Source organism: Equus przewalskii, chromosome 19, assembly GCF_037783145.1.
Source record: "Equus przewalskii isolate Varuska chromosome 19, EquPr2, whole genome shotgun sequence".
NCBI lineage: Eukaryota > Metazoa > Chordata > Mammalia > Perissodactyla > Equidae > Equus > Equus przewalskii.
In genome coordinates this window covers 24,287,885-24,545,175 of record NC_091849.1, presented here as the reverse complement: position 1 = coordinate 24,545,175, position 257,291 = coordinate 24,287,885, and the positions used below count along the sequence as shown (strand labels likewise).

The window sequence follows — 257,291 nt, the reverse complement described above, 5'->3', positions numbered from 1 at the left end:
ACCCATTTTGGGGGACTACTTCAATGCACCCATCCCCCTTATAGAATAGGAAAGACCAAAGGACTAAGTTCGAGCCAATGATTTGTAGGTGGAGGTAGTTGGGTTGTGTTTCTCAAGAGAGGCCCATATTCTTCCTACTTCCTCCTTCGTCTTTTTGTCTAGAACATGGTCCTTGGAGCTGGAGTACAGGGACCATCTTGTGACCAAAATGGAAGCCACATTCTGAGATGGTAGAGAATAAAGACAGAAGGAGGCTGTGGCATGGATCCATCTCTGAGCTGCCAGACTAGCTCTGGACTGCTGCCCTCTGAATTCATTTTACGTGAAAGGAAAACAAACCTTTGTTTTGTTGAAGCCAATGGTACTTCTGGCGTCTGTTATCAATAGCAAAATACAATTCTTCCCTCCCCACCACCCCCCATCAGCAGTCTATCATGAAACTTTTCAAGCATACAGCAAAGTTGAAAGACTTTTTCAATGACTGCCAAATACACCTACTATCTAGATTTCACAGTGAAAATTTTACTATACTTGATTAATTATAGTCTGTCCTTATATTCATCCCCTATCCATCCTTATCTATCCATCTACTTATTTATTTATTTATTTGATGCCTTTTAAAGTAAATTGCAGACATCAACGCACTTTCCCCTGGATACTTCAGCACACCTATCACGTCGAAGAACAGATTCCTGAAATGCTGGAGGCACCAATGCTCTGTTTGAAATACAAATGTAAGAGTACTTTCTAGTCATATCTTCTAAAATGAACAGTGGGATATGTTTATCTGGGGATCTCTAGCTCCTAAATGCCTATCCATCCCCAATGATATTGACAGTCTGGCCCCAGGTACCTGGCCCCTCCTAGTAAGAATCAGGCTCCCTCCAGGAGGCTGTGTGAGCAGGAGGCTCCAGGACTGCCTCTCAGCAACAGCTTGAGACAGGGACCAGCCCTGCCTCAGGGCCCTTCTGTCCATTCCCTGGAATCTGCTAGAGAAGTGCTCTCTTCTTCACTGAAACCACAAGAAGGGAATCAATGTTCTGGAGGGTCTGCAGGATATAGGGCCCACAAATCACTTGAGGAAGAGCAGGCATAAAAATCACCTTTGAAGGAAGCTGAAGAGAGGCATGGGGTTGGGTTCAGAGACAAAATAAAAGAGGAGAGTGGGCATTCCATTACAATGGGAAGAGAATGTAAAAATTAGCTCAGAATGTTACAATAAGACCTGCCAGTCATCAGGTTGGGATAACAGACATATTTGATAAAGTAATCACGTAGTAAACAGAAATAATATTTCTCCCAAAGTCATGCTGCAGCTGCAATGTGGGGAAAAACCACACCCTTCTCTGAGTGCTTCCTGTTTTCTCACTCACTGAGAAACTTCCTTTTAAAAATTCAATAACATTCATTTTTTTGCATGTGGCTGTCCAGTTTTCCCAACACCATTTATTGAAGAGACTTTGCATTCTCCATTGTATGTTCTTAGACTCCTTTTGAAGATTACCTGTCCATTATCTTACACCATACACAAAAATTAACTCAAAAAGTATTAAAGCCTTGATGTAAGACCTGAAACCATTAAACTCCTAGAAGAAAACATAAACAGTATTTTCTCTGACATGGGTCTTAGCAGTATCTTTTTGGGTATCACGTCTACTAAGGCAAAGGAAACAAAAGAAAAAATAAACAAGTAGGAGTACATCAGACTAAAAAGCTTCTGCAGGGCAAAGGAAATCATCAACAAAATGAAAAGACAACCCACCAACTGGGAGAAAATATTTGCAAATCATATATCCAACAAGGAGTTAATTTCCAAAATATATAAAGAGCTCACACAACTCAACAGCAACAAAAAATTAGCAACCTGATCAAATAATGAGCAGAAGATATGAACAGATATTTTTCATTTTTCCAAAGAAGATACACACATGACCAACAGGCAAGTGAAAAGATGTTCTACGTCACTAATTGTTAGGGAAATGCAAATCAAAGCCACAATGAGATATCACTTCACACCCATAAGAATGGCTAGAAAAGAGAAGGAACAACACGGGTTGGAGAAGCCGTGGAGAAAAGGAACCTTCATACACCTTTGGTCAGAATGCAACCTTATGCAACCACAAGGGAGAATAGTATGGAGATTTCTCAAAAAAATAAAAATGAAATACCGTATGATCCAGCCATTCAACTATTGGATATTTATCCAAAGAACATGAAATCAATAATCCAAAAAGATTTGTCCACCGCTGTGTTCATTGCAGCTTTATTCACAATTGCCAAGGCATGAAGGCAACCCAAGTGCCCAACACTGAAAGAATTGATAAGGAAGATGTGATGTATACAATCAATGGAACACCACTCAGTCATAAGAAAAAGACAAAATGGTGCCATTTGTGAAAACGTAGATGGACATTAAGAGTATTATGCTAGGTGAAATAAGTCAGGCAGAAAGACAGATACCGTATGATTACACTCGCATATGGAAGAAAAACAAACACATAGATAAGAAGAACAGATTAGTGATTACCAGAGGAGAAGTGGTGGGAGAGGGCAAAAGGGGTAAAGGGCACACATATAAGCTGATGGATAAGAACTAGACTGTTGGTGGCAAACACAATGCAGTCTGGACAGAAATTGAAGTATAATCATGTACACCTGAAACATACCCAATGTTATAAGCCTATGTGACCTCAATAAAATAATTAAAAAGCAAAAACTCAGAGTCTGTCAAAAGCTTTGCTGCTAGAAATCATATCAATAAGAATGAACCATTCCATTCTTCTCTGGAGGATCCAAGTTACTTTGACCCAGAAAAGCAGCCTTGATTTCCAACCAAGATGCTGAACTTCAGATAAGGGGGTTCTAAGTACAACATTTTCTGTCTCTTAACTTTATGGTTTCCGAGGAAATAGGGCCCTGGGTCAAATTCTCATCAGGAACTTTACATGAAGCTCTGAGAGATAAATGTGTATGAAATGGGGCAGTAAAAATTCATTAATTCCACAAATTTTAATTGAAAACCTACCTACGAGTAGGTATCAGCACTGAACTTAGAATTGGTGAGAAGAGAGGCATAATGGATTAGGTGAACCACAGACTCTGAAGCCAGGCTGCCGGGGTAACCTTTATTAGCTGTGTGATGTTGGGCCACTTACTTATCCTCTCTTTGCCTTAGTTTTCTTATCTGCATAATAAGGGAAATAATAGTGTCTGTCTTTTTGCATTGCTGCTGTGAGGATGAAATGAAATGATTCAGGCAATTTTCTTACAACAGTTTCATAAACAATAAACCACAAAAATGTATGTTAAATAAAGAGTAGATTTGTTCCTCCCTCTCAGAGTTGATAGCTTGGAGTTTCCCCTTGAGGAGAGGGAGATGACGGGGATTGATGCCGAAGGATTGAAAAACTGAAGGATGGGCTTCTACTGTTAACTTTAGGAACTGAGCATGATAGATGCCAAAATGTCTGCAGAGACTCCTTTCCTGTAGGAAATAGCTAGGTGTGTGCATATACTTAATAACAATTCAAGTCCCCTTTGTACAGCAATTGCACTTTCAAGAATTGATCCTAATGACAAATGCCATTGGGAAATTTATTCTGTGGAAGTGACTGGACCTATGCAAAAATGATTTACATACAAAGATGTTTATAGTAGCATCATTTGTAAGACCAAAGAAAGAAAACTATCTTCATTAACAATAATACAAGATTAGTATTTAAGATTAAGTGTTGTAAAAAAAGCATGTCATGGGACAACATATACAGCAAGGTTCAATTTTCATTGAAAAACTGTGTGTCTATTAGAAAACTGTTAAAGAATATGCACTTAGTAGTTAATGCAGTAAAATGCTTTAAAAGTAGGAAGTTATTTATGGAAAGGAGCAATAAGTGAATTCAAAAACCAGAAAAGAAATCTTGAAAAATCTGGGGTGAAAAGTGACATTGAAAGGGTCATTGAAATTGCTTGATAAGGAATGCCTGGATTCTCAGGGGTGGTAAGATGTGGCATTAGAAGTAAGAATGTGGAATGTGGCATCAAGTCGCAGAACAGCAGATGACCTGGAGAAGGGATATGGGGAATCACAGAGTCACCTGAAAATGGATTCTGGTTCCTGGAACTGTGTGCTAATAAGTGTAAGGCCCTGACCTCCTTGGGACCTTTCTGTGTTTTCCTCACAAACCCCAAGCTCCCAATAAGTCCTATTGCCCACTTCTACCTCCCAGTAATGTCTCCCTAAAGAGAAGGGCTTGTGGCCCAGCACACATGGGTCAGGAAAAAACCCTCCAGGTTTTTCAAGGAGATCCTGCCGTGTATTTTTCTGCCTCACACTTTCGCAATCTTCAGACAAAAACAGTTCACAGTAGGCGGTGTCTGGATCCAGAGTCGCATTAGCTGCAGAAAGAGCAAGAAACAAGAGAGAGCCAGGTCAACGATGTCATCTCAGGGCCCTCAGTGACTGGGAAAGAGGAGAAAAGAAGCTGACCCTAACCCATGAAGGCCCTCTCCTTCCTTCTCCAAACAGCTAGAGTGATAAGCATCTTCCCAAATGTCCTCAAGAACAGGTTTCAAAGAGTCTCTGGGAGAGCTCAGAAACTTTTACAAGGAGAAGATAATCTAGATTCCTGAAATCTGGATGTCCCAGGTCCCGGGCAATAGGGGTATCTAATCAGGAATTCCCCCTTCCCACCCCATCCTCTCCTCTCCAGCAGCATTTTGTACAAATCTCTCACTTGTCACTGCACTTTTATAACTAGTTTCATATTTCTCTCTGCTGGTCTAGGACGTGAGAAAGTAGAGACTGTGCATGGTCATCACTGCATTCTCACTGTCCAGCACTGTCAGTCCCGGGCTCCAAAGTGGTGCTTAATGTTTGTAGGGTGAAGGAATGGGGAAGGTCCTGTGAGAGCCTGCAGCCATCCCTCTCTGCCAGCCCAAAGCCCAAGGGGAGCCCACAGGGGACTAGCTGGCCAGGGCTTTTCAGCCAACTGTGTAGGATCCCTGATCTGATCACTACCCATCTTTAACACACTTTCCCAGAATCTCATAGCTTAGAAGAATCAGATGAAAGAAACTTTTGATAAAAACGACAAGCAATAGCATATATTGGAGTATATGAGGAAGCCATTTGATGTAAAGCTGATTTGGCCTAACCTTATTTTTTTTCTAAAAGGGCCTGACGTGGCTGTTAAGCGTGCACTGTATATCTGCTTTCAGCATTTCCGAGGTCCCTAAGGCAAGAACAAATGCCCTCAAGATAAAGGTGCAACTTCCCCCATATTAGCATTTCCTTAAGGACAAGCATCTCTCCCTAGACTAGGAATTGATTGCTGCCCTCACCTGTGACCCCTAGCCGAAGACAACAAACTTGCTTCCTGCTGTGTCCATGGAGACAGCAGATCTACTACCTGCTATGTCCATCAATCACTGTGCTGACAGGGCAATCTTGTGACTACTGTAAAAGGGACATTTCAGTCATGTGTGATACATGCTCTGTGACAGTATATAACCACTGTGTACACTCCCACTTGTTTCAAGTGCTCCATTCCTTTGTGGAAGGGCTCTCCTGGCCTATATGGTCCTCACATTTGACTCAGAATAAACGCATCCCATTTTGATTTATAGATTGGTGATGGATCATTTGTGTTGACACTTTTATGTGTCCACCAAACAGTAGACCCTGTCCTCCTGGTGACACAGCAAAAACATTTCCCAGCCTTCCTTGCGTGCCCAGGAGGAGAGTTGGCCCCTTCCAGGCCTGGCCCATGAGAAATCTTCTGCACAATATTTCTACCTCTTTTTCCCCATCTGCTGGCTGAATGTAGAGGACAGAGAGGCCCTAGAAAATCTGTGTGAAGCAGAGCTCACCTCCGCATATGATCTGCCCTGAAGTCTGAAGAGATAGAGAAATACACTTTTATTATGTTTATCTACTGAGACATTGGGGTTGTTTGTTACAACAGTTAGTTTACCCTGACCAATGCAAGCCATGACTGAAAGTCGACTCCCTTTACAGTTTGTTTCTGCAGACGGTTTTCCCCTGTGCTAGATACTGAGGACTCGCAAACGGTAACACCCAGTCCCTGCCAAATAAAGAGGAAAATATCACTTCAAAGAGAAAATCTGTAACATCCTCTCAGTTCTTCCTTCTAAAAGCCCTCAAATCTCTGTTTTCTTCCCTACGTTATTTATTTAAGAGAATCCTTTATGGTTGATTCCTTTTCTCTTAAGTATACTTATTCACATCTGTTTCCAAAGCTTAAACTATCTCTTCAGTGGTTCATCTGGAGCCCACACTACAGAGCCAAGCACCTCTTTCCTGGACCAGGGCTTCTCTGCCTGGCCGAGCAGTAAAACCAACCTACCCCTCACTATGTCTCTGATTCTTCATTTGTTCTTCATCAAAGTTCAGCACTCACTTTCATTTGTCAAATCTAATCGTCAACTGTCAGTTCTCACCTTATTCAAACTCTCAGCCACATTTGACATAAACATTTCCTCCTCCTTGACATATTTTCTTTCTTCTGATTCTGGGACACACATCCTCCCGCAATATTCTTCTTATTCCACTGGTTACTTTTCTCAGTCTCCTTTGCTGGATCTTCCTTTTCTCAACCTCTAAATGTGCTTTGAACTTCTGTTCTTTTCTCTCTGAACACTCTCCCTAAGGAATCTCATCCAATCAGATGATTTTAAATTCCAGGTGCACGCATGACTTCCAAGTTTCAAGCTCCAGCATCATCCAGGCATTCCAGACTCATACATTCAGTTGCCTACTTGACTCCACTCCAAAAGAAAGCTTTTAATTTCATCCTAGAAATTCCCCATCATTCTACCCAGTGGCTTGAGCCAAAAATCTAAGCAGGACCTATCAAATGGACCTATCAGTAAGTTTTTTCAACTCTTCCTTCAAAACGTATCTCAAATCCAACAACCACATTTCACCATCTTCATCAAAGCCACCATGATATCTTGCCTGGATTCCCAGTGTACCATTCTAACTGGATTCCTTCCTTCCCATCTTGCCTCTCTACACTCTATTCTCAACACAGCAGGAGCCAAAGTTATCCTCAAAACCATAAATCAGATGATGTCATTCTCAAGCTCAGAAGTCCACAGTGGTTTCCCATCACACTTAAAATAAACCCAAAGACTACAGCATGGTCCGGAAGATGTTTCATGATACAACTCCACTTATCTCTTGCACTACATCTCCTGTCATCTCTAGACCCACTCACAATGCCCCTTCCATGCACATGGGCTTTCTTTCAGTTCCTCAAATACTCTGGATCTTTCCCAACTTGGGATCTTTGTATCTGCCCCCCACTCTGCCTGGAATGGGAGAAGTCCTGCATCTTAATATTTCGATTCCTTTCTATCCATTGTGTCTTGTTTTAAATGTCATCTCCTGAGAAAGATGCTCCCTGACCTCCCTCCTCTAATAAGTGTACCTCCTTTATTCTCTATTGCTGCATCTATTTAGTTTCCTTTATGGCCTGGCATATGAAAAGCACTTAGTTAATACATATTGCATAAATGAGGCCAGAACAAGAGAGAAACAGTACAGTACAAAGGGTTATCTGGAGCAGAGCAATGCAGGGAGAGTAGACGATGCAGTTGAGGGTGACTCAGAAGGAAGATCTGCAAGGATTGGCTAGCCTATTAAATCAGGATGATAAAGAAGGAATCCTGGGTGATTGAAGTTCTTCTTTGTGCAGTAAATAATGATGTCATTGATACAAATAACAGAGAAGCCGAAAGAGTAAGAATGCTTTGGATGGTTTGGGAGAATTTTTAATTTAAATTTGTCTGCGTTACCATGAGACAATCCAGATAGACAAATTTTAGGGGGCTGGTGGAAGTGGAGCTTAGGAAAGAAGTCCAGATAAGAAAGTAGGAGGACCCACATGCAGATTTTCCAAGGAGCATGTGTAAAGGGACAAGTGGACCCAGGAACACCTGGGGAACACTCACACTTAGGAGGTAGACGTGGAAAAAGAGTCAGTGTCTCTTGAGTCAGAATTAATCATTTGTGTCACCTTGAAGAAGTTACTTGAAATCACTGGGCCTTCTGTATGTTAAGTATAAATGCTGAAAGTAGATCAGTTCCACCTCTACCCCATATGATCTGAGGAGTGTGGGACCAGAATCCGTGAGTTTGTGTCCTAGTGTCACCCCCTCCTGGATGTATGATTTGGAGCAAGGTTTTTACTGTCTTTGTGGCTTAATTTCCTCCATTGTAAATAGACATAATAGCACTTACTTCTTATGGCTGTTGTGAGGGTCAATAAATAGGAGAATATTTGTAAAGAACCCAGACCTGTGCCTGGCACATGGTAGTAGCTTCTCAATAAAAGTTACCTACTTAAAAAGACAAGGTACAAGGTTATATTTATCCCTCCTTTCTAGGGTTCTCAATGGGGGAACCAATTGTGAAGTGGTCCCTCTGCTCTGAAGAGACAGGCACGTAGGTCTAGAGAGTTGTTAGGTCTGCTCTAAGATGCATGGAACCTACTGAGACTGAATGTCACTTGAATGGAGACTTTCTAGCTGTACCCTGAGGCCTATAGTGCTGAAAGTGTTGAGGAGTAGAAAAGTCCAAGAGAGATTGGGGTGGGAGGGCTTTAAGAAAGAAGGAAAACAAGATCTAAATCTGGAAAGGAAAAGATACAGGTGCTGAAGTGGGATGAGGCAAAACTTGGCCAAGGTGCCGCATAGATCTTCCCTGGGTCTCCATCCATGACCCACCCAGCTAGGCCACTATTTAGAGCTGTAAGATGGAGAAAGAACACTAAGATCTTGTCTGATGGAGTCTGGAGCCTGAGACCATAGATATGACACAGTGACTCACCAGCATAGGACTGCGCTTTTCTCCAGTCTAATACAGAAAAATGAGAGGTGAGTGCTCCCTGGCTAGAGCCAGACAATTCTTGGCCTTTGCTGTGCCCTGTCTGCCTTCCCTTCCCCTCCTTGGTGCCCTCTTCACTCGTCTCCAGCACTTGTCTGGCTGCCTTTCATCATGTTCCTCACAAAGATGTGTCCAGGCAGAGGGAGGCCAGAGGACATAGACTCTTCTATTCCCCCTTCTTGGTCCCTGAGCACAGACTTTGACTCCACCGGCAGCTCCTTACTCATCTCTTCTTCCTTACATTATATGGCCTGGCGCCTCAGTATCTGAAAGGCACCAGCATGTGCAAAGTCATGTCAAGTCTGCCATTGCATGAGACACAATCCTGGATGGAGGAAAGAACTATGGTGGATTCACCCTTCTCTTCACAGTGACCTTGGTCCATTCACTCCCCTGGTCAGGCACTTGATCGCATCTTCTTCATCTTTTCCAAGACCTAGTGCAGTGTCCTGCAGGAAGTAAGTGTGGCCAAGTGCCTGGAAATCTGTCTCTTTGACTTAGTTAGCCTTAGCAGGAAGAATCTATTTCTCATGGTTACTATGTCACTGCTCACTGCCATTAGAAACTCCCAGGAACACAAATTTGTTTTATAGCTTTACCTGGGGAGTTGCTTGTGTGTTGCAGGCACTATGGCTTATGGTCTACTAGACCACAGTTTTTGTCTCTATCTCCATATGTTGTTATCCATGACTCATTAGGCGTGAAACTCAAAGTCAATTAAGTAACTACTCAGTGTCCGTATTTCCTCATCTTTAGGGTGGGGATAAAACCAACATTTGCTTCTTAAGTCATCTGGGGAAGACTTAGAACAGCACCCCTGCATATTAACCCTCTATGAATGTCACTGTCCTCCATTTTGAAAGGTTCATTCACGACCCCTGCATTGTTGACTCTCAAACCTACCTCCCCAGGACACAGCATCATCAGGTGTCTGGTGTGGGATTGGGGTCATAGCCCCAAAGTGAAGAAGAACCTCTGAAATTTTGACGTGAGAAAATGCGTACATTGAAAATCACAGTAGGGCAGGTGTAGGGGGAGATGGGAGGCAGCAGCATCATTTACATTGTATTCTCTGTTATGACGCCTCCTGGGATTGCACAACGTAGCAGGTCCTTATTGGAGAGCCAGATGGGAGGAGGCAGGGAGATGAAGCAGAAGCTGCTGTGACACTCCAGGCAAGAAATGATGAGCACTTCAAGCAAGGCCCTAGATTTGGGGTCAGAAAAGAGAGAGGTGGATTTATTTACTACTAATAATAATAGGTAATGCTTACATAGAACCTACTATGAGCTTGGCATTGTGCTTGGGGCTTTACATCTATTAACAACACTAAGAGGTAGATACTCTTATTTCCCACATTTTATGCATGAGGAAGCTGAGGTCCAGGGAGGTTGAATAACTCACTCAAGGTCACACAAGAGGTTACTGGTTGAGCTGGACTTAAGTCCAGGCAATCTGGCTCCGGAGTCTGTGCTCTAACCACTAAGCTGGACTATTTTAAACGAAGTGCAAATAGCAGGATTTGGCTGTTAGTCAGAAGTGGTGGATGAGACAGCTGAAAGGAGTTGAAAATGATTCTTAGGTGGTGTAATTAACTCAGATAGAGAGGGAGGGCAGGGTTAGTGGGATTTTAGTTTTGGATTCACTGACTGTGAGATGTCTTCAAGGCCTCTGTAGGGAGGTGTCATGTGGACAGTGGCTGAGGCAGTGGGTGGGGCTAGAGCCAGAAATCAGGGGCTGGTGAGGGAGGGTGGTCAGCTTACAGGGTAGAGGCCTGAAAATGGCTTGGCCCCTGCAGGGAATGTGTGTAGTATGAAAAGAGGGCCCAGCACTGAAGCCTGAGGAATATCAGCAGTAATGGAGCAAGAGGGGCAAGAATTCTGAGAAGGAGCTTCCCAGGGAGTAGGGAAAGAACCAGCACGGGAGCCAGGGAATTGGTGAAGCAGATACCAAATTAGGGAGGCAGACCTACTCAGGGAGGTCCATGAAGAAAGGATCGAGAAATGCACATGGATTTAGTGACTGGGAGGGTTTAGTGATTGGCAGGAACTATTTTTATGGTGTAGTAGAGGGGAGATCAGCCATCATGGCAGACAAGAGAGTGGAGGCCATGCATGTATTTTCTTTGCTGTGACCTTGCTGGTGTGGAATTAGAGCCCTAGAGAGAAGTGAAGAGGAGCATATTGCACAAGGAAGGGGAAGGAAGGAGCTGGTGAAGATGGGAGACGCTTGTGCTTCTTCTAGCTTGCTGTGTCGCAGAAGACTCTATTGTGGTCCCCCGTGGTTACTCACCTTGTAGTTCACATCCTTGGGTAATCTCATCCCTTTGACTGTTGGCAGAACCTGTGACTTGCTTCTACTCAGTAAAATCTGGGAAAGATGGTGGGCAGTCACTTCCATGATGACATTGTTGTATAAGAGTCTGTCTTGCCAGCTGGCCCACTCTAGAGGCTCCCTCTCTCCTCCTGGATTTGAAGAAGAAAGCAGTCATGGTGGGAGGCCCACATTGCAAGATGCTGAAGGTGGCCTCTGGGAGCAGAGAGCAGCCTCCAGCCAACAGCCAGCAAGAAGTTGGGGCCCTCGATCCTACAACTGTAAGGGAATTAATTCTGCCAACAACCTGAGTGAGCTTGAATGTGAATTCTTCCTCAGTGGAGACTCCAGGTGAGGACACTACAGCCTGGCTGACACCTTGATTGCAGCCCTGTGAAACCCTGAGCAGAGGACCAAGCTCAGCAGTGCCTGGATTTCTGACCCACAGAAACTGTGAAATAATACATGTATGCTGTTTTAAACTACTAAGTTGATGTTAATTTTGTTATGCAGCTATAGATAACTAATACATGAGGAAGGAAAAAGAGACAGTGGGAACAACAATGAAGATTCAGAGGAGCAAAAAGACTAATTTATATTTCTAGCCCTGACTTCTTGTCTGGACTGCGCACTTGGTTCTCCAACTGCCTACTCTGCGTCTCCACTTGATCCCTTATAGGCTCCTCAACCTTGACAGAGCCAAAATGGAACTTCCAATCCTGTGCACCTCCTCGCCTTGTCCCCACAACCTGCTTTTGTCTCAGTTTCCCCATCTCAGTAAATGGCAACTTCACCTTCACATTTTCTTAGGCCTAAGACCTCAGAGTCATTCTTGATCCACTCCTTTATTCTTATTCCAAATCCAAGCCCATCAGCAAAGCCTTTTTACTGTATTTTAAAAATAAATCCAGCCCCGACCACTTCTACTGCTCCCCTTGGTATAAGGCATTCTCATTTCTCGCCTGGATCCCTGCAGTAGCTCCCAGCTGGTTGCCAGATTTCTGTTCTGCCACCTCTCCCCACAGCCCAGGCTCAGGTTAACATCTGAAGTAACTTCTTAAAACGTAAGTCAGATCCAGTCCCTTCTCTGCTTAAAAACTTTCAGCGGCTCCTCTCTGAGAGACAAAGCCAAAGCCAGATGATGTCTTTCAAGGCCAAACCACTCTGACACTGTCTGCTCCAATTCTCCTGGTCACTCGCTGTCCTCTAGCCACTCTAGCCTCTCTATACTCTTCAAACATGCCACATTTGCTTCTGCTTCTGGGCTTTGGCCCTGATGTCCTGTCTACTTACAATGCTTTTCCACAGGTAGTCTGTGGCTTGCTCCCCTATGTCATCAGCACCCTATTTTAAATTGCACTTCAAGTGCAATTTTCCTTCCTCTGATTGATTTATCTCCTGAGTACTCATCATCATGTGCCACACCACAATTTTACTACTTATTTAGTTTTCTGTCTCTCTCCCTCCACTAGAAGGTAGGTTCTTGGTGAATGGGGGATTTCTCTTTTGCTCACTTCTGTACCCCTGGCTACTAGAACAGTAACCGGTGCATAGTTAGTGCTCGTGGATCTTTATTGAGTGAATGAATGAAAGAATGGACTGAATAGAGAAGCCCTGAGGGGAGCTGGAGAGTGAGGGGTCCAGGATGAGGGTGAAGAAATAGCCTGAGACAGGAGAAAGGACATGTGCTCCCTCGAAATCAGAGGAAACAGATGAGGAGGGACAGGTGCAGGTGGTGGAGAAGGGGGTTTGGGACCTCCGTCTTCTGTCCTCTCTCTGAAGTGGCGGGTTGCATCCTCATCAGAGACTTGGGGAAAGAATGTGGTGATGAGGATAACGGCTAATGTTCACTGATCACAGCCGTGTGCTACATTCTGTACTGGGTGCTCTCCACACTTTATCTCATTCCCTAACATCTGCTCAGAGAAGTGGGTGTAATTAACTCACTTTATAGGTGAGGAAAATAGAGTTTCAGAGAGGTTAAGGAAGCTGTCTCCATTTCTCTATGTAAGTAGGATATTCAAGGGCCAACCAGGTATGTTGAATCTACAGAGAAAATGGGCACAGAAGTGTGAAACCCAGTGATGCATTTGGGGCACTGCAGGTGGTGTGGTCAGGGCAGTGCAAGGTGGCACATGGCAGGGAGTAGCCAAGGATCGAGCAGAAATATGAAGACTGGACCACTGAGTGTCTGAAATGCAAGGATAAAACGTCCAAGGATTGGACTTTATCTTTTAGGGTAGTGTTTCTTCAACTGAGTTACATAAAAAACTTGCCTAGACAAAAGCTAATTTCTAGAACACATCTGAAAATATATCTTCAAACACTAAGGGACCCAATTTGAAAATGCAACGTTAAAATCAAAAATTTGTCGAGGCCAGCCCCATGGCCCACTGGTGAAGTTTGCACGCTCCACTTCAGTGGCCCAGGGTTTCACTGGTTTGGATCCTTGGCATGGGCATGGACATGGCACGGGTCCTCAGGCCACGCTGAGGTGGTGTCCTACATAGCACAACCAGAGGTACTCATGACTAGTATATACAACTATGTACTGGGGAGCTTTGGGGAGAAAAAGAAGGGGAAAACCAAAAAGATTGGCAACAGTTGTTAGCTCAGGTGGCAATCATTAAAAAAAATAGTTAAAATCTGTCAGTAGGGTGTTCATTTGTCACTGATGGGATTATAAACATAGCACTTAGCTTGGAAACCAGAACCACTCAGCAATAATTGATTATAAGAATGATAACCAGGTGATACAGAGTCTGCTTAGGTTGTATTTATTTCGAGTAAAATTGACATTAAGACAATTTTTCAAAAAAGTTAAAAATTCTTTTAGAATTTACAAATCTCCACAGCAGCCCCTACCCCACTAACACTGCAGAAAGTATTGGGAAGCCACAAGAGGTTTAGAAACTCAGGAATGTAATCACATGTCTGTTTTAGCAAGTTTACTCTGAGACTCTAGACTGTGGGCAACACTATAATAACTTTTCGAAAGCAATGTGTTGTTTATGCTGGTTGTTTTCCAGATTTCTTGTCTGTTTCCTGATGTTTATTTAATCTTAAGTGTTAAGAGGAAAAGGACAACAGTAGCTCTTGGAGGAAGGGAAGCAGAAACCAGAGAGGTAGAGTGGTTTGTTGGTGACGGCTGTGAAGAGAAGGGCTGTGGGAAACTGAGTCTCAGGGATCTCTGATAAAAGAAGGGAGAAAAATCAGGGAAGGTGGTCCAAGCTGAGAAGTGGCCCCAGACTAAGTGGTAGAAAGGACTTGCCCTGAGGAGTAGGAGGGAAAGGAACTCACCTGGGTGGGTGGTGGCAGCCTTGAGGAGTCAAGGGTGCACAGGAGGAAGAGCAGGTGACAGGAAAGGACATGGAGCTCAGTTTTGGAGAGAGGATTTAAAAATCTTTGGGGCATCCAGGAGGTGTCAGCCAGAGATATTGGGATTATATGAGGTAAGTCCAGATAGTGTAGGATCGAGCAAGTCCTCTGGGGAAAGAATCGGGTTAAAGACACATATTAAATGAGGCAGATGAAGCCTTAGATGAAACACAAGGATTCCAATTTTGTCACCATCCACTTTCTGGGCTTTTCTCCAACCTGAAGCAGAACAAAGAAACCTCATAAGATAGCTGGCACTTGAGAGGGTCTGAAATCGTACACAGAGGAGAGGGAAGCACAGAACTTACTGGGCTCTCTTTGGATTTTCTCTGCAAAAAGACAAGAATCTAATCAATACTGTCCACAGCAAGGAGGCAGGTCTACTGGGCAAAGTGGCCTCTCGGAGACCCCTTCCTGGGCTGTCTGTTCAGCGAGTCGTGGGAGCTGTCCCAGAACCAGGAATGCTAGGGCACAGTCAGGGTCACAGGAGGGGGAAGGCAATGGAGCAGGGTTGGTGCTAGTGAGTGAGGAAGGACTGTATTAAACATCTCAAAACACGCTCTGATCCTCTTCATCTTCGTCCTCTCCCTTTCCCTCTGTCCAACCCCATGTTCCACATTCATGATTCGACCTCATTGTCTTGGTCTTTTGATTGCTTTACCTGATTGTTTATTGTTCCTTTAACCCTCACAACAACGTTTGTTAGATATTTGGAGGAAATTTGCTTCTGGGGCATGCATTGGCCCTAGACTGTTGCATTCTTGCTGTTTTGAGCACAGATTTCCAGTGGATCCACATGCATGGGGGTTCAGTGAAATTCAGGGTATGTATAGATAAACCAATTACATCTACTACTGAGTAAATTCAGGTGCTGACAGCAGCTAAAGGTCATGCTTCCCTTTTGAACCAAACCTTGCTTCAAATGCAAAAAGAAGTCAACGGAGTTCTAAGAAACATAATCCTATCATATCCTTTTGTGTGTTACTTCCCTGTATTTGCCAAAAATTTGTGTTGAAAATAATGACATAGACTGTAAGAAAACGATAGAGAAACCTGTAGTTCCTTTTCCTTCTGCTCCTTCCTTGCTCATCAATAAACCAAAGATAGTGTTGGTAGAATGTGCACATGCCAAGAAGAGAAATAAAAACAGTTGAGTTAGTTTTGTGCAGCATTTCTACTCTTCTGGTAAGAATGGGATACATGCACAAGCTATGAAAGTCAAAGGACGCAAGTTTAGTGATTCCACACGTGTCAAATGCTCTCATATTTGCATTTGAAACTAACATTTCATATTATAAAGATGAATGGTAAAATTCATGGTAATAATTAAAAATTCTAATCTTCCCTTACTTAGAATAGTAACAAACAGCAAATAAAAGCCACTATGACAAGTCAGGAGAGAGAAAAAGACTGTAGAAGAAGGAGGAAAGTTTTGTATTTTGGTAGTTTTAAAGGCACTTGTTCCTGCTTTTTAAACAAGGGCACCACATTGTCAACGTGCACTGAGCCTTGCAAATTACGTGACCAGACACTATAGAAATGACACTAAGTAGAGGTAGGGTAGAGGGAATGAGTTTTCTGGCATGATTCCAAGGTCTTGGTTTGGTGACTGAGGATGACAGTGCCACTGCTGGTTCAAGGGAGCCAGGAAGAAGAGCAGGGGGAGATAATGAAGGCAGCTCAGTAAACGTTGTGTTTGAGATGTCAGCAGGACATTTAGACAGACACATCAGGCAGATAGAGACCCAGGCCTGGGCTTAAGAGAGAGATGAGTTACCCACAGAAGGGAGGCCTCATGCAAATAGCGAAGATTGTTCAGGGAACAGTGAGAGAGAGGGTGAGGAGCTCTGAGGAGGAGCCCTAAGATGCAATCGGGAGCAGTGTGGAAGGCAGAACCTGATGCGTAAGGCAACATTTTCCCATGACAGTACAGGTACAAGAGACATCATATTATTAACTTTTCTAAACAAACTAAATTCTGCCTGAGATTCTATCTGAGAGATTGGCAAGAAGCCCTCACCCAGTCACTTTGCATGGCTCCACGTTCCTCTGCTGGGGGAGCAGCTCTCTCGAGGTTTACACAGTTTTGCAGTCTTCTTTAGTTTCACAATATTGTTACCAAGCACCTTAGCTGAGAAAGGAAAAATGCGTAGGCAGTCTTCTTTCTTTTTTTTTTGCCTGCCTATCTCCATTGCTGCCCATCTTCTTCTACAGGCATGAGAGGTAGATTTAGAGAGATGCAAATAAAACTTAAGTTTCAGAGCCCCTTCCAAAGGCCTGCATTTAATTTACATGCATAATTTTGTATCTTTTCTTTAAAAAGGGCCCTAAAATTGTATAATCTTCAGGGCCTCAGAAGGCACATTTTTCCCACAGATACTGCATAATGTACACACCAAAGCCTCAGACCTGCTGATAAGGCCGTGTGGTCTAGGCCTGGGTGTCTTGATTGCAATGTGAATGTTGCACAATTCCTCTGATGCCATTTTCATTAGAGCTATTTAGAGAGGGGCTATCAAGCTGGGGAATGGGAGGAAACTTTTTGAGATACTACCTCTCTGAAGAACTACTGCTATTTGTTTATATTCTAGAACATGCAAGCTATATATATTGCTTGACATATTGCCAGCTGCTGCAACAAATATCTTCCAAATTGTCAGGGGCTGAACCCAACAGTAACTGAGTTCTCGCTCACATAATCCTTAATGCAGTTGCTCCTGGCTGGCAGGCAGGTTTCATGGGTGTGACTCCTTTCATCTAACTCCCCATCCTGAAAGCACAAGAGTCCTCTGCATGTAGTGAGAAAGAAGGAAGAGAAAGTGGCCTCCTCCTTAAGGTTTTGGCTCTGAGAGACACTCCTCTCTTCCACCCATATTCCATTGGTGAGAAACATACCATGGACTCACCCAGATTCAAGGGGGTCTGGGAAATGAATTCCCTGGCTGGACCACTGGTTACCAGTGGTAACTCTATATTATGGGAGGTAAAAACATAAATTGTGGTGGACAGTTGTTAGGCTTCTCAGCCTAAGTGGGGAAAGCTGGTATTCAGACCACACATTAAGAGCAAATCCCACTTTCTGATTACACTGGGAAGAGCAAATAAATGTTGCAGAAAATATCTTCTACTTTGTTTGTTTGTTTGTTTGTATGGGGCTTTCAGTAGCCAAAAGAGGAGCGCTCTCCAGAAATGTTAGTCTCAGCTCCAGGGATGGTAATTTCTCACTGACAGTCAGAGCACTTGTAAAGGCTGCTCCAGGCTCTGAATGAAGCACATGCCTTTAACTCTATTTCTCTTTGTTTCAAAAATAGACTGTACCTGAGGCCACTTTGTGGAATTGGAGAAGTTCGTCTTCAGGATCTCCAGTCTCCACTTGGTACTCAGTTTCAGATGCCCAGGGCCTGATCACTTTTTAACTCTATCCCTTATCACACAACCTCCTGCAAGGCAAGGCCTTTATGTATTTCACATTTGCATACTTGAAGGGATGAAGTTAGAGCCTGAAAGAAATGGATAGGGGCCCAAAAAAAGGTTGAACAAAAAGAGAAAGAAAGAGGGGGAGAGAGAGAGAGAGAAATTATCATCATTATTGACCTTAAAAACTTATTTGCTTCTTTTCCACTGCATTTGAAGTCTTTTCTTTCTCATTGTGGAATAAAGGCTCTCTCCCTCCTTAGACAGACTCCAGGCAACAGGAAGCAGGTGGGAGTCTTCTGCTGCAAGGGAGTCTCCTCACCTCAGGATTATCCTTTATCCAAATCCTGCCCTGGAGTTAATCCTGTTTTCAACACTTTCCCTTTGGGGGAGGGAGAGCAAGAGCCCTTCCTCCTCATATTCCTGCTCCAGCTTCATGCTTAGCAAGATGATTAAGCTACTCTGATGAACAAAATAGGGAACCTCAGAGCCAGCCAAAATAGCCCCTAACCGATCAGTGTCAAGAAGTTACCATTATTATTTTTAAAAAAAAAACAATAAAGGAAATAACATTTACTCTGTATGGGTATGTGTATTAGGCAGGTTTCTATTGCAATCATGCCTCAGAACAGACACCGAACATCTCAGGAAATTATATCAACATTTACTTTTCTCCTTCATGGGTCTGCAAGGTGACTGGAGTGTAGCTGGTCAGGGGTGCGCTCACCTGGGCTTGGCTGACTAGACTGAATTCTAGGCTGGAGGTTGGGTTCTTGAAGAAACCCCTCTCCAGAGGTTTCTTTATTCTGGGACCAGGAGCTACAAGACATGTGCTTCTCCCAGTCCTAGAAGATGGCAGAAGCAAAGGAGCCAAGCCAAACCACGCAAGCATATTGAGAGCCTCTATTTCACTGACATTCCATTGACCAAGCAAGTCACAAGGCCAAGCCCAAAGTCAATGAGGTGTGGCACTGCAAAGACTCATGGCTGACAACAGGAGAACTGGAGACAGTGAGCCTATGCACCACAGGAGACAGCTCTGACCACAAAAGTAACATGTGCTAGACACACAAATCCAAAAATACACACACAGGCACATGCACACAAGCACACAGAGCATACCTAACCCCACCAATAAAGGAAACACAATTGAAATACTTTTCTCCTAGTCTCCCACCATCCACCCAGATGCTCAAGCCAAAACCTCAAAGTCATCCTTGTTTCTATCCTCCTCTCACTCCCAGCATCTAATCCATCAGCAAGTCCTATCTCCAGATAAAGCTGGAATCCACTACGTTCTGCAATTCCATGGTAACCACCATGGTCAAAACCTACATCATCACCTCAGGCATAGCCAACTGCAATTGTTTCCTAATTGGTCTCCTTCCTCCACACTTGTTCCTGCCCCAGGACAGGACCCACCACAGGATAGACACAACATGTACCCACAACACGGCAGACACAGCATGTACCCACCACACAACAGACATATCATGTACCCACCACACAACTGATAGACTGAACTTTACCATGTTGGGCTCCTACCTATACCCTCCAATGGTCCTTGTAGTTCAAATAACATCCAAATTCCTTACCATACTCCAGAGCAGTGCTTCTCTAACTGTAAAGGGAAAATCAGTCACCTGGGTAGGGATCTTACTAAAATGTAGACTGACTCAATGAGCCTGGAGTGGGGCCTGAGATTTGGCATTTCCAGTGAGCTTGGTGCTCCTGGGTCACCGACCCTAGTGGAAAACCCTATCTGATCTGGTCCACCCCTTCCTTTCAGCCACAACCTATCACAGGCCTTCTCTCTATTCCTTTCCCACAGAGATCTCTTCCTGCTCCAAACACTCTGCTTCCTTTGCCTGGATTCTCCCCTCTCAGCTCTGCACCTGGCTTCCTCGTTGTCGTTCATGTTCAACTCAACTATCACCTCCTCAAAAAGACTATTCCTGAGCACCCAAGCCCCCAGCCCCATCTTGCCTGAGAGTTTCTCAACCTCAGCACTGTTGAGAGTGAGGAGCTGTCCTGTACATTGCCCGATGTTTAGTAGCATCCCTGGACTCTCCCTTCTAGAGGCCAGTAGCATAACCTCCCCTCCCCGTTTGTAATAATCAAAAATGCCTCCAGATGTTGCCAAATGTTACCTGGAAGGTCAGTCATCCCCAGTCCACAGCTGAGAACCACTGCTCTGTCTAATCACCCTTTTATCTCCTTCCTACCTCTGGTTTATCACTCTCTGTCATTATCTTGTTTGCTTGTTTATCGTCATTCTAGAGTATGAACCTGTGCATGTCTTGTTCTCCTCTGTCCCCAGCACTTTGAACAGTATCTGACACATAGTAGGTGTCTGGCAAATATTTGTGGAATGGATCAATGAATGAATGTGTTTTTCTTCCAAATGAATTCTTAATGTTTTATGGCCTGACTTTTTATACTTAACAATGTTCTAGGAAGATTTTCACGCCATTTTTTTTCAGTATAATTTAAAACTTTTTATTATTAAAATTTTCAAACATACAGAGTAGAGAAGATAATATAACGAGTCCCTCATGTGTCCATCCCCAGCTTCCGCAACTTTAACATTTTGCCAGATGGAAAGTATTTTATCTCTTCACTCTCACTTCCCCCCCACTCACACCATATGATTTCATCCATAAAGATAAATCTACAATAGATAAGGACATTTTTACATAACCACAATGCCTTTATTATCCTAGTAAAAATTAATCACACTGCACTTTCTTTGAGTCATCTCAAGCTAGTCATATATAAATTTCCCCAATTATCTCAAAAATGGATTTTTACAATTGGTTTGTTCAAATCAGGGTCCAAACAAGGTCAGATCAGTGCCATTTAGTGTGTGTCATCGTCAGTGTTTGGGGGCTGGGGATAAACTAGTTTTATTAACTGCTGTCTATCGGCTTATTCTTCCACAGGCACTGTGCTGGCATTTTATATAGCCATTATTACACATAATCCTGAAAACATCACTTTTAAACTGTAAATGATAAATTTATTCTGCTGATAAGACAACCGAGGCCCAGAGAAGCTGAGCAACCTGACCCAAGTCACAGAGGGTAACACATTGCTAAGATTTAAAGCCAGATGTCTTACCCCAAAGTTTCTGCTCCTGACATTTATGCTGTTCTAAATCTGCGTGATACTAGAGATAATGACGAACAGTTATTCAGGTTATAGATATTATAACACAAACAAACCATGAAGGGAAATATTTTGACCTTATGAAACTAATTCGGAAATGTGTTATGCCACCTGCTGACTGTGAGCATGATGTAACGGGTGTATTTCCACTAGACTGTTAGCGCTATGCTTTTTTTTTTACTTTTTCTTTTTATAAAATTTATTTTTATGGCAGTAGCATGGTTTATAACATCATAAACATTTGAGGTGTACATCATTATATTTCTGTTTCTGTGTAGACTACATCATGTTCACCACCCACAGACTTATTACCATCCATCATCATACACCTGTGCCCTGTCACCCCTTTCACCCTCCTCCCTTCCCCTCTGGTAACCAGCAATCTGTTCTCTTTATCTATGTGTTTGTTTCTTGTTGCTTTTAAATTCTGAGCTTAATCTCCAAAAATGACCAAGAGAAGAGTTCAAAAAGGATTTGTTGAGTGAATGTGTGTCATTCGATACATGTCAGATTAATTTATGGGTAAATTTTAGTTGAATCATAAAGTATGAGATTTGCAAAGAATTATAAAACTCAGCTAATTTAGTTGCCCACGAGGTGCAGAAACCCTCAACTACATCCTTTAGTGGCAGCCATCAGATTTCTGCTTAAACATTCCCCATATGGGGAGCTCACTACCTCACGAAATGGACAAGCCTAATTGCGAGAAAGAGTTTTCTCCCACAGAGCAAAATCTGCCTGTATGTGCTTTTCATTTTTGTTTGTAGTTCTGCTCTGTGGAACAAAACAATCCCTCAAACATTACAGCTCCAAATGTTTTGGTTACAGTAAGAAACTCTCTCAATTTCTCTTTGCATTGTTCACGTTTATTGAGTGCTTGCTAAGGCCTACAATAACTCCTTTGTTCCTCACCAGAACCCTATGAGGTGGAGGCCGTTGTCCCCATGTCACAGATGGGAGACTGCTCAAAACCCTCCCTGACCCCTCCCTCTCCCCCGTCCCTCTTTATTTCTCTTCTATGATTAATTTTTCTCCATAACATTTAGGCCACCATCTGGCATGCTATATATGTTACTGATTTACTTTCTCTCGTCGTCTTCTCACTAGCATGCCAACTGTCTGAGGGAAGACTTTTTGTAAAAATTATTTTATTGGGGTCATATTGGTTTACAACATTGTGTAATTTCAGGGGTCCATTATTATATATCAGTTTCTGTATAGACTGCCTTGTGCTCACCACCAGTAGTCTAATTTTTATCTGTCACCATACACATGTGCCCCATTACCCCTTTTACCCACCTGCCACTCCCTTCCCCTATGGTAACCAATACTCTGTTCTCTTCATCCATGTGTTTGTTCATCTTCCACATACGAGTGAGATCATACAGTGTTTGTCTTTGCCTATCTGGCTTATTTCGCTTAACATAATACCTTCCAGATCCATCCATGTTGTAGCAAATGGCACGATTTTGTCTTTTTTTATGGCTGAGTAGTATTCCATTGTATCTATATATCACATCTTCTTTATCCACTCATCCATTGATGGGTGCTTGGTTATTGTGAATAATGCTGCAATGAACTTAGGGGTGCGTATATTGTTGATTTTATGTTCTTTGGATAAATACCCAATAGTGGGATAGCTGGATCATATGGTATTTCTATTTTTTGTTTTTTTAGGAAGATTAGCCCTGAGCTAACTGCTGCCAATCCTCTTTTTGCTGAGGAAGATTGCCCCTGAGCCAACATCCGTACCCATCTTCCTCTACTTTATATGTGGGAAGCCTACCACAGCGTGGCGTGCCAAGCAGTGCCATGTACGCACCCGGGATCCAAACCGGCAAACCCTGGGCCACCGAAGTGGAACGTGAACTTAACTGCTGTGCCACTGAGCTGTCCCCCTATTTTTAATTTTTCAAGAAATTTTCATACTGTTTTCCATAGTGACTGCACCAGTTTGCATTCCCACCAGCGGTGTATGAGGGTTCCCTTTTCTCCACATCCTCTCTAACATTTGTTATTCTTTATCTTCTTAATTATGGCCATTCTGACAGGTGTGAGGTGATATCTCGTTGTAGTTTTGATTGTCATTTCCCTAATACTTAGTGATGTGGAACATCTTTTCATGTGCCTGTTGGTTATCTGGACATCTTCTTTGGAAAAACGTCTGCTAACATCCTCTGCCCATTTTTTGACCAGGTTCTTTGTTTTTTTGTTTTTGAGTTGTACGAGTTCTTCATATATTTTGGAAATTAACCCTTTGTTGGATATATGATTTGCAAACATTTTCTTACAGTTGTTGTGTTGTGTTTTCTTTTTGTTCATGGTTTCCTTTGCCCTGCAGAAGCTTTTTAGTCCGATGTAGTCTCATTTGTTTATTTTTTCTTTTGTTTCCCTTGTCTGAATAGACTTGGTATTTGAAAAGATGCTGCTCCATCCTGTCGCCTCTGTGTCTGAGCTGTGACTTGAGGATTGCACCTTCTGGTGTTATTCAGAATTCCCACCGAAATTGGTTTAATAACTGCGAAACATAGTAAAAGTCCATTCACCTTGACATTCCCCCAAATGTTTCTCTTCACTTTGTCATGTGTAAAGTAAATGTGTATTTTTTAACCCACAATATTTCAGGTTGAAAATAAAATAAAATGTGTATAAGAATCATTATCCAACTGGGTTGTTATTGCCAGGAGAATATGAAACTTATCTACAACACGCTTTAAAATGTAAAGTACCTACAAATGTCACTAACTGCTGTCCAGAAAGTTGTCTTTTCCCTTCAGTAACCTGCTTTCCCCTCCCCTGCTCTTTCCACCTCTCATTCCTCCTTCCAGCCCTCCTACTTACCTCTTCCTCCTCCTTCCCCTTCCTTCCTCTCCTCTCTCCTCTTCCCCTTTCCTCCCACTTGTCCCCCTCCCTCTCCTGCTCCTCCTTCCCCTCTCCTCTTCCCTCTCTCTCTCCTTCCCGCTCTGTCCCTTCTCCTGCTCCTCCTCCTCCCGCCTCTTCCTCCTCCCACTTCTCCTCTTTAGGCTTCTCCGCCCCCTAGTGGCCACTGTGCGTCACTGCGTGCGCTGAGTACCTGGGAAACAGTCTCCCCGTCGCAACCGACGTATGAGAGGCTGATAAATATGGAGCCAAGGGCTGAGTACAGACGCGGGTTTCCCTGCAAGACCGTCATAACAGAGTTAGGAACTTCCATGAAAAGGTTTGAATTCTGTAGGCCGCAAACTCGGGAGTTTAATTTGTCCATCCATTTGTACGCAAACTGAAGTTAATTTCAGTCCCCAGCCCCTTTTCTGCTTAGTGACAGAACCTTGATCTTAGTAAATGAGGCTACGCCTAAGTCGGTGGGCTTTGCCTGAGTCAGTTCAGGATTTTTTCATCAATCGATTTTGGGGCTCCCCGTTTCCTCATTGTATCTCAGTTTGGGGTGAAGAGAAGAGCTCTGTCTTGTCCAGGTTCGGGGAAGAGTTACCGGCTCTCCATTGTCACCTGTCCCCTTGGGCATCTGCTTCCACACCCTTATGCCCTGGTTTCTCCTCGTGGAACCGCGCACATCCCCGCTTCTGTCCTCCGCATCCTGGCGAGGTGTCCTTGGCCTCTGTGCCCCTCAGACATCCACACCCAGCGAGGGAACCGGGAACCTGTGGAGCTTCCCTTCCACCCTGTGGTTCTGCCTCAGGCCCTTCCACCACAGCTGTTTCCTGCTAAGTTCCTACATCTTTATTATAACGTCATCTCAAACCTTTTTTTTTTTTTTTTTACTGTGACCGACATCCTTGTATAGGTGTGTACTAGATTCCCAGGGCTGCACAAAGTGCCACAAGCTGGGTGGCGTCAACAGCAGCAATTTATCCTCTCACAGTTCTGGAGTCTGAAAGTCTGGGATCAATGTGTCAGCAGGGTTGGTTCCTTCTGAGAGAGAGGAGGGAGCATCTTCTCCAGGCCTCTTCCCCAGCTTCTGGTGGCTTGCTGACAATCTTGCGCATTTTTTGGCTTGTAGACGCATCACCCCGATGTCTGCCTTCGTTTTCACATGGCCATCTGCCTGAGAAACTTGTCTTTCTTCCTTCTCCCAAGGAGAAAGAAACTGGCTCAGTCCTGTATTTTCTGCTAAACACAGTGAGATCTCAGAAGTTCCACGTCAGTTGTCTGTTAGAAGAACCTGCCTTGATTTAACTCAACTGTGATACCATCTCCTCTGGAAAGTCACATCTCTGAGCTTTTATTTAATATCGTAACTATACATGAGGGAAGGAAGAGATATAAAGACCAAGGTTAAAGAGGGATGATAGGTGTGGGAGAATGGGGTTGAGGCTCAGAAGACCTAACCTCCTGGACTCCAACCATCACTAACTGATTCCATACCTTGGCTGTCAGATTGCTTTATCAGCTTAAATAATAAGGCAGATTTTTCTCATTTAACAAGAAGTTGTGTGGTAGGACATAGGGAGAATATGATGAGGAGGCACTCCACAGCCATCCTCCCTCCCTCTGGTGGTCTTTTTTGTATTAGAGAAGTGGGAAAACTAAAAACTATATTTCTCAGGTTCCGTGCAGCTATGATTTGGGAGAGATTTAGTTTTGGCAAATAAGATGCACTCACTCAGGATGTGGAGGATGGAAATGAAGCAGGGGCTGCATTTCTGCAGTTTCCAGTGTTGTTTCGTTCCCCTGTGTAGTGTGAGCAGAGTCCTCAGTCCATGATTGATTTTGTAAGAATTGGGAGACAAGCCGGAAGGCATCTGCTTTGCTGGTGCAGATGGTAGCAGGCACTGCACAGTTCTGGGGCTGGCAGCAAGCAGGGCTTCCTGATGGTGGTGGTTTTCTTGCTCCTGCCTGTGGCATTGTAGTACTGATGATAGAAGAGCCAGAAGCCCCCTTGGTGGCTCAACTTTTCTGCATAGCTTAGGGGGTCAGTTCTGAATGCTCAGTCTAGAGAGTACATTGTAATGAATCCTTTCCTGCTTAGACAAGCTAAAGTGCATTCTATTCTCTGCAACTGAACCCTGCCCAACACAGGGGACAACTCCAGGGCATGTCATCAAAGATCCAGGTTCTTTCCATCTTTATGCTTTACAGGCTTAACAAATCAGATTAGCTCTCGTCATGGTCAGAGGATGGCGTCAGTTGCCCCCATGATCATAGCCAGGCCTAGTAACATCCAACAGAAGAACTTTTTTGTTTGTTTTAATTGTTTTGTTAACTGAAGTATCCCCTGAGTCTAGAAAAGTGCCTGTCACACAGCAGGCCAATAATAAATATTTGTTGAATGAACGAATAAGTCACTAGAACCACAAAAGGACCTTTTTACTTTTCTGCTAAGAGGATATAATAGCCTACACTCCCCCCAAAATGGAAAGAATGTTTCTTCTAAAGCAAAACACACACATAAATACACACACGCGCACACCACAGGTTGAGTTTTCATATTCCAATACTTTGGCTTCTAACAATGCAACTCAAACTCAGTTAAGGAGGAAAAAAAGGAATGTATTATATTACTGTAAGGATAGACTAGCAACTTGTAGAACTCAAGAACAGAGCTCCAGCTGGGCCTCCAGCCACGGCTGGGACTCCGCAGGGGCAGAGACGCAGACAGGCGAGCTGGCCTGCAGTTGTTGCTGAAGGCCACCAGGCACTCAGGTGACCAGTAGGCGCTCATGTCTGTGGGCTGCATGGGCTGGGGCCTTGGGCAGCAGTGTTCATGGGACAGCCAGATCTTTCTGTCTGCCCAGATCTGGCTGTTCCCATGACATTCTGGAGATGGTTCCAATGCCAAGAGAGGAGCAGCTACCTCTGTCTCCAAGAAAATGCTTTCCTCCAGCCCAGGGATCTGGAGTCATTTTTCTATAAAGGGCTGGATATTGTATATTTTCTGCTTTGTCGGCCATGTGGTCTCTGTCATAACTACTCTTGTAGCACAGCCATAGATGAATGGACATGGCTGTGTGCCAATAAAATCTTGTTTATGGGCACTGAATCACAAAAATGAGTAAACATTCCCTTTTCCAGCTTAGCAGAGGGAGTGTGCTTTCTGACCAATGACATCTCCAGCCCCACTTTACTTCTCCTTCCTCCTGGGTAAAAATTAGAGATATCCAGTCACTGAATGGCCCGCTTCCTGACAAGACCCAGTTCAGAACTGAGGTCTGATTTCTTACACCCTCCTGAGAATAAGCAGCTTCTCCCAGCTCCCTCTTAGCCAGATGCCCCACGGTTCCTCCAGGGGGCGCTCTCCCTGCCGCAGAGAGTTAAGTAAACCTGAATGTGTTTGACCACAGGTGTGTCCCTAGAGGTCTTTGGTCAGTGGACTTTAGCGGTGTCAGTAACCTCACTTGACAGCAGAGAAAATTAAAGTTTAAACTGAAGAGTCCTCAGGGAGTCTGCCCTCTGAGGTAGGATTTCATACAAGAGACTGCCTTACCTGCCTGCAAGCAGCAGATGGTTTGGGCTAAATTTAAAAGACATTGTTTGAGAGCAAAATGAACTGGCTGCCAGGATAGGAACCGACATCTAAAACCCTGAAGGAATTTGTCCAAAGGGCAGACTCTAACTAGAAGATTCATTTACAGATTTACTCAGTTTTTTTGTAGATGTAATACTTCGATCACAACTGGGAGGGATACTGTGTCTTTCAAGTTGCCTGTTGTCAGATTCATTCCCGGTCCTTCCTTGCTTTGCTCTGTGTCACAAGGAACTACATTTCCCAGGCTCCCTTGCCCCATGGCTTCTGGGTTAGCCAATGGCAGGACTGACAAAAGATTGGCATGCAGGAGGAAGGCAGAAGCCAGGAGATTCTCCTCCCTCTCTGTTCCTGCAGCATTTTCTACCGCAGCTGCATCTATTCTCTGACTTGAGATCCTGCCTCTGGCATCTTAGCTCCTGCTGCTCATCCCGGGGCATCCACTGTTGTCGTCCCAGTTCCTGCTCTGGGCTCTCATGCCACCTCTTCACACTGTCCCTCTGTCTTTAGGAGTGATAACAGCTTCTTGCTGTGGCTAATCTCTGGGTTACTCTCCTGTGAGTTCCAATCCGGGCAGCCAGTTCGTTTTGCTCTCAGTGTCTTTTAAATTCAGCCCAGATCATCTGCTCCTCGTAGGCAGGTAAGGCGGTCTTTTGTATGAAATCCTACCTCAGAGGGCAGACTGCCTGAGGACTCTTCAGTTTAAACTTTAATTTTCTCTGCTGTAACGTGAGGCTACTGACACTGCTAAAGTCCACTGACCAAAAGCCTCTAGGAACACACCTGTGGTCAGAGTCAGGTTTATTTCACTCTCTGCGGCAGGGAGAGCGCCCCCTGGAGGAACCGTGAGACATCTGGCTAAGAGGGAGCTGGGAGAAGCTTCTTATTCTCTGGAGGGTGTAAGGAAAACAGGCTTCAATTCTCTTTTATTTTTGTTTTTGTGAGGAAGATTAGCCCTGAGCTAACATCTGCCACCAATCCTCCTCTTTTTGCCGAGGAAGACTGGCCCTGAGCTAGCATCAATGCTCATCTTACTCTACTTTATATGTGGGACTCCTGCCCCAGCATGGTCTGACAAGTGGTGCATAGGTCCGTACCCAGGATCTGTACTGGCGTACCCCGGGCCACCTAAGCAGATTGTGCAAACTTAACTGGTATGCAATCAGGCTTGCCCCAAGACATCAGTTCTGGAGGGGGTGTTGTCAGGAAGCAGGGCAATTCAGTGACTATCTCTAATTTTTACCTAGGAGGAAGGAGAAATAAAGTGGAACTGGAGATGTCATTGGTCAGGAAACACAGTCCCTCTGCTAAGCTGGAAAAGGGGATATTTATTTATTTTTGTGATTGCAGAGTGTCCTTATCTCTTTCCTGTTTCAGACATAGTTATGGAGTAATCTTGTCTCCAATTTGTTCTATCATAGGTAACGGAGTAGCCTTGTCTGGTTATTGCTGATACTGTAAAAAAGTGTTTATATTCCATCATCCTGACTTTTAGCTTCCAGCTATTAGGACGATTTTTTTCACGTTTTCACACCAACCTCACAGACTTATTGTGAAGATCAAATATAATTATGTAACAGCATATGAAAATTCAGAGAAATGTTTTTGGCATGTAGTAAGTGCTTAATAAATATCAGCTTCTTCTTATTGTCATTACTGCTGAGAAAATGATAGGCTAGACCTCAGTGATATGCTGGAGGCAGCTTGTGCTAGCTCCTGGGAGCCAATTGTGTACCTGTCTTCCCAGCTCAACATTCATTGACTTCAAATCTGTAGCTTGAATCAGCTATGGTGGGAGAATGTATGCCATGGAAATTGGCAAATGCTACATACTAGAATAGTGTTTTTCCCTGGTTATCAAGCATTTACTAGCGTGCCACTGCCTGGGAATGACATGTGAAAATGGAGAGGCACTTAAAAAAACTATTTGCCCTAACCAGAATGAGGAGAAGTTGACAAAGCAGTCTAAAATAAAGTTATACCTAAAATGAAGTCCACATTAATATGGGATTTTTAGGGTTGTATTACACTTGCAGAAGAATACGACCCATTAATTTATTTCTGCTCAGCTTGGATTTTTAGACTGAGAAAGTAAAGTGCTGGAGGAATCCTAAATTAGTTTACAGAAAAATTATACATTATTAATAAGGTAATAATTTTTAGAATCTTGGAGAAATTTGTGTATTTTCTGCCATATGTGTAGCATGTGTGTGCTAATTGATTGCTATCACCTAATCACTTAGTATATTATGGGAATGCTATAATAATGTGATTTAGAGTTTAAGTACTAGAGCGTGGGAGACTAATAAACAAGGGACAATAAAACATTATTGTATTAGTGATATATTAATGATACAAGTTGCTGTAGTTGCTATAACACAGAAAACCATAAATGTCAGTTTTTCAACTCAATTAATGTTTGTTTTTCTCCCAGGCAACATCTCATGCAGATTTTCTGGTTGGTCTTCACATGGTTGCTCACAGGCTATCGTGTGGCCCTGGAGTGTGGGGCCATGGAGTCCTCTGCTGGATCCTTGGCATTTGACAGACAGAAAGGGAAAGAGAATGAGAAAGAGAGGAGAACCCATGGGAGGTTTTCCTGGATCAAGCTTCAAAATTGTGAACTGGCTAGTTACAAGAATTCTCACATTTCATTTTCCAGATCTCAGCCGCATGACCGTATCTGATTGTAAGGGAGGCTAGGAAATGTAGTTTAGAGTGAATGTTTGTGTCCCCTCAAAACTCATATGTTGAAACCTAGTCCCCAGTGTGATGTTATTTGGAGGTGGGGACTTAGAGGTGAGAAGTCCCGTGAATGGGATCAGTGTCCTTATAAGTGAGACCCCAGAGAGCTCCCTGGCCCCCTCCAGCGTGTGAGGACACAGCCATATCAAATCTGCCAGCGCCTTGATCTTGGACTTCCCAGCCTCCAGAATGGGGAGAAATAAATGTCTGTTGTTTAAGCCACCTAATCTATGGCATTTTTGTTATAGCAGCCCCAATAGACTAAGACAGTTGTGTTTCCAAGAGGAAAATGAAACAGACTTTGACAAATCTACGATAGCAGCCTCTGCTACAATAATTGACCATGTGCTCTGTGTCACAGGGGATCCACACCAAAAAGAGGGACATATATCAACTCTGACAGACCGATTTCTTAGAGAGGCTGCCACCTGTGTGGGTAAACTCCCTGGTGTTTGTTCTTAGAAGGGAGCAGTGGACACCATGTGGTGGTGAGGGGGGTGTGGCAATCAATGAAGATACACTGTGTGGAGGGCAAGCTGGCCTCTCAGACAGACCCCTAAAGAGGATATATCTTAGCTTTTAGTTTAGTTATTTTTAAAAGATAATAAATAAATAAGTAAGTAAAAATATACAATATGCTAAATGCTGATAAGTGCTACAGAGAACATTAAAGCAGGGAAAAGAGATAAGGACAGTCAGAGGTATGCAATTTTGGGAACAGTGGACAGGGAAGGTGACAAAGACCTAAAAGGTGAGGGGACATGCCATGAAGATATCTGATGAAAAAGTAGTCCGGGCAGAGGGAACAGCAATGCAAAGGCCCTGAGGTGGGGCCAGGCCTGGTATGTTTGAGGAGCATCCAGGAAGTATTGGGGAAATGAACTAATCCTGCCAATAAAGGATGCCTCTGTGCCACTTACAAGAGGGAGCACGATTTATGACTTAGTTAAGCATGATCAGATTTATGTGTGTGTAAGCCATCACAAAAGGAGTTAGAGTCTGGAAAGAATTCACACAAATTTATCCAGTAAAAATAATTTACACGGCAAAATGTATCCAGTGAAAGTTCCATTTCCTTGAGAGACAAATGGATGCAACTTGTGTGTTTTGTACACCTCAAAAGAACTTCCTGAGTTAATTTCAGATGTGTGTGTTTACAGCCAAGGTCAGAAGGCCATGACCTTGCATGGTAAAATCAACAGGTGAGACCTGAGCATATTATATTCTTAAGGAGACGGTTCTTAAGGGAAGGAAGGGTGAAGAGGGTGTTGCCTCTCTTCTCAAAGAAAATTTCATAATTTTCCCCTTACTGAAGCCGCTGTGGCTGGGGCAGAGTGCTGAGGGGAAGAGGTGAGATCACAGACGTACGGGTGGGCCCACCAACCTAACACACAACACGTCCACAAGTTTTCGTTTTTCTGCTTCAGAAGAGGGAAATGAAAAGCCATCATGTTGCACCTCTGTGAATGCCTTTTCTAACCTCCAGTTCCTCCTTATTTCTTTCTCGCTGCCTTTGTCTTTTTGTTAGTTTTTTAAAACAACTTTTTATTGTGGTGAAATATACATCACATACAATTTGTCATTTTAACCATTTTTAAGTGTATAATTCAGTGGCATTAAGTGCATTTACATTGTTGTGCAACCATCACAACCATCCATCTCCAGAACTCTTTCATCATCTTAAACTGAAAATCTGTACCCATTAAACTCCCCATTCTGCTCTCCCCTTAGCCCCTGGTAACCACCATTCTACTTTCTGTCTCTGAATTTGACTATTCTAGGTACCTCATATAAGTGGAATCATACGATATGATACAATATCACAGAGATAATATCTGTCCGAGCCCCTGCTTTCAATTCTTTTGAGTAAATACCCGAAAGTGGAATTTCTGGATCGTAGGGTAATTCTGTATATTTTTTTGAGGAACTGCCATACTGTTTTCCACGGTGGTTGCATCATTTTACATTCCCACCAGCAATGCATAAAGCTTCCAATTTCTCCATATTTTGTCAAAACCTGTTATGTTATTTTTTTCCTTTTTAGTAGTAATCATCATAATGGGCGTGAATCTTTTAATTAGGTTTAAAATACATAGTTACACTTGACCTATGTTTTTTATCCCAAACGCAAATTCATGTTGGTGTTAAAGAGGCAGTCTGGAACCTAGCTTACCTACCAGGTCAAGCAGACTTAAGGATGACCCACTGCAGGAATCAGGAGAGATCCAGCGGAGAGGGGAGACTGCTGGGAGGAGGTGGTAGCAGACAAGTGTGGGTGAGCAGTCAGGAGGCGGCCCCACAAATATTTCAATGGTATGTCTTATCAAAGAGGGTGTGAAGATCTCAGAAATGAGATGTATGACAGGAACAAAGATACCTAGAGATCCAGACAAGCCACTGATACCATGGTAATCTGTCAGCAGGTGGGTGACGGTGGGCAGGAGACAGCCTTTGAAAGGGGCCTGGCATAAAATAAAGGGCTTATTTCTTAGATCTTCAGGACTGGACCCAAGTTTCTGTAATAAGTACTAGAGAGAAACAGGAACACGGACACAAGACAAAGGCAGACATCAGAACCACGGTCTGTATTCAAAATAAGCAATAAGGGTGAGTTGGTGCTAAGACCCAGAGTTTGAGGGATCCTGAAAACTGTCTTGCCTGACTCTCAGATTGGAATAGAGTAATTAGCAAAACCAAGTCTACAAGACTGGGATGGTGGGTCTCCAGCTCTGGGAAACAAAAAGCTACACAGGCTGCAAAACAAGGCAAGGAATGAGAGAAACAATTTCAACATCAAGGTGCTCCAGGAACTTGTTACTGAGACTGAATAACAATGTAATTTTTAAACTGTTATCCAGCCTCTCTTCAATGTTAGCAACAATTGATTACAAACAACCAGACAGAAATCTGCTGTGCCATGAATTATCATTAAGTATCAACTAAAACAAATGAATAAAGAAACTTCTGTGAGTTAAAGTGTTTCACTGAGTTTTTAATTCCAGTTGCCATTTGGAGTTAATAGTAATTTCCAGATTCATCTGTAGTCCTCTCTGATTGTATCTGCAACCTGGCATGATAGCCATTTGTACTAAGTTTTTTATTTTCCTTATAAAAAAAGAATATTCTAACATCTGAAATAAGCCAGTTCATTTAATTCTGTTTGATGACACCAAACTCTAAATCTATGGAAGAAACTAACAATTGACAATTGTCAGGTTCCCTGACCACGACCCCACAGAGGGACTATGTTCGCTTGTTAACAAGGGAATACTGACATATAACCTACCAAGAGTACTCTGCTATCTACAAAAATCAAACTCACACTCCTTCAATCCGGTGTTTACGATCCTTTACAATTCCCAGCCCGAACCCTGGGCTCTAGAACGATTTTTCAAGATTAAGAAAGGGAAACTTTAATTTTCAGAGAAAGGTGCGTCTGTTTTACAGTAGTGGATCACTTTTCAGAATATCTCTTTCTAGGAGTTCCACTATTTGGGGAGATGGTCTGCGTGTAGATTTCAGGTCTCCAAAAAGTTTCGCTAAGATTCGAGGCCCCGGTCTCCAATTTCTTACACAGGCGCTTTAACCGGCCAAACCACGGTGCCAGAAAGACCTACCTGTTCCTGGAAAAATAGATTTCTTGCTCTTTTTAGGGGCAGTTTCAGACCCAGTCATCTGATTCTGAAGAACTCTGGTAGTATGAAATCAATCACGTTTCCGGAACTAAGGAGAGCCGAGGGTGCGGGGAGACGCAATTATCTGGGAAGATGGGATGCGGTACAAATCAAAAAGGCCAGCCCCCTCGTAAACTCGTTTTACTGAAACACTAGTTAGAATCTAGTCAGCTCTGGAAACAAATTCAAAACCCACCCTGGTCAGCGTCCCTGAACCCAGGATGTCGGGCGGGGGGAGGGCGAGGAAGGACACATCATTGTTCTTAGCTACCTTCCCTACCCGCACCCCGCCCCCGCTCCGAAGCAACTGACCTTAAACCGAACTTCTATATTTCTAAAAGGACAAAAACAAAAAAAACCTCAAAACGTCTCTTTTTAATAAATATGGAGAAAAATAGGGTAAAAAAAGAAGAATGAAATAGACCTGAGAGAACTGAAAATTGAAGCAATTCAGAGGCAGAGGGAATCAGGGAGTGACTGGATGGATAGAAGTTTTGATCTAGAAGGAGGCAGCCAGCCATTATTTTGTGTTCAGCTGCGCGGTCTTCACCGAGTAGCGAAAAGTAATTCCATAGATCAGGTTGACAGGTAAAGAAAGTTAGGGCCTCCGTAGGACCTCGTGGCGCAACGGTAGCGCGTCTGACTCCAGATCAGAAGGTTGCGTGTTCAAATCACGTCGGGGTCAATTATTTTGCGTCTATGGGTGGGTACTGGTCTGTGAAGGGAAATGTAGACGAACAAAAACATCCTTTCCCTGCTTTCTCCGACCTTGGATGCCTTCCTTACAATGTCTTTAAAAAGTAAATAAATAAATAAGCAGGCATACACAGGAATATATAATATTGTTGTATTTGGGGGCTTATTTCTGGATGCGTAGAGACACTTTTCTCTTCTGTTGCAAAAGTTCTGAATGTCACTCTTCACCAATTCGTCCATGTTCCCAACCCTCCTGGCCTTCTCTCCACGCTCACTTCTGTGCTCGCGGACCCATCTCTTCATCCACAGCTCTCTCTCCAACCTTCAAAGCTTAGCAGATCTTCTCAGACACCTAGTCTGGTTCTAGTGGTGACCGAAACTCACCTACTTCACACCTGGGGCAGCTTTTCCTTGTCAGAGAGGTTACAGAGCAAGCACATCCTCGGCTCTCTGCGATTCCCTTACCCTGGCAAATCACAGGAGGAGTCAGTTCATTTCCAGAGGCAGAAAACCTGAACATAGGTTTTGTTCGTTTGCTTTTGTCAAATTGAGACCATAGAGAATGAACCTTGACATCAGAGAAAGTTAATCCTCTGGGCTAGAAGTTCCATCAACCCCTTAAAACTCTGTGTAAAAAAAAAATGTGCAAGAATATGTGTTTTTTTCATGCTTGGGGCTTAAGATTCTGCACCCCGCCCCCACCTCCCACCGCCGCCCCGAACACATTATGAACCATCACATTACAGCGTGGAAAAAAGGGACAGCACATTTGTTTCATCAGTCTATTATTTTGTATAACTTAGAATGACTTTAAAACATGACATTTGGGATATCAACAGGTCTTTGTTATAGATGTGACGTACGCATTCACATAGTACACAGTAACAGACATTATAATCATGTCTTTGTGCACCGAAGGAGGATATCCAAAATAACCTTTTTCCATTTCTTATTAACCGTTTTCTTAGTAGTTAGTTCAGGCTCATGGCCATCGCATTACAAAAGACAGATAATTGCTCTGGAAAAAAGAGAAGACATTTAATTCTACAGATTAAAAAAAAAAAAAAAAAAAAAGACAAACCAGAGACAAGTGGAATTCTGACTGTAGGGTTCATCATCTAATAGCAGAGTGGCGCAGCGGAAGCGTGCTGGGCCCATAACCCAGAGGTCGATGGATCGAAACCATCCTCTGCTAGGTCTAGCCATCTTTTTCCCCTGAAAGAGATCTTCAGAGAAAGGAGGAGGAACCAAGTACAGTCCCCATGGGGACCTTTGGGGCAGGGAGCAGAGAGAGGGAAGAGGCTGTTGGTTTTTGTTACAAATCTTGTGAATGTTTGACTCTTTAAATTATATGTACATAAAAAGGATAAAAATTAAAATATAACAAAATTTGGTGTGGGCCCTCTATCTTCCTTGGTGAGGTGTCAGTTAAGGTCTTTGACCCGTTTTTTTAAGCATAAAAAAGATGCCCTACATCATATGTCATGAGAAAAATGCAAATTATACAACAATGAGATTCCACTACACATCTGTTAGCATGTGCAAAATCCAGAACACTGACAACACCAGATGCTGGCGAGGATGTGGAGCAACAGGAAATCTCATTCATTGCTAGTGGGAATGCAAAATGGTACAGCCACTGTGGAACACAGTTTGGCAGTTTCTTAGAAAACTAAACATGCTCTTACCATACAATCCAGACATTGCACTTTTTGTTATTTGCTCAAAGGAATTGAAATTTATATCCACACAAAAACCTGCACATGGATGTTTATAGCAGCAACAATCATAATTGCCAAAACTTGGAAGCAGCAAGATGCCTTTCAGTGGGTGAATGGATAGATAAACTGTAGAACATCCAGACAACAGAGTATTATTCAGCATTAAAAAGAAGAGAGCCACTGAGCCATGAAAAAAATGGAAGAAATTTAAATGTATATTACTAAGTGAAAGAAGCCAATCTGAAAGGCTACATACTGTATAATTCCAACGACATGACATCTGGAAAAGGCAAAACTATGGAGACAGTAAAAGGATCAGGGTTGCTGGGAATTGGTGGGGGGAGGGAGGATGAATAGGCAGAGCACAGAAGATTTGTTAGGAAATGAAAATATCTTGCATGATACTACACTGACGGATATATGGCATGTATAATATATTTATATATGCATATAAATGTATATTTGCCCAAACCCATAGAATGTACAACACTAAGAGTGAACTGTAAGGGAACTATGGAGTCTGGGTGATTGTCATGTGCCAATGTGGGTTCATGAGTTGTAACAAATGCAGCACTCTGGTGGGCCACGTTGACAATGGGTGAGAATACACATATGTGAAGGCTTGTGTACCTTCCTCTCAATTTTGCTGTCAACCTATAACTGCTCTAAAAAAAAAAAATTAAATCTTAGAAAAAAGAGAGAGAGAGAAAGGGGAAAAAATTGCTATCTAGAAATCTTCTCCTTGTGAGATTCCCAATCTTAACTCTCATAGAGTGATGCATTTGAAAGGTCTTCTCGTATTTTTGTCATCTAATGTGAGGATTGGTCAATTTTGAAAACAGTCAATTTAGCGATGTGATTTAAAGAAAATTTATGTACGTAAAAGGAGAGTAGTAAACTATAGCTGGAGCCTGTATTATTAACATACTTGCAGTTTTGTGTAAAATGATATTATAGAACAGAATTAAAAATAAAAATATTTTTTAAAATATATAATACAGAGGCCTAGGAAAGATGGAATTTGTGGAATTCCACAAAGCATAACCAAAAAACCCTCGAGCCAGCCAGGAGTCGAACCTGGAATCTTCTGATCCGTAGTCAGACGCGTTATCCATTGCGCCACTGGCCCACCCACAGGCAGCATTTTACTTACACTTAGAGAAAAATGAAGTAGTCGAATTACTGTTACTCTAAATATGAATGTATGAAATCTTTTCTTTCAACTGCCTTTTTTCTGATCACCTAGGATTCGAACTCCAAAACATAAGAATTGAAACAAAACAAAGTTTTATTGGTTCCTTTGTTTTAGTTTACTCTTGCAGTATGATTCCTTCGTAGTCCAGGAGAACTCCATTTTGATGTAACTCGTAAAACATCTGAGAAAACGTTTAATATGGTTACATGGAGCTCGTAACCGAAAGTCAATTACACCGCGTAAAAGTCAACTTCCGTAGTCGGCAGGATTCGAACCTGCGCGGGGAGACCCCAATGGATTTCTAGTCCATCGCCTTAACCACTCGGCCACGACTACAGATGCTAGGCACTTTTCTCAATGTCCTCCATGTTACTATATACCATTTTTGCTACGCTACTTAAGGATTTAGTAATAGCAGAGGGCAAGACAAGGGATCCCAGGTCCCATTAATAAAACCGGAGAGCAATCAACAAATTTCAATTCCAGTATGGGGTAAGCTGAAAATGTTCTTTGGATCTTTTTTCAGAAAGCAAATCAGCGATATGTTGTTATAACTTTAAAAATCCTCATATTTTAGCCAGAGTAGGAAATTTTTCCTCAATAAATAATCTGACAACGATGTTCCTTATAGATATCGTATATCTTCAGACACCCAGTCCAGCGCCTGGAATACAGTAAGTGCTGGACAAATGTCAGCTGCTATTGTAACCATCATTTTTAAGTTCAAGAATGAGGAGCCACCAAAATGTTCCACAGAGAAGCCTATCTCCTGTCTCTTAGTAAAGCTCAAAATATTTTAAAGCAGCAGATAGAATGTTTTTGAGTGAAATAGGAAGGTAGAAAATATTTCTGAGAATCAAGTCCACTTTACTGCCTGGGGCCTTCTCTCACTACGGGAAGAACAACTGTATCAGACACTCCATGGATAATAGTTTAAAAATATTTGCAAAGACCACCTCTAAAGCAAGAACAGAACCCCAGGATCTCCACATTACTTAAACTACACAACCATTACCACAATCGTATCTGTATGTGTATGTGTGTAGGTATATTAGTGTGCAAGCAGGGGATTCTGTATTTGATCAATAGTTCCATTCTATCAACAGAAGGATAGGGCATGATTGATAAACCACTGCTTACGTGCTGATGGATTAGAAATCATCTCCAACCAAGGTCTCTCTTCTGGGCTCCAGAATGCACAATTGTCCTAGTTATTTCTTTTTTGCATATGCATGGGCATCTCAAAAGCAATACATCCCAAAATGAATGCTCCATCCTTTCCCCCTCAAACTTGAACCTCCTCCAACAACCCAAATTTTTGACAGGAGCACCCAGGTACCAACACCAAAGACTTTGAACTCCCCTTCTCCTTCTTCCTCTCCTTGACGCTCTACCTACAGGCCAGAGGTTAACCAGACCTTCAATTCAGCCTCCTAATTATTTCTCAAATCTGGTTCTTCCTCCCAAACCTCAGGCCCATTTTGTTAGACCAGGTTCTTGCAGTTTCTCATAGGAGTTATTGCAACAACTTCTTAGAAGTCTTTTGGCCTCCGATCCCTCATCCGTGAACTGACTCATTCATTTCTTCGTTCTTTCAATAATTTTATTCTGAGCACAATCACAGCAGAAGCGCTTTGCCAGGTGCTGCTCATTCAATGGAGAACAAGAAAAATATGGCCAACCCTTTGAGGGATTTCTAGAGTAAACAATTACAGAAGTGAACATTTAGAATTGAGTATGGCGAGAGAGCTCCAATGTGCCATCGTAGCCCATAGGAGGAGTGCGAGATCCCAATCGTGATCATCTTAGGTGGTTGCCTGACAAGTCATTCATCAGACTCCAAGGGTTCTGAAGAAAAGTTCCAGTTCTACCTTCATTATCTCTGAATGGGTAAATGAGTACTCAATAAATATACGGAATGAGTCGTGTTAAGTTCAGATCTAAAGGATGTGTGGGAATGGACCAAATTGGAGAGAGAAGTTGTATTCTAGACCTAAACTTCACAGAACATGAGAGAAACTGAAGAAAGTTTTGTCCTGCTGGAATATTAATTTTTGAAGGAGTACTGGGAGGGGCACCAATGAGAGATAACACCAGAGATGTAGTTTAAGACAGATTATGCAGGTAGGGCTATGTCAGCACCAACTGGTGTTCATCCGAGAATGTAAATCTGATTGTGTCTCCTCCCTCCTTTAGTCTTTAAAGGTACTCTGGCTTACAGGAAAGATCACAAATGGCATAGGAGGCCCTCATCATAGGCATTTGTCAAGACTTCTCAGCTCCCTCTCTGGCCACTCTGTCAAGGGAGCCTGGGACTCCTGAGGCAAGGAAGGATCTTTCATTCCTCACATGGCACTAGTTTCTTCATGCTGACCTTCTGCCTTGTCTCCTTGGAGCCCTGTGCTCTTCCTTCAAGGCCTTTGTTTAAATAGGACAGCTTCTACCAAGCCTTTTTTAAAAGTTCAAACTTTTATTATAAACATTTTCAAACATATAAAATAATTGAAAGAATAGGGAATTATCTGTATAGCCACCACCCAGATTCAACAGTTGTTAACATTTTGCCATATTAGTCTTATCTACTTTTTTCTGCTGAATCAAATGAAATTCATTTGCAGACATCATGACACATCACACTTATGTACATAAACGTGTGTTGCCTAAACACATCTTATAAAACCACAATATCAGTATCATAACTAAAAAATCGGGCATTCTTTATAAAAACATGTAATGTCCAGTCCTTATTTAAATTTCTCTAATATGTCTTTTGGAGCCAGTTTTTCTAGCCAGGATTCAATCAAAGTTCATTCATTGCATTTGGTTGTAATGTTTCCTTGATTCCTTTTAGTTTAGAGCAGTCTCCCAGGTTTTATTGCTGTTGTTGTTTTGACATTGACTTTTTTAAAAGTCCAAGCCAATTGTCTCGTAGACTGTCCCACGATCTGGATTTGTCTCATTGTTTCCTCATGGCAACTTTTAATTTATTCCTCTACTCTAAACTAGAAGTTAAGTCTAAAGGATTGATTAGATCCCTTTGATTGATTAGATTAGATTCAGGTTAAAAAATTGGGGCTTGACCCTGTGTACTTGATACAGTACTTCACATCAGGAGGCCCTTGTCAGGATATCCTGCTGATACAGAGGATAAAATGGTGCTTTGGCACCATGCACATATTTCCTAGTAACCTTTCTTAAGGGTTTTAAGATCGTTAATGCTCTTTGCCTGAGTTTATTGTTTCTCTGGGGATTGCAGATGAGGAGTCTTCTAATTCTACCATTTTCCTTTTCTCAAACATGTTGATCTTTTTCGTGCCTTTCCCCTCCCCCAGTCTTCCCTAGGCTGCTTCACATTCCCCGTTATAACAATCCTGGAATGCAGGTAGGTTGGCGCTAAATAGTGAGGGCTCTGTCCAAGGTGTTTGCACTGTCGTGGAGTGGGCGGGAAGAACCTGAGAGACGTTGTGCAGCCTCTAACGTCCGTAGTAGTTCTCACACTCGAGTGTGCATAGGACTCACTTGGATAGCTGGTTGGAACCCAGATTCCCAGGCCTCACCCCCAAAGATTCTAATTTTGTAGTTCGAGGGTAGCACTGATAGAGAAGAGGGACTGGCTGGGCCTTTGCATTTCTAAGAAGCTCCTAGGTACTGCCACTGGTCCGCGGACTAAATTTTGAGTTGCGCCGATTCGGAGAATGGACAGTGTGCTGATATTGTGGAGAGATAGAGAGAGATAAACACTTGGAGAGGAAAAAGAGGAAAACAAAGGAAGGAGTGTGGAGGAGAAATACATGGAAGATGAAACCATTAAGTTGAAGTGAAAAGATCATGTCTGATTACCTATTTTAACCGAGAAAATAGAAGCATTAAGTGGCAGAATGAATATTTTGGGGCATCTCGAATTGAAATAAATCAGCCCCACAGCAACCACGAAGGGATTCGAACCCTCAATCTTCTGATCCGAAGTCAGACGCCTTATCCATTAGGCCACGTGGTCCTTCCCTGGGACAAGTGGTGTGTGGGAAATTTGTTGAAAGACAATCTAGGCGCTATAACTTTAATATAGTGAAATTATTACTGTAAGCCAAGGCATTTCCAGCACCTAAAAAAATCTTATTCTAGTTGGGGAAGCAAGTTGAATCTAATGGTCAAAAATACTGTAAAGTTATAACCGAGATAACTACCAAGCAGAGGAACGTGATGCTACAATAACTAATAATAGAGGGCTTTATCTTTTGTTGGGAATCGAGGAGAAAGGCCAGAACCAGGAAGGAACGCTTGAGCTGAGAGCTGAAGCAGAAGCCAGCGGATTGCTTTATGTACCCAGGGAGCCAAAGTTGCCTTCTAGTGCTTTCTGGTAAAGATTGTGGACTAAACACAAGAATTTACTTTGCGCACTCCAGAAATCCCGCTCTAAAATGTAATTTCAAACAGGGCAAAAAATTCTGGAGACGACATACCAGCAACAAAATTTTGTAATTTGGAAAGCCGATTAAGATGCGATAGTTGCTTTGTCAGACCTGAGAAAGCTGAATTCTAAACAAGTAGTTTGGGAAAAGCAAAGAGGCAGTTAGATGTACACCACAGAACCTCCACCGTCATCCCCCATGCCACGTTCAGGAATTGTCAGCAGTAGCTTCGCCCGGAAACTGCCTGTTAGGAGCTCAGTTGTGTCGTCCCCTCACCTTCATAGTTTGAAGCCCTAACCCCAGTACCTCAGAATGTGACTGTATTCAGAGATAGGGCTTTTAAAGCTGTAAAGTAAAATGAGGTCATATGGGTGGGCCCTGGTCCAATATTTCTGGTGTCCTTATAAAAAGGGATTAGGGCACAGCCGCACAGAGGAAAGACCACGTGAAGAAAGGGAGAAGACGGCCATCTGCCAACCTGCTGACAGGACAGAGCTCAGACTTCTAGCCTTCAGAACTGTGAGAAGATAAATTTGTTGCTTAAGCCCCCCAGCCTGTGGTACTTCGTTACGGCGGCCCTAGCAAACTCATACATTGCCCCTCCTCCATCGCCGAAGAGGACAAAGTGTATTTTCTTCAGAGAGGAAAGTATCTGGTCTCTAGGCTGGACCAGTGATTCTCAAATTCCCACCCCCCCCCGCCATTACAATCACCTGGAGGACTTGTTAAAACACACACTGCCGGGACCTGCCCCCAGAATTTCAGATTCATTTGGTCTGGGATGTGGCAGAGAATTTGCACTGCTAACAAGTTCCCCCCGATACTGATGCTTCCGGTCCCGAGAGCACTTTTTGAGTACCACTGGGCTGGGGGAAGATCATGCACAGGGCTAGTAGAAAATGATAAGAGCTCAATAAATATTAGCGATTTGCTCTGAGTTGTTGAGAGCTATGAATGGCACGGCTACACTATTAGAGACCAGAAGGCTCACGGATTCCAAACGAGAAGTGAGGGTTTCCGGAAGACCTGCCAGTTGCGCTAGGGTTTGGCGGATCAGCAGCCTTCCCCCAGGTTGAGAAGGGGCGGGGCGTGTGCTGAGAAAGGAGGGGGGTGGGGGATGGGGGGCAAGGCTGGGAGTCTGCTTCACAAGAGGGAGTAATCTAGTGAATTTACAGGAAAAGCAGTAGTTCAAACTTCGTAGTCATTCTTATTCCTGTTTCACTGGGGATATAAACCCAATACGTACACCACTTTTCTCAAAGCAGGAACGTTTCGACAATTGGAAAGATTGAACGTGAAAAACCACTGGGTTTTCCCCATATGGAGCATTTGGGTTTGAGGGTTAATATTTAATCAGGTCAATCCTTTATCTTTCTCAACGGAGTATTAGCGAAGCTGTGGATAGTGGGGAGAAGAATGATCAAATCTACCAATAAAAAAAAAATCTTTAGAACCCTGGGGAGAGGAGAAAGGATTACTTAAATCCTAATACAGAAGAAAAACAGCTTGTACCCGTGACCTCGTGGCGCAACGGTAGCGCGTCTGACTCCAGATCAGAAGGTTGCGTGTTCAAATCACGTCGGGGTCAATTGTTATCATCTTTTTGGGAGGGAGAGAAGTGAAAAGCAGGGCGACTTGCCTCAGGTATGTATCGTTGACCTTGAGAGCAGTCAAGGTTTCCAAGACCGAGTTGAGACAAAGAGAACAGATTATCTGCTCTTATCAGCTGTTCAATGGGATGCATTTGTGATTCCACTTTTGCCCTTAGCTTGCCATTGGAATTCTAAAACGGGGGAACGAATTGCCCCAATGGGCAGTGCATCTTTTGCAAATTTCTTCAACGGAGAGATTTAATTTAAACACTCTCCTCTTTGGCATCAGGGAATGCAGTCTTCTGGTTTCCCTTTCTTCTCTGATCGCTTCTTCTCCCATCCTTTCTATGAGGATCAAGGCTGCCCCAGGGAGAGAAGCCCAAGGCATCCTGGCCTACACGCAGATCTATAAAAGAGCATGTTACTGTATCTAGCCAGTAACAATTTGGTGAGCCTGCCAGGAGGTTTTGCCTGTGGCTTCGTGGCCCTGGGTCACTGGGATTTGCTGGAAAGCAGTCCAGCAGCTGCCTAGGTGACTTGCACTATGGACTACCCCCAGTAGTTTCCATCTGACTTGGCACTGCTGACCATAGGCTCATTTTCTTATGGTGAGGAAACAGCCTCTAGATTTGTTTGTTTGTTTGTTTTTGTTTCTGGTGAGTCATGGACTCAATCTGCAATAGGGTAAGTCACCTCAGGGACACCTGTGAACTTCCTTCCCCTCCATCCAGGGTCCTTCCATTATGGCAGGGCCCTCTGTGGTCCCTTCCATTCTCAGAGAGGCTGTCTGGGTGCACGTTCAGAGTGGGAAGAATTGCAGGGCTTTCTACCCTAAATCTTGGAACCAGTTCACTGGTGTCTGGTTTTTCTGTGTCTGGATCTGTGTATCTGTCCATCTCTGTGTCTGTTCTTTTAAGAAAAGTGTTAACATGGGAGGTGCTGCATCTAGTCCACCTAAGAGCCCCTTGGGAAAAGTTTTGACTGATTGGTTGACCTGTAGTTATAAGCTAATGTCTAAAAATGAATGATTTTCTTTTGTAACACCAATTGACCACATTATTCTTTATAGACTCTGGAGAGAAAAGGGTCAAACAATGGATCCTTAAGTTGGAAAAACTTTTAGAAAGCTCTCATCATAAACAGCTGTTTTATTGGTACCTATGAAAACACCAAATTAAAAGGAAAATACAATGACTAGTCTTACAAACTTAATCAAACTTGGGGGGGTCTCAGCTTCTTCTCATGGTCTTACAGAAGCTGATAAAAAGATTATGTTAACAAAGAGAAATCAGAAACGGAAGAGTCACAGGACTCGTCCCAACAAGATGAAAATCTTTAGCTATTAAGAAGGAAAATGGGATGAATAGAACAGATATAAATAAAGTTAAAACAAAGGTTTTAATAAAACACAGCCTAAGGTTGGGTGGGCTAAAGGGACCCCCCCCCCCCCCCCCGCCGCCTTTGGCCCCTCTAACGTTAAAGGGCATCAGACAAACCTGTCCTATTAACTCCAGTTTGAAAAAATTTAAAGAGTCAGAAGGCAGAAATCACAGTGAGAAACATGACCAGCAATTGTTTGGGGCAATAGTTAGGTTGCTCAGGTTGATAAGACTATACAGATTAAAGTGTTTAAGCTAACATTATATGAAGAGGTTATGTCAACTTTGCCTGTATGGTTTTTTTGGAAACAGATGTTCCCTCTGGCCAGAAAGGCTTCCCGTACACAGTATTGTAATACCAAACTTGCTAATGAAATTCTAATATAAGTTATAATTAGAGGTATAAAAATTGATAAAATTAAAATAAAATTTTATAAAAGTTAGTATATTTAAATGGAGCAATTTCAGTTTACCGAAACTGGTGTATTTACATACGCAATTGGAAAAAGCCAGTTACAAAGTTAAACAACAAATAGGAAGCCTATTTTAATCATTTGAGGCTTCTAAATGAAATTGGAAATACTTTACTGTCTCTTTAGAAGAAAATAATTAAATAATTAAACATGCCAGCAGCCAAAGCCAAATCTGTTGCTCCTCTCTCTTCTCTTACTGAGTGTCCCCACTTCAATTTCCCCGAAATTCCTGATCTAAAAGTAAAGAGTGGAAATAAGTAAACTTTTGAGATAACTTAGAATTTTAATGGCCGTTCTGGGAAAGCTGTGTTTCAGATGAGTCCACCTTTAAGAGCCACCCTTGGAAGAGAGGATTCACAATTTCTCATAATGGAATGCAGTCTTTGATTAATATGCAAAAGCTACTAAAAGACAAAGTTATTTAACATGATATAAAATGATCTTTGGAAAATGAAAGCCTGGATAAGTTTGCTGGTTTGATTGAAAATAGGCATATCTTTAGAGCTATCAGCATTGGATATGATGAAGACATACAGCCTGGGTTTACTGGTCAAATGAGCTCTTGTTATCTCTGTTACAAAATCTGTCAGCAAAAGAAATAACCGAAAGTAATAGCTGATTTTATTTGCTGTCTCATGAAGATTTTGTAGACCATCTAAATATACTTGTTGAAGACAGGTAAACTAAATAAATGTAAAAGAACATAAGTTTTTGGAGAAACTGTCTAACAATAATTATGTGTTATAGTGTATGCACTTAAAACAATTTAAGATAATGGCTAACTGCCTTAGTGTCACACAAAGTCTTTGAGGGTAATCTAAGCATAATTGCTGAAAAAAATAGTTGAGATAAATAAAAATTTAGATAATTAAAAATAAATAAAAATGAATGTTTTTGAGTACAATAATTATGTTTTATGGTCTGTATACTTAAAAACCAGCTCCCAATTTTTTTTTGATAACTTAGAACTTTAGAGTTCTACTAAATTAAGTTAAATGATAAAATCTATTGAGTATCTGGGAATTTTCTCATAGGATGGAACATTAAAACATTGTTGTTGAACATGTCTAAGTTTATCTACTTTTGGCGTCTTATTACAGAGACACGAACAAGTGTTTGGGTCTTAGTAAACACGCCTTGTGTTTTCTTACCATGAAACAACAGGCTTCTAAAAATTATGAAAACTGTTTAAAATCTTGATATAAAAGACAGTTCACAATTGCTTACCTTTTTGGTTTTTACTAGGGTCTGTAAGGTTTAAAGATTCTAATTAATATATGTAATTAAAGCTGCTAGAAATTAATAAGACAAACATCTTTGTATTCAAGAAAAGTAAAATGTATGTTTTCAGTAAAGAAAGTATAAAGAATAGAAGTATTTTTGTTTGTTGGGTTAAAAAAGATAAATTTATCCCAAAGTACTAGGGGAAAAAAGAAAACATGGGACAAATTCTGAATGTAAAAAATAAGTGACAGAAATTTGTCAAAGTAAAACTTTGAGAAGTTTTGTGCATGGTCAAGTTGGCTGAGGCTAAATAAATGAGTTTCAATATGAAAAGTAAATTGGTGCAAAAATAAGAATTTCGTTTTCTCTCTCAAAGGATAATTTACTTGAACTTGTGGTCTGTTCATGATAAAAAGGTTATAAAAAGTTTTTCTTTATTTTTGAGTAATTTTTGACAAGCTTCCGCCCCCAAAAAAATTTCAAGTACTGAATAAAAGTGTTCTTTTGATCTGGAGGGGGAAAGAGAGTTTCTTTGGGAATTTTCAGAGTGCCCCTGAGACTTCTTGGAGAGATTTGCTCTCTTCCTATAAGGAAGAAAATACTGAATTAATTAGGCTTATATGGCTTGTTAAATTACATGGGAAACATTATCAAATAAGTGATAATAAACTTTCTTGAGTGGTATTATGTGAGTAAATGCTATTGATATAGGTGTTTAAAAATTATATAACATTCCTAAAATTCTGATCTGTCCTGGTTATCAGCCATAATTCTAGTTATTTTAAAGTGTTGTATGTCACAGAAATGCTCAAGTGTCTTTGTAAATTGCCACTTTAAAATGTTTTGTTATTTGTAGACAGTTGCTGTTTTACTTTGATGTCTTTGCAAAATATGTTTCATCTTCAGAAAAATTTATGAAAAGGACTCTGGCACTTACTCTAGAGTACAGGTTTCTAATAAATTTTCAGATTATAAAACTGAGCTGGATAAGAAATTACATAACTGTAACTAAAAAACTGATGGCTTTCTGGAAACTGCCAACAGATCAAGAGCTGGTTACATAAAATTAAATAAATTAATAGAGATGATTATAACTTTATGACTTTCGTTTAAAATATTGTTTATTTGTTGATGTTTTGTTTTTTGTCAGATTTAAGGAAAACGTTTTCTCTTTTCTCTCGTGCTATGACTTATAGCAATTTGTAAGCAAAATTGAGGCATTTATCTTTTTCTTCCTATCTAATCCCTCCAGAATTTGGAAACTTAGTGAGTGAGTATTATTTTTGTGTCTCTATAATTATTTGTTCAATAAGTTCAATAAGAAGTGTGCTCCTTCTAACAGGACACGATTGGAAACGCTGCTTATATTACCAAGGCTTTGACTGGAATTTCATATTTGAGAAAAACATACAGACTCAAATATGACAAAATAGCTTTTGAGGAATAAAGGTTGACTTTCTGGAATAAAGCTGCTTAGAAATCTTGGCCTGCTACCTTGCTTACAGAGTTCCCAGTAACCTGGTAAGATTGAGTAAAGGGGTGTCACTCCCTCTGGCAAGTGCAAAGAACCCCAGGATATTTTGGGGGCCTCAGAAGAGAGGAATCCACCCACATCTGTAGGTATTACAGGCAGAACCTGATGACAAGTTCTTGGTCTGGCTTTCCTGGCCTTGAGAGGCCTTTAAAGTTCAGTCTGATGTTCCTTATAAAAAGTTCCAGCAAAGCAGATTTAAAAGAGCTTCTATGATCAATTGCTATTGTTGCTGTACTTATGTAAATAATTAGGCCAAATTTGTTGAAATTAGACTTATTTTGCAAACGAGTTAGTCTTAATTTGACTGTGCCTGGTAAAATTGAGGATGATTTTAGAAAGAAACATTATGTTTTAATAGAAACTATAATGCACATTTATAAATATTGGATTTGGGTTCTTTCAATTGTCTTTGAGGTTGTTGTTTTATATCCGTTAACTGAACTGGATCCTGAATTCTTCTAGTCTCCTGAAATATCTGGAAACAAATCTCCAAACTAACATTTTCCATCATTTTCATTTGAAGTCATTGAAAACAAAATCTTCCCTTTTTCCTGAAGTCTTGCAAACTGAAGCTGGAGGACTTGATATAAACTTAAAAAGATTCATGCCTACTGCTATGTAAGCCACTCAGAAAGATACCTGAGTGCCTGATGACATCATTAGAGACATTTCAAACTGCAAATGATTCTTTGACTCTGACTTCTAGGAATCTTGATTGATTGCTCCCTAGGCTCAGGAGCTGGCTTATAATTTGCTCCAAGCATTAACATTGTTTTTTTTTCTTTTTGTTTCTCTAGAAATGCTTCTTATTAAATATCTGGTTATTTACTTATATGATACAGGCCTAGCTTAGGGAGCCCACATGAATCTCTACCTTATTAAAAGACTGGTTCAATGAGATGGAACAACTTACTCCCCAACTCAGCAAGAAATAGCTAGATCGGTTATTGCTCCAAATCCCTCAAGACTGAGGAATGAACATAAAATAGGGGGGAATTGATACTGGCCTGATATGGATTCCCCTACATTAAACCCAGATTATATGGGGTTAAAACCAAAGCACTCATCTCCTTTCCCTGCTTACTCCCTGGCTTCCTGGCACCAGAATCCACTATCCACCATGGAGACAAATGACCAAGGACACACACTTTCAGATTTCCTCACAAGGCCAAATGCAGGCTAGTAAGAAAGTGCTGACCAGCAAGGTCACAGACTCACCTCTTCCCTACAAGTACCACATTCCTGACAAATCTTTAAAACCCCTGACCTCCCATCTTTTGGGGAGATGAGATGAGACAAATTTGAGGGCTCACTCTCATCTCCTAGTTGATGTCACTCAAAATAAAAACCCCTTCCTTACCATAACTAGTGTTCCAGTTTTTGTTTGGCCCCTCTTGCATGGTGGGTAAAGAACATGTGTATGTAGCCAGTAGCAAAGAGAGGACAGGTTGTACACTATTAACTTTACCATGGCTTTGCTAAACGCTTTTTCAGAGATAGCAAAGTTGTAGCATACTGGCTGGAAAACTCAGAGAAAAATGACTCGAAATCATTCCTTATCATAAATGCCCTTCTTTCTTCATTTCCCATAAAACGAACCTATGCAACTGTAAGGGAGAAGGAAATAGTCTCCTATCCTTCTAGGTTCTTCTGGCTGGTCAAAGAATTAAATTTACATGAGACAGAATAATAGGAGAAAGCTAAACAAGTTTAACAATATACATACATAAATAAAACCCAGGAAACTTAGTAACTCACCAAAATTACTGAAGCCACCACCTTAGATACCATCTTCACCTAAAGACAAAGGAGGATGTTAGGGAATAGTAAGGCAGGTAAGGGAGGTTATCAGGCAAAGCTCAGTAATGACAGTATGTTTCTTATGCTGATTTAAGGCATTGCCTTCTCCATTGGTAAGAGTTTCTAGAGTTTTAGTCGTCTTCCTCTTCCTGGTACTGAGAGAGAGAGACAGCCTTACAAGTGGAGATTTTCCTTACAAACTTAAATGTCTCTTACACAAGGGTAACTTCTGCTTGGTTTTCAGAACTTCCCTTGTGTCTACTGTTTCTTAAAAATAATCAGCCTAAAAGAATACTTATGCCAAAAAAGGCATATTTTGGGGTGGCAAATTCTGTTGCCCTTCATCTAGTGCTAAACATATAGTAGGAAATGCTTAAATATCTGTTCATTGGAATAAGAATAGAATAAAAGAAAGCAGGATGGCTTAATGCATGTTACATTGTTTCTTATAACTTATGATTTCTCTTTATTGTGAAAGATAAAGTGAATAGTTAACTGTAATTGTTGGGCTTTTGCAATGTGACACAGAATAACATGTAGGAATCATCTTTCAAAAATACCCTTGGGCACTTCATTAGGCTTTATCATAATCTGAATGAAATATCCCTTAAGACCACCTACTTTCTTTTCCCAATAGTGTTAAAGAGAAATTGCACTGGACACTTGTTAAAAACGGTAAGACAGAGCTACTATAGTAGGGGAGAGAGAATTCAATACACAACTGAGCTCAACTCCAAATAATAGCAAGGACAGGTGGGGATTTACAGCAAGTAGGAAGAGTAAGGGGGTCAATGCGTGGACAATTACAAAAAGGAGCTTGATTAGATAGCAAGGGTGGAGGGATTCTCAATAAACTGGCTTAGCAGGATTCTTGCTAAAACCGAACTCAACAGGCCAAAGTCAAGGCCTAGCCCAGAAGAGGCAAAGCCACGTACCTGAGGGTTACTGTAGGTATTAAATCAATTTGCTGTTTTCCTGTTTAACTTGAGGGGTTACTGAGGGGATCTCAAGGATTTGTGAGCTTGTTTTCCAGAGGATTTCTGAACTTGCTTTGCAGAAGAAAGAGAATGCCTTTGGGAGGTTATGATCACCAGATGGCTGGCCCTCAGCAGGCATTGAGGCTCAGAAGTCAGATTGTTCAGGAGTTTATCAAGAGTAACCCCTTTGTTTCCCCGAAGATCCTCCTGCCAAGCCCCTCAGCTCTATAACCCACCCCTGATTTCTGTTCTTGGGGAGGCAGATTTGAGTGAACTCAGGCTCCTGCCTACTTGTTTTGGCCAATTCAAATAAATCACTCTCCATCTTCAAGCACTGATGCCTCAGTGTTTGGCTTGCTGCCCATCAGGCACACAGACTTGAGATTAAGAGGTTTGGCATCAGAGGGCTCAGAGGAGCCTGACTAAAGTTTGGTCAAAGAAGAAGTCCTTGTAAATGGTATGTTACTGGGTCCCCTTCTTATTACTAAGTCACCCTTTAGAGAACCTCATGACCAGGATCAAGATGACCTTAACTGTGGCTATGAATATTCCTGTTGATAAGAAATTTCACATGTTGAGGTGTATGGGGTAGCTATTCTGGTTTAACCCTGATTTGGCCTGCACTAAAGAAGCCTTGTAACCTGTCAAACATGTATTGTACATCTGCTTTAACCATTAAGATAAGGATGCATTAAATATTATCTCAAAGTAATGGAAAGTACTCTTTGAAGATCAGAATCTCCTCCTACAACGCCAGTATCAGTACTCCTGAATATAATTTTTGTATTTTTATACTGTGTGCTTGGTGTATGTTCTTTTTTGTTCAAAAAAGGTATAAAACTGTATTGAAAACCATGCTTCTCCAGAATGCTTTCTTCCCTTGTGGAGACTGCCTTCCCAGGCTATAGTCCTCTGCTTGACTCAAGTAAAACTCATCTTTTCTCTCTCTTATCTAAAGAATGGTTATTGGTTATTTACACTGAGATGGTCTCTACATGTTAATAAATTATATTCTGATTTATAACATCAGGCTCCTGTGAGTCCTACTAGTGAGAATCAGTCCCTAGGGCTTAATTCCTTTCAGGTAATATCACTGAGTTTCCTCTACCAGTAAAGCTGAGGTCCAAACCCTATAACAGGTGACCACAACAAGGCAGTAAGCATGACTTCCATAAATGTCATTTTTCTTCTTATTATTATTATGGGGATTTTCCAATTTTAGATTTTCTATGTGTATACTCTTCTCTTTTCACTAGATTTATCTTTGAGGCAAGAATCTGGGTCTCATCCCCCATCCCCGGAATACCTTCTAGTCAGACTATCTGACGTCCTGATATATTATAACCATATTTATTGACTCCGACATTTGGTAAGGAAGTGTTATATTCTCTTCTGTTTCACTGTAGAAGCCAACATGTCATTTCCATGAAATGTCAACCCATACTTTCTTTAAAAGATTCAGAATACTAGGAAGTTGGCTTTAATTCCCAATAACAGGGGATTCTTGCCCAGGAAGATAAAAGTTGCAAATAACTTTGTTTATTTCAAGAATTTTATTGTTTATTCCAGGAATTTCTTGAAAGATTCATCAGCTTCTCAGTAGAAGGCATCAAATGGCAGTTTACTAGTTTATATAGAGGACTTTTTCAGCCCCTGTAGTGGTTTCAAAACATGTCCACAAATAGGCTCCATTTAAGAGACGGAGATGAATTTTCCTCTCTTTTGTCCAGTTGGCTGGACATAGTGACTTGCTTTGAGTGAATAGAATGATGTGGAAGTTGGCAGTGTCATACTAAGTCTTAAGAGGCTGCAGCTCCTCCTAGCTTTCTCTCTTGGATCACTTGATCTGAAGGAAGCCAGCTGCCTTGTCAGGAGGACAGTCCCCTGTAGAGAGGCCCACGTGGTGAAAAACAAGTTTCTATCCAACAGCTAAGAAAGTGAGTTTAGAGTAGAATTCTTCTGCAGCTGCAAAATGGCTGGCAGTGGTGAGAAGCACAGCGGTGTGAAAACACGGTTGATGGTGAAGAAGAGTAAATCCTGTGAAGCTGATATCTCCAATGACTTCAAAAAGAGTAGGAAACCATTATAAGCTTTCTCTGCTTGAAGATTTCTATTGCTTCTCAAAGTTCTGTGAAGAACTTGACCCTGAGAAAACAGTTGATCCACTTTCCCAAAGCCTTGGACTTCGATTAATGGGTCCTTCTGATGATATCCTTGCTGGAAAACATAAAATGAAGAAAAAAATAGCAAGTTTGAATTTTAGCCTTAACTGGAGATATCACTAGGATACTCCTGAATTCCAGACCATTATTATTAGAGATAATAAAATTCATCACCACATAGCATATTTCAGGGATTTTTCTAATGAACTTCCTGGATATGTTGGTATAAATAAAGCAAAGAAAAAAGGTATAATTATTGAAAATGGAGATAATGTGTTTGCTTCAGTTAAATTATTTTTGATGAAGAAACTTAAAGAAATAACAGATAAAAAGAAAACTAGTCTCTTGAAAAACACAGACGAAAAACTCACAGAAGCAGCTAGAGAACTGGGATGCTCACTGGAACCGAGAACCATGAAGATGAAACAGAGAGATAAGAAAGTTGTGACGAAGACCTTTCGTGGTGCAGGCTTGATTATCCCAGTAGATAAAAATGATGTTGGGTACAGAGAGCTCCCTGAAACAGATGCCAACCTCAAGAGAATTTGCAAGACAACTGTTGAGGCAGCAAGTGATGAGGAGAGACTAACAGCTTTTGCTCCCATTCAGGAGGTGATGATTTTTGTGCATTTTGCTAATGATGAATGTGATTATGGCATGGGGCTTGAGGTGGGAATGGACCTCTTTTGCTATAGTTCGCACTATTTTCGTAAAGTTGCTGGCCAGGTTTTACCTCTTGTATGTAATGTGTTGAAGAGGAATTTCTTGCAGAAATTATTCAAGATCATCTGGCAAACAGAAGGAAAGAGAACGTGGACCAACCTGTAGCATAAGTGAGAGCTGGCTTTGTTTGATGTACGCTATTTCAAAGCATTGATATTAAACTTATAATTTTTGTTTTGTTTTTAAGGAATACAGAAAAATAAATAGATGGAAACATTTACTGAAAAAAAAAAAGAGGCAATTCTCCAGCACCAAGTGAGCAAATGACTGCAGCTCCGGTCAACGTCTCATTTGCAAACCTCATAAGTGATCCGCACCCAGCTAAGCCATTCCTGAATTCCAGACTCACAGAAACTGTGAGACAGTAAATGTTTGTTGTTTTAAGCCACTAAGTTTTAGGGCAATTTGTTACACAGCAATAGATAGTGAATACAACATTTTATGTCAAAATCATCTCCTAGTTGTGTCTACCAATCTTAAATTATATCATGATCCTCATCTAATCCTAACCAAGCCCCCACTTTGAAAGATTCAACCAAAATCCAGATTACAAAAATTTCAATAAATAGCTCATCTTTGCCCTGTCTCTTCTGAGACACAATTAAGACTCCTGAGATAGTCCAATAAACTCAGCTTTGTTCTTTCAATGAGGTTTTCTGTGATATTTTGAGGAGGCAGCATGTGACAAATGGTAAATAAAATCTGAGGGAGTAGAGTGCAAATTATAGAGATTATTTTTATATCACACAAAAAGAACAGATTTTGGACTTTTGTTCTAGAATAGCCTATTCTTTGCAATCAATTCAGTACAACTAACATGAGTACCAACTATGTGCATTGTACTGAAGGTTTCTGTTTATAATAGAAATAAGGTAAAATTTCTGACTTTCGGTGGTTCGTTAAAAAGTTACAGGAAGTAAAAATCAGTAGCTAATATTTATCTGGTGGTTTTATACTATTTTTCAAGTGGCTTTAACAGGCATCATTTTAATTAATCTTTACAGGCCCTGGAGTAGGTGAACTACTCTAGGCTCTATTTACATATGAGTAAACAAGAACTAATAAATTACGTAGCTTGACCAAGTTTATTTATATCTTTCATATTGTCCATCTCTGTATTCTTCTGTTGCTAGGATTTGGAGAAAACTAATTTCTGGCCCAAATTCTTCCTTTAAGAGCAACATTAATAGCCTCTTAATTTGCTATTGTACCTTCCTGCCATTCCTCCCCTTCAACGCATGCTAATCATAGCTGCCAAATAAATACCGCAATCGCTCTACTCTGAAGAAGTGAAAAGATAAAGAGACTAGAGATAGAGACGTGTGAAAAACCTCTTGGTTTTCACATGCTTTATAATTCAACCTATCAGAGTCCATTACCTCCCTGAAACCGAAATCATGACTCATTTTAATAGAGATAATTTTCATTGATCGTCAACGGTTTTCTCTGTTAACTTTTTCTCCAAACCAACTGAAAAGTTCTCAAAAACAGGGTACATAACTCTTACGTTATGTTATGTCAAAGCCCCCTTTGGCTTTTGGTTTCAAAGAGCCACAGCGACTATAGCAAATGGTGGTCATCCTCTCCAGGGGCAAGTAATGGGGATGTATGTAAGGAGAAGAATTCGGTAGAATTCTTACTTTCAGCATTTTCTATATTGTTACCGCTTCCGATGATAATACCCTCCGTGCCAAACTTGGATCTCCATAACAGAATGAAAATAGAAGGTCTTTTTTTTTCCAAAATGAGGCAACTTGGTGTTTGAAACTTGAATTGAACGCTTTGCTCTAATAATTAACCGAATTGGTTTGCATCCTAAACGAGAGATTTTCAGAATTTGTTTTCATTAAACGTTTAAAATCAGGCAGGGATGAAGAAAGATATTTTTATATGCTGGGTATGTACAGGTGCTTTTCAATGCAAAAGGCTCCATGGGTCACGTATCAGCAGTTTCAGTTTCCTTCTAGTTCACAGGTGTTTTCCGAATATTTGAGTATAGTCTTCAATTGGATTTAGGAAAATCCTAACTCTCACTCTTTTACTGTGGAGACAATGTAACTACAGCTATATCAGGACAAATAAGGGACTTCATCCTTGTCAGGCATTGGTGGTTCAGTGGTAGAATTCTCGCCTGCCACGCGGGAGGCCCGGGTTCGATTCCCGGCCAATGCAAGCTTTATAGAGCTTTCTTCTTTCTTTTTCCCCGGGATGGGGAAGATATTTTCACTAAAAAATCACAAACAATTTTTCATTTTAAAGTAACTTTGCTTCTGGGATCCGGTATGGCTGAGAAAGGCCAATCTTCTCTTTCAATTTCACCTTTATAAATTATTCCAATTAGCATGCTTTTGGTTGTCGAGTAACCTAAACGTCATCCTGTCCGAGCTCGAGGGAACTCCGACCTCAACGCATAGGAGTTTATCGGAGGTTAGTTCTAAGCTGCTGGTATCTGGAGGTAGAGTGCAGCCAAGTACGGATATCAATGTACTCTTCCCATTCTTTGAGGCAGCATCAAAAAGATACATATCCATAAACTTCTTAGAACTAAGAAAATGCCAACTCTGAATTCTGAATTAAAAGAAGTTGTCCTTTGTGTGAGCAGAGTGGCGCAGCGGAAGCGTGCTGGGCCCATAACCCAGAGGTCGATGGATCGAAACCATCCTCTGCTATCCGAGTAGTTTTGATTCACAGTCTTATTTCAGCGAAAGTGATTGAAAAAAAGATTGCTACTATCAGAGAGGGTCTGTGAACCAGTTCTGGCTGTGTAAGAATCTCCAGAGTAGTTTATTAGAAGTACCTCTTCTCCGTCTTTAACAGCGGTAAATTTTACTTCTTAGTCTGGCGAGTCTGTCGTGATTCATTCTCTCAGATTTGGGGACCACTACAACCTCTTAGAGATGGGTATGTGACCTTCGTAAAGACTTTTGGTATCCCCTACGACAGTCAAGTATTACAATTTGTGATAACTTCTGTAACCAACATCGATCTTAAAAATCTTGATCTTTTTACCATCATGGGAAGAACTCCAGAACAGTTGTCAAAAGAACAGAAAGACTAATTTGTAACAGGAAAGGTATTATTCCTCATGGGAATATATCTGAAGCATCAAGGCAGTTGTGTAGTCGTGGCCGAGTGGTTAAGGCGATGGACTTGAAATCCATTGGGGTCTCCCCGCGCAGGTTCGAATCCTGCCGACTACGAAGTAGCGTTTTCTTTCCAGGTGTAATACCTACTGGACCAACTGCGGAAATCATAAAACACTAACCTTCTCCACAAAATTGGAAGCAAGTAGTTCTGATCCCTTAGTGTGACATTAAGTAGAGAAGATCTTTGAAAATGATTTTGGGAAAATACTAAGAATTTCCCAGATCACCATAACGATGCTGAAAAAATGCTAAGGCTTTAATTCCTTTTGAATTCCTATCGTCCGAAATCCAGTTCAGGTCTGACTTCCCAAACCTTGCCTGCCTCTAACATCTTCTGCTAGATGTTCTTTCAGGAATTCGGATACATCCAGTGCATCAATATTCTACTCGTGGGCGTATTTGATGTTTTGGAATCAATATCTCAAATAGAAATTTCCAATCTTTCCTCCTTCTGGAGCCTTCTTACCATTCCTCTTTAGAGGGTAGAACTGTAGCAAGGAAGTATCAGAGAATTTTCAAAACTATTTTTAGATGTTGGCCAAATCATATTTTTTTTAAAAAACTGTTTTGCTGGCTAAAACTTTTTAATAAACTTCTTTTGCATACACATATACGTATTGTATATGCAACGTAAACAAGAATAAATATAACAAAAAATCTGCTTTTATTATACTTACAATCGGTCCTTTAGGAAATGTGGATAAGCAAAAAGAAGTAAAAATACTTTAAAAAGTGAAAGTTTTTTCTTAATCCCCGAAATTACCAATTTATATTCAACTTTTTTCTTCTTGCATTTTCTATATTCACTCATTTTTAAGAGATTTTGAAGTGTGACACTTTTCTTTATAAACTCATACGTAGACAAACGTTCATGGCCCGGGTTGGGAATTCAGTAAACGCACAATTTTGATTGCGTAAGGAACGCCGGTACTCAAACGCTCCGTGGCCCCTAGGAAAAATTCTAAGCAAATGTGAGCTCCGTTCGCCTTTTCGCCTGGCGGAGAAATTTTATCTCAGAGTCAAGGAACACACGCCTTATTTGCGGGTCCAAGACAGAAATCATTCCAACGAAGCCCACATGACACATTGCAAATCAGTTTCCAAAAGCTTGTCAGATAACAAACATACTGTCGGCCCCATGGTGTAATGGTTAGCACTCTGGACTTTGAATCCAGCGATCCGAGTTCAAATCTCGGTGGGACCTGCTAGTATTTTAGCGTCAACTCTCTTCTCTTAAATCATCCTTGTACTCCTAGGAGGCTAGAGACTCCTGAGCACTTTCTCACCTGAGCACCCTATCCCAGTCAGCAATGAGACATTGTCTTGTCTTGCAGAACAGCAAACCATACGCCTTCTTCTGAAATTCCTCTATTGTCCTCTCCTGCCCCTTCTCCTTCGTTGGACCACGGAGTCCTCCCAGATCTTCATAAATTAGATTATCTCCTGGATGCTTAAGTATTCTTGTTTAACATCCTGGACCTCAGTTCTGGGTTCGAGTTCCATCAGTTTGTAACTCGAACTGCGTCTTGAGAAGTTCGCAGTGCTTGCGAGCCTCGGTCGTGATGTTTGTCTTGGAGACTTTACTGTTTGAGCAGATTTTCTATCAATATTTTTAAAATTAAAATTAAAGTCCACAAAATACTGAGCAGAATGACAAACTGTGCAATGAATATTCATAAATATTCCAGCAACCACACGTGCCGGCCCCATGGTGTAATGGTTAGCACTCTGGACTTTGAATCCAGCGATCCGAGTTCAAATCTCGGTGGGACCTCTTCAATTTTGGTGACATGTTTCCCGCGCCTATTGTATGTTGGTCTATAGATATAACCTTCCCACTGGGGCTTTCTTCTCCAGAGGAAAATTGTGTAATTACTTAATCTCTTCTAGGCCTTCTGAAAAGTATCCTATTTATAACACCTTTGTGTCCTTGTAGGACATACAGTCTTTCTCTTGACATCTACTCTTGCCTGGGTTCCCCAAATCAGAGAGATCCTCTTGTTATTTGTGTGCTCAGTCGGTCTTAAAGATTAATTTGTCAGAGGCCCCTCCTGCAAATCTTTTCTTCTCTAATGCCCCCTCAAAATGTATTGGCCTGATGCAAGAATATATGTGAGAACTTCAGTAGAAAGTTCCTCATGTAAGGACCCCATGGTTAGCACCCTGTACTCTGAATACAGCAAATCGAATTAAAAACTCTAGGACTCAGCAACATCTCGGTGATTTTTCCTCTGTGGTTCTCCTAAATCATTAGCTCACCTTAGGGTGTACACATCTATCTGGCTGCAAGCACTGCCAATTACTTCCAAATCAACAATCAAATCAACATAGAGCCACTGGCAAAGAGAAAATTGTCTTTGACTACCTGCCTGTGGAATTTGAGCCCTACTCCCCCTTACATTTGACGTGCCTTTTTGCCTAGAGTTCCTCAGATCCTGGTAAGTTAGAATCTTGGCCCCAGTGATCAACAGTTTAGGTTTTACAGTCCCCAACTCAGGTCCTTCCTTTCCTAGAGCCTGCTTAAAGTGTTCCATGGGCTTCTAAACAGGAGCACTGTCCTGAAAAAGTTCCTACTGCACAGTAGTGCAGTTGTCACATACAGCTTAGAGGCTCCATTGTCTGTTCTCATTAGAGGCTCCACTCAAACTCCTTAAGCTAATGTGTTGCCTACACTAATTGGAAGATAAACTAATCTGTTAGGAGAACACATCAGTCTTTCAGTAGAGACCTAACTTCGAGGGCCTCATGAAGTAATGGTTAGTACCTGGACTTCAAATCTCGGTGGACCTGTCTCAGTTTTGGGGAGCTTGCCCTGGTGTTTTCCCAAACCAGGAGTACAACCTTGTGTGTGTAGACACTCCCTGAGACTTGCACTTCCTCTCCCCCATCCACATCCAGCTCCTTGCTTTTTCCTCTGACTACTGAAAATTGCCCTCTCCCCATCAACCTCATGTCTTTTTGCTTTGCCTGGTGCCTGAAGTCAGGTAGATCCCCATAAGTTAATTACGTGCTCAGGTGATTAAGAGCTCATACGTCAGAGGCACCATCTATGACTCTTCTCTGGAGCTCACGCAAATTCTCTGTAGGCTAACACTGAACACACACCTGAAAATGTCCAGACTGTAGGGTGAGAGCCAAGCCATCATAGTTATCAGAGAGCTTCCGTTGTCTCCATACAGGACGCTCTCTCTTAATCTTCCTAGACTGAATCTATAGCCAAACATTTTAAAGATCAACTGACCAGATGCAATAGTATACAAGTCTTCCTTTAAGGTTTGTTGTACAAAGGTCCCGATGTGATGGTTAACATTCTGGACTCTGAATGCAGCAATCCCAGCTGTCAGTAGAGCCCTAAATTCCTTCTGTTGACTCTCTCTGTAGTTTGAAAACATATCCTCCAGTGCTCTCAGTGAAAGCAAAAGAACTCCCCCATGAACTCCTCTGGCCCCCGGCATCCAGGAGCTGGCGTGACTCTATACATAAGCCTGAGTGTGGTCAGGAACCGGCCTGGCACTCACTGCTAGGCCATGGGATTCTTTCGATGCATGTAAACAATCTCACAGAACAGGAGCATCAGACAAGGTCATTCTCTGATGCTGATGAAATGAGACAGAAACAAACAAAAACAAACAGCAACAAAACATTTCATAATCTTGGCTAAGAACAGACAATAGGAAAAGATCACTGTGTAAACCACAAAAATACCAAACACCTTCTACTAAGTAGCATGAGGGACCACTAGTTTTACAGCTTCAGTTTCATTCTATTCTTACTTTCTAAATAAAATTAAAATATCCAATTGCAGAATTATTCCCTCGCTTCCTGAAAGCAAAACCCCTACTAATTCAACTACAGGAGACTTCCTGGTGATCTTTGGCTAGAGGGTATTGAAATAGGTCATAATAAAATATGACAATACTAACATCATTTTGACCACATTTCCCTGGGTAAAACAAACAAAACCACTCAGATAACCCTAAAACTATTTAAGATAAAGTCCAAAATCTTTAGTCTGACAATCAGAACCAATAACAATTTGACCTTTTAACCTATCACTCCCATCTCTTCACTAATCACTTACTTGGGCTTCCTAGACTGGAGATGACTATTTCTAAGAGGCGTTAATGTCGCATTTGGCAGACATCCTTCTGAGAACCCTGCCGAGGAGTATCCAGTAATAACAAACACAGCATAACTAGTTTAACGATGGTCTTAATATACATGGTTTAATAGAAATGACAGAATTCAATTTTATTTATAAAACAAAAGCAGTCACTAACTCCATTCTTCCCTGTGAGATTTTCCCATTTTCCCTTAGAAGGTGTATTTAGTCGTTTTTATTCAAGTCCACATCCTCGCTCCGTCCGACCCCCCCATCAACAACCCTCCCCCCACCTGCCCCACGTAGTCTCTTCTTTATCTTTTCTTCCTTTTTCATAGCAAGAGGACCATTTATAGAGAGCAAAGACATCGTTTTCATAAGATAAAACAATAGAAATTGCAACATAGAACTATGTTGAGTAAAGAAATACAATATTTATCCAGGGAGCCACACGTAGGCGACGAGGTGGCCGAGTGGTTAAGGCGATGGACTGCTAATCCATTGTGCTCTGCACGCGTGGGTTCGAATCCCATCCTCGTCGTACAGTTCCCCACTGTACTGTGGGAGTGAGGTTTTAGCGCTTTGTGAATAAGACACTTCTCAGGTAATTGCTGTTAAGGGATGCCGGGGAGGAAAAAAAAGAACTGACGTGACAAATAACTTTCATTATCAATAACCTCCTACTTATTTATCCCGTTTTATAGAGTATTGGAAGGTTAGAGATTTACGTTACACGAAGTTTATGAGAGAGTTAAGAATCAAGCTGTATTCCCTCCGCCCAGGTAGAGGTGCGCCAACCGCTTCTCCAGTTTCTCCACGGCTGTCAAAAACTCAGATTCCCGATCCTCTGACTTTCGTTATGCTTGTTAACGCCCTGCCTAAACAGCCTTCGACCTCCCTCCTGCCTGCTGTTCAGTGTTGCAAATTACACGCAACGGGGACATTTTGTCAAAATGCCCATGTTTCCTCTGCACCCTCGACACAGTTAAATCAGTGTCTCTGAGAGTGGGGTCCAGTCGCCGGTGGGGTTGGAGGTGTCACATTGGGATGCATCTCTTGCGTCGAGGACCACTGGCCATGCTCTTCACTCATCCGCCCCTCTCCTGCCCGCCCCCCCCCCCGCCCCCCCGCCCCCAACATACACACAGACTCCTCAGTCTTGGTTCCCCTGTCTCGGCAATTTTTGTCGAATATTCTTTGCCTTTTAAATTCCAGGCACATTTCTAGGTCCAAGGTTCTCTCTTAACACCTTATCACTTCTTACCCTCCCAACCTCTCCGTCAAACTCGAGCTTTATCTGACCACTGGTCCCCGCCTCCCGAAGCAGAAACTGTCCACATGTTCTGTTTTTGCTCATGTGGTTCCTTCCGCCAGGAAAGTCTCTGCTCACTTTTGGCAAAATCCTTTTCCCATGAATCTGCAAACGAAAGCATCCTGCTCCTCTTCATATCTTAGTTGAATTAATTCAAATCAAAGATCTTTTCCAAGCGCTCCAGCCTCTCTCTCTCCCTCCTTTGATCATCTTTTGCCACTTACATTTTAATTTTAGCACATAATCCCGTAAAATCTCCCGTCAACTGTTTTCACCTTAAACTACAGCGAGGACAGGGATACACAGTGTAGAATAACAAAATTTGAAGGGTCTCCTTTTACTATCTGTCTCTATTTTATGGATGAGGACACTGAAGTAGAGACCACATAAACTAATTGTTAAACAACAACAACAACAACAAAAAATCATGTAACCAATATTTCCTTATTATGGTTCATGGGAACAAAATTCTTTTAGATCAAGTGGTCAAGGCAGTGAGGTCTCTCCAACATATTCAAACCCTGTGACTAGGATGGTGAATTTTGATACCTAGAAAATTCTTCTGAAGTATACTTGTCTTAAGCTGGTGGATCTCCCAAAACCTCATGAGACTGAAACCTAAGAAGCATGAATTTTGCTAACAATATATGGCTCATATGGTATATATGGTTCAAAGATGGTTTGCAAACTTTAATCCATTTAATAGTGGAAACAAAAACTTGGGAGCTGATGATCCAGATTGGAGGCCAAAGAGGAGTCTTCAGGAATTGGGTGTTATGCTTTACATATTTTGCTTTTTCACCAACCAACAATCAGAGATAATTGATGTTCTGGACGCCTGAGCATCTTACCTTCCTGCCCATCCTTTCTCACTTTACCTTCTTTGAGAATGAGGTTCAAGGGGTACTACCCTCTTATATCCTTGTCTCCCCAACTTTGCACATTCAACAGATATTTATAAAGTAAACACTTAAAGATGTATTGTGTATGTGTGTGTGTGTGTGTGTGTGTGTGTGTGTGTGTGTGTCTGTGTGTGGTGGTGGTAGGGAAAAGAATTAAAACTTTGTGCAGGCAGAATATACCCAGGGTATTGGTCACTCCTTTTAATACACATCAAATTAAGTGTGTCAATCTCTTGTCTTGTTCTAAAGAAGGGAGGGAGACCTGGGACACTTTCCCCTCTGCCCCTCACCTCTTTCAAACCCAAGGGGTCTGTTTCCTCTTAACTACTAAAGAGGGAAGGAAGGAAGAATACATTAAATAGGAAAGACCTAAGCACCTTAGTTCTTTCTTTACAATATATCCAGAATCAAATAATTTCTGACCACTTCCACTGCTGCCACTGCAGTCCAGGCCACCATGAATCAGCGTCCTGGCTCCTCTCCCTGCTTCCTCTCACCTTGCTCTGCTACAATCTATCCTCAAACCAACAGCCCCAAGATTCTGCTGAAAGCTAAGTCAGACGATGTCACTCATCTGCTCCAAACCTTTGACCCTCTCCTGTTTCACTCAGTGTAAAGGCCAAATTTAACTCATGGCCCCAAAGACATGATCTGCTTCACGATGGTCTCTCGACCTTATGTTCTTTTACATTCTCTCTCTTGCTCAATCTCTCCCAGCTACCCTGGCTTTTTTTTTTTTTTTTTTTTTTTTTGCTGAGAAAGATTCACTCTGAGCTAACATTTGTTGCCAATCTTCCTCTTTTTTTTTCTTTTTAATGTTAGCCGCCACGACAGCGTGGCCACTGACCGATGAGTGGTGTGGTTCTGTGCCCAGGAAGCAAACCTGGGCTGCCAAAGCAGAGAATGCCAAACTTTAACCACTAGGCCATCGGGGCTGGCCCCACCCTGGCTTCCCTGATGTTTTTGCACACTGCAAGCACAGTCCTACCTCTAGGCCTTCACACTTATTCTTCCCTCTTCCTGGAACTCTTCTTAGATATTTACTTGGTTCACATCCTTACTTCCTTTGATCAAATATCACTTCTACTGGTACTTCCTTGACCACTGCTCCCTATCCCCTTCCCTTGCTTGACTTTTTCCACAGCACCCACTACCTTTTTTTTAATCAACTTTTTATTGAACATCTACTATGTACCAGGCATTTTTCAGGTGCTTAAGATACACCATTGAAACAAAAGAGAAACATATCAATTATATTATTAGTGTCTATATTATTAATAGATAATATGCAAATAAGCCATTTTTTTTAAAGATTGGCACCTGAGCTGGCAACTGTTGCCAATTTTCTTTTTTTTCCTGCTTTTTCTCCCCAAATCCCCCCAGTACATAGTTGTATATTTTACTTGTGGGTTCTTCTAGTTGTAAGCCATTTCTAATAACGGAAATTAGTATAATTACTTTGACATTTGTCTGCTAATAAGTAGTAGACCACACTCCTAGAGGCATTGTAAATCAGAAATCCTTGTTGGAAGATCATTGGCAATTCATATCAAAAGCTTTAAAGACATATATATTCTTTAACTCAGAAATTCCACTGCTCTGATTTTATCCCAAGAAAATAGGACATATGCAGATATTTACCTGCTATAGGAATATACACACAGAGCTCTTTATAAGAATGAGTAGCAGTAACAGCAGAAGTGTATAATCAGTAAGGGATTGGTCACACATAGTATATTACTTCTAAATAATAGAAGACTACAGACCATTAAAATTATATTATATAAGCACATCACAATGGAAAAGATTGATAAAGTTGCTAAATAAACATTAAAAACTATCACTTGGCCAAAAGCATCCCATATCTAAACAAAAATATAGCATGTTAAAATACAGCAAACTGGAAAAATTTGTTATCTGTATGATATGCAAAGATTGTCTTCAACTTTTTAACCCATCTCCCCTTAACCTGGCTGAGTGATGGACAAAGGGGAGATGTCATGTAAATGTTAACCTCCTCTGTCTTTATGATGTTTAGTGCTTCAAAATTCAAGAATGGTGGGGATCTCCTACCAAAAACCAGGAGGGACACACTGTAGTTGCAGAAAGTTAGATTTGCTGTCTTGTTGCAATGAGGGAGATAAAACACCATGGTAAATTATTAAGTGACTCAGCAATTCAATGATTAGGTATCTTAATGACCTTTATCTAGAAGGTGAGAGGATCAAAGCAGAACTATAGCTATAATTGGTAAAAAAAAAAAAGAAAGAAAGAAAGAAAAAAGCAGCAGTCACTCATATTACCGAGGAAAGAGGGGATGTTTGATTATTTTTGTTCTTTGGACAATGTTCTTCTTCTTTTTTATCAGTGCTCAGACATGATTATGGACTATTTTTGTTTTTATTTTGCTTCATAATGCTGACAAAGTGGCCTTGTCTGTCGGCATTCTTTGAAATTATTTATGTTCAACAGGACATGACTAGGCCTTAGTTGTGAGTGCCAGGCCGGCTTCTAGCAACACCGAGGCCTAGCTGTTAATGTCAGACCAGTTCCTGGCTGTCAGGGGCTGCTTTCCTCTTCAAAATGCATGTAATTTATACATTTGATAGCTTATTTTTAATATGAAATACAATAAGGTTTAATATTAATAGGAAAGGATTAATGATTTCTAAAATTCATAAAACTGCATTGACTCTTCTTATGATTAAATTATTGGCCTCAATTCTTCATTCCTTCCTGTACCAAACCCTATGCCTAATAACTTCTCAGTTCCTCTTTAAGAGACGGACTCTCCTTCCAGGCCGCTTGTCATTGGGTTGGAACATGAGAAAGATTTTGGCCACTGTGACATTAGCAGACATGAGTCAAGCAGGGCTTTTAAATATACCCTCATGGTTGGGCCGGCCCTCATGCATCCTTGCCATCTTCACGGGAGGAATTTTCCTCTGGGTAGCTGGTGTCCTTTCACTCATAGTCCCAGGATGAACATACTTCAAACTAGCAGAGCTCCTGCAGCGAGGAGCTGAGGAGCCAAGCGGAGCTGTCCCCACAGCTCAAAGTACAGCCTTAGCTAAGCTTAGCTCAGATCAATCACCTTCCGATGCCTGAGTAATAAATGCTTGTTGTTATATGCTTTTAAGTATCTGTGGGGTTTTTTGTTATGGAGCAATAGGTGAATGAAACACATAGTTTTTTCTCCTTCCAGGTCATAATAAAAGTCCTTACATTTTTGAACCTCTCTCCTCTAATATATAATTTACTTACATATTATAAAATCTACTCGTTTTTCTTCTGTTCTCTGTGTTGCTCCCTTCCCCTCCTCCTACCCCCCAAATCTCTTAAGGACACCGATTTTTGTGTACTTTGTTCACTGTGATCCTAGAATCTTAGATCTTACATCCTAGAATCCTAGAGCTTAGACTAGTGGCCGGGGACGGAGATCGGAACCTGGTAGGTGCTCCATAAACATTTAAATGTATGAATCTGCTCTTTTGCTGTCCAGCAGGGCCCAACTCCCAGTGTTTGTAATCCACACCCAGGAATCTTTCTTCTTTATTTCTGTTCTTGTAGTCACTCTTTTCATCCATCTCTAAAGAGTGTTTGGTTATCTTTTTTTGAATCCCCTTCTCAAAGCAGAAAGGCTTACACTTCTACAGGAGGGTGCATATGTTTTTATTCTCTGGATTTTGGGACAGGCCCCTAGGCTTCAATGACTATTTAAGGTTCAGGATGTGTGCAGATGGCCCTTTTCCAATTTTCTTCTCTTTGGCACTTTCCAGTCTGGAAAGGCTGTCTTTGCCTTTTGGTATCCCCTTGCTGTTAATGCAGGAAAAAGGAGAAGGAAAAAGAAGACAGAGGGAAAGAATTTGTGTCAGGAAGATTTTTATCTTCTTGGATCACAATTTACACTTCCATTAAATGCCTGGGGAGGGTGTGCGCCTCCAAAGAAAGTCTGGGTCATCCTCTGGTCCAGAGGATTAAATGCTCGCCAGGGAGAGAGGAGGAAGATCTCGCACATTCTTGGGAAACCAGAAAAATGCTAGCAACATAAGTATTTCTTAATTGTATCTTTGTTCGCTTTAAAAGATTGCTCTTCTTTTGAGCTTATATCCTTTCTCTGGTTCATAAAAGGATATTTAGCGTAAATGGTATGTTTTACAAGGAAGAAAGCAGGGAGTGGTTTTATACAAATTAAGATTTTGAAACTTTTTTGGTTTGAGAAATCTCAACGTCTGGGAATCAACCTTCAAGCCTCAACTTTTGTGTACAATTTGGATTCTACAGATGACTAGAGGGAACCAGAGTCACATGGGCGACTAAGAAAGAGCCTGGGGAAAGGAAGAGGCAATTACTACCTTAATATTCATTGTTCTGACCTAACAAAAGCAGTCATGCACCCCATGTGATTTGAACCAATATTCAGACCTGGAATCAAACACCATATATTTCACCATGAAGTTAACAATTGGAAATTACTGTTTCTTCATCTTAAATTATTATTAAATTCAGTTTATTTAGGCATGCATGAAAATGTGTTTTTATATATTTTGCACAGCTATCTCCTCTGTCTTCCTGTTTGCATACACACTCTGTGAACAGTTGGGCTCTTTAATGAGCTTAATATTTGTGTTCTGTAATTTAGGTTTGAATATGAGCTGTTTTCATCCTTTTGACAGCAACAAAACCAAAGGAAAGAGGAAGTTAAGATGGATAGTGAGGGGAGGAGAATACACATTCAGTAACATAGACTCCCGCAGCAGCTAGAACTTCGAAGGACACAGACTTAGACTAGAAGAGAAATGTGAAGGGACTGTAGCCCAGGGCGAAGCCAGTGGGAAGGGGGAGCAACAGGTTCCCCACTGTGCTAGTCACTGGGGCCTGGCGTTCGTCTGAGATTCAGCAGTTCCAGAGAGCTCGGTTTACAGACCCGAATTCCCTTTTTCAAGAAGCTCGGGACAAGCCGAGCCTGTAAAAATGAAAATGGGGCGCTCAAAATCCAAATTTGGGGAGAACTTGAGAGCCTCCAAATTATTGGAAAACCTTTCAGGTTTTGACTTTCAGCCCCTCTTCACCCCTGACCTTGGTTCTCCCAAGGCTTTTGAGAATGACCTCTTTAGAGTAGAGAGCGAAGAAAGAAAAGGGTTCTGAAGACATAAGTAACAGGTGATTCCCCTTCCCCCAGGAGAAATGGTAAGAAGTTTTCACAAGAGAGCATGAAAAGTTAACCACGAAGGGATTCGAACCCTCAATCTTCTGATCCGAAGTCAGACGCCTTATCCGTTAGGCCACGTGGTCCACGGGATGCCGACCTTGCTGTAACCACTTAAAAAGTACAATGACCTTTCTGCCCCGTCCTGAGTCCTACGAGTCATGTAATGACAAAAAGGCCGCGGCGCCCGCGCCACCTGCGCTTTTCGTCATTGGAAAATGGAACCTCGAGATTACGCGGGTTATTTGGGGCCACGGAGTCGGCCCTTAGGAAGGGTAGGGACTGACAATGATTTCGGTCCTGGAGTATATAGGGACTCCATGGAGAGAAAAGTCGTTCACTCTACGACTCCCGAGCAGAAAACCTGGAGTTTATGGCACCTAAAATATGGCAAAATATTGCATATTGTCTGCACGGACGGATATTTTTTAATAGGCTAACTCAGAGTTTCTTCCCTATTAATACTCACCACATTCACCATCTTCAGACCCGAGGTACTTGGGATGTCGGCCCGGACTGTCGTCACGGAAACCGCACCCAGGAAGGCAGTCTTCCTAAAGTCAGCGTCTCTACGAATATCTTTCTCTCCATCCTGCGTGGATATCTGCAGGCCCCCAGGCATAACAATTTCCCCCTTCCCAAGCTCTTCTAGTACTTTCTCTGATGGTTATAATATGACGTTTGAGCACTTTTGACAGTATGTCTCTAACGAAGAAAGGAATGCTTTTCTCGGTGTTTCTCAGGGGTTTAGAGAGCTCCAGGGCCATTACTATTATTTGAGGCTTCCACATCTTAAGAAACAAACACTACAGTAGGACTACAAAAATAGTGACTGTTCACAATTTTTAAATTTAACAGATGAGTCAACACAAAACATGTTGCATTAAAATCATTCTATGGACGAGGTGTTTATAGAATTTATAATGTTCTGTAAAGTGCTTGGCCTAATAACGTGATACAGATCTAAAGTTATATTTTGGATTGCTTCTTTCAGGCTTGTCAGTGAATCTGTGTGACCTCAGGCACCTTGTTTGAAGATAATGTCAGCAGTCCACACATGAGGCGTTTCCTTGATTTTCTTAAATCCTACACTCACTGGGCGCGTTGGCCCTCCTGGCTCACTTATGAAAGGTCTTGGCTTTTCTTGACTAGTAAATTAGCAGCTTCTGGAGCACAGAATGAGGCCTTTTACATAGTCTTTCTTTCCCTGGTCACAGAATAACATCTGGCAAATAGTAGCAGTTTAATAAAAATGGGCTGAATTTCTCAAATACATTTTTTTTTGAATTTTGCAATCATCTTTAATGTGGAGATTATTAGCAAAAAGATTCTTCTATCCTGCAAAAATCTGAATGTGGACTTTTTCTTCTCTCTCTTTCTCTCTTCCGGGAAGCAGGAAGACGGTGGCTAAAGCATCATGGGTAGTGTCGGTGGAAGTGGTTAAATTCTGGATACGTTCTGAAAGATTTGCTGATTGAAGTGAGGATGTGAGAGAAACAGACAAGTCATGTATATCTCCAAGATTTTTTGCTACAACAACAAAGTTTCCATTTACCGAGATGGGGACCACCATAGGAGCAGCATTTTGGGGTGCAGTGTGAGTGTGAGTTAGGATCAGAAGTGCTGTTTGGACATGTTAAGTTTAAGTTGTGCATTAAACATGGAGTGGAGCTGACCAATATGGAGTGGTCAAATTAAGGTGATATATATATTTATATATACATGATGAATATATATATATAGTGAATATATATATTGAGGTGAAAAAAAGTATATTCTAAACCCCCCATCTCCTCTCTCCCATCTTAGAAGAGAAATGACTTGCTGAAAAATAAACCAATCAAGCTCTGTCCACTCATTTGGTTCCTCCCTCCTTCTCAGGAAGCACAGGAGGGAAGTGGAAGGAGGAGATGGCAGAGGAGATAGCCAAGACTGAAGCATCTGATTTGGCGGAGAAACCACCATCTTTGAGAAGATCATTGGCAAGGAAATCCAGCCAAAATCATTTTTGAGGATGACTGATGTCTCATTTCCATGACATTTCCCCTCAAATACCAACATATTTTCTGGTGATACGCAAGTAAACGTGTATCCCAGATATCCGTAGCAGATGATGAGGAAAGCCGTGGACATTTAATGATTGTTGACAAGAAATGTGCTGCTGATCTGGGCCTGAGGAAGGGTTATGAAGAGCAGTGAATGAGGGTTCAGATGGGAGACAATCTGTCACATTCATCTCCATGTTCTTGGAGGCGGGCAGATGAATTGGCCTCCTGGTTTAGCAAGCTTTAGGGATAATTTTCTCTTTTCTAGGCAATGATCAAGTGGGCAAGTTTCAATATGTCAAGTAGTACACTTATTTTTGCCTGTATATGGAGAGATTGAAGAAATAATGTTTTTAAAAAATACATTATAAAAGACATTTGTTGCATGGTTTACCGTGAAAACAAACAAAAACTAAAAAAGAATCAAGGACCAGACTACAAACTTGAAAACTCCAGAGACTTTTTTCTAATGAGAGAATTTGATCATATTACTCCTTTGATCAAAATTGGTCATGGTTTCCTACTGCCCATAGAAAAACAAAATCTAAACTTGTTTGTATCAAATACTCCCTTCCTTATGACCGGCCCTTTCCCTATCTCTTCTGCCACAACTCCAGCCTGTATTGTAAGACCTAAAATTTTAAGTGCTCCCTGGACATCTTTGAGCCTCACAAGGCCCCCAAAAGGCCTAACTGTGAGTTCACCTGCTCTCAGCAGATACTCCTTCCACCAGGCCAGCTCCTCTATCAGCCAGACCAGGTGCCTCCCGCTGGCTCCTCAACCTAATGGGTTTCACCTCACTGTTAGCCCCTGAAACTATTAAAATAAGACAATCACATTTTCTGAAGGGAACCAGGGGTCACCCCACCCTCTGGTTACTACAAAGCTTACCTCCCACTGTCCCTGCTGGTTCACTCTGCTTGGGAATCTAACCCCTGTGTGGCTCCACATGGCATGCAGTGTCCTCCTCTTCCAGGTAGCGGGTATATGTGACTAGTAACCTGCTACCAACCTCATTTGTCCAGTGTTGAGTGTCATGTGTTCGGCCATCTCATATTATTCAGGCAGAGGATCCCTTCTTCGCCAACAGGGTGAATAGGAGGTGATCAGGACACAGCCCCTTTTTTTCCTCTCCAAATCCCCCTTCTACCATCTCCGTCACCTCCATATTCTATCACATTGAATTTTCTGTAGTTCTCAAGAAATCCTTAATGATTATGCCTCCTTGTGTTTCTTCTGCCTAGAATCCTCTTCTTTTGGACTTCCTGGCAAACTCTTACTCATTCAAGTTTGACTCAAAATCTACCACCTTTTCTGAATCAGGCCACTGCCAGGGCAAAAAGTTAACGGAGGAAATCGATTTCCCTCAGTTTTCACGTATCTCTCTAGCCATGGTGATGACCCTTCGTCATACTCTGAGAATTAAAATACTAGAATGTTCACGTAGTTGCTGGGTAATGATGATGTTCTCTACCTGAAGTAGAGGGTCATTATGAAGCAGGTGATCACATATTTAAAGTAAACATGAAGATTCATGTTAAGTACCTGGTGTCTGATTTAGAGTCCACTCCATGGCTGGTCACATGGTAGGTATGTAACCAGCTCCCTTTACAAACTTTGGGCTCCATTTCTCAAATGGACTTTGGAGGACAAGAAAGCCCTCTCTAGTCTTTCCTTTTGTATATCTTTTTCCTGCTGTGTCTGCACTTTTTCCTTTGCTGTGATAAATCTTAACCTTGAGAATATGTTGAATCAGGTGAGTTCTTTCAGTGAATCACCCAACTAGTGGGTGGCCATGGGGCCACCAGAAACAACCATCATTTCTACTTGCTCCCACTGCATTTAGTGTATAATCTTTTTTAAAGAAATATCTTAATTGTGCTATGCGTACTTACATGTATTCTTGTTTAAAAGCATGTCTAGACTGTAGGCTACTTAACGCCTTTTCTTAGCACCCAGCACAGGATCTGACATAAATCCCTTAATAGGAATCCATTCTGAAGGAAAGAAATATAAAACAGTCCACACATATACTTTAAAAAATAAGCACAGAGAATAGTTCTGTTACAGACTGTAAAGGAAGGTAGAGGATAGAGACACATTTACCAGTAGCGACTGCAGAAGCGGTTTTCTCAGGTCAGAGTTCAATCGTGGCCACCAAAACTGCACTCTGCCTTAAACTGTTACTTATTTACTCCAAAGATTAAGACTCTGGTAGTTGAAAGAATCTGTACCAGGATGGCCAAGAGGATATCTAGTCGATCGCCTTATCACATGGCCACAACGACCTAACAAGTAGTGCTTTCTGAATTATGTAGAGAAGGAAATAAAACTCCATACCTCAGCTTCCACCCCTACCCTCACCCCTGCACTCAGCGTATTTCAGCTTTTTCCCGGCTTCATGGCGCAATAAGAACTGTCATGATAACTGGTGGCAACAATAGATCGGTCACTTTGGCAACTAGAAGAAACCTGGTTTACTATGAGAGGACATATTAGTTAGTGACAACTGAGTATCCATGAACGACATTCTTACCTGTAGAGGACGTAATTTCACGTTTATTTTCAGGAAATAATTTTAATTTCAGAATTTTTTCTTAAAGAAGGGCTCCATTTCATTTTGTTTCCTTATTGTGACACTAAGCTACAGAATTTTAACTGAAGAGGAAAAGAAGACACCATAGCAGAGGATGGTTTCGATCCATCGACCTCTGGGTTATGGGCCCAGCACGCTTCCGCTGCGCCACTCTGCTTCTCGCTGAAGCATTCTTATAACAACATTGTTAACTGTACTCAGAGGCGATTTACTCACTAGCTTTTAGGAAGTCTGCGGAAGGTCGCCTATTTATTTCAATATCTTGGCTACCAAAAGTTGCCAGTTCTCTTTAGGATAATGTCGCTACCAGAAACAAGGAGAAAACAAAACTGGGAGTAGAGAAGCAAACATTAACACATTGTTACTGGGCGCAGAGGTGGGGGGGTGGCTAGACAGTCAAACGAGAATCACAGGTTTTAATAAACAGGGAAAGAAAACAAACCAGGAAAGGAACCCGGGCTTCCGCGCGGCAGGCGAGAATTGTGCCACGGAATCACGAACCACGTATTCGCCTTCGGGAAGAAAACTCTTTTAGTCAGATTTCTTTCGGTTGGAGATAGAGACGGTGATGTCTCGCAATTTTTAAACTCCTCCGCAGGTGGCTTTCGCTTCGGAGGGGCTTTGCCGCAGGGAACAGAAATGCCAGAAACACTAAAGGGGGCAGCAAAGCAGCACTCTGCATTCCAACGAAGATTGCTGCAGTTCTGGGCATGTGGGACAAGGCTCTTGTGCAATCGTCCGAACGCATCCCAAGCAGCAAAAGATAACCAGTCAAAAATGTGAATTTCTTTAGTCTGACGCAGTTGTAAAAAAAGATCCGAAAATTCCCAATTGGGGACGCAGACCGTGCCGGAGACGCTTCCGCAGAAGGCCCCCTCGGCGGCCGGGTAACCGAGTAAGCAGTGACGTCATTCCAAAGTGGGCTGCGAGGGGCGGGGCCGGCAGGCTGAGCGGACCTTCCCGCCTGCGCGCCTTCAGTCTTCAATTAGGTCCGCAATCCGCACATATAAGGAAATTGCCTAGGTTTTTCTGTCGCTGTTTTGGAGTTGCTCTGAGCGGCGTTATCATGTCTGGTCGCGGCAAAGGCGGAAAAGGACTGGGAAAAGGGGGTGCTAAGCGCCACCGGAAGGTCTTGCGGGATAACATCCAGGGCATCACCAAGCCGGCCATCAGGCGTCTGGCCCGCCGTGGCGGCGTTAAGCGCATTTCTGGCCTTATCTACGAGGAGACCCGCGGGGTGCTCAAAGTGTTCCTGGAAAACGTGATCCGAGACGCGGTCACCTACACCGAGCACGCCAAGCGCAAGACCGTTACTGCCATGGACGTGGTTTACGCGCTCAAACGCCAGGGTCGCACTCTTTACGGCTTCGGTGGTTAAGTTGTCTGTCTTCAACTAGTTACTACATCTAATCAAAGGCCCTTTTCAGGGCCGCCCACGTATTTCCATAAAAGAGCCTAGCATTTTTATTGGAATGTTTTGATGTTTCTAGCTACTAAGTGCGTAGCTTGGTTGCGTTTAAAACTCGTCCCGTTCTAAGACAGCTGTAGCTTTAAGACCACCTATTTGAAAATGGGGTATTTTATGGCATTAAGCTTACGTACGTTGTTGCCTTACTTAGTGTTCAAGTGTAAAGATTTTTGGATTACTGTTTCTTTTGCCGGTGAATGTCGCGTAGCATTGTTCACTTCTCCAAGAAGCTGCTTGCTTAGTGCTCCAGTACTTAAGTCGTGTGTGCGTGGTTTTTGAGTTCTACGGAGAAGTCGCATTTAACTGCCCGGAGGTAGCGGGGCGATCCTGCCCTCCCGCGTCCCCTGCGCAAAATGGCGGAGAGGGCGAAGAACAAAGAAAGCCCGCGCGCCGGCGGCGGTAAGGGGCGCCCCGGAACAAAGCGACTCTGTGGGCGGAAGGGCGCGTTGCCCTAGGCAGGAGCGCGAGCTCCTGGACCCGGGTGGCCGCGCGCTGCTGTGTTTCCTTGGCGAATCAGCCTTTGTTGTAGAGGAAAACACATTTGGGGAAAAATTAAAATACACACTTGGGGAGAGCTGGCAAGTGTTCAGCATAGAGGCTAATATATTTCTGACATCCTATTATGGAAACTTAGGATGTTACTTAATGATCAATGATATATAAATGTCACCTAAATTTGTCAAGTGGACGTGATAGCGTTTTTTTTTTTAAAGTATACATAGAGGCATCAGGATATTTCACCCCAAATTATTAGGTATGCACTATAAAAAAAGTTACATAATCAGACAACGAAAACAAAATTCCCTCATATCTATCAGTTAGTTCACATTTAAAAAAATCCCTATTTTATGCCCCAAATATCTTAAGAGTTCAGATTTGCTCAGAGGAAGATGCCAGCACGCCTTTGGTTGCCTGAGGTCTCTTTAGGTACAACAGTTTTCTCCTCTTTCCTCAGCCCCACTTCTTGTTTTGGACATTGATTTGCTGGAGACCTAACCTTTAGAATGTCCTTCTGGTTTGGCTTGTTTCCTAAATGGGGTCATTTTACTTGACTTCTATACCCTGTATGTCCTACAAGGTAGAAGTTATTTCCATAGACGTGATTGAAATCATGTTAATTTTGTTGTCAAGGAACAGATTATAGATGCTATGTATAGGCTATTTGCACATCAGGGGCACATGAGGTCAGGCTTATCCAAATTCGAGATGATGGATTGATCACTGGTTTAGGGAGATTAATTCCATTGTAAAATCAGGTTTTCCCTCCCTATGGTCAGCAGGTAATCTGTACGGTGATACTTTGACTTCGGGAAAATCAAGGGAGCCATTTTGAATCTCGTCTAAAAGATAGGGACTCTAGTGCTTAAATAAGAAAAGAACCAGATGTTATCGGAGCTAAAGCACCAGTTTGAGGAGATAAAGTTATATGAGGATAATTTACCAAACAAACAGCACTGTTCTATGCTCTGAGAATTAGAGCATTGAATAACAGTGAACAAAACATTTCTGTATTTGTGGAGCTTATATTTTATTGGAGTGGGGATAAACAAACTAGGTAAAACAGATAGTGTGTCACGGTGCTAAGTGCCCTGCGGATCACTGAAGTAGGGAAAGACATCAAGTGTGGAGGAAGGAGGTGATGTTTGAAATGTTATGGTCAGGAAAGGCTTATGATAAAGTGATGGTTGGGGAAAAACGATTGAGAAAGGGAAGTTCCAAATAGAAGGAAGACCAAGAAGGAAAGCCTGGAGGCAACAAAGAGTTATGGTGGCAGAGGAGGGGTGAGGTTGTGTGGAGGAAAAGGAGATAAGGCCTGAGAGGCAAACGGAAGTGAGCACTTCCTGTGTGGACTTGTAAGCCAGTGTAATACTTTGACTTTACTCTGCCTGAGGTAGGAGCCTTTGCAGGGTTTTCGGCAGAGGCTAGACATGATCTGATTTATATTTTAAAATGATCAGATGTGCTGGTGGAGAATAGACTGTGATGGGGCCAGGGCAGGAGTGGGAACGCAGCTGAGTGATAACAGTGGCTTGGCCCAGTGTGTTAGTGTAGGAAGCTGTAAAAAGTGCCTTGATTCTGTATATATTTTGAAGTTAGGGTTTCCAGTTTTTTCCTGAGCTAGTGAATGTAGAGTATGAGAGAAAGAAAATTCTTGGATGATCTCAGTGATTTTAGCCCCAACAACTGGGATAGAGATGCCAATTGCTAAAACTGGGAAAACTATGAGAGGAAGATGTTTTGGGAGAATCAGAGGTTTAGGATTGGCTGTGCGTCGTTTGAGATGCTTGTTATATACCTAAGAGGAATATATGAAATAGGCCGTTGGGTATATGAGTCTGCAGTTTAGGGAAGAAGTCTGGGCTGGAAATCTGATTGGGAGTTGTCATGGTATAACTACCATGAGACGAAAAAAGCCACAAGATCGGATGACATCTCTTAGGAAAGAGGGTTGATGATGAAGAGAAGCAGTTCAAGGACTGAGCCCTAAGTCAGAAAAATGAGTGTTTGCTCTATATTCATGACATGTGAATTCATAACTTAGAATTTTACAAGTGCCTTCTTCTGTAATTCTCCCTCCCTCCTGTGATTCTCAGAACAAGCAGAATAAATATTATCCTAAGATAGGATAGGGGAAATAGGCAAGAAATCTGCTTTACTCCTACCCTCCTCTGATTAGCTGAGCTGATTCAGAAACACTTTTTCCAATTTTGAAATGCAGGGATTTGAACAAATCAGTGGTTCCCAAATGCTCATCTATGGATAGTGTTAGTATGTGTCAAAGTTTTCTCCATTCTGTGTCAAAATGAGAACATTTCCTTAATATTAAATTTTAGTGTAGTAAATTTTCCTTAATATTAAAAATTAATTCAATTTCTTTGGTATAAAGGGCCAAATTTATTTAGCATAAAGATTTCTTATTTTAAAGTTACCACCCTTAATACCGTCGAGGTGATAAGAGGATAATTCTTTCATGAAATAAGACTGATAATAGTCTTCTAAATTGTTGGCAATGCTACGTCAGTCTTTGGGGGTGGCCCTAGCTTTTCCTAGTCTGGGAATGATTGTAGACAACGATTTCTTGATTCTCTTTGAGTTTTAAAAGTGTAGCTACTTTTTTGAAGATGGCTCTTCATTCTGGCCAGATACTATAGGGAGGTTGGGCAAAGGGAGCAAGGGGCATGGGGAGAAAAAAGGGAAAAAAAAGTTAATAATCAGCTCTTATGTGAGTTCCCAGGGTTCCTTCCTTATAACCAACACATCTGACTATTAAATGAGGTACTCAGTTCTAGGGAGGCACCAGAAGGTCCCTGGAAAATACGCCACATATTACTTGAATTGGCAAGCAAAGGCAGGGAAGTCTGACAGGCACTAGGTTGTCCTCAAAACAGTTCAGGGGAAAGAGATGGTTCTAAAGAGGGGTGTAGACTGTTAAAAGGGATTTGCCAGACAAGGAACCCTAACTGGTGTCAAATGCTAGTAGGCTTTTTGGCCCACTGCCTTGTTCAAGGCCTCAGGACTCTGAGATTCCAATGTGGGCACCCAGGACACTTTCCTTATGTCACTTCAACCAGAGGCTGTAGCCACAGCTAAATTTTAGAGAATGTTCTCTGTGCAGGCACCATCTTGAGTGCTTTACTTGTCTTCTTTTATTGATCACCCCAGCAATGCTATGTGGTAGTAACTAATTACTATTCCCATTTTAGAGGTAAGGACATCCTCACAGAGGGTTTAAGTAATTTGCCCAAACTTAGCATTCAAACAGGCAGTCAGGACTGTGTCAAGTCCTGGGGGATTCCCCCTTAAACCGTGCTTGTTTCTTTCTTTCATGAAAACATTGTCTTAAAATTTATATAAAATTAGCTTTGGAGAGCAAGAAATGAATGTCTTAATTATACATGGGGTTTAAGGAATTTTCTTCACAAGCCCCATTACAAAATTGAGTCACTTATTTCATGTTTACAGCAATCTCCTATGTAGGCATTTGTAGATTAAAGACGTAGCTAATAAGTAGAAAATGAAGTTTTTGAACTCAGGTTTACACTGCCAACACCCATGGTTTCCCCCACACACCACAGTGCCCAGAAAAGGTAAACTTGCTGCCAAGTGTTCCTTAGGTTCCAAGTCTCACTATATATATATATTTTAAAGGAAACTGGCTGATGGAAGGACTTTGTTGTGCCCTGAAGAACAGGTGTATCTTCTGACCAGTTTTACTTTGATTCCAATGCTCTATTTTTCCTTTCACCCTATTTCCCCATTCCTGTGATTGCAGCTAGCCTCTCGCTTGCAAAAATCTAACAAATAGTGTGGAAAGAGTCCTTTGAATTAGACAGACAGGGATTCAGATCCCAGTTTTATTTATCTATGTGTGTTAGAGGCTAGTTACTTAACCTTAATTCCTCAGGTCATTCAGCTGTAAAATGGGAGATTCCATTTCACAGGCGATTGCAGGATAAAACCAGCAAGTTGCTAAGGAGGGGCACCCAAATGTTGATTTCTTGTAACCCTTCTCTCTTAAAATCCTAGGAAATAAAGAAGCAGCTGTGGACAACGTCATTCTAGGACACAAAGGAGAAAGTTTAGGAAGAGCTGGGAATTCTCAGGGCTGAAAAGTGAAAAGGCTGACAGATTGAGGCAGATTCCTATCTTTACCCAGCAGGAATCACAGGTGGTTGAAGTAACACTGGAGACTTTCACTTGCTTCCTCCTCCCTCATGTTATCTTGTTGCTTGTAGTGTCTCTTACACCCTTGTATATTAAGCTGGGTAGAAAATTCTAGTGGATGATAAAACAGAGTTCCTGACCTTGCCAAGAGGTAATAATGAGCTACGTGAAATAATCCATGAACGATGTTTCCTGTGAAATTAGTGGACTTGGAAGGACGCGCGTATGACAGACTGGCAGAGATGTGCTGTGGATTAGAAACACAGGCTGCACAGGTGGTTTCTCTCAGTGGCATCTCTAGCCATTTGCAAGCTAACATAGCAAGCTCCAAAATGTTTTATTTTTTCAAGAATGCTCTTATCTTCTCACTTTTGTTTAGACTTAGGAGCACTCAAAATTGTTTAAGACTCAGTGTTTTCCCCTGGTTACTTCCGATCAAGGGAAATCAGGATGACAAAATGAAACCAAAACTGGAAAAAACACGCTCGTGGTGGAAACAGCTCTAGATCAAAGAGATCAAAACAGAACCCTAGGATGCGTCTTCCTTTAGTAATTAAGCGTAGGAGCCAAATTGAACACACTGTAGTTAACTGAATACAGATTTACTACTAGGCGTTCCTTACAAATTGTAACAGAAAATAACGTGTCCCAAAATTTTAATAAATTTCTACTACATTGAGTGCTATAGCCATTTTCAACCTGTTTGGAGAGTTACAGATCTTTGAGAGAATGTGGGTGGCTCTTAAAAGAGCCTTTTGAATCCTTGGCGCTGTTACAGATACCTTTACTTGGAGCTGGTGTACTTGGTGACAGCCTTGGTGCCCTCGGACACGGCGTGCTTTGCCAGCTCCCCGGGCAGCAGCAGGCGCACGGCCGTCTGGATCTCCCTGGAGGTGATGGTCGAGCGCTTGTTGTAATGCGCCAGGCGCGACGCCTCGCCCGCGATGCGCTCGAAGATGTCGTTGACGAACGAGTTCATGATGCCCATGGCCTTGGACGAGATGCCGGTGTCGGGGTGGACCTGCTTCAGCACCTTGTACACGTAGACAGAGTAGCTCTCCTTGCGGCTGCGCTTGCGCTTCTTGCCATCTTTTTTCTGCGCCTTGGTCACTGCTTTCTTAGAACCCTTCTTCGGGACCGGAGCGGACTTCGCTGGTTCAGGCATGACAGAAACCTAACCAATACTTCTAAACTAATACGAGCAAAATACCTAGCTAGCCAAAACCCCTAGTATTTGTTTGATGTGTATGCAAATTAGGGATCGAAAAGTGAGGATTTCTGATTGGTTATTTTACTATCTTCACTTCTGATAGGCTCTTTTTACGCCAACTCTCATTGGCTCTTCCGGTAGCTCCAGCTTAGCTAATTTGACCCTTCAACTCTGCGCGCTCTATGTAAATTAGAAGGGGCGTTGTTTTAGACCTTCCTTTTGATTGGCTGGAATGTGTGTTCGGTCACTCGCATAGGCTGTTTTACCAAACCGGCGCAGCGTATAATAGTGTAGCTTGTTGCACTTTGTGAGCTACAATTTTTGCGGTTCTTTTTCTGTTCTGTGTGTTTCAGTATGTCTGGACGCGGAAAGCAGGGAGGTAAGGCTCGTGCCAAGGCCAAGACCCGCTCTTCTCGGGCCGGGCTGCAGTTCCCCGTGGGCCGAGTGCACCGCCTGCTCCGCAAGGGCAACTACTCCGAACGGGTGGGGGCCGGTGCTCCCGTTTACCTGGCGGCGGTGCTGGAGTACCTGACGGCCGAGATCCTGGAGCTGGCGGGCAACGCGGCCCGCGACAACAAGAAGACGCGCATCATCCCGCGCCACCTGCAGCTGGCCATCCGCAACGACGAGGAGCTCAACAAGCTGCTGGGCAAAGTGACTATCGCGCAGGGTGGTGTGCTGCCCAACATCCAGGCCGTGCTTCTGCCCAAGAAGACCGAGAGTCACCATAAGGCCAAGGGGAAGTGAATCAACTGATAATACCAATTTGTGCAGTTACCACCACTTATTTCATCCAAAGGCTCTTTTCAGAGCCATCCATGTTTTCATATAAAGGCTTGTAACTGCGTGGTTTTGAGCGATGCTCTTATGTTTTGTTGTGGTTACTATCTGTCCATAGCCATGACACCTCATTCACGGCAAGTTAATAGGTATCGTGGTCATTTGTGGCTCTATGGTGCTTCAGTGTGGTTTAGGGAAACGGAAGTTTTACGAGAAAATGCTTAATATTATAAATAAAGGTTTTATTATAGTTAGAAGGAAGAAAGTTAGAAGAACGTTCATAAAATCTTTAGATAGACTAAGTCCGTCAGTGTTCAGTAAGTAAAGTATTTCTTCAGAGAAAAGGGGAAAACCAAACATAAGGAACTATTCAACTTGCAAGTGAAACTAGTATTTTACTCTGCGGCCAAGAGGCGGGTCGGGGTGGTAGCATGGAAAGTCACTTAAGACTCACTGAACAGCAAAACGATAGAACTGGTAACAAATCGATAAACCAACGCGGGCTTTTCAACTTCTGAACTGAAGCAAAACCCCATCTGGGATACCATAAGGAAGTCAACCAACATTTGTTGCGCAGAGTTCTTTGCCCGTCATCTCCGGGCGGGGCGCTTTACCTGTGATTTCCCAGGCACTCCAGCCAGGAACCCTGCCGTATAGGTCAAAGACTTCACAAAGTGGAGATAGGAATTGGCAGTCCAGGCTACTGGAGGTTCAGTTCAGAAAAAGTAACCGCCTGAGAAAAAAACAAAATACAAGTAAAGGTGTCCTCGAAGTGTGGTCCTCAAAATTTTAGGCCCCATTACATAGATCTACTGCATCAGAAGTGGCATCTTGCACGACCCCCAGATGGTTCCCTATCTACACTTGTAATGCCCTGACTACAACATTAGAAAATTACCTCCTTTGAATTGCAGACCTTAAAAGAGAGGGGATTGGAATGTAGAGTAGTTCACCCAATCAGAGTCTGTAGTAATTAACCAATCACCTCGTCGGCTGTTCAGCCAATAGTTTTACTGCGCGGGACTTTTGAAAACGCGCTAAGGCCAATCAGAATGTTTCTGAGGATATATAAAGATAAGGTCTTCCCCCTTAAGGCTTACGTGTGTTCCTTCACGTTTATCTGAAATGGCTCGGACTAAACAGACAGCTCGTAAGTCCACCGGTGGCAAGGCGCCCCGCAAGCAGCTGGCCACCAAGGCGGCTCGCAAGAGCGCGCCGGCCACGGGCGGCGTGAAGAAGCCCCACCGCTACCGGCCCGGCACGGTGGCCCTGCGCGAGATCCGGCGCTACCAGAAGTCCACCGAGCTGCTGATCCGCAAGCTGCCCTTCCAGCGCCTGGTGCGCGAGATCGCGCAGGACTTCAAGACCGACCTGCGCTTCCAGAGCTCGGCCGTGATGGCGCTGCAGGAGGCGTGCGAGGCCTACCTGGTGGGGCTGTTTGAGGACACCAACCTGTGCGCCATCCACGCCAAGCGCGTCACCATCATGCCCAAGGATATCCAGCTCGCGCGCCGCATCCGTGGGGAAAGAGCATAATGCTGTTCTAGCACTGACTAATCCAACTAAAAGGCTCTTTTAAGAGCCACCCATTTTTTCTCAAAAATAGCTGTGATTGGCTTACTGTATGGCGTTTTTCAGGTTGTGTTTCAAACGTTTCTTGAGATCTTGTTCGAAGTAGTGTTACTTTTTGAACAAGTCAAGTTTAGGGGGAGGTTTACTCTCAAGTTACTGAGTAAACATGCTGGGTTTGTTTACTAGGAGTGTCATGGAGTTGCAAAGTCTAGTTCTTCCCTAATGTTTGCCTGCTCTACTGCCTTGCCACCTTTGTACACCGTAAGTGAGTGGATCATGGGCAGAAGTTGTCTGAAGATAGGAACTTTGGCTCTGGCAATGGGATGTAAATACAGAAGTTAAGAGTGTAGCAGTTTTGGCTTTCTTGTGTGATGTTAAGGCGTTTACACAGTGACCAGTAAGAGCATTGTTTTGCTGATAGTTGATTTCTCACATAACATACTAGACTACTGGAGCAGGATTTGTAGAGTTTATTGGTGGCAGAGCCCTGATGATGGCTTCTACAGTCTTGGGATTCACGCTGTGGTCTACCACTAGCAGCCTGAGTACCACTTGTGGACTTGCTATAATAGATTTTCAGGCTCCACCCGGGCCTGCTGAGTCAGGTGACTCAAGAACACTAGTTAAGAATCATATTTTAAAAAATGGTGTTCTTTGGTTTCGTCAAGAACAGCCCGTCTGAACTCTCACCAAGAGTAAGCATTTGCAAACTGAGTATTTGTTTATGTAATAGAATTAAATATTTTCTAAAGCAGTTGCACGTAGCAAGGTGCACCTGAGACAGTTTGCTTTCATTGTAAATCAGTGTTCTCAACTGTTGACTGCACGTTGCAGTCAATTGGAGGTTTCATAGAAATATTGTTGTTTGGGGTCCAATCAGTATCAACTTAATTGTAGTCTGTAGCAGTGGGCATAGGCAATAGTAATTATTAAAACTTGGGTGCTTTTAACAGGTAGCTCGGGCCAAGACCAGATGCTACGTGAGTTCTAAACTTATCATTAGCTCTTTTTTGACCCCAGGCTTAGCAAGGGATTACCTAATGGAATCAGGCTTTCCTTGTAGTTTCCCTTCAGAGAGAATATACTGGTCCCTGAAAGAGGACTTTCTGGCTTGCTTGACTGTTTATCTCACTGCAATGAATCAAATAGCCCCTGGCTTCTGTAGCAATTTCTGAGGACAGAGCTGCTGTGAGTCTATGATGAGAAGTGGAGCTGCTTTCAGTGGTTAACAATACCGGCTTGTCAGGGATGCTACAAGGAGGACCATCCTGGACCTCTTGGCAGACAACCCGTGGATACTTCTGTGCCATCACATTGGGCCTTTCCTGTACAGAACAGCACGAGGTCTTATGTGGGTATTCAGCTGGTCTTTCTCCATGGCTTTTATTTATTTAACAACTTATCTTTTTTCAAATATTGTTTTTTAAAACTTTTATTAAGTGACATTTCAGAATATATGGAAGTAGGGATAATAGTTTTATCAACCTTATGTACCCCTCACCCGGCCTCAACATCGTCACTACTGGCCAAATCTGTTTTATCTCTACATATTTCACCTCACTGCCTTGATTGTTGTAAAGGAAATCATATAATTTCTTCTCTCAATATTTTAATACATCTGCTATTTTAAAACCTAATTATGCTGCCAGGATTACTTCCCCAACAAACATTTCTTAACACTGATGAATTTTAAGATTTATTTACTCACATATATTTGTTGAGAGTTTACAACGTGACAAATGTTGTTCTGTGCATTGGGAATGTACTCAGAGAATGAAACAGACAAAAAGCTCTCCTGGAATTTATATTTGAGTCTGGGATAGACAGACAATACATTAGGTAAGTAAATACCATATATAATATGTTAGATGTGAGGAGAAAAATAAAAGCAAGAATAAGGAGTGTTATGGGGAGTTGAAATTTCGATAGGGTGACCAATGAAGCTGGAACTAAGAAGATAATGTTTTAGCAAAGACTTGAAAGGAGAGGATGCAAGCTGTGGAAAGAGAAGGGAGAGTGCTGAGGTGCCAGAGTGGCTGTGTGGAATGAGCAGGGCACAAGAGGAGAAGACGAAGGCAGAGAAATAAATGGAGGCCAGATCAAGTAGGGGCTTGTAGGCCACCATAAGAAATTTGGCTTTTGCTCTGAATGAGATGCAAGGCCTTGAGAGGAGTGGAACATAGGAGTTTTTGTGTGTGTCTCTCATTTAAGCCATTTCCACTTTATTTTTAGGTAGTCTCAATTGTACTCCAGTACAGAAATTAGGACTCAGTTTTCTTTCTGTTTTGTTTTTTCAGATCTTGAAAATAGAAGCTGATTGGAGCATTTTATAGTTAGGGACAAAAAAGAAAATCTACAAAAGTCAGTTTGGGGTTAAACTTGATCCCGTATTGTGGTACTTCAATTTACTAGTTTGATGGCCACAGGCAGAATGTTTACCCTCAGGTAACAAAATGTTTATCCTCAGGTAACAAACTAGATTTATTTGGATTGCAAATTGGAATGTCTTCAGGGACCGGGAAAGAGGTCCTCGTATCAGGGACAGTGAGCCACCCAGCTTTATTTCACTGGGTCACTCAGTCAGTAGCAGCTCTTCTGGCTGAATCCATGCCCTCTGACTGTCAGATGCCAGCTCCATGTTGCACTCTGTCATTGTTATATCATTTGCCAAATACAGACGTGAACTACACCTGCCTTGGGAACAGTCCAGGTGGTAAAAGATTCATAATTTCATTAGTTCAAAAATCTGTAATTTGGTGCCTAAATAGATTATTTTATTTAATCCGCACTGCAACTCTGTGAGTTGCAGGCCATTATCAGCCCAAATACAATGATAAGGAAACTGAAGCATAGTAAAGCGAACTGCCTCGTGCAGGGGCTCATTTGCATAATTCAGTCATGGACCTTATCTCTGGGGCTAGAGAATGGATGGACACTGTGTGTTACATACATATTTTTATTTTACTTCATTCATCCATCCATCCATTTGGTGAAGATCAAGGCTGCCCCAGGGAGATAAGTCCAAGTTGCCCTGCCTGCATCCTGCATACTGATCTATATCACCCTCTGGGAAGCGTAGCACATCCTGACTTAATCTGATCTGATTTCTTATCTAAAGTTATAGGACCACCCAATAACCAGACCCCACCTACACTGCTACCATTTTAACGATTTTTTTTCAGTATCCTTCCTTTGTCTTGTAAAGAAATAACTCACATACCTATGCCTTATAAATTTAGCTCTGTCCTCAACCCACTGCAGCTCTTACTGCCCATGGGTCCTGTCCCCATGCCTGCAGCTCTTCACTGCCCATGGGTCTTGTCCCCATGCTACTCCATGCTGTTCTCTGAATAAAAGAGGACTACTGCCAGACCTTAAGAGTCCAAGAAATCTTTCTTTTGACTCCTCGGCTCACTGAGCCTGCATCACATTCGTCAAAAGCCTTTTGAGTGATTACTATGTGCCCAAAAATGTTCTCGGTGCTGGAAATGGAGCAGTGAATATCATGGGCAAAGTCCTCTCTCTCTGTGTGGAGCTCACTGACATTCTGGTTGTGGGAGACAGAAAATAAGTCTAATATTTTGGTAGGTAAAGAAGCTTAAGAAAACAGACCAAAGGGATTTAGAACTGCCAGGTGGTGGATAGTTGTAATTTTAAATGGGGTGAGTGGGGAAGACTTCACAACTGAGATGAGATTGAGCAGGAGGCATGGCAAGAGATTTTCACATATTGAGGTACATGGAGTAACTATTAGGGTTCAAAACTGATTCGGCTTGAACTAAAAAGCCTGATTTACGGCCTGTTAAACATACATTGCACATCTGCTTTAATGATTAAAGTAAAGAATTCACTCTTGGGGCAGGCCTGGTAGTGTAGTGGTTAAGCTCACATGCTCCACTTCAGTGGCCTGGGGTTCGTGGTTTCCAATCTTGGGTGTAGACTTATAAACCACTCATCAAAGCTATGCTGTGGTGGCGTCGCACGTACAAAATAGAGGAAGATTGGCACAGATGTTAGCTCAGGGCCAATCTTCCTCACCAAAAGAAGAAGAAAGAAGAAGAAGAATGCACTATCTTAAAATAAGGATGCATACTTCCCCTCCTATGCCCTATTGGTAACACCCTATTGCACACACCTGGATTAGTCCCTTTCCGGACATCAGGGTCATGTTGACCTGTTAATTTGCAACTGAATACCTCTTTGAAACTTTGATGAAAATGCATCCTGGGTGTGTTTAATGTATGTTCTTTGCTCTAAAAAAATTTAAGACTGTACTGAAAACCATGCTTCTCTGGAATGCTTTCTCTGGAAGCCCTTCCGGATTATAATTATCACCCTGGCTCAGGTAAAACTCACCTTATTTCTCTTATCTATCGAAAGCTTATTGATTATTTTATGTTGTCAGGCATGAAGCCTGGAAGGGAGAGAGGTCTTCATACGTCTGTAAGAAGATCATTCCAGAGAGAAGAAACAGTGATTGCACAGATCCTATGTTGGGAGCATACATGGGATGATGGCCACAGGTCTGATAATCAACTAGATAAAACCAGATTCCTCGCCTGTTTTCTCAAGCTGGAGTTTTTAGGTAACTCAGCATTGACTTATACATTTTTAATATTTTTCAAAAGTATTGCTCCAGGTTCCTGAGCACAGCTGTTCAGATGGTGAACCAAGAGGCAGAGCAGGAATAGATAAGTGCTAACTGCATTGTCGACGAAAATAATCCATAACCAATCTATAAATGAAAATTTGGGTGAGTTTATTCTGAGCTGAAATCTGAGGACCATGGCCCAGGGCCTTTCTTCCTGAAGGAAGAAAGGGCACCAAAGAAGTGAGGTGTACAGAGTAGTTATATACCCCCATACAGGACGTTTCACATATGATTGAAATGTCCCTCCCACAACAGTGACAAGATTGCCCTGTTGGCACAGCGCTTGATGGACACAGCAGGTAGTGGGTCTGCTCTCTCGGAGGGCGTAGCAGGAGGCAAGTCTATCGTCTTGAGCTGGGTGGTCACAGGTGAGCACAGCAATCAGTTTCTAGCCTACGGAAAGATGCTTAATCCTTAAAGAAATGCCAACGTTGGGAAGGGGAGGGAAGTTGCACCTTTATCTCAAGGGCCTTTGTTCTTGCCATAGGGAATATCTAAAGCAGATATACAATGCATGCTCAATGGCCACAGTCAGGCCCTTTGGGAAAGACAAGGTCAGGCCGAATTAGGTTTACACAAAATGGCTTCCTCATATACCCCAATATATCCTATTACTTGCCAGTTTTATTTGTCAGCATGGAGGAGTGCCAGCCTGATTCAAGGACATCAAGAGTTAAAGAAAGAGTTTTAATTATGTGATAATTTATTTAAAATAAAAAGTAAGAGATTTGAGGTTCCAAATAATCGCCATCATCACTTTACTTTTCAGAAGAAGGAGAATCCAAACATACTATTTCTAAAAAGGCCTTATATATTTTAGAAGTACATTTTCTGACTTTTCTTTGGATAATTATGGATGAGTTCTCAAGTACAAATAAAACTGCTCATCCTCTTGCCAGCAGAACTCTATATTAAAACCTCCATAATGCTCATGATTTGATGGCCAAACCCATAATTGTCAAAATAAAACAAAATTAAATTACAATAAAAAATTATTTATTTGTGATGAAGGTGATATGTGTTCCCAAGTGCTGATCTTGAGCCACAGCTGGATCTTGGCATAGAATTGAGAGATCACATCTCTTCTGAACGCTTCATGTTATGTGAAACTAGTCCAAACGCAGGGATTTTCATTATGGTGTGTAGACTATCAATTACTTTCACTTTTTTTGTAAGTGATGTTCAAGGAAAGAATAGGAGACCTTCAGGATTTGCCCAGATAATGCTGACACTTTTGGGGAGCAACATGAATTCTCACGTGTCTTTATTTCTCCTTGAGCTTTTCTAATTGAGGGCCAAGAGGCAATATATTGACCCCAACTGTCTTGTCCTTATCATTGCATTCAGCTTTGAATGATCACTGGGCTGAGGATAGAGGTTCTATTGCTGACAGAGGCACATATAGCTTCCTCTCCTCTGGTTACTTCTCAAAGAGAAACTCAACCACCTTTTATTTTGTTTCTCTATGATACGTGAGTTCTTATCTTTCTTCTACAGATGGAGTGTCTAGACTTGAAGATTAATCCAGCATCAAGGGACTAAATTTCCCTTTAGAAAATGGAAATCTAGATCCTGCCTTGGTGGAGGGTATACGAGTTAAGATAAACCCCCAAATCTTAGTGGCATAACACAGTTTTATTCTCTGCTTGTATGAGGTTCCAAATGGGTGCTCTAGATCAGCAGGCAGCTCTTTCTTCCAAACGGTGGTTCTGGGGTCCAGGTGCCCCTTTATCTTTGTGTCTCAGCCATACAAAACACACGGCTTCCACGTGTTGAAAAATAAAATTCGAACTGAGTAAATTTTAAAGATTTTATTGGCTTTATTCAACAATTCATGAATTGGGCAGCATCCAATTTAGCAGTTAGAAAGAAGCTCCAAGGAGCTGTACAAAACGAAAAACTTTAACGGCAGAAGGGAGCAGGAACAAGGAAGTTAAACTAGACAAAGAAATGAATAGGTTATTGCAAGGTGACTTTCCTTTAGGGGATGGCAGGGGTCTGTCAGGCAGATTACCTAATTACTGCTGATCAGGCTGATGCCTGATTGACTGGTTTAAGATTCCATTTCTGGGAGAGCAGAAACTGTAACTGAGTTAAGTCTCAGTTTGGTGATGTGGGGCTTAGCTTTATCGACTCTATTTTAGGCCTGTCTTGTTTTTAACACGTATTTGCCCTGGGAGGAGAAAGAGCACGGAAAGTCTTTAGTGGGAGGTTTTATGCCCCAGGCCTGGAAATGTCAAACTTTACTTTTATTTATGTTCCATTGGTAGGAACTCAACTAGAAGGCCACACCTAACAACAAGGGAAGCTGGGAAATGAGGTCTCAGTGTGGGCCCAGGAGGAATAAAGCGGTTAAATTAACAGCCAGCATTAATTTATAGAGTTTATCTGTGTGGAACTAGGGCCCCAAAGTTAGCATCATATATCTGTCATCTCAGCTATCCTCCCTGGCTCGAATTCCCTTTCCAGAAAACCTATTTTCTAAAATCACTATGCAGAAGTTCTCTGTTCTTTCCTGATAGTGGTAGAAAGAGCAGTGAAATAAAAATCAGAGTTCTAGGTTAGGCCTAACTCTAAATAAGCTTGAGCAAGTCACCTCATCACTATGAGAGTTACTGTATTATCTTGGTGGATGAGGAAACAGGCTGAATGATTCTGCATAATGCCGAAAGTCACCCAGCTAGGAAATGATGAAAAAATTCAACCCAGGTAGTAGACCTCAAAACCCTTCAATTTTAAGCATATTTCAATTCTGTTCTATATTTATGTACATTATTATTTGTTCTATGGGACAATGTTCCATGTCTCAGACAACAGGATCCATGTCTGGTTCACCTTTGTGGTTTGATTGACTGATAGGCACAGATGAATGAGGTGGGTGTTACAGACGTGGAAGGCTTTGAGGAACACGGCAGGGTATCTTGAAGTGAGAGAGATGAACTTTTTAGAGCAAAACACAAGGCTGAATCTTATGTGTGTGGAGGGGGTCAGTGCATAAAGAATATTGACACTAATAGGTATGTCTTCTGCGTGAGTTGAGAAAATCCACCAAGATAACAGACAAGACTGAGGCAGTTGGGATTGGAGCTTGTATACCCGGTTGTCGACTTGGAAGGTATATTGAAACCAGGAGGGTGTCATTGGACTCCCAAGTCAGCCTGACCTCATTTGTAGAAGATAGCGAGTATGATCAGGTAGGTCTCACTCCATTTTTTAAGATGTTTTCCGGATTTCCCAAACCCTGTGCTGATGATACACAGCCACATTTGGACTCCCAATGGTGTCAAGCACTGTTCACCCGAAAATGAAAATTTGATTCTAACTAAAGTTGTATTGTCTTACTTTCTTCCTAACTGAAGCAATTCTTTCCAATATTTACAATTCATTTGTGTTGTATTAGAAAGCCCCAGTGTCCTCTTGAAGACACAAAAACTCGCCAATTTCCCTCTTGTCTTATTTATACTGTCTTCAGTCATGCGCTGTGGCAGAGACTGCCACACAGTTGTCTCCTGAAATTGATTTTCCTTTCTTATTTCGTAATTAAACTTCGCAAGCTTCCTTTGCATCTGGGTATGGCCATTGACTATTTTTGGTCAATGGTATATTAACAAAGGTGGAATTTTACCATCCTCAGGGTTTCAATAAATGATGGGGGTGTTTCCTCGCCCTTTTCTCCTTCCTTCAGGGTGCAATGTGAACAAGATAGCTGGAGCTGGAGCAGAAATCTTGGACTATGAGGTGGAAGGGACATATTAAGAATGACAACTAGAATGGCATGTGGGAAGTTATTTTAATGCAATGGCAGCCTTCAAATATACTATCAGGCAGGCCATTTCCAAAGACATGGAACAGAAAGACTCACAGACCTATGTTCGTTCCCTGATTTATTTAATTTTATTGAATCAATTTTAAACATATAGCAAGAAGCAAAGGGAAAGAGATTGGGCAAGCTACATTTCAGATAGGTTGCAAAAGGGTCAGTCACACTACTTGAATCCTTGGCTTCCCATTTCATGTCTTTCTTCCTCCTTCCTCCTTCCTTTCCCTCTCTTCTTCCTCTTCCTCCTTCCTACCTTCCTCTCTCCTTTCCTTTTCACTCTCCCCTCCCTGTCTCCTCTCTCTATCCTTCCCTTTTCCCTCTCCCTTCTCCCTCCTCCCTTCTCTGCCTTTTCTCCCTGTCTCCCTGAGAATTTCTTCTCTCCTTGGGAGGGTGGTTGTGAGAACCAGAGTTGACGATAGCAAAGAGGCCCAGCAGACGGAAGTTATTTGGAGCGAACTCATGCTTTCTCTATTGGAAAGATGCAGGGCCAAGAGCCTCTCATATAGATAGCCAGTGACATCGTGAGTAGCTGTGTCTTTTATGTGCATGCTGTCTGTAGAGGGCAAATGGGGCCAAAATGGGAGTCACTAATGGATGGTCAATTTAAGACCTCATAAATACTGAGTACCCCGTTCATATTTGGTGTCTCACAAATATTTAGTTCTTCTTGGTTCTTTCATTTGTTCCTATCTGCAGGTAGCACAAACAAGCTGTACTTATTTTCTCTATGTCTAACATGTCTCATGAGCTACTAACTTATGATTCACAGTAAATACAGTTTTTGAATTTGTCTACATCTCATAAACTCCTTGCTTACCTACCTAATACTTCCTATAAGTTTCTTACTTATGAATTATTTACTTACTTCTTATGAGTTTCATCCTTCCAATTTGTTGTTTTGGGGTTGGTCCTCCATAGTAGAAATCAATAGTAGAATATTTTTGAATAATAGAGCAAACACACATTACACATTGAAGGAGATGAGGCCCTTAAGGAGAGTGGAGCTCCCATTCCAGGTCTGAGCTACATAACTTTACACGAGAGAGAAATAGACTTTTATTTCATTTAACCAGTGACTGTTTCAGGTTGTCTGTCACTTCCAGGTGCAATTAAAAAAATACTAATACAGGTGCAATTAAAAAAAAAACCTTATTAAAAATTTTCTTAAGAGTAATAATGGATAAGATTTGCTATCACAGTCATGTGCTGCATAACGATGCTTCCGTCAAAGACGCTCTGAGTATTTTATGGTGGTCCCAAAAGATTATAATGGAGCTGAAAAGTTCCTATTACCTAGTGACATCATAGCTGGCATAACATAGTAGTGCAACACATTACTCACTTGTTTATGGTGATGCTGGTGTAAACAAACCTACTGCACTGCTAGTTGTATAAAAGTATAGCACATACAATTAGGTACAGTACATATTACTTGATAATGATAATAAATGACCACATTACTGGTTTCTATATTTACTATACTATAATTTTTTTATCGTTAGAGCGTACTCTTTGTACTTATAAAAAAAGTTTACTGTAAAACAATATGCCATGTTACACCAGTAGCAGCCTCATACAGCTCGTGTTTACCACATCTTTTGATTGAATCATTTTCTCTTGTGTTTAATCTTGTGTTGTTTTGCTCTTCATGGCCCCTAAGTGTAAAAAATCCATTGCTAATGTTGCCAGTAAGAGTCCATGTCAAGTGATTTATCTGGAAACAAAACTGAAAGTGATTAAGGACTACGAAGGTGGAAAATCAGTGGCGGTTATTGCTTGCCAGTCAGGCATGTCCCATTCTACCATAGCTATGGTCTTGAAGAACAAGAACAAAGCGAAGGAAGCTGTTAAAGAATTGGCTTCATTGAAGGCAACGGGACTAACAAAAATTTGAGTAGGGTCTATATCAGACATGGAGAAACTTCTAAAGATCTGGATTGAAGACATGAAGCATATCCCTTTCAGCACCATAGTGATCACAGTCAAAGTGAAAAGTTTCCTCTGTTGGAAGAAAAGGCCGGACCCAACTACGATGTTGAATTTACTGCTAGCTCTGGGTAGTTTAAACGATTCAAGAATTGTTATTTATTACATAATGTGAAAGTGAGGGGCCGGCTCGGTGGCGCAGCGGTTAAGTTCGCACGTTCCGCTTCTCGGAGGCCCGGGGTTCGATGGTTCGGATCCCGGGTGCGGACATCGCACTGCTTGGCAGCCATGCTGTGGTAGGCGTCCCACGTATAAACTAGAGGAAGATGGGCACGGATGTTAGCTCAGAGCCAGGTCTATAAACTAGAGGAAGATGGGCACGGATGTTAGCTCAGAGCCAGGCTTCCTCAGCAAAAAGAGGAGGACTGGCAGTAGTTAGCTCAGGGCTAATCTTCCTCCAAAAAAAAAAATAATAATAATGTGAAAGTGAGTAGTGAGTCTGTGAGTGCTGATGTGAAGGCATTTGAAGAATTTTGGAAACTCTAACTAAGCTGATTGTGGAGGCAGATTACTTGCCAGAGCAAATATTCAACATGGGTGAAACCTCCCTGTTTTGGAAACGGATGCCTGAAAGGACTTTCATTTATAAGGAGGCCAAATCAATGCCAGCTTTCAAAGATTTTAAGGGCAGGATAACAGTCTTGCTTGGGGGCAATGTTGCAGACTACGGATTGAAACCTTTTGTGATCTGGCACAGTGAAAACCCCAGGGCCTTCAAGCAAATCAATAAGCATACAGTACCAGTATACCACAGGAGCAATAAGAAGTCATGGATGACCCAGTTCTCTCCCAAGATGCCCTCCTGAATTGCTATGCCAGCAAAATGGAGAAGTCCTGTTTGGAAAATAACATAACTTTCAAGATTTTGCTTATTATTCATAATGCACCTGGACATCCTCCTTTCATTGGTGATCTTCATTCCAATATCAAAGCGGTGTTTCTCCCTCCAAACAACACCTCTTTGATCCAACCAATGAATCAAGAAGTTACAGCAGTTTTTAAGGCCTACTACGTGAGGAAGACCTCTGCCCAGGCTATTGGTGCACCTGAGGAAGACCCTGAGAAGACACTGATGCAATTCTGGAATAATTACAACATCGATGACTGCATCAAGAGCCTTGCTTGGGTTTGAGATGATGTCACCAAGGAGTGTATGAATGGCATCTGGAAGAAGACTCTCGAGAGTTTCATCCATGACTTTAAAGGATTTGCCAAGGATGAGGAGGTTGCAAAAATCAACAAGGCTGTGGTTGAGATGACAACCAACATTAACCTGAGTGTGGATGAGGATGACATTGAGGAGCTCCTAGAGGTGGTTCCTGAGCAAGTGACTAATAAGTTGTAGGGACTGGAACAGAAATTCATAACTGAAGAGGAGTCAAGAGAGTAAGAAACTGGGCAGAAGAATCTCCAAGAAAATTCACAGTGAAGGATTTAGCAGAAGCTTTTGCAGACCTCAACAAGCTTCTTAAAAATTTTGCAAGCATGGACCCTAACACCGAAAGGTTTTCATTAATAGAGAGGAATGTTCATGGTGCATTATCTGCTTATAAGCGAATCTATGATGAAACAAAGAAACAAACCAAGCAAACCACCATGGACATATTTCTGAAAGGAGTGAACCTCCTCAATAACAGTCTCAAGAAAGTCCTTCAGGAGATAGTCCAGAAGGCATCGTTATCATAGCAAATGACAACTCCATGCGTGTTACTGCCCCTAAAGACCTGTTGGGACAAGATGTGGAGGTGGAAGACAGTGATACTGATGATCCTGTTTCTGTGTAGGCCTGGGTTTATGTGTTTATTTGTGTCCTTGATTTTAACAAAAAAGTTTAAAAAGTCAAAAAAATTAAGAATAGTAAAACGCTTATAGAACAAGGATATAAAGAAAATATTTTTGTACAGCTATACAATATGCTTGTGTTTTAAGCTGTGTTATTACAAAAGAGTCAAAAAGTTAAAAAAAAAGCTTATAAAGTAAAAAAGTTACGGTAAGCTAAAGTTTATTTATTATTGAAGAAAGAAAAATATTTTTTTATAAATTTAGTGCAGCCTAAGTGTACAGTGTTTATAAGGTCTAGAGTAGCACACAGTAATGTCCTAGGCCTTCACATCCACTCACCACTCACTCACTGACTCACCCAGAGCGACCTCCAGTGCTGCAAGCTCCATTTATGGTAAGTGCTCTATACAAGTGCACCATTTTTTATTTTTTATACCATATTTTTACAGTATCTTCTCTATGCTTTGATATGTTTAGATACACAAATACCTACCGCTGTGTTACAATTGCCTACAGTATTCAGTACAGTAACATTCTGTAAAGGCTTGTAGCCTAGAAGCAATAGGCTCTACCATATAGCCTAGGTGTGTGGTAGGTTATATCATCTGGATTTGTGTAAGTACACTCTATGATGTTTGCACAAAGACAAAATCACCTAATGACACATTTGTCAGAAGGTATTCCCATCTTTAAGTGATGCCTGACTGTATAGTATTCCTTGCTACATTTCCGTGAGATCCTACATTTTTGTAAGGCACAGCACTAGGACATCTACAAAATCCTTGGGAACCAACGATGAAACATGATCAGATGAAAGTATAAATATGCCGTAGAGCCCCTGTTGTTAACTATAGTCCATGAATACAAACTGGAACTCTGCACGTCTTTGTGATTCCTCTCTGTGCTATCTCCTCCTCTCTTGCCATCTCTCTTACTCAACTTTCCTTTCAGAATTGCCTCAAGGGAACTTGTAAATTCAAGCTTACAATTAATTAAACTTGGTTTAGTGAAATCGTTAAGTCAATTCAGCTTTTGGCAATGCTAAAATGACCTTTAGGCTGATGCTTCCCACTTCTGTTAGTTCCATAACCATTTATCCATTTTAGATCAGGAGCCCTGAGGGGACAGGGATTGTTTCCGTCTGGCTCGCTGTTCTTTCCCTAGTACTTGTCACTTTCTGAAACTTGATAGACTCTCAATAAATGAATGAGGAAACTCAGAGTCCTAGTCTTTCAACACTTCACTTAGGGAGGAATTTTAGGCACACTAAGATTGATGATCTTAGACTACTCTGCACAACCCTGCCCCAACTCCCTGATCCAACAGAAAAATGCGTGTTGGGGAGGATTAGAGTCCAACATTACAGGTAACCTGTTAAATATGCTCATTAATCTCAAGGTATCTTGAAAATCTATAGTTTTAATTGTATTCTGTAGATGATTCTTATCAGTCTTTTCAACTGAAGACTGTCCAAGCCTGGCTTCCTTGCTGGCTGCCAGCGAAAAACATCATCTCAAAATAAAGAGGCCTTACTCCCAAGGCTCTTCGAGGCTTCTTCTCTCCCTTTTCTTTTGTAAATCCTATTCAATCTTTTTCTCAAAGTCTAAAACGCCTCAGTTACTTGCAAAACAACTAAGTTTCAGTTATTCTTCCATAGGCATCCTTTTGTTTCATACTCTCCTTCCCAATCTTTTCCATGTAGTAGAAAACTGGTTTTTCATGCTATCGGGTATACTATTGTCTTCCACTCAACAATGACTCACATGAAGACTCAAAAAGATGGCTAGTGTATACTCAATTTGTCCCAGCGACTGAAATCTATCAGCTCTAAGCTCTGGTCTAGACTCTGGTGAAAGCGCTGGCAAGCTAATTCTGTCTTCTAAAATTCTTAAGCAACCAGAATTTTCTTTTCAAGCAAGGCTGTGTATGCTCTGCTTAAGTAACCTCTGCCAGATAGGAGAGAGACTTGAAAGGCAAAAATAGAAATAACCTGAGTAAAGACCGTTTCTAACTATAAAAAAGCTTTCCTGCAGACTGCCAATAAGATTCAGTATTAAAGCTCTTTATATGAGACAGTAAGTGGCTCTGAAAAGAGCCTTTGGGTTTCACGGTGGTTGTAACTAGGTTTACTTGGAGCTGGTATACTTGGTGACGGCCTTGGTGCCCTCCGACACGGCGTGCTTGGCCAGCTCCCCAGGCAGCAGCAGGCGCACGGCCGTCTGGATCTCCCTGGAGGTGATGGTCGAGCGCTTGTTGTAATGCGCCAGGCGCGACGCCTCGCCCGCGATGCGCTCGAAGATGTCGTTGACGAACGAGTTCATGATGCCCATGGCCTTGGACGAGATGCCGGTGTCGGGGTGGACCTGCTTCAGCACCTTGTACACGTACACGGAGTAACTCTCTTTGCGGCTACGCTTGCGCTTCTTACCATCCTTCTTTTGTGCCTTGGTGACTGCTTTTTTTGAACCCTTCTTCGGGGCAGGCGCTGACTTAGCTAGCTCAGGCATGATGAGAAAGCCTCGATCTGAAACTCAGAGGGAAAAGCATCTACTACCCGGCTCGACTATTTTTGTAGGTCTTCTATGCAAATAGACACTTAATCTATCTCAGTTCCTGATTGGATCAAATCAGCCAGTGGAAACTTTTTATGCAAATAAGGTGAATTCAAATCTACGTTTTGATTGGCTGTTTATGTGGAAACAACCTATGTTGTTTTCTTTCCTAAGAAAAAAAATAGCTTTCGTTTTCAAAACAGTGCAAAAAAGATTAAGCTTTAACAAAGGTATCTATTTATGAGCCTTGTGTCTCCCTAGAACCGGACCTAAGGAGGCAAAAGCTTGATGTAAATGTATAGCTAGTTTCCTGCAAAATTGCTGTTGCCAGGTTAACTCTAGGAAAGAGAACGTAGAAATTAGCTAAATACTGAAATGTTCTCAAAATTACGACATTGACATTCCCAGTTTGGTGTGATCAAAGTTGTCAACATTCGTTTTCAAGATCAAAGAATCGTCACATTTCAACAGCGTTGCAATTTTTGTGTTCACTGGGAACAGAATGTCTCGAAGTGATGCCACTGTTTGTTGGAGGGTTCCTAATTATGGAATAGCGTGCTTGCGTTGCTAAAATAAGCATTTCTTCAAAGTCAGAAGCTTTGATAAAAGGACGAACTGGACTGGATCTGTCACGTTGAAACTTGCAGTTTTTGATACGGCTCAGGAACTGTGGGACGTTCATTTCTGCCTTTTCCCAAACTTAATCCCAAATAAGGGAATTAAAACAAAACCAACTAAGGAACATGTAAAAGATAAAAGAGCCTTAATAAAGGACTGAAAATCATAAATGAGAGAGATAATAGAATATGTTCCAATAGGTCAGGATTTTCTACAGTGAGACCTGGTAGCCAATCACAAGGCCTATCAGGTTACTTAATTCACGGCGCGGAATTTGAAGATTCGGACCAATCAGGAGGATTTTGCCTTTATAAATAAGAGCAAGAACGGCGGCGCTTCCAGTTGTAAACTGTGTTTGCAGTTCCTTACCATGGCTCGTACCAAGCAGACAGCTCGCAAATCCACCGGCGGCAAGGCGCCGCGTAAACAGCTGGCCACCAAAGCTGCTCGCAAGAGCGCGCCGGCCACGGGCGGCGTGAAGAAGCCCCACCGCTACCGGCCCGGCACGGTGGCCCTGCGCGAGATCCGCCGCTACCAGAAGTCCACCGAGCTGCTGATCCGCAAGCTGCCCTTCCAGCGCCTGGTGCGCGAGATCGCGCAGGACTTCAAGACCGACCTGCGCTTCCAGAGCTCGGCCGTGATGGCGCTGCAGGAGGCGTGCGAGGCCTACCTGGTGGGGCTGTTCGAGGACACCAACCTGTGCGCCATCCACGCCAAGCGCGTCACCATCATGCCCAAGGACATCCAGCTCGCGCGCCGTATTCGTGGGGAGAGGGCATAAGTGTCTTTATGAGTGAGCCCTAACTTCAAACCCAAAGGCTCTTTTCAGAGCCACCTACAATTTCAATTTGAGATGCTGTATACAAGGAGCGAAATCTGCCTCCGAAACAAAGCATAGGACAGGTAGAAGGGCAGCAGCCCTTGCTTCGGCTGCTTAGTGGCGCTAGCCGACTGCTGAGCGCTGCTCTCCTCTCTACCCAACTACACACCAAGCTTAGCTTTTTTTTTTTTTTCTACCTGCTGGGCGTGTCCCTCTCATTAACATCGTCCCCTGGGTTCAGTGGCAAAGCCATTTATGGTATCGCTTGGCTTTCCGTGCTTTCATCTTTAGCTATGGGCTAATGTCGATCGGTTCCCAGACAACTGCCTTAGTTAGCTTGCGACAAGCTTCCTTCCTAGACACCTTCAAGTTCTAGGTGAAGGTTTAGGTGTTCTTGCAGAGGGCTTCCTTGTTTTGAATAGCTTGGTTTTGAATACATTCAACTCAAAATCATAAGGCAATTTATATGTCCAATCCTGAAATGATGGCCCTCGATAAGGGAAAATCATACACAGCATGCTGTGAGAAGCTTAGCTGAAACTGGGATCTATTCGCAAATACAATAGCTAATCAGAAATTATGTTAATCCAAATATAGTTGGCAAACACTGGAATTTACCTGGAATCCAGCAATTGTGTGGGAAGTGAAAAAGATGGAACCTTGAGCAGCCTGGGAAGCATCCTAGGGGAATACAATGCTTTATTGATGTTCCAGACCCCGTGCTGAGTGCTGCATCAGAGTGGTAATCCATTTGCTTCTTTACTGAGCAATAACACACCCTTAAGTGTAGGTAGTCAACCTTTCTGTACACAGAATAGAAATGGTTACCCAAAACATGGGTTCCAAGGTTACCCAAAACATGCTGGAGTTCAACTTCTTCCAGCAGAGTGGGTGGCAGTGCTGTCAGTGATACAGCTGGGCAGGGCACTACTGCACCGAACATAGGGCCTGCGGTAGTAGCTAAGTAAATGCAGCACATGAAGAATTCGGAGCTTGTTGCAGCAAGTAACTGAAAACAGATTGTGCAGAATGTGTCTGCATCTTGCACGAGAAATATGATGTAGTCACAGAGGCAGAATTCGGACCTTGCACAGATTTGATGCTGAATAATCCCCTTTGCTGGAAATCCCCAAGAGCTATTGACACAACAGCTCTCAACTTTCCTCCAACAAACATAGAATCCTATGACAAACCCTAGAGCAATGAAGGACTTTGTGGATTCAGTCAGGTTTTACAGACATTAGCAATGGGAGCCCTGGCCTTATCCTAGGGTTTAGTCCTAGCCTGGGGGGACCCGTAAACCCTGGAGAACCTTCAGGAACTAAGTGATTAACTGCACAGAGTGAAAACACAAGTCCCTTGGCAGGAACCACAGAACCTGGATACTAGCAGTTTTTTCAACAAACATTGCAGACTCTGGAGTAAATACTTAACTATAGAACCCAGAAGTCAGATTGCGGAAACAACTGAAACAGCTCAGTGCAATGTTTTTGAACCTTGAAGCAAAGTTGCAAATGACTCTAGCAAGACAATGTGATTTCTATGTGACCTTGAAAAGCTTGTTAGGTTCCTAGTCATCATAGCAGCACTTCTGCATCTTAAAAGCAATGTAATTTTAAGGTGGAATGCAGTAAATACAAAACAAAATACTCAGAATCTGGAGGGTTGGGTGGAGGAGAAACAAAACAAAAACCCTGTACATGAAAGTTTGTAGCAGCTTTATTAGTAACAGGCCTAAAGTGAAAACAACTTAATGTCTTTCACCTGAGGAATAGCTGAATGAATTCTCATATATCCATACAATTGAATCTTACTCAGCAATAAAAGGGCGGGCTATTGATACATGCAACAACCTGGATGGATCTCAAAGGCATAATGCTTAGTGAAAAAAAGCCAGTCTCAAATGGTTCCATATTGTATTATTCTATTTATATAACATTCTCAAAGTGACAAAACTAGAGATGGAGAATAGATTAGTGATTGCCGCAGGACAGAAGTGGATGTGACTATTGTTGGGCCAGGGGAAATTTCCCCCCACCCGTCTAGGTTCTTCTGGCTGATCTAATAATTAAATTGACCCAAAACAGATTAACAGGGGAAATAAGTCTAATTCATGCGCATGGAGGTCTTATAGAAAGGGGACCTGAAAAAATGACCAAAGCAAGCAGCTTTTATACATTTTAGACAAAGAAACAAATTTGTGAGGAATTGACAAGACAGAGAAATTTAGGCTTAATTAGTAAAGAAGTAACAAGGTTTGTTCACTAATTAAGCACTTCACTCATTAGTGCTTAATTTGTAAAGTAACAAGGATTGTTTATATAGGCTTCTGGGCCTGAATTCCCCATCACTGGCCATAAGGATGCCTCCACCTCCAGCTGCAGGGAGGGAATCTTTCACACAGCAGATTTATTTCCTGCTTTCAGGGGAGCAGAGAGGTTCAAAGTGCTCTTTTTGCATCAGCTGCTTCTCAAGTAATTTTAATTTAAAATAATCAATATGGCATTGTGGGATATTTTGGGGCGGCTTGCTGTGAGCCCCAACACTATAAAGGGGTGACAGAAGGAGTTCCTCGGTGATGATGGAACAGTTTTGTGTTGGCATATGTGGTTACATAAATTTATAATGGGACAAAATTGCATAAGAGTATCCTCACACACATACACACAGACATGCAATTGAGTGCATGTAAAAACTGGTGAGACCTGGATAAGGCCTGTAGTCAAGTTAACAGTAATTTGCCAATGTCAATTGCCTGGTTTTGATATTATAATACAGTTATATAGGATGTCACCATTAGGGGAAACTGAGTTCAAGGGAATTCTATTTCAAAATAACAAGGTAACAAAAAGCTGTTGACAATTCTACAACAGTTGCTACTTTGTATGCTTGGGATTCCAAGGCTTGCTTAACAAATGAAGGTGACTTTTTTCATATAAACAGCAGTTTTTCACTTTCTTCTGGCTGTTGTAGTGGTGACACATCCGTTGGTCTGAGGTTTGGTTCATTTATGCTGGTACATGATTTTGTAGATATTGCTGCCCCTACCTCAAAAGTACTTCAAAAGTAAATTGAGTTTCAAAATTTGTAATCTCAATTTACAAGGTTACTGTTTGTTGGGTTTGTCGATACGAATAATCTATAATCAATCTATAAATCAAAACTGGGGTGAGTTTATTATGAGCCAGATCTGTGGATTAGCCCCATTTCTATGGAAGGGCACCAAAGAAATGGGGTGTACAGAGTGGTTATATACCATCTTAGAATAAAGAGCATACATCACATATGACAGGAATGTCTCTTTTACAATAGTCATGGGAAACAGATCGGAGGTCAGCAGGTCAGTGGTCACAAGGTGAGCACAGCAGGTCAGTAATTAATCCTTAGTTCCCAGGAAGAGGTGCTTATTATTAAAGAAATGACAATATGGGGGGGGGGGGAGTTATATCCCAATCTTTAGGGGCACATTCTTGTCTTTGGGACATTGTAAATATTTAAGGCAGACATACAGTGCATGTTCAACAGGCCACGTCAGCCCCTTTTGGAAAAACAAGATTAGGCCAAATTAGTTTTAAACCAAATGGCTTCCTCATATACTCCAATATATCCTATGGCTTGTCATTTATATCAGGTTGCTTGGCAATATTTACAAATTCCTTTGTTTCAATGCCAGTGTGGCAAGTGATCCAAGAATATATGTGGAATGGATACATCTTTAAACTCACATACACATACATAAATGAGGTAATTCCTTTTGTGTGCATGTTCGACACTTCCGTTTAGAGTTTCTTACTTTCTAAATAGCAGTATATCTCCCTGCTGAGTGTTTACTTTAGGCCTTAGAAGCAAGGGGCGGGGACTCAGGGAAGTTTGCCGCCTTTTCTGGTCTTTCAGTTTTCAAAAAGGTCCGCACAATTGTTACATAAGAGGCTGCAGGGAGCTGGCGCTTAAGTCGTCCAGTTGTAGCAGTCACTTGTTCTCACCATGTCAGGTCGTGGCAAAGGCGGAAAGGGCCTCGGAAAAGGGGGCGCCAAGCGCCACCGCAAAGTCCTCCGCGACAACATCCAGGGCATCACCAAGCCCGCCATCCGGCGTCTGGCCCGCCGCGGCGGCGTTAAGCGAATTTCTGGTCTCATCTACGAGGAGACCCGCGGGGTGCTCAAGGTTTTCCTGGAGAACGTGATTCGAGACGCGGTCACCTACACCGAGCACGCCAAGCGCAAGACGGTCACCGCCATGGACGTGGTCTACGCGCTCAAGCGCCAGGGGCGCACTCTCTATGGCTTCGGAGGCTAAGCTTAAGTTGGCAAGCTGTTTCCAACAGCAACGCTAAAGGCCCTTTTCAGGGCCACCTACATTTTCTACGGAAGAGCTGACACTTGCTCTTGGGTGCTGCTCGGCGGGTGGCTTGGTGGCACAAAATAATTGCTCATATGTAGTTGGGTCAAGTCACTAAAACGTTACAGTCCTACAGGTGTTTGTTTAAGCTGTTTACCAATGTAGCATCTAACACTTTCAAGACGAACAGAAGCATACTGGTTAAGCATTGCCACGCAGCTGGTAAGTAAAGAATCAAGAGTTTGGGGTCTGGAATTTTGCGGGCTGCCTCAGCGTCACAGATTGCCCTTTTCAAGGTGGTGTACTAAATTTTTTTACTAAGAGTGAGATTATATATAAAAAAAAAAAAAAAAAAAAAAAAAAAGAGTGAGATTATATAGGATGAATATTTTCTAGTTTGTTTTGGGGATGGTGTTAGGGTGGGCACCCCCTGCATATTATATACTGCCTAATCAAACCTATTGGATAACTAGAATAAACACTAGTTAGCATAAACCTTAGTGTATGCCATTCTGAATGCATTTGTTGCACACAGATTTCATTCTGTGTTAAAACCTACTTTTGATGAGACAATCAAAACATTAGAAAATCATTCTGCAAACCAATGAAATAATTGATTCAAGCAAGGGTTATCCACTAATGCCAAAATCTTTAGGAAAAAAGTTGGGGAACAGTATATTCACATGGTGCCAAGTATCCCCACGCATTGCTATTTGCAAAGGGAAAGACGGATCCACGGTAGAGCGATGGCCCCTCACGTTAACCAAGTGAGTGAAGTCAGCAACATTAGAAGTAACCAATCCCGAATTATGTGCCTCCCCTTGTGGACTGTATAGATCGTCACCTTTGACAAAGGTGTAACAGAGTACAGGAGACAAACGAGCTAAACACCATCAGAAGGAGAAAAAGAAATCAGAATTCAGAATGTGGGATGAGTTTGTTCGGTTTCTTTAAAAACTCGTCATAAAAGAAAAGTTGGGAGACTGTTCAACATTAAGAGACTAAAGCAATGTAACAACTAAACACAATGTATTAATTGAGTCTTGGCTCTAAAAATAAAGTTATAAAAGGCATTTTGGAGACAAGTGAAGAAACTTGAATGTGGACTGGACAGTAGATCATTTTATGAATTTTCTTTTTTAGGTTTGATAATGTTGAGATAATGTGGAGAATTCCCTTATTCTTATGAGTTAGATACTGAAACATTTAGGGGTAAATCTCATGATATCTGCAGTTTACTTTCAAATGGTTCAAAAAACTGAATCAAAAAATTTACTTTCAAGGGGTCATTTCAAAAGAATGTATATACATGGAGACATATACACAATAAAGGTACATTACGCTCAGTTATTGAATATGGTGGCAGTTATAAGGATGATTGACCAACATATGTTTTATCTTTTTAATTTGTTTGAATATTTTTTATGATAATAATTTGGGGAAAATTAAACAGGTGACAAAATGTTTTGAAAATTGATCTGTGTCATTATGAGAGATCGTCTGAGCAGGTGCGTGTAAAGAGCTGTTGCCTGCAGAGAGCAGATGGAAGCAGCAGGACCCTCAGCTCCATGAAAGAGTTACAGGTTATCTTCTGATACACAGAGATGATGGCCGATGGCTAGGGAGAGAGACACCAGCATTTTATTCCAGGAAGAGCCTCACGAGCTGACTGTCCCTCGTGACGGCCCTATAAGGCCCAGAATGAATGCCAGGCTTTTCAGCTTCAGAATCTCTCTTGTTTTACTTCCTGTACAAGCAGGCTCTTGAGGGAAGGGGCTCAATTTAGCTCGCTTTCCAGATAATTTATAAATAAGAATGCTAACGTATTAAAACTAAAATGACGGCCCGCCCGGTGGTGCAGCGGTTAAGTTCGCACATCCTGCTTTGGCCGCAGGGGGTTCACCGGTTCGGATCCCGGGTGAGGAGAAGGTGCCTCTTGGCACACCATGCTGTGGTAGGAGTCCCACATATAAAGTAGAGGAAGATGGGCACAGATGCTAGCTCAGGGCCAGTCTTCCTCAGCAAAAAGAGGAGGATTGGCAGCAGATGTTAGCTCAGCGCTAACCTTCCTCACAAAAACAAAAACAAAAAACTAAAATGAATGTTCTGTCTGAAATTGTAGACTCAAAGAGCTGAGGACTTCAGAACCTGTACAAGAGCTGTAGAGAGAGATTAAATGACTTGTCTAAGGTCACCTAGCTGCTTAGGACTGAAAGCCACAGTTTCTGACAGAAGGCTGTGCTCTTTTTACTAAACATCTGCTTAGCTGGTAATCATCCATTTGTTTACAGATTGTGGTTTACTCAGACTAATATTAAGGATTTAAAACTTACATTTCTCCAAAGCTAAGGGTTTTGTTCTTAACTGCTATGTATGCTACACTGATATTCTTGGTCAGATACTCGGTCACAATCTCATCACAACCATGTAGGGAAGAGGAAAAAGAGTTGGGTCTCCTCTCAGGATATTTCCTCTACCTTTACTCAGCACACTCAGATGTCCTGAGCATGCACTGTGTGTCAGGTACTGTGCTAGGCACTGGTGTTAACAGTGACAAACTAGAATGGGGCCTACTCAAAGGGAACTTATGTTCTCATGACAGGAGACAGAAAACATGCAGATGCATAGAGATTGTAATTTTAGATGGTGAACAGGGCTGTGAACGAAATAAAAACTGGGTGATGTCATAGCTGGCACCTGGGGAGTGGACGATTTTAGATAGCAAAGCCAGGAAAGGCCTCTTGGAGGAGCTGGCATTGTACTTAGTATCTGAAGTTTGAGAGGGAGCCAGGCCAAGGATGCTCCAGGCCGGAGGAACTGCAAGAGAACAGCTCAAGGTGAGAAAAGCTTTGTGCGTTCCAGGAACAAAGGGGCAGCCCGTGTGACTGGAGAAAAGGGAGCGGAGCAGCCGATGCTGCGCAAACTGAAAGCCTACCAGGAACTAAGTAAGAAAAGTAGCCAGGGACCCCTGCTTATAGGATCCTGCAGCTGTGGATCAGGATTTTGGATTTGATTCACTCAGAGGAGGAACATGATCTAATTTAGGTTTCATGTGTCAAAAGATTCACTCTGGAGACGGGACCTCAGTACTTTAGTGGAGGTTGGAGTGGATGCAAGTGCAGAGCAGTGTGGAGGGTATTAGAAGGGCAGGCAAGAGAGGAATCTGCCTTACCTTAAGGTGGTGCAGGGGGTGGGTTTGGAGCATGGGAAGGTGGAAAGAAAAACTGAGTTTCACTGTAGGATTATTTTACTTGGAGGGCCAACTAATCTTTAGACTCATCACATTCTTTTCTTTTCAACATGCTGGATCCCCACTGAAAAGTTCTTTTCATCTCCTTTTGTTTTTATTTATTTTTTTTAAAGATTGGCACCTGAGCTAACATCTATTGCCAGTCTTCTTTTTTTTTCTTTTTTCCTTCTTCTCCCCAAAGCCCCCCAGTACATACTTGCATATTCTAGCTGTAGGTCTCCCTGGTTGTGCCATATGGGATGCTGCCTCAACATGGCCTGATGAGCAGTGCCATATCCACACCCAGGATCCGAACCAGTGAAATTATGGGCTGCCCCAATGGAGCACACGAGCTTAACCACTCAGCCACAGCACCAGCCCCTTCACTTTCTTTTGAAATAAGCCACACGAGTCTTCCAGTAACCTGTCTTCATGCTGACTGATACACAGTTTAAGGGTAAATGTTTATTTATTTTTTCATTTATTGGACAAATATTTCTCGAGCACCTGCTGTGAGCTAGGCACTGAGTATAAAGACAAACATGACAGGCGCAAGCCCCACAGCAGCTGCCATATGTCACAGGGTAAAGAAGGAAGTGAGCGACAGAGCACGGCGCTGCTTCACCAGGAGAGAAGAGCCAGGTGTGCCCCTTTCTTTCTAACACATACTAGTTGGTGTCCTTGTAGGCACACACCTTCTGTTATTAAGACCAGTTATTAAGACTAGTAGCTATACATGTTTACCGAGAGTCTCTTGTAGGGAAGAAAAATGATTTTCCCTCTACCCTTCTGAGTTCTTAGCTGAGACCCTTATAATAAATGACAGATTAACGAAAGAAAAACAAACAGAAAATTTATTAACATGTATGCCTCATGTACACATGGGCAATACCCAGGGGAAAATAAGTAACTCAAAGAGGTGCCTTAGAATTGAGACTTAACTACCCTCTTAATAGGGAAAGGAGAGGGGAGGTGTAGGCCTCTTAGAGGAGAGAGGTGATTTTTAGAAAAGAGGTCTGGACCCTTAGAATAGATAGGAGATAGGACAGTTTGTGACAAGGTATGTCTGGATGTGGTGTCGGCCACTAGTCTCCTCTCCGGCAATAAGAGTCAATCCTCTCTGGTTGATGAAACTCCCAGGGAAAGGGTTTATGATAAGTGAGATCCTTTTGGAACATCTGTCTTCAGGCAGATAAGCAGATATCAGAGAAAGCCTCTCCTTGCATTTGCTGTTTTCCAAGTGCTTAGAGCTCAAAATAATCCATATACCAAAGCAGCATATTTTGGGCTGGCATGTCCTGAACTCCTACAGTTGTATTTTAGGGTGGCATGTTATGCCATACTTCACTCTTCATACCCTCTAAAGTTCAGAGATCCAAATTGGGTTTGTAGCTACGTACATTCTTTATCTCAGCATTATGTTAGCACTTTTGGACAGCGTTCAAGTTATACTGCTAAATTATCTCACATTTTATAACATGATTTTGGAAATATTCTTAAATCTTTTTCCATGATTATGTTTTCCTACTGTGAAATACACAGTAAGAATGTGCATAAAACAGGCACACAATATATATTAATAATGCTGATAGTGTGACTACCCGTCAGCCACCTTTCTGGTTAGGAAATAGATGTTGCCACTTCCTCAGTATCTTAAAAGTTTCCTGTATGTCTTCTGGTTTTCCATTCCCTTTCTCTTCATAGACACAAGTATTTTCTTGATTTTTGTGACAAGGATTCTCTTGCCTTTCTTTATAAACTTACATTCTATGTATGTATTCCTCAGTGATATAGTTTAATATTTCTTGTAATTAAACTTCATATAAATTGAGGCACACTGCATATTCTTTTGTGACTTTCTCTTCTGCTTTACATATGCATTGCTGCATAGTGTTCTGCATAACGAATACACCACAATTTATCCAACCTACTGGTGGTAGATAGGCATTCTTTTTCAGCTTTTGGCCATTTCAAACAATCTTGCTCCAAACATTGTCTGACATGTCTCCTGACACTCAACTGTGGATCCGGGGTTATGGTGTATCAACGATCGTCTTAGGTAACACCAAAACTGTCTTCTGAAATAATGGTATCAATTGATGCTTTCACCAGGCAGGCGTGCCTGGGACAGCCTGTTATTCTGCACCTTCAACAATACTTATTATTTTCAGAGTTCTTAACTTTTGCCACTCTGCTAGGTGTATAGAATTATCCCATCAGCTTTTAAATTTGCATTTACTCGATTACTAAGGATGTTGAGTATGTTTTAACATATTTATTAATCATTTGATTTTTCTCATTTATGAAGTTCCTGGCCAAGTCTTTTGTCCAATTTCTAAATCTCTTTTCCATTTTTGTTATTGATTTCAATCAATATTGATTTATATGTTCTGGATACTAGCACTTTACCAGTTTTATATTTGTATCTTTTTCAGTTTTGTGGTTTATATTTTTGCTCTTCATATAGTGGCTTATGTATACTGAACTCCTTGATTTTAATATAGTCACAATTACCCATCTCGTACTTCATGTTTTTTCTTTTCTTTTTAATGTCTTGTTTTAAAAAAATTCTTCTCTAATCCAAGGTCATGATGATATATTTATTTATATTATTTTCTAAAAGCTTCTTTTGACCTTTCACATTTCAGTCTTTAATATTCTTGGTGTAGGTTTTAATTTCACTTGTTTTTTCATGTGGATGTCCAACTATCCGCGCATCATTTATGGAAGACATCATGTTCCTCTTGCAGGTCTATTACGCCATCTTTATCTTACACTAAGTGTTTCCATGTGTGCGGGCTGGTTTCTGGGTTCTCTACTATACTCTACTTCATTGTCTGGACCTTTACCAACATACTATTTTATCCATTATACTGATCTTCCTGTGCTTGTGATGGGGTTACATCCAGATAAACCTATCATAAATTGAAAATATCTTGATTTGAAAATGCATCTAGTACACCTAACCTACCGAACATCATAGCTTAGCCTAGCCTGCCTTAAATGTGCTCAGAACACTTACATTAGTCTACGGTTGGGCAAAGTCATCTAACATAAAGACTATTTGATAATAAAATGTTGAATATCTCATTTACTGAATAGTGTACTGACAGTCAAGAACAGAATGGCTGTGTAGGTACAGAATGACTGTAAGTGTATTGGCTGTTTACTCTCATGATCATGTGGCTGATTGGGAGCTGCGGCTCCAATGCCACTGCCCAGAATCACAAGAGAGTATCATATGGCATATTGCTAACTGCGGAAAAGATCAAAATTTGAAGCATGGTTTCCACTGAATATGTGTTGCTTTCACACCATCGTAAAGTTGAAAAATCGTAAGTAGAACTATGGTAAGTTGGGGGCAGTCTGTAGTTCAATGATCTTCAGTATCTGGCAGCAGGGTCTGTCTTACTGCTTGGCACCTAGAAGGAGATGAAGTATTGATTTGATTAAGAATCCAACTTGGGCATCTCAGAGGTAAAATAATTATGTTTTTTACTCTGGGAACTAGGTTTTACCATAGCAAACTTAGGTTAAGTTCCCAGGTAAAATCCTAGCCAATTTTCACAATAAGACAAAGGAAGATTAAGGCTACTCCAGTTAGGGCATATTAATGTCATATTAGTTTTCTACGGCTGCTCTAACAAATTAACACAAACTTGGTTGCTCAAAAAAAAAAAAAAACCCAGAAATTATATTACACTTCTGGAGGTGAGAATTCCAAAATGGGTCTAATGATCCTAAGTCAACGTGTTGGTCAAGTTGTGTTCCTTTCTGAAGATTCTAGGGGGGAATTTGCTTGCTTGCTTTATTCAGTTACTAGATGCCGCCCGCATTCTTTGGCTTGTAGCCCCTTCCCCCATCTTCAAAGTGCATCACTCCAATCTCTGCTTCCATCATCACATCTCTTCTCTGAGTCTGCATCTCATGCCTCCCTTTTATAAGGACCCTTGTGATTACATTGGGCCCACGTGGATAATCCAGAATCATCTCCTAATCTCCAAATCCTGAATTTCAGCCCATCTGCAAAGTCCCACAGGTTCTGGGAATTAGGACATGGACATCTTTTGGGGGGGGATGTACTATTCTGTCTACCATGGCTATACCAAGGCATGCCACCCCTAAACATGCCACTTTGGCATATTGATTATTTTGAGCTAAAGGGATGTGAAAAACAGCAAATGCAAGAAGGGCACTCTGAACTTTCTTTTTCTTCCTGAAAGCAGGAGAGAAAATTCTCATGTGAAATTCTCATGTTGTCTCTGTACCAGGAGGAAGAAGCATTCTTATTACCAGAGATGGGAGTTTAGACCGAGAGAAATCTGTACAAATAGACCTTGTTAAAATAACCCTTATCTTCTTGTAGTCTCTCCATATATTTTAGCTACTTTTCCACAATTGCCACTCTTGGTTCAACCTAGCATGTCAGTGCTCAGGCCTAGCTACGTGTTGGATCTTCCTTTTCTTGTGGAGACTCCCTTGTACGCGTAAAATAAAATTTGTATGCTTTTCTCCTGTTACTTTTACCTCTCCTACATATCATTGTGAAACAACTTCAAATACCTAAAATACACAAAAGCCTACCAGAAAGTAGTTAAAATAATTTAAAACCTTTTTTTTTTGTATTCACAGTTCTTAGCTGCAAACAAGAAAGTCTGACTCTGATTGGTCACACATTAAATGTGGTGTTTAAAGGGATAGGTAACAGCATTCTTGGGAGGCCTGATGACTATGGCTGAAAACATGTCTAGGGACAAACCCCAAAACCATGCTGCAGAATTGGCCTGGTACTGCTTTGTCACAACTGTCACTACTGAGCCAGGATGTGACCCACCTGGAAGCCCTGACTGCTGCCTCTACTTTCAAAGCTGGGTGCTTTTGGTATCTCCTCTCCCAGCAGACGTGGAAGCTCCAAACAGATCTCTGCTGTCCTGTCATCTCCTTTTGGAGAGTGATATAGAACCTGAAGTCAGTTCGCTCACCTGTTGCGCAGCAAGCCAATCTCTGACACCGGGCGTAGTGGAAAAAGTAGGAATTTTATTGTTGCACGTCACTGAGCGAGGAGAGAGGACAGCTAACGCTGAAATCCAAAACTCCCCAGAAAGCTAAAAGGAAAGGTTTTTATTTGGGGTTTTAGGTAGGGGAGGGGAGCATATAGCCTTGCTGGTGCGAGTTTTCCCACCAGCCTGTCTTTGGCCTTGAGACTACCTGCAGAAAGGAGGAAGCCTGCGACCTTGCTGGTCAGCAGCTCTCCCACCAGCCTGTACCTCCTTGTGGGGAGGAGATAACAAATCCAGGTGCTTGTCCTTGGCTGTGTCTGTCTCCATGGAGGATAGTGGATTCTGGAGCCAGGAAGCCGGAGTAAGCAGGGAATGAGTGCTTTGGTTTTTACCTGACATATGCTAGGTATAATGTAGGGAAACCGATATCAGGGCTGCTATCAATTGGAGTCTTTTAAAGGTCTGACTGATTGGTGAAGCCTTATAGGCCACATATCTGCAATCTAGCTGTGACAGAGGCTGAGAATTGTTTCAAAGCCTGGGTAAGGGAGGCCAAGTTCTAAGTTGAGAATTGCACAAATTTATAAAGGAGATAGACAGGCCAGTATTTTTCAAACTTTTTGTCCTCCAATTTTCACATTCTAGGTATAAAACAGAACAAAACAAAAACACATATACTTGAAACTAAAATTTTATAACACAATATTTTCACCTATTACATGAGATGGTACATTGATATTTTCTATATATATATTCCATTCCCTTTTTTTTGTCCATATCAATGAATATAGATAAATCCAAATTTTAATCTTGGATTCTGAAGCATCACCAATAACACTTTATTAAACATATCATTTTCACTCAAAGTAAATTAATTTGGATAATTAAATCTTTTCATAAAAGATCTGTTGTGGTAACTTTTTCATACTGTACAAATGAATATGCCAAAAAGATAATACCATACATTTTTAGGAAAGTTTACATTGTAGAAGAGGCCAATCCTAGTTACAGAACTAAAGAAACAATCTTTTTGGCATCACATTTAGGAAAACAAATACAGAAGAAAAAACACTACTAATTCTTCTTTTATTTTCTTATAATTCATGCCAGCAAAATGAAGTTTAGGAATTCAATAGCAACCATGGCTTTCCATTAAATAGTGATTGAAATATGGCTCACTTTGATTACTTATCAGCTTATGAACGTGTTATTTTTGTGAGAAAATTTTGAGTAAAATATCTTCTTTTGAAGAGGCCATTTTAGACCTGCCTGTAAGAACAAGAAACATGAGACATATTTATTTTTTTACATGCTGTTTGGGACCCATCAAATTGTTTTCATTACCAATTTATGATTTGCAATCTGCATTTTAAAAAGTCTGCAATAGTGATTGGCAGCCACAAGTCTGATATTTGTGCAAAGGAATGGTAAGAGAAGAAAGCTCATTACTGTTAAAAGGGAACAATTTGTATAAAAGTTTAGTAGTGGCCCTGATAGATTATTCATTTAGTTATTGAACAAATATTGACTAAGTGAATAATACATACCATGTAATTCTTCTAGGTCCTAAGGATACCAAAATGAAAACATGGTCCAAACCTTCGAGGCATTCAGAGAGGAAAGCAAGTATTAATCATCATCATCACCAGCAACTCTTTGTGAAATGTCAGGAAATCCTAGGTGCTGATTTTTGCCTGGGAAAAATTTTGCTGATTTCCGAGGCAAAATCAGGTAAAGTTCTCCTGATGGAGACTCTTAAAGGAGTGGAGGGGATCAGGAAATCCCACCTCAAAATATGCCACTTTATATAAGCACTTATATAAAGCATGAGAATTCTTTCGTGCTGAAGACATCTCAGTTCCTGAAGTCTTATTTGCCTAAAGTTAGAGCCTCTCAAAAGAGCTCAATTGTCATAAATCCCCTCCTCAGGAGCAACCCTCCTCTCTTTTTGGAAATGAGAAGTTGGCACCACACCCACACATTGTCACAAACTATCATCTTTCCCATCTATTCTCTTAAAGGCCCATTTGTCTTTCCAAAAAATTACTGGCTTTTCCTTCAGTTTCCCCTACTAAGTTAGGTATATAGACCCCCAATTCTAACCACTCCTTTACTCATCCCTGAGTGTTCCCATGTGTACGTCTGATGCACATGCTAAACTACTGTTTGGTTTACTCTTGTCTTCTGTTAATCTAATTTACAGGGACCAGCCAGAGAACCTAAGATGAGTAGAGGAAACCCATTTTTTCTTTCCTCCCTTACTGGAGAAAATCTCCAAAAGAATTGAAGGTTATTTGTGGACTAAGAAAGAGTGTATGTAAAAGATATTGTTCACAAGAAGAAAGTTCCAAGTATGACAAGCTGTTCAGTACGTTCAGCTGTAGAAATTGGTGGTGACTGGGGAGAGGGGCTTTGAGACGAAGATGTCCAGGTGAGCAGAAGTCAGATAAAGCACAGGAAATGGAGTTTTATTCTCCAGATGTTAGGAGAACCAGTGAAGGTTTTTTATTTTGTTTATTTTTGCCTGGATGGGATGATCTCTGATTGCAGTGGGATGGAGTGATTGTAGGCTGGGAAGAATGGAGGTAGAGACTTATCCGGAATCTATGGTCACTATAGGGCACTGATAAGAGGCAAAACTTTCCTCTACCCTTTTAGGGTCTCCAGCTGGGCCTAAGAATTAAGCTGACATAAAACAGATTAATAGGAGAAAAACATACAAATTTTATTTAATATTTTTATACATACATAGGAGTCTTCATACCAAAATTAAGACCAAAAAAGTGGTTAGGCCTAAGTGCTTATATACTAGGTTGAACAGAATAGTAATTGTGAAATAGCAACTCAAATATATGGAGAGACTAAAGGAAGGTAAGAGTTTTCTTTTTTTAAAAGCAATTTTTAAAGATTGGCACCTGAACTAACATCTGTTGCCAATCTTCTTGATTTTTTTCTTCTTCTTCTTCCCAGAACGCCCCAGTACATAGCTGTATATTCTAGGTGTAGATCCTTCTAGTTGTGCTATATGGGACGCCACCTTAACACGACCTGATGAGCGGCGGTACATCTGTGCCCAGGATCCAAACCAGCAAAACCCTGGCCCACCGGAGTGGAGTACCAGACCTTAACAACTCGGCCACTGGGCCGGCGCCTGCTAAGAGTCATTTTAACAAGGTATGTTTGTAGAGATTTCTCTCAGCCTTGACTCCTCATCTCTGCTGATAAGAATGTTCTTTTATTGCTAGTATACGGAAGGGATTTAAATCCCTTTTACGTTGAGTAATTATCTATTTTCAGGAAGAAAAGGAGAGGACAGAGCCCCATTCTTGCATCTGCTGTTTTTCAAGTGCCTTTAGCTCAAAATAATCCTTATGCCAAAGTGGAATATTTTGGGGTGGCATATTCTGCTATCTTTCAGCTGATACTCAGTTTTTTTCTGGGTGCCTGGATGATGTCTCACCATTTACGGCACACTCTGCAAGAGCTGGCTCAGGGAAGATCTAAGATGCTCTAAGAAGCGATGAGAAGAAAGTGTAAGAGATTCATCAGGAAGAATCAGAGACAGAGGAATGGGACCCATAAAACCAAACTGAGAAGAATCATGAACATAGCATCTGGGTCAGGAAGAAAAGTACCAGAAAACTGGTGAGATTTTGAAGCCCGGAGTAATACAGTCAGATGTAGCATAAATTAAATTAAGGTGTAATTTTGGATTTGATACTTAGGAGGTCACTGGTAACCATAGCAAGGGTATTTTTAGTGAGTGATTAGTGCAGAAGTCCTAATTATGAAGAATGACTGAGACTTGGAGATAGTGACTCCAGATTACTCAGGTCTTGAAGATTTGATAAAACGGGATGGATGTAGTAATGGACAGGGCATGGATTGAGAGACACTAAAACTATATGTGGATGGGAAGGAGCCAGTAGAGAGAATATTAAGACTTTAAACTGGTCTATCACTATCATTAGATTAGGATGACCAACTAATCTATTGTCCAGTCAAATAAGTTACTGATAGTGGAAGGTGGCTCCATTAATAACTATCCTAAAACAGGTACAGACTGAAACAATCCAGGCAAACTAGGGTGTGTTTTCAATCTAGATTTAGGATAAATCCAAGGAGAGAGGATTTAGAACACAGGAGGCAGGGTGAACATAGGATGGCCTGAGGGCTATGTCTTCTGCCTGCTGGGAAAATGAAGAGATTAAGGATGCAGTCAGTCATAGAGGGAAAGCCACAGGTTGAGAGAATGCATTTAGAAACATTCAAGTTAAATTCTCAAAGCTTTGGCAATAAATTTAGAAATAAAGCAGTAAGATGATCCAGGAGCTTTTGTCCCCCTAAAGTCCCAAGTCCTCAGTAGCTGACTTTTCAGTTTACTAGCCATGGATCCATCTATGCATAGCTATCCATAGTTTCTGTAGGAAGGACCCTAGAGTTACAAGCCCCAGATGACATGTAGAGGACACTAGCAGCTGGGTTAGTGAGACATTCCAGGAGTGAGTTTTAAACGGTCCTGGAGTAGAATGAAGTCAGTTGCTAACACTTAAACTAGGAAGTCGCTACCATTACTAAATGCAATGTGCTCCAGTTGGCTGGTAAACCCAGCAGCTTCCAACCGCATATTTTCCTTATTCTGTGGGCATTGAAGAGCCGCCATCTTTGGGAAGTTACTATTAACTACAGAAAAACTAAAACAAAGGCTACCAGACTGCCGAAAAGTGACAAAATTAGCAAAGTTAGAATTACAACAAAAAAATGACACAAAGCACTCAACGTTACCTTCAAATTTCAGTTAACAGCCCTTCGTGTGACCAAGTGGGTGGCCCTGAGAAGGGCCTTTTGTGAGCGAGCATGGGCTACAGACCTGGGGACTGCGGTGAGGCTTAGCCGCCGAAGCCGTAGAGGGTGCGCCCCTGGCGCTTGAGCGCGTAGACCACGTCCATGGCGGTGACCGTCTTGCGCTTGGCGTGCTCGGTGTAGGTGACCGCGTCCCGGATGACGTTCTCCAGAAAGACCTTGAGCACCCCGCGGGTCTCCTCGTAGATGAGACCGGAGATGCGCTTGACACCCCCACGCCGGGCCAGACGCCGGATGGCGGGCTTGGTGATGCCCTGGATGTTGTCGCGCAACACCTTGCGATGGCGCTTAGCACCGCCCTTTCCCAGACCCTTTCCTCCTTTGCCACGGCCAGACATGATGAAAACTGAGTATCACACTACAGTACCTAACACTTTGCTGCAACCATTTATATATCAACTCTGCGGACCTTTTAGGAAACTGAAACGGCGGGGGCGGGAACGAGACCTCTACTCCCGCCCCTTCCCTACTCTACTGGGCGTCTATTACTGCCTAACAAGGGAAGGGGGCGGGGAAACGCGATTCAGTAGCTGACTCTTTCCTGTTTCCTGGTAGCGGTCCGGAGTCTGGTTTCTGTGGCCTCTAGTCTTGTGCCTGTGGGTTTTCTCAAACAACAGATATTGTACAAGTCTCCTAACCACTTTTATGGTTTATAAAAAGGAGGCAGCAGCACTACACTTGTCTACCAAACGGAGAGATGCCATAATAAAATTACTTGTAGAAGTTCTTTGTGAGTGTTCTTTTAAATATAAAAGCACTAATTCTTACATTCCCAGCAATATTTACATTATTAAATTTAGCCTATCGTGGAACGTTCCATTTTGGCAGAGCATATACATATACATCATTTTCAGCATTCCTAATAACGAGGGAGCTCTAGGAAAGGGAACCAACGTTAACTGAAATTCTGCTCTTTGCTCCCTAATTTATAAAGCACTATTTGCACCGTAAAGATGAAGAATCCCACATTTGGAGAGCTAATCCTGTGTTAATAAGGGCTATTGTTGGAGGTATAACTGAGGCTCGTTTCTGGAGTCTTAGGACATTGCCATCTACCATTGATCTATGCCAGGAGAGAACTGAAGGTACATAACGGTGAATAAAAGTTTGCAAATTAACAGAATTAACAAAATAACACTAATAAACTGAAATACTGTCCAAGTAAAAAGAGTAACTGAAGTCATGTTGCACAGACAGATGATCGGTTGATAGGTTTAATAGACAAATGCCAATATTTGCTCATGTTGCACACATTCACATTGAGTAGCTTTTACGTACTACAGGTGTTGTTTTTAAAAATTCCCTCTGTGCTGGTGCTTAGCATATAGGTAGTCAGAAGATTATTCATTTCCTTGAGTGAGAGACAATTTGAGATTTAGCTCAGGTACAGTTACCTGCAGACTCAGACAGTGATCTCACATGCTCTCTTTTTTGAGAAAGGCACCAAACAAGAACCACTGATTCATTCACTCAACAATTTAGGGTCTACTGTATGCCAAGAATGGTGTACAAATTCCAGCTTCACAAAGACAATCACACATGTTCTTTTAAAGAACTCAAAGTCTAGTTGAGGGAAGAGAAAAAATACACTCAGGGTTCCGGGTCAGACACCAGTCCGGCTTACTCCTAGTTTCAACCTAGTAGTGATGTGTGGAGCAGCCACATCCTGCAACATTAGCATCACCTGGGAGCTCGTTGGACTTACAGAATTTCAGGTGCAGCTCTAAGTTCACTGAATTGATGTTGCATTTTTAAAAAATGTCCAAGTGGTTGGTATGCTCAATGAAGTCTGAGAAGAGTTGTTTTAAAGTTGTGTTGTCCTACGTTACCCACTAGCCACATGTTCTCATTTTAATTTAATTAAAATAAAAAAATTACAAATTAATTTCTTCAGTCACTTTAGCCACATTTAAGTGCTCAATAACGACATGGAGGTAGGGTCTATCCATTCGACAGTGTAGAGACAGACCGTTTCCAGCATTGCAATAAGTTCTATTGGGCTGTGCTGTGATAGAAAATTCCTTCTGAAGAACATCTAGTCCACCCTGGGAAAAGCAATGTGGTAGATATTTGAGTATGAGGCTTACTGTAGGAAGTGAGGATTGGAGTATTTTTGAAGTATAATAGAAATGAGCCAACTTCTGGGTGTACCTGATATTACAGATAGAGAGAGGGACATACAGAAAGAAAATTGGAAGCTGGTCAGTAGTAATGCCACTTTTAGGAAAGAAAATCAGTAAGATATAACTGTGCTTGGAGCAGAGTTTCAAGTGGAAGTAACCTCAGGTGAGACCTTCTCATAAGAAATTAAAACAGAGGTGATTTCTCACGGCCCTTGTGAAAACATTTGATCCTAACACAATGCTCGATCTGCTATATAGCCCTTATTTTTTCTTTACCCTTTTTAGTATTTATTCAACGCAGTCACTCTTCTCCTTAAACCTTTGAAATTCACTGAATTTTGGAATAATTAAGCACAGCCCTTGTGGATTGACCTGGTGAGTGCTACCTATGTCTCTCATAGTCATTTACTATGGTAAGCGGGGGAGGGGTCACACCGAATTTGAGAGAATATGAAGTCATAAGTGAGATATCCATCACTTATCTAACCATAGTTTTTCTCAGTCTTTTTTTTTTTTTTTTTTTGGTGAGGAAGATGGGCCCTGAGCTAACATATGTTGCCTATCTTCCTCTACTTTTTTATGTGGGATGACTTGACGAGGGGTGTTAGGTCCGCACCTGGGACCTGAACCTATGAACCCCAGGCAGATGAAGCAGAGTGCATGAGCTTGATCACTACACCACTGGGCTGGCCTCTAGTTTTCCTCAGTTATTTTTTACATCTATAAAATAAAGGGTTCCAGTCTTAGTCTAGTGGAAAATCCACTGTTCTCAGATATATACAGACTTAGAATTCAAAAGTAATAAACACAACCTTTTTGTGGGCTACCAAAGTAATAGGTGAAACTTTTCCAGTTTATTGTCCCATGGGGTGATCCAGCTTTCAAGAACCTTGTCCACACCACAGTTACAGAGAGGATAAGTACCTGGGTCTCAAGCAGTAAGAGTAGCTATGTGCAGCACAGCCCCATCCTTCTATAAACATCTGGGGAAGAATTTTTCCTATGAAATCAAGTCTCAACTTTTGCCCTCCAGGAAGGGCAGAGATTACCTACAAACAATGAAGGAAATCGCCCTTAGCCCCAGTCTCTTCCTACTTATTTGGAACCTAACTAGCCATGGGAACCAGTAAGAGTTGCACAAGAATGAAATGGTGACATCTGCTGTAGAAAGAACTTTTCGCTTATCTTAAATTGAGTATATGTAACTCAGGAAGCAATTCCAGCAATTATTCAACAACTGATGTTACGACTACAATGATGACCAAAATAGTAAACTCTTAAAAATCTGAATTTTAATTGTACTTTAAGTCTAGGTAATAATAGTCTCTGGACTGAAAAGAAAAAGGGCCTATATAATGTTTGTAACCACTGCTATTGACAACAATGCTATTGTGGATGACAAAAAGCCCCTTCCTCTAGAAACCCAGAAAATGTCTGCCTAGGGAGAATTAGATGCTGCAGGTACAATCCTATAAGCTTACCTCTTCATACACAGTGTTTGTATTTGATATATAACATGGTCTTAAGTTCCAGAGACTTGATTTCAGTCACCGCCAGCCAATAAAAGTCTATTTAAAAACAAGCCAGTTGCTTCTTATGGAATTAGTTAAGTGTAGAGAGATGACATTTTTACCGTTGATTATTGTATCTTGGATTTATACGAGAAAATTTGCGTAACCATTGAATGCAGACCAGAATAACTAGGTTTTTGGAAATGGGAGTATTAATTAGAAGAAACATAATACCAGAATACTTTTCGTCTTTATTTTAATAAACATGGGGTTGAATTTCAGTATCTGATTATTTGGTGGATATTAATTTTGTGCTTAATCATCCAATATTTACCTAATTCCATTAGCTCTGTTGTGTGGCAAACCAAGAAAGATGGAGTCTTAAAATCGGTCATGTTTGCTATGAAATGTTTGCTCAACTCCTTAGGAGGACATATTCAGCTAATTAATTTAGGCTGTGACAGCCTAGTTCATATTTTGTTAGTAAAAAGCCCAGGGAGAATTATGAACATTCAGAAACTGGTTTAAAAGAGAACTTTTTTCTTTCTAATCCTCTGTGTCCCTACTTGGAATGTTGAAAAACAGTCAAATCAAATTTGTATTTTAAATATTATCTTGAAATATAGGAAATATGCACAAGATTATACGCTAAATATTGCAGGAAAAAAATCTTAGGGACACGGTGTCTGTCAAGCACAATTTTAAGGAGATAGAATAGAAACACATGATCTCACAGTGTTCTTCAGCTCCCAGCTGGTAAAATGATGCACAACTCTCATTCTGTTGCTTCATGATTCACTTCTCTTCTTTGTTGATGGGGTGGGTGATCTCTAAAGCCCATTCTAGGTCTGAAAAATCTAGTTTAACAATTTTTTAAGAGGATTGGTGACTCTATTTAAAACAATTTATGTAGAAAACGAATGGCGCAACCTCACCCCCCTCCCTTCCTAAAATGTTTAAATCACCAAAACTAGGAGATCAAAGCCAGTTTACACACTGTTCACTCAAATACTTAAAAATAAAATCTATCTTTTATAAAATAGTTATCCGTCTTGTGCGTAGAATTTTCTACCCCAGTGCCAATTCCCAGTGCTTAGTGCAAAGAACTTGCGGGAGAGCTGTGCTATTGCTCCCGTGAAAAATCCGATTTTCCTTCTTTATTTGAGTAAAAATGAGTTTATTTATATAAAGTCGCAAAGAAAAGAATGTGCAGAACATTTCCCTGGAAGAAAGATTTGCAAAGGGAACAGAGAGAAATAGTATTTTTAAAGAAAATCTGAAAGTTGTCTCAATTTGACCGAAGTTTTCAAGAGAGTTGGGGGAATCAGGAAAGTTTCAGGGTGCCCGTTTTGAAACTAGCTATAACAAATGAGGCAGGAATGAAGCCTGGAGACTCTCGGATCCGTTTCCCCCAAATCCCTAATTATTTCATGCCCAGATTTCTTATATTTTTCTTCTTTTTTAAGGGGCAAGAAACACAGCCACATGGCAGAGCCGAGGAGCCCTTCTCTGCTGCGCGGCGCACGGAGCAGGAACCAATCATCACTCAGCGACTCTCTATATAAACCCCCAGCCACCAGCGCCCGGGACACGCCGTTCTGACAGTTTACGCTTACTTTTTGTCTCCCTTGGCAAAACAGGAAAATGTCGGAGACTGCTCCAGTGGCTCCCACTGCTCCCGCACCTGCAGAGAAAACACCTGTTAAGAAGAAGGCGAAGAAAACGGGCGCAGCTGCTGGAAAACGCAAAGCGTCCGGGCCCCCGGTGTCCGAGCTCATCACCAAGGCTGTGGCCGCTTCTAAGGAACGCAGCGGTGTGTCCCTGGCCGCACTCAAGAAGGCGCTGGCGGCAGTTGGCTACGATGTAGAGAAAAACAACAGCCGTATCAAGTTGGGTCTCAAGAGCTTGGTGAGCAAGGGCACCCTGGTGCAGACCAAGGGCACCGGCGCTTCGGGTTCCTTTAAACTCAACAAAAAGGCTGCCGCCGGGGAAGCTAAGCCCAAGGCCAAGAAGGTGGGCGCGGCCAAGCCCAAGAAGGCTGCTGGGGCGCCCAAGAAGTCCAAGAAGGCCACAGGCGCGGCCACCCCGAAGAAGAGCGTCAAGAAGACCCCTAAGAAAGCGAAGAAGCCGGCAGCGGCCGCTGGGGCCAAAAAAGTGGGCAAAAGCCCGAAAAAGGTGAAGGCAGCCAAGCCCAAGAAGGCGGCTAAGAGTCCAGCAAAGGCCAAAGCTCCTAAGCCCAAGGCAGCCAAGCCGAAATCTGGCAAGCCGAAGGTTACGAAGGCGAAGAAGGCGGCGCCAAAGAAAAAATAAACTTGCAGCGGGAAGTCCCTTTCTGAAAATCTCAAAGGCTCTTTTCAGAGCCACCCACTAATTTCAGGTAAAAGAGCTTAACTGAATGTTTTTGGTAACCACCATAGTAAGCAACAGGTAGCTAAAGGATCGCTTACGATTTTTCTTACCGTTTTTTTAAAAAATTACCGCCGTCATGTGATTGGCCAGCTGATCGCTTACTGCGGCAGGGTGGAAAGAAGAGCGCGCACAAACATGCGCGCGCACTGCTGGGCTTTCAGAATTCTATGAATAACTCCATAGTTACAGTCCTCTGAGGATAATTTTTGGTGGCTCTGAGAAAATACTTTGGCTTCTGATAGAAGTGTAAACTTCACTTGCTCTTAGCCTTGTGGTGACTCTCGGCCTTCTTGGGCAGCAGCACGGCCTGGATATTGGGCAAGACTCCGCCCTGCGCGATGGCCACGCGCCCCAAGAGCTTGTTGAGCTCCTCGTTGTTGCGGATGGCCAGCTGCAGGTGGCGCGGGATGATGCGCGTCTTCTTGTTGTCGCGGGCCGCGTTGCCCGCCAGCTCCAGGATCTCGGCCGTCAGGTACTCCAGCACCGCCGCCAGGTACACCGGCGCGCCGGCCCCGACCCGCTCGGCGTAGTTGCCCTTGCGGAGCAGGCGGTGCACTCGGCCCACAGGGAACTGCAGACCAGCTCGAGAAGAGCGGGTCTTGGCCTTAGCACGAGCTTTACCACCCTGTTTCCCGCGCCCAGACATATTAGAAGACAGGCTGTAATTCTCACAATCTAGTCTGCGAAAGGGGTTATTATAGTCTGGATGTTTCGTAAAATTTCCTTTTCCATTGGTTTTCAGAGGCTATTGAGTGTTAGCCAATCAGAATGTACCCCTGGACCTATTGGCACGGGCTATAGAGAGAGAATATGTACCGCACCAATCAGAGATTGAGATATTAAAAATTGTACATATAGTGAAACAGTTGACAAGCTTGGATTTTTTTCCTTGAGATCAATGGAGTCCTCTTTGGGGGGCTATTCACTCTGTGCTTATTCCACCTAAATCTGTATAATTATGGCTACTCCCTCGATGTTAAGCGATAGTAAAAAGTGTAAAAGTCATCTCTGGCGGTTGATGAGTTACTGTATTTGACAAATTCCTTGCCCACAAGTTGTTGAGAGGACACAGGGAGCCATGATTGACTGTATAATAGCTCTTCGGCGAATAGGCAAGAAATAGGGAGTGAGGAGGGGAAAAGGAACCTTTGGAAAGGCAGCGTGGTTGGTTAGCGAGCTCCTGAAGATGGGGTAACCAAGGTGAAATAAATGGGCTCTGGAAAGATGGGTTGACCTGTTCTACCATTTCCACTTCATCCCCGGGACTGAGGTTTTGTTTTTTTTGTTTGTTTTAAATTTCAGGGAAACCCACTTAATTTTAGGGGCAAATTTGAGAAAAATCTGAGTTCTTCACACCTTTGTGGGGCTATAAACCTAGATGGGGAAAAATGATTTATTTTCACAAACTCTAAATGCAGTTTAGTATTTCCTTCAATTATGCGTGTAGACAACTAATCACGAGGGACTGTGCAGTACCGTTGACGTTTTTCAACAATGGCAACCACAAATGTTTCCCTACCACGTTGCAGTTCTTGCAGAGATCTTGAAATAGTTTACACTGGTTCTGAATCGTTGAAACTGACATGTTATTCCACTTGCTGCTCTTTGTTGATGTTACTAATGAAACATTGTGTTCCATTACTTGTGTTACTAATGAAAGACATATAATACATACTTAAAAGAAATACATTTTGGTAACTGTGTTGTAATGCGGCTTTCTTATCCTGCATGCTTTGTGTACTTAAAAACATCATTTCGAGGGCCCGGCCCTGGGGCCAAGTGGTTAAGTTGGTGTGCTCCGCTGCAGGCAGCCCAGTGTTTGGTCGGTTCGAATCCTGGGTGCGGACATGGTACTGCTCATCAAGCCACGCTGAGGCGGCGTCCCACATGCCACGCTGAGGCGGCGTCCCACATGCCACAACGGGAAGGACCCACAACGAAGAATATACAACTATGTACGGAAGGGGCGGGGGCTTTGGGGAGAAAAAGGAAAAAAATCTTTAAAAAAACCCAAACATCATTTTGAGAAGGTGTCCATAGGTTGCCCCAGACTATCCACAGGGTCCATAGTACCAAACAAGTCATGAAGCCCTGAGCAGATCTCCAGTGTGCACAAATACCTCCTGGCTGAAATGCCTCTTCATCTTCTGTGTTTACAGCACCCCAACCCTTATTGGTTAATAGTTTATTAAAGTTTACTATTTATACTTTCTAGAAAAAAAAAAAAAAGTACGTAGCCTGTGAGTACCTCTCTAGTTCTTCTAAGCAGAGTTCAATTTTTCCCAATCGCAGCTGCATCCCATAATTTCTTCTTTCTAGCAAGAGCTTGAAAACCTCCTTTTATGAGAGTGGTTTGGTAGAGAAGGAGATCTGGATAAATGGGAGAATGTGAAATAGTTACTCAAAAGAAGCATTTTGAAAATAAGATATTGCATAGAGTGGGAAAGATAAGGGGGGAAAGATCTGTGAGGTCTTTAATCCCCCAAATGAGAGAGTTAGTCTTTTGATGAAGCGTGATGAGGAACAAGAGAACTATGCAGGAACGTGACATTCAATAAGAGTGGCCAAAATGCCTATATAATATCTCTGTGGCTCCTTACAGTTTACACAGCCCTTCTACGATCACCTTACTATAAAGCATTTGCATTAGGTCTAGTAAAAATGCTTGTTTTACAGTTAAAAAAAATCGTGGCTTAGAAAGATGAAGGGGCCCCCCTGTGGCTGAGTGGTCAAGTTTGAATGCTCTGCTTAGGCGGCCCAGGGTTTCACCAGTTCAAATCCTGGGCGTGGACACGAAACTACTGCTCTCTAGGCCATGCAAGGCGGCGTCGCACATAGCACAAGCAGAGGCACTCACAACTAGAGCATACAGTTATGTAGTGGGGAAACTTGGGGAGAAGAGGGGGAAAAAAAGAAAGATGAAATGGCCAGAATCACTTTATCAACAAATGGTAGACCTGGGTCCCAAACACAAGTTTCTTTATTCCTAGCGTCATTTTCTTTACGCTGCTCCCCATCAATAATATCAACTAGAAAAGGAGTGGAGTTCAGGTATTTCTATTTTAGCCTCTTGGTGAGCTATCCAATTCTCAAGCCCTTTGGAATGCATCAGAATCAATTAAACATGATTGAATCAGTGACCTAGAGTTTGACTCTAGTTAATGTAAATTAGTATTTATATTCTTTTACCTTGGGCAAGCCCTAATTTTCAAGAGAATCAGAATTTGTTTAAATCTTCATCCATCTCCCCAAATTTTTCTGCAGTTAAATCAGATTAAAATGAACATCTTGGGATGGAAGAAGAAGGCTAAAGACATGTTAGTGCCCTGTGTCAGGAAGAAGATGGAGAAGGAAGTGCATTCCCAGTCCCTGTATTTCAGCCCTAACCCACATCCCCAGGAGGGCCTCCTGAAATGCTCATGCGTGGGTTTCTGATGTTCTTTTGCTGAGCAAAGATGCTCTGTCAGTTATAGCGGAAAACCCCAGGTTGAGGGGCCGGCACCCAGGGGTTTTGTCGGTTTGGATCCTGGTTGTAGACCTAGTACCTCTCACCCAACCATGCTGAGGTGGCATCCCACACAGCAGAGCCAGAAGGACCTACAACTAGAATATACAATTATATACTGAGGGATTTTGGGGAGAAGAAGGAAGAAAAAAAAAGATTGGCAGTAGATTTTAGCTCAGGTGCCAATCCTTAAAAAAAAAAAAACAGATTTAGAAATACTCAATAGATTGACATTTAAAGATTGCAAATATCAGATAGACAGGAGCCTGTGTGAGTAGTTCTCACCTAAATACACAGCCAAAAAAGTAAGAATTAAAAAAGATGTGTTAGCATGGAAGTTCTGAAGGGCATGTTCATATTTTCTTACCTGCAGGAGGGTACTTCTGCCCTCGGCATAGGTGTGAGTCAAACGTAATTTTAGGACCAGTCTGAAGTCGTTACTTTCTCCCTTCTACTTAGTAATTGCCTGGCTCGTTTTAACTAAGGGACGCAGATTGAGTTCATGTCACTGTCTGCAGGCCTTGGTTAGTCTTGTCACTCAGTCACTAAATCAGGTTGATGTTTAAAGTAGTCTCAATAACTGACATTTTCTCCCTTCTCACATTTTCTCCTTATCCTCTCATTCCTGGGATGATTCCATTGTTTTCTAACCAGTATGCTAATTCTAGTCTCTCCAGCCTCTAATTCCTAAATTCTGGTCATTCTACTTATGAAAAGGGTCACTAGCTCCCCATTACCTTAGGTTCAAGTGAGGACCCTGTGGCCTTTTTTCATGATAACGCTTTCTGCTCACACTAACTAGCACTAATAACAACTCAGATTACCTTTCTATTCCTTCTTTTTTTATTTTTATTTTTTGACAATTTTATTCACCTACAGCTCCTACTTCTCTCCTCTCTACCTGCAAGAATCTTTCCAGTTCCATCTCAAGTTCATCTCCATGAATAAATTCCCCTAATCAAAAAATCTAGTTTCTCTAGTAATGTGCTTTGATGACATTTAATAATTGGGTGGGTGCCATTATTATCAATGGAAAATTTGTAATACATCTATTTTTTTCTCTCGTTAAAGTAAATCTTAGGGCATTAATCTTATTTGTCTTGTTTTCCTACTACTCTAGGTGTGTTTTTAATTGACTGTGTTTTATGACCCTGTCAAATGGGTGAGATTATCCCTAGATATTAATCAGATTCAGGGATTTCATTTTCTGTTTTTCTGTGTAGGAAGCCAAAGGTAATAAATCTCTCTGCCCCTTTTATGACCCTGCTCCCACAGTTTGACTTAGGTACTGTCTCCCTTACTTTCTGAAGTATGTCATGCAAGGTGTTGGGGCTACTCCAAAAACAAAACCAAAAATATTTATAACACTATTGCAGTAAAAATTTCCAGATGTAAAATATCAACATTTACCTGTGATGGGTTAGGGTAGGTGTGGAGAAAGGATGAAATGGAATTTCTTAATTATCTTGGATTTTTTTTTCCTTTTCATAAGATAAAGCTACTGGTCATTCAGAGATTATATACTTTTTTGTTGTTGTTTTTAATTATATCTACTTATAAGCAACCATGTGAGCCTGAAATGGATATACAACTTAATGCACCAAAACGTACATATAAAATGCGGCATGAGTCAGATTTGTGATCCTTCCCCAATAAAATCAAACTTTAAATACATATAGTAAATCATATAATAAAAAAATATAATAAATAAAATCAAGATTTAAAAAACATCTGACATTAAGCACTACATTTCAATGTATGCCTTTTAAAATTAAAAAAAAAATTACTTTGTGTCTGTGTGACTTAACCATAAGATTACTGTTTGAATGGTGGGCAGAAAGGCTAAAAATTGACCATATTAATGTTATACTTTTACTGATAGCCACTTATATTTCTGTACAATTGGGTGTAATAATTATCATGCAATAGAACTTCACAATCATATAGAATCCTGTAAATTTTCAAAACCCATCATTTTCCTTAACATAAAGAATTAAGATAAACATGTCAGTTTCCCTATGACAACTTTTCCAAGGAATAAAGCCCTCAGGGGTGAACAAGGAGCATTATATTGGGGCTGAAGTTTAATACAGTAATACCTAATGGGAAATGTTTTGGCTCTAACCCTTATTATCTGAAACTTTCTTAGTTTTAGATTCCTTATCTGTAAAGTACTAGTAGAATAATAAGTATGTGTAATAGGTAATTCTAGTAGATAACTATTGAACTTACCTTATATTTTGGAGCCTTCATAGAATAATACATAATTTCTGGTCCCTTGCAACCATTCAATAAATGTTGATTATTTCTACTTAGGAAAACTGTATATTAAAATTACATGAACTCTACCAATCTCTTATGTCTGCAACCAACAACACACTAAATGGTCATTTCTGTTTGTTCAATAATTTTTTATTTTACATTCCAATTTGAGTAAATACTTTCCTGAGGGTTTGTTTTAGGCAAAGGACCATTCTAGACGTTCTGGTGGACTTAATGATACAAGAAGATGTTTTCTGTGCCAACTAGGTCCTCATGTCTTGATGTCCAACATCTGGTGAGACAGAAAAACACATTAAAAACTACTAGAATCTCAGCGAAAATACAGGGTATGGGAAATCACATTCTGATATGGAATGCTTTTATCCAACATTACAAATATCTATCACTCCAGTTATTTTAATTATGGATAGGTAAACTTTTTTCCATTTGGACCCAGACTCCCCAGTTCTCGGCACCCAAGTCTCAATGTGTGACAGACTTCCAAAAATAAAGATGTTTTCTAAAAACCTCCAGGACTCTTACTATGGCTAACTTGGCCTGCATATTTATTTACAGCTTTGTCCCTGTTAAATTTACCACCTGACTAACCTCTCTCCTTAGTGATCACTGAGAAGAAACAGTCTATTAACAATAAAAATAATAATAATAGAAGCTTCTTAATTCCGTAGTTAAGGATATCTTACCCATCTGGAAACTGGAAATCGCTGAAGCATTTAAAGAGACATAAAATTCTTTCAAACATCATACAGTACCCCAATTAGTTAACAGGCTTCTACATTTCTAAATAACAGCCTGTATGGTTTCAGAATAGAATTTTTTATTTCCCCTCCCTTCAGCTACCAGTTTAAAAAGTGAGGAATCTGTTACTTCCAGAAGAAAGGAATTATCTATTGAATACAAATAGCGTGAAACTTTTTTGTATGAATGGAAAGCAAGGGCAGAATTTCTGCGAGAGAACACTCCAACTTCCAAAGGATTTTCGTATTTTACTAACAAATAGGAGGTACTTTCATGGGATTGGATTTAGAGATTAAGGTAATTTAGGAAAACCACAAGAGATAGCTTTAAGGGTGCCAGCTAAAAACGTTCCTGTTGGTTGCTTTAGGCCCTTGTAGAGAAGACTCAGGTAGAGACCACCCCCAAGAAGTCCGCGGGGGCTATCAAGGCCAAGTCTTTCCTTCCGGTGCCTCAGCTAGAAACCTAATCCCTGGCTCCCAAGGGGCAGAGGGGTTTATTCCCGAACACGGTCAACAAGGTTCCAGCGGATGCTAACGAGTTAGGCCTCAAAATTCTGGTGAGCCAGGGCACCCTTGTGCAGGGTCCTGGACCCTCGGGATCGGTTCAAGGTGGCCTCTGGGAAAGACAAGCAAGCGCTTGAAGTCTCAGTTAAGCCCCCAAAAGCGAGAACTGCCACCCCTTGGAACAGCGCTAAGAAATGGCATAATTAGCCACTGTGGCGGATGCAGGGGTCAAAAAAACCAGCCAAAGCACAGTTAAGGATAAAGCCCATAAACCCGCCGGCCAAGCCTAAAGCCACTAGAGCTACATACTATAGGGCATAAGCCTTGTCTGAAACAGTAGAGGCAGTTCCTACTTGGAAAACTGTTTTGGAGAGCTTAATTCCAAGTCTACCCCAAAAGCTGTCCACGCTTGTACCCACTAAGAGCTCGTCCTTTATCGGCGACTCTTATTTATAATTACAGCATCTTTCATAGAGAAAGTGGTTGGCTCTGAAAAGAGCCTTTGGGGTTAAGGGCAAGAACTCAATCGGGAAATTTACGCCCTCTCCCCGCGGATGCGGCGAGCGAGCTGAATGTCCTTGGGCATGATAGTGACGCGCTTGGCGTGGATGGCGCACAGGTTGGTGTCCTCAAAGAGCCCCACCAGGTAGGCCTCGCACGCCTCCTGCAGCGCCATCACGGCCGAGCTCTGGAAGCGCAGGTCGGTCTTGAAGTCCTGCGCGATCTCGCGCACCAGGCGCTGGAAGGGCAGCTTGCGGATCAGCAGCTCGGTGGACTTCTGGTAGCGGCGGATCTCGCGCAGGGCCACCGTGCCGGGCCGGTAGCGGTGGGGCTTCTTCACGCCCCCCGTGGCCGGCGCGCTCTTGCGAGCCGCCTTGGTGGCCAGCTGCTTGCGCGGGGCCTTACCGCCGGTGGACTTACGAGCCGTTTGCTTAGTACGCGCCATGGCTTGTCTGAAAAGCACTAGGATTAGAGGAAAGTGACTTACCTCTGTATTTATACAGGAACAGAATCAATCTGATTGGATTGTGGGTAATTCCTCTTAGTCATGGTCGCTAAATTCCGGAAGTGCTCCGAGCGATTTAGGATTGGTTGAACTGCTCGGTACAAGTTTCTGATTGGTTAATTTCAATTGTCAGAATTCTTCCCATCCTGTTTTGAAAAGTCATTTTTTAAGGTTGTTTCGCTGATAATGCTTCACACACACACAAGTAGGACCCAGAAGCACTTTACAGTAGTCATTTAATATTCTTTATCTTTTCGTCTGTTCGAATATACAAAATAGAATCTGTTTAAAGTAGAAAGCACTTTAGGATTTCTCTTTTAAAAAAACACCCGCCATTTTCTGCCTTTAACCCATTTTCATCCGAATCAAATTCCCCGTCCTTGTTCCCTGTTTAAAAATCCGTTGTCTACGAATTTCGAGTCCTATTTTATTGTATCCATGGGAACTATCTAGCATGGTGTTCTAGGATATACTGTTTAGACGTAAAGAGTTTTGTATTTCATTCAGGGTATGCGCAGCACAATTCCAGTATCCTGGGATTCCTGGGTCTTTAATATCAGGTTTGTCTCCAACTGGTAATTTGACTCTACTGTTTGGTGTTGATGCATTTAAAATGTCAGCCCGGGTCGGTCTAATGGCAAGAACCCAGAAAAAAAACTTGCCATGCGGAACCTGGAAAAAGATGTGGCGATCGAGAGTCTTATGAGAATATTTCTTTACAGTACTACAACGGCCTAGCATCTCTGGATTCTCTGCGGAGAGACCCGAAGTGTTGGGTACAATTTAAGACAAAGCCAGCGGAGCTGCGGTCAAGACTGGATCTGGTTAAACAACAAGATTTTCTTCCTTGGTTTTCGCATTCACGTGGGCAAGTTTTTACTTATTTTCAAAATTTAAGAAAAATGTGGGGTTTTTTTAGTGAATTTCTAGTAATGTAACAGTATTGTACGTCAACCTATTGGATTCCCAGAAAGCTTTCTTTTTCTCATCCAATAAAAAAAGCAGTTTTGGAATACCTAATTTACATACTATTATTCTATTGGTCGGCTTTAGTCCAATCAAAGTTCAGACTTATTAGTCTTAGTTTGTATATACGTGCTATAAATACCGGGATTTGGGTTTGCTGTTTTTCTTGTTATTTTCCTCATTTTCCTCGTCCTCTAGGTGTTTACCATGCCAGAGCCTGCTAAGTCCGCCCCAGCCCCTAAAAAGGGTTCCAAGAAGGCCGTGACTAAGGTGCAGAAGAAAGATGGCAAGAAACGCAAACGAGGCCGTAAGGAAAGCTATTCTATCTATGTTTATAAGGTGTTGAAGCAGGTCCACCCCGACACCGGCATCTCGTCCAAGGCCATGGGCATCATGAACTCGTTCGTCAATGACATCTTCGAACGCATCGCGGGCGAGGCGTCGCGCCTGGCGCATTACAACAAGCGCTCGACCATCACCTCCAGAGAGATCCAGACGGCCGTGCGCCTGCTACTGCCCGGGGAGCTGGCCAAGCACGCGGTGTCCGAGGGCACCAAGGCCGTCACCAAGTACACCAGCTCCAAATAAAAGTTTTTCTACATCTTGCTCTCTTCAAAGGCTCTTTTCAGAGCCACTCACTTTTCCACGTTAAGAGTTGTAATATGAAGATTCGTCAGCAGGTTTTTAAAAGCATGTTTTGTCTTTTAACAGACAACCTACTTAAAAACTTAAGAAAATGTAGTGTGAAATGTTTATTTGAACTTATATTAATCTTTAGGGCAGCAATGAGTTTGGGAAATAATTGCGTACAGAATATAATTATTAGTGTGCGTTGTGCTAAAGCTCCCAGAATTTCTGGTATTCTGGTTTCTGTGTTTTTATTTCTTAAATTCTTTGAATTTTTATAATTGCCCATTGTTTAGCGTTTAAGGTAATTTTATAGTGGTCATTTGGGGAGCTCAACGTCTAAGTACCTCGGGTTGTTTGTTTTAAACGTAATGTTCGCATTATATGAATATAGTTATATGTGCTTCACAAATGTTAACTCATACAATGAGATATTATCTGTAGTTTACCGACAACAACAAGGCTCAGAATGTCAGTTACACAACAGATACCTGACTAGGTCTGGGAAAGTCATTGGAACCCGCAGTTTAATCTTTACTACTGTAGACTGTTTCAAAGGTAATTCTTCAAGTATACGTTAAAAACTTTATCCACTTTATTTTGCCTTGAGGCTGTTATTGATATAATCAACCACACATGGTGCTGAAGCACATTCTTAAGTCTTAATTTTTCTTTTATATTTCACTTTTGTTTTCGTTGTCTTCAGTCAGTGTTTGGTTCTATACACATTTATGTAGATAGAAAAGAATGAACAGAACAAAACAGGAATAAGAGTCGATCCAGAAGTGCAGAGAGCACAGAGGATATGGATGGATATCTGAGGTCTCGTGTGTTAAGGTTTTGTACTGCTGAAAGCAAAATCACATGGATGAATTGTTTTTGAGGACCTGTCATGGCTTATTGACTTGTATTAGCGAAGCCAGCAAGGCATGATCAATGCATGTACCAGTTGAGAACTGATATATGTGTGGAAGCTTACATAGTTGTGAAACAGAATGTTCACACTATATGGTTGGTTTTTTAATGTAAATCTATTAAAGATTGGGTTTTCAGTTCATCATATGTGTTATTTTAGATGAAACATGGATTGTTGAAAATGACAACTGTGTTAGCTGTGTTAGTTATCTATTGCTATGTAACAGATTACCTCAAATTTACATAGCTTCAAACAACACACGTGTATTACCTGGCAGTTTTGTGAGTCTGGGCATGGTTTAGCTGAATCCTTTGTAAGAATGCTATCTAGATGTTAGCTAGGATTAAGGGTCTCTTGGATGCTTGACGGGAGAAATCAACTTGCAAACTCACTTAGTGGTTGGCTGAATTTGTTTCGTTGTTGTAGGATTGAGGGTCTCATTTTCTTGCTGGCTGTTGGCTTAAAGCCCTTTTTGTCTGTGAGTTGGAGGCCTCTCTCAGTTCATAAAGAGCCCTCTGAGTTTCTTGTCATTTAATCCTACCAACATGGGTACTTGGTCCATCAAAGCAACCATGCATATTGGTGGAGGATAGATATTAGAATCTTAGGTAACATAATTACATATACAAAGTTATTTACATTCTGTCACCTTTGCAGTAGTCTGTTGGTTTGAAAGCCAGACCTGGTGGTCTTGTGGTTAAGATTTGGCACTCTCACCATGAAGCCCAAGTTTGTTTCCCAGCCAGGGAACCACACCATTCCTCTGTCGGTTGTCATATTGTGGTGGTTGTGTGTTGCTATGAGGGCTATGCCAACAATATTTCAAATATCAGCAGGGTCATCCATGGTGGACAGGTTTCAGTGGAGCTTCCAGACTAAGACTAGGAAAAAGAACCTGGCCATCCACTTCTGAAAAAAATCGGCCATGAAAATCCTATGAATAACAGCAGAGCACTGGCCAAAGTGCTGGAAGGTGCAAGGATGGCACAAAACGACCAGGCAGCATTTTGGTCTGCTGTACACTGGATCTCTAGGAGTCAGAATCCACTGATGGCACTAACAATGGGTTAGAAGAAAGTCACAGGTCACATCCACACTCAAGAGTGAACCCCAAGAGGGGGAATCCTGGGGGCCCCCTTATAAGGCATCACAGAACCCAGCAGGAAAAAGGAAATCTAAAAACCAAAAGAAAGTGAATTTAACTGTTCCCCTCCTTCCCATTGACCCCACAATACTCTGATTGGTTCATTTAGCCTGCAGGCAGCAATCTGTGATAAGAGGTTAGAAGGGCATCAAATACCTTGAAGCGTATTTAAATAGGCCACTACCAGGGAATGTCTTCTGAAGGCCAGACACAGAAGAGTTACCTGGTTATTAGTTTGGGGACTGACTTTCTTCCTTTTCCTTTGCAAGTACTGACACATGAGAAAACATGGGGTGTGGCTGAGTCCCAGCACAGGGCTAAATTCTAGCAGTTATAGCTGAGAATAGAAACCAGAGGGTTTATGAGATTAATTAAAGTTGTTCCTGTTCTAGAATATGAAGGAATAGATGTGATGTGAGACAAATCCCAAATTCTTTGTGGATTAAAAAATATCTTGCTGGTAATAAATTTAGATAACTGACATATCAATGCTTGAGAGAAGCCCCCATGTAGCCCTAGGCTAGTGCTTCACTTTCTACAGTTCAACCCAGGCTTCTTTCATGGTACCTTTTCCCTTGAATTGCCAACTAGTGGCTGAGCGTTTAATACTTAGCAATTTCTCTAAAAAACTGAGTAGGCTAATAAGGCCTTACCTGCATGTTTTTCTTTAACCATTTAAATTTGCAGATAACTGATAACTCTAGATGTTAAAAAATCTGTGTAACAAATTGATTATAACAAAGTTAATTGGATTGTGTAATCATGTGAAATAAAGAAACTCTAACTAAATGCAATTATAAGTGAGTCACCTGGTCATCACAATCTATACTGGAAAAGCCATCAAGAAGCAGAGCTCTAAACAGTTAACATTCAAATCCAACTTATCTTAAACTACCTTAAAACAATCGAATCTAGACCACAAAAACTCGCTTAGTGCCAGTTTCTGCTGAAAAACGTAAAACGTGAGACACAGGCTCTTTTAAGTGAGTAAATAGGTGGCCCTGAAAAGGGCCTTAAGCACTACCGCAAAAACTGAGTTTATGAACTCAGACTTAGCCTCCGAAGCCGTACAGAGTGCGCCCCTGGCGCTTGAGCGCGTAAACAACATCCATGGCGGTGACTGTCTTGCGCTTGGCGTGCTCGGTGTAGGTGACCGCGTCCCGGATCACGTTTTCCAGGAAGACCTTGAGCACCCCGCGGGTCTCCTCGTAGATGAGGCCGGAGATGCGCTTGACGCCGCCACGCCGGGCCAGACGCCGGATGGCGGGCTTGGTGATGCCCTGGATGTTGTCGCGCAAGACCTTGCGGTGGCGCTTAGCGCCACCTTTACCAAGACCCTTCCCGCCTTTACCACGTCCGGACATTGTTACCACTAAGCACGGCAAATTACCAACACTACATCAAAACAAGCCGAATTTTTTTTTATTTATAACGCAATAGCGGACCTGTTTGAAAACTAGACATGAGGCTGGGTTGGGTAGGCGGGAGGGGCTAGTGCGGAACTGAATTTATCCCCGCCCACAAGCTCCTGTGATTCTGTGGGGCGGAGCCTGGAGGAGATGACAGCTCTGTGAGTCCCTCCTAGTTCCCTGAACTCACTTCAACATGCCCTGTTTAAGGGCATTTAAAGAATTATCTGGTTTATTAAGTGACTGAAATAATTGTACCTATCAAGCTACTATATGTTTATCTGCTTTTCAAGTGTGAATTATTAAGATCCTTACACCATGGGCACATCATCGACTAAGATTATACATTTCCTCGCATTTTAAAGGCATATCTGAGATGTAAATGAATCCATGGTTTCTTTCTTCCCTGAGAAACATTTTTGTAGATTTTAAATGAAGGTAAAATATTTAGCGATGATGGTTAAATGATCTTAGGAAGCGAGGAAAGAGCTGAAATCCATTGGGCAACGAGTCTTTCCAGCTTGGATGTTTGTTATTGGGAGACATACCCCCTTGCTTGGGCCCTCAACGCTACCTACGCTTCTCAACTCCAGGATCTGTTTTGTGACCTGTGTTCCCTCGTTTTCACTTGAGTTTCTTCATCTGTAGAACGGAAATGTTAATCCCGATATCACAGGGGTGTTGTTTTGAAAATCAGAAGAAAAATTTTTGGTCAAATGCTCCACATAGTCAGAGAGGACTATCGTAATTACCTGAGAAAGGTTCCATCTTCATGCCTCACAGATTGACTTACTCCCCAGTAGTCTGAAATCTCTCAATCTGGTATTTTGCAATCTGAACCTATATTCAGTTGCTTTCGTAATCTCCGTGTCTCTATACGGGCAAATATTGATTTTAGAAGTCAGCGCTAAATTTACATGACTATATTTAAATTTCTATATTCTCTCAATTTAGCCAGCAGTCTCCATCACCACCTCTACACCCCGAATACAATTCCCTCTAGGATTGCATGGTCTGATAAAGTAGTCAGTATCCATCTTTGAGCATTTGGAATGTGACAGATGCTGCCAACTAACTGAAGTTTATTTTATTTTATTTTATTTTATTTATTTTATTTTTGGTGTAGACTTCATCGTGTTCACCACCCAAAGACTAATTACCATCTGTCACTGTCACGGTACAGATGTGGCCTATTATCCCTATTGAACGCTGATACATTCTTCCGTTACTGGAAATTTTGAGGTATATTTGAACAACTTAGGTGTGTGAAGTTAATTTTTCAACAGTAAAGTTTCTGGAATTTTAGTACAAATCAAGTTATTTCCAATAAAAATTTAGTATCAGATTGAATAAAATATACACCCAATTTGGAAGATTTAGCCTGTAAAAAGGAATGTAAAATATTGCATTAATAATGCCTTTATATTGATTACGAGTTGAAATGAAAATATTTTGTGTTAAATACATTATTAAAGTAATTGCATCTCTTCACTTTTTAAAATGTGGTTCCTGGAAGATTTTCAATTATCTGTGTGGCTTGCATTATTTCCTAAAGGCAGCAAAAAAACATAAAAATAAAATGAAATCACTTTAGGGAACTAAGGAAGGCTTGTCAAATAAACCATTACTCATCAGGGCAAGAAAAGATGGATACTAGAAAAATTATTGCTCTTAAAATTCTTCAGGGGCCTGCCTGGTGGCACAGCAGTTACGTTCCCACGTTCCTATTCGGCAACCCAGTGTTTGCCGGTTTGGATCCCGGGTGTGAACATGGTCCCGCTTGTCAAACCATGCTGTGGTAGGCATCCTACTATAAAGTAGAGGAAGATGGGCACCGATGTTAGCTCAGGGCCAGTGTTCCTCAGCAAAAAGAGAAATGTTAGAAGATGTTAGCTCAGGGCTAACCTTCCTAAAAAAAAAAAATTCTTCAAGGGTAGGATGTCAGGAGATGGAGATTACCTGAAAATCTATGCTAATATTTTTCTCAAAAGTGTCTTTTTTTTGAGAGAACATCCAAAATGGATTGCCAAAGCGGTTAGTGTCCAAAAGAGCTTAAGCTTCTGTGCAATAGAATGTCCTTTCTGGTGGTTTAAAAATAAAAATTAAAAAAAAAAAAGAAGAAAAGAAATCATTTAGTGGAAGTACAAAAGCATTTAGATAAAGACAAAGACAGAGATAAAAAAAATCAAATCAATTACTTTGGAATCTAGAAAGAATAAAAAGTTTAAGTGTCTATTATTTGATAAATGAGTAAAGTAAGAAGGTCAAGGAGTTACACTGTGAAGTTTCACAGAAATTTATCTTGCATGTTCTATATATTTATTTTTTCTACTAAGGATTCACAATTGAGAACAACTATCTGAGACTTGGAAGTAAGCAAAAATGGATGGCCGTGATGTCTAATATCATAAAAGGTTAAAAGGCCAGAGAAGCAATCTATGAAAACGTACTCTAATCATGTGACTGTTTACTGTTGATTAAAGGTTACTCATTAACTTGCAGGGCTTTATTTGGCAAAGATGCAAATAATTTCTGTCCAGTGGAACAAATATAGCGCCAAAGATTTATGGCCTTTTGGACATTAATTAATGTTGTTTTAAGCTAATTCAACAATCCTATCCTAATGTTTCTTTGTTAAATTTTCTATAAATACCCTAAGTTCTGAAATCTTTGAACCTCTCATAGTACATTACCTGTTGCTTCATTCATTGATGAATTCTATAAACTCTTTGGAACATGCTCATTTTATAATTGCTGAATCATGATTTTATCTTTTTGAACAACGAAGATAAATGAGATGTCATGTGACTTTGACTTCGTTGGAAGTTAAGAGTGTCTAGGAGAGGGTGGCGGTCCTTTCCTCCTCTTCTTTAGGATTGGGAAGTTGAACACTTGTCCTTCAAAGTCATGGCAAGTCATCACTGGTAAGCACAATACAGGAAGGAGGAAAGTTCAGACAGGAAAGCAGAGTCTTCATCAGGCATAGGCTCACTGAGGACAAGAGAAGGACTCTGGTCATTGCAGGACAGCTCTGTAAACTGTTAAGAAATATTCAAATATTGAATTAAGGCAAAGGGATGGACTGCACTTCCTTTTGTTGTCATATGACAGCATAGTCTAAAAGCCTACGTAAGTATTTTTTAATTATTGTAGGTGAATGTGCTTATGTTTGACTACTTATTAGGGTCCAGTATCTGTGAAATATCTGTGAATTTAGTCGTTAACTTGTAGAATATTGATAATTTCAATGATTTTTGTCCAATAGAGATGAAAATGATCTGTCTCTAGTAGAAAAGACAACCTAAAAGTATAAATGTGTTATAGGACAATAACTTTTTTGATCTAAATTTGCTCTTTTGATTTTATTTCAATCTTCTTTCTATTGTAGGAGAGGCAATTCTTTCCTCTATCCATCTTCGTTCCTGGCTGGGGCCCCTGTAACAAAACACAGATTAGCAAAAGAAAACAAACGAGTTTATTAACATGTATATTGCATATATCCATGGGAGACACTCAGGAAAGAGTAATTCAAAGAGGCTTAGAACTGTGACTTTTATAGCATCTTCAACGAAGAACAATAGATTAGGAGAGAAATGACAGGACAAAGGAAAGCAGTTTTAGGCTTCTAAGGGTGGCAAACTGGGAAGGTAGACATATGAGAGGAAACTAACAGAGTATGGCTTGTTTGCAGATTCCTCTGGTGCCTCTCTGGGCTGAGATTCTAGAGTGGTCTCCAGTACAGAATTTACATCCTGCATTAAGGCAGAAAAGGAGGAGGTTAGAGAGAGCTTTTCCTGCCATTGCTGCTTAAGTGCCTTCAAGCCAAAATAATGTTGATGTAAAGAGGCATATTTTGGGGTGACTATTCTGGTTTCTTTCATCTTAATGAGCTATATATAGTCTTGATAATCTCCTATACTTCTTTGAACTAGGTTTATCTTCCTGATGGTTCCCTTAATGATGAGTTATTAGCAGGTTGGCCCTGTGGCCAAGTGGTTAAGTTTGTGTGCTCAGCTTTGGCAGCCCAGGGTTTCGCCACTTTGGATCCTAGGCGTGGACATGGCACCATTCATCAGGCCATGCTGAGGCGATGTCCCATATAGCACAACCAGAAGGACCTACATCTAGAATGTGAAACTATGTACTTGGCTGGCTTTGGGGAGAAGAAGAAGAAGAAAAAAAAGAAGATTGGCAACAGATGTTAGCTCAGGTGCCAATCTTTAAAAAAAAGTGAGTTATTAGAAACATTCTTTACGTATTTATGAGACTTGGTTTATTTTGAATTTTACACTTTGATAACTGTCATAAGGTAAAGACACAAAGACCAATTTCTCCATGTGAAAAATCAGGTCTGTATTTGCTTTTTAGGCTACTGAAGCCTACCAGTGGGTTGGAGGCCCATTAAGGTACTAATTTCGTTTGATTTTCCTAGATTTTGACCCCACTGATTACAATTTCCTTTCAGAATCCATACGGAAATAAGCCTGCATGTTCAGAGGCAAGTCACTTTATTAGGAAGACGTCCTTTTTGATCTTTAATACCTAGAAGCCATTCCATGCCTACCTCCTTCTCATCAAATACAACTATGGTTTGAAAGATAGCCTGAGGGGTGAAAAGTGAAGCGATTTTCTAAAATTAAGTAATGGATTATACACCATTACACACCACAAATTATTATAAATCCAAATAGGACCCGGTGTTAGAAAATCTAGTGTGTACCACTACTTCAGGTTTTTAAGTATTTCTGAAAAAAGAGAAACTACTTTTGCCAAGGGAGGTAAAACACGGGAAAGCATTACAACAGGTCTTACGGATAAAGTAGGGGGCTCTGAAAAAAGCCTTTTTCAGTACAGAGAAAACAAACGCCTTGGGTTATGCTCTTTCCGCACGGATGCGGCACGCGAGCTGGACGTCCTTGGGCATGATGGTGACGCGCTTGGCGTGGATGGCGCACAGGTTGGTGTCCTCAAACAGCCCCACCAGGTAGGCCTTGCACGCCTCCTGCAGCGCCATCACGGCCGAGCTCTGGAAGCGCAGATCGGTCTTGAAGTCCTGCGCGATCTCGCGCACCAGGCGCTGGAAGGGCAGCTTGCGGATCAGCAGCTCGGTGGACTTCTGGTAGCGGCGGATCTCGCGCAGGGCCACCGTGCCGGGCCGGTAGCGGTGGGGCTTCTTCACGCCGCCCGTGGCCGGCGCGCTCTTGCGGGCCGCCTTGGTGGCCAGCTGCTTGCGCGGGGCCTTGCCACTGGTGGATTTGCGTGCAGCTTGTTTAGAGCGAGCCACAACGACAACACAGAAAAAGAAACTGGCTGGGGAATAGTACCGACCTGGTTCTGACCTTATTCATAGGAGCAGATCAGTCGGGTTGGTAGATTCCACGCTGTGATCTAATTGGTTCTCAGGCTGCTTTCAAAGCGTATAGTGTCGATTTTAGTGCACTTCACTGTTTTTTTCTGAAAAGAGAAATAACCAACGGGCTAAAAAATTCTAAGAACGCCATCGTCCGTGAAATTTAAAAAGCCCGCCCTCCCATGTCATTGGTCATCTCTCCCTCTTCTGTTCTTTCATTCCTATTTTAGACTTACAGTAAATTTGTTTCAATATAGTGCATATATAACTATATATATATGTATATACACAGTGGACATATACACAAGACAACCTGTCACCAAATTGACATTATGGTCTCGATTCCTACCATTCTGTCATTTACATAGCCTACAGCCTTAAGTTATGACCTGACACAGAATTGCAACTCCAACAGATTTTTTGTGGGTCTATAAATGTATTGTTTTCTTGAGGACGCCCGAAATCGTTTCAGAAGGTTTTCAAACATTTTACGGTGCGTATGTGAACAACAGCTTAGAAAGTGAAGCGACTTCTTTGCGGCAAGGATGGGAGCACCAAGTGTCCATTATTAAACAAAAAAAATCTTATGGACAGGATAGTATGACTAACAGGCAAATGAAACTTCTTGAAATCTAAAAATGTATCCCTGACATAAGTATTGCAGCGCTTTCCATAATAAGTGGGTGGCTCTGAAAAGAGCCTTTGATTTCGTGAACTGGAGGGCTGCTTAAGAGCTTCACTTGCCCTTAGCCTTGTGGTGGCTCTCGGTCTTCTTGGGCAGCAGCACGGCCTGGATGTTGGGCAGCACACCGCCCTGCGCGATGGTCACGCGCCCCAGCAGCTTGTTGAGCTCCTCATCGTTGCGGATGGCCAGCTGTAGGTGGCGCGGGATGATGCGCGTCTTCTTGTTGTCGCGGGCCGCGTTGCCCGCCAGCTCCAGGATCTCCGCCGTCAGGTACTCCAGCACCGCCGCCAGGTACACCGGCGCGCCGGCCCCGACCCGCTCAGAATAGTTCCCCTTACGGAGTAGACGATGAACTCTACCCACTGGAAACTGGAGTCCAGCTCTCGAGGACCGCGTCTTAGCCTTAGCGCGGGCTTTTCCTCCTTGTTTTCCACGTCCAGACATGTTGAATGAAAACAGTGTAAGAACCACAGAAAAAGCAAAACAGAAGTGTTCAAAAATGAGCACTAGGATGCCAGTTATAGTGGCGGATGGAATTGTAAAATGCGAGATGGGATTGGCTAAAATTATCCTTTGACTGGTCAACCAATAAGAAAGGAGCTGTGACGCAGGTAAATTTACATATTCTCCGTCACTAAAATATGATCAAATCAGATCTAGATAGTGTTGAATTCCTTATTTGCATAGGTCGCCTATAAAAGACGAGACTACATGTAAGCAGACATTTTAAGACTTTTGTTCTCGTAGTGCAGAACTTGTTCTTTGTTGATATGCCTGAACCGGCTAAGTCCGCTCCTGCTCCGAAGAAGGGCTCTAAGAAAGCCGTGACCAAGGCCCAGAAGAAGGATGGTAAGAAGCGCAAGCGCAGCCGCAAGGAGAGCTACTCTGTCTACGTGTACAAGGTGCTGAAGCAGGTCCACCCCGACACCGGCATCTCGTCCAAGGCCATGGGCATCATGAACTCGTTCGTCAATGACATTTTTGAGCGCATCGCGGGCGAGGCGTCGCGCCTGGCGCATTACAACAAGCGCTCGACCATCACCTCCAGGGAGATCCAGACGGCCGTGCGCCTGCTGCTGCCCGGGGAGCTGGCCAAGCACGCCGTGTCGGAGGGCACCAAGGCCGTCACCAAGTACACCAGCTCCAAGTAAATGTGGTTGTAGCCACCGTTAAACCCAAAGGCTCTTTTCAGAGCCACTTAAATTGTCATTTAAAGAGTTTGAACACGTTCTAGTTCCAGACTTGCTTTGCTGGAAATTTTCCCTAAGCACAGTTTGACACCTCAAGTTTTGCTACGTTGTTGATTAAAAAAAAGTACACGTGTGTGTGTGTGTGTGTATATATATGAAAATACAAACCGCCCCGTGTGCTCAATAGTCAAGCTTTTCCCTGATCTTTGTCTTACGTGGTGATGGGGCTGGAGTTTAGTACACCACACTTAACTCCCCCATGTCTAAGGAAAGCCAGAGAGGAATTAACAGAGGGAACTCTTGTTTCTGTCAGTATCACCCTAGCAATGGTATTCCCTTCTCGCGGCAGCAATTGATTAGTTTACTGCTTTTTTGTTGTTTTCCTTTCCTTTTCTTAGTCTTGCTTTCACACTTCCAGAATCATCACCTCCACCCTGGAATTCCAATCCTTACCTCCACCAGCTTTTCCTTCCGATTTCTGCGTTATATTTAACTCGACCTCTTTTCTTTTTGTCCAGAGTTCTACACGTGGTTGCTGTTTTGTTCAGTTGTTCCTGGAACATCTCACTTCTGCTTTTGCTTTTCAGTATTCCCAAATGTGTAACTTTTGTTAAATTAGCTTTGTAAAAACAACCAATATTTTTCTGTTCTCCTGACTGGACATTGATGCATGGAGCAAAGCCTCTCTTGATTGAAAGGGCCGTTTCCACTTCACATTTTCAAGTGTTTGCACACTGCAATTCCTCTAAGCATCGGGCTCTGATAATCATATAAAACATTTTCTTTGCTTTTAGGGAACTCATAGTCTCAGAGGGTTTATCATCATCAGTTCTCTCAGGTAGGTAAACTTTATTCCAGGAGACAAAAGTGAGTTGAATATAAGTGCAGCCTTACAGGCCTCTGAGATACTGAGCTTCATCTTTTCACCTAACCAAGACTTCGTTTTTTGCTGGCTCAGGATGTTTCATAAAAGATGAACAAGGAATGCACCAAGAAAAGAGATGTAGCCTAGTGCTGGGGAGAGGAGATAATCTATGTAAAAGTACTTTCTAAAGTACTCAGAAATCTGTTGATGTGATTTGAATTCTATCTGAACATTTTTGAAAGTGCATAGAATCAGAAAACATTGGTTGGAATTTCAGTTCTGCCAGGTAAATGAACTTTGGTTCTCAGACCCTTTGTTTCTTACTTATAAAATGAGAATACTACTAAAATCAATTTCATTGACACTTTTGTGAAAACAGATGCAATGATAACAAAAATAAACATTTTAATGGGATTCACAATTATGATATTATTTATGGAAGTTATGAGGTAAAATATCCATTAATCTTGTACTTTACATATAATGAAGGCAAGCTTTTTGAAGTAGTATTATAACCATAAGTAATGATATTACAATGAGTGGAGGAAGTGCTGCTCAATGAAATGAGACTTTCTGTTGTTGAAATCAGACACCCTAGACACTAGCAAAAAAGAAAATGTAAATTGCTGTTACAATTAGAGCAATTTCAAAATTATGTGAGCCTTGCTACAACTAGAAGGACCTGCAACTAACATATACAACTATGTACCAGGGGGGATTTGGGGAAGATAAAGCAGACAAAAAAAATTACGTGAGCCTATCATATTTAGGAAGAATTTGCATGCATTTCCAATAATTTGGATAATACTTACACATTTAAATATATAATCATATTATCTTAAAGAACATCCATTAGATACTTTAATCAGTAATTCTCTCTTTATTTTTGAGGAAGATTAGCCCTGAGCTAACTGTTGCCAATTGTCCTCTTTTTTCTGAGGAAGGCTGGCCCTGAGCTAACATCCGTGCCTATCTTCTACTTTATATGTGGGACACCTGCCACATGTGGGACACCTGCCACAGCATGGCATGCCAAGCAGTGCCATGTCCGCACCCAGGATCCGAACCAGCAAACCTCAGGTTGCCAAAGCGGAACGTGCACACTTAACCACTGCACCACCAGGCCGGCCCCAGTGATTCTTAAACTTGTGTGGGTACTTTAATTTCCTATTGGGGTCTGACAAATTATCATAAATTTAGTGGCTTAAAACAATACACATTTATAATGTTATAGTTATGCAGATCAGTGTTCAGACACAAATCGCACTGAGCTACAATCAAGGTGTCAGAAGGCTGCATTCTCTTCCTGACCCTCTAAAAATGAATCTTTCCCAGTCTTTCCCAGTTCCTAGAGCCATCCTCCTTCCTTGGCTCATGGCCCCTTTCCTAGGTTTTCAAAGCCAGAAATCTCTGGCCAAATTCTTCTCATGCTGCCGTCTCTCTGGTCCTGTACTCTGACATCCTCTTTCCTTGTTAAGGACCCTTGTGATTGTATTGGGTATGTTTGGATAATCCAGGATAATCTCCCTTTTTAAAAGTCAGGTGATTAGCAACATTAATTCCACCTGCAACCTTGATTGCCCTTTGTCATGTAACCAAACATATTCACAGACTCCAGAAATTAGGAGGTAGACATAATTGGGGTGACATTATTCTGCCTAACACAATAAGTGACAGTATTTTTAAAATTTGATGAAAAACTATACATTTTCTCCTCTGGGAGGAGGAAGAACATATGGACACAATATTGTGCATAATTTCAAGAAGTTCATGTACTCCCCGGAAGCTCATATAGACTTTCCTTGGACATGTACTTCTGAGACTACAGAAAGCAAAAATTAACTGTTTGTAACAATATAAACTCTCACATAACTTATCTGTTGTTTATAGTTTTCATTCTTTTACATTTTTCTTCTTCTTGATTTTGTTTTTTATGTTTTGTTGCTTTGAATGTTTAAATATTCTTTGTACATGTTGTGTTGTGTGTGTGTGTCCACTTACGTCTTGTGTAGTGAGTGAGAAAGAAATTATACAAGCAGACACAGTACTATAACTTTTTTCCCTGCCTGGGTTGAAATCCTAAAAATAGTTTGTATGTACATTCTTGGCATTTATTCTACATGGGATGCCATTCGTAGCAGTTTACAACCTTAAGTAGGTTCATAATCACCAAGGGAAAAGTGTAAATTTTCATCGTCATTATATATGTTTACATAGAACGGGACACTTGTGGTATCATAACTAGAATGACGAATGAATTGTTTTTTCACTTAAAAAGAAGAATTTTAGCATACCGGGATAAAAATAAACTGATATAAAATCCACCCTGGAAGAAAATAATTTAAGGTAGAGGCACCAAAATATCTCAAGGGTGCTTCTTTCCTAAACTGCCACTATGGTCTAACCTATCATTAGACAAGTCTTGGGAAAATTCTGATTATAATTAAATCACCCTATCCTGCATCCAGCAATGTTCGTTTTTCAACTTTCACGCACATTAACTGTCCTGCTTCCATTAGTAGCTAGAATCTGAGTTACATTGCTTTAAGCATATAAATCCACTAGATATGTATTAAGTGATATTGATTAAACTGGAATCAAGAAATTATTTTTTTTACTACAACATAGCATTACCAAAACGGGTCTTACTGGATTTCTTAAGTCCTTTTCACTTTTTAAGAAACCAATGTGTAAGGCACACTAGATTATAGCAGTGTAAGTGAAACTTGCATGTTAACATTAGGCCAGTCTTGCAGCCAAAGTGAGCAGTACAAGAGACACTCGACCACTGATCTAGAACTAAGTACATCATTTCGTTGCAACTACTCAAAAGGCCTATGTACTTCAAGGTGCTAGCTCCACAGCAAGCCTAATATTTTCAACAAAGAGATAAAGACAAAATCTGTTCGGCAGGTACATCAACTATTAAAGCCATTACAACCCTTATGCTGAAAAGATAGGTGGCTCTTAAAAGAGCCCTTGGGGTTAACTATGAAAACATTCTACTTGTCAGGATTACTTGGAACTGGTGTACTTGGTGACGGCCTTGGTGCCCTCCGAGACAGCGTGCTTGGCCAGCTCCCCGGGCAGCAGCAGGCGCACGGCCGTCTGGATCTCCCTGGAGGTGATGGTCGAGCGCTTGTTGTAATGCGCCAGGCGCGACGCCTCGCCCGCGATGCGCTCGAAAATGTCGTTGACGAACGAGTTCATGATGCCCATGGCCTTGGACGAGATGCCGGTGTCGGGGTGGACCTGCTTCAGCACCTTGTACACGTAGACGGAGTAACTCTCCTTGCGGCTGCGCTTGCGCTTCTTGCCGTCCTTCTTCTGGGCCTTAATCACCGCCTTCTTAGAGCCCTTTTTGGGGGCCGGAGCGGATTTGGCTGGTTCAGGCATACTACCAAAGCACAAACCGTTTTCAATTAAGAGAAAACTAGGTAGTCTAGTTAACACGCTCATAATATTTGTAGGGTTCCTATGCAAATATGGTATTAAAAATCTTACACTTTGATTGGCTAAGTCATTCCAGGCAGACAGGCGGTATGCAAATTGTGACTCTAATTCTCGTTTGTAATTGGCTACCATCTTAAAGATTCTCTTAGCCAATCAAATAACGGAATTTACAATTCCGCTTGCAAGTATAATTGCTTCTCGACTGCAAATACAATTTATCCGTTTTTGTTTATTTTTTTGCCAAGGGTTTTGGTTAGACTGCGTTAAGATGTCGGGTCGCGGAAAACAAGGTGGCAAGGCTCGTGCCAAGGCTAAGACCCGTTCCTCGAGGGCTGGTCTTCAGTTTCCTGTGGGCCGTGTGCACCGCCTGCTCCGCAAGGGCAACTACTCTGAGCGAGTGGGGGCCGGTGCGCCGGTGTACTTAGCCGCGGTGCTGGAGTATTTGACCGCCGAAATCTTGGAGTTAGCGGGCAACGCGGCCCGTGACAACAAGAAGACGCGCATCATTCCGCGCCACCTCCAGCTGGCTATTCGCAACGATGAGGAGCTGAACAAACTGCTGGGGAAAGTGACCATCGCGCAGGGTGGCGTTCTCCCCAACATCCAGGCTGTACTGTTGCCCAAAAAGACCGAAAGTCACCACAAGGCCAAGGGCAAGTAAAACGGAGTGTTAAACGGCTAGATCTCTCAGGAGTCAATTTTAACTAAAGGCTCTTTTTAGAGCCACCCACATCTTCAGTAAAAGGGCTTACACTTCCTTATTTAAGGAGCTGGTTGAAAATGATCTTTAGTGTCATTTGTCAACCTAAAAAGTAAATATCAGTACTTGAAAACTGTTCAGAAAGGCGAAACTATCCGTCAAATTTTAAAGTTGTCCTAAAAAGTTTTCATGAAAGTAAAAAGGATAGAGACTTTGTGCCAGAGGTAGTTCAATTCAATCAAGGTAGCGGACTTTCAGGACCAACCGTGAGGAAAAGATCATAGAAAAAATAATGCTCGTCAATGTCAAATTTAGATGCAAATCTGCTTGGTAACCTATAGAACAATAAAATCGCACCTTTTGTGCTATCATGTTGAAAGGAATTGTTTTGCATCTTAATAGGACAAACTCATCTGCAATTCCCCCCCCCCCCGACCCCCCCCCTCGCCTTTTTTGCTAATCTCCTATTGTTCAGAGCTGGGGCCCTAATCAATCGTGAAAAGAATACACTACTATATATGCACGAGCCAGATGTCCTTTAGGTACAACTTAACACCTGGTTCATCATGACTAAAAGGGCATATGGTAATCTTTTGGTACCATTTACAACTTTGAGTATGTTCTCTTAACACCATTTTACATAAATCTCAGTGTAAAATGTAGTGGAGTGCTATTATATGAGGATGATATAGTGAGAAATTAGTGTGTTCATGCAGTTATAATATCGAGTGTGAAATTACTTCAGAGTTAATGATCTTCGTGCATTTAGAAAAAAAATCTATTTAAAAAATCTGTAAATTTAAGTAGATCTCCGAGTTTAAGCAGTTAAGAATTTGACAGGAAATTGGCCTTCCTAAACTTGAGGCTAAAAAAAATCCCTTGGCCAATCACATCTAGCGCGCGCGTTTTCAAAAAGCTGATCAAAAGCAAGCCAGTTTCAAGTGCCAAAATTTTCCATTTTTATCGAGCAAATAAGATACATCAGTGTAATAATTTGTATTAAATTCTGCCGAAAAAGCCAAAGATGACTGTAAACAAAAAATAAAGACAGTACAGGCGAGAAAGGGCTGAAAACATCAGCAGTTAAAAGGAGGGGTTGGAGGAAGATGTTAATTTTTGCTCAAAAGGCACCGGAGGCTCATGTGATCTGGGAGTGAACGTCTCTACCAATACTTTCACTGAGAGCCAGAGGGTAAAAGCACATTGTCCAATCAGAACGGGACTCTCTTTATATATACTGGTAGAGGGTGGCATGCTTTCATTTTTCTGTCAGATAACTGGTTTGGGTAAATTTGTCATGGCTCGTACCAAGCAGACAGCTCGTAAGTCCACCGGCGGCAAGGCGCCCCGCAAGCAGCTGGCCACCAAGGCGGCTCGCAAGAGCGCGCCGGCCACGGGCGGCGTGAAGAAGCCCCACCGCTACCGGCCCGGCACGGTGGCCCTGCGCGAGATCCGCCGCTACCAGAAGTCCACCGAGCTGCTGATCCGCAAGCTGCCCTTCCAGCGCCTGGTGCGCGAGATCGCGCAGGACTTCAAGACCGACCTGCGCTTCCAGAGCTCGGCCGTGATGGCGCTGCAGGAGGCGTGCGAGGCCTACCTGGTGGGGCTCTTCGAGGACACCAATCTGTGCGCCATCCACGCCAAGCGCGTCACCATCATGCCCAAGGACATCCAGCTCGCGCGCCGCATCCGCGGGGAGAGGGCGTAAACTTTTATTTAAACCTTAAACCCAAAGGCTCTTTTCAGAGCCACTACATTTTCTATGAAAGATTGCTGTGTACTTGTGGAAACTTTCCCCCCTCCCCCTCCCCCTCCCCCTCCCCCTCCCCCTCCCCCTCATTTACCCCGACCATCCAAAGCGGTATAACCAGCTCTTTAATGAGTAGTTGAGTGGCTCTGAAAAGAGCCTTTAAGGTAGGGGGAACTAGTCTTGAACTCACTTCTTTTTGGGGGCCGCCTTCTTGGGCTTGCCTCCTTTAGGCTTGGCTGCCTTGGGCTTAGGGGCTTTGGCCTTGGCTGGACTCTTAGCTGCCTTCTTCGGCTTAGCTGTGTTCACCTTTTTCGCGCTCTTGATCACTTTCTTAGACGCCGCTGGTTTCTTCACCTTCCTCGGGGTCTTCCTGGCGCTTCTTTTCGGAGTGATCGTACCCGGCGTCTTTTTGGGCCTTTTGGCCACCCCAGAAGCCTTCTTGGGCTTGGCCGCACCCGCCTTCTTAGCTTTCGGTTTGGCTTCCCCGGTCGCCGCCTTCTTGTTGAGCTTGAAAGAGCCTGAGGCGCCGGTGCCCTTGGTCTGCACCAGGGTGCCCTTGCTCACCAGGCTCTTAAGACCCAGCTTGATGCGGCTGTTGTTCTTCTCCACGTCGTAGCCAGCAGCCGCCAGCGCCTTCTTGAGGGCGGCCAGAGACAAGCCATTGCGCTCCTTGGAGGCGGCGACAGCCTTGATGATAAGCTCGGACACAGGGGGCCCGGAAGCCTTGCGCTTGGTGGCACTTGCGGACTTGCGGGCCTTCTTCACAGGCGTCTTTTCCGCGGGAGCAGGAGCAGGAAGCGCGGCGGGTGCGGTTTCCGACATGGTTGAGATCTGGATACCTGACAGTAAAAATATAATAAAGTCTCCGAGTTGAGATGCCAGGTCTAGGACTGTGTGTGTGTATATATAGACACACAGCGACGCTGAGCACTGATTGGTTCCCAGCTCAGTCTTCCAGCTTGACAGCGACCTAGTCTCAGCTCTGTCCTGGAATTGTGTTTGTTACGATTCAGGAGAGCAAAAAAATTAAAATTTCCTGTAGAGAAATAACACCAGTTATATTCTACAATGAACCAGGACAGCTCAAGCTTTGAGATCTTTATAATTTGTTACTCCAGTTTTTATCACATCTGTCTCAGCCTTTTTCAAAAGCCCCTGACACTCTGACAGATTCACAGGTCAGAAGGACAACTTATTAATTTTTGTTTAAAATATAAATTCTTCTCTTCGTGTCTTCAATATCTTACTCTCTAATAATATTCTCTACATTCTTGGCTTCTCATATGTTCAAAAACTGCTTCATTCCCCTTGAGATTTTCTCAGAAAATCTGTTTCATACGAGGAAAAATAACACAAGCTCTTTCTGGATTTCTCTGCAAGAAAGATAGTAAATGATGCTTGGCATAGCAGCAATTTCTGATAAGAAAAGTCACTATTTTGTTTGAAAAAGCTTTATTATAGCTTCTTGTGACTATTTGGAGGGTAATTTAGGGGCTTCAGCATTCAACATTTGTCTAGGAAAATGGGAAGTGCAATAATCAATGATCCTCTTGACATGGTAGTTGGGCCTGTGTTGCAATAGCTGATGGCAGAGGAGATCCAGAGAAAAGCACAAAAGAGAGTTGGACCCCCTTATGAGTTTTTAAAAAATCTCTTATTTACCTTGATTTAATTAGAGAGGATTAGTTATTAGAATGTGCACAAGCTTTTGGGTACATTGTTACACTTGGAGAGAGCAAACTTTGGCAAAGTATTCAACTAACAAAATTAAGGAATATACAAGCACAACACACATACGCATATAGAATTCACTTAAGAAACAGAAATTTAAATGCAAGCATGATTTGTATTCCCTGGTACATTTCTTATTTAAGCAAAGACATAGGTTTATGGGAAACACATTATAGCTTATGCCTAATGTTCAGTAGGAAATTGATGGCAGAAATTGATTTGATTTTCTTCTTCACTCTTCAAACTATATGTTTATCTTTAACATATTATGTTTATTTTGAAGCATGTACTAGTCTGTGTTTCACTAGGACTATGAAAGAAAGAAATGCTGGGAACAGACAGAGGAAAAACCCAAGAGGCTGAAGGTTTCATACTCCTCCTTGAGCCCATCAAAATCAAGGAATGACTGATTACTTCATGGAGCACATCCAACTTAAACAGAAAAAAATAATAATAAATGTTAATAAAAATTAAAATTACAATTCAAAGTATTCCAGTATTCACTTGTTATGGAGCTCGTGTATTCCTAACCTTCTTAAGATGACTTTGACTCATCATAGTTGGTTTTCTGCAGCACCAACAAAGGAAGAGCTGTCCCTTAGCCACCTGAATGTGGGAAATCTTCAAGGTACTGCCCCATTCATCTTCATGGGTTCTTGAGTTACCTTTATGTAAATAATTCTGAAGTCTCTCCCTTCGGGTCTGTCCTTTTATCTAAATGCCAAACTTGTATTTCTGGGTGCTTGCTGAGTATCTGCTTCCTTATCTACCTAAACAAGACTCTCAACAGGACCAACCTTATCTAAGTATGTAGTTTCCAATCAAAAGACAATCTTCCAGTTGACATTCTTATAAATTCTACTAACACCACCACCATTCTTTTATTAACGGGTACAAAAGTTTCAATTCTTCCATTTCTTTTGTCAACAAATCCAGTCTGTCACCAAGTTTGGTGAGTTTTTTCTAAATTCACCTTTTTTGTTATTTCCCCCATAATGGTTGTAATTCTGGCTCCTCTCTTTCTTGTCTGGACTGGTTATTCTCACACTTTTCTTATGGGCCTCTCCTTGTTCTCACTTTCTATAATCCATCCTCTTCATTGCTCTCAATGAAATATTCTTCAAGTGAGCTTCAAATTTATATGGCCTATCTTCCTGTAGCTTTCTAATTTAAATATAAGCACTTTCTCATGGCATTCAAAATGTTTTATATGGTGTTAAATGACCATTCTGGTAGTGTGGCTTAGCTGAACAAGCATAGAATTTGCAAACACACTGACTTGTATTTGAGTCTGTTTTTGCAGCTTACAAGCTATATGATCTTGGTCAAATCATCTAAGCTTTCATAGTATCTTTCTTTTTCTTTCTGTTGTTTTCTTCCCTTTACCCTCTCCTCACCCTATTTTAAAGTCAGGACATACATCAAACTAATCCAATGACATACTTTGAAATGCTTATATATGCCCTTCCCAATCTCTTAAACTGGATGAGATCTCTCCCTCTTTTGAACTGATACATTACTGGCCATTATAATCTGCTTCATATTATCTGCATACTTGTCCACTTTTAAATCTTCCTAGTAGCCTGTAAACAACCCAGAGTATGGTTGGTCTTATAGATATGGCATACAGTCATTTATGTAAATATGTAAATATATTACATGTATACATAAATATCTATATTTATACATATATAAAAGAACTTGCACAAATACCTATAGGGAGTCCATATGGGACCAGACCTCAAGAGTGTTCTGAATCCCATTCCATTGCTTTATTCTGCCATCACGACTACTGCCCAAATGCTTGTTTTCTGTGCCACCATGCTCTGCACAGTACTGCTGACATACTTGACTCTTGTTACTCATTTTAAATGGAATGAAAGCCATGCCTGACCAGTTGGGGCCTTATACTCCACTGAAGGTGTACAGTAATTATGAAATCAGTAGCCTGTTTCAATTTGACCATTGAGCTCTGAATGGCCCAATCATGCCTCTCCTTAGAGAGTTTTAATCTTCACATCAATATAAGCAGAGAATAAACATTTCAGCAACCATATTCCCATTAGATAGGATAAAGGAACGTGAAATCTATGGGGCTTTCTGCCCCCTTCACAGGTTGAAGTAGAACAGTTTTGTCAACAAAATGACCTTTCTGTCTCAATGCAGAAGGAAGGACATAATTTATTACTGACTAAGCATTAACACATTTACAGGATGTACGTTAGTACAAAAATGACTACCGTTAGGAAAAATCTCACACGTCTTATACAGCAGAGGAAAAAACAACTTCTCTTTATCCCCTCGAGAGACAGGGGCTATTCCTTGGCACAATCTCCTGTATATCTTGTGAGAGACTACTAACCTATTCCAGAAGTACATTTTTACTTATCTAGAGATTATGTGGCCCCCAGTCTGGGAGATATCTACATTGTAAAAAACTGGAGACTGGGCTTGAATCCCTAGAAAAATGTCTTTCTTCCTAATGGAAAAGTGAAAACACAAACTCACCAATTCTCCAAGAAAACTCTCTAAGAAAAGGAGAGGACATGACCTCTTTCCTGTTTATACGTGGAGAAAACCATTGCCATTTACCCTTACTCACCTCCATCAAATTATTCTTACCCATATATGATTTTCATTCCAACATTCATGAAATTTTGGAATGCTCCTCTCTGCACATTTTTGAAACCCAAGAGTCTTTCAAGGCTTTCAGGATCCCATAGATGAGGGATTCTTAATCATTTTTGTGTCATGAACTTCCTTGTATACCTAATAAAGCTTAAGGGCCACTCAGTGATTTCTACGCTGATTTGATCTCTAAACGTGTAACCTTCTTATACTTTCAGTTCCCGCAGTAGGGTTATCCAACATGCATACCAACGAGCCCTGTTAGTCAACTAGACACCTATAAATATAAACTTAAGCAATAAATATATAAGTTGCTTAAAATTGCATTTACAGTGTCTTATAAGGGAAGACAGCATGTATTAACTATTCCATATTCTGGGAAACCTGAAGGACAGTGTCAGGCTTCTTTGTGGAAAGTGTATGAATTGTTGCGCCACTTAATGGCTGAAAGGATTGTGTGCAGACACAGACGCACGTATCCATATATAGGAGCATTTAGTAAATCTCACCTCCAGGATCCATTGTCGCTTCAGGCGCGCCGCCTGGTCTCCATAGCTGTTAGCAAGGGACAAATAAGCCGAAGGGCGGGAACTGAGTGGTTACCGCCCCTGCTCTTGAGGTTTTCAAACAGGTCCGTCTTGTGACAATAAAAGGACTAAGTGACTCTATCGAGAGTATTCTGTTACAGGCTTAGCAGCTGTCTTATCGCAATGTCTGGGCGCGGTAAAGGCGGAAAGGGGCTGGGAAAAGGAGGCGCCAAGCGCCATCGCAAGGTGCTGCGCGACAACATCCAGGGCATCACCAAGCCCGCCATCCGGCGTCTGGCCCGGCGTGGGGGTGTCAAGCGCATCTCCGGTCTCATCTACGAGGAGACTCGCGGGGTGCTCAAGGTCTTCCTGGAGAACGTGATCCGGGACGCGGTCACCTACACCGAGCACGCCAAGCGCAAGACGGTCACCGCGATGGACGTGGTCTACGCGCTCAAACGCCAGGGGCGCACTCTTTACGGCTTCGGCGGTTAATTTTTTCATCGCAATCGTCTGCAGGAAACCCAAAGGCCCTTTTCAGGGCCACCCATCCGTTCACTCCAAAAGAGTTTGTCACTTTACCAACAGCGCTCTTCATCCTAACATCGTAAGACGTTACAGCCAGTGTCCTTTAGGATGTGTAAGTTACGCCGTTTTAATGTTCTTTTGTACATTTCCAGTTATTAACAGCGTCTAGTTTTAATCCATAGTAGCAAGTTAGTGTGTATTTGCTATGCATTTGGCGCATTATAGCTAGGAGGCTAACTTTTAGAGTGATTAACAGCGTGTTTAGTTCTACACAATAGTATGAGGCAAGCTTGTGACAGGTCTGGAAAGCATCAAAGAAAGCAAGAGGGAAGGTCTGGGGCTGCTGCTAAAAGGGAAAAAAGACCTGCCCGGTCCATATCTAGACACTGAGCTGAAGACAAAACCACATGCCTTACACATTACGTTAGTGGGTGAGGGAAGGGATGGCTGACGAACTTGAAAGTATGTTGGAGGCAGTAAGTCCTACTTGAGAAACAACAGAAACACGTTAAGACTAACTAGGTAGGGTTCTCTCCTGGGCTTTGAAAGCACAGTGGAGAGAGGGCACCTTGTTTGGTGCTTTGCTTCCCTGATTTGCCCTCCTATCCAGAGTTACTGATTTCTTACTGGATCCAAAAAACAGCCTTTATTAACATACCTGTGGCGGATAAAAATATACAGATTCATGTTTACCTACCAAGTTATGTTAACCCTTTATTATAAATAATCTTCGAGTTGATTACACTCCGATTCACCTCTAGTTAAGATAAAGGTACTGCTGGTTGCGAGCCACAGGTGCTGACAAAAAGTGCTCCACTGGGCTTTTCAAACCTCATGATTCAAATTCTGCCCTCTTTCTCTTTACATATCAAGGAAGTGAAAATAAGCAAGTTCTCAGAGGGGTTACCCATTTCTTGTTTTTACTTCCTTTAAACTTTAGTGTCTCACGGGGACTATCAGCATGCCACTGTTGTCTTTGGTGTCCTCACAATGGGTTTTATTTTGTGAAGACTTGGGGGATTATTGTGATGTAGACTGGCATTTTTCCAATGAAATTTGTCCGCTTTATCATAATAAAAGCGTAGCTGGACAGGTGGCTCCCTGGCCGGAGGCAACATTTCTTGACTTTTCTAGTAGCGAAGGTGAGTATGTGCTCTCCAACAAGCATGAATAGGAGTCGACTCCCTCCTCTGGGCTTTAAAACCTTCTTTCCTCTTGCCACCAGTTATGATGGTATTGGTCTTGTCTGACCAAGCAGAGAACATCCTGCCCTAGGGATGGCAGAACAATGATTTGTAAGGAACAAGAGTCCCTGACTAGTCAGGAGGAGCAGGGCTGCCCCACAGAGCTGGACTAATCACAATGGGTCTGTTCCATGTGAGAATAACTATCTTTAATCTAATCTACTGTTGAGTCTCTTTGTTATAGCGACTTGACTTTAACAGACCAAGTACAGTTTTGTTTTCTCAACTTATTTAGCAGTGTGGACTATTCTTCTATTGGCTTGAAAGCTATTTTAAGGAAACTAATGCCAAATGAGCCTCTTTCCTTGGCATCTCTTTCACCATGTTCCATGATGGGCAGAACACAACGGAGGAGCTCTTTACAGGTTAGAGACGAATGGGTGGACTGTCCATGTGTCTTAGGCAGTTGTAATCTGGACATTTCAAAGTATTCTCTCCCCTTAGGAGAGTAGTTCTTAACAATATGTGGATCAAAAACTCCTTTGAGAATCTGTTTAAAAATACACATATGGACATAGACATTTCCTGTGGCTCATTTACCCTCTGAGGCTCATTCAGGGAATTCCCAGGGCTCCATGGATGCCTGTCACCAACCTGGAGTCTAGGATTTCAGAGTCTGAGGTGTAGAGGTGCAAAATTTAAGGACAGAGAGAAAAGAGCAGACATAATGCATAAAGAAAACATTGAACAAGAGTAAATTTGTTGCCATTTATTCCCTGTGTGCAGTGGACCTGTATCTTCTTGAGAAATTAGATCAAGTTCTAACATTTATTTTATAACTCAGAATGCAAGATAGATAGCTCATTCTGAAAAAATTTTGATTCTCAAAGGCTCAAATTTACTGAATCTCACTTTGAACTTGCCTTCCATTGATAGTAAATATGTAGCAAGGCCTAAATATTTAATTGTCTACATCGTTGAGCAAATCGTATATTAAGTTTGTAAGAAACTTTTCCAATCCCCCTCTTCGAGATAAAAAGGAAACAGAAACCTTGTACAGAGGGATGTTTACTCTTTGTCTTTGTGTCTTTGGTTAAATCACTTATCTCTGTGCCTCCGTTTCCTCGTGTGTAAAATGAAGATAACTGTAGTACCTATCTTACAGATTTGGGGGTGAATAAAATTAAATATGTGTTAAGCATTTTGACAAGTGCATGGCACATGGTAAATGCTCTATGTTTTGGCTATTGTTGTTACTGTTATTGCGATTATTATTTCTCATGATATTAGAGAGGCTCAGAGGAAAAGAATGTGGCATTTGAACCATGAAGACATAACGCTTGAAGTTCCGAACTGCCATTTTCTATCTTTGTAGTCGGTGGCAAATTACTAACCACTGTTCCATTATCTGCAATGTAGAAGAAACTTCATATTTTGTGAGGACTGAGTGAGACAATATAGGATAAATAATATGACCCTAGCAAGTGTTCAACACATACAAGTTTACATATATTCTTAAGAAGTTGCAAGTGTGTTAATGAAAGTTCTTTGGGATGCAAACATAAAACACCAATTCCACAGAATTTAAGCCAAATAAAATACTCTCTTGAAAGACAAGTTTACTGACAACACTTAAGGAATTGCTGACCGCTCAGGCCTGTCTTTCTCTTCAGTCCCTTTTCCGAGTTTCTAGGAAAGTGAATCTGATTGATCCAGCTGGGCAGGTGCCTGCATCAAACAGATATGATGGCGCCAGAGAGAGGGTAACAACATAATGGGGACATGGGGTACAGCCCTAAGTGAAGTTTTTACCAGGGAAGAGGAAATAATCGTGAGTCCTGAAGGTGTCCTAGATGATGTCCAGTTTGCCCATGAGTACCTGTAGCCCAAATTCCCAGTGAGTTCCGTTTACTATATCCAAAGCTCACGTCTACTCTCATCCTACTAGACGTCACACCGGCTTGGTCAAATCTTCCTCCTTGAAACATTTTATTTTCTTGATTTCTGTGACTTCACTCTCCTGTTATTTTCCCAAGATCACTTGTCACTATTTAGACTCTTTTGCTGTCTCCTTTCTAAAGTTTGGAGTGCTTCTATGATAAACTCACTTTACCTTTTCTCCATGGCTAATCTCCAATTTCATGCCATGCTGAAAATATTAAAATATCTATTTCCAAAATTTTCAAAACTTATATGTCCCGCCCCCATGTTGCCTCTAAATTCCATATTCACATATGGAACTATGCACTTGACATCTTCAATGGAATGCTCAAGACAATTTACAAACTGTCATGTCCCAGTCTCAGAAACCTCATCCTCTCCTAGAATTCTTTTTTTTTTTTTTTAAAGATTGACACTTAAGCTAACATCTATTGCCAATCTTTTTTCTTCTTCTTCTTCTCCCCAAAGTCCCCCAGTACATATTTCTATATTCTAGTTGTACGTCCCTCTGGTTGTGCTGTGTGGGACACTGCCTTAGTATGGCTTGACGAGCAGTGCCATGTCTATGGCCGGGATCCGAACTGGCGAAACTTTGGGCCTCCGAAGAGGAGCACGTGAACTAAACCGCTTGGCCACAGGGCCATTCCCCTCTCCTAGAATTCTTGATCATACACCCAAGAACTTTAGCAGAACTGTGGGGTAGTGGATAAGCATATAACCTCTGGAGTCACAATGCCTGGGTCTCACCCCAGCCTCATACTGCTGACTTCCCAGTCAGTTAAAAGGAGAGGATACTTGTATCTAGACAATGTAGATGTTGAAAGGATGAAGGGAGTTAACCTTTGCAAAGGTTAGAGAGCTTGGCACAGTTTCCTAAACATATAAAGGGCTCAAGAAATGTTAGCTACTTGTTTCTTCACCCCCAAAATCCAATTCATCAATAAATTCTTTGGACTTTCTTCTAAATCTAATAATTTCACTAGCATTATTGCAATCACCTTTCAGTTCTTTCCTCTTTTAATTCAATAAAATCCCTTCCTCATATAGCAACCGAAATGCTTAAAAATTCTGATAGTTTCCCATAACTCGATAAGAATCTGGGTTCCTTCTTTTGGCCTATAGGGCTCAACATATTCAGTGACCTCTTTAATCCCCAGCTTCATCCTCATAGTACTTTACCTTTGCTTGCTAATCTCCTAGCACACAGGTCTTCTATTTCTTAGCACAAACTCCTCCCTGCCCCAGTGTTTTTTCTACCAACAGTTCCCCAGGCCTGGAACTTTTATTCCCTAGGTTGTTGGTTCTCTTATCTAAAGTGTAACTTAGTCGCTATCATGGCACGGGGTTTTATTTCAAACAATTTCATAGCACTCAGAACTCCTCTCTATTCGAAGTTATCTCGCTGAGTTATCGTGTATACTTTCTCTTTCCTCCCACCAGAATATCAGCTCCAGAAGAGCAGCCTCTTGTCTGTCTGGCTCACTGCTATATCTTAACACCTTGCACAGAGGAAATCCAATCAATATTTGACAAAATACTGAATGGAACCGCTTCAACTGCTCTCTGATCTCTCGTATCCGCTGCTTCATTCTTGCTGCCATTTCTTTGACTGGGGCCTTTGTTCGCATCCATCACTACATTTCCCTCCAATTCATCTAGTCTCCTGCCACCAGAGACGCCTTAACACTAGAGCCAATTGTGTCAGGCCCTGCTCAAAAGGCCTCTACAACTTTTTGTTGTCTACAAAATCTAACCTTCATTGTTTGACATCCAGACCCTTTACCATCTTATACCATCAACTCATCATTACCACAAAGAAAGTTCCACGTGGGCAGGGGCTTTGGTTAGTTTGTTCTTCACCATCTATCAGCATAGTACCAGATAAGCAGCATCTGTATCTGCTGGGAACGTTTTGGAAAGCCAAGTTCTCAGATGCCCCCAGAACTAATGAAACAGAAACCCTGGGAGTGGGACCAGCAATTTGTCCTCTAACAAGCCCTCCAGGTGATTCTGATGCACACTCAAGTTTGAGAACTCTATTTCTTCAATATATAAGTTGGTGCTTGGCACTTGAATATGAATGAACCTAGTGGATGCTCCTTCTGTCTGCCTAGAAGGCCCTTGTATCAGGAAGTACAGGTGCCTTACCAAAGGCCATTTATGCTCATTCCTTTCTAATACAGCTTCAGTTTTGTTCAGGTTTCATCTTCCCTCCTTCCTTGTGCTCCAGGGAAGGCAGAGTTCCTCTCTGGTCTCAGGGATCGGGTCCTGATTCAACCACACCAGTCCTAAGGGTCTCATGTTCCTTACTAATGATTAGTTTGGGGCTGGATATACAGCCAGTGTTCCAGTTCTCTGGGACTGTGAGAGCCTTTCATAGTGGAGACCAGCTTCCCCAATAACGTGGTGATTAAGCTGCAATGTGAGTTGTTGATTAATAAACTCTGTGTGTGTGTTGGAGATGGATGTGAAATCAGGGGCATTTCAGGCAGGGAAAAAATATAAAGGCATGTTAGCTGAAGTGGTTCACAGTTTGTCCCCAAACTGTGAAAACACAAACATACACACCCTAAACCAAAAAATGGAGAAAGAGAAAACAAAAAAGAGACAAAGAATCCTCTGAGGTTGGGTTCGAGAGTTAGGGCTTGAGGCCATAGCACAGATTTTTTATTTTGAGCAGTGAAGGATCACTGAAAGGCTCTGAGCACGGACAACACATAATCAGGTGTGCTTTTTTAAAAACCACGGTGACGCTGGAATGGAAACTAGAGTCCTTATGGATGGAGGAGTTTCAGTATTATCTCAAACTAAAATCAAGGTGACCAGAAAAAGTGGAAGTGCAATTATAATTTGGTAACCTGAAAACAAATCATTTTTGTATCCTTGTACTTATTTTACCTTTTTGAGCAAATAGAGGGGAGACCAGATAGACTGGCCCGGAAGGCCAGCTAGGAGTATTTCTCAAGGACAATGACAGCAATTCGTGGGTGGATCTGGTAGTTCCCTTTATGGGTGAGGAGCCACCAACCCAAACCTTTCTCATCTAACTTTCGGAAGGATTCTCTACCTTATAGTTTCCAGGGAAATGAGGGAAGAAGAGAAGTTTTGCTGTTTATGTTTGAGGGTTTAGTCTCTTTGGCATGATGTGGTTACACACCGTAAACCTCCAGACCTCAGTGTCCGGCATCCGAACTTTAAAAAGCATCTCCTACTTCCACATTTCTTCTTCGTCTCTAAGTTCTGATCTGCCCTGGGCACCTCTCTTCTTCACTAGGATGGATCCTCAGTTACTGAACTGAGCAGGGTGAGGAGAGCTGGAGACAGGATAGGAACATGGACTGCAAAGGGAACTCGCAAGCGACAGAAAAGGACGGTTTGGAGGTTGCCGAGCCAATTTTTATATTACGTGGCCACCCTAGTGAGACTGAGGCGGGTGAGTATTCAGAATTGTTTTTGCAGGTCTTGTTTGTGAAACCCAGTCAGGAGGAGAGCAGGGAGAGGACTGTATTCTCCATGGGAAAAAAAAAAAAAGTAATGATGAGCGCTTTTTTAAAGTCTAGGAAATAAAGAGATAAAGCAAAATTAAAAATTGGTAATTACTGTTCCCTTTCTGGAGATCCTCAGCCACCCAACATAATACATTTGTAAAACAAAACAAAGCCTCACATAAAATGCTTAACCAGGTCTCTAAAGGCCCTAGGCAAAGGGCTGGAAAAAGGGAGAGTTGATAGGAGAGAATTAGACACTAACAAAAGAACCGGGGGCGTCACACAAAGATGAAGTTCCACTTTAAGAGAGTGGAATTTTCAAATGTTACCGTAGCCACTCAGACGCTAGAGAGTGACGCTTTATATAAAACGGACACCACAGATTTCACAGCCGTTTTGGAGGCTTCATGAAGCGCCGCCACCAGCCAACCCAGTACTTGAGCTGAGCAAATTTTAAAAAGGTGACCAGGAGCTCCACGGGCTTGGGAGGTCAGCACTAGCTGTTTTCAGTCCACGTTAGCATATGCTGCTGGGAACCCTTGGACATAACGACTTTAACAAGCATGTGCAGTGGCTTTCTCAAGCGTTACTAGTAACGCTAATAGAAGACAGTATAAGCTAGTGTGCAGCTCTCATTGTGAAAACTTGAGTGGCTCTTAAAAGAGCCTTTGGGGTTAGATGCAAAGACGCCTACTTGGCAAGTTTACTTGGAGCTGGTGTACTTGGTGACGGCCTTGGTGCCCTCCGACACGGCGTGCTTGGCCAGCTCCCCGGGCAGCAGCAGGCGCACGGCCGTCTGGATCTCCCTAGAGGTGATGGTCGAGCGCTTGTTGTAATGCGCCAGGCGCGACGCCTCGCCCGCGATGCGCTCGAAGATGTCGTTGACGAACGAGTTCATGATGCCCATGGCCTTGGACGAGATGCCGGTGTCGGGGTGGACCTGCTTCAGCACCTTGTACACGTAGACCGAGTAGCTCTCCTTGCGGCTGCGCTTGCGCTTCTTGCCGTCCTTCTTCTGCGCCTTGGTCACCGCCTTCTTGGAGCCCTTTTTCGGGGCCGGAGCGGACTTCGCTGGCTCAGGCATACTAAGTTTCGTTTTCTCCGAAAAAAAAGAAAATGGAGTCGGTGTCGCTGAATCGGGCCTATTTGTAGACAAGCTTATGCAAATGAGGACTTGGTTTTGCAACCGCTGATTTGCTCATTTTTCATGAGGCCATGACCTGCTCTCCCATTGGTCATATCCTGAGAGCAGTTTTCCAGGAGACCAGCTATTTTAATCTAGTAACCTATTTTATAGTAAATTAGGACTAATGTGTAACAATTCAGGTTAGTTTGTTGATTAATTTAAAAAACTACAAGTTGTTGTCTTCTGTATTTTGAAATGCCATGAGGCAAAACTCGTGGCACTGTTACGTCTCCGCTTTGGTTGGCCCGTTTACCAGTCCTGGAAAAGCTGCCCCTTTCCATTTGAACCTGAATTCTAAACCAATGAGAGGGAAACGAAGAACAGAGAAGAAATAGGCGATCTGCGGTTATCCAGACAATTTCGAGAACAGTATTTCCCACTGTAAACAGAATGCAGAAATGCAGCCTGAAAATTAAGGGCAAGGAATAAAACCTCAGAAAGCAAAATAAGATGTCTTGAAGGGAGATAAGAAAGGAAAGAATTTCTTAGACGATATAGCTACAATCCTTTGCACTGGAAAGGATCGAATCATACCCAGTTTAGCCACAGAGGAGGATCAGAAATAGTTCTTCAGTCTAACTAGTGAAAAGATTAAAAAATAATAATAATAAAATCGAAGAACCATGTGTTCAACAGCTTTATTTTTAATTTATTATTGTTATTATCACCATCTTTGGCTGAAACCAGCTTCTTAGCTAGTTCTTCCATTCTCATTTTTCCTTTCTAAAGACAGAAGTATCCTCCCTGAATTTGCCTTTTTTTCCTAACTCTTCCCCGCCTCTTTCCCATCCCCCACTCCCACCCTTCTGTCCCCCCGTCCCCATTCTCCCGCGCATGCGCACAGTAAATCCCGGGCAACTACTGCAGGAAGACTCGCAAACAAGAGCGCACTCCAGAGTTTATGATGTCCTATCTTTGTTACACGAAATAGTTAATTTGTCTTTCTCTCTTCGGTATTGAAAAGGAAATCTGAAGAATTTTTTGACTTTGACTTCTTTATTTCTTCCTTATTCCCAATTTAGCCAATGTAGCCATGCACGGAATAACAGCTAACTTGCTATATATGTATTCATTTATTTAATCATAAAAACCCTATCTGAGTATTACCTTTTTTTTTTTTTTCCATTTTACAGAAAAGGAAACGAGAGGACCAGAGGCAAGCGGTCTTTCCCCCAATCCCATGACATGTAAAGTGTGGAGATGGGATGATGATTTAGGTAGAGTGTGGCTTGAGTATGGACCCTTCATCAGAAGACTGCCCTGGTGGACTGCTGTTGTAGAAAAAAGGAGAAAAGTTTGTTGTTTCTTCTAATTTTAAAAACGTGGGAAACAGAGCTTTTCTTTAGTGACTAAAAGAGATTGTTGAAAATGAAAAAGCTTTGGTTCTAGAATATACCTAGTCCATGGAGAGAGAAAAATGAGAAAGCAAATTCAAACTGGATTAAGGAAAAAGTGGCAGAAGGAAAGGAAAAAAAATAGACACAATAGAAGGAGAGGTGGAGGGGAAGAGTGGGGCAAAAAGAGAAAGAAATTTACCTGAAGAGGATGAGCTAGTATCTTGGAGATACTCAAACTATACATACAGAAAGGAAACCACAAAGAGGGATCCAGTGATGCAACCTTCAACTACAAGACACGGGAAGAAGAAGCCAGGTTAATGAGAACTAGTCGTATCATATGTTCAACTGGTAAAATAGGAGTATTGAGACCCATAACTGATTTTAATGAATTAGCATTGCTATTCATAATTTTAAAATTCCTGATAAAGACTTTAAAACGTCTGAACTTTTACATCTATTTGAACAAAAATGGTGGGATGGCAGGTAAACAAGAAAAAGATAAAGGAAATTTTAAAAACGGCAAAACTACCCAGTGGACCTGAGATTCCTTATTTTTGATTAAAGAGATGTTTAAAATTTTTAAGGTAAAATACATCATCCATACAAAAGGGTTTACACAACATAAACAAGAATAGTAAAACAAATACCTAGTACTCAAAACTCAGTTTAAGAACTAGTATATCATTAGTAATTTAGTAGTCCCGGTATAACTCTCCCCAGTTCAATCTCTCCACCCACCCACACACTCTCAGCTAAACCACGATCTTACATTTGTGTTAATCGTTCACTTTTCTTTATAGTTTCAATATTTAAGTATGGATCTGTAAATTGAACATTGTTTAATTTTACCTATTTTTATCTTCCCATACATGAAATCTTACTCTGTATATTATTTTATGATTTTTTTCATTCAAGCTTATGTTTTTGAGATTTATTCATATTGATAGATGTTACTACAATACGATCATTTTTACTGCTAAATAATGACATTGGTTTACCTAATTTATTTCTATAGACATTTGTATTGTGTCTCTTTGGGGTTATTGAGATCAATATTGCTGTGAACTTTCTTGCGCGTGTTTTCTGGTGTAGATGGGCATACATTTCTCTCAGATATATGTAAAAGGAACTTTCTGAAATATTTATCTTCCATAACAGTTGATCGATAGCCCTCTTATGACAAGATGGTTTTCCTGGTGTTACTGCCTAATTATTTGATCCTTTTTCAGATCAGGGACAGAGCACCCTTATCTTTGTCTCCAAAGAGGAGCCTGGAAGACTGCCTGGCATTTAGTAGCCACTTAGCATATGAATGATTCATTGAATGAACCTAAGGCATATAATCAGTGAGAATGAGAAACTCCATTGAGGGAATTGCTGCACACCTGGCCTAACTGAGCTGGAGGTGCTAATGGAAGGATACAGGCACATATTACAGCGAGAACCCATCCTACAATTGCACCATAAGCTTGCAGAGCCTCTTGGGGAGCCTATAACAACTATATTTTCTGTGATACCCCCAGACAGCTTGCTTGATAGGCATATTGCCCAGACTGACCTTTTTGCTATCAACAGGCTAATTAGTCCACCCAAAATGAAAAACAACAGGATATACTCTTCCCACTCTCTCTGTTTTTATCTCCATTGCTCTATTAAAATCTATTTTGACCTTTTTATAACTGACATTCTAAGTGTTGTCTCTTTCATTTATGTGAGTAAACTATTTGTGAGTAGATAATTAAAGATTTCCTAGTAATTATTTGAAAATAACTATTTTTTTGTCCATTTAACAAATTTATTTTAATCTCTGAGGTGCTGGAGTAGGATTGGTTTGTGAATTCAAGTTCATAGGCTAGAGCTGTGCCATCCAATATAGTTCCCACTAGCCACGTGTGGCTATTGAGCACTCAAAGTGTGACCGGTGCTGGTACAAAACTAAATTTTTTAATTCTACTTAACTCTAAAGAATTCAAAATTAACTTTAAAAATTGACATGTAATTATTGGAAAAATATTACATATATGTGGTACAACTCAGTGATCTTTTATAAACTCAAGCCATGTATGTCACCGCTATGCTCAAAACTCTGCAATAGCTTCTTATCTTCTTTAAAACAAAAGCCAAGGTACTTGCAGTGGCCCACAAAGCCCCGTAGGATCTGGATTCCCTTTACCTCTCTGATCACTGACCTTGCTGCTCCTCAAATGCCATGCACTTTCTACTTGAGAGCTTTTGCACTTGTTTTCTGTGCCTGGAATATTCTTCCCTAACATATCGCACATAGGCATTCACCCTCATTTTCTTCAGAGGGCTGATAAGGATTCATCTTAACAGAGTCACCACGTACATAGCCTTCCTTGGTCACCTTATGGAAAATAGTACACACTCCCCTCCCATCTCCGCCTCCATCCTCACACACATACAATAGCCTTTTTCTTCCTCTTCTTGTTCACCATATTATGAATCAAATCTTGGCATACTACATAGTTTATTTCTGTAGTTTTTTTCCTGTCCTTACTAGAACGTTCCTTGTGGACAGGGACTTCGTCTGGTTTTGTACATTGCTTTCTACCCATAACTAGAATAGTGTAGACTCTAAATGACTTTTTGTTAGAGAATGAAGGAATAGGAAAGTTTTGCTTCTCTTGATCAAAGCTACTTTCTGAGCCTCACTTCCTCTTATCACTTCCAAAAGCTGGTCCTACCTTTTATCTCTCCCTTTCTCTAGAATTTCCTTTTTTCCTTCTTCATTGACTCCCCTGTTTCAGACTATAAACATGTCCTAGTCCCTGATATATTATTAAAATATTTCCCCTCTGGGGCCGGCCCCGTGGCCGAGTGATTAAGTTAGCATGCTCCACTGTGGTGGCCCAGGATTTTGCCGATTCAGATCCTGGGCGCAGACATGGCACCGCTCGTCAGGCCACGTTGAGGCGGCATCCCACATGCCACAACCAGAACCACCTGCAACTAAGATATACAAATACGTATGGGGGGATTTGGGGAGATAAAGAAGAAAAGAAAAAGAAAAAGCTATTAAAAAATGTTTCCCCTCAAATGTGCACCCTCTCTTTATTTCCCTCCTTCCATATCATGCAGCCAAGCCTCATTCTGGTAGAAGTCTATATTCTCTGCCTCAGCATTCCCTCATCTATTCTCTTCAGGTGACTATTTCTGTCCCCATTATTCAACTGAACCTGTCATTACTAAGGTTGTTAATTACCTGATAATTCATGATTCAATCTCAATTTAATCCTCAGTAAAATGTGTTGCTGGGAGGAGTATGTGAGAGAGTATATGTAAAATCACTTGCCTTAGTAGCAGGCACACAGCAAACACTCAAAACTTGTTAATTTTCCCTTTAATATCCCTCCTTCCTATCAGTCCCCACCACTTTCTTACCTCCTATCCTAATTGTCTCAAGTCAGGACGAACGCAGTAGATTCCCAGACAGTCTCCTCCCTGCCATCAGACTCCACCAGAATCCATCCTCTATTCTAAAGTCAAAATGATCTTTCTTGATCGTGTGACTTACTTAAACCCATTCATTAATTTGCCTTTATCCCTAAAAGTTTTCCACCTTCCAGCCTCACTCCCCACACTGAGGCAGCCACGATGAAAGGATGATGTGAGCAAAGCAGGAAGAGTACACAACAACTCTGAGTAGTCAGGTTTTTTCAAGGATGGATTCTGAAGACAGCTAAGCAGGAGACAGCACACAGTCAGTGCACATATTTTATCAAACCCTAGTATTGGAGCAAACAGATTCCAGATGTTGGAAGTACAAAGGAGAAAGACTGTAATTTCAGAGAGCAGTTAGGAATTAAATGTTACTTACAGGATTTAGAACTTGTCTCTAGATTCTTGGGCCAATAAAGATATAAGAATTGGGTTTAGGGGAACATAATTTTTCAAATTTTGATATATTTGTGTTCTTTAGAGAATTTTATAAATATGGTCTTATCTTTTGGTGAACCATAGGCTCCTTCTTGTGTTTATTGGGGAATTCTGAAACCCCTAAAAAAAATTTAACATCTGCATCATTTGAACAACCGTAGAGAAAATTCTCACGGTAATCGTCAGCTATAGTATGAAGTCTTCTGATCAGTTTTTACCCAGCAGGGTGAACTTTAAGTCACCTCATGTCGTCTAGTGTGGTTGTTGTGAGGTGATTACTCCACAGATTTTCTTTCACCCCGTCCTCTAGGGTGCTGCTCAAGTCACACACTTATGAACTAGATTATCTGCTTGTCATCTTGTCAGAAATGGCTTTCTCATGGTATTACTAGTTACCTTCCTGAGATCCTCCATTAGCTGGTTACTTTCTGGCTTACATGCCCTGTGCAACATCCCCTTCAGTCTCTGATTTCAGCCACAGCTGATGTTGACAGTTCCATGTTCAATGACAACATCTCATCTCAAAGACTCACCATCTCTCTTTTATTTTTCGCCTCAGCCTGTCTCTAGAGGCACAGAAACTCATTCATGAATCCAGCAATGTTTAGAGAGAAGAGGTCACCATAAAAGGGAACTTTGTGAGTTTTTAAACAAGTGTTAATGGAAACTCAAGAAAAGTGATTCACCTTTCACAGCAAACATCTGATTCCCATCTACAAAGGAAATCAAAGGGCTTTTTAAATGAAAAGAGCAATAACATAACATAATAATATAAAAACAGATAATGTACATAAATATGCAATATTTATAAACAGATATATAATACATTATATATCTAACATAACTGAGTATTAGGGTTCCAGCAGGAAAAACATGGTTCACTCAAAAGGGGTGTGTCACAGTTGGGGTTCTTCAGGAGGCAGACACTGAGACAGTTAGGAGTACACTGGAGCCACTGGGAATTGGCACTTATAAAAGAACTCAAGGTTGGGCAAGGCAGATCTGATGAAGCCTCCAGCAGCCCAATAAGAGCTTTGTGACAAACTGCCCATCAAGCGAGTTCTGAACTGGGGGGAAATGACCAGGCCCTTGACCAATGCCTTGCTCAGTCACTGACCAGGAGCTGCCCTAAGAAAAGGGTGACCTTAGCTTGGAAGCTGAGGTGGACCCTGATGAAGCTTACCACTAGAGGCTGTTGGATAACCACACTCCTCATAGTTGAGCAGCGAGTCTTTTCTTGAAGAATGATCTCATCTCTGTGTCCACCATAGCATGATTTAAGAGAGTTTAATAAAGGGACTATTTACAAAGTTGTGACAGGGTTAAGGGATACCAACAAAGAATGGAGAAGGACCTTGGGCCTTTACTCCCTCTAGTTTAGAAGAGGCAAGAGAAGTGCAGACTCTGAAGAGAGCAGTAACCATAGGAGAGGCTGCCCAACAGGAGCTGTGGCTTTTGCTAGAGAAATCTAGTTGCTACCTACTTTTTTGTAGGGAGGGGAACCAAGCACAATAAATACTTTGCTCTCCTTTTTCCTCCAATCTCGGATCTCCTACTGGTGCCTCCCATTAACCAACAAGAATCCAAAGGGTAAAGACAGTTGTCTGATGTAGTGCAGAGATCAGCCTTCTAGGACACAGAGTAGGTGTAGAAGGCAGAGGATGAATCTAAAGGAGCCAATAAAGATGCATGAGCAGAGGAGGTAAGGTAGTGGCAGTGAGGGTGAGATGGGGAAGGTATCTCAGAGATGGTGAATTAGTTTTAAGCACCTGCTCTCAACTAATCTGAAAAATTTGATCTGATCAGAGTTTGGTCTGCTGTTTATTTTTTAATGTTTATACTTTTTCTAGAATTGAAATTGTTAGACCTAATGAATAAAGAAAACAATTTCAGACCTAGACATTGCAATGGAGCTGCATAATACATATTTTTAAAAGTAAAAGAAAATCTTAAATTTAAAAAAAAAGTAAAAGAAAATCTAACAGAGAGAAAAATAGGATAAAATACCATGGAGGGCTGGCCCCGTGGTCGAGTGGTTAAGTTCACGTGCTCCGCTGCATGTGGCCTGGTGTTTCGCTGGTTCGAATCCTGGGTGCAGACATAGCACCACTCATCAAACCACGCTGAGGCAGCGTCCCACATGCCACAACTAGAAGGACCCACAACGAAGAATATACAACTATGTACTGGGGGGCTTTGGGGAGAAAAAGGAAAAACATAAAATCTTTAATATACCACGGAAAGTCAGTTAGAATGGCAGCAGTAATGATATATTCTAGAAAATAATGAATAATATCTTTAGAGTGCTGAGAGAAAATACTTTCCACCCTGAGTTTTAGGACCAGCAAAATCAGCATTCAAAAGCAAGGAAGAGATAAAGACATTTTTAGATACATAATTTGTCAGAGATTTTGCATCTCACATATCCTCACACAAAGAAACAAAGGAATTAAAGACAGAAACTGAACCCAAAGAACAGTATTAAAGGCAAGAAGAAAGAATAGCAAGAAATTAGAGAAATATGTTGGTAAATATAAAATGTAATGTATATAAGATATCTACCACCTGCTCTTTTTTGTTTTTTGTTTTTTGGTGAGAAAGATTGGCCATGAGCTAACAACTGTTGCCAATTTTCCTCTGTTTTGTACACGGGGCACCACCACAGCACGGCTTAATGAGCAATGTGTAGGTCCATGCCTGGAATCTGAACCTGTGAACCCCGGGTCACGGAAGCAGAGCCTGTGAACTTAACCACTACACCACTGGGCCAGCCTTCCCTGCTCTGTCTTGATATACATTTTAAAATGGGCTTTTCCTACCACTTCTATAGGTGTGTCAGAGAAGTTTTCTTTAAAAAAGTGAATTAACTTGGTCTCTTTACTCATCACAATCATTAATCTTTTAAAATGATTTTTTTTTTCTGCTTTATCTTCCCAAACCCCCCATACATAGTTGTATATCTTAGTTGCAGGTCCTTCTGGTTGTGGGATGTGGGACGCTGCCTCAACATGGCCTGATGAGCAGTGCCATGTCCATGCCCAGGATCTGAACCCTGGGCTGCCGCAGTGGAGCATGCAAACTTAACCACTCGGCCATGGAGCCAGCCCCTACAATGATTTTAATTGCTATTGATATGATCATCGGGGGAAAATCCTTATATGAATTAAGTCAATCTACTTACTCATTGAAATTATTTAGACATGGGATAGTGAATTCTAAAAACCCTATTAAATTAGTTTAGTTATTTTCATTGGTAGGATAAATTGTATGTATTTCTTTTTAATAACTCAATTGAGGTACAGATAAGATGATGCTTCTGTGAATGAATTTCTGATAGTGTTCTTTCAGGTAGGATTCAGTCCTCTGTGTTAAAGCAATGAGGCAAAATGAATGGCAACCCTTACAGAAAGGCAAGCTCCATGAGGGCAAGGATTTTGCTTGTTTTATTCACCGATGTATCTCCAGCACTTAGTATAGTGCCTGACAAATAGGAAGAACTCAATAAATATTTATTTTTAAAAACTATGAATACTTTGAGCCTTTTAAGCTATATACCTGAAGTAGAAAAGATTGGATTTTTGTGTAATTAAAAAACAGTTCACCTCATCTTTCTAATTGATAAGATATCTATTGCTCTTTCTTATTCAGCCCCTAAAGTTAGTTCATAAGCACTTGACTCTCTTCAGAGCCACAAATTTTTAAACATGCTTTTGTTGCTCTCCCTGACATTGCCCGGCTGGCTCCAATGCTATTTTTCTAACACAACACTTCATCTGAGAGATCCCCTGATTTTCTTAATTGTAGCCTTACACCGCTGCACTTTCCTCTGCTTGCCTGCATCCTGGAGGAATGGTCTCATTTCCCATTGACCCTTGCTTCCCAATTAATTTAATCAGCTGCCTTTCTACTAGGGTCTGGCTGCTCAGACTGTGGTCCCTGGACCAGCAGCAGCAAGCTACTCAGGAGCTGGTTAGAAATGCAGAGTCTTAAGCTCTACCCCAGACCTACAGATCAGACTCTGCATCTTAACAAGATCCCCAGGTGATCTGGGCGCACTCTACAGTTTGAGAAGCACTGTGCTGGGGAGCTGTCCATATGTTTGCTCTGATCTCCACAAGCAGGGGAAGAGTGAATGGCAGGATGAAACAATGGTCATAAAGGGGCATATTTCCTTTGAATCTCTCTTCTTTCTCATGTTTTGTAAACGCTGTCCTTGTTCAATTCTTTGTCTAGGATCAGTTGTTGTTATTTGGTAGTTTATATTAGCATAGCCATTAGCTTTGTTTGTTAGTTTATATTAGCTGAACCAATACCACCTCTTTATTTAATTATTAGCTGAGAATTTGATATATTTTCATTATGGGTACAATTGAAAGCCAAAACTATGGAGTTAAATCAATATACCATCATTTTAAGTGTGGCAATTTCTCTAACTTTACTCAAATTTCAGCCTCCTCATGAAATTTCACCCTGAAAAGGGCACCTCTTTGTACAAACGTATGTGATCATTCTGTGAATAAAGCACATTGCCTGGAAACACAAGATCCTTGTGGTCTGATTTATTTCCGATTCAGACAAATATGAATAATAAAATAAGAGCATCAGGTCACTAATACTTGACAATTTGCCCCAAGTGAAAAAAAAATTTGTAGCTAATTATTGGGATTATAATATTTAAATCATGGATCTAAGGGGCCAAGTAACTAATTTAAATGTGTGAATCATGAGCAGATGAACCTGGCCTCTATGTAACATTAAAGAATGATGAGACTTGACCCAAATTGGAGTGCTCATTACACACCCATAAGTGAACATAAGTGAGGCCATCTTGTTATGCTAAATGGCCCCAGCTTCTCCTCTGTGTGAGTACTTGCTGCTCTGCACGTACTCTTAAAAAATTCACATTCTCTCCTGATTCATGGTCTCCACTTATTTATGTACTCCCCTATAGCTTGATAAATTAAAATTTTGTTCTATGAGTTTCTCTCCAGTAACAGGCTGATTACAGGTGGAAAACACACCTACAAGATGTTCATCATCACCGACAGCAGAAAATAACAATGAAACATAGTGGAGCCCATAATGCCTGAAGGCCAATCTTTTAAATACCCTCCTTACTGCCCTTAACTACCTCAAGATTCTGTAATTCTTGAAGATGGCTTTTTTGAGACATTAGTCTGCCATCTTCCTGATTTTACTGGCTAATTGAATTAAAACTTCCTTTTTCGATCACTAACTCATTGTGATTAATTGGTTCAGATCGCAGCAAGCAGAGCAAGCCCAGTGCTTTGTATCACACCTACATGAATTTAGCGAAACACATACAGCATTCAGGGCAGACAAAATATTTCAAGAGTTGTGTTAAATAAAAAACAGATCCACACTGGTAATGAGAGCCTTTTTTTGAAAGGATTATTGACAGGAGGTGAAAGGGACTATTGGAAAAGGGAGAGGGTGATTATCGCCTAAGATCTGCAAGCTTCTCAAGGGTTAGACAAAAGGGACTTTCTTTATAGGGAGGAGTAAAGAAGACTAGAAAACCCTGACCATAAGAAAGTGGGGTGAAGAAGTGGCTTGACTGGATAGCAGATCAGAGAATGCTTCACCTTGAGGCCAGTCAGGAGGGACCCTCAAGGAAAGGTTGTACAGTGGCTCAGGCTGAGGGTGGATCAAAGTTCAGGGGCACGGGGAATGGAGAAAATGTAACTAAATTTTGGTTGACAAGCATATTGTTCTGATTGATCAGTGGGGACAAGCAGTCCAGCTAATCATTTATGAGGCAAAGAATGGGAATTTGAAGGGTCTGTGTCTCATGTTGTCAGAGGTAAACAAGGAGTTCATCCTTGACGTTATTGAAGTCATATAGGGAAAGGATTGTTCCTTGCAAGGTCACTTTTGAAAAACAAAGTGGTGGAAGATTTCTTTAACCAGTACTATTTTCTAGGATCACGAGGGTCAGATAAAGGTCAATATTGTTAGTTAGAATCAAAGACATCTCATTTAAATCTTACTGGGTTTGATGCTTAAAAAAAAATTAAAATGCAAAATATTAAACACATTTGACTATACTTTAACATAAATTGAAATGAAATTAATGAAAGATAATAATTATTTGTATAAATATATATTGGATACCATGAAAATTGTCTCTAGATAGAATGCCTGAATCCCGGTTGTTCTAAAGTCCTCAGAGGGAGTGATCATTTGATGATGAGCTGATGGGTGTTATCTGGACCAAAGGATTGTTAATTTAAAAACAAAATTGACTAGGATGCTTTTAAATAAGCAGATTTCTCTGATGGACATTTTCCCCACATAAATTCTCTCCAGGCCCCAGAATAGTGCTGCTGAGTTTTTTGTTTGTTTGTTTACATACAATATAACTCCAAGATAATGGTAGATACTAACTTAATTAAATATATTCTTAATTATTTTGTTATATGATTGTGGTCACCTGGAAATTTTATAAGTTTTCTTTTGCCTTTCTCAGAAAAGCATATGTTAGAGTTCCGCAATCATACAATATTTTACCTTTTTATGATGTTTATCTTTTTTTACTAAAGCAAAAGACTATGTGTAATATAAAATGTGCATTGTAAAGTGCTCCGATTATTTGAGACTGAAAATAAATCACGCGTGGATTTAAAAACAATACTAAATAAAAAATAAGGATAAAGGGATAATATTCCTGGAGAATGTTTATCAAGAGAGCAAGTGTAGCAATGTTAATATCAGATAAATTTTAAAGCCAAAAGTATAAGTAGAGACATAGAGGGATAATAAGGATAAAGAGGGATACTGTAAGAACTTTTATTTCCAATGTAGAAAACAAGATATTTCTGATAAATAACATCTGTCCCTTGGGGAAGAGGATTCTAGGCCCTTAAATGGAGCTGGAGACACCTAACATAAAGTCAGGGCCCTTTGAGAAAGGGAAGCTGGAGAAAAAAAATCTAGCAAAGATTCCCAAGAAGAAAACCTTGCAGTTGGTCTCTGCAGGGCTCTGTGGAGAATGGTAGAGAAAATCTGCCACCAAGATTTATCCATAGACTTACATAGAGTCTGGAGTTTCCATGAAAGCTTCCTGAAATTAAAGTGAAGAAAGTTCATAGTGCCTCCTAGAGCCTTATTAAGGCAAACATAGACCCTTTCAGGAGGGGAGCCTCTTGAACTCAAGCTCTCTAGATAGAAACAGATTGTTTGCTTATTGATCCAGCACATATTAGCTGCCAGGCACTGTACTAGGAACTTGAGATGTCCAAATAGAAGCTTAGAATAAATGTGATCAAATCAAATAGGAAAAGAGACACCACGGAGAATCAAGGTTCTAAACAAGAGCCTTAGATCCTTTCCCTCTCCCTTAGACAAAGAATGTCAAATACTGAAATTATCAGATAGAGAATCCAAAATAATTGTTTGCTGAAACTTTAAAGAAATAAAAATGGAATAATATAGTGAAGGAGCAAAGGAGAAGCAAATCCAGGCCGATTAAAAAAATAATAAAATAGAACTTCTAGAAATGAAAAAGAGCTATACTTCAAAATAATAAAATAAAAATCTACTGATAAAATGTAACCCTCAGGACCTTGTATGCACCTGACCACACAACCACTAAAACAGTAACCAGAATTAGAAGGAGAACTTCGTTTGCAATTGTAAGGCAAGCTTTCAATATTGTGCTCTTCAAAATTCATATAATAAGCAAAGAAAAATGAGTATGGTTATAGAAGATTTGAGCAACACAATGAACAAACATGGTCTATGTATGATTCCTGCACTGAACACATAAAGAATACCTGACTTTTTCAAAGCACGCGTTTAATAATTTCAAAAATTCAACCCTGGCTTCAGAAAAAGTCACAGTAGACACTAAAGAATTAGTACACTGCACTATTTTATCATAATCTACATTGTACTTTTTTATCATAATCTAATTAAAGAGCAATATAAAGGATTTTTTTTAACATAGTAAAAATAAAACAATCTTCCCATTTGCTTGGAAACTAAACACACACTTTTAAATACCATGAATTAGAATTAATATCATAAGGGAAACTATGTACTGTTCTAAGGCAAGTATGAAAGAGAATAAGACATATGAAAATTGTAGGATGTAACCGAAGTGGTACTAAAAGGGAAATATATAATTTTAATTGCATATATTAATATTAAATGCAGATATTAAGGAACTAGAAACACTGAAGAGATGTAAACTAGATATTGAACAAAAAAATCCAGAAAAAGAACAAGAAAGTAAACAGAAATAAAATAGAAAGAATTAGAATCCTTAGAGTGTGTTGTACTGTTGCGAATGATGTCTGATTTTTCTATTTCAATCCCAGATAGGTGATTACTAATGTCTAGAAAGGCCATGAATTTTTATGTGATGCTCATAGATCCATCAACTATGTTGAGTTCTCATTAGATTTAATTGTTTGTTTATAGATTCTCCTGAATTTTTACCTTGACATAATATTTTAAGTATATCGATTTTGAAATTTAAAAAGAATACAAATTAATTAAATAGAAAAAATGGAGATAATCCATAAACCAAAAGCTCATTTTTTGAAAAGCCTCATGATAACAGATAAACCTCTAGCAAAACTAATTAGAAAAAAAAAATTGCGTGTGTAGGGGAGAACAAGTTACAGGACTAAAGAGGGAAAAGTAGCTGCCAAAACAGAGATATAAAGAACCATGAGAACACTATGAATAACTTTTACAAAAAAATAAACTTAACAGAAAGGGATAACTTTCAAGAAAGAATTTAATAAAAAAGCTGAATAAACCAGCTATGATTAAGAAAATATGACAGGTGGTTTAAAGAAAGTCTCTCCCTTGCTTTTCAACACAAACTATATCAGGCACAGTAGGGTTTCACAGGTTTTAGTGAAATGTAAGGAATAGATAACCCCTATTTTACAAAAGTTGTTTCCATAAAAAAGTGGCTTTCCTCCTTTTTTTCTTTTGAAATTGTATAACCTATTTAAACTGGACAGGAACAATACAAAAAAAAGATAGAAACAAAGAGACGAGAGAAAATTATGGTCTCATCTTATGAATATTCATTAAAAAACTGTTTAAAATGCAAGCAAATGGAAACCAAGAGACCATATTATTTTTAAAATAATGATACATCATGTAGGATTTAGTCCAAGAATGGAAGAAAAGTTTAACATCATAAATCTGCCAGTGGAAGATATTAATAGAGAAAAGCTATTATCTCCATAGATACTGGGAAAGTATTTGCTAGAATGTAACACTCCTCCATCATAAATATTTTCAGCAGACTAGAATAAGAATGAGTAGCTACTTACTTCATAAGGAGTACCTCCAGTGAGCATAAGATTTAATGATGCAATTTTAGAAGGATTCCCAAAGAGTCAAAAGACAAAGTTCTGTGGTGTTAGTCCTATTCCACAGGGCACCAAGGGCCCAGCCAATACCGTGAGACAAGGACAAGTAACAAGAAGAAGGATTCAATAAGAAAAGATGTTGTCTTTATTGTTTGAAAATAATACGTCATTGGAAAAATCCATTCCAATCTATAAACAAACAAGTAGATCTAACAGAGCTCAACGGAGATGATGGCTATATGAGCACCATATAAAAATTCATGGCCTTTTTAGACAATAGTAATGACCTATCTTGGATTGATATGGAAAAACTAGACATCATTCACAACAGTACAACACATTCTAAGGATTCTACATCCAAGAAAAAATATTCCAGATATATATGAATGAAACTATGAAATGTCACTGAAGCATACAAGATCCACTTAAATTAAGAGATACATACACACTGTAGTGTGTTTGTTTTCTGATGACTCAACATGCTAAAGTGTTCATAAATTCCCAAACAACCTAACAGTTCAGTGTTTTGCTACAAAACCCCACTGGATATTTAGTAGAGCATTGTAAAATTCATGTTGATGAGGAAAAATAGTCAAGATGATTCAAAGAAAAAAGAAAGAAAGAGAAAAGGAATGGTGGGTCCCGATTTAAGGTAGGCACTTTAAGAGGGGCTAGGGTCATCCTAGGAATACAGCCTTGAGCTGTTACAAACTATGTTAGTGTTTGTTCAAGTTTTTATAAGCCAAGTCAAGAAGAGAGCTCAGAGGAGCTTCACTAGAGAGTTTGGTCTAAAGTTTACCTGCTGTTATTGAGATTAATTGCTTAGAGTTACCAAGAGACATTGTCTTTAGTGTAATAGTTTAGAGCAGAGACCCTGGAGCTAAACTGCCTGGATCAGAATCCCCTCTGCAATTTACGAACTGTATGATGTAGGGCAAATTAATTGAAGCTTTGTGTGACTTAATATATTGGCTGGTAAAACTGGGATAACAGTAGTTCACAGGTATGTTACCAGGATTAAATGAGTTAGCACCTGGAAAGCACTTGAAAATGTGTCTGGGTGTTTGCCCAAAAAAAGAAAACAATTTATTTTAATAAAAGTAACTGGGAAAGGTTGTGAGCTACCTGCACCCAAGGCGGCATTGTCTTTGGTGTGCCCTGTGCAGTGCTTCCTTCCTGGGCCCCCCCTCTCCATTAAAATAATAACAAAAATAATAGCAATCTTATTAAAATTATATAAGGATTAATATATTAATATTCCATAATAAAAAGTTTTCGTCGACCTAAAAGTTCATTTTTTCTTCTGATTTTAGAAGAAATTAAAACATTTTCATGAGCCACATTATCTTTTGTGGGCCCTAGGCCCTGTGCCTAATAGGTGTCGGCCCTGCGTGCACCTGAAGATGAAATTAAAAAACATAGCTATTCAGGTAGAAAATTACAAGCCACACACACATACACACACATAATCCTCACACAAAGTGTCCTATAAATGTGAGGGCAATAAATGGGGGTGGTGTAGGCAAGGCGTCCTGGGGAGTGAGCTATGAGGGGTGTCTTCAATCACTGATGAGGGAAAGGGTCAGCTCAGAAAAACAGCCGGGAGAGAAGGAAAAAGACCAATAGAGCTGTTGCTCTGCTTCTCGGTCTTCAAACTGCTCGGTTCTCTGTTTTATCTGCGAATTACCCAGTGGATTGCTCGGAGTCTTCGGGTGAGAGACCGGCAGCCTGTAGAGAGACGTCGCGTTGGCAGAGTCTGCGCACCAGCAGGGGGCAGCCACCGGGAAACCTCTCGGACGCAGGCGACTGGCCGATGTCAGCGCACCGGCCACCCCAAGGTGGGGCAGGAGTACCGTCATGTGTCGTATGCGTAACGTGAGGCTCCGCTGGGGGACCAGCGGGACCTAAGGCCTGGCGAGACGGCCCAATGAGGGAGCCGGCGTGGAGGGGCGTGGCGGGACGGTCCTATGAGAGAGCCGGCGGCGAGGGGCGTGGCTACGGGGGAGCCGGCGGAGGCGGGACGCGGAGGTTCCCGATAACCTCTTCACCCCGGAGCGGCTGCATCGGGAGGAGAATGGCCTCTGCCCATTTTCAGGCCCCGGTATAAACCTCAGTGTGATTTTTCGGGTTTGTGTGGCTATTTACTAGTAGCATTTCAGGGAATTTTCATGTCCTATTTTAAATCTCAGTTCTCCGAGTGCGATGCCCACCAGCAGCAGCAGCACCATCCACTGGATAATTTAGAAATGCAAATTATTGAATCCTACTCCAGATCCAGTGAATCAGAAACTGTGACAGGGGCCCAGCAATCTACGATTTTAAAAACCTTCGGGTAGTTTTGGTGCACACAAGTTTAAGAATGCTGCAAAGTATTGTGTTTCCCTTAAATCGGATGTTGAAAGTGACTTCTCAAATGTCAGCTTAACTAAACTAAGTTGTTCACCTTCAAGATCGTTACCAAAGCCAAAATGGTGCTTAGGCCTTACCCACTCAGACCTTGATGCCAGAAAATAAAGTGAAAAATAAGTAAATTGTATGTCTGTAAAGGGGAGATCTTAGGAGAAGGATTTCAATCAATGACCAGTGCAGAATTCCAATTATTCACAGATTTTATTAATCATAACATTTCATTTACAAATGTTTTGCTATTCTCTCGTTCTGACTTCTCTCAGCAAATATAATCTGTGGTAAATAATGAATTCCCAGTAACTAGGCCTGTAACAGAAGTAAATTCTATTTTTATAATTCAAACAAAAAATAAAATGAAAAAGCTAAAACACCTTGTTTAGGCTCTCCCACTCAGGTAATGATCTCCTTTTGCGGAATCAATGTGCAGCAAACCAAGATGGGTTGGATTTGGGTGGGATATACACACTAATCAATCATTCTCCAGCAGATCAGACTTCATACTTCAAAACTTCAATGGGCACATTCACATTTTCAGTTACTGTTGCATTCATTTCTTCTCTGCACTGATATCTCTCACCTGATTGAAGAAATAAAAAGGGTTTATTTGTTAGGTGCTATTTTGCCATCAGCATTAATATCTGCTATACCAAGAGGGTTCTGTGTACATGTGCTCGTATAACATGCAATGAGGAGTCTCTGTTCCAGTATTACTTACACTTTAGTCATTATTAGAATTAATAGCTAATGAGTCAAATCATGCTTAGTCAAGAAATATTCCTGAATAATATGATCTTTGTTCCAAATTCCCCAGCTACCTTTCTTTTTTTTTATTTTTCGAGGACGATCAGCCCTGAGCTAACAATTGCTGCCAATCCTCCTCTTTTTGCTGAGGAAAACTGGCCCTGAGCTAACATCCGTGCCCATCTTCCTCCACTTTATATGTGGGATGACTACCACGGCATGGCTTGACAAGTGGTTTCATATCTGTACCCCGGAGCCGAACCAGTGAACCCCGGGCCGCTGAAGCGGACCGTGCGCACTTAACCACTGGACCACCGGCCCGGCCCCCCAGCTACCTTTCTTGAGATGAGATTCAAATAGTTCAAAAGCTCATATTCTCTCCCTTTAGTTTTTGACCAGAGAGAATTAGCCACTCTGATTTTCATTTTAATTCAGTGACTAAAGAAAATATAGTAATTGCCCACAATTGCTAAGTACTTACTAAATGTTCATAACCGTATTAAGAGCTTTACATGAATTATCTCATGTAATCCTTAAAATAACTCTAAGTAGTGTACTATTATTCTTCTTCTTGTATAGATGAAGAAAGTGAGACCCAGAAAGGCTGAGTCACTCATTTAATTGAATTTTTTTGACAACTCTGGCCTCTATTCCTGTCGTTACAGACATATGTGCACTTTAATTATGTCATGCGGCAAATGTTTATTGAGAGCCTGCTGTGTGTCTGGAACAGCCTTAGGCATTAGAGAGTCAGTAGCAAAAAAGATTAACCCTACCCAGGTGGAGCTTACAGTCTTGAGGATGGAGAGAGGAAACAAACAATAAACAAATTTATATCAGTTAGTGCTAAGTATAATGAAGAAGAATGAACAGAGCAAGTTAAAAATGAAACAGAAAGGTGCCATCTGCTGCTCAGAGAAAGTCTCTCAGATATGGTGGCATTTTAATTAATCCACTCGACCCCAAACCAAAGAAATGTGGGGAATATTTCAGTTATCTTACAAGTATTATAGCTAGCTCAAATGCTCAATACAGGACACGGTCTATCTATCCACCCCCCTCTTTTTCTTTCTGCTTTTTTCCTACCACAGTCGGCTGTGGGCTTCTCTTTGGTCTCTAGGCTCTTTCCCTCCCTTTTGTAGTAGCAATCTGCTTCTTCCGTTCCTTTTCTGAGTCCTGCTCAATTTCTCTCACCTTTTTTCTTCTCCCCATGCTCCTCCTCCTTCTTCCCTAAAAAAATAGCCATAATTTGGCTGTCATATTTATATCATTTTGTATTTATGAAATACAGCTTAACATTCACTGTTAAACTTTTAAACAAAATTCTAAAGCATAACTCCTTTACATTTCTCCAAGTCCTGGCCCCTGCCCACAGTAGCAAATGTCATAGCTTACGGAAGGAAAAGCCACTCAAGTGCTGCTGTTCATACAAAGAAAAGGAAGCTTTTTTTTTTTCTATTTAGGACTGAATGCCCATGCTACCAAAATGAAGTTCAAGAACTCCGAACTTCCCCCAAAGTTGATCTCTGTCTCTCCTGTCTTCTTTTCCTGCAGCCACAGTTTACAGGGCAGTTGAGGCTGTAAGTGCAGGAGAAGGCTGCTGACACTGTTCTTCGGAATAAAGTAGAAAAAAGTCTTCATTAAGAAATCTCCTTATAATTTCTGGGTCCGTAGTCAATCTAAATATCCAAACCACTTGACCAAACAATCATAAAAAGCAAATAGCTGTGGAACTCAACTTATGGTCAAGGATAGATATTTAATTCAAAACTGTAAAAATAATAGTTTCTCTTCTAACTACGTGTGTAGTAAAGTATTAACCCCATCCAAAGAGAGGTGTGGACTTTGCCCTTTGCTAGGAGGTGATCTCTAGGCTCTTGGAATATCCTGCATGATAACAATATCTTTGTTTACCAGGGGGCCTTGGGCTACACTGGATAGACTAATACCATCAATTATGTTGGGGGCTTCGGGTCACACGGTATCTGTGCTACATCCAGAGGGTGTGGAGACTAAAGATCAACCACTCGAGAAGACCATCATGTCTATATGATAAAGCCTCAATAAAAGTCTGGACACCATGGCTTGTGTGAATTTCTCTAATTGGCAGTATGTACGGTGTTGTGACACATTGTTGCAAGTAGGTGCTAACACTCTCCATGACTCCACTGGGAAAGGAGTACTAGAAGCTCCAGTTTGGAACCCTCCTGGGGTCTGCTCCATGTTTCTCTTCCCTTGGCTGATTTTCATCTGTGTCCTTTTGCCGTAATAAACCCTTGAGCACAGCATCTAATAACCTTGTGTATAGTAGCTTTTAGTGAGTTCTGTGAGCCCTTCTAGCTAATTATCAAATCTATGGGTGCTTTTGGAGATCTCTGAACTCTGTGGTTGTCAGATGTGAGGAGAGTCCTGTGGACTGTTCCACACTGTGTCACACTATTAATATTACTGTGTTTTGTTTATTACTCAAAAATTGAGATGAATATTTTTGCCTTAATTTAATGAATATGGTAGTTCCCATATGAGCCAAATCTATTCACCTGCTTGCAGATTTCCAAAGAGTGATAAACACTTTTTTAGGCCTTAGTGAAAGATAAAAGAAAAGGAAAGCAATTAGCTATAAGCTTCCTCTAGTCTACAAAACTGAGGGCTCCAGGAGGTAAAGCACAATCTTATTTCTCTCTGCGTCTCCAATGTCATCACAGTGACTAGCCCAGAGACATTCAATGATCATCTCTTAAATGAAGTGATTTATAAATAAATACTCTGAACTATAGCCTTAGTACAATTTACTAGGGCATTTTGACACACGTCCAGAATCTCCTTATAAGCCTTCCTAACTAAATTCTTCTCTTTAGTTTCTTCTCCTTTTACCTTCTTCTGCTAACTCTTAATCTGCTACCTTATACTTTAAACATTGCCTTTTTTTAGTATTACTCAATCATCAATCTTAACGTCTATATTTTAATTATTAAATTAGCTTTAACTTCTTGTCAATTTTAAATTTCATTAATTTGGTTGTTTCCATATTGTTATTTTCTTATATTTTCATATGCCACAGTATTTTCTGATATTTTAAATTTTATTGTATTTATTTCCCCCTTTGATTTCTTCTTCCAAAAGGCCAACCGTATTAGTTTGTTGAACATTCCAACAATGATCTTGCACCAGAGATTTGCTTCACTGATTGAAGTTTAGGATTTCTTAGATAAGTTAATTAAATTCATTCAATACTTTTTTTTTAAGTACCTACTGTGTGCTGAGCTAATATTTTATTTAAATGCAGAGGCCACCATTTTGACCTTTACAACCTCAGGGAAAAGTCCATCAGCACATCACGTGGGAGTTTCATGGGCCTTTGTCTCTGTGGATAGTGGTCAACTGTAGTCTAAGTTACTGGAATTCTTAAAAAATCAACCAGTTATAAAGGTGCTAGGCTCAGGTGATTTTGTAGCTGATTGCTATCTAATCAGTAAAACACAAATACTTTTTACATTCAAGTGTTTAAAGCATAAAAAAGATGATGTGGTGGCTTTAAAATATGTCCACCAATTCTTTTATTTTCTCTCCCTCAAAAGGTGGAACCTAATTTCCCTTCTGAAATATGCCAGATTTAAATGATTTGCTTCTAATGAATAGAAAGTGGCAGAAGTGTCAGTGTGTGACGTTCAAAACTAGGTCATGAAAGGCATTGTGGCTTATTCCTCCCACTCTTTCTCTAATTTCCCTTTCTAGAGAGTAACGGCTACCATGTTTTGAAGACAGTCAATTAGCCCTGCAGGGAGGTCTATGTGGCAATGAACTGAGGTCTTCCTGCCAACAGCTAACAGGAGCTTGTCTGGCATGCAGGCGAGCCATCTTGGAAGAGAATCCTCCTGCTATAGTCAAGCCTTCAAATGACTACAGCCTATGCTTACATCTTGACTTCAGTCCTATGAGAGATCTTGAGCCATAACTATCTAGCTAAGTCACTTGTGAATTCCACCCACAGATAGTAAATGAAATAATAAATGTTCACTGATTTAAGCTGCCTAGTTTGGGGATAATTTGTTATACAGAAATAGATGATTAATAAAGGAGAGGCCCACAATTACGTTTTTGAAGCTATTGCAATCTTAATGGCAAAATCTGATAAAGGTAAACCCAAAGGGGGAAAATCATGGAATTATTTTATGTATGAATAGAGATGGAAAAAAATCCAGGTATAATGTTTAAATTTAGCCATCCATTATTTACAATAATAATACAACCTGATCAAATAAGATTTGGCCTAGGAATGCAAGTATGGCGCAACATTAGGAAATCTCCCTGTGCTTCACGGAACAGGTTAAAGGAGAAAAAGCACATGATTTCATCAGCTGCCACAAATTCAGAAATCATTCCTAATAAAAACTCTTAAAAGAGAATTAGAAGGAAACTATATCAACACAATAAAAACTAATCCCCATACGCACACACACAAGCAAGTATTATTTATCAATCACGAACTACAAAGCCATGTCCAGGAAAAGGAGGAAAAAGATGGTGATGCCTGCTAGCATGTCTAACATGGCAGTTTGTGATTTTAACACAGTAACATGATAAAAGCAATTAAAAGAAATAGTTATTGGAAGGAATGTCCAACATTTTTATTTGCTAATTATAGTATTACATGCAATGAAAATCAAGACAGCCATTAAATATTGATTAGAGTTAACAGAATCTGGCAGTTAGCTAGATACAAAATGCATGTAAATAATGAGTTACTCAATTCGCCTCCTCCTCCACAGAATTTCAAACAGTGCTTCAGTCTGATGCCATCTGTCAATACAGATTAGAAGGCATGACCTTATGAAAATCAGCATCTAATTTTTCTAAGACTTTATAGGGCTTGGTTCAGTGTCACCCGGCAACCCCCGTTTTTGTTGCATCATTTTTCATTCTATTGAATTTATTTTTAATTACTTGAGTAATCCATCAATTCTAAAACGTTCTCAGCCATGATCTTTTAAATCTCAATTCTGCATCATTCTCTCTGGTTGTCCTTTGGGTCCTACCATCAGAGGTATGTCAGATCGACGATTTTACTACTAATTCTGGATCTCTTAAACTCACTTGTACATCTTCTATCTGCATTTTGGATAATTCCTTAAGATCTAGGCATGTCATTCATTAAAATTGTTCAGCTTGGCCCAATTGGCTAGTAAAGCCATCCAGGAAGCTTTTAAATTTAATTGTTATAATTAATTGTATATACACACACATGTTTTTCTAGAATTTCTATTTGGCTCTTTTATCAAGTCTGTGTGGTCCTTCTTTAGATTCTTAGCCCCACAAGATATTTCAAATATATATATTTTTTAAGATATTAAAAGTTAGCCACTTGAAGTCTGTATCTGCTAATTGCCTCTTTTTAGTCCTTTTGTTTCTGTTTTCTGTTACTTTTGTTATTCTTGGTCATAACGTCTTGTTTCACAGTATGTTTGGTTAAGTTTGGCTGTGAATTGCTCATTAATTTTCTTTCACATTTCATCAGTGGGGATTTCTTGAGACCTAAAATGAAGCTTATGCCTCCAGACAGGATTTGTATTTGCTTTCACCAGGTGCTCAGGGGCACAAAATCAGCTTGGGATATCCCTAAATTAGATTCTCAGCCTGGGTGTTTGAATCTCTGTGGTACTAATGTCAGACCCAAGTAAGTGTGAAGGCTGGCCTGCGGTACAAATTCTCAGTATCGGAATCTACCCTGCTCAGCAGAAGTTCAGGGCAGACTCTTTGCAATCATCTGTGATGAGCGTGTGTGTGTATGTCTGTCTATTTCTAGTTCATTCTTTTACTCTGAAGATAGAGCTTTTTGCCTGGTGTCTCAGCTTCACAAGGAAAAATTTCTTCTCAGGCTCCCTACCATGGACAGGCTTCACATACCCTAAAAATCAAACACCCTAAAATGCAAAGCTCAGGTCTGAGTGAGAGCCAGCTGTGGTTCCTGGGGTTTCACATGGGCCAAGGCCCTGGGCCTGAGAGTTGCTTACTTTCTTAATGGCTCCCTTGCTTTTAAAACTTTAAAAAATACTATTCTGGATCTTAATTGTCCATCCAGGTAGTCAGCTTGCCACATTATGGAAAATCTATCCCCATAATCTATGAATCCATGTTTGTTTGGGAAATCATGGACGTGAGAATTTCTAAATTCATTCCTCCCTCACCCAACACCCTCCACCTAAATTCTCCATCTAAGCCAGCACTTCATTCCCAGCCCAGCCTCATCCACCTTGCAATTTTCTTGGCGAACTCTTAACCGTGGATTCCTTTCCTCCTGGCCAACTCCTTCCCAGCTCCCAGCTTTTTTTTCCCCGAGATTTATTTTCCCCACAATAATCCATACCCCGAAAACCCTTAAAGCCATCCTACCTTGTGCAGCAGAAGCCACATCCTGCTCGAAGGGGCTTTCCTTCCCTTTCTACCTCCTCTCCATCCTTGACATTCGGGGGCATCTGGGAAAGGGTATAGGGTACTGAAAAGGGGCCCTCAGTGCCGAGATAACTATTGGTCTATCTAGTCAGACACCTTAACCGACTGAGTATTAGGTTTCTCTCTTGTGACCCAGAGACCTTTACAGCTGAACGCTGGAGAAAGACTGTAAATTAAATAGGACTGTCTGGGGAAAAGGTGTAGTAACTGACAAAATTTGAAGGTGTCTCAAAAAGCTGCTTCCCTTTCCTCTCCCTCGGTGCCTGCTGGGCACAGTATAGGCTGCTCCTCTACCTCCCCCACTCGCCGTTCAAAGCCTTAAGCAAAAATTAGACCAATTGCAAAGCAAGCAAACCAAAAGACCTCGGTAATATTTCCGTGAAAACTCACATTGTCTTCAGCCTCTTTTCAGTAATACATATGTATACGGTAAGAAAGAAAACAAAAAATGAAAAGAAAAGAAACTGAGCAGAACAAAGTTGTCAGAGCATGCGCTTATGTGCTCTGGGTGAGCGGTCATCGCCAAGTCCCGGAGCAACATCAGGATCAACTTGGAGACCTAAACACGGAAACGAAAGCTGTACACTTGAAATGGCATTTTCAGTTCAAATTTCCTATCTAGTTACGTGATAGTAAATGATTAACGCTTTTATGAAACTGTACTTGCCCATAATGAGCGCGCAATTTATTTTGTTGTTGTCTACGCAGAAGTATTTCCTACACAGGTGTAACAGAGTATTAAAGAATGATAGCATACCTTTAAATTTGGTATGAGAAACCTCAGAATAGCCTTTAGAATAAAAGAATTACAACTCATTTGTTGAAAGCATGCGTGGCTCTTAAAAGAGCCTTTGGGGTTAGGTGTAAAGACGCTTACTTGGCAAGTTTACTTGGAGCTGGTGTACTTGGTGACGGCCTTGGTGCCCTCCGACACAGCGTGCTTGGCCAGCTCCCCGGGCAGCAGCAGGCGCACGGCCGTCTGGATCTCCCTGGAGGTGATGGTCGAGCGCTTGTTGTAATGCGCCAGGCGCGACGCCTCGCCCGCGATGCGCTCGAAGATGTCGTTGACGAACGAGTTCATGATGCCCATGGCCTTGGACGAGATGCCGGTGTCGGGGTGGACCTGCTTCAGCACCTTGTACACGTAGACCGAGTAGCTCTCCTTGCGGCTGCGCTTGCGCTTCTTGCCGTCCTTCTTCTGCGCCTTGGTCACCGCTTTCTTGGAGCCCTTCTTCGGGGCTGGAGCCGACTTAGTAGGTTCAGGCATTGTAGCGTTAAAAGTTACAACACTATCGCTAACACCTGGGAAAATAATCACCCCCAGCGAGGCCACATTTATTTATAGATGCGGTATTCAAATGAAGTTAGTAAAATTTCGCTCATGATTGGATTAATTTTACTGTGTCGTCACGATTGCGAATGTAAATGATAGTCGCAGATCTACCTTTTCATTGGCTATTTCTTTACTTTGCTTTGACCCAATCGGAAGGCCTAGACTAGGCTACCCAAAGCTACTATAAACAGCCTCTTCAAGCAACTGCTCTGTGTATTTCAGAGAACAGACGAAAGTTTTATTGAGAAGAGGTTGGTTTTAGCTTTGTGGGTGAAGGCAACTTCGTGCTCGCTAGGACAACTTCATGCATGGGGCCTGGGCCCGCAGCAGTGGACACCTAGTGGCCATGCTGATGTCCTACATGACTAGCGTTGGCCCAGCGTTGTGGTAGCGTATTATCCCCACCGCAGCTAACCAAATCCCAACCACCGGAAGCTCAGCAGTATGCTGAGCTGCGTGAGCCTTTTTAATTCACATTGCGATCTCTCTTCTCTACCAAAAATTCTGGGAATTTTTGCCACCAGACCGTTATCGTTGAAATACTTGGAAACAGTTTCCCCTAATCTGCCAAATTTTGTCTTTCGGTTTGTTGTGAATGCAAGTGGTCCAGTAAATAGCAAATCTTTCCTGCAGTGAGGAAATAAATACTGAGTACACACCTCGTCAATTTCGGTAATACGTTAGCGACCTCCATACACTTACAGAACATACGCGTAACATTCTAAGTCACTTCTGCCCCCAAATTCGTGCTCTCCTGCATCGCGTCCTACTGTGGGCAAATTTACTTCCCAACCTAGTGCACACTAACTGCCCAACATTCTCTCAACACTCTAAAAACAGGATAGGCAAGTAGGCCGACGCGCAAGCCGCGTTCCAGGTTCTTCTAACCTGTCTGGTAACAGTTCCCAAAAGCCCAGACCCGTTTCAGCTGGAGCCATTACTGACAACCCACCTCCCATCCCCGGAGGCCCGCCTCTCACTTGCGGCCTCCCAGCCACGCCCCCTTAGAATGTGCAACAGCTCTTTTGATGAGATCTATGGGTGGCTCTGAAAAGAGCCTTTGGGTTGTGTTGAGCTTCTAAGTAGTTGGCCAAAAGACTTTATTTCTTCTTGGCTGCCGCCTTCTTTGGCTTGGCTGCCTTGGGTTTGGCGGTCTTTGGTTTAGCCGCCTTGGGTTTCACCGCTTTGGCCTTCGCTGGGCTCTTGGGCGCCTTCTTGGGCTTGGCTGCTTTCGCTTTTTTCGGGCTCTTTGCCTTTTTGGCTCCCGCAGCCGCAGCAGGCTTCTTCGCTTTCTTTGGGGTCTTCTTGGCGCTCTTCTTCGGGGTGGCCGCCCCCGTGGCTTTCTTGGGCTTCTTAGCCGCTCCCGCAGGCTTCTTGGGTTTGGCCGCACCCGCCTTCTTCGTTTTGGGTTTGGCTTCCCCAGAGGCAGCCTTCTTGTTGAGCTTAAAAGAGCCTGAGGCACCAGTACCCTTGGTCTGCACTAGTGTGCCCTTGCTCACCAGGCTCTTGAGACCCAACTTGATGCGGCTGTTGTTCTTTTCCACGTCGTAGCCAGCGGCCGCCAAAGCTTTCTTCAGCGCAGCCAAGGACACGCCGCTACGCTCCTTGGAAGCGGCGACAGCCTTGGTAATGAGCTCGGACACCGGGGGCCCAGATGCCTTGCGCTTCGCGGCACCCGCGGCCTTGCGGGCCTTCTTCTTCACTGGTGTTTTCTCGGCAGGAGCCGGAGCGGCGGGCGCGGCGGGCGCAGTCTCGGACATATTGAAGGCGGGCTTGGGAAGAGCAACTCGAGCCGGAAACAGAGGCACTGGCCGGGACTCGGGCAGCGCCGCTGCGCCCGCCCGTTTATATAGGGCGGAGCTGCGCCGTGATTGGTGCGCTGTCCAGCCCGCCTTGCTGGCAGCCGCAGAGTGTCCTCTCGGATCCCGAGTTGTGTTTGTTACACCTCAAAAAATGCCAAAAATATCAAAATTCTCTACACCGAATTGCCTGATTTTTCTCAAAAGATGATCCCCGAAGCCTCAGCCTTCACGCAGGTCTCAAATTATGAAGAAAGCATAAAACCTTCTGCCAAAAACCAGCAATATTTCCCGCCGTGCTCGTCAAATTTCAACTCAGAGAAACAAAACTTTCTATTTTCTTCGTAAATTATAAACCGATCTTTAAGTGTGGAGTTTTCTGACCTCTCAAATATGATTCTCCAAGTGGTTAGCTTCTTATGTGTCCAAAAACCATGCTACTAGCATTAAGATTTTTATTACAAATCTGCGCTTAAGTGAGGGAAGTAACACAGGCTCCTCGGAGAGTCCTGCCTATTGAGCCGAGGGCATTTGAGTTCATCAAACTGGTTTAGTTTAATGCAAAACAAATTATTGCCCATTTTGGGTTAAATTTTGGACCCCTGAGACATCACTCTATGCACCCATGGCTTATTTCTTCCGCTGCATCTGGGATTTTTAACAATTCCTTGGGATAATTCTTTTCCTTTCTGCTCCCAAGGGTTGGGGGCGGGGCTGTTGCTGCTCTTCCTCTGGACAACTGCTCCATGAGTTTAGATAACTTGAATTCAGGATATTTGGTAAGGAAGGGGAGTCCAAACCATACTAAGGGTACACAGATGGACAAGGATTAATTTTCACATAACACACAGATGATGTCCATAAATCCACTGAAAGTGGAGATGCACTTTGAAGAATTTGTCTGCAGTCTTGCTGAATTCTTTGGCGTGTGCTTCAGGATCAAAGTGTAATACACTAGTTAGAATTGAAATTCAAACATTGATCATAAGGGGAAATAAATGAGGAGTGTAGATTATAACCTACCTATTCCCATTACTAGAGAATCCCAGACCCTGTTATTACTGAATAACTGATGAATGACTAGTCCAAACACCAAATATGGCTTCAATCATAAAGATAATGGCCCTATGCTTCCTAGAGCTCCATAAGAAAGAAAAGTTACACGTAGGATTGAATGACAAGTTCAATTTTCCATCTCAGAAGTAGAGTTTTGAGGGACTATCCAAGTTAAGTCATTGCCCTCTGAAGACATCCGTTGCAGAGTCTCTGAATGAGTGGGTTTATTTAGGTGGTTGCCCAATCAACAAAGAGTAGTTGTTGGCAATGAAAACCCAACCAAAGGAATTATTCTTGGAAAATGGTCTGGATGGAATTGTCTTTAAAAACTGCAAGCCATGTACTTGAGAGACAAAATAAAATTTTGGCCAGTGCTATAAGGTGATATGATACTATTCTGTGGGTGTTGTAACAGAGCGTTGGACATCACATTAATCTTTAGTTCCATTGCCCCTAATCTTCTCCACACACAACAGACCTTACTACCACTGAAATAAAAGAGAATACAAATCTTTGATACAACATGTAGAAATGTTTCAAAATAGTCTTATTTAAATTAATGCTGAATCCAGTAGAAAAGTGATGCAAATTATCAATATATTTTAAGCCTTAATGCGTAAACATTTTCAATGTAATTCAAGCATGCTAGTGAAAAATAAATATGCCCTTTGGTATATACTAAAATAAAAAGGGAGAGGATAAGGTTCCAAAAGCATCCAATTGATGGTTACTAGGGAAACTGAATTCATGGGCAATTGATCCCAGAACAGTGGGGTTATACTCATTTTCAATAGCAAACAAAACCACTCTCGTAACTAGCTGAAATTTGCATAGCACATTGAAGTTTTCTCTCAAATGCCTTACTTTATTCTATGTGTTCCTTGCTACTTCTAACTTGGAGGGACTTAAACACTCCAAATTCTGTGATCTTTCAACTCACCTACACTCACCTCCTATGGTACAGCGGGTTCTCCTGTAAATGAAACTATTCGAAAAACTTAAAGAAGACATGGAGGATCTGCCACTATTAAGTCAACATTTACTTGGAATAAGAGTAATACCAAAAGGCTCCATTTTCCTATTGATCTGTCAGCTGTACCAGAACTGTGTGTGTGTGTGGTTCATGTGTATTAAATATAGATTCCAACGTCTTACTCCAGATGATTCTGAACCAATGACTTCAGTGGGTCTCAGAATCCGAATATTTCACAACTTCCTTAGGTTTGCCTAATACCCTCCCAAGTCTGGGAACCACTGCCGCTCTCACTGGAAGTGATGAACAGGTCAAGAGTGCTTCCTGCCATGTGAGTGTTCCTGTGGATTTCTGGACTTGCCTGTGAGACTTTTGAGAAGAAGTCCATGATGGATACTACCAGAAGTTGGGAAGACAGGGGAAGCAGCAATCCAATCCTGCCTCCTTGGATTCACACCTCACTGGGCACTAGAGTGGCTTCAAGAAATAGAAAGGAGAGTAACGATAAAATATCGGTTGCTTCATTATTTTCCATCCCACAGAGGGTGAAGTGGACTGGCTGCCTGTGGACTACCAGAATTCCTTAGTACAACTTCTCTACTTCTTGTACCATTTTATCATTCTTAAGTAAAATTACCCTTTCCAGGGGCCGGTCCCATGGCTTAGTGGTTAAGTTCGGCACACTCCCCTTTGGTGGCCCAGGTTACCAGGTTCAGATCCCAGGTATAGACCCACACCACTTGTCAACCATGCTGTGGCAGCAACCCACATACAAAATAGAGGAAGATTGGCATAGATGTTAGCTCAGGGTCGATCACAAAATAAAACAAACAAAAAAAAACAAAAAAACGTAACCTTTCCATTTATTGGCTACCATACTTTGTGCTACCTGCATTCTTAACTAGCCATTACAACCATCTGTGCTATAGATAGCAACTCCATTTTACACAGGAGGAATGGGCTTACACAGGTTGAGAAATTCTCCTGAGCAGACTGCTGGTGAGAGGCACATCCTGGATTCCAGCTCACATCTGTGTGACTTCAAAGCATGTGCTCTCACTAAACAGTGTTTTCAGACTGCAGGTCTAAGTAACCATTAAAGGTGGTGAAATAAATTTAGTAGCACAAGGTTAAAATGTTTCTTTCTTAACAACTAGAATAGAGTACAAAATACCAGAGCCCAATGCATGTAGTTGCAGTTGTCCACACAGCTCCTTGGCTGTGTGCTGCATGCCCCCATGTAAAACGTATTTCTTTCTGTGCAGTCTCATGCGGCCAGAGTGGGAGGAAAAGTCTTCCTCATGTAATTTCTTGAAGTTTTGTAGTCATAAAATATTCTCAAGTTTATTAATCTCTAAGAGCTAAAAATGTAACTTCCTATTATTGACTTTTTTTTAAGCTTCTAAGGAACTCTGACGGATAGAAAGTGAGGAGCACGCTGTAGACATTTCCATTTTGGACCTGATAGCAACTGAGCTAAGAGGAACAATGTGATGTGTAGGAAAATTGAAAGAAAAGAGAAGCTTGTACTTGGTTCCTTTTACTCCACAATTCTGGGTTCCAAGCACTTGACTCTGGACTTTGCTATTTTAACATGTTACCGTGATAGTTGTATTGAAGACAAGAGTTTGGGGAAGAGCTGTTTTTTGCTAGACCAATAAGCACCTCCCAGGTTTCCTCATAAGAGGTGTGCTGTATAAGCACAGACACAGCGACACTCTGAAGACCACCTGCAGAACTCAATCTGTTGAGACAGACTTCCTTTTGTGGACTCTTTTAATAGGTACTCTATCTTGACTTTTGATGTAGAGCGTTTCTGGAAAACTTTTCTTAAAAGGGGCTATATATTATCTTAGAAGTTTTTATTTCTTTTGTTTAATTCAACAATGAAAACCATGGGTTGCATGCCCAATGTTATTCAGTGCAGCATTATTTGGAACTGCAAAATATTGCAAAGAATTTTAATATCCACATGTAAGAGAGTGACTGAATAAACTAGGGAGCATCTGCGCAGTTGAGTAATATGCAGATACTACAACCAATAAGAAAGATCTCTGTGAACTAATGAATAAATTCAGGGATATATGGTTAAGTGAAAAACCCAAGTTCAAAAGACTATCCAAAGTATGATGCCTTCCAGAAGAGAAAGGAGAGGATATATGAAAACACATTTTCCTGCTCCTTTGTGCAAAAGATATACAGGAAGGATAAAGGATAAGAGAATGAGATGGGTTATCTACCGGGGATGAGTCAGAAAGGAATGGAAAGAAGGCAGGAATGGGAACAGAGTAGCAGGGATGGGAGGGAGTGACAGTTTTCTGAGTATGTCTTTTTGTATAGCTCTGACTCTTACAACTACAATAATGTTTCATATACCAGCAAAATAAACAAAATATTAAAAGCAATAGGGATGGGGGAAAACAAAATGGAATACAATCACTAACAAATGAGCCAAACTGTGTTACATTAATAACAATAACACTGAAGGGATTGAAGAAGATAAAAATTAACTTAACTAACTGTGGAAAATGGAACCTTGATTGGATACTATAAGACTAAAGACTACTTATGTGTTTACTAGAATTGAACAAAGAAGTAAACCTGTTGTAGAAAATGTGATCCAGTCTTCTCACTAGTGGAAAAAGAAGTATTTGGTTAAAATGAAGCTTTCAGTGCTGGATTAGAATCAGAAATATTAATATAAACTCATATTTTAAAATATATCTACAGTTATATAGATACAGAAACAAAGATGTGTGTGTCTATGTGTGGGTTAATATACACATATATTTCTTTGCTCTGTCAGCTGTGAGGGCCTACAAGCAGTGACATCCCAGGAGGACTCAGCACACCTTGCACACAATCTTTGGGTTTTAAGCACCATTATCCAATAAAAGGAATGAGGGCTCCTTGGAGAAGTAATTGACTCCAAGGCTGGAGCAGGGAAAATATCAAAGGGGCCTGGAACATCTCATGGTGCTGGAAAAGAAAATGTTTAAAAAAGATGGACACTTGTTGAAAACATGCAAACCAGTCTCAAGGAGCTACTAATGGCCAAAGCTGGAACCATTTGAGCAACAAAATAAAAATTGATAATATGGCATTTAACTCATAGAATAAAATATATATCCATAAATAAATACATAGGAGAAAGGGCAACTCTTTCTTGTTGTGGACAAAATCCACAGATGGATGCTAAAATTATTGGGTGAAAGTTTAAGGAGAAGCAGGATTTGCATTGTCTCAAGGTATCCTTCCCAAGATACCTATCAACTACAAAGAGACAGGTAGTAAGTTTACCATGGAGAAACCCAGCAGATGCCACCTTGACTAAGCAAGCAAGGTGAACATCACAAGTAATGAGACATGAACATCATGGCCCCCTTGCACTCAGAAGGACACTTCATCATTTTTGTGATATTTTCCGGCAAAAATGCATAAACTCATTCCAATAATGAGAAAACATCAGACAAATTCAAAAGGAGCAACATTCTTTAAAATAACTGATCAGTACTTTTCAAAAGTGTGAAGCTCATGAAAGATAAGGACAGACTAAAGAACTATTATAGGGGCTGGCCCCGTGGCCGAGTGGTTAAGTTCGCGCGCTCCGATGCAGGCGGCCCAGTGTTTCGTTGGTTCGAATCCTGGGCGCGGACATGACACTGCTCATCAAACCACGCTGAGGCAGCGTCCCACATACCACAACTAGAAGGACCCACAACGAAGAATATACAACTATGTACCGGGGGGGCTTTGGGGAGAAAAAGGAAAAAATAAAAAAATCTTTAAAAAAAAAAAAAAAGAACTATTATAGACTGGAAGAGACTAAGGAGAAACAATAAGTAAATGCAATGTGGGACCCTGAATAAGATCCCAGAATAGAAAAAAGCCATTGGTGGAAAAATTTGTAAAACTTGGATAAAATTTAAAGTTTAATTAATAATGTTGCACTAATGTCCATCTCTTGTTCTCGATGGTTGTACAGTGGTTATGTAAGAGATTAACATTAGGGGAAGCAGCTGAGGGAACTTTATGAGGGAAAGTTTTGCACTATTTTTGCAACTTTCCTGTAAATCTAAAATTAGTTCAAAATAAAAAATTTTCTTAAAAAAAAAAAAGCTTCTCTTTGTATGCAGCAATGTTATAACACTTTTCATGGGAGGGGAAAAGACACCTGGATGTAACATAAGTTCTTCATAGTGGTGGAAATATAGATGATTTTTATTCTTGTTTCCAAACTTTTATGTTTTTACAAAGTTTATACCATAAACGTTGACTACTTTATTATCAGCAAACAACACATTCCTTTTAAAAATATAATAAAGCTTATTTAAAAAGAAAAATGTGTGCTGAGTTTCCCAGTCATTGAGGTACTATCTGTGGCGTCCTTTGCTCTTTATCTGGATTTTCATTGAAATTATTCCTAGTTTTTTTTAATTTATAGATTTATCATTTATATATGTATCCATGAACAATATGATTTAGTTGGTCCTGTTTTTGAAATGTATATATGCAAAACAACAATGTAGCTATTTCTTTTCTCTTGCTTTTTTCTCCCTCAACAAGATCCATCTCTCTGCATTGTATTGGTGCAGAGAGCTCTAATTTGTTGATTTGCATTGCTGTTTAATATTTCGCTTATAAATGTAGCCCAGTGTGTTTACTTATCTAGTCTACTGTTCATGGACATTCTTGTGGTTGTATTATGTAGCAAATTTAATTTTCCAAAGATGATTGAAACAATTTCTCCTGACCCACATTCCCTTCTCCCATGTGTCTTCTTGCTCCTCCATCAAGTCTAGTTCCCATCCGCTTGAACCTGAGTGAGCTTGTGACAGCTTGCACCAGTGGAGTAGGGAGGAAGTGAGGCTGTGTGGCTTCCACGTCCAGGTCCTAAAAAGCAATGCAGCTTCTGCCTTATTTGCTGGAACTCTCAGCTTTCCATTTATGAGCTATCTCATAAAAATTTTGGTGATTCTGAGGGCAGCATGCTGTGAGAAAGCTGCATGTGGAGACCACGTTTGGGTACTCTGGTTGGCTGTCCTAGTCTTTGAACCATCCTACTTCAAGGACCAGAAATGTGAGAGAAGGAGTCTCCAGCTGATTCCAATTTCCAGTGGTCAAGTCTTTTCAGCTGAAACATCCCAAACATCATGCATAGAGACAAGCCAACTCCACTCTGCTCTCTCTGAATTCCTGACCTGCAGAATCTGTGGCATAATGAAATGGTTGTCATTTTAAGCAACTAAGTTTGGGGGTACTTTGTAACCTGAACAATAATAGTTTCAGTTTGTTTTCATGTTTGTTAGCTAACCAGTTAGTTTTTTAAGAAATATTTTTGACTATAACCTAAATTAAGAAATGTATTTTACATCATATACTTACGCTCACATACACTCATGCATGATGCCCTAACAGAAACAAAACTTTGAGAAAGTAATAGATATCCCTTTTAAATGCAATTTGCTATGCTATCTTCTCTTCTCTTCTCTAATTTCTATAAAGCTGGTCATGACCAACTAAATTGATTTCATAAATAGTGGGTCTCAATCAGCACATTGAAGGAAGACTGCTATAGGCTGCAATTTAAGAAGTGATCTTAAACTATTTTTATACCTTATATAATTTGTATATATTTCTACATCTTATATGTTTTACTTTTTATATGTATATATATGTACATACACATATTTTAAGCTCTAAACTCCAAGGTAAGTTGATCTACATTGGCCTAAGACTAAGTAAATCAATAAAACAGAAACGAAAAATATGAAAAGAGTAAATCTAATGAAAATCAACTCAATTTGGTTGTTTGAAGCATATGGAAACTCCAAGAACCCGTTATTGTTTCAAGATGAAAACCTGAGAGAGATGAGTGACTTGCCCTCTGGGTTGCCAGGAAGGGAATCCCATGGGATCTGGAGGCAGGAAGAGTTTTTGCAAAGGTGCAAGTGGAAAGTAGTTGGAAAGTAGAAGGTGGGATGAGATGGAGGACTGAGATGTCCCTTCTTGGCCTAGAAGAGCTTAAGGATATAGAACATAAGTGTTTATGTATACACTTTTGAGAGTCAAAACATAGATCCCTTAATTCTGACAACAGCCCAGAAAATATTCTCTTCCATCTGGAAAGAGGGCCCCGTAAGAAACCATGGTTTCAGAGAGATTAACTACCATTCCATTAACCTTAATATTGAACTCATAATCATTTTTCTAATCAATCTCTTCAGCATCTATTTATTCAAAGATGTTGCTGATGTCTTTAGAAGAGATGGTTTAATGAACAAGAACAGATTGCATTTGGCTTTCTTGCATATCTTTTCTCTGTTCTTCACTCTCTCGCTTTGTCTATCATATTTCCTATTGTTATTTTCTCAGCATCCCTTTACTTTTCCCTCTCCACTCCCCCTAAATTATATGCATTTGCTGGTTTGTAAATGTAAGATCTGTCCATTCACACAGGATTGTTAATTCATACATGGTGGCAGTTTGGCATAACAGTTAAACACATAGACTCTTGTATAGTTATCTATTGCTCCATAACAACTTATCCTAACATTTAATGGCTTAAAATAATAATAAGCATTTATTATCTCACACAGTTTCCATGGGTCAGGAATTTGGGGGTGACAACTTGGTGGTTTTGACACGGAATTTCTGATAGGATTGAAGTCAAGATGTTAGCTGACGCTGCAGTCATCTGAAGACTTGACTGGGGCTGGGAGATCCAGTTCCCAGGTGGCTCCTATGGCTCATATGGCTGGCAAGTCAGTATTGGCTATTGGAAGAAGGCCTCAGTTCCTTGCCATATATACCTCTCCATAGGACTGCTTAACGGCTCACTACATAACAGTTGGCTTCCTCAAGAATGAGTGATCCAAGAGAGAGAAAAACAGAAGTCACAATACTTTTTTATCACCTACCTTCAGAAGTTACAATATTCTATTCATTGCATAGGTCAGTCCTACCCAGTTTTGGAGGGAATTATGCAAGTGTATGCACACCAGGAGGTGAGAATTATTGGGGCCATCTTGGGGTCTGGCTATGAAAGTTCTGTAGAAAAACAACTTCATTCCAAATCCCAATTCTATCACCTACTAGGTTTGTGATTTTAAGAAATTTACTAAACTCTAGCAATTTTCTCAAATCTAAAATTTGGATGAGAATAGTATGATAGATTGTACTATTACTCCCAATTTTTTCTGTCCTTTGTGGGATGAGCATACATCCCTGCCCATTGATGTAGATTTATAATATGCCTCCCCATGTGAAGCGTACACTTCCCTATGATGTCAACATTAATCATCAACACATGAGTTGCTTTGGTCAATAAAATATGAGTAGAAGTAACATGTGCCCACTTTCCAGCAGAATCATTAAGAGCAATGAGATCTCTGTATGTCATGTTCCTTCAGCCTGGGTCCCTCATGAAGAAAATGAGGAATAGAGCCATGGCTGATCCACAAAGAAATGTAACGTGAACCTGAAAATAACCCTTACTATTATTATCCATCAAGATTTAAGGATTGCTTGATATATTTAGCAAAATCTACCTGACATAATTATTATCTACTCAGTAGGAGTGTTTCTAGGATCAGATGAGAGAGTTTTTCTGAAGTGTTTATAATACTGACCCGTAGTAATTACCATACATGTAACCTATTACTATGCTTATACAAACTTAAATTCACATAACTGAATTTATAAGCCATGTCTTTAATTAATTCATAATAAGAGATACACTTGATACTAAAAATAAGTACCAGAGGTATGCTTACTTTCTGCTCAAGAGACCAAGATACAGATTAGAGGATATGTTTTGAGCATAAAGTTTTAATAACGGATATTATCAGCATGTGGTGGTCTCCCAGTCAATCAGCTCCTCTTGCCTGGGGACAGTTGTGTACTGCCTTCTAGTCTGTGGAAAAGATATAATGAACAAGTCACCATTTTGCAAATACTTCTTTTTCTATATGACTACCAACTACCTTTTCTCACAGTTGCTTTTACGAGAAAGAACTCTCCAGACTTATGCTAACCATAATATTCCTGTATATTTTGCATCAGTTACAATATAAATATAGTCATTTGCAATCTAGAATATTGCAACATATTTATAAGGTATACTATAGAGTAAATACTGTGTGCCAGGCACTGTTCTAAGCACTTTGCAAATATTTGCTCACTTAATCCTTGTAATAACCCTAGGTACTACTACCTATCAGCATTTTCCAGAAGAAAAAACTACATCCAAAGATGTTAAATAACTTGCCCAGAACCTGAAGCTACGAGAGCAACCCTGTACTGTTTCTTCTCCTGGTAAGATTATTCCAGTGACAAATTCCACCACCCTTTAAAAATTATTGTTATCTTGAGTACAGTGAAATGTTATTGTCCTGTTTTTAAACTTTATTCCTAAGCACTCTTCTTTGATTTGGAGATGGGTGAGAAAGCAGGGGATGGAGTAGGAAACAGAAAGCAATTTGCAGGACTATATATTTAATTTATGGAGTCCTGGCGTGATCCAAGTTAAATTTCCTCATAGTCTCCACCACTGATACTCCCATTCTGTGGTTCTGTGATATGGACAACTCAGAGTTTGGGTGTTTTGTTTGTTTTCTTTTCTCACAATGCCCCCCCCCCCCGCCCTCCTCCCCCCAACACACACTCATTTGTCTCATAAAGTGCTCCCACCCACTTCCCAGCCAGAATGTGGCTCCTAAACTTTCCCTTTGGAGAAATTCTGGAACCCCCAGTATTCAGGGATTTAACAGACCACAGATGTCACAAAGCCTCCCATTTTATAAAACAGGAAATTTGAGCCCAGAATGGCAAAGCTACATCCTGAAGAAGCAACCGCTCTCTTGACTTCCAGAAGCATAAGGACTAGGGCAGATATTTAGAACTAGAAAATGCTGCAAACACTGCTTGGCCCTTGAGTTGCCCAGGAAAGACCAATGTTTATCAGTTGTGTTCAGTTTCACTGTTTGTCAGTGTATTAGTACAGTCCAGTTAAAAAAGAGAAACCATGGGCCAGCCCAGTGGTGCAGCAGTTAAGTTTGCACATTCCACTTTGGCAGCCCAAGGGTGCTGGTCAGATCCTGGGTGCAGACCCATGCACCGCTCCTCACGCCCCACTGTGGCAGGCATCTCACAGATAAAGCAGTGGAGGATGGGTTCAGATGTCAGCTCAGGGCCAGCCTTCCTCAGCAAAAAGAGGAGGATTGGTGACACATGTTAGCTCAGGGTTAATCTTCCTCAAAAAAAAAAAAAAAAAAGAGAGAGAGAGAGAGAGAAACCACTCTAGGGATCTTATAGAGAAGGAATTTAATAGAGGTAATTAGAGAAACACATGATGAAAGAATTGAGAAGCCAAAAGAGGGATGAGGAGTAACCTAAAGATAAGTAGGATCAGGAAGTTGCCACGTCTCCAAGGACTAGAGGAACAAAAGGAAGAAGAGGTGATAACATCCTCTGGAAGTTGGCTCTGGAACATCCAGTGAAGCTGGAACAGCGCAGTCTGGTAAGGTGGAAGCTGAGATCACCAGGAGAAGGGCTTTCTGATGGGACTGGAGCCAAAGAGTACCAAGGAGGCTGGAAAAACCCCAAGAAGCAAGTGGGGAAGGGGAGAAATACCTTGGTCCCACTATATTCCACCAATGTCCCCTATTACTCAAATCTAATGGAAACTGGAGAGCAAGGAAGTCTGGGAAATGTAGTTTCCAGTGAAATGCAGCAGCATCAGAGAGTAAACAGGCAAATATTAGAAACAGTCAGGAATTCAAACAAATATTTCTGCAATTTCTGATGCTTGAGCATATGACCCTGTACCTGCATTCAAGGAGGCCCCCTAGGAAACACAGCTGCTCTTCCATTGTTAAAGATACTGGATCAAGAAGACAGTTTCACCTTGTTTTAAGCAGGTTGTGATATACCCAGTGTGGTAGATAGCCATCCTCCCAGATGGCCCCTAAAGATCCCTGCCCTGAGGGTTCATATCCTTGGGTTATCCCTTTCCTTGAGTATGTCCTGCACCTAGTGACTTGCTTCTAACAAATAGAATATGTCGAAAGGGATAGTGTATCACTTTTGAGATTAAGTCACAAAAAGTTGTGGCTTCTGTCTTGGGCGCTTCTTGCTCTCTCTCAGTTGTTCATTCCCTCAGAAGGAAGCCAGCTGTCCTGTAGTGAGCTGCCCTGTTGGAAGGCCCACACAACAAGAAACAACCAACAAGGACTCGAGGTCTTCAGTCTAACAGCCCCTGAAGAACTGAATCCTGCCAAGTGGGTCAGTTCCACATGGAGCCTTGAGATCACCACCGTCCTGGCCACAACTTAAATTCAGCCTTGTGAGAGATCCATGGGACCCAGCCTGGCTGCACTTAGATCCTGAAGCTGCTAAGTTTGGGGGTAATTTGTGATGCAGCAATAAATACCGAACGCATCCAAAGATGAACCGAACACATATAAGGGGAAAACGAAGGGAAGAGAGGGCATGGTTTTCAGTATCTATTACAAGCCAAGTGCATTATCCTCCGCTTAATCTTGACATTTATCCTCTGAAGTAGGTGATCACGACTGGTTCAGTTTTCCAGACCAGGAAACTGAGGATGAAAAGGGAAAATAATTCACTCAAGGTCACATAGTATTGCAAAGTAGGGTCTGGTGGATGGCCGAACCTGTTATTTTATTTCCGTTATCTCACACAGGCCTGGAAATCAAAACAACCAGCCTCAAGGTTGTTGTTACAAATTAAAAGAACAAATTGTTTAAATGAAATATCTTCTCGCTTTCTTAAAATCCAACTCCCATTTCTTTCTCTCCCAGAAGATCATAACTCACCTGAAAATAAAAAATGAGTAGGGCCTTATTTCTGGTGTTTCTTAGTTAAAGACTAAAGTACAAGGAACAATATGAAGTTGGGGTAACAACAAGATGAAATCAAATAAACCTCCAAAGAGAGAGACAGTTCTTAGGTCCTCGGGCTACTGGACCCCTGGGATCACGGCGTAATAAAGTAACAGTGATTATGATGATAACTGCAGGAAACAACGACTAGCATTCATTGAGGACTCCCTTTGTGTTTGGAGCTCCTCTGAGGTCTTTACGTGTATTATCTCATTTGCCTTCCTATTAACACCATGAACCTGATTCGCTGTGTTTTAATCTCATATGCACATCTCCCCCCGACCCTCCATTTGACTAGGTATATCACCTAGGCAAGCTACTTAATTGTTCTGTGCCTTGGTTTCCTAAGCTACAAAACAGGATAATGATAGCCCCTACCTCACAAATTTACTATGGAGATTAAATAAAATAAAGCAGTGCTTGGCACATAGTCACCATTATAATGTGATTAATGAAATGAGCTAAGAACTGTATTCTTCCCAATCCAGCTCTCGTTCAGATAACAGTACATTTGGGCAACAGGGAGTATTTGTCTGATATTTGAGGCATGGGTTAGATTGAGCACTGTGGTTCCTAATGATGGAGGCAGAGGACCATTCTGCGTGTGCTGCTCCACAACACAAATGTGGACGCCTAAAACCTGAGCCAAGCTCTTGGGTCCAGTGTGACTGAATCCCACTGGGGCATGACAGAGTACAGCAGCGGTAGGGTCCCCATATATCTCAACGCTGACCACCTAGTGTGAAAACAAGAAAGATACTTTTTTAGATTACTCCTTAAAAAATAGTTGATGCTAATGGAAAGAAAAGTATTGGGAAAAGGACGGACAATAGAAAGGGGACCTCCAAGGGGATACATGGAAAATTACAGAAAGAGCTATTGATTTGTAGCTTTTGAGGATTTGAGAAGATGAGACACAAGGTGATTAGAATAATGATTAAAAAGTTAGGTCCCAGCCCCCTAATGAAAGCTTATATCCACTCCTTTCAGCTGATGACCACATCTAGAGGTCATTTAACTTCTCCTAACATGTGTTCCTACTTTGGGCTTCTGTCAGCGTTGTCGGCAGTCACAATGTCACTTGTGTCTGTTGGGACCTGTGGGCACAAGTCAACAGACATGCAGTGTTTGTCTCATGCAGCCCTCAGAGCCACGTGCCCGGGAAGAGGGCAGCTTGATGCACAGAGGGGCTGTGCTCCAGAAGGGGACCCACTGCCTATGCTGTTCCCTTTCACAGAGAAAGCAGGAGAGCAGACTCAAATAAGGAGAAAAAACATTTTCTGTGTGGGTGTCAGCTCGGAACACCAGCCTCCCAGGACCTGGGAACATTGGCTGATCCTCCCACAGGGAGAGAAGCAGTACTGTTCCCGGTTCATTGCCAGGCAACCCAGAGGAAGTCCCTGGGGTCATTGGTTAAACAGCCTTGCTCGTGTCCTTGCAGTGCCTTTGTTCACGGCATTCCAAGCCATGTTGTGCTGACAGTCCACACTCCTAACATCACCATCCGCTAGACCATGCCCACCCTCTCAGAAGGCATCCCCCCAACTCTGAGAGCAGGAGAATAGTCAGGCAGGGCCTCACCGAGAAGGTGACTTTTGAGCAAAAGCCTGAAGGAAGTGAGGGGTAAGCCAAGTGAGTATCTGCTTGAAGAGTGTTCTGGGCTTCCTCATAAAATTTGGAAAGTAGATATTGAAACTACAGCAGATGGGGAACAATACAGAAATATACACGATGGGTGCAGATCATAGGAGTGTGGGACTTAAATCATCCCAGAAGCATGGGGGTCATTTGAGAGTTGAGACAGGAGCCTCCTTGGTGGGAAAGCAGCACAATAGTGGGAACCAACATGTGTGTGCATGAGAGAGAGACAGAGACATAGCCAGACAGAGACAGAGACAGAGAGAGAAGGATGAGAGAAGTTTTACTGGACAGGAGCAAACACTGTTTAAGGCAGTGGTGTGCTGAGTAAATGTTTAACAACTGGCTCTCCAGGAAAAACAGAAAAATCCTGATTTGTAGCATTTGCTAATCCCCACGGTGTAAATACTGCCACTATGGCCAATTTCAGGCTACCAATGTTATACTGAACACGGAGTGGAAAGAAAGGAAAGAAAGCTTCAAACTAACATGTAGATTTCCCACTGGAGGCCTGAGAGGATGAAGATGCCAAGGGCAGAAATAAAACTCGGTGTGTGGACATGTACCAACCACTGATCTATTTTGTGACCATATGCAAGACCAACTGATTCAGGGTCTCATTCTTTTCATCCACAACCTGAAGGGACTGAGCTAAAGGAAATAGAAGTTTCCTTCTGTGCTCTACCCTTCATTTATTCTTTTCTCCCACAGGACCAATGTACTATAGGACCCTTCTCCTTAATGGCCTTCCTCATTTGTCTTTTCTCTGCCAAGTTTGGTCAGGTAGCCCATAGAGGTAATTCTCCATATCCAAAGGTCAAGTTGAGTCAAACATGGAATGAGCAGAGTGTGAGGCATCCCTGTCTTGGAGTTTCCACTCTTGGAAATGAGGCTCAACTGAGTGTGAAATGTCCCCTCACTCCACTGGGGCTGCTGCTTCTGTACCTGGAGGACACCCTGTGGGATGGTTCATCCACTGTCATTGCAACACTGCATGTCTGCCAGGCCCCCTCCTCCAGGAGCATCCTCCTGCTGGGGGCCGGTTGTTGCCAGAAACGAGTAGTGCTGCGGCTTAGCACAACTCCCCTCACTTCAATCTCTGAGAGTGGAAGCCGGCAAACCCCTGAGGGAAACCCCAACATCATCTACTCCTTTCACTTTTCCACATTTGGAGATAGATAGATAGATAGACAATTTCTATCTCTATCTATATCGTCTTTATATTATCTTGCAAATGTTTATATTAGATTTTACAAGGAACGAAGTGATTTCTCATGTGCCGTTTCATTTAATTGGTTTTCAAAACTCTGGGAGATGCTATTATCCCATTTTGCAAATGAAAACCTTCATCTCAGGGATGGCAAGTGACTCACCCCCAGACGCTTGCCCAGATGGCAGTATTTTAGCTCCAGATTTCCATGTCTTTCCAGAACATCTCAGTGCATGTCTGTGCTGTGTGCATATGTATACGTGTGTGTGCACATACACAAGCCACTTTACATAGGCTTATTATATAGGTATTTCTTATGACTAAGTTGGTGTCTTCTCTTACAACCCAGCCTTATGAATTCATCAGATATTTCTTGAGTGACTAGTAGATGCCAGACAACATCAGGAACCATCCCGAGAGCTGGCAATACAGCAGTGGACCAAACAGATCCCTAACCCCCAACACAACATAGAGCTTACAATGTAGCAGAGGCATTCTCAAAACCTGACCTTGACTGCAGGGCAAAGACTAGAAGGGGCAGGGGGGTGGGTAGATTGGGAGGGTGTGTTTTCTAACTCCAATGTGAGGAGGGCAGGAAATGGCCATCGAACCAGGGAGATATCCTAAGCAGGTAAGTAATGAAGCTGCCTTCCACCCTCTTTGTATCACCGTTTATTTCCTCACGCCAGGTTGGAATTTGGGGAATCTGTTCTTATTACAATAAGTTATATATAACTCTCTCACAAAAGAAACGATGTTGAAAATTAAATAATTTTATTTGTGTTGTTCTTTAGAACTCCAAACAATTCATACACATGATCTTTTTCATTCTCATTGTTACTCAAGTAAGTACTATCTCCATTTTACAGATGAAGAAACAGGTTCAAAATAACTAACTTGGCTAAGGCCACGGTTTTTAAAGGGCAGAACCTTGAGTCCAACCCAAGAGTGACTTGAATTTCTGTCCACATTCCCCCATGCCAGCAGGAAATGAGAACAATTCAATTCTGCTGTAAATCAAAGTGTGTCATTCCCAAATTGTGCTCACCAACAAGGGGTAGGTCACACAAACTACGATGCATTCACACAATGCAATACCATGCGGCAGTGGACAGGAAGCTCCTTTTGTTCACATCTGGAAAGTTCTCCAAGATGCATCGTTATAGAAAAAAGCAAGTGCAGAACAGCATATACAGTCCGCTAGCACTTGAGAGCAAGTTGAGGTGGGGAGGTGAAATAAAATACATTAATTCTTGACTCACATGTACATGAATTAACAATGGGCAGATACACAAGAAAAAACTGATTACCTAGGGAGCAGTAGAATAATTCAGTGAAGAAGTGGATCCTCAGTATATACCTTGTCATTTCAATTTGTTTGAACCCTCTGAATGTAACAAATTCAAAAGATTAGACACCCTTTGTACTAAATAGAGTTTCCCCTTAATAACATTTTCTTCCCCCTTTACTCTTCTTATCCCCAAGGCACACATTACACACAAAGAAATACACCCAGAATAAGTTTTTATTAGGAAAAAATTTGCAGGTGCGGAATCAATCAGTTATGTCAGTACAGTGACACCATTCATCCCTTTATTTCTGAGAAATAATGAGTTTTAAAGACATTCTGGACCCAGGCATCTCTTTGTAGTGAGAAACTTTTGAAACCTAAAGCGAGAGAAGAAACCAAAGTAAATGTGTTTGGGACTTCTTTCTCAGTCTTTGTCAACACCTGCAGAAAAAGTTACAGACCCTTTTCCTCATAATGAGTCAGCTTCTCTCTGGGTACCAGCCCTTCTCAATCTTTTATATAAAAACTCTCCATGGTAGGAGGACGCAGCCTCCTAGGGAAGAGGCTCTAATTCTGCTCTTCAGAGACAGTGGCCAGATTTGGCAAATAGAAATACAAGATGCTCAGTTAAATCTGAATTTCAGACAAACAATAATTTTTGTTTTCGTATAGAATGACTCATGCAATATTTTGGGGCATACTTATACTAAAACAATCATTTGTTCCCAATCTGAAATTCAAATTTAGCTAAGCATTCTGCATTTTTTCTTTATTTCTTTATATCCACTTTATTTCAAAAAGGATTTTAGGAGGCCAAAAGTTTAGATTTTGCCACTAACATCTCATAGAGTATTAAGAAGAGAGGGAAGTGTGTCACATACGAGTATATCTTTATTGTTTTTAATTGAGGGTATGATAGTTTACAACACTGTGAAATTACAGTTGCACATCATTATTTGTCATTCTTCTTACAGGTGAATCCTTTCACCCTTTGTGCCCACTCCCCACCTCCCTTCCCCTTGGTAGCCACTAAGCTATTCTCTTTGTCCATGTGTTTGTTTACCTTCCACATATGAGTGGAATCATACAGAGTTCATCTGTCTCTGTCTGGCTTACTTTGGATGATTGGATAAAGAAAATATGGTGTGTGTATATATATATATATATATATATATATATATGCATATGTATATAGAATGGAATATTACTCAGCCATAAAAAATGATAAAATCATCCCATTCACAACAACGTGGAAGGCCCTTGAGGGTATTATGTTAAGCATCCTGTATTTTTTCTGGCAACTGTATCCTCAGATGCTACCTGGAGGAAGCTAGTTAAGTGCATTTGAACATGTCAGTCCAGAGGGACAAGAAGTGCCTAGCTCAGTGCTACCAATGAAACTTTCTGTGATGACGGATTTTTTTTATGTTTTTGCTGGCCGATACAGTAGCCATCAGCAGCTTGAAATGTGGTTACTGCAACGGAAGACCCAAATTTTCAATTCAATTATTTTATTCAAATTTAAAAAGTCACACGTGACTAGTGGCTACTGTATTGGACAGAACAGCTCGAGAACCAGTCACATATCTCCCTCCAAATGTAGCCACTGGAATTTAAGACTAAGTGATGGCTGCAACGGTACATAATTCAGGAATAAACTCACAAGCCCCTGCAGCTTACTCATTATTTCCTTTCTGTGCAGATATAAGTTTATTGGCAACATATTCATTCTGAGTATTTGTTCTGAATATTTACTGAAGATCTATTATATGGGGAAGTTGTGAAGTATCAGGGTATAGAGATGAGTATGATAAACTTCTTCAGCACTCTCACCCTGTAGCTGAGAGGGTTAACTGGATAATCCCAGTGTTAGTCTGTAAAAGCCAGTGAGGTGCCCTATGTGCAGAGCAGACATTGTAAGTGGATGAGATGAGATAGCACTGACTGGGTGACTCTTTTCTTTCCAGCATTCTAAACATTTAGCAACCACAGACCCAGTAGCATATTAAAAAGGCTTCTTTTATGCATAATATTGGCCAGCAGAGTACAGGCCCTTAAAAGAATTAAGGGTTTCCTGAACATTATCATGAGACATTGTCTGGAGAGGTTAGTGCAGAAACATGGAAAAAGGCGGAGAGTGGAAAGCAAGTTGGGTGTACCTCTCAATTTCACTGCATTCCTGGTAGCTACATAGGGTGAGTAAGCAACATAGTATCAATGGTTGAGTCAGCAACGTAGTATCAATGGTTGGTGGGTAGACACTTTTACAGGGAAATTTAGATAACCACAGGCTGGGCTCTGAGAGGGCTGTCTGGCCTACAACATCCATTCCCTGGAACCAGGAACTGAGGGCCCACTATGTGCCAGGCCCTCTGCTAGATGCTGGGATGTCACAGTGAGTACAGACCAGGTCCCTACTTCATGGAGCACAGAGCATAAGGGGGAGAGGCAAAAAATAAGGGATCTGATAAATAAAATCTTAGACTGTACTTTTTTTGGCTGAAGAAGATTCGCCCTGAGCTAACATCTGTTGCCAATCTTCCTCTTTCTGGATGTGTGCCTCTGCCACAGCATGGCCACTGACAGATGACTGGCTTAAGTTGGTGCCTGGGAACCGAACCCAGGCCATAGAACTTAACCACTAGGCCACCGGGGCTGGGCCTTAGACTGTATTTTAAAGAATCTAAACAGTATGATTGATGGAAAGTGATTTGGAGTAAGAACTAAACAGAGGGAGGTTCCTTTTTTATTTTACTTTTTAGGCTTTAAGTTACAAACTTAGTACACACTCATTTTAACAATTTCCACACAGATGTTTACAAAGGTTAACAACCTCTCCTTATATAACATTATAATGGGGCTTTTATTTCTAGACAGTAGATACCCTATTTTCCCAGGTGTTTTTTTTTTTTTTTTGCCTTTTTGATTTATTTTTTCTTTCTTTATTTTTTTTTCTGCTTTATTTTCCAACCTCCCCCAACCCCCCCAACCTCCCCCCAAACCCTCCCCCCCACCCCCAGTACATAGTTGTATATCTTAGTTACAGGTCCTTCTAGTTGTGGGATGTGGGATGCCGCCTCAACGTGGCCTGACGAGCGGTGCCATGTCCGTGCCCAGGATCCGAACCCTGGGCCTGCGCAGCAGAGTGTGCGAACTTAACCACTCGGCCACGGAGCCGGCCCCTTGATTTATTAATTTAGTTATCTAATACTACTTTGTTGTACAACAGCCTAAACGTCTATTAGTAAATTTTAATAGGTATTGCCAGGACAGTTTCTCAAAAGATTATATGACAGTGGCAATTCTTCCTCATCCTCAGCACTTCTGAGTATTATTGGATTCAGTGGTTGACTATCCATACATGAGAATAGTATCTTCCTACTACTAGGAAGGTTAGCAGTTTTTTTTTCCTCAGATCTATTGACTATTTGAATTTAAGAAAAGATATAAAATATCTAGTTTAGTCAGTTTTTCTCTATTATTGTTTGCCTATTTCCTACCAGTTTGCAGGTCTTGCCTATATATTAAGGTCATTAATCTTTTATGTATCATGTTTTGCAAACCCTTTATCCCAATATATTGATTATTTCCTACTCTCTTTATGGAATATTGTGTCTTAAATTCTTTTTGGCCTGCGTGGCCTGTGTCCTCTCCTGTATGGTTTCGTGTTTCCTGCCTTCTTTAATAATGACACCTCCTCCTCAAAACACACACACATAGGACTGAGGTTTTACAAAGAGTTTCCCAAAATTTCCTCTAATATTTGTATTTTATATTCAGATCTTTAATCCATCTGGGTAGGTCTACTTCAGATACGCCTGTCTGAAGAAGACCTGAGACCTGGAAGGTGAGAATGAGCTCGCCAGAGGAAAAGTCAGAGAACAGACATTTCAGAGAAAGACACTAACAATGCAAATACATTGAAGCAGCAGTAGGGAGGGAAGATCTATTCCTCTGCCCTTCTCAGTTCTTCTGGCTAGTCCAAGAGTTACGTTGGCATGAGATGGAATAACAGGAGGAAGTCAAACAGAGTTTAATAACGTATATACACGAGAGAAACCCTGGAAAACTGAGTAATGCCAAAATGGCTGAAGCACCACCTTAAAGATTATCTGAGCTACCCCTGATGGCCTGGTGGTTAAAGTTTGGCGCACTCTGCTTCAGTGGCCCAAGTTCAGTTCCCAGGCATGGAACCACATCACTCATCTATCAGTAGCCATGCTGTGGTGGCAGCGCACATAGAAGAACAAGAAGGATTTACAACTAGAATATACAACTATGTACTGGGGCTTTGGGGAGGAGAAAAAAAAAACGGGAGAGAGGAAGATTGGCAACAGATGTTAGCTCAAGGCAAATCTTTCCCAGCAAAATAAATAAATAAATAAATACCATCCTTGGCTAAAATCAAAGGAGGATGTTGGGGGTAGTTGCTTAGGACTTCAAAAGGGAGGAGGTCAATTTACATGGAAATGGAAAACCAAATGTTTGGTAAACAAATGTTTACAGACCCATCTAGAGACAATGGGACCTGAGAGAGAACTTTGATAAAAATGGGCCTTTCTAAAAAATGAGCCTTGCTAGGTGCCTTCCTGTCTGTCTACCACACCTAGACTTATCTATGATGATCGCTCCTTCCTGGAACAGGCCTTCTATCTTACACATTTTTTGGCAGTTAGGAGGAAGCTCAAAGTTTCTTTCTGAGTCTTTTGTTCTTAAAAATAATCACACCAAAGAAACACATTATGGAGTGGCAAATTCTGTTCCCCACTACAGCAAAGAGTTGGCAAGTAGGAAGAGAGACCAGTAGAGAGATGGAGATGAAGTTGGGAAGGTGGGCAGAGGCCAGAGGCCATGGATGGCCCCTCAGGAGCATGGTGAATAAATTAAGATATGTATTGAATGTGTGGGTGACGTGACTTACAGATATTTTGGATTTGTGGAAATGAAAGAAAGGGAGCAAGGCCCACTCCTAGAACTTTTGCTTGAGTAAATGGATTTCTGGTAGTGTCACGTCCTGACTCGGGAGACCTGGAGGGAATAACAGGCTTAGGGAGCGCCATGTTAACTCCTGTGTCTTGGCAGTATTTGGGTTGAAAGGCTTGTTAGAGTTCCAAGCAAAGGTGTCAAGTAGAAATCTGTATACACACATTTGCATTTCGGGAAAGAGGTCAAGACTGAAGATATAAAATTGGAAGTTTATTGCATATAGATAATCTTCAAAACTGCAGTATTGATGGAATCATCAAGGAGACAGAGTAAAGAACAAGGGCTGGTACCAAGCTCCAAGGTACTAAAATTTAGAGCACATGAGAGTCTGGCCATTTTGAGATAGATCTTTAATGCAAGGACAATTTATTGTCACGTAAACTCAAGCCTTGTATTTTCAGCTCTGGCTATCACCAAATATGCGAAAGAGGGCACATACTTACCTGCCACTGCCCGGCGTCCCTCAGAGTGAGGAACAAGGTAAAAGTTTAAGCTTCAACTGGCAGATAGACAACATATAACAAAAAGTCTGGAACGTAGCACACTTGCTTCTTTCAGAAAGAGCCTCAACTATAAGTGACGTACATAAGTCCCAAGCCCTAAGAGATAGTGGTTCTGTCACCCTGCCCAAACCACAACTCAAACAACCAACTGCAATGTAAGGAAACGCAATAAAGTTCTGGTATTTTTTCAGTCTGACTACACTAATTCCATGCCTGAGAACTCACTTTATTCTGAAGTCTCCATGTCATATTCCAAATTCTGTTGGCATTACGATGATTATAATTACTTAGTCTTTTTTGTGGATTTGTGTATTTATTAATGATACAGTTTTCTAGGTGTAAAACTAGATGATAACTTTCTTTTAGTAGATTTTCTGATGATGCTAACTTAGTTTGGTACAATATTAAGGTACTTGAATAAAATAGAGAAGAATTCTTGGACTACATACGAACCCTTATTCTCACTTTCAGTATGCACTGGGAATTCCCAATTAAATTCCTAATATCCTCTAATAATATATATGCATTATACTTAGTAATATTTAAATTTATGATTATAACTCAGGATCAAGAGATGAAAAACTCTTAGAAGGTAACCTAATTCTAACTTTAAAATACATATAATCTTACAATTGATTATAAAATTTATCGTACTTGCAAAAAAAGACTTCAAATGATGTGTAAAAAAAAAGAAGTGAGGGTATGACGGATGGAGTAAAGGAAAGGATATTGCTGCATAGGTTACTTGGAAATTTAAAAAGGGATTTTATAATTGGTGATACTGTGTCAAACTGATCTGCTTTGTTCAGAAGGCCCCATATAACCAAATAATGATTCCCTCTCAGCCTCACATCTCAGTAAATCCCTGAGATCTACTTTGTCCCTGGTGCCCGGGTGCCTTCAGTAATTGGAAGGCCTGGGTTTATCATTCTCATCAACTTGCCCCAATTTAAATGGTCCTTCCCAGGACTCTTGAGGATGGTAGATAGAGACCTACTCAAGGTCTGGAAACCAACTGAAGCTACTGAGAGTTTATTGCCCACTAGAGAATTTTCCCAAGAAGTAGCTAGGGCTTTTGGATATAAACAGTGACATTTCAAAGTAGAAGGTGAAGAAACATGTTGGAGAGGGGGAGCGAGGAGACAGAGCTGTGAGGAACGTCCTCTGTTTGGGGAACAGACCCTTAGCATTACCTTTTAGGTAAGAGTTGGTCAATTGGCACCTTCTATGTTTTTTTGAAGATCCCCAAATAAGCTGCCAATGCAAACTGAATTTTCAAAAGGGATTTTCTACTGGAAAAAGAAGATGTTACTAGCAGCTTTTTAGTCTGGTGTGTAATTAATGTCTCCTCTGGTAATAAACTGACCCTCTAGAACAAAGTGCTTCCTGATGGCCCAGCCACTGACTCAGTTCAGTATTTACTCAATGCCCACTTATCAAGTGTTTACTGCATGCCAGGGTCTATGCTATTAACAATTTAACAAGACAGAGTCCTTGACCTGAAGGAAGTCTTGCTGAAGATGAAACAAACAAAATTAACACAATGTATCATTCACTACTAAATAACGAAATACAAAGTTTTGCTGGGGCTGGGAGGAGGGTGAAAGAGAATTCAAATTCAAGTCTTCTCTAACTCCTTTCCCCACTCTACAATAAATTAGTTGATCGAGTTCTGTAGCTCTTTATGAAGCCACTTACCCCACTTGTTCTCTTCTTTCACTTGTTATTAAACCAAAAGTGTATTGGCTTTTTTGTGTGCGTGGGTTCAGAGTGCTAACCCATTGTCAACATTTACTTGTCTACCTTTATGTAGATTCCACGGAGATCTCTCCTCCTTCCCTTAAATTCTTCACACAGTTCAGGATGCAATTAGCAACATTCTGGTATGTGGACAAAGTTAACTCATTATGTATTGAGTTCTTACTGGTTTCATTATTCTGACAATAATCCCTTAAGGAGCAGTGGTTATAGAATAGCCAGCGGTTAGAAGTCCTGGCTTCCTGATCTTGGGACTTAGACAAGTTGTTTACCCTCTGTTCCCGTTTCCTCACCTTGAAAATCAGGATCAGGAGAGCATTTACTTCTATGGTAGTTGGGTTAAATGAATTAATATGCTGGAAGCAGGTGCAAAAGTTCATGACACACAGTATGTGCTTAGTAAGTGTTAGCCATTACTCTGGAGTGCCCTGTATTCTAATTTCAGAACCCACACTGCTGAGTCTATTCTTTCATCACAAGGTGAGCAAAGGCATACGGGAAGAAATGGAGGCAGACAGAGGTTAAGCACCTAGCCCAAGGTCACACACTTAGTAAGTGTTGGACATGAGTTCAAAGACAACCTGGAAAACTAATGAAAAGGATCCTAAGGCACGTATAAAGCAATTCTGACCTAAGGATCCAAGTTCTCCAGCGTACAATGAACGCTGAGTTGAAAGAACCTGGTCCTGTCAGCAGACCTGGTCTCAAACACTGTGACGCTGATCCTTCCCCGAGTCTGATGACTCTCAGTCCGGCTGCCCATTAGAATCATTAAAAATTCCTCAGGGGGCCGGTTCCGTGGTCTAGTGGTTAAGTTCGCGCGCTCCGCTGCGGCGGCCCAGGGTTCGGATCCTGGGCGCGGACATGGCACCGCTCGTCAGGCCGCGTTGAGGCGGCGTCCCACATCCCACAATTAGAGGGACCTGCAACTAAGATATACAACTATGTATAGGGGGGGTTTGGGGAGATAAAGCAGAAAAAAAAAAAAAAAAAGACTGGCAACAGTTGTTAGTCCAGGTGCCAATCTTTAAAAAAAAAAAAAAAAAAAAACACTCCACAGGAAATTCTAACGTGTGGCCGTCAAGGTGCTTATTCCTTTTTCTGTAGCTTTGCCTTGACCAAACTCCCACTCTAGCCGCTTCTTTCGCTGGTGATTGCAAAGCCCGGAGGGAAGGGGGCGGAGGAGGGAGGAGTGCGGGTGGAGGCTGCCTCAAGACCGCCCGACTGTGAGCGAGGCGTCCGCGGGAACCAGTTTCTGCTTAGATTCTCTCTGCCAGCACACTCCCGAATTTGAATGCTTCAGACGAACGATTCCACACAAAATGCTTCAGTGGAGCTCCTCGAGGAGCGTTTAAATAAGAGGCCGCGTCTCCTTGGACTTCCGGAGTTGCTGCGCGCCAAAGCGTGCGCAAGCCTTGGCCCTCTCAGCGTCCTTACCCACCCAATCCCCCATAAAACACAAACCGAGTCAGCCCGAAGAAAGACTTCGTGAAACTCAATCCTGGAAAAGAGGATTCTAGGGATTTTTGCAAGGTCCCAGATCGCCACTGTTTGGAGTTGGAGCAGCTAAATTACCAGATCCCTGACAGCAATCGTTTTGGGAAGGCCTGCCGCCCTATTCTCTCTCTTTTAGGGCTGCGTTGGGAACTTAGGCGTTAGAGCCTCTTAAGATACAGAATTTAATATTAGTATAAATATAGTACAACACAGTTCGTTGCATCTCAGCCATCTATCTAGGTTAGGCGCATAAAGCAATGTAATTAATTAGCACAAAAATCTGATCAAGACACCATCAATCTACCCTCAGCTTACGGATGACAAAATTGAGTACCAGAGGTTAGAAATTAGCCCCTATCTCATAATTAGTAAGCAGGGTAGGAGCTAAAATTTGAGTTTAGATTCAGTCTGTGTTTTCAACTACCACCTATAAAATAACTCCGGGGAATCAATTTTTCCAAGGCCCCTATCAACGCCCTGGTGAGTTTCAAAAGGTTCTTTGAACATAAACCTGAGCGGGAGTCTAACTCTCTTAGAGGATTTAGGAAATGCGGGCCGCCTGCAGCCTAAAACGAGGCGTTCTAAAATACTCTGGTCAGGGGATAGACAGGGAGGTTACTATCCTGCTTGGGAAGTTTGCCTTCAACAAAGGAGTACTTTGCAAGGCAATCTTAAGTGTAGAGACCGCAATATACAGCTCTGCAGTTACGCAGTAGCCGGATGTGACTGATCACAGCCGGGTTACTGGACTGTCTTAAACGTGTACTTCGTGAGGACACCCGAGTACACATAAACCTATGCCATTAGTGGATTTAGCTTTTTCTGCCAAAAAAAAAGGCAAAAGCCAATTTTTGGTGACACTAAGACGATACTGCAAAGCAGGGCTGTTGCTTTATTATTCTAATTTGGAAAAAAACAACTTACCTTTGTATATTTCTTTTAATCTAAAGTGATATTAGCTCTTCCTTTGAAATGGTGGGGGGCTCTGAAAAGAGCCTTTGGGTTTCAAAGCGTTTCCGGAAACTCAGATGCCTGTCAATTCACTTGCCCTTAGCCTTGTGGTGACTCTCGGTCTTTTTGGGCAGCAGCACGGCCTGGATATTGGGCAGGACGCCGCCCTGAGCGATGGTCACGCGGCCCAGCAGCTTATTGAGCTCCTCATCGTTGCGGATAGCCAGCTGCAGGTGGCGCGGGATGATGCGCGTCTTCTTGTTGTCGCGGGCCGCGTTGCCCGCCAGCTCCAGGATCTCGGCCGTCAGGTACTCCAGCACCGCCGCCAGGTACACCGGCGCGCCAGCCCCAACCCGCTCGGCGTAGTTGCCTTTGCGGAGAAGGCGATGTACTCGGCCTACGGGGAACTGTAGACCAGCGCGAGAAGAACGAGACTTCGCCTTGGCGCGAGCTTTACCTCCTTGTTTGCCACGGCCAGACATCGCAAAACACAAAGCAAACACCAAGAAAACAACACTAGGTACTTGCCAAGATAGATGAAGTAAAGAAGTAGCTAAAACACTGCTGCTTTTATAGGCATTTCCTGGGGAGTACTACGCGTTGTCTGATTGGCTATAACAAGACTCAGCTAAGTAGCCAATAGAAAAACGTTATTTCCACACCTTATTTGCATAGTTCTGCCCATGGATGACAGCTTTGCTGTTTGTCTTCCAATTAACTAAGACGCGCTCTGCATCCCTCATTAGCATAAAAGCCCTATAAGTAGCAGAAATCCGCTTCCTGCTTTCATTTTAGTTTTGGTGTTTGCAGGTTTTAAAATGCCTGAGCCAGCGAAATCAGCTCCTGCCCCGAAGAAGGGCTCCAAGAAGGCGGTGACCAAGGCGCAGAAGAAGGACGGCAAGAAGCGCAAGCGCAGCCGCAAGGAGAGCTACTCCGTTTACGTGTACAAGGTGCTGAAGCAGGTCCACCCCGACACCGGCATCTCGTCCAAAGCCATGGGCATCATGAACTCGTTCGTCAACGACATCTTCGAGCGCATCGCGGGCGAGGCGTCGCGCCTGGCGCATTACAACAAGCGCTCGACCATCACCTCCAGGGAGATCCAGACGGCCGTGCGCCTGCTGCTGCCTGGGGAGCTGGCCAAGCACGCCGTGTCCGAGGGCACAAAGGCTGTCACCAAGTATACTAGCTCCAAGTAAACTTCCCAAGTAAGCGTTTTCACACCTAACCCCAAAGGCTCTTTTAAGAGCCACCCATATGTACACAAAGAGTGCTGTAATCAAACATTTAATTGCATGACGGAGATGACCAAGTATTAACTAGAAAAGGACAGATGTGGAGATTTGTAACTTTTAATCCAAGTAAAGCAATACACAATTTAAATGGTAAGCACTACCAGATTGTAGCTCTGGACGTCGCGTACCAAACATTAGTGTCATCTTTTTTTGCAACTTGGGTTCATCTCGATTCAAACCCACGCGGTTTGTGTTTTTTGTTGTTTTTTTTTTTGTCTCAGTGCTCTGTCTACTGTAACTGGTCTGGTGTGACCTGAGTATGGAAACAAGATCTCCGTAGCTGGCTGATAGTTTGCAATATGCAGCCGGCATTGAAAAACTGCTTGCTTTAGAAGGTGCCTGCTCAAAATTGCTAGGTAATTTGACAAGTCTCCAAGAGGGGCAGAACTGAGAGCTGGTCGTAGGCTCCCAGTATCTAGGCGGGAAGAGAAGAGGGAAGCCATTGAACTTGGCATACCCAAAATCCACCGGAGAACTTGCCCTTACTAGACAACTGCAGGCAGGTTGCCGGCGGGGAAATTCCACCTTCCCTTAAGCATTTTATCATCTTTGCTCCAGGCAAACGTGTTAAGGTGAAAAAGAAGCGCTTCCTCCGTTTATTTCATCCAAGTCTAGATCACATTCTCAGTACTTAGGACTGAACTTTGCTTTCTCCATTAGAAACATGGGAAAGTACATGAAATAAAATTTGTTAGAGAGATTTTTTTACTATTTGGGTAAAATATTTTGTAATTTAGATTACAAGGTTACTTAGCATAAGGATCCTGTGATAAATCTGCAGTTTTCTTTGACACCTGGGAGGAATACCAAGGCCTATCTAGAGCTAGACAGGCCTCCATTTGAACACAGCTCTCATCACTGGCTGCCTGACAGAAGAGTGATCTGACAGATGGTGTAGTCCTGGCCTAATTAAGGGGGAAGTGCAAAGGCAGGACACTGGCAGCTGCTTGTCGCCTAAGCTCCTCAGCCAAACTCTTTATGGTTTCCTGAGTCCTTCAACTGAAATCGGATTTTTTTCTATGCCCCTGAGGAGGCTGTTCAAGGACTGGTGGTCCCATCCAGACTGAGTGCTCCCAATTGCCGACTAGTCAATTTACCCCAAAAATGTGCCAACAGATTCACTGTTTCCTGGCTGACTACAGGTTTTTTCCTTCTCCTCTTTTTCTCATAGAAATTCTGGTTTTGCCTTTGCTGGATGAAGTAATTCTATTGCTTGTTCTCCTGTCAATACAAGAGCAGATTAGTCATTAATTCCTTGACCATTTATTTCTGAAGATACCACCACCAGGATGTTGTTTACCTGAGTCCTACCATAGGAATCAACAGAAATGTATGACCTGAAAATGGACCTTGTCCAGCCCTGGGTACTTTGAGCTTTCTGCTAATCTGCCCTTGGGTCTTGCATGCTACCATTTATTCTTGCCAAGTTGGTTTCTTCTTTTGGTTCTTGTTTTGATTATACTATGTTGATTGGGTGTGCATGAGTGGTTTTAGGATCAGATCATTACGTAATTAGTTAGTGGTAGAGGACACAGAATCTGGGCTCACCTGTTAATCTTTTTTGGGTTGTTTGTGTTTGTCTGGGGATTCTGATATTCTCTGACATTTGGGAACTCAAGATCAGGAAGTAGGTGTTTTTCTTTCCAGCCTTCGATGGGATCTATTGTGTTTGACGTTTTGTGTTTGTATGCTGTGGGTTCCTGTAACTAAAGATCAGAGTCTCTTTCCTCCTTTCAAAACTTTTTTCGTGTTTACTCATTATAAGTCCAAATAGTTGTCAATACCTGCAAAAATAGCGTTCCTGCTTCAAAGATAATATGAATATAAAAGGGTCATGGGTAATAACTTTTGACTTTAATAAAGTGCTAGGCCTAACAGAAGACTTAGGACAAGAAAGAAAGCAAGGAAAGAATCTCCAGCATGCCACGGCCTGTCTCTCACTGTGCCGAAGCCTCCTAAAGCTTATGAGTCAGTAATTCTAAATTATTTGTCCCTTCAGGCTCTTCGCGTAAGGTTAGAGAGGAGAGAGAAGAAATGTGGTGTTATAAATCTGACCATCGAGAGAGAAAAAAAGAGAAGGCTTCCAAAACCACTATAGAACAAGCATTTAATAGTTTCTAAAGCTGAATGTGTTTGTTGTGAGGGATATGGCACTGGAAAGTAGACTTCCCACCAAATTTTAAAGGGTATGAGAGAATTTACTCCTCTTCTTAGCAATGGTGCTCTCTGAGGGATCTCTCACCTTAATTATTACATTTGTTTCTTAATTACATTTCTTTCTTTAACTGATCAACATACTTAGATCTGTGGCTATGTTCTTCCCTACTTTAAACTTTGTTTCAGTTTCACAATAAGTTCCACTAACTTGAACAACAATTGAGAATATTTTCTATTTTGTGAATACAAATAAATTTTAAGCGAATTGTCTACCTCAGCAGGAAATTAATAAATTATAATGTAAACTTAAATTTTAAATGGCTTATATAAAGACAAAAGATATATCCATTTAAAATAAGAGAAACTCAAATCAAAATCAAAATTCTCTTGGTGCTTTAAATGTGCTGCCTGTTTAGATTATAACTTAGAGAAAAAGAGTTTAACTGTGAGTTTAATTAGTGGTCTTAGTTAACAGGTCACAAGATAAGAAACAAAACAGAATTACTCTATTATTTTAAAGAACTTAAAAATTTTAATTCATGGTATGTAATTTCACAGGAAAAAAATCACATATCTCTAATCTAGATAACTTTTTGGACAAATTCACTGGCTTAATAATTTTGTCTTAAAAATGACTTTGTGTCTTTTTCTTTCTAATTGTCATAGTGTAAAAGTAATGTTGGCACGATATTCTAGTTTACACAAGTCTAGAGTTTATCTTCTAAAATAAAATTTAAAAGTTAAAAAAAAGCGCTAATTAATTTGAACTTACTAAATTTCTTTCACTAGTTTTACTGGTTAGATAAGTTAATATCACTTTATTTAAAATTGTACAATTGTAAATTATACATTGAACAAAATTAAATCATGATAGAAAATGCTGTTTTTAAAATAGAGTTAATTTTATAACGTTACAAATTATAAGGACTCAATATGTCAGCTTAAATACTGAATTCACAATCTATAGATAACTAAGAATTTAGATTAATATTAAATTGAGTAAATTAATCTTTGGCTACGTGGAACATTTCACTAAAAACAATTTGATCTACGCAAGTCTCTTATTTTTGCAAAGTTTAGAACGACCCTAGATTGACAGATTAGAGAACATAAAGATGCCTCAGGAGAATGGAAACATCTATGTTATGCTTGTTTTGGCCGCTTTAAATCTGTAAAGGGATATGTAACGTGTACTTCTGAGCCCAGAGAATCAGGCAGATTTTGGATGCTTCACAGTTTTTATGCCTGTGTAGGAACACAATTGCCTGGTCTTTTTATGGACTATTGTTAACACAGACAGCACTGACTCTAAGTACTGGAGCCACAGAGAAACACAAATACGCATACAAGATAATGGCTACATGTAATCTATTTATTAGGAAGTTGCTACTGTTTGTTAATGTAGTAAATTCAATTTAATATGTATTGTCTTATTTATGCTGATAAAGTAAATATACTTTCAAGCTGAAGTTAAAGATTTTGAATTCATCATTATATGAATTTATCATTATATTTATCTATGGTTTATTTCTGTATATCTAAACACATGCACATAAAAGTTTGCTGGGATTGGTTAAAAAACACCACATGGAAGAGAAAAATTCAGAATTCAAATTAAATTTTTAATACATTGTTGTGCCTTTGCCAGGCTTTAAAGCATTTTGACAAAAGTGTTCTCCTCAAAGAACTTGCTGCCATCACTTTATGTCGTGTTTTATATGTGACTCTAAAATAAGACTGTGACAGTTTTCTCATTTTTATGTACCTATGGTTTATGGTCATATCTTCACGTAATAACCAATTTTCTATGACAACTTTATTTTTTACCTATTCTAAATTCAAGCTCTAAACTTAAAATAATAAAACTGTTAAGATGTCTTTTACACCAAAAAACTATCTCTGGGGTTTCCTTGATAGCCATTAGGTAACCAACAATTTTTTCCCATATCTTAAAGAAAGGAGGAATGATAATATAATTAGGTAAATTTAGTATTTTTCAGGTATCAGCTGTAAAATCACTGTTTAGTCTGCTTTTTATAAACTCTTAAATATTGTTCCAACATAAATCCAGCTTCCTGACATCCTTCTCCTTACAGAGGTCAATCCCATGACTTTCTAACATGTTCTCACATTAAACTTGTTTTATTCTGGTTTGTCTAATTTTCCACCCTAATTACAACCTTGACATAATATTATTTGGAGATTAATTGTCTCTGAAGAATAATCCAAGTGTATTTTTTACTGTGATGTTTGAACTATTCTATAATCAGTAACTCAGTCTACTTGATAGCCCAGACAGGAGAGTGTTCCTTTGTTCAAGGCTTGAGAGTTGACATATAACTTAGAGTAGACAGGCCTGGGGATTGTTTGTTACTTTCACTTGAATGCAAACAAAGGAGTTTTCTAACTTATTCAGACAGCTCAATCAATATTGGGGCTAGAGTAGAGGGAGGAGAATTACTCATGACAGACAAACGAACAACCATAGAAAATCTCAATGGTGAAAATTAAAGATAATGCTAAAAAAATACCCCAATTGCAATGTGAAAATAGCACTTAATCATTTCATCACTGTCAATACTATAATGACAATTATCTAGTCTGATTTCTAAATTAGAAAAAATAAAATCAAATACAACCACGCCCTCAATAAAAATTGACTGTCTCAAATCTCTCACACTGCTTGTGTAGCCAGCCATCTCCAGACTTTATAGTCATGTAACAAAAAATAACTCTGACAAGCACAAACTAGTTCAAATTTTACAAAAATGTTGATTAGCCCAAAGACTTAACAAGTGATTGAATCTTGCCTTGTCCATAATTAGCATAAATTGAAAAACTGTAAAGGGGAGGCAGTAGGTCAATTCACACCTCAAGAACCATAACATTAACAAATCAATTTCATGCTATAGTTTCAAAATATGTTAATTCTTTCCACATCTGAGAATATCTTCAATACTTTTAAATGACAAAAAAATGAGACTATAGGTAAAATACTTCTTAAAATCTATATAAAAGTATTCTTATTAGACAGATCACATCAGTCCATGTCATCCCCTAGCTGCTGAGCAGATAATACAAGATAAAGTAAAATTGCCCAAAAGAACTTAAACTTACTGTGTCAAAATTTTACTCCTAACCTTAACAATAATGATAATATGGTCTACGCTGAAAGATTTCCATACATTCTCATCATTTGAAATTGTACCAAAAAATCTGTGAGATTTGTTTTTTCTTTTCTTTTGAGTTTCCCTTTGGGGCATTCTGATATTGTCAGATATTATCAATAACTAATGTTAGCTACGCTATCATACATCCAACAAATGCAAGCTACTTTTCAAAAAAAGATGTCAACAGACACACCTCTACATAATATACAATTAAAGACTGTGTTAAAAGAGACTCCAAGAAATGTTAACTTTATAACTGCTGAAAAGGGCCATTTTCAGGACTTTTAACTACAAATATTGCTTTTAAGCTTAAGGACAGATGGATATTGGATTCTCAGTGTAAACAAATTTAGTATCCCACCATTTGGATGTACACTCTCATTGGAAACCCAATTCTGAGACTCATTAAAAGATCTCCATAATTCTGGAAGTAGGAAGCTTCCTCCTGGATTGTACTCATCAAGATGAGGTCTAGAATAGACAGCTTCTTCCTTCTTTGTCCTGTTGTATTACTGTTTTTTTCCTTTTCTCCGTTATCAGTCTTTTCAGTGATTAGATTTTGGATCTGGTCTTCCCAAGCATTAAAAAAAAATCATCATTAGAGACTGGCATGTTAATTTTTACAAGTTTTTAGCGAGGACCTCTATACATTGACTAAAAGTTTCTAACCAGAATGTGTGAAACATAGTTTATCTCTGACTATGGCTCAAATTAGAGTTGAAACAATCGATTAGGAAAAATGAACTCGTTTAACTAAAGTTGATCAAATTGATCTTTGAGACCTATTCTTCTAATTAAGTCAGTTAAATACTTGGAGACAATATGGATTTCAAATATTTCTTATTATATTTGTGACTATCCTTACAACTTTTTTGTCCTCTTCCACTGTCTAATATGCAGATAAGTAAATGTTACAAAGAAGAGACTTAAACCCACATAGACCCACTCCTTTATGACTCTCTTTTGACCGAAATGGAGGAGTTGAGAAGCTCTTAGGCTAGAAATGATGAAGATGATGACCCACCTAAGATGGAAGTGCTAATTGAAGGTCAGTGGAAAATATTATGTGGAGCCTGTCACATATGCTCCACAGCCAATCTTGACAGTTTCTAGAGAAGCACTAATTGTTTTCTTTGAAAGTCCTCCTTGGTCTGTGCAAAAACAGATTGTCCACATGGAGCTCTTTTCTACTGAAAATAGTGTACAAACATGACATCTTGTTCCTAGACAATCTGCAGAACTTTTATCCCCTCTTTCTGTTAGATAAATTGTCTTTTTTGACTTTGTTAGATAAAATCAAACTATTACTTGACATACCTGGTACACAAGTACACAATATGCTAATAATTAACTAAATGTCTGAGTTACTGTTTGACAAACCTACCACTCTGAACCTGTAGGGTGGTAATAATTACCTACTCATGAAGATGGGGTGAGGATTAAATTAAATAGGAAATATAAAATACTTGTCCCAGAAACGGCATCATGCCAGTAAGATGGTTGCACAACATTGCTCTGTGGTGAAAAATGTCCAGGCTCTGGAGCTAGAACCTCAAAGTTTGACTCCCAGCTTGCACTTATTAGCTGTGAGACTTTGAGACAAATCATTTAATCTGTCTTGCCTGAGTGTCCTTATCTGTACCTTGAGGATGATGGTAATGGCAACTACCTTCTAGAGGTTGTGTGGATTAAAGATCTCTACTGTGTACAAAGCACTTTGAAGAGTGCCTGGCACATGGTAGGTATGCAGTGTCTGCTAATGTTTGACAAATTTGATTTAAAACCTTGCTTATACCCCTAAAAGTACCTAAGGCAGTTTGTAACTGAAGACCTTGGTAACAGCTGGTCTTTCATAAATAATGGGAATTTCACAAGTGATTTGATATAAAAAGAATGCCAGCTGATTCCATTGCATTTACCTTCGTCCAACAGGCTGGAAGAAAATGGATTTTTTTTCACACATAATTAACTTTCTAGGCACATTCCTAAGGACATAAAAGATGATAGCCATCATTTATCTTTAATATTTGAGATGTGGAAGAGTGTGTAGATTCAGCACTTTACCAGGCAATACCAATAGTTTTAAATTAAAAAGCATTAAAAATTAGCTAGTTTTCCAGACTTTCACCCTGTGCAATCCTGGATGACTAAGCATAAAGATAGATTGGACCAAATACACAATTGCCTGTGACCTTTCCTGCAAGACACTCTAAGCTCTGACTAAATTCTTTGGACTCTGAAAATCAGCTTGATATATCCTCAGGTACTATGAGTTCATTATAAATTAGGAAAAAAAGAACAAATCTGGAGAATGAGTTACTTTCTTGCTCTCCCACCTCAGTTCTTGGGGGCGATGTAGAATGAGGCTTTGGATGGCTCATTTAAATTCTTATGTAGCCTTATCATCCAATAAGCAATTTGTATAATAATATAAAGGGCTGGTTTCATCTTGTTATGGATATTCATGCCCTGGTATTAGATCTCCCAGCTGTAGGCTTAGAAGGGATAAAGGAGGAGAAATGATGGGGCTTGTCTCATTCTATGAGGAGACAGACCTACGTAGTGGAGGCAATACTGGAGTAAAACCTTGACCTGATCACTTACAGCCCTAAACTTGTGTTCTGACCATATCAAGTTCTCCAACAGTGAAATAATTGGCTTGAAAAACAATAAAGATAAAACTTCGTTTTCATCTTTCTTTTCTCCTTCCTTTCCTCCTTCAATCCCTTCCTTTATTTTCTTTTCACTTTTTTCTCTGCTATTATTGTCCTCAACTCAACTGTAGGACAGAATATAAAAATGCTGGAGATTAAAATGTGCCCCTTTTATTGTTGTGTTTGCTTAAACAATTGGGGTGATAGATATCAGGTACTAGATTTTAAAATACACATATTTGAGCTTTAATGCACTGAAATAAGTATATTTTTAAAATTTGAAAAATTAAACAAATGAAATTGTGTGTTTAAGAATTTTATAGAATGATGCAGTTTCTGAGATCTTGAATGCAAGAAAACCTGCTAGTGTAGGGGAAGAAGAAATTTTCCTCTACCCTCTAGGTTCTTATGGCTGATCTAAGAATTAAATTGACGTGAGACATTAATAGAAGAGATTCAGATTTAACTGATTTTGTACATACAGGAACCCCACATACATGAGAGGGTCAGAGATCTCACATACATGAGATATTCAGAGACAGAAGGGTAAAGTAAGGAATATATGCCATCTTGAGCTAAAAAATGGGATAGGACCCTGAGGCTTCAGAAGGGCGGAGGGTAACTCACAGGATGATAAGAAGAGCAGATGTTCATCAATTAGGGGTTTTCATGACCCACACAGATAGGTCATGAAAAGATATTTCTGGTAATAAACCTTATTATGGGCAAGACCTCCAATTTAAATTCTTTAAGGGAGAGGTAAATGTTTTTCAAGCTTGCAGGATCTTGATTGTTTTTAGCTCAAAATATTTCACATGCCAAAGTGGCACATCTTGGGAGGTCTGTCTGAACCCCTTCACTAGCCTCCAGAGTGAGTAAGGCTAACGTAAGGTCTTTTGGGAAGGTTTGAGAGTGCCTGGGATTCTTGACTTTAAGCATCAGAGACTGAATCTGGCCCAGTCAATTCTAGCCATAAATAAGGCTCAGTGGATTGAATAATTTTTTCTTATCTTCCTTTTTTAATATTTTTTTTTGAAGCAGTTTTAGGTTTACAACGAAACTGAGAGGGAGGTACAGAGATTTCCTGTATTCCCCCTGCCCCCACACATGCATATAGCTTCCCCGATTATCAATATCACTCACCAGAATGGTACATTTTTTACCAAGGATGAACCTATATTGACACATTATAATTACCCAAAGTCCATAGTTTACCTTAGGGTTCACTCTTAGTGCTGTACATAGTATGGATTTAGAAAAATATATAGGGACATATTTCCATTATTATAAGATCATATAGAGTTTTTTCCCCGCCCTAAAAGGATCAGAAATTTTAATCAACTGGAAATGAGGGGAAAGGGCCATGGCACTTCATCCTGCTAGCATGTGAGCTGGGGCATCATGGATGGTCTGGAATGGGCCTGAAAGAGTTTATTTTGCCTTTAGGATACTCCAAATACCTGAAACACAGTTTGACAAGATCTTCCCCTGCCTGCTGTCTGCTGCTCCTCTCTGCCTCATTTCTGTACTGCAGCCAGATTTGCCCACACTCTGCTCTTCCTGGTTTCCTGCCTCCCACATATGTTGGACCTCCATCTTTGATTTTTTTGCCCTCCTTCCTGCCCAGCAAACTCCTACTCATCCTGCAGGCATCTGCTTAAACATTGCCTTGCATGGGAGATTTCTCTGACCACTCTGTACCAATTGCTCTGTGTAACTGTTGCACAGCTTATGCTTAATTGTCATTACTTGTCTAATTGTCACCCCCAATAGGCTCTGAGGTCTGAATTGGTCACCACAGTATCCCTTGGAACTGTTACTAAGCCTGGTACATGCTATGTACACATAAATGATTGAATTAATCAATTCATTCATAAATGTTTTGAATGCCTACTATGTACCAAGTATATGTATGTATATATCAGTGAGCAGAATCATAAAATCCCTTCCCTCAGAGAGCTAGAGTAAGACAGAAAAACATAATAAGTAAGTAAAATATGTAGTCCGTTAGAAGGTGAGTGTCATGGAGCAAAAAAAAAAAAAAAAAAAAACAGAGCAGGATTAGGGAGATCAGGGCTGTGGGGGTGGGGGAATTGTGACGATGAGCCGATAAATGAAATGCTGAGCTGAGTATGAGACCCTGATGTCTGATGGGCTCAAGGGAGTAGGTTTCAGATGCTGTATGTTCACTGGAGGATAATATTTGTTAATCATTGATTAGGAGACTAGATCTAGGATTAAGGCCTGGGTAGGATGGGCTGGTGGAAGTTGGTGCTACTATGAATGACAATGTTGAGTTTCCTTCAATAGACAAATCTCAGGTCAAAACAAGGTAAGTAATACTTTCTTTTCAAAAAAACAGATCCCCAAAACTTAGTAGCTAACCACAATAGAAGTTTATTACTCCATTACAAAACATCTCATCACAATAAGGGGATGGGGGCTTTGCTCCATGGTCTTTCAGGGACAAAGTCTCCTTCCACTTTGTGTCTTGGGCATCCTTGTGTCTTAGAGCTCTCTGCTGGAGCCTCAACATCAGGCCAGCAGACAGAAGAAGAAAGGAAAATGCCTCTGCGAGGGAGATTTTCATGGGCCAGGCCTGGAAGTGGCACACGTCACTCCTGCCCACATTCTTTTGTCCAAAACTCAGTCTCAGTGCCGCCTACCTGCCAGGGAAACAGGCAAATGTAGACTGGTTGTGTGACCAGGCAGAAAAACAGAGTTCACGGATGCAGAGCAGGCAAATTCTCAGTCATCATGTCCAGTTCTCTTTTGTCTCCCTCTCTACTCCTTTCCTGTTTCCCTCTTCCTCTTACCCTTCTGTTCTTTTGAAGATGCTCCACAATGGTTTCTTGTCAGACAGTGACAACAGCCAGCACAGAGGGAGCAAGGACAGAGTGTTGAGATGCTCTAAGGAGGGCATTTCTTCCCTTTTTCCCCTCGCGCTGAAGGACCATCCTCTGGTTCTTGTTCCTCCTGCTGTTAAGAAGCCATCTTCGGTGACTGTCTCCTTGGAAAAGGACAGTCACTACCCTCTCAGAGCTTATATCTCAGCTGAGGAAGACAGACAGCAAACAATAGTCATTATAAATAATTATAGAGACTATGAGAAAGGAATAAATGCCATGGAACAGGACAAGATAAAGCAGGGAAAGGGGATCAGGAGTGGCAGCAGATATAATTTTCATATTAACATGAATTAAAATGCTTAATGTAACAGCAGTAGCTAACACTGGAGTTAGTATGTGCCAGGCACTATTCTAAGAACTTTACTATATTAATTCAATTCCAAGACAATAAAATCTTAGCTGGAAAACACATACAAAGCCCTTGGAGGGAGAACCAGTAACGAAGAGGAGAAATCAAAGCCCCATTGGTTCTCCCTTTGAAGGGTTTTGTGTACCTGTCCCTCCTTCTCTAGTACCATCGTCACTGTCCCCTTTCCAGGTGTGAGCTTGTGTGGGTCAGTGTGAGTGTGAGCACATGGAGGAAGAGCTGGGGTTCCTTCCAGCAAGGTCCTTGAATGTGTTGCCTTTTCAACAGTGTTTAAGTTAACATGTGGCACTTGCAATGGTTAAGACTACTACATTTGAAGTAACAGTGAGTCTGATAAATGCATTATTGTGACATCAGAGGTGGCACCTTGAGTCAGTACAGATGGTCAGTGATTTGTGGGCAAGACTGTGCCCCTCACCAGCTAGAGAGGACCACCTCCACATTGTCCACCCTGCACTACTAATGTGTCAGCCCACAGGTATTAAAAAGGATTCTTATATAAGCAAAGCCTGCCTTCATTTCCCTGCCCTGGGTTTAGACAGCTGGAGAGCATAAAATCAGGCTTGCCTTTGCTTACTTGTCAAGAGGAGGAGGAAAAAGGCCTTTTGTAACACCTCGAGAAATAGACTAAGCATTTATTTGCATACATTTCCATTAGATATGTTTCATTTGACTTATTTGAAAGTGGGGGGATGACTTCATCTGCTAGCAGCCCTGAGGGGTGGCACCTGAGAGAAGGGAAACTTCTGGGAGCTGATACAACTGCTCCATGTGGGAATATCAAGCTTGAACTCTTCACCCTGGCATGCAAGGGCCTTCCTCATCCCTCACAGGTAGTTCCACAAGGCTCACCACCAAGCACCTCACCTTAGACAATCGCCACCACTTGACTTTGTCATCATGTCTCCTTTGTGAAACGCCCTAACGTCTTTACCTCACCTGATAAATTCCTACTCGCCCTTCAAGACTTAGCTCAAATGTAACTTACAGGACACTGACTAGGTCATATTCATCCTTTATGTAACAGTATACATGGACTCAATGCCGAGGATCACCATCCACCAGCTGTGTCATCTGGGAAACTCAACCTCCTCTAGCCTTAATTTCCTCATCTGTAAAATAGGGAGAATGACAGTATGTATCTCATAAAGTTGTTATAAGATTAAATGCATTTGGATCTATAAAGTGCTTAGAACACCGCCTGGAATAGAACAAACTCCCAGAGAACCTGTGAGCCATCACCATGATTATCGTTGTTCTCAGAGTCAAGTACAATATCAGGTATCTCACGAATTGTAGAAGTGAATTTATCACTCTCTCTTTTTACAGCAGGAGCAAACAGACTTTAGACACGTCTGTTCCCACCACTGGTCACTGCTGGACACTGTTGCACCTCACAAATAAACCAATGAAAATGAGTGATACTACAAGAAGATAAATAGAGATATTTTTAATGATCATGGAAGGATCCATAAGAACCTGGCTAAAACATCTTTTATTCTGAGAATAAACATATTAAATGTTCATTGTACAAATGTGTAAAGAGAGAAATATATAAAGAAGGAAATTAAAATAATTCCTAGTATCTCCTTTTTATATGTATATGAAATTTGTGTATATATGAATATGAATATATATGATACATCTATAATAAATATAACATGTATAAAGCAAATGTAGGTATCACACTACATATATATACATAAATATAAATTTCTTAGGTAATATACTTAGAAACAATTTAGTTATGTAATTAGTCCTCTGTTATTGGCTATCAAGATTGAGTTCCACAATAGAGAATTTTTAAAAATAAAATTACAGTGTTGTTCCACCAAAAAAAAGAAATAAAAAATGTAATTACAGGAACAATAGTCCTGACACATTAAGTGGGAAAGAAAAAGAAAAAGTGACCTAACACAGGTGATGTCTGTAGCCACCTTGGAAAAGGCTGAAGAGTGAAAGGGGAGGAACAAAGCCTTTTGAAGCCAGACTTCCTGGAATCAAATCTCAGCCTTCCTGCTCACTAGCCCTAAGACCTTGGGCAAGTTATGCAAATTTCCTGTGACTCAGTTTCTTCATTTATAAACTGTGTTCCTACATTTTTTTTATTTTTTGAAGAGAAAAAACTTGGAACAATGACTGGCACAGAGTAAGCACTATATATATGTGTGTGTTTGTTTTTATGGTATCTTTTAGATTTCCAATGCAAAATATGAATCATGGTTGTTTCTCTGGATCTTAAATTATGGAATCTAAGAGTTTTTTAAAATTATCCAATTCTATATTACTTTTAAAGCAATAGATGATATGCTCTGTCAACCTGTAAATATAAGGATCAATCCACTCCACAACCTGACACCTAAGTCACTGACATTTCATGGCAGGAGCTGTCAGGGATCACTGAGGGTCAGAGAAACCAAATGCATGTTAAAACATGGGGTCCTCGGTAAGATATGTGTGCAATCTGCCTAAGGAGAAAGATTTCTCAAACTGAGGGTCACAGTGTGTTAGTGGGTTGTGAAATCAATCTCATGATTTGCAACCAGCATTTAAAAAAAATAAAATAGACTAGATTAGAATATGTCAGATTGCAGGCACTTAAGGTAGTATTGCTTCCTGAATTTTTGTTTCAGGTGTTTGTGTACGTGCATGTGTGAGTGTGTGCACGTGAGATAGAGAGAGACAAAGAGATTTTTCTACCTTAGTTTGCAGTCAGCATTTTAAAAGTCCTATCATTTGATTGCTGCTTCAGAAGTATTTCAAATGTCAACCCTCTCCCTTCCCACACTGTGTCCTTAAATGAAGCCCTTTTCATTCTTCTGAGACTATTGCAAGACTACCAACCTCTGATACTGGCCCCTTCTCCATAATCATTGTTTATGTGAAAAATCTAAAGCCAGGAGAACTACAGCAACAACAAGACAACTACAACAACAATACAGAAACTCTCTCCTTAAAAACCTCGAGTGGCTCCCCAGCCTGCAGAATAACAACCAGATTTCTCATACAGGCCTTCGGGGATCTTCACAAGATGGTCCTTGTGGGGTTTTCCTCTGCTGAACCCTGGACTCTGGCCACACTATACTGTTCCCTCAGCACCTTCCTGGAAGGCCTGGCCTTGATGAGCAAACTCTTGTATCTGGACCACTGACAAAAAGGAGTCCTAGGACAAGCCCAGAGAAGCATCCTGGATATTGTTCCAATAACTCTTTTCCCACAGCTCTGCAGACACACCTGCCAGACCAGTCCTGTTAGAGATCTGGGTCTGTGGTTCCCACTGAGCTCTTCAAGTCTGGGTCCTGCCTCACATTTTATAGTTAATTGAGGGCTGGGATTGTATCTGTTTCTCTGTGTATGGGTGTGTATGTTTTAGAGAGTGGAGGATGGAGGGGGTGGGGTGGAAGTGGGATTTAAATTCACGAAATCAGAAGCAAAACTCAGTTGAGGATACCAGCCACGAAGGTGACCTGATTTTGGCCAAGCAAACGTCATATGTGAGATCCATGTTACTCCATCCTTGAGGGTCTTCTATCAAGCTGCTGGGACCGAGGAGTGGTTTTAGTCACAAGCAACCCACGTGCTCTGTAGGTTATGGTTTATTAGATTGTTTGCCCAAATAAGGTCGTACTCCGCAGTTTTTAGACAATTCTATAAGCATCTTCTAACTCCGCAGTGAGGCATTTAAGAGATGTGTTACTTCCTTCATATACATAAATAATTTTCAATAAAAACCAGGGCGTGAATAATTTATTTTCTCCATTGATTGGAAGCCAACCATTTGGAAGAACACTCAGAAGAGATGAGTTAAGTCTCTTGCTAAAAAGTAATTTTAAATTTGTAAGGAAAAGAGGACGTTTTGTTCTTCTCCTTGAATTTTGCTGAAAATTGAGGGCTTTATCGAATAGTTTTGGCATGCAGGGTTATCTTTCCTGAAAAGGCAAAAAGGCATGAGAAATCTGAGTCTCCATGGGTCACTCGGCAGTGGAACCTGGGCGATTTTGCGCAGAGGATTTTTGTGGGACTCAACTTTTGGGGGTAAAACAAACACAAATGCTCCTCCCACAGGGGCGGGGGCGGTGCCTGGGCAGTGCACCAATCACAGCGCGTCCTGCCCTATATAAGGCCTGAGGCGCCCCAGGCGTTTTACGCCACTCGCTGGTTGTTACTTCTGGTGGTGGGTGTGTGGTTATGTCTGAGACTGCGCCAGCAGCCCCAGCCGAACCTGTTTTATCTTCTATGGAGAAGCCTCCAGCCAAGAAGCGAGGGAAGAAGCCGGTTGGCTTGACGGGTGGAAGTCGCAAAGTTCCTGGTTCGTCTGTGTCCAAGTTGATCACTGAGGCTCTCTCAGTGTCCCAGGAGCGAGCGGGCATGTCGCTGGCCGCTCTCAAGAAGGCGCTGGCAGCTGCCGGCTACGACGTGGAGAAGAACAACAGGCGCATCAAGTTGGGCCTCAAGAGCCTCGTGAGCAAGGGCACTCTGGTACAGACAAGGGGTACCGGCGCCTCCGGCTCTTTCAAGCTAAGCAAAAAGGCTACTCCTGAGCCCGCCAAGGGCAGAGTCAAAAAGGGTGCTTCTGCCAACGCTAAGAAGCTGGTCTTACCCAAGGGCTCGAAGTCTCCAAAGAGTGCCAAGACCAACAAGAGGACCAGCAAGGCGAGGACACCAGCAGCTCAGCCATCTGCCAGAGGCGGCAGGAAGTCTAAAGGTGCTAAGGGCAAGCAACAGCTGAAGAGCCCAGGGAAGGGAAGAACTGGGAAGCCCAAGACCGGCAAGCCCAAATTAACGCAGCAAAGGACAAATCCTAGGAAGACAGCATCCAAGAAGTAAGCGTTGTGAAAGACCAATCTCGGAGAACCCAAAGGCTCTTTTAAGAGCCACCTAAATGATCTTAAAATGGCGTGACGCTGGAGGCTTGTGGAAGTCTTAAATATCAAGTGTTAGATCATCTCACTGTCTGGACAAGCAGATGTCATTTTCGTAAAGTGGTGTCTCACCTGGACACGTGGTACACATACACATCTTCAAGGGTTCATATAGTTCAGAATATTATGGTACTGCCCAATCCGGAAAAGCTGGCTTGTTACACACTACGGTTAGAATATGGTACGTATCTTGCCGTGTAAATTTTAAGTACTCTTGTAGAACTACCCGTGTTTGTGGAGGTAAGTGGAGATAGATCAGCTCAGCGCCGAAACGTCTGTTTCTTTCTAAGGAAGCACTATGTTTTAGATTACAAAAGTATGTAGTGACATGCTAACCAGGATTTCTTAACTTCATGTTCACAGACTTTAGAGCCTATATAGAAATCAAGGTCTCTCAGAATTTGGATTTATGGGAAATGTTTTAGTCTTCATCTCTTAATTTTTAACTGAAATTTTCTTCCGTTGTATGATTGATAGGAACCAAGTATTTTCAGGTTGCAGTTGCGGGAATATTGAAGTAGTTTATCATCATTTCCTACGTACTATAGTTACTGCATGTGAATTTTTTTTTTCCAGTGAAGATTGTCCCTGAGCTAACGTCTATGCCAATCTTCCTTCCACTTTGCAAGTGGGACCCCACCACAGCATGGTGTGATGAACTGTGTGTATGTCCACGCCCAGGATCCCAATCCGCGAACCCTGGGCCTCCGAAGCCAAACGCTTGAACTTAACCACTACGCCAGGGGGCTGACCTATAAATGTTATTTGATGTTCAAAGTACATATGTTGTCACCAAAAACAAAGTATGATTATTTTAATACAATTGGCCTAATAAAATTGTAATTCTATTTATTTTATTAATGAACAGAGTGTATAAACTGGACAGACTTGTCTAGATTGCAGTCCACAGGCTGGAAAATGTTAAACCTAAAACCTTTATGGAAATGTTGGAGGTTGCACAGGTGTCAGGGTCTGAATCGAACCTTCTTAAATGACGAAAACTGCGTGTGTTAGGAAACTCCCCGAGTCTGAGTTAAAGTATCTTTCTTATTTTCAATAAAATTATTTTAGTTTTCATTTTTAAATTTGTGACTTAGCATTCTTATTTCAAGATCACTGTAAATATTAAAATCATACAGTTAACCTTATTTGGGGCCTTGGTATTTGGGGCGACTTTGAACAAAGCCCAGTGCAAAAACTGTAGCGTGTTCTTTCTCATACAACTACATTCTGTAGATAACTCACTAGGTAGGACCTAGCCTTTTTGAACTCATTTGTGTAGTACTCGGGCCCCCAAAACAAAAAAGTATAATGGAAAACGACTAAACATCATGCTTTCCATTTCTGTGGAATCAGCCTCAGCCGGTGCCTTGCTTACATAGGGTGGCCTTTGTTTCCCTTTGAGGTTGGAGTGGCGATAACGCAGGAATGGGCTTCACATGACCAAGGCAGTGAGGTCCCTGTCTGTCTGCTGTCCCCAGCAGTGGACTGACCCCCAAACAGTCATCAAGAGGAAGGCCTGGCTTCTCCCTCCCAGCAGCTGGCCGTTCTCCAAGCACTACTCGGATCGGTCTAAAACCGGTTTGGCGATCTACACGCAGCCTTTGCTCATCGCGCCTTTTAACGCCAGGCATACATCAGATTAAAACACAGTTAACCAAAGCTTTTCCTCCAGTTCCAGGAACAGCTATTGAACCCCTTGTTTTGGGGCAATAGCAAAATGGTCCTGAAATCCCATCCTCCATAATTTAACAGCGACTTTTGGCACCCCACCGATTCTCGTCCAATGAAAGGTTGTCCCCAAGGAGTCTTCATTTGCATAACCAAGTGCAGCGTGAACTGGTAGGCGTGGTCCTCTGTGCCAGGGATGCCGCCCGTCACCCGGTGAAGTCACCAGGACCTTCCTAAGCTTTCGAATGCCCAAAACCTACGCTTTTCTTTCACATTGTCAACTTTATTGGCATTGTTTACTCATGTTCACTGGCATCCCTCTGAATAGCTGCGTCTTGAGCCTTAGAATGCTTTCCCTACTACGCTAGTGTAACACCCTGTAGTTATACAACTGCACCGCGAAATAAAGCGCCAGCGCACTTACATAAACTGCTAACAGACCTTACCCACTAAAAGGCAACATTCACGGTTATGCGTAACAGCCCTTTACACGACTCTGTGGGCGGCCCTGAAAAGGGCCTTTTTGGTTTAACTTTTGCGTATGATGGAGACCGTACTTTTAGCCGCCGAAGCCGTAGAGGGTGCGCCCCTGGCGCTTGAGCGCGTAGACCACGTCCATGGCGGTAACCGTCTTGCGCTTGGCGTGCTCGGTGTAGGTGACCGCGTCCCGGATCACGTTCTCTAGGAAGACCTTGAGCACCCCGCGGGTCTCCTCGTAGATGAGGCCGGAGATGCGCTTGACACCTCCGCGCCGGGCCAGACGTCTAATGGCGGGTTTGGTGATGCCCTGGATGTTATCGCGCAGCACTTTTCGGTGACGCTTAGCGCCCCCCTTCCCCAGACCCTTTCCGCCCTTGCCACGACCAGACATGGCTGCTATTGCAGTGACTCCTCATTGTTGACGCAGTTCTTTAAATAGTATTCTAGCGGACCTGATTGAAAACAACACGCTCTGGTGACGTTTTTCCAAATTAGGTCAGCAGAGAGGTGGCGCTAGGAGAATATTTACTAGCACTTCAGTGTTTTGATTGGCCAGTGAAACCTCGCTCTTCGATGGACGGGCTGGAATGGGAGGTACGGATTGCGTTCCTCTGAAAAGCTTTAGTTTCTCTTTTGTCTTGCACTATTTTTTGCGCGCGCATCTGTAAACGGAATGTATTCTTAGCTGCTCAAAGACACTGAGCAAAGAGCTTCACGCCACGTTTCTTTTTACTTCCGTTCAGCAGCTAATAAATTAGATAATGGCTCCTTGGAGAATGTAGAAATAATGTGTAAAGGAGGGTGGATTTATAGGTGAAGGGACTTTTCCTCTTAGTCCTTCCCATGTTCCTGTTTAAACGTACGCCTTTTGACGGCCTTCTCTGTGCTGAACAAAGTATAAGCCCGGCCCTGAAGAATTTCTGGCCCTAAAAGTCCTGTGTTTGGAAAGACAAAAAGGTACACAAACAATTGCGAATTAAAACTTCTTCCTTTTTCTCTCTGTTTCCACTCAAACATTCATTGAGTGATTTCTTTTTCTGAAAAAGTCCGTGAGAGAGTCAGAGAATATAAAGATAAGCTTGGGTAATCAGTTGTCCCGGGACCCTCTTCCTGGCCTGCTGCGCCTGTCTGGTCTGCCTGTAGTCCCCACCAAGCTCCCCTTCTCTCCTTTATTAATCCCTTTTCAACCTTCTCCAGTGTTAGAGACAGGAACTTCGTTTCGCAGAGTTGGGGATTATTTGTAGGGCAGGGCTAATGCTTGATTAAGGTCATTACAAAGTCTACAGGGCCCTCCCCTAGGAGGCTTTTCATGAGATTATGGGTGTTTTCAACAAGGCTAATGCCATTTAAAAAGAAAAAGAAAAAGAATTGGATCTGAATGTGATTTCAAGAGAGGGACTTCTCAAATCAAAAATTTTTCCTTAGCTTCCTGCTGCAGCTTTCGAAATTTCTACTTTAAGAGTCAGTGTAATTAAAAGAAAAAAAAGACAACTTTCCCATCTTTACTAATAAATAAATGCCTATTGTGGATACTTGGAATGATACTATGGCCTGAGAGGGACCGCATAGTATAACCTCGGACTTACCAAGTGAAAACAGAGAGCGACCCAGGGAGGGAGAGAAAAGACGCAGGAGGGGCCAGGAAAGCTCTGAATGCAGATGGTTTGTAACTCTTCTGAAGTAATTAAGTGGTTGCATTCTTCCACCCCCAGATGAGAGTTTTTAGTTTGCTAACTTTCGCTGCCCCCTCCCCTCCACAAACACACACCTTATAAGAGGAGACTTAGCTAGAAAGAAAAGTCAACCAATACAGAAGAAAACTGAAAGGTCTCAGGTCATAGGTAAAACTGAAATCTCAACATGCTTTTTAATTCATGGCAATAAAAATAGAGTGTATAAAATATGGTAATTTCATGCAAAAACACATAATGTGAGATACCCTTGATACACATTCCAGTATTTCTTCCTTTACACTAGAGTTCTAGGTCAGCGTTCCTCAACTTTATTTTGCCTACTGTATTGTTAATAAAACCTCATTTTTTATTTTGACATCTAATTTATTCCTTTTTTCTATTCATTTCTCCTCATTTCCTCTTTTCTAATTTTTCCATGACATTGACTCAAAAATCATGGATATCAGAACAGAAATATTTAAAAGGTATACACATGTAGATATATATGAAAAAAAAATAGATCCTTCCACTCTATTAGTTGGTCATGTGGCTTGGGGGATGGGTAGCTCGTTCTGGAAACTGCATGGCTTCCTATTATTCCTTTTCAGCTTCCTCTAACCCTCATGGTGCCCCTGGCTTCACAGAACCCCATTCTTTCAACATATGAGCTAGGCCCTTCAGATAAAAACCCTGCAAACAAGTTGTGGCTAACAGATCACAAGAAACATTCAAACAAATACAACTATGGTATTAATCAGAGATCTTCTAAAAACACGAAATGCCCAGAACCACCTCCGCAAACTAACTCAATCAGAATGACAGGGTTGAGGAATGGTGTATATATGCATAGACCATTCATATGTAGAAGAGCTGTCACATACAGACATATATGGCATTTAGCTGTCATATATAGATGGCTCCTCTAGCCACTGGCTGATTTATACATGTATATTCAACAAACAATTCTAACACTTGACTAGGGTTGAGAACTACCCGCATACATCATCACTATTGAGTATATAATTGTACTTTAGTGAAAAGGAATCCCAGGGTGTTAATGCTTTCGAGCTGTGTTACAGTTGAGGAAATGTGTGAGTTCAGTCTTACCCAACTTAGTCTGATGGGCTGTATAGCATGACAGGAGTTATCTTCAGGCATTCGGGGACATCACTCCTCGTCTGGGACAGACAGCTGCTCTAGCCACTGGCTGGTTTATCTCACTCCCATCTAAGACTTCAATCGATATCTCTTTTTCAGCCACCTAACATTTGCCCTGGTGTGAATATCCATTTTCTTATTCATTTCCCCTTAACCAAACTGTCATTCTCATTGTCATGTCTTTGGTTCCACAACATAAATTATGTCTGTCCCTATTTTCCTTACCTCCTCTCTTAACTCTTCTAGAAAAGCAGTCCTGCTTTTTCTCTTCAGTCCAAACTCTTATTTAAAGCTTTTGTCCCTTGCACTTCCTAGGCCTGCTGTCCTGGTGTGGGCTATCTCCCATCAATGTCCATAATACATGTTGACCTACTAAAGAAAAAGTCAATTGGACAGAGTATTTCTAACAGCAACCTTTCCTATATATGTGTGTGTTTCAAAATTTTTATAAACATTTTTGCAATTAAATGATTTTCAAAATTCCCTTGAATATTTTCTGAATTACACACACAAAACACAAAGAAAGTAGTTGCATTTGTTTTAATGGTAAAACTGTGAACCCAAACATACACAAAAGAACATCATTTTAGCTGTTACATCCGTATTTAAAACAGATGCTCTCTTGCACACATAGTCAAGCTGTTTTGGCGGTACTAAAGTTGCTTATAGACTGTCTTATGAAAATGCCATTGTGGTAACTTTGCTTAGGGAATAAATTTCGGGACATTTAGCCATACAGTAAGGTTCACTGACAAGACTTGTACAGAAGTTTAGACAACTATTAACTATTGGTACTTAACTCTCAAAGAATGCACTGAAAACTCCAAAATTCTCTTTTAGAACCTTTGGATAAAAAGCCAAAATTTGAATTTTAAAAATAGTAAGAACAATAGTTTCTGCCCAAATCTGGTGAATAAAATGATTCACAGGTACTTCAAGGCTATCCATCTCATAATTTTTCCCTCAATGATAAAGAGAATAAATAGAAACATGAATTTAATAGTTAGAAATTTGTGTATAAACAGAAAAAAATTCCTTAAATTAAAAAATACACCCAAAGAAAATGTTTCCAAATATTTATGAAAAAATTACAGGGATTTGGCAAATTCTGAAATGTCAAAACAGGTTCTCTCTTCACTGCAGAAGACATCAGAGGTGCTGCCTCTAGGCAGCAGAACGGGTCCTAAAAAGATGGTAACAATGCCACACCACACGTCTTCTTGACCCAGAAGTAGGTATTGTGCACTGGTTTTGAGCTTGACGCTGAGCCAGACTAGCTGCAATAAAAACTGAGCACAATTGTTTCCTAGCTGTGTAACCTTCAGCAAGTTAACCAACCTCTCTGTGTCTTGGTTTCAATACAGCAAAAGAAGGGTAGCAGAATAACAACAGTTCCTACCTCAGAGGACTCTTCAGAGGAGTTAAATTAATATTTAGAATAGGGCCTGGCTTCTAGTAAGTACTTAATAATTATTGGCTGAAAAAAATAGTTTCAGAAAATATTCATGCCAGGGGAGAACTACTGAGAATGTAAATTCATCCAGCTGAGAAATGAGAGATTTAGAAACACTGCTTCAAACCAACGTATGTATCTCTCACACATATCTCCCACAGAAAGATTTTAAAGAATTATTTAGAAACAGAATATGTGAGATACTAGAACACATACTATGCTGAGTAATAAATGCATGCAGGATGTCAAGGCAAGCTAGGCTTTTGAATAAAATTGTCACACAAAAGAATTTAAGATTGTATTAACATTCTACATGTTAATCACCGATTGAAAAAGGGAGAAGAAAAAATGATGACCCAAGGTCTACAGAAAGAAATCAGAATTAAAAGTACCTGTCTACACATGTGAAGGTCTTTAAAGTCACGAATTTTTTAATTCTAGTCATTATTAAATTAGAGAGTGGTTAGAAAAAAATGGTAGCTTATAAGAACGCTCTAGCGTTTTGGAGAAGGTGTTCTGTTCTTAAATGTGTGTGTACATGAAAAATGCATCAAGCACACACAGCGCTTTAAGACTATATTATTATAATATAACATAACAAGAATTTTTGTCTGTACCTCCCAGTGGGCCTTAACCATAGATGCATGTTGCCTCAAGATGCACACTTTTATTTGTTTTCCTTCTATTCTGTTCCCAGTTAAGGTGGCTCAATGAGCCCTGTGATTCCGTGATTCAAACAGCTGGTGAATAGTTTCTTCTTTGCTTCCTCAAATTTTCAGGGCTTTTCTCCAGCGCCCCATTCCTTGTCTATTCCTTTCCCCTCAGGAAAATCCCTAGCCCCAGCTCTCTATAGTCACGCGACCACTGTGACACTTTTGACTGTGGCCACCAGATGTCGCCCTTCTCCCAACTACTATGCTTCATAGGTGGTTTGGCCAGAGGGGAAGTAAAATACAGAATTTAAAATGTAGGTCTTTGATTTTTCAAATGTAGTTGACCTTAAGAATTGATAAACAAAGCCAGAAAAAAAATAAGCTAAGGAACACTGAAAGAAAATAGAAATTTATAACTTCGCTTATAAAAAAAAATTAACAGGACACAGTTTTTGATGGTTAGTAAATATGTAACTGTGAACACTAGATAGGGTCTTTCTGGAAATCTCAGCTTGTTGAAATGAAAGCGATATAAAACAAACCGTTGCCTAATTAATTGTAACATATCCTTACGGAGGTAGAAGAGAAAGAGAAGCTTTTGGCAGATCTGCTTTGAGTATAGGATGGTAACTAAAGAGAAAGAATTTATCAGCGTGCTTCTAGCATGGTTTGAAGGTAAAATGACAACTCTGTTAAAACTTAGATAATAATGTCCCTAGAATGAAGAAAAACAATTAATTCAGCTACCATTGTTTAATGAAAATATTCCATAAAATAAAACATAAAAAAATTAGAAGCAAAATGACATAATGATTAAGTCGATTAAGTATATACATAAGATGGACAAGTACCTCAGAAAAATCATGCAGTACACAACACAATTGTCCATTTATTAAAATACATGTATTTGTTAATTTTCTATATTTTAATAAAGAAATAATACTAAGAGGAAATACACAAATTGTTAATAGAGTCTATCACTGGTTAATGGAATAAGTTTCAATTGAATTCATTTTCAACTCTTCTGCGGTAAGCACAAATTATAGGTATTTTCATCCACTTAACTTTTGTAACCAGAAAAAAAGAAAAGTTTACAAACATAGTTGAGATCACTTTGCCCAAATTCAAGACCTACTAGACAAACTTTTGTGCAGTATTTGGTTTCTTGAGGTGTCTGCCCTCTGAGACAGCATGTCTAGTACCACAGTTATGCAACCAAATGTATGGAGCAGCATAAAGCCGGCACATGCCCTGCAAGTGCGTAAGTTAGTTTTCTTTTGAACATGATCAGATGAATTACTTTCCAAGGATCTATTAATTCCTGAGTGACCTGGTTAGATTAATTTTTTTTTAATGTGCACAGTTGGGGATGAGAGCCAGACTCCCAGGGAACCCAGGAACATGCCTGGGGTACCCTCCAGGCCACTTGATGGCTTCCGTTTTTCCACCTTTAATATGGGAAAGGTTGCTCCAGTTCATGGAGGGAAATGCCACCAGAGGCCCTGGTGGAGGGAGAACACTGTCAGGTCCAACACAGCCACTAACTGACACCAACAATCACAGTCCTGGCCTGGGGCCTAAGAGAGGTGCCAGGGAGAGCAGGCTGGCGGTGGCAACAGAGGACAAGAGGAGTCACATTCTGGGCTGCTTCCCACAGGGACTTTGAAAGGAAACATGGTTGAGATTGTTTTCTGCTGTTTTCCCTTCATTTGGGTCAAACCCACTGAGAATAAAAACAAGGATCCAGGAGAAGAGCTCTCTCTCTGGCCATCTCCTCCCTCCTGCCTTACTCCAGGCATCTAAGCCTGCTGAACATGGCGGCGTGCAAGGTGGATCAGAGTCAGACTGACCGAGTTCGAAACCTATCTCTATCCCCAGCAAACTGTCACTTTCTTCATCTAAAAAAGCAGTGAGGAGAATAGTACAGAAAGTCCTTGACTTATGATGCTTCAAATTATGATTTTTTGATTTTACAATGGTGCAAAAGCAATACACATTCAGTAGAAACCATACTTCATCTTTTCGTGGGCTAGCGCCATGTGGTACGGTCCTCTCTCGGGATGCTGGGCAGTGGCACCTGAGCTGCAGCTCCCAGTCAGCCACGCCAGCATGATGGTGAACGACCGATACACTCACAACCATTCTGTGCCCAGACAACCATTCTGTTTGTCACTTTCATTACACTATTCAATAAATTACACGAGATATTCAGCACTATATTATAAAATAGGCTTTGTGTTAGATGAGTTTGCCCAACTGTAAGCTAACGTAAGTGTTCTGAGCACATTTACCGTAGGCTAGGCTAAGCTCTGATGTTCAATACATTGGTATATTAAATGCGTTTTTGGCTGACTATATTTTCAGTGGAATGATGGCTTTACTGGGATGCAACCTCATTGTAAGTCGAAGAAGATCTGTACTTATATCAAAGAATTATTATCAGAACTGCATGAGATGATGCATGTAAGTAGGTGCTCAGAACTAAGTCTGGCACCAAGTAAGTCCTTTTTTTTTTTAATAAGTGTCAGCCACCTTATCATTATCATCATCATCCTTATTATCATTTTAATTATCAGAACAAGGAGACAGGGTCAGCAGAGACCAAGTAGAAAATTACTGTGCTACTTCCAGTCTGGCATACCAGACAGATATTATAAATGCAAGCATAATCTAAAGAAACTTATCTGACACCTTTGTGCAAATTAGAAAAAGACACCTCTCCTTAAGACACTTCCCACTCACTTTCTGGAAAACTATCATAATACACACAAACGTCCTTGATGCCTCTTCTGGGAAATGTGCCTCCTCGGGTTGTGCAGTGCACAGCCTTCACAGTTGTACAATGCCCAGATCACCCTCTGATGGAAGAGACCACACGGTTTGGTGACAGATGAGTTACTGGATAACAGAGGGAGCGAGGATTAAAAGGAAACTTGAGTGGGTCTAGGAAATGCCTGGATGGGTGTGCAAACTTCAGGTCAGGGTGTGAGAGTGTATGTACCAAGGAGAAGGTCCATAGCTTTTCTCAGATGTTAAAAGTCCCCTAAATTTAAGGAGCCCTATTCCAGAGGTAGGAGAGGAGCTGATGTAGCTGTATGGAGTCTGAGATGATGCAGGAAATGAAGGCAGGCTCTAGATGCAGCTCGAGATCCATGAGAGCCAGTTCTTGGGGGAAGGTCACAGCTGGGGCTCCTTAGCATGCAGGAACTCAAAAACTTAAATGGGGGAAACTTTTTGAGAATGAATAGGGAAAGCAAAGAGCAGCAAGTTCCTGGGACACTTCCCAATTGTTAGGTCCAACTCTGTCCTGAAACATGAAGAACACCACAAGCGCACCCTCTCTGAGTCTCGAATTATGTGTCCTCCCCACGAGCGGTCTGCTGGCTGCACTTCACTCACATTCAGCTAAGACGTAGTCCCCCGTGGCTCCTCCTGCAAAGAAAAGAGGTCTAGGCAAAAGGCATCACAGGCAGAGTCATCATCTTGACTCTTCCCTGTCCCTCCCCTCCCTCATCCACTCACCTCAATTCTGATCACTCCCTTCCCAAGGAACTACTAGATTTCAGGCAGCATTATCTCTCACCTGAAATTCCTTAAGCACTTTCTAACTGATCTCCTTGCCTTCACTCTCACCTCCTAACAACTCATTCTTCATACCACGGAGGTCGTGTCCCTCCTTGCTTATTTAAGTCCCTGCATGACTCTCCAAAGCACATATCATAACATCCCAAAGGCTTCCAGAGCTCTGCTTGAGCTACCTTCTTTCTGCCCCTCTTTCCCCCACACCATAGATGTTCAGCGGATAGAAATGCAGAATTGGTGACTGTCAAGTATACAAAGTAAAGGACAAGGCACAATAATAATTTATCATCTCCTAGCATGCCTCACACTCTCTACTTGCATGCTTGCTCCATCTGTACAGACCTCCTCTGACCCTCAACCCCACCTAAAGAAATCGTACTTCTTCAAGATCCAGAAGCTTTTCTTGATCCTCAGCTGAATGTGGTCATTCCTTCCTTTGACACTCCAAAGAATTTGCTTTGTATCTGCTTAGGACCTTAGGGGGTCTTCTTTAACTGTATTTACTTGTGTTATGGGTTTCATTCCTTACTAGATTTGGGTTCTGAGAACAGCAACAGTGATTAAGTCAACCTCAAAGCCCCTGCACTACCTTAAATAGCATCCTACAAAGTAACAGGTGCTCTACAAATAATAAGTGCTCAAAGGACATTTGTTGCATTAGAAGCTTTCATTCTGAGGAGAGTCATTAATTCTTGTTCTCAGGGAGGTGCTAGTGTTCCCAAAGAAAAAGAGAGAGGAAAAGCCTTCTCATGGATGCCAAATCCCCTATTCCCTCCTTCTCCCTCACTTCCTGCAGGAGAATTAGCATGTCCTGGGGCGGAGGAATGAAGAGACTTCTTCTTCCCACTTACTTGAAGCTTGCCTTCTCCTTAAGATTCTGAACAAAATTCCAGTAAAGAAGATGATGACACAAACAGCAATCACACTGATGACTCCAATGGCCAGTGTGTTAGACAGTGAGGGCTCTAAAAAACAAAAGCAAATTAAGGCCCGTGACCACCACCCCAGCCCAGAGCAGACCCTCCCCTCACTGCCATGTTGAACCACTCCTGTTCCACCCACAACAGATTTTCTCAGCACTGGCTCTCATCCATACCCCAGGTTGCAGTGAGGGGCTGATCCAGGCCTGGGTGCTCCACCTGGCAGGTGTATCTCTGTTCTTCCCCAGGGGTCACAGCCAAAGCCACCCAGGTCTGGTAGGTCCCGTCCCCATTGGGCAGCACGTCCTCAGACTCGGCATCCTTGGCATCCACTGGCTGCCTGTCCTTCAACCACCTCACGGTGATGTTCTGGGGGTAGAAGTTCAGAGCCTGACACCGTAGAAAGGTCACTGCAGAGGCCACATGATGAGTCACCTTCACCAAAGGAGGCACTGGACAGGAAGGAGGAAGGATCTGGAGAGAGGATCTTTCTACCCTTGCCAGCAAGACCAGAACTTTCACTTCCCTTCCTCTATGGGTTGGAGGAAGAAGACACCCTGTTCAGACAAAGCAAGCTGCAGGAAAGACACCATTTTGTGTCCTAAAATAAGTTTCAAGATGCTCTAATGAGCTGTCACATGGAGAACAGTCAGTCATATCAGCCTGTTCTCTTGTCTCATATGTAAATATGCATACCTGTTGCCCATGTCTTCTGTTCTTTGTTAATATATTAAATTCAGTCAGATGAAATTGCCCTTTACATAGATCAAAAATGGTTGAATAGGTACTATCAGCAATTTTACCTGGTTCAACCCAATAAGTATTCTGGTAAGATAGCCAGGCTTCAGTTACTATTGCTATGCTCTGTGAAAGTAACCTTTAACTGCCAAAGGATTCTGCTACTCTGATCAGTTGCCTTCATTGGTAATTTCTTGCCTTGGTATTCATGTGATAATTGACCTCTCTGAATTCCTAAAATGTATAAGTATCACATGTTCTCAGTTAAGCCAAGAGAAGAGCACAGACACTTCTTCTTTGGCTACATACATGGAAAAATAAATTAAAACCATGACTCCTGGCTGTGTCGTACATCTCAATGACACAGTGAAGACCTCATAGCTGGAGACCTCAGGGTGGAAACTTCAGACCTCACTTCCTTCCCAGAGAGTCACACAACTTTGGCTACTTCTGAAATCCCAGCCAGGGATCCCATGCCCCTCATTCCCCTCCACTCCATCACTAGAGGATAAGGGCAGAAGGGTGCTCCCACCGTACCTTGCCGGTCCAGCACCCCTCTCCCCAGCTCCAGCAACCACTGCAGCTGCTCAGGGCAGTCCCTCTCGAGATAAGCTTTGTTCTTCTTGGCCCGAATTTTATTCACTTCCCACTCCAGTTTGGTAGTCACGGCCTTGGACTCTGCTGCTCTCCAATCCAGTGTCTCAAGGCAGAATTCAAGATGGTCCTGCCCATCATATCCATACTTCCAGAACCCCCTGGTGCTGTTGTCCTCTTGCACCTCACAGCCCAGGATCACCTGCAGGGTGTGGGACTCTGGCAACATCCCCAGCTTCATTACTGAAACCAAAGGAGTAGGTCCCTGTCTCCATCATCCCAGGGAGTGAAGGACCTCAGACTCCTTCCCTCCTCTCTGCCCCCCAGGATCTCCAACTCCCAGCTCTCTCCCTCAAGATGCATCCTTGAGGTAGGGAAATGCTCCGCCCACCTCGGGAAGGGGAGGGCCCCTCTCCACGTACCCTTGCTGTGGTTGTGGTTGTCCATGATGGTCCAGAAGTCAACGATGAACATGTGATCCCACCCTTTCAGGCTCTGACTCAGCTGCAGCCACAGCTGGCTGGTTGCCCCACCCAAAACCCACTGGGCGCGGGACTCTGCACGGCGACTCTCGTGATTGTAGGCCACAAACAGCTGGTCGTCCACGTAGCCCAAGGCCTCAAACAGGGGGAGCCCAAGGTCCGGCTCTGAGGCACCCATGAAGAGGTAGCGCAGAGAGTGTGACCCTGGGGAGAGGGCAACAGTCCTTCTCAGTGGGCCACAGTGGGGGAGGACAAGGTGCCACACACCTTTGAATCAACTCAGACCACCAGCTGCGTCTGGGCCCACCGTGTGAAGAGTGGGACGCAGTGCCTGCCTTCCTTCCCTATGACCATCCTGTCGGCTCTCTCCTTGTGCCCCTCCCTTTGCCATGTGTGGCTGACACCCCTTCACTCCTCCCAGCCTCATGATTAGGGCAGTCTCCCAGTCTCCCCTGGAGCCAACAGACTTGAGAAAACCCCAAGTTGTCTTTAGCTATGGCCCTTGGGCTCAGGAGTTGGTGCTCAGAACTAATTCGATCCAAGTCCAGAGGAATTTGCTGTTGGGTTTTTTCACTACTGCCATCTGTAAACCCTTTCCTGGGTAAATGTTTGCTGTTAAATGGTGGAAGATCTGCTGATAAATAGCTCAGGACAGCTATTAAAAGCGTCAAACAGTTTCAAAGCAAATACAGAAGGAGCCCAAGTAAGCCAAAAAGGACATGACTTCTAGGCAAGTGAGAGTTTCCCTACCCCTTCCCTCAATTACAGAAGAAGGGAGTTCAGTCATGTATCCCCAGCGCCTAGAACAGGGTCTGGCATAGCAAGTGCCTAATACATCCTTGCTGGATGAATAAATGATGACAACCCCTAGGTTTTTATCCCTGGCCCTGAACTCTAGACTGTTACACCCAACTGCCTACGTGACACTACCAGTTGATGACTGATTGGAATCTCAGACTTAGCAAGGCCAGAACTAGGCTCTTCATTTCTCCTTCTGCCTTCACCATCTCAGAAATGGCATCACCTATCCCTGCGTTGCTCAGCTCAATAAAATAAAACCAAAATAAAGTAATTAAATAGGGGAGTCACTTTTGACTCTTCCCTTCTTCTCACACAACACATAGATCCTTCAGCCACTTCCTTCCAAATATATCCAGAATACAACCATTTCTCACCACCACCTCTGCTCCCATCAGGCCAAATCCAGCATCTCTTGCCTGGGTTAGTGCAACATCTTCCCGGTTCCTCTCCCTGCTTTAATTGTTGCTCCTGTCATTCTGATTTCCACAGAGGAGCCAGAGCAATCTTTAAAAGCTATGACAGATCATGTCACTTGGCTAAAATCCACATTGCAGCTTGGAGGCCCTAGGAGATCTTGCCTGTCGCTCCTTTAACTGAGCCCATCGCCTATTCTTGAGCTCTGGTCCCTGCATTCATGCTGCACCGCATCCTTGCTCTTCCTCCAACCCAGTGGTTGAAGGGAAATTTCATCTCTCAGGGGACATTTGGCAATACCTGGAGACATTTTTGGTTGTCATATCGGGGGAGTGTTACTAGCACCCAGAAAGTAAAAGACAAAGATGCTGCTAAACATGTTGCAACGCACATGATAGTCCCCACAAGCATAAAAAACGTCATTAGTGGTGAGGCTGCAAACCCTGCTTCAACCCAACTTGCCAGCCACACCTAGTTTGCCAGAAAGTGCTGCTGCCAGACAGCATTACTCTTACTTCCTTCTCCATTCCACCACCAGCCTGAGAGAGGGGCTGCCCTGACTTCCTGCTCCACGTGTCTTCACAGCACTCATTGTTCCCTGATGTCCTACATCCTTTTGTTCCTTTGTTTACTGTCATCCCTTCACTTGAATGCAAAATATCAGAGGGCAAGGACTTGGCTCCCCACTGTCTCCTCTGGGAGAGAACGTGAGACACATGGCTGGTACACCTTGTACACTTGTGAACAATGAATATTTCTGTTCAACATCAAATTTTATGATTCAACCTCTGATGCACTGTGATGTTTAAGAATTGCACCTGTGAAGTGGAGTCATGGGGTTTGCCTCAAAAGCCCAGGTTAATATTGAATAAGGTTACCGGTGAGCAGGTCACGCCTCATTCTTGTCATCTATGAGATGTGGACACACACACTAGCTACCCTCAAAGTGTTGTCCTGAGGCTATGTGATCACGTACAGAGTGCTGAGCCAGACAACAGTGAGGGCAAACTCAGCTAAGATTAGAAACAGCGGGAGTACCTCATTTAACTTCAGAAAACCAGACTGCCTGAATTCTTTGTAACCTGGGGAAAGTTAACTAACCAGCGAGCCAGTTAACCACCCGTAAAATCAACATATTAATAGCTCCTACCTCTCAAATGCGTAGTAGAGTCAACAAGATCACAGACATGAAGGTGATTTAAAACTGAGGTCATTACTTCACTGTGAAGTATCATCACTTTGGCATCCTCTAGTAAAGGCCCGTCCACTAGTTATACAGGACTATTAACATTGCCAATCAACAACCCCTGGCTGAAAACGGGAACTCTTACATTCAGTTCAAAAGATCAAAAATAACAGCCATGTTGTTTTTCCAGGTAAAAGAACCATCGCCAAGAGTCCGTAAGGCCCGGGGCAGAGACCTCTCAGAACCCTCCCACCCCCAGAGGTCTCTACCCCAGGCCTCACCCAAAGAGGTGGGGGTGGGCTAGAATTCAGATCCCCCACCCAACTCCTACACACCCCGAATCCGCAGCGCGAGGAGTTCTGGGGTGGAAACCCGGCTCGCTCCTGCCGCGGGTTCACTCAGCCAAACGCCTCCCACCCCTTCGGGGCGCCCTGGTGTGGAAGCACCAAGGGGGCGCTCCGGCCAAGGTCGCCCTTGGTGAGAAGAACTTCCTGTTTGCGGATGACCAGGGGTAAAACGACACAACGACAGTAGAAACCAGAAAACCAAGATCCGAGTCCAAGGTCCCCAAGCCTAGCTCGGCCTCAGTGAGAAACTGAAAGATTTACGTTTAAAAGCGTCACGATCAGGAGAAGGGAAATAGGTGGTTCCGAGTGCCCCTCCGAAGAGCAGGGACACGGGGGGGTGGGCGCGAGAGGGAGCTGAGTCCTGGGGGGAGAGGCCTCCTAACCCCTGTGCACCCAGTGCCCGGCGATAGCCCCCAATCCCAGACCCGGGAAAGTTGGGGGAGGGGACTGTGCACCGGGCTGAGAACTTCCTCCCAACTTAGCGAGCTCTCAAGTGCTAAGAAAAGCTGGTTTCGATTTTCCCTCCCCCCTCCCCGCGCCCCTGGCTCGCCCGCAGCCCCCGGACTCACGCGGCGGTCGCCCCTGCGTGGCCACGGTCCGCAAGAGGATCAGGAAGAGGAGCGCGGGCCGGGCTCGCGGGCCCATTTCCCCGGCTCGGACCGCGCGCCCCGGCGCGTGTCAGCTGTTTCGGGAGAGCGGGGAACCTGGAGTGACCCAAGAAGTCACCCTGGAGTCATTGCCAAGGCTCGGGGAAACCTCAGAAAAAAACTTCCTGGCCAGTGGGATCCTTTTCCGGGCCATTGGTGAAAAGAAACGGGTCTCCTGAACTTGAACTCTCTCCCCTGCAGCCCAGAGTACCTGCTTGTGAAACACTCAGCGGCGCAGCAGTCCCTCAGAGATTTAAATCCATCGAGGATGTTGCTGATGAGGGAAAGCATATGTAACGATTTTCCGATCTAAATATTCAATACCTAAATATTGAATAATCTAAAAATTCAATTACACATTTTCAAAACTTTTAAGTTCAACCTGCCAATCTTGTTATTCGACTTAGACATGTAATGATTTTTGCGTAAAAATTTCAATTTAGTTTTTGATTACAATTAGTTAAATCATGAGATTAACTAAGTCGATCCTACTGAAATATCTTTCTCAATTTACATCATTAAATTAAATTTCACAAACTTCATAGCACCTTGGAATCAATAATAATGGAGAACTATTAAAGCCATTGATGTCCTGCTCTTGTCCTCAGATACTCTGATTAATTGGTGTAGGGTGCTAACTGGGCATCGGGATTTTAAAAGCCATCCTCCAGCCTCTCCCCCTCACCCCCAACACACATATAACAAAGTTTGGGAGTTACTGACTCAGACATTTCGAACAATATTAACAAATTTAATACATCTGATTTTCCTAAAACCTTTAGCGACCTAGCCTTTTTAAGCACATAGGCAAATTTTGACCGTCTAAGAAAAGAAATCAAACTTGGAAATCAGGGCCTCTTAACTGGAGGGGGATATGAAACAAGATTAGGAAAATGTTGAATATTGGTGATGAGTACATGGGGATTGATTGTATTATTTCTTTCTTTCTTTGTAACAGCTTTATTATTAAGATATAATACGCATACCACACATTTCATCCATTTAAAGTGTAAAAGTCAGTGAGTTTTAGTATATTCACAAAGGTGTGCAACCATTCCCATAATCAATTTTAGAACATTTTTCATCCTCTCCACAAAGAAACCTTGTACCTTTTAGTCATCATTTCTAAATCTCTCCATCCTCCTTACCTCCAGCCCTAGCCAATCTTCCTATCGCCTCCTATCTCCATAGGTGTGCGTATTCTGAACATTTCATATACATGGCATCATGTAATATGTGGTCTTTTGTGACTGGCTTCTTTCATTTAGCATAATGTTTTTGCATATCTTTTCCATGAACATATAACATTCCATCATAAGGATATACCACATTTTATTTATCCATTCATCAATTGATGGACATTTGGATTGTTTTTATTTTTTGGTTATTAGAAATAATGCTGCTACTAACATTTGTGTACGAGTTTTTGTGGAGACGTATGTTTCCATTTCTCTTGGGTTTATACCTAGGACTGGAACTACTGGGTCACATGGTAACCACATTTAACCATTTGAGGAATTGTCATACTGTTTTTCCAAACTGGTTGCACCATTTTACCCTCCCATCAGCAGTGTATGAGAATTCCAATTTCTCTTCATTTTTGCCAACGCTTTTGTCCATCTTTATAATTCTGGCCATTCTAGTGAGTGAGAAGTGGTATCTCATTGTGGTTTGGATTTGCATTTCCCTGATGACTAAGGATGCTGAACATCTTTTTACATGCCTATTGGTCATCTGTAATTCTTCTTTGTAGAAATGCCCATTCAGATCTTTTGCCCATTTTAAAGTTTGGGTTATTTGCTTTGTATTATGGAGTTGTAAGTGTCCTTAATATATCCTAGATATAAGTACCATACCAGATATGTGATTTAGAGACATTCTCTCCACTTCATTGTGCTATCTCTTTACTTTCTAGATGGTGTGCTTTGAAGCACAGACATTACCAATTTTGATGAAGTCCAATTTATCTATTTTTTCTTTAGTTGCTTGTGCTTTTGACGTCATATCTAAGGGACTGTTGCCAAATCCAAGGTCACAAAGATTTATACCTATGTTTTCTTCCATGAGAAATGTTTTCTTTATAATTCTACTTCTTACATTTATGTCTTTGATCCATTTTGAATTAATTTTTGGATATGGTATGAGGTATAGGTCCAATTTTCTTCTTTTTCATGTGTATAAAGTTAATAACTCAGTTTTTCCTCCCTATGTATAAGAAAAACCCAGTTTTTCCCTACTTTGCTTTTTATCTTGTGAGTCTCCTTTATTACTTACACAAAACCCTTTACTTCTGACACTTTCGGTCACCAAATCTGTGGAGGTTTTCCCCCACAACAAGAAGCAAGTCTCCAACACCAGCAGAGTGTCTTACAATTTAACTCAAATTTGACACTATCTAACTGAGGATACTGTCAGATCCCACAGGTAAGTGTTCAGTTCCACAAGACTGCCCCAACAACCCCCACTTCAGCTGCCAGTCTCATGCCCAGGTTGTCACCTGTGCTTCTGATGAAACAGCTATAGATTGGAGGTTTCGTGACCCCACCTCTGGTTCAATTAATTTGCTAGAGTGGCTCATAGAACTCAGAAAACACTTACTACGTTTACCAGTTTATTAAAGGATATGATAAAGGACACAGATAAACAGCTAAATGAAGAGATACACAGAGTGAGGTCTGGGAGGGTCCCAAGCAAGTGTAGGAGCTTCTGTCCCCATGGAGTTGGGGCACATCACTCTCCTGGTGTGGATATGTTTGCCAACCTGGAAGCTCCCCGAAACCCATGCTATTGGAGTTTTATGGAGGCTTCCTTATGTAGGTATCATCAATTATTAACTCCATTTCCAGTCCGTCTCCCCTCTCTGGAGAGATGGGAGGGGAGGTGCTGAAAATTCCAAGCTTCTAATCATAGCTTGGTGATTCTGGTGACCAGCCCCCATCCAGAAGCCGTCCAAAAGCCCACCCAGAGTCACCTCATTAGAACATAAGACACTCCTATGACCAGGAAATTACAAGAGTTTCAGGAACCCTGTGTTAGAAACCTGGGGCAGAGAACAATATATATTTTCTCAGTTGTCCCAGCACCATTTGTTGAAAAGACTATTCTTTCTTTACTGAGTGGTTTTGTAACCTTTGTCAAAAATCAATTGACTGTAAACATGAAGATTTATTTCTGGACTCTCAGTCCTAATCCATTGATCTATATTCCTGAAAGCGTTATATCAAAATGAATGATTCTTGCTCAATGAAGGATACCATGGATAAAGTTAATACGGTATACAGCTGACAGAGTGGCAGAAAATTATATGCAATGTCTGAAACAGACAAAGTGAATTAGTAACTAGAAAATACAAGGAACTCCTGTAAATCAGGAACAAGACAGAAGCTCCAAATTAAAAATGGGTGACAAAAAAGGACAAGAAATTTGTATACAGGAAAACCCAAAGCGCTTGGTAATAAGGGTAATGCAAAGTGATATATCATTTTGCATCTCTTAGAGCGTTAACGCATTAGAAAGCTGAATACTGCCCAGTGTTTGTGTGGGTATGGGGACACAGGAATCCTCATGCACTGCTGACAGGAGTGCAGACTGGGGCTTCAGCTCCAAAGCTGGACACATTTTCTAAAGAATTCCTCAAACATATCCCATAAAGGGGCATGTTTGTGGGTGACCAGAACGTGCAAGCAGATGAGATATTCTTCACTGAGAGAGTAGAGATGTAAAATGGAACAACTGCATGATATGGTATTGGAGGAATCCACAAGGCATTGTTTTAGTAAATTAAAAATGCATGCATACAAAACAAGGATATTTTCCTTCTGAAGGACACTTTCAACCAAAAATACCCATTTAATTCATTTTAAAGGCAGTCTACAAGAGTGGAACAGGAGTGGGATATGGGGACAGAAAGCAATACATAAATAGATTAAATACACACACACACACACACACACACACACACATTCACTCTCCTTTCTGCATGTTGTTTATGGCAGAAATAGGTGGACCTGGAGGATTAAGTGTCCTCTACACCACACCTGCTGGACACAGCAAATGGTCAGGGATGAGTTCTCAGGCCACGAAGGGAGACTGGAGATAATAGGTGCTGTATGGTCTGGGGCGTCAGCAGCTGACGATGCAGAACAGATTGAGAGTAAGCCCCACCACTCTTCTTGCCGTCTTTCTCACCTAATTAGAACAGCTTTTTTCAAGGAACTCCAATTTTAGCCATGGCCAGACTGCCTGCCAAAATGAGCACCCAAGCAGTGGCATTCATGAAGTCAGAGGAAGACTCTGAAATGATATGCAGTGCTGCGGTTCAACAGGCCTGATGTCTGACTTCTTTCCCCACCTCACCAGAGTGTGATTCTGGGTCCTGTGTCCCAACCTTCTGCTCAATTGAATATGCCAGACGCACCCAGAGCTACCAGCCCTGATAGCCTGGATCCCTATTCCACAGGCTGATGATGGTTCCATTCAGGCCTCCATGCTCAGTGTGGCAGGAGTATTGCCTTCTTCTCCCTGAGGAACAGGCACATTCGCCCAGCACTGACAGGCTCCATTCCCTCTAGGCCAGCACCCTCTGTGGTCTGAGTCCAGGCTTTCCAGACCCCTTAGCAAGCTCAGTGTAGTAGCACATGGGAAGAAACACAGGGCTTGGCACAGCAGCAAGTCCCATGGCTGGTCACATGTATTGAAGGAAGTTCTAAGGAGCAGGAGTGAGATGAGGAAGGGGCCCTGGGCTCTTCTCTTCCCAGGCCTTCCTCCCTCCTGAGATGTTAGCTCACTCTTTGAGAACCGGAAGCCACTTCCAAGCCTGGCCTTAGCCCCTCAGCTGGTGCTTCAGCCTCAGCCTTTTATGTCTCTGGATACCTTCATGGATGGACAGGTGTTATGGGTTGTAGTGCGTCCCTCCCAAAGTTGTTGAAGGCCTAACCCCCAGTACCTGTGAGTGTGACCTCATTTAGAAATAGAGACCTTGCAAATGATCAAATTAAGATGAGGTCATTAGGATGAACTCTAATCCAATATGATCAATTTCAACACAGAGAAGCTCACAGAGGGAGGATGTGAAGACACAGGGGAAAGCTCATACAAGCCAAGGAGGCCTAGAAAGTAGGAGAGAAACCTGGAGCAGATTCTCCACCGCATTCCTCAGAAGGAACCAACCTTGCCAACACCTTGATTTCAGAACTAGCCTCCAGAACTGTGAGGCAATAAATTCTGTCGTTTAATCCACCCAGTTGGTGGTACTTTGTTACTGCAGCCTCAGGAAACTAATGCAGGAGGAAAGGATGAACCAAGGAGTCTCAAGTGTCATGAAGTCCAAGCCTCCAGAAAAAGGCTTTGCTGAAATCTCTCTGAGCAAAATGAAATGAATTAAGAACTTTTAAGGAATCTGATAAGATGGCAAGAGCTGGAGAATGCTCTAAAACAGCACCATCCCATGAACTATGATCATGGAAACCTTTCTGTACTGTCCAAAAACACAGCTATTCACCACATGTGGTTATTGAGCTTGAAATGTGACTAGTTTGTCTGAGAAAAAGGATGTTTAAATTTACTAATTTTTATTAATTACAATAGCCACATGAGGCCAGTGGTTACCATATTGGACAGCACAGCTCTTAAAGTCATTTATAGTGAGACAGGACTCACCAGGGTTCGAAACCAGGGGTCAGCTTGTTTTAATTATATTCAGTTAGTTGTCTGCTTGCAAAAGTAGTTCGATAATGCAGTACTAAAGCCCATCCCAAAGATAACATCTCTGACACTTGGGTCACCATGGTAACAGGTACTTAAGTTGTTTTTCAGAAACTGAGAGTTGACTCCTTTTCCAGTTCAGTCTGATTAAGACCACTGACTCCTCAACTGGGCCTACTGGAATGCCCATAAGTGACCATGTGACATAAGGGGGCTGAAAACTCCACCCTCAGATCGTGCTAACATCACCATTTTGTGAACGTGCA

At 41.5% G+C, this 257,291-nt stretch overlaps 29 protein-coding genes, 2 long non-coding RNA genes, 15 other non-coding genes and 2 pseudogenes across 62 annotated transcripts; 26 read left to right on the top strand and 22 right to left on the bottom strand.

Moving 5' to 3' along the window:
• Positions 1-7,779: 7,779 nt before the first annotated feature.
• LOC139077425 (uncharacterized) lies at positions 7,780-11,376 on the bottom strand. Its single transcript, XR_011529917.1, has 2 exons — positions 11,201-11,376; positions 7,780-10,114 (listed from the first exon to the last, which is right to left on the bottom strand). It is a non-coding gene; the product is annotated as an uncharacterized lncRNA (long non-coding RNA).
• Positions 11,377-34,673: 23,297 nt separating this feature from the next.
• On the top strand, positions 34,674-34,745 carry TRNAW-CCA (transfer RNA tryptophan (anticodon CCA)). The gene has a single exon. It is a non-coding gene; the product is annotated as a tRNA-Trp (tRNA).
• A 1,134-nt stretch (positions 34,746-35,879) lies between these two features.
• Positions 35,880-35,951, top strand: TRNAM-CAU (transfer RNA methionine (anticodon CAU)). Its single transcript has one exon. It is a non-coding gene; the product is annotated as a tRNA-Met (tRNA).
• Positions 35,952-37,533: 1,582 nt separating this feature from the next.
• Positions 37,534-37,606, bottom strand: TRNAR-ACG (transfer RNA arginine (anticodon ACG)). Its single transcript has one exon. It is a non-coding gene; the product is annotated as a tRNA-Arg (tRNA).
• Positions 37,607-37,926: 320 nt separating this feature from the next.
• On the bottom strand, positions 37,927-38,008 carry TRNAS-AGA (transfer RNA serine (anticodon AGA)). Its single transcript has one exon. It is a non-coding gene; the product is annotated as a tRNA-Ser (tRNA).
• Positions 38,009-41,596: 3,588 nt separating this feature from the next.
• TRNAR-UCG (transfer RNA arginine (anticodon UCG)) lies at positions 41,597-41,669 on the bottom strand. Its single transcript has one exon. It is a non-coding gene; the product is annotated as a tRNA-Arg (tRNA).
• A 1,928-nt stretch (positions 41,670-43,597) lies between these two features.
• TRNAW-CCA (transfer RNA tryptophan (anticodon CCA)) lies at positions 43,598-43,669 on the top strand. The gene has a single exon. It is a non-coding gene; the product is annotated as a tRNA-Trp (tRNA).
• Positions 43,670-53,032: 9,363 nt separating this feature from the next.
• Positions 53,033-54,055, top strand: LOC103541128 (histone PARylation factor 1 pseudogene; annotated as a pseudogene).
• Positions 54,056-56,046: 1,991 nt separating this feature from the next.
• On the top strand, positions 56,047-56,117 carry TRNAG-GCC (transfer RNA glycine (anticodon GCC)). Its single transcript has one exon. It is a non-coding gene; the product is annotated as a tRNA-Gly (tRNA).
• A 425-nt stretch (positions 56,118-56,542) lies between these two features.
• Positions 56,543-56,614, top strand: TRNAM-CAU (transfer RNA methionine (anticodon CAU)). The gene has a single exon. It is a non-coding gene; the product is annotated as a tRNA-Met (tRNA).
• Positions 56,615-57,063: 449 nt separating this feature from the next.
• Positions 57,064-57,145, top strand: TRNAS-UGA (transfer RNA serine (anticodon UGA)). The gene has a single exon. It is a non-coding gene; the product is annotated as a tRNA-Ser (tRNA).
• Positions 57,146-58,223: 1,078 nt separating this feature from the next.
• On the top strand, positions 58,224-58,295 carry TRNAQ-UUG (transfer RNA glutamine (anticodon UUG)). Its single transcript has one exon. It is a non-coding gene; the product is annotated as a tRNA-Gln (tRNA).
• A 498-nt stretch (positions 58,296-58,793) lies between these two features.
• Positions 58,794-58,865, top strand: TRNAQ-UUG (transfer RNA glutamine (anticodon UUG)). Its single transcript has one exon. It is a non-coding gene; the product is annotated as a tRNA-Gln (tRNA).
• Positions 58,866-61,652: 2,787 nt separating this feature from the next.
• On the top strand, positions 61,653-61,734 carry TRNAS-GCU (transfer RNA serine (anticodon GCU)). Its single transcript has one exon. It is a non-coding gene; the product is annotated as a tRNA-Ser (tRNA).
• A 6,895-nt stretch (positions 61,735-68,629) lies between these two features.
• Positions 68,630-68,702, bottom strand: TRNAR-UCG (transfer RNA arginine (anticodon UCG)). Its single transcript has one exon. It is a non-coding gene; the product is annotated as a tRNA-Arg (tRNA).
• Positions 68,703-70,526: 1,824 nt separating this feature from the next.
• LOC103541126 (adenosine 5'-monophosphoramidase HINT1 pseudogene) lies at positions 70,527-70,990 on the top strand (annotated as a pseudogene).
• Positions 70,991-73,342: 2,352 nt separating this feature from the next.
• TRNAM-CAU (transfer RNA methionine (anticodon CAU)) lies at positions 73,343-73,414 on the bottom strand. The gene has a single exon. It is a non-coding gene; the product is annotated as a tRNA-Met (tRNA).
• Positions 73,415-74,183: 769 nt separating this feature from the next.
• Positions 74,184-74,693, top strand: LOC103541129 (histone H4). The gene has a single exon (XM_070584273.1). The coding sequence runs from the start codon at positions 74,324-74,326 to the stop codon at positions 74,633-74,635; it is 312 nt and encodes a 103-aa protein (XP_070440374.1). The 5' UTR covers positions 74,184-74,323; the 3' UTR covers positions 74,636-74,693.
• Positions 74,694-79,976: 5,283 nt separating this feature from the next.
• LOC103541127 (histone H2B type 1-C/E/F/G/I-like) lies at positions 79,977-80,555 on the bottom strand. Its single transcript, XM_008507862.2, has one exon. The coding sequence runs from the start codon at positions 80,553-80,555 to the stop codon at positions 80,175-80,177; it is 381 nt and encodes a 126-aa protein (XP_008506084.1). The 3' UTR covers positions 79,977-80,174.
• A 399-nt stretch (positions 80,556-80,954) lies between these two features.
• Positions 80,955-81,419, top strand: LOC139077288 (histone H2A type 1-D). Its single transcript, XM_070584271.1, has one exon. The coding sequence runs from the start codon at positions 80,955-80,957 to the stop codon at positions 81,345-81,347; it is 393 nt and encodes a 130-aa protein (XP_070440372.1). The 3' UTR covers positions 81,348-81,419.
• Positions 81,420-82,484: 1,065 nt separating this feature from the next.
• LOC139077287 (histone H3.1) lies at positions 82,485-82,969 on the top strand. The gene has a single exon (XM_070584270.1). It carries the CDS (start codon positions 82,506-82,508, stop codon positions 82,914-82,916), a length of 411 nt encoding a protein of 136 aa, XP_070440371.1. The 5' UTR covers positions 82,485-82,505; the 3' UTR covers positions 82,917-82,969.
• Positions 82,970-93,542: 10,573 nt separating this feature from the next.
• LOC139077159 (uncharacterized) lies at positions 93,543-93,822 on the top strand. The gene is made up of 2 exons (XR_011529497.1): positions 93,543-93,703; positions 93,751-93,822. It is a non-coding gene; the product is annotated as an uncharacterized lncRNA (long non-coding RNA).
• Positions 93,823-97,267: 3,445 nt separating this feature from the next.
• On the bottom strand, positions 97,268-97,745 carry LOC103565206 (histone H2B type 1-L). Its single transcript, XM_008541187.2, has one exon. The coding sequence runs from the start codon at positions 97,696-97,698 to the stop codon at positions 97,318-97,320; it is 381 nt and encodes a 126-aa protein (XP_008539409.1). The 5' UTR covers positions 97,699-97,745; the 3' UTR covers positions 97,268-97,317.
• A 947-nt stretch (positions 97,746-98,692) lies between these two features.
• LOC139077286 (histone H3.1) lies at positions 98,693-99,202 on the top strand. Its single transcript, XM_070584269.1, has one exon. It carries the CDS (start codon positions 98,732-98,734, stop codon positions 99,140-99,142), a length of 411 nt encoding a protein of 136 aa, XP_070440370.1. The 5' UTR covers positions 98,693-98,731; the 3' UTR covers positions 99,143-99,202.
• Positions 99,203-103,145: 3,943 nt separating this feature from the next.
• Positions 103,146-103,536, top strand: LOC103565207 (histone H4). The gene has a single exon (XM_008541188.2). It carries the CDS (start codon positions 103,166-103,168, stop codon positions 103,475-103,477), a length of 312 nt encoding a protein of 103 aa, XP_008539410.1. The 5' UTR covers positions 103,146-103,165; the 3' UTR covers positions 103,478-103,536.
• A 5,793-nt stretch (positions 103,537-109,329) lies between these two features.
• LOC103565209 (histone H4) lies at positions 109,330-117,101 on the bottom strand. 3 transcript variants are annotated; one of them, XR_011529670.1, is made up of 3 exons: positions 116,619-117,081; positions 113,296-113,347; positions 109,330-110,170 (listed from the first exon to the last, which is right to left on the bottom strand). XR_011529670.1 is itself a non-coding variant. In XM_008541190.2 (2 exons), the coding sequence occupies exon 1, from the start codon at positions 116,947-116,949 to the stop codon at positions 116,638-116,640; it is 312 nt and encodes a 103-aa protein (XP_008539412.2). In that variant the 5' UTR covers positions 116,950-117,101; the 3' UTR covers positions 109,330-110,170; positions 116,619-116,637. The 3 variants fall into 3 exon arrangements, 1 of the variants encoding a protein (XP_008539412.2); XR_011529669.1 differs by lacking the exon at positions 109,330-110,170 and adding an exon at positions 112,422-113,017 and having other exon boundaries at positions 116,619-117,080; XM_008541190.2 differs by lacking the exon at positions 113,296-113,347 and having other exon boundaries at positions 116,619-117,101.
• A 3,379-nt stretch (positions 117,102-120,480) lies between these two features.
• Positions 120,481-123,300, bottom strand: LOC103565202 (histone H2A type 1-E-like). The gene has a single exon (XM_070584265.1). It carries the CDS (start codon positions 123,298-123,300, stop codon positions 122,908-122,910), a length of 393 nt encoding a protein of 130 aa, XP_070440366.1. The 3' UTR covers positions 120,481-122,907.
• On the top strand, positions 121,890-124,341 carry LOC103565201 (histone H1.3). Its single transcript, XM_070584262.1, has one exon. It carries the CDS (start codon positions 121,890-121,892, stop codon positions 122,553-122,555), a length of 666 nt encoding a protein of 221 aa, XP_070440363.1. The 3' UTR covers positions 122,556-124,341.
• A 5,822-nt stretch (positions 124,342-130,163) lies between these two features.
• On the bottom strand, positions 130,164-130,661 carry LOC139077285 (histone H3.1). Its single transcript, XM_070584264.1, has one exon. It carries the CDS (start codon positions 130,627-130,629, stop codon positions 130,219-130,221), a length of 411 nt encoding a protein of 136 aa, XP_070440365.1. The 5' UTR covers positions 130,630-130,661; the 3' UTR covers positions 130,164-130,218.
• Positions 130,662-131,764: 1,103 nt separating this feature from the next.
• On the top strand, positions 131,765-133,339 carry LOC103565203 (histone H2B type 2-E-like). Its single transcript, XM_070584266.1, has one exon. The coding sequence runs from the start codon at positions 131,863-131,865 to the stop codon at positions 132,241-132,243; it is 381 nt and encodes a 126-aa protein (XP_070440367.1). The 5' UTR covers positions 131,765-131,862; the 3' UTR covers positions 132,244-133,339.
• A 1,995-nt stretch (positions 133,340-135,334) lies between these two features.
• Positions 135,335-135,764, bottom strand: LOC103565204 (histone H4). The gene has a single exon (XM_070584268.1). The coding sequence runs from the start codon at positions 135,704-135,706 to the stop codon at positions 135,395-135,397; it is 312 nt and encodes a 103-aa protein (XP_070440369.1). The 5' UTR covers positions 135,707-135,764; the 3' UTR covers positions 135,335-135,394.
• A 4,237-nt stretch (positions 135,765-140,001) lies between these two features.
• LOC139073311 (histone H3.1-like) lies at positions 140,002-141,252 on the bottom strand. Its single transcript, XM_070585109.1, has 2 exons — positions 141,227-141,252; positions 140,002-141,090 (listed from the first exon to the last, which is right to left on the bottom strand). Exons 1-2 carry the CDS (start codon positions 141,250-141,252, stop codon positions 140,625-140,627), a joined length of 492 nt encoding a protein of 163 aa, XP_070441210.1. The 3' UTR covers positions 140,002-140,624.
• Positions 140,002-142,286, bottom strand: LOC103565208 (histone H2A type 1-B). The gene has a single exon (XM_008541189.2). The coding sequence runs from the start codon at positions 142,228-142,230 to the stop codon at positions 141,838-141,840; it is 393 nt and encodes a 130-aa protein (XP_008539411.2). The 5' UTR covers positions 142,231-142,286; the 3' UTR covers positions 140,002-141,837.
• Positions 142,287-142,502: 216 nt separating this feature from the next.
• Positions 142,503-142,989, top strand: LOC103565199 (histone H2B type 1-C/E/F/G/I). The gene has a single exon (XM_008541179.2). The coding sequence runs from the start codon at positions 142,557-142,559 to the stop codon at positions 142,935-142,937; it is 381 nt and encodes a 126-aa protein (XP_008539401.1). The 5' UTR covers positions 142,503-142,556; the 3' UTR covers positions 142,938-142,989.
• Positions 142,990-146,798: 3,809 nt separating this feature from the next.
• On the bottom strand, positions 146,799-147,426 carry LOC103565198 (histone H2B type 1-C/E/F/G/I-like). Its single transcript, XM_008541178.2, has one exon. The coding sequence runs from the start codon at positions 147,424-147,426 to the stop codon at positions 146,857-146,859; it is 570 nt and encodes a 189-aa protein (XP_008539400.2). The 3' UTR covers positions 146,799-146,856.
• LOC103565195 (histone H1.3-like) lies at positions 147,042-150,566 on the bottom strand. The gene has a single exon (XM_070584263.1). It carries the CDS (start codon positions 150,564-150,566, stop codon positions 149,931-149,933), a length of 636 nt encoding a protein of 211 aa, XP_070440364.1. The 3' UTR covers positions 147,042-149,930.
• Positions 147,563-148,024, top strand: LOC103565197 (histone H2A type 1-D). The gene has a single exon (XM_008541177.2). It carries the CDS (start codon positions 147,563-147,565, stop codon positions 147,953-147,955), a length of 393 nt encoding a protein of 130 aa, XP_008539399.1. The 3' UTR covers positions 147,956-148,024.
• Positions 149,247-149,748, top strand: LOC103565196 (histone H3.1-like). Its single transcript, XM_008541176.2, has one exon. The coding sequence runs from the start codon at positions 149,247-149,249 to the stop codon at positions 149,700-149,702; it is 456 nt and encodes a 151-aa protein (XP_008539398.1). The 3' UTR covers positions 149,703-149,748.
• Positions 150,567-154,616: 4,050 nt separating the features above from the next.
• Positions 154,617-155,180, top strand: LOC139073300 (histone H4). Its single transcript, XM_070584261.1, has one exon. It carries the CDS (start codon positions 154,814-154,816, stop codon positions 155,123-155,125), a length of 312 nt encoding a protein of 103 aa, XP_070440362.1. The 5' UTR covers positions 154,617-154,813; the 3' UTR covers positions 155,126-155,180.
• Positions 155,181-156,220: 1,040 nt separating this feature from the next.
• LOC103565193 (uncharacterized) lies at positions 156,221-165,472 on the top strand. Its single transcript, XR_011529666.1, has 3 exons — positions 156,221-156,300; positions 161,558-161,716; positions 164,091-165,472. It is a non-coding gene; the product is annotated as an uncharacterized protein (transcript).
• Positions 161,658-164,336, bottom strand: LOC103565194 (histone H2B type 1-C/E/F/G/I). The gene is made up of 2 exons (XM_070584260.1): positions 162,466-164,336; positions 161,658-161,839 (listed from the first exon to the last, which is right to left on the bottom strand). Exon 1 carries the CDS (start codon positions 162,853-162,855, stop codon positions 162,475-162,477), a length of 381 nt encoding a protein of 126 aa, XP_070440361.1. The 5' UTR covers positions 162,856-164,336; the 3' UTR covers positions 161,658-161,839; positions 162,466-162,474.
• A 14,669-nt stretch (positions 165,473-180,141) lies between the features above and the next one.
• On the bottom strand, positions 180,142-188,417 carry LOC139073278 (histone H2B type 1-M). Of its 5 annotated transcripts, XR_011529665.1 has the most exons (4): positions 188,028-188,417; positions 187,541-187,709; positions 187,091-187,173; positions 180,142-180,536 (listed from the first exon to the last, which is right to left on the bottom strand). XR_011529665.1 is itself a non-coding variant. In XM_008541170.2 (2 exons), exon 1 carries the CDS (start codon positions 188,415-188,417, stop codon positions 188,037-188,039), a length of 381 nt encoding a protein of 126 aa, XP_008539392.1. In that variant the 3' UTR covers positions 180,142-180,536; positions 188,028-188,036. The 5 variants fall into 5 exon arrangements, 2 of the variants coding, with proteins under 2 accessions (XP_008539392.1, XP_008539393.1); XR_548237.2 differs by having other exon boundaries at positions 187,091-187,709; XR_548238.2 differs by lacking the exon at positions 187,091-187,173.
• Positions 180,142-190,243, bottom strand: LOC103565192 (histone H1.4). 3 transcript variants are annotated; one of them, XM_070584258.1, is made up of 3 exons: positions 188,028-190,243; positions 187,541-187,709; positions 180,142-180,536 (listed from the first exon to the last, which is right to left on the bottom strand). In XM_070584258.1, the coding sequence occupies exon 1, from the start codon at positions 190,241-190,243 to the stop codon at positions 189,584-189,586; it is 660 nt and encodes a 219-aa protein (XP_070440359.1). In that variant the 3' UTR covers positions 180,142-180,536; positions 187,541-187,709; positions 188,028-189,583. The 3 variants fall into 3 exon arrangements, with proteins under 3 accessions (XP_070440359.1, XP_070440357.1, XP_070440358.1); XM_070584256.1 differs by lacking the exon at positions 187,541-187,709; XM_070584257.1 differs by lacking the exon at positions 180,142-180,536 and having other exon boundaries at positions 186,100-187,709.
• A 19,828-nt stretch (positions 190,244-210,071) lies between these two features.
• LOC139077284 (histone H2A type 1-C) lies at positions 210,072-217,605 on the bottom strand. The gene has a single exon (XM_070584255.1). The coding sequence runs from the start codon at positions 217,529-217,531 to the stop codon at positions 217,139-217,141; it is 393 nt and encodes a 130-aa protein (XP_070440356.1). The 5' UTR covers positions 217,532-217,605; the 3' UTR covers positions 210,072-217,138.
• Positions 217,606-217,818: 213 nt separating this feature from the next.
• Positions 217,819-231,174, top strand: LOC103565188 (histone H2B type 1-C/E/F/G/I). Its single transcript, XM_008541168.2, has 2 exons — positions 217,819-218,257; positions 230,931-231,174. Exon 1 carries the CDS (start codon positions 217,868-217,870, stop codon positions 218,246-218,248), a length of 381 nt encoding a protein of 126 aa, XP_008539390.1. The 5' UTR covers positions 217,819-217,867; the 3' UTR covers positions 218,249-218,257; positions 230,931-231,174.
• LOC103565186 (histone H4) lies at positions 228,699-237,080 on the bottom strand. Of its 3 annotated transcripts, none has more exons than XR_011529663.1 (3): positions 236,752-237,077; positions 229,142-229,379; positions 228,699-228,991 (listed from the first exon to the last, which is right to left on the bottom strand). XR_011529663.1 is itself a non-coding variant. In XM_070584254.1 (2 exons), exon 1 carries the CDS (start codon positions 237,063-237,065, stop codon positions 236,754-236,756), a length of 312 nt encoding a protein of 103 aa, XP_070440355.1. In that variant the 5' UTR covers positions 237,066-237,080; the 3' UTR covers positions 228,699-229,379; positions 236,752-236,753. The 3 variants fall into 3 exon arrangements, 1 of the variants encoding a protein (XP_070440355.1); XR_011529664.1 differs by lacking the exon at positions 236,752-237,077 and adding an exon at positions 229,729-229,888; XM_070584254.1 differs by having other exon boundaries at positions 228,699-229,379; positions 236,752-237,080.
• Positions 233,714-235,608, top strand: H1-6 (H1.6 linker histone, cluster member). Its single transcript, XM_070584253.1, has 2 exons — positions 233,714-234,704; positions 235,100-235,608. Exon 1 carries the CDS (start codon positions 233,790-233,792, stop codon positions 234,426-234,428), a length of 639 nt encoding a protein of 212 aa, XP_070440354.1. The 5' UTR covers positions 233,714-233,789; the 3' UTR covers positions 234,429-234,704; positions 235,100-235,608.
• A 5,269-nt stretch (positions 237,081-242,349) lies between the features above and the next one.
• HFE (homeostatic iron regulator) lies at positions 242,350-251,550 on the bottom strand. Of its 7 annotated transcripts, none has more exons than XM_070584249.1 (6): positions 251,245-251,550; positions 247,868-248,131; positions 247,389-247,688; positions 246,290-246,670; positions 246,045-246,158; positions 242,350-245,043 (listed from the first exon to the last, which is right to left on the bottom strand). In XM_070584249.1, the coding sequence occupies exons 1-6, from the start codon at positions 251,318-251,320 to the stop codon at positions 245,003-245,005; spliced, it is 1,176 nt and encodes a 391-aa protein (XP_070440350.1). In that variant the 5' UTR covers positions 251,321-251,550; the 3' UTR covers positions 242,350-245,002. The 7 variants fall into 7 exon arrangements, with proteins under 7 accessions (XP_070440350.1, XP_008539385.1, XP_008539386.1 ...); XM_008541163.2 differs by having other exon boundaries at positions 246,290-246,565; XM_008541164.2 differs by having other exon boundaries at positions 246,290-246,523.
• Between the last annotated feature and the right edge of the window lie 5,741 nt (positions 251,551-257,291).

Coding starts and splice junctions, on each gene's coding strand:
- LOC103541129 (XM_070584273.1), top strand. CDS start 74,324: ATGTCTGGTCGCGGCAAAGGCGGAAAAGGACTGGGAAAAGGGGGTGCT.
- LOC103541127 (XM_008507862.2), bottom strand. CDS start 80,555: ATGCCTGAACCAGCGAAGTCCGCTCCGGTCCCGAAGAAGGGTTCTAAG.
- LOC139077288 (XM_070584271.1), top strand. CDS start 80,955: ATGTCTGGACGCGGAAAGCAGGGAGGTAAGGCTCGTGCCAAGGCCAAG.
- LOC139077287 (XM_070584270.1), top strand. CDS start 82,506: ATGGCTCGGACTAAACAGACAGCTCGTAAGTCCACCGGTGGCAAGGCG.
- LOC103565206 (XM_008541187.2), bottom strand. CDS start 97,698: ATGCCTGAGCTAGCTAAGTCAGCGCCTGCCCCGAAGAAGGGTTCAAAA.
- LOC139077286 (XM_070584269.1), top strand. CDS start 98,732: ATGGCTCGTACCAAGCAGACAGCTCGCAAATCCACCGGCGGCAAGGCG.
- LOC103565207 (XM_008541188.2), top strand. CDS start 103,166: ATGTCAGGTCGTGGCAAAGGCGGAAAGGGCCTCGGAAAAGGGGGCGCC.
- LOC103565209 (XM_008541190.2), bottom strand. CDS start 116,949: ATGTCTGGCCGTGGCAAAGGAGGAAAGGGTCTGGGAAAGGGCGGTGCT.
- LOC103565201 (XM_070584262.1), top strand. CDS start 121,890: ATGTCGGAGACTGCTCCAGTGGCTCCCACTGCTCCCGCACCTGCAGAG.
- LOC103565202 (XM_070584265.1), bottom strand. CDS start 123,300: ATGTCTGGGCGCGGGAAACAGGGTGGTAAAGCTCGTGCTAAGGCCAAG.
- LOC139077285 (XM_070584264.1), bottom strand. CDS start 130,629: ATGGCGCGTACTAAGCAAACGGCTCGTAAGTCCACCGGCGGTAAGGCC.
- LOC103565203 (XM_070584266.1), top strand. CDS start 131,863: ATGCCAGAGCCTGCTAAGTCCGCCCCAGCCCCTAAAAAGGGTTCCAAG.
- LOC103565204 (XM_070584268.1), bottom strand. CDS start 135,706: ATGTCCGGACGTGGTAAAGGCGGGAAGGGTCTTGGTAAAGGTGGCGCT.
- LOC139073311 (XM_070585109.1), bottom strand. CDS start 141,252: ATGGCGTTCTTAGAATTTTTTAGCCC. Junction 141,091..141,226: donor TTCTTAGAATTTTTTAGCCC/GTTGGTTATTTC, acceptor CCTATGAATAAG/GTCAGAACCAGGTCGGTACT.
- LOC103565208 (XM_008541189.2), bottom strand. CDS start 142,230: ATGTCTGGACGTGGAAAACAAGGAGGAAAAGCCCGCGCTAAGGCTAAG.
- LOC103565199 (XM_008541179.2), top strand. CDS start 142,557: ATGCCTGAACCGGCTAAGTCCGCTCCTGCTCCGAAGAAGGGCTCTAAG.
- LOC103565198 (XM_008541178.2), bottom strand. CDS start 147,426: ATGGTAGCCAATTACAAACGAGAATTAGAGTCACAATTTGCATACCGC.
- LOC103565197 (XM_008541177.2), top strand. CDS start 147,563: ATGTCGGGTCGCGGAAAACAAGGTGGCAAGGCTCGTGCCAAGGCTAAG.
- LOC103565196 (XM_008541176.2), top strand. CDS start 149,247: ATGCTTTCATTTTTCTGTCAGATAACTGGTTTGGGTAAATTTGTCATG.
- LOC103565195 (XM_070584263.1), bottom strand. CDS start 150,566: ATGTCGGAAACCGCACCCGCCGCGCTTCCTGCTCCTGCTCCCGCGGAA.
- LOC139073300 (XM_070584261.1), top strand. CDS start 154,814: ATGTCTGGGCGCGGTAAAGGCGGAAAGGGGCTGGGAAAAGGAGGCGCC.
- LOC103565194 (XM_070584260.1), bottom strand. CDS start 162,855: ATGCCTGAGCCAGCGAAGTCCGCTCCGGCCCCGAAAAAGGGCTCCAAG.
- LOC139073278 (XM_008541170.2), bottom strand. CDS start 188,417: ATGCCTGAACCTACTAAGTCGGCTCCAGCCCCGAAGAAGGGCTCCAAG.
- LOC103565192 (XM_070584258.1), bottom strand. CDS start 190,243: ATGTCCGAGACTGCGCCCGCCGCGCCCGCCGCTCCGGCTCCTGCCGAG.
- LOC139077284 (XM_070584255.1), bottom strand. CDS start 217,531: ATGTCTGGCCGTGGCAAACAAGGAGGTAAAGCTCGCGCCAAGGCGAAG.
- LOC103565188 (XM_008541168.2), top strand. CDS start 217,868: ATGCCTGAGCCAGCGAAATCAGCTCCTGCCCCGAAGAAGGGCTCCAAG.
- H1-6 (XM_070584253.1), top strand. CDS start 233,790: ATGTCTGAGACTGCGCCAGCAGCCCCAGCCGAACCTGTTTTATCTTCT.
- LOC103565186 (XM_070584254.1), bottom strand. CDS start 237,065: ATGTCTGGTCGTGGCAAGGGCGGAAAGGGTCTGGGGAAGGGGGGCGCT.
- HFE (XM_070584248.1), bottom strand. CDS start 250,377: ATGATACTTCACAGTGAAGTAATGACCTCAGTTTTAAATCACCTTCAT. Junction 246,159..246,289: donor GCCCCTCACTGCAACCTGGG/GTATGGATGAGA, acceptor TTTGTTTTTTAG/AGCCCTCACTGTCTAACACA. Junction 245,044..246,044: donor AAGGAGAAGGCAAGCTTCAA/GTAAGTGGGAAG, acceptor TTTTCTTTGCAG/GAGGAGCCACGGGGGACTAC.